This window comes from Vicugna pacos, chromosome 29, assembly GCF_048564905.1.
Source record: "Vicugna pacos chromosome 29, VicPac4, whole genome shotgun sequence".
Lineage (NCBI taxonomy): Eukaryota > Metazoa > Chordata > Mammalia > Artiodactyla > Camelidae > Vicugna > Vicugna pacos.
This window is the reverse complement of record NC_133015.1, coordinates 17,376,062-17,627,625: the sequence shown is the minus strand read 5'-3', so window position 1 is coordinate 17,627,625 and position 251,564 is coordinate 17,376,062. Positions and strand designations below refer to the sequence as shown.

Sequence of the window (251,564 nt, the reverse complement as noted above, 5' to 3'; positions counted from 1 at the left end):
AATTCATTAGATTGAGATACAGAATGCTAATGAATATTTACCTTTGAACTTAGATAATTTTTATGCAGAAAACACAAATCCTAATGACAAAATCTCAACTGTGTTTTTCTGATAGCTATCTTGAAGGCAATTATTAAAATAAGCATCTGAGAACTAACAATATGGAAACAAATTGGGTAACCTAGAAGAAATGGACAACTTTCTGGAAACATATAGTCCACCAAGACTGAATCAAGAAGAAACTGACCAATTGAACAAACTGATCACTAGAAATGAAATAGAATTAGCAATAAAAAACCTCCCTGCAAACAGAAGTCCAGGACTGGATGGCTGCACTGAGGAATTCTACCAAACATACAAAGAAGAACTCATACTGGTCCTTCTCAAACTCTTCAAGAAGATTGAAAAGGAAGGAGTACTCCCAAACTCACTCTATGAAGCCACCATCACCCTGATATCAAAACCAGACAAAGACACTACCAAAAAAGAAAATTACAAGCCAATATCTCTGATGAACATAGGTGTAAAAATCCTCAACAAAATATCAGCAAACAATCCAACAGCACATAAAAAAGATCATATGCCATGATCAAGTTGGGTTCATCCCAGGAACACAAGGATGGTTCAACATACGCAAATCAATCAGTGTGATATACCACATCCACAAAAGAAAGGACAAAAACCACATGATCATCTCAACAGATGCAGAAAAAGAATTTGATAAAATTCAACACTCATTTATGATAAAAACCCTTACCAAAATGGGTACAGAGGGAACATATCTCAACATAATAAAAGCTATTATGACAAAACTACAACCAGCATAGGACTCAATGGTGAAAAACTGAAAATCTTCCCACTAAAATCTGGGACAAGACAAAGTTGTCCATTCTCATCACTTCTAGTCAACATAGTCTTGGAAGTCCTAGCCACAGCAATCAGGCAAGAAAAAGAAACAAAAGGATCCAAATTGGAAAAGGAGAGGTAAAACTGTCACTGTATGCCGATGACATGATACTGTATACAGAAAACTCTAAAAGCTCCACACAAAAACTACTAGAGCTATAAAAGAATTCAGCAAGGTAGCAGGATACAAGATTAATGTATAAAAATCAGTTGCATTTCTTTAACTTTCCCTGTTGATTCTTTATATTATATGAAGCAACAGGAAAAGAAAGTAAAGAAACGATCCCTTTTAAAATAGCACCCAAAGTAATAAAATACCTAGGAATAAATCTGACTGAGAAGGTGAAAGACTTATACGTAGAAAACTACAAAACATTGATTAAGGAAATTAAAGAAGACTTAAAGAAATGGAAAGGTATCCCACATTCCTGGATTGGAAGAATCAATATCGTTAAAATGGCCATACTGCCCAAGGCAATCTACAGATTTAATGCAACCTCTATCAAATTACCCAGGACATTTTTTCAACGAACTAGAACAAATCATATTAAAATTTACATGGAACCACAAAAGACCCAGAATTGCCAAAGCATTACTGAAGAAAAAGAATGAAGCTGGAGGAATAACCCTCCTAGACTTCAAACAATACTACAGAGACACTGTAATCAAAATAACACGGTATTGGTACAAAAACAGACATATGGATCAATGGAACAGAACAGAGTGTCCAAAAATGAACCCACAAACTTTTGGTCAATTAATCTTTGACAAAGGAGGCAACAACATACAATGGAATAAAGATAGTCTCTTCAGCAAATGGGTGTTGGGAAAACTAGACAGCTGCATGTAAATCAATGAAGTTAGAATACTCCCTCACACCATACACACAAAAATAAACTCAAAATGGCTTAAAGACTTAAATGTAAGACAAGACACAGTAAATCTCCTAAAAGAAAACATAGGCAAAACATTATCTCACATACATCTCAGCAATGTTCTCCTAGAGCAGTCTACCCAAGACATAGAAATAAAAGCAAAAACAAACAAATGGTACCTAATTAAACTAACAAGCTTTTACACAGCAAAGGAAACCATTTGCAAAACAAAATGACAACCTATGGAATGGGAGAAAATATTTGCAAAAGATGAGACTGACAAGGGCTTGATTTCCAGAATATACAAACAGCTCATAAAACTCAGTAAGAAAAAAATAAACAGCCCAATCCAAAAATGGACAGAAGACCTAAACAAGCAATTCTCCAATGAAGACATACAAATGGCCAATAGACACATGAAAAAAAATGCTCAATATCACTAATTATTAGAGAAATGCAAATCAAAACGATAATGAGGTATCTATCACCTCACACCAGTCAAAACCTACACTGTTGGTGGGACTGCAGTTTGGTGCAGCTGTTGTGGAAAACAGTATGGAGATTAATCAAAAAACTAAAAATAGATTTACCATATAGCAATCCCACTCCTAGTCATATATCCAGAGAAAACTTTAATTCAAAAAGACACCTGCACCCCAATGTTCATAGCAGCACTACAATAGCCCAGACATGGAAACAACCTAAATGTCCATTGACAGATGACTGGATAAAGAAGTTGCAGTATATTTATATAATGGAATACCACTCAGCCATAAAAATAATAAAATAATGCCATTTGCAGCAACATGGATGGCCCTGGAGAATGTCATTCTAAGTGAAGTAAGCCAGGAAGAAAAAGAAAAATACCATATGATATCACTCATATGTGGAATCTTAAAAAAAAAAAAAGACAAATGAACTTATTTATAAAACAGAAACAGACTCACAGACATAGAAAACAAACTTATGGTTACCAGGGAGCAAGGGGGTCGGAAGGGATAAATTGGGAGTTCGAGATTTGCAGATACTGACTAGTATCATAAAATAGATAAACAAGTTTACATTGCATAGCACAGGGAACTAACTATATTTGATAACTTGTAGTAGCTTATGATGAAAAAGAATATGAAAACAAATACATGTATAGTCATGCATGACTGAAACATTGTGCTGTACACCAGAAATGGACACATTGTGAACTGACTATATTTCAATAAAAAAAAAGACATCTGAGACAATAATTAACTTCTTTATTTATAATACAAGGTTAAAAATCACTTTTTCATTTTTTGAGCCATAAATTTATACCTGTTAAGATGCATATAAAAAGAATTAAACCTCTTACTGCAAAATTATTTGAGTCTGCCAACAATGGCTTAATTAATAATAGTATTGACATTATTTTGCTCTGATTCAAACTTTATATAATTTCATGCTAAGCAATATTTGATACAACAAAATACCAACATAAAATAATTCAGACTTATCTATGAAGCTTTTTTTTTTGACATTCCAAGAGATTCAATTGAAGTATAGTCAGTTTATAATTTGTGTCAATTTCTGGTATACAGAATAATGTTTCAGTCATATATATACATACATATATTCATTTTCATATTCTTTTTCATTATAGGTTACTATAAGATATTGAATATATTTCTCTGTGCTATACAGCATATACTTATTATCTATTTTATATATATAATAGTTAGTATATGCAAATTTCAAACTCCCAATTTATCCCCTCCTATCCCCTTTACATCTAGTAACCATAAGTCTGTAAGTCTGTTTTTGTTTTGTAAATAAGTTCATCTGTGTCTTTTTTTTTAGAGTCCACATATAAGCAATATTATATGTTACTTTTCTTTCTACTCCTGGCTTCACTTAGAATGATGACCTCCAGTCCCATCCATGTTGCTGCAAATGGTGTTATTTTATTCTTTTTTATGGCTGAGTAGTATTCCATTGTGTATACACACCACATCTTCTTTATCCATTCATCTGTCGATGGACATTTAGGTTGTTTTCATGTCTTGGCTATTGTAAATAGTGCTTCTATGAACACTGGGGTGCATGTGTCTTTTCAAGTTATAGCTTCCTCTGGATATATGCCCAAGAGTGGGATTGCTAGATCATATGGCAAGTCTACTTTTAGTTTTTTAATGAACCTCCATACTGTCCTCTGTAGTGGCTGCACCAATTTACATTCCCACCAACAGTGTAGGAGGGTTCCTTTTTCTCATAGAGTTTGTTTTAAAGAGAACTGACCTGTGCTCAATGACTACAAACCACTTTAACAGGTTTTACTTGTTTATTTAAGAGACAGTTTAAAAAAAGATACTTATTTTTCATTTTTCCTGGCATTAACTAGGGACAATCTTGCCACAATTTTACTTTACAAAACTACAAGGAAGAAACACTCAATTTGATGTTCATATGAAACATAATTACCCACTTTTCTTCCTTTACAACATGTACTCCATAGACAGGATGACAAGCCAAGAGCTACATAATACACTGCCTGCCATTAATAACAAGTATGCTTTTTTGAAATTATTTTACAATAACACTTATTCAAAATATCCTTTACTTGAATTTTGGACTATTATGAATATGATAGCACTTTAACAAGTATTACCTGTTTCAAATCAAAGATATAAAAAGGAATTAATTGAAAAAATGAATTGACCAGGTGCAATCATAAACAAGTATTGTAAATTTTAACATGAACAAAGTTTCACCTCTTCCCGTGACTCTTAAGGTGGTTACACTGGCAGGCTCAGGGTACCCACGCCAGCATTGTAGAGAGATGCAGCTCCTCCATCTTGCCTTAAAGAAACGTCACACATTCTTCAAGGCTCATCACAAAGGCCACCTACTGAATGAGACTTTCTGGAGTCTCCCAAGCATACGTGGTCTCTATTCCTTTAAGTTCAGACAGTATCTGATTTATCTCTCCACAATAATGGTAAAGATAATAATAGCCAAAAATCCCACTGGCTTATCATTGAAAACTTCCAATATGCTTCATCCATGTTAAACTCTACATTCACAATCCATCTCATTTCTTCTTTACAGCACTCCTGCAAAGCCGGTATCATTATTTCCACTTTACAGATAAGGAAACTGAAGATTTGAACTCAGGATTTAACTCCAAATATGGTAATTTTAACAACTCTGCCGGAATACTTGGTTTGCATTTGAACTGTGTATGACATCTGTCTCCCTACTCAGTAGAGGAGTTCTTTGGGCAGGTACCATATGTGACCATCTCTGTATCATGTTATATTCCTTCATGGTGTCCTGCATAGTGAGTAGTAAAAAATACTGTATCTCTCATATTCCAAAAAGCAGCTACTTTTTCCACATTTAAATGTCTCTTAAACTGGAGCATATGCTCAATTGGTGTTGATTTACATGGTAGTCTTTTCCTTCCTTTCTTTCCTAAAAAGCTATCATTAGCACTTAGGTGTTTCCTCCCAATGTAATCTAAGGATCAAGCAGTAGTTAAAATTGGGTAGAAATTTAACCACATAGAGAGAAGATTGGGTCACTGTGGAGATAAATTCCTTTAGATTTCTGAATGACTGAGTATTAAGCAGAGGAGGAATTCATCGGGGAATCCATTTGAAAGTGAAAAGGAAATAATCAGAGGTAGCTGAGTAGAAACAAAAAGTTGTGAGTTCAGTGGGTTTCAAGGGAACATGCAGAGTTTATGCTTACACCTTTGTGATTCCCAAACTCAGGTAAGACAGAAATAGAGATGGTCGGTAACGAGGAGGCTAGGTCCATCTGACTCTGCACATACTCCATTCCCAGATGTACTGGCAATGACATTAGAATGAGAAAAATCGCATGACAATACTGTAAACAGTCTTTTAGGCAGGGACACGAGTAGTCTCTCTACTAACTGTAGCTTGAAGAAGTCCTGGGAGAGCTTGGGAGTGACGTCACAAAGGGAGTCATTAGGTATAAAATGATATCAAGCCTGAGTTCTTCTGTATCCTCCTTGTCTTGCCTTGGACACTGGCATTGTGGCTTGAAAGAAAACATAGTAGATTATTCTTTCCATCAGCTTGGCCTGGAAGAGGAGGAAAGAGAACTGAAAGTAGCTGTCTTGAGAAGACGTGTCTAGGTTTAAGGAAAGGTTTGTGTTTTTATAAATAGGAGACTTGAGAACATTTTTATGCTGAGAAGAGAGTCAACAGAGAGAGAGAGAGAGAGACCGCATAGAAATTAGCTGAAGGGGATAATAAAAGGAGCAAGTTCCTTAAAATAGCAGTATTGAATGGGGCTCAACGCACAGAGGGACGTCATTAGCATTGATCTAAAGGAGGGATGCTTTTTTGACTGAGCTGAAGGAAGGAGTTAAGGTGGGGGTGCAGACATGGATGCATTCAGAGTGGTGTAGGGTTGGAGTTGGAAGAGAGAACATTTAATGACTTCTGAGTTCTTCGCAGAGAAGAGACACACTGCTAAGAATGAGAGGAAAATAGGAAAGACAAAGGGCTTCAGAATATTGGAGAAGGTTGACAATGACTGTGTGGTAGACAATGGAAGAGCTGCCTTGTGTTGAAGGCATAACTGAAATTGCAGACTGTTTGTAGTGCGGGCAGTCTGCACAGTGTTATGAGTTTCTTCAACTGTGATATCTATTTGAGATAAAGAAAGGGGAGAAGATGCAGAATTACCAAGGGCTCAGTTGTAGCTGAAAGAATTCAACAGGACACTGGAGCAAAGCATATAAAGTGTGCACGAGAGACTGGCTGATGGGAGGGTGGCATTCTAAGCTAAACAGGGTAAATTGGGAAATTGGTATGGTCAATGGATGTAGGCTCCTGTGAGTTTCAAAGAGCAGTTTAATAGGAAATAGTGGGTTTGGAACAACAGAAAGAGATGATCAGAGAGCGACTAGAATTTAAAAATTTAGAACTCAGTGATAACAAGATCTGGGGGGTGCCATGGATGTGAGTGGAGCCAGCAAAGTTGAGTTGAAGAACTCTGAAGTTGAGGAGGCTAAAGTGTTGGATTAGATCATCCATAAGATAATGGAAGCCACCTGTGACAATGTCAGGCATTAAAGTGTTGAGGATGACTTTCCTTACTTAAAAAAATTTAACTGAATTATAATATAATCTACCTTTAAAAAAATACTTTTTTTTATCAGTGTTAGGCTTATAGAAAAATCAAGCAGAAAGTATAGACATTCCCATATAATCTTTACTTTTAACCATCCTGTTATATGTATGTTTTGATCATATGTTCTTTCAAAGCCTTTGGTGTGAATTACAAATAAATGCATATCTTGATTGCACTTTGCAGCACTAAGACATTGACTTGATTAGAATTTATTAATAACAGATAAACTCTAACCCAGCTGTGCCCAGAAATTCCTTCCTACCTCTCACTCTCACTTTACTTGTCAAAAAATTACCCATTTCACTCATTTCATATACCTTCTACTTCATGAAGCTTTTTCTTGATTGCCAGACCCAGATGTCAGTTCTCTCTCCTTTAATATCTCATGGAACTTTGATGATAATTCTCTTATGAGACTTACACACTGCCTTCTGGTAGAGTCATTTTTGCTATTTAACTTATGCACCATTAGACTCTAAGTTCCCTGAGGAAAATTCTTTAATTCATGCCCTGTAGCACCTGGCACAGTGCCTTGTGCACCACAGGTTTGAAATCAACATTTGTGGAAGTAGATGAATTATGAAGTGGAAATACCAACTTCATAACTAAAGCTAGGATGTAAATAATCTTTCTTTCAACAAAGGGGCCGACTAAATAATTAAATAATTAGCTCCCTTCAGGCATTTAATAGATGATTTAAAAAATTTCAACTGAACTAGGAAGCATTCAGTTCCAAAATTTTAACTAAACTAGGAGCAGTTCCTTTGCACAAAATATGTAACCACTGACTTCAGGTTATTTGAAGCAAATCTTGCTCTCATGTTTTTGTTAACAGAAAGAGTTGATACCAAAGGCTTTTGTTCAGACCTTTCACTGTCTCTTATTTATTTGTGCTCCTTTTGGAAACTCTAGCCTAGCTTTTAATTCCAAACATATTACCTTTGCTGATGCAGGGGAAGGTGTCAGTAACATAACTCATTTCAGTATGATTCAGTCCGGGAGAGAGAGCATACTACCACTGGACTCAAATGTTCCTCAGGTTCAGTCTCGCCTCTGCTCACTACTATGGAGCTCAAGGAAAACTCTACTTCTCTGAACTATGTCTTTATAGATAAAATGGCAATAATGATATGCCTACCTCACAGGAGAGTGGTGATGACAAAATATAATGTATGCCAAGTGCCTGATAACAAACTCAATAAATGATATACTCCCTTATCCCTGAGATATGATTGTATCCACCTCTGTCACACGTGTAAGAAGTAGAAAAACTTTCTGAAAAGGTGGCTTGGTGGGAAAGTTAGACCAATACCAGCTCCAGTCTCTGGGAATGTAGATCTTCACAGTGTGTCTTATGTTTGGTTTAAGCATTTCCAAAAGAGTAAGCTGTCCTGTCCAGATGGAATTACACAAATGTATTATAAAGCCAAATATAAATATTTTTTTTATTTCCTAAGATATTTGTGTTCTTGGTCCTATATATGACTTTCTATTCTTCAGAGAGGAGCCACATAGTAAAGGCAGTCTTACAGGGATCACCTTACAGGATCTAAACCAAGAAGTCCCTGAGTCTTTAATTACCCTACAGCATAAAATGTCTCTGCTAATGACTTGAGCATTATATTTCTTGGATCTGTGATCACTTGTTATTTTAACCTTTCAGAGCCAATAATTTTAAAGCATTCAGCTCAAACTCCAGTACTTTTATTGAGTTGGAAATGTTTTATTGCAGTTTGGCTGACATTTTCTTTTACTAATGTCATTAGCACTACTTACAAATGAATTATGTTGGGGTGCACAGTACCACCTTTGTTTTGAGAAAATATTATGATATATGAGTACATGAGGTGGGTCTCATTGGAACAAACGTTAGCAACATGTATCTTTCTGATTCTCCAAGCATGCTTACATTTATATTAAGCTTATGCAATTTGGCTTGGAAAAAGGCCTGGATTTAGACTCATTTTTTTGGGATATGTTGAATTCTCATAACATCCTTTAAAGGAGAGTCTAGCTTCAGAGTCAGTAAGGTTTAATAATCTCTAGCACATAGTCTGTTCATATTTCTTAGCTATTTTTCAGCTTTAGCTCCCGGTAACTGTTGTATTGCTAACACTGGTGTTCAGTGGGTCACTGGAATCAAATTAGTGCAGGCATCTCAAAAGTCAGATATCAATTGTGTTCATCTACAACATTTTCATATATAGAAGGTACAAAATCAGGGGGTGGGAAGGGATAGACTGGGGTTTCAAAATGTAGAATAGAGAAACAAGATTATACTGTATAGCACAGGGAAATATATATAAGATCTTATGGCAGCTCACAGAGAAAAACTGTGACAATGAATATATATACATGTTCATGTATAACTGAAAAATTGTGCTGTACACTGGAATTTGACACAATATTGTAAAATGATTATAACTCAATAAAAAATGTTAAAAAAAAATAAAGGAAAAGTCATTTTAACTTTGGAGAATCCTGAATGGATGGACATAGACTGTAAGCATTTTAGTGGAAGAATAAACATTATTTGTGGAAAAAAATCCTAATTAAAGAAAAGTAAAAACAAAGTAAGAGCAAAATTACTTCATTCTCAAATTCTTCTCTGAGTCTTTTAATAGGGAAAGACTCAGGGTCCCAAACTGTATTTCCTAGGTCTTTGAAAATGCCTTTTGAATCTCTCTAGTTTCTGGGCTAAGTACAGGGATTCTCAAAATGTAGTCTTGACCATCAGCCCATCATCTGGGAACTTGTTAAAAATATAGAGTCTCAGGCCTCCCTCAGGCCTCAGAACCAGAAACCTGAAGGCGGGGCCAGCGATCTCTGGTTTTACAGGTCCTCCAGACCTTCTGATGTTCTGCTCTAAAGTTTGAGAACTACAGCAACTGTCCTCAAACGTTTCTGTCCAGCAGAAGCCCCTGAAGGGTCTGCTTAAACATGGGTCCCTAACTCAGCCCCTGAGATTCAGTGGCAGTAAATCCTGGGAGTTGTGTGGGAATCTGCAATTTTTTAAGGCTCTGGTGTAGGTGATCTACAGAGGACAATTTGAGAAATTCTGGCTTGAAGTGTATTTAAGTATTGACAAAATATTTTTCCCCCACAAAATTCCCCTCTACAACTGAGCAAAAACCTTTGAACTCTGACTTCTAAGTATCTAAAACATCCGTTTAGCCTGAAGAACACCTACTTATGGAGGTATTCCCTCATTGTAGGTGTCCCTCAGCCCACTGCCAGAGGAACGGAAACCCGTGGGCTCCACCTGTGAGGCTTGACCCACCCCTTCCACAGGTGTGACGGGTTTCATCCCAGAAGCCTATGCTCTGGGAGAAGGGATGTAACCCATACATCTGCAGAACATAAGTACATGCTCAGCCAATAAAAAATGCAAGCAAGGATCTAATTTCGTTTTCCTGAGATGGTACTAAAAAAGATCACCTAGGGAAAAGGGAGCCCTGTCTTTGCAAATCCTGCCAGGAAAACACTCTGTTCTGCAAAATTACCTTAAAAGGAAGTTTGGGGAATTAGTTATTTAATTCATGGACACTACTAAAAATATTAATGAAAGTAAGGAAATTGTTGGTTAGTTTCATGCTTCTTACAGTGGATCTCTGTTTACTCTACAGGTCTTTCCACTTTGTATAGTAGAAGGAATATGATAATGAGTATTTTGGATAACAAAAAAATAAAATAAAAAGAAAGCTGCATGCTGTATACTGGCCTCACACTATGCTGTTTAGCTAGTTGTGATATAAAAATCTATTATAACATTTCTGGTTCAACTGAGAAAGAACTGATACTCATAATATTTACAAGGTATTCTTTTCAATATTTTTGTGTTTTACTTTCTACTGCATTTGATTTTTTAATAGTAAAAATAATAATGCTTGCTAAAGAAGTCAAACACTACAGAGCTGTATATATGAATATAAATGTCCCATTTCTCCCTCCAATTTTACCTCCTAAGAACATGTATTTCAAATAGCCTTTTCTCCTTAATTTAAGAACAATACATGTCCATTCTAAAACATTTAGAAAAGGCAGACAAGCAAAAGAAGTAAATCACACATGGTCTGCCATTCTGATATAACCACTGTTAATATTCTGGTGTAGATCTTTCAATTTCCCAACATGTGTATTACTAAAAATGGTAACTACTTTGCAGCTGATCTTTTTCGCTCATTACTATTTTGTGGGCATTCTTCCATATCATTAAAATGGAGAATCTTGTACTTCCTGAAACATGATATGCAATATGTGCCACAACTGATGCATGAGGTGATTTTTTGGTTCTACGTGACCACATTTTAAACATTTTAATGGTTACATATTTTGTTTGGAGTAACTGAAAATATAGGTAGTACATTGAGCCTGTAGTTTTGCAGATACCGTTGCTTGTAACAATGCTAACAGAGGTAGCACTGGGTTAACTGACTTTACGAAGAATGTGTGGATTACAGTGTGATCTTAGTCATGCCCAAGAACGTTTCAGATAACTTCTTGGAATTGATGAGTGTGAGAGTGATGAGATCACCCCATCAATCCCAGTGTGCCCTTTCAATGACAAAGTTTTAACTTGCCTTGCCCAATCCCAAAATGATAGTCACAGATAGCCTACCTATCTACATAATCTAATAAAGATCAATATAGCACCCTACCCTAGACAAAAAGGAGAAATAAAAGAGAATAATTCATGTAAAAGAGTACCCATTTTAATGAATTTGGTGGTTCGTCTGGACTACCATGGTGGACATGATGGGAGATTCACTGAGACTGTGAAGCTGCAGGTGAGTTTCATGGTGATTCAAACACTATGAGCAGCATGACCATTGGTGATGTTGATTTTCCAAAACTGGGAACGACTTTTGGCAAAGTTCTGAACAAAATAAAATATGGTCTTCCCTGATGTACAAAGTAGCTGCATTTCTGGAAAAATCAGCATATATTAAAGCTCGGTAAAAAATTTACATTTACATGTTAAATGGATTTAGGTTTGTGTTAGGTAATTACAAATAATATTTAGGTTTGGCTCAAGTAGGTGTTTCACCAACTTGGCTTTTGTACAAGACATGTGAAGTCTCTTGGAATTACTGGTCAATTCCTGGTCACGTGAGACCACACCTGGCATTGCAGGCTGTCTAACATCTCTGGCCCCAGACCAACAAAGGCAGCAGTACCTTCAACCCTCAACTATGAAAACAACAAAACAACAAAACATCCAGATTTCTAAAATGCTTCCTAAGCAGTAGCACAGTTTCTGAGAACTATTTGTGAAAACTGTACAGAGAGTTAGTGCAATTACTAGCACCAGCCCCCTGACTACTCTAACAGCTGACTGCTCATGTGACAGCTGTGCTCTTTTCTGAGGTACATCAAACGGTCACTTTCGGAAGCTAACAATCATATAGTACGCAAGGTATGTATAAATATACATAACTGTGATTTAGAATCAGACATGTACTTCATTCTTCTTAGTGAGCCTGCTATATATGTATCAGTGCAAAAACAGATTTTTTTTTGAATAATCTTTCTAAATGGAGGTACTGGGGATTGAACCCAGGACCTCCTACATGCTAACCATGTGCTCTACCACTGAGCTATACATACCCTCCCCCACAAAAAGAGATTTTTAATGAAGAAAGGTGAAGCATATGACAGAGATAAAATGTACTGATTGTGATTTGATTAAAATCAGACTTTTTTGCTAGGTAGCAGGACCAAGTGAATGCATTAATAGCATTACTTTGTAATTTTTACATTTCTTGTATGGCTATCTGACACTTAAGGTAAATATACACTACTTCCACTTATGTGACGACAAAAAGTTACCTGTAAATATTATTATCTCAGTAAAATATGTGAGTTAATTTAAAGGAAGATGTTAAGCAGATATTAGTGCAGATGGCAATATTCCAAAGATGTCACATGAATGATGAAAGATTGCGAAAACCTCACCTACAACATTATTTTCATGAGTTAAAGCATAATCCATTTTACCACTTTTCTAATGTTGAGCTTTTAATTTGTTTTCTACTACAAACAATGCTTCAAAGAACTTCTTGTAGCTAAATACTGTTCATATCCATGATGATTCCCTTAGGAGAATTCACAGATGTGGAATTGTCCAGTGGAAAGGCAATGATTATATTATTTTAAAGTTTGAAATTAGTATTCATTAACCATTTCTCTAAGTTTTTATGAAGACATTTAGGAGGTTAATAAAGTGGTATTTATGACCCATGGGAATAATTTCTTCTTCATTACTCAGAGGATTGACTTCAAGTGTGCTCTGGAACCAAACAATTCCTCTCACCCAGGGGAAGTCCTGTGATGGGGAAAATGCTTGGTTGGAAAATCTGGTTTGTAGGTAATTTTACCCTTTCCACTTAATTAGCTTTGTGATCTTGTGCAAGTCACAACCTCTCTAAGCTATAATTTTCTCACCCATAAAATTGTGCTAAAAATAATACATTATTTACCTCACTGAGCTGTGAAGATTAAATTAAATGATATATGTGAAAGTGGCTTGTAAATGCTAAAGCACCATATAAAATGTTAGTTGGTATTATAAAGTGCAATATATATTCCCCTCTTGAGAAATTCTGAAAGCACAATTCTCTGGCTTCACAGATACAAGCTGTCTCATGCAATGCAGATAATTTTTAAATACCATATGGGGATGGTATCTAGAAAAAGTGAAGGGTATGAAAGAGGAAAGAACTAAATTCTGGTGAAAATCTACTTCTTACTGATTGTTCCTTCCCATTTCCTCCTCCACAAACACTAGAACCTGATATGGCATTGCAGGAACACAAATCTTGGGCTTTTGAGCTTTGTTCCTTATCGTTAAATCTCACTGAAAACATCGGTTACTTGTTAATCTAGGATTGGTCTGATAGCTCAGGATTTCTGAGTTCAGGCTAGGACCAGAATTAGCTATTTCTGGCATCTACAGATGGTTGGAAAAACTAATGATCTTCGCTGAGACTCTGTTCTCTTCCCTTAACACAAATTGTTGTGAATGGTCTCTTATTGTGGGTGGATTCAGGCAAAAATCATCCTGTAACTGCCTATCAGAAAACAGCGATGCTGACAAAGTCCAGAGAGTAGAGCCCAGAGTGAGTACTGTGTGTTCAGAAGGGCGGGAAACACTGAAGGCACATGGGTTTGAGATTTAGCTCTGCCATTTAACCTCCCAGGGCCTCAATTTCCTTATTTTTAATACAAGGGAATTAGACCAGAATTAAGTCACTAAATCTTCAATGTTTCTGCCCACAGTAAGATTCTATAATTCTGTGGGTCAGTTTAGAAATTAGGGGGTTGACCGTCCCAACCTCCTGCCACGGGCAGCGGCAGAAGTGCTACAGCAGGAGGGTCTCAGCTGAGCCTTCGGGAGGAGCAAGGATTCTACTCTGTGACATCACAATGTCCAGCCCAGGCTCAACCTTGGCAACTGAGGAGAAGGTAACAGGAGGTTCAGCTACTGATATATTAGAGGTGGGAGGCTACCTGATGGAGCTAGAAGGAACCAGCCAGCCATGACTCCAGTTCAGGTACGTGACATTTGCTAAGCTCAGAACAGAAACTGCCACACCTAAAGGAACAAGAGGAGAGGACCACAAGATGGGCATGTCTCCAGGCTTAGGAATAACAATATAAGCACAGAGACTATGCACCAGATACTTTAGGGTAGTACAAAGGATCCAAAAGAGCAGACCAGAAACAGGCAGTCCCACCAGAAAGAGAGCTTGGGTCGCATCCTCCTAACAGCCAGACTTACTGCCATGCTGCCAGACCACAAGGACATTCCCAAGACTCTTAGCCCCTCAGCGCCCTCTCCCCAGCCACTGGGGAAGTGCAAAGGAGGCACAGGTACCTCAGGAGGTCAGGGTAACATTACTTTCTAAAATAGTCCACATTTGTTGCCTGGTGATGTTTATTCTTTTATCTAGGTGTTTTTCTTTTAATAGCTTCTCCCTAGAACGACAAGGGAGAATAAACAAAAAATGAGTTACCTGAAAGAAGTATTTTAACAGAAGACAGTACGAAAAATGCAAACAAAAGTAATAAGAGGAAGAGAAAAAATGATTACGGTTAGCAATTGATACTGATTCTAGAGTCTGGGTTTGAAATTTCAAGGTTTAAAAGGCACAGAGCCACCCCCTATAAACAGTGAAAGAGAAGGGCCTTCTGGTTGAGAAGTTAAACAGTTCAGCTGAAACCATTTACTGCTCCTCCTCCCTAAAGAACTCACACCAGTGAAATCATCGCTGGGGATGCGGACAGCCCTGTTTTCTTTACCTGGCCTTGGGGTTTTGGCTTCTAAAGTATTTGTTTCTTCCTGGAGTCTTGAGGCCCTGAGAGGCTCTGAGTGACAGCAAACAGCTGTTCTGTTTACCAGTAGGGCGGAGCATGGGGTGGGTGCCAGGTCCTGACTCATCTGCATTGGCCTCCCTCAGCACTGCGACCCCAGGGCTGAGTACAGGGCTGCTCAGGGAGGCAGGCTGAGATTTGCCTGCAAGATCGGAGCTGATTGTCATGTTCCCCCAGTGGAAGCAGCAGTTTAGTGGTTCTGACAGGTAGATTAGTTGCCCACAGGGGACCCCAGCAGCAATAGATAAGGAAAGGGGAGAGTTGATTTCTATTCACAGAACACAATTTTAACACTCTTTGGCCTCCAACACATCAGGAATAAATATAGCTCAGCCTCAAGGCCAATACTCACTCTTTAAAACTAGTAATAACCAAAAGCATATAAATAAATACATAGGTTCAGATAAAAACAAAGTGTACTTTTGCACTGACTCTAGCACATATTTACCTTCCATCTAGAGATGCCACTATGATTTTCATAATTAGATTAAAATTTAGCCCCTGAAGTTCTTGAAAATTAAAAGCTCATTGGTCCAGTTTTTAGATTTTATTAATTTTATAATCATTGAAAACTAAGTTTAGGTTTAACCTAAAATAATATCCACAAAACACAGAATGTCCTAACTTGTCTACATTTATATTTATTGACTGTAATGTTCTCTGACCACTGTGTTAGTCACATTCCACAGAATTTCAGAGTTGGAGGGGAACTAAGAGATCATCCATTCCAATGTCCTCATTTCCAGAAGAGGAAACCAGCACAGAGATATTAAGTGTCTCAAGCCACGGACCTAGTTAGTGCTAGCTTGGGGACTAAGGCTTAAGTCTTCTCACTCTCAGCCTGGTGACCTCTTCAGTACTCCTTGCCGCTAATTCATCCTGAAGGAATTTATTGGTTCATATCTGAACTACTTTAATTTCCAAGTAAGAATATTCAAAGATGAGGAAATCTCATTTTATCACCTTGGCGTGGTTATTGGTAAATTCAGGTACTCTAGGTAGGTGACACTATTCAGCAAAGCTCTTTTATTCTTCATAGCACCAAACAAAACAAGCTTTTTGTTGATAAGGCACCCAAGATCCCATCCAAAAGGCAGAGACTACAATGAAAATAAATATAGGGAAACTGACAGGCTACTCTGCCTTCAGGCCTGACTAGTAGTCTACTGAAAAAAAAAAAAGACATTTTTACAATTAATGAGTTTTTGCTTTATAATAAATATACAGACTTCCTGCGGCATCTTCTAGTTTAGGTAGGTCACTTTGTTTATGTGTACATGCGTGCTCTCTGTGATATGCACATGTGTACTCTGTAAATGCGTGTGTGAGTAAACACTTCATCCGGCAGGGGAGCAGCTTTACATCATCTGTGGCAACTGACAGATCTTTACCACCTAATATGTCTCCTCTATGAGCCTTTCTCGACTTAAACCATGAATTAACATCTTATCTGGAATTATCCTGATAATTTAGGAGCAGCCTTAGATTTGCCCAGGGTTTGTTTAATGTAGAGCTATGTATGCCTTACATGTATTATCTGTACGTTTGAGCCCAGGCACTCCTTAGATACAGAGACACAGGGCTTTTCCCCACTGAATTCATTACAGATGTATTAATATCAGCCTAAAGTCCCAAAATCTGAAAGAAAATGAAATGAAGAATTGTTGAATACAAGCACAGACATCATTTGCACGGTCATCAGCTCCAAAGGACTGATGAATATTTTCTAGGTCATTAGATTGTTTTTTAATCCACAGACATGTGTATATCTTGTAAGGGTCTCCCATATGTTTTTGGTTTTCCAAACAGATTGTATTTAATAAGAGAATTATGAAATGATTACCGACAGGAAAGAACATTCCATCATGGCATAGGATTTAAACGGGGTTGTGGTAATATCTTTCAATTTCCATGTTTTCAAAAGTTGTGTAATGTATTGAGCAATGTTGCACATACTACCACATAAAACTGCAGGAGAAAGCTGACTGTGAAAAATGGAGGGACAGAAGGAGCTTTAGTTTCAGATTCTTCACCATGGGTTTTGAATTCTCAGATCTCTCCAGTAAACTGAAACACAGGTATGCCAAGTGAACTTTTGAAATGCTTTCCACCCGACAAGATGCATCCTGACAAGCCTACTGACAGCTGGGAGGGAAAAAAGTAAACGTTGCCTCACCAGAGAAACTGAGACATTTGATCCTCTCTCTGGCTGCCACCACCTGGGGTGCCTTGGCCAAGAGCCACATCTGGATCTCTGACACATGCGGAACATGCCCCTTCATCTCAGCCCAGCCCCCATGCCCACTCTCCTAAGAATTGTGCAAGGAGGCCTCTGTAACCCGAGGCCTGTGAAGTCTGGAAAGGAATGTGACCCAGAGCCAACAGGCGTTGCTGCCACCAGGGCCAAGAAGGAGCTCTCCTGCTGTTTACCTCGTGCTCGGGGGAGTCTCAGAAGAGGAAAGGTATGCCCTAAAAGGAGCCCTTGGCAGGAGTGTGAAGCAACCACTCCAGAGCTTTCCCCCTTGTCTTTGCCAACCTCCAGAGGCGTGCCTCGCCGCTCCCAAGAGAAGACTCAGATCCTCTTTTGAGCCACTTCCTTTCCCCCTTACAACTGTGCCCTGTATTGAAAGCTATGAGTCTTAGGTCCCACTCTTCCAGTGCCCCTGTGAAGGGTGTTCCTAATGGGGGTTTCCATTAAATAGTGATGTTGACGATGGAGGGCCAGGCGCTGGTGGCAGGACAGCTAGAGAGGTCACTGTGATCTGAGGCCTACTGGTACTCATCAAATGGTAACACAAAATCAGCGTTCTACCTCTCCTCTCCGCCTCCCCCACAGACATCTTCCTCCTTCATGACAGCGCACAATCTGGCCACTGGCAACACTGCAGATTATCTCACCTTTTCTGCCCAAGGAATTATGTCATGAGCTGAATCATGAATACCCTTCTTTTAATTTGTCAAACATCATGATGGCCCACACATATGGATCTCTAACTAAAAGGAAGAACTAAAAGGAAGTGAAAGACTTAATCCTCAGTCTCACCATTGGAGCACTGTTTAGAGCAACTTAGTATAATTAACTATAAATGACAAGTTCTGTATTTCAGTTTATCAATACTGCTTATAAACGAAAGGTGGTCCCAGAAAAACAAGACTTTTTAGCCAGTTGAGAAGACAACTTACTCGATAATTAGAATGCCAGTATTCTGCTCCTTTCAAGCATATTTAGAATGCAAAGTCAGCATTATTAGGAGAGGGCAAAAATACTTCTTTTATGTTAGAATACGTTCTTTGTACGTTAGGAACTGACACCATCTCACTCCTGTCACCAACATACTACCTCTTCTACTCTGTCCTTTCAAGATGGTTTTTATCCTTTTTCCTTTGTACCCCAAATGAACTCAGTCTCAGTTTCAATCCAATTTGTAGTTTTTTAAAACTTCAGATGTACCAGGCACTGTGGCAATAACAAAACGAAATGTTTGCCATAAATTGGGCTCTTTAAGAATTAAGCATTCATGTGTGCAGACAAGATATCCACCTGTGAAGAGTTTAAAAGCAAAGAAGGAAGTGCGTAACTATGTGCAACATGTTCTGTGGACTTTAAAGTGCCCCTAGGGCTCAGTGCAGGGCAGAGGCAAAGCTGTCTCTAGTTTCTAGGTTGCTCATCACAGCTGAATTAGGACTTCAGAGGAATCTTGAAGGAAGAGAAAAGGAACAGTGACTGACCAAGCTTGGGAAAAACAGTTTCTTGTGCAATTTTGGCCTCCATACAATGGGTCTTCCCCCACTCACAGACCTTCTCTCCACTCTCCCTGCGCTGTTACAGGTCCTTCTTTGCATGCAAGGTGAACAATTCACATGGCTTCCTTGGGGTGGGGAAAACAGGAGTCTTGGAAACGTGCCACACCAGGAAGGCCCTACGTGCTGTAACCTGGGTTGTGTCTGATTTCGATTATGAACATTGGCTCCTGACCTTACTATCTAAGTCAACATGTTCTAAATCTAATTCATTGTCTTCCTCCAAACCTGATCTCCTTTTGTGATTCCCATCTCAGCCAATGACCTCACCACTTTCCCAATTATCCTGGCTAGAACTGCGAGTCCTCTATGATTCCCAGATCTCTCTCCCCACATTTGGTCGTCAGGCCCAGGAGGTTGTATCTCCACAACCCTTTCAAATCCATTGCTTCCTGCCAGTTCTTCCTGCTGCTGCCCTGGGCCAGGCTCTCATCACATTTCCCTAAGATCACTCATCTCCCCAACTTCATTTCTCTGTGCTCTGTCGTTTACAACTTTCTAAAATAAATACTAGAGATTGTCATTTGTCAGTATGAAAACAGTTTGTTTCCCCTTGTTTAAAAAAGTGAGGACTAAACTCCTTACCTTGGCTTTCAAGGTCCTTCACCTTCTCTAGCCTCATTTGGTGGCTCCTCTCTCCTCTGCCTCCCATTCACCCAGTACTCCCCATCCTGCACCAGATGGATCCCTCAACTTCCCATTCTCCAGCCTGCCCGGTACTTTCTTGCCTCTAAGGTCTATCTCATGAAGGTCTCTTCTGACAGTTGAATTTCTGGAGGATTCCTCTTCAAAGGGGTGATCACTTTCTTTCTCCATTATTTGTGATCTTTTTATGACATTCTTATTTACAATCCTTTGTGCTAAAGGCATGAGCTGGCTGGGTTGGAAGACCAGGGAGAAGGGAGTATAAAAATGTTTTAAGACAGAGACTATCATGTCAAAGACTCAGAAGAAAGAGAAAACAGTGTTCAAGGAACTGACCAGTGCACAGTAGTCAGTGGAAATCAAGTTCAAGACAAGAGGTGGCACTGGAGAAAGATGCAGAGGCTGGCCTTGCTAAGGGATTGGGATTTTAGCTTAAGATCAGTGGGCCACTTTAAAGGGTTATAAACAGGGGACTGATAGGATACTATCTGCATTTTGAAAGTATGCAGTGTCTGGAGAACAGATGGAAATAGAGAAAGACTGGAGAAAGTGCTATCAATTAGGAGGCTGAGAGGGTAAACCAACAAGGTGATGAGCTTGGTCTGAGGTAGTGACAGTGGGAAGAGTGGAAGGCAGTGAACTTCAGGGAGCTTTAGAAAGGAGAATTGATTAGGCCTGGCTGATTGACTGGGCATGGATCAAACAGAGAAGGAAAAGTGGAGGAACACAGCCAGAAAAGGCCCAGAAATGATATTGCACTAGCTGTGGTATCATTTCCTGATAATGCCTCACTAAGGCGACCCTATTTTATCCTGTAGGAAACAAGAGGCAACAAGAATTTTTTGGCTTATTTAAGCCTACATTTTTGAAAGAGAAAACAGGAAGTAGTGTGGAGGATGGCCAGAAAGGGGAAGACTGGTTGCAGACAAACTAGAAAGCAACGCCATCGAGGTGGGGTGTTAAATGCTGACAGCACACAGCTGCTCAAAGCAGCGGGCCGCTCTTAGCACTGGTGAGCCTGTGCCAAACATCGTTTGTGAAAAAAGTGTTTTAATTAAAAAATTATATGTGCACATTGTAAAAACATTTTAAACAGTGTAAAATGTTATGCTATGAAAAACAGTTCTGCCTCCTACCCCAGTCCCCAGCCCTCTTCCTCCATGGAACTTTTGCAAGTTTTACATACTCTCCAGAAATGATCTACACATACACAAATGTGTCATGCACACACTCTCTGTCTGTATACACACACATAGATCCACTTTTAAAATGAGATTACTATACATATACTATACTTCTATGCCTTGCTTCCTTTAAACTGTGAAACTGTATTTTGTTATTCCATTTTTATGTCAGCTGGTGTAAATCTCCTTCATTCTTTGTGATATCTCCAGTGGATAAACTCCTACAGTTATCTCACAAGCCCCTATTGATTAATATTGAAGTAAACATGGTTTTAAAGTGCTCTTGCCTTCTTATCCTTGCCCCATCCCCAGCCCCAATGTGCTTGCTGCTTTAAAACGTTCATGGTCCCACCCTGGAGCACTTTCTTCATCCACCTTTTCACACAAGTCTCTTTTCAAATCAGAAGTAAGAGAACTCCCTCTGCAGCCGTATGAATTTAGCGCACCCTATGTTTTCTTCCACCATGGGATCATCTGTGATGGTAGTGTCAATTTGGCTTATCAGATTCATATTCCTTGAGCAAAAGATCAACCAATCTTTCCTCTACACTTATGAAACGTACTTTGAAAATCCTGTGGTTATCTGGCTACACCAAGGGTTATAAAAATCTAAAATGTCACAGCCCCATAGCCAACCAGTGACTAGTTCTTTACAAGTCAGAGTTAAGCTCAGAGTAAAAAGGGTTTTTCTTCCTTCTCAGAGATGACACTTTCAACTAGGCTGGTCAAGAGCTTCTCAGACACTTTGCTTTTAAAGGGCACTGCAATTGATACAGAACCTGGATCTCATTCATTTGTTAAAGTCACCAGGGCATCCAAGTATTCAATTAATCTTGGTGAATAGATAATCTGTGCCTGTAAGTATTATTCCTGATAGTCTTCCTACTATTGTTTTCAAAGAATTGGTGGGCATTTTACTCTCTATTGCTGTTCATAGTGTAAACTGTAATCAGACCTTGATTGTTTGTTTTATATGTCTGTGAGTCTGTTTCCGTTTTGTAGATAAGTTCATTTGTGTCCTTTTTTTAAAAAAAATTCCATATACAAGCAATATCATATGGCACATTTCTTTCTCTTTCTGACTTAACTTCTCTTAGAATGACAATCTTCAGGTCCATCAGTGTTGCTGCAAATGGCTTACTTTATTCTTTTTTACGGCTGAGTAGTATTCCTGTGTGTGTGTGTGTGTGTGTGTGTGTGTGTGTGTGTGTGTGTGTGTGTACACACCATGCTTTCTTTATCCAGTTATCTGTTGATGGATATTTGGGTTGTTTCCATGTCTTGGCTATAATAAATAGTGCTGCTGTGAACATTGGGGTGCATGTGTCTTTTCAAATTATATTTTCTTTCAGATATATGCCCAAGAGTGGGGATTGCTGGATCATATGTTAAGTCAATTTTTCGTTTTTTGAGGAATCTCCATACCGTCCTCCATAGTCCACCAATTTACATTCCCACCAGCTGTGTAGGAGGGTTCATTTTCTCCACACCCTCTCCAGCATTTACCATTTGTGGACTTTTGAATGGTGGCCATTCTGACTGGTGTGAGGTGATATCTCATCGTAAGTTTTGCTTTGCATTTCTCTAACAATAGTGATGTTGAGCATCTTTTCATGTGCTTCTTGGCCATGTGGATGTCTTCTTCAGAGAGAGGTTGTCCGTTTAGGTATTCTGCCCATTTTTTTTTTATTGGGTTGCTTGTTTTTTGATATTAAGCTGTATGAGCTGTTTGTATATTTTGGAAATTAATCCCTTGTGGTTGCATCACTTGCAAATATTTTCTCCCATTCTGTGGGCTGTCTTCATTCTGCTGATGGTATCCTTAGCTGTGTAAAAGCTTTTAAGTTTCATTAGATCTCATTAGTTTACTTTGCTTTTATTTCCATTACTCTAAGAGCTGGTGCAAAAAAAAAATATTGCTGTGACTTATGTCCAAGAGTATCTGCCTAAGTTTTCCTCTAGGAATTTATAGTATCTGATCTTACATTTAGGTCTTTAATCCATTTTGAGTTTATTTTTGCTGTGCTGTTAGAGAATGTTCTGATTTCAGTCTCTTACAGGTAGCTGTCCAGTTTTCCCAGCACCACTTGTTGAAGAGACTGTCTTTTCTCCATTGTGTATTCTTGCCTCCTTTGTCATAGATTAATTGACCGTAAGTGTGTGAGTTTATTTCTGGACTTTCTATCCTGTTCCATTGATCTATGTGTCTGTTTTTGTGCCAGTACCATACTGTTTTGATTATCGCAGCTTTGTAGTATAGTCTGAAGTCAGGGAGTGTGACTCTCCCAGCTCCATTCTCCCTTTTCAAGACTGTTTTGGCTATTTGGGGTCTTTTGATTTGCATACAAATTTTAACATTTTTTGTTCCAGCTCTGTGAAAAATGTCATTGGTAATTTGATAGAGATTGCATTCAATCTGTAATTTGCCTTGGGTACTATGGCCATTTTAACAATATTGATTTTTCCAATTCAAAGACAGTATATCTTTCCATCTGTTTATGTCGTCTTCAATTTCTTTTGTAAGTGTCTCATAGTTGTCAGAGTACAGGTCCTTTGCCTCCCTGGGTAGGCTTATTCCTAGGTAGTGTATTCTTTCTGGTGTGTTCCTCCTTGGGTTGATCCTGTGTGAAACTCTGTGCTTCTTGGACTTGAGTGACTGTTTCCTTCCCCAAATTTGAGAAATTTTCGGCCCACTATCTCCTCAAATATTTTCTCAGGTCCTTTCTCTCTCTCTTCTTTTTCTGGGACTACTATAGTGTGAATATTAGTGTGACTCATGTTGTCCCAGAGTTCTCAAACTATCTTCATTTCTTTATATTCTTTTTTTTTTTTCTGTTCTGTGGTAGAGATTTCCACTAATCTGTCTTCTAGCTCACTGATCCATTCTTCTGCCTCATTTAGTCTACTATTGGTTCCTTCCAGTCTGTTATTCATTTCAGTAATTGTATTCTTCAACTCTTGAGTATTCTTCATATTTTCTAACTCTTTGCTAAACAGTTCCCTCTCTGTATCTATACTCCTCCTGAGTTCTCTGAACATCTTCACCATCATTACTCTAAACTCTTTCTCAGATAGATTGCCTATCTCCTCATCACTTATTTCTTCTCCTGGGATTTTATCTTGTGCCTTGGCCTGGAAGATATTCCTCTGCCACTTCATATTGTCTAACTTTTCATTTGTGTTTTTAAGTAGGTTAGTTACATTTTTTGACCTTGGAGAACTGGCCCTCTGTGGGAGACGTCCTATGTGTCCCAGCAGTACACTTCTCTCTTGTCACCCAAAGGTCCAGCCAGTCTCAGGATAGAGTTTGCCCTGCATTTGCAGATTCTTTCCACAAGCTTTGGGATTGTTGTTTTCTTATTTCTGGTATCTGCCCCATGGTGGATGAAGCTGGACTAGAGGCTTATGCAGGTTTCTTGGCAGGAGGAGTCAGTGCCAGCCCACTGCTGGGTGGAACTTGGTTCTGATCCACTGGTGGGTAAGGCCATGCCTAGGGGCATGCCTAGAGGTGGCTGTGGGTTCAGAAAGACTGCTGATGGGTGAGGCTGTATTCCCACCCGTATGCTGTTTGGCCTGAGGCTTCCTAGTACTTAAGCCTACAGGCTGTTGGGTGGGGCTAGGTCTTGGTGCTAATGATACAAGCAAGATGTCAGCCTCTAGGAAAGCTTGTGTAGATGAACACTCCTCAAATGTCAGCCACCAGCTTTTATGTCCCCAGGGTGAGCCACAGACACCCTCTACTTCCCCAGCAGACCTTCTAAAACCAGCAGGCAGATCTGGCCCAGGTTCCTATGAAGTCACTGCCTCTGCCCTTGGACCTGGCACATGTGAAATTCTGTGTGCACTTCTCAAGAGAGTGAAGCCTCTGTTTCCCCCCAGTCCCATGGGGCTCCTGGAGATAAGCTCTGCTGGTCTTCAAAATCAGATGTTCTGGAGTTTCCTCCTCCCAGTGGCAGAATCCTGGGATGGGGAGCCTGACATGAAGCTCAGAACTCTCACTTCTGTGGAAGGGCCTCTGCAACTTAATTATTCTTCAGCTTGTGGGTCGCCTGCCCAGGGGATAGGGGGCCCAATTATATCACAAACATGCTCCTCCTACTGTCCCATTGAGGTTCCCTCTTTATGTTTCCAGTTGAAGAGGACTTTTTTGCTAGGTCCCAGTCTTTTTTTTCCCCAATGGTTGTTTAATAGTCAGTTGTAGTTTTGTTGCAGTTGAGAGGAGAGGTGAGCTTGAGGTGCTACTACTCTGCCAACTTGACCAGAAATTGTTAAGTGCTTGTTTTAGATGATCAAATACATCTCCTGAATAGCACATGAATAACAAGTGCCATTTAGGCCATTCCTGGCATTTCCCCATCTCTTTAACAACATAAATTCAAACAGCTTTATGTATAGATAATATTTTTTGCCAAGTTCTGAAATAACAGAAATAGCAATCATAAAAACAATCTCTTGGGATTTTTTTTTTTTGACACCTGTTCTATTAGGGTTCTCCAGAGAAACTGAACCAATAGGAAACCTATCTATCTATATATCTGTGTGTAATCTATTATAAGGAATTGGCTCATGCAATCATAGAGGCTGACAAGTCCCAAGATCTGCAGTCAGCATGCTGGAGACGCAGGGGAGCTAATAGGGTAGTTCCAGTCCAAATGCCAGCAGGCTAGATATCCAGGAAATGCCAATGCTTTAGTTAAAGTTTGAAGGCAGAAAACAAAACAAAACAAAACAAAACTGATGTCCCAGTCCAAAGCAATCTGGCAGGGGAAATTTCCTCTTCCTTGCAGGAGGGTCAGCCTTTTTATTTTATCCAGTTCTTCAACTGATTGGGTTGGGCCCACCCACTTAGGGAGGGCAATCTGTTTTACTCAGTCTACTGATTCAAATGTTAATCTCATCAAAAAACACCCTCACAGATACATCCAGAATAGTGTTTGACCAATCATCTAGGGACCTCATGGCCCAGTCAAGTTGACAAATAAAATTAACTGTCATATCTACTATGTCACAAATAGGCTCAGTAATTGTCTTTTTAATTGCCACAAGAACACATATGAAAAGTAGTCTTATTCCCATTTGTTCAATAGATGCTTATTCAGTAAATGTCTGTACATTATTATAGATGAGGAAACTGAGGTTCAGAGAGTTGAGGTAACTTGTCTAAGGCAGCACAGCTAGGAAATAACAGAACCAGGATTCTGACCCAGGTCTCAATGACTTCATCTGAACTCTTAACCTGTGTGATCACTGCCTCCAAACCTTGGTGGTGTTTTATTCCCCATGGTCCTGAGGTTCCCCTCTTGGGGCGGAATAGGCCTGAAGGCATTAGCTATTGGTCAGCGCTCAGGGCAGCAGTGGGAAGAGGGCCCACTTTAATCTTCATAGGTCTGAACATGTCTTGAACATGATTTGAGGGCAACTTGGAGCTGCTAGGAGGGCTCCACTGCCCTTTGCCTGTGAGGTCCTCCACAGAACACTAACAGCCGCTGCACTTTATTGGAAGTTTCATGCTTGTGCTTTGCCTAGATAACATCATTTAATGCTCACAATGACCTTGTGTTCTTCCCGCCACCCTACTCTGCTGTGGGAGGGGAAGGATGACAGGGTCAACATGGGCTGCCAAGGACAGGGACTGTGAGACACTCTTGTTAAACCACTGTCCTGAGAGCCACCAAGAGTGCCATCCATTGCCTTAAATGTCCCTGTGGGCCAATCCAATCCTGTCCTACCTCTCCCCCAAATCCGCCCATAAAGCCAGCTTCAAACACACATGAATCAATAATTCTGCAGGTGTGTGCCATCTGCTGATTCACCCACAGAGCAGGCCTGGGCTTCTCCTTTGTTGGTTTGCTCCTCAGTCTGACACGTTACTACTCCTGACTTTCCACTTCCGCTAGGACTTTCAGGAAATGCTCTCCAGCGGCAAACTCACTGTGAGCCCCTAAATCAATCTTGTTTAAAGGACACTCCTCTCTCCCCTCTCCCTGGAGCACTCTCTAGGTTGCTTCTGGGAGTCCCCTCTGTCATGATGACATAAGCAGTCCTTACAGTGTTGCCAGTTAGCTAGGCCACAGCAAACCTCTTGCCCTAGAGGAGGAATCTCAGGCTCAGGGGAGCATGTGTCTTACCCAAGTTCATAGTTAGGATCCAAGTCATCTGTCTCTCAGCCCAGTGCTTCTGGTCTTCCCCACAGATACCAGTTCTGATGGGGCAGGGGCAGGGCAGTCTCCCAGTCACAACCAGTGGAGGCAGGCCAAAGAGCAGCGTACCTCCAAGGCACCGTCTGAAGGGCAGACGCCACGCAGGTTGCACTATCACAAGAGAGGTCAGCACCTCTTTTGCATGTCTGCCTCCACATGCAATGATGCACAATGATGTAGGTGCAGCACACACAAAGCAAGGGATTCTTAGAGAAACTGGGATAGGCTGGACCTTTTTTTTTCATTAACAGAGCAGATTCCCTTTGGTCTGCATGCTTCAGCGGAAGGCCCTGGAAAGAGCGAAAGTTCTTATCTGTCTGGAATTGCAGAGAGTGACTCACTATGGCCCCGATTACCAATGGAAGTGGCTTTGGCTTATATCACATATTTGCATAAAATCAGCTCCACTAAGTTTGCCTGTATGCACCCAAAGGACTCTCCATGGCACCTTTGTAGGCCGACAGGCACACATTTGGGCTCCGTGGGATGATGTCTCTAGAGCAGATTCCTGGTCTGGTTCCCTCCATCTCTTTGCTGGTGTTGTTGCCAGAGCCTGTGAACCTGATGACAGGAGCTGAGGGCAAATGGGCTTGTTTCAGCCAAGGCTCTGAGAACATGATCAGATAAATTCTTACACAGTGAAGCAATCATTAGTGGGGACAATTCTCAAAAAGAGGAAAATAAAACTGCTTATTGTTTTCAAGATCATTCTACTTTTTAATTTCTTAAACATATAGGGTAGAAGAACTTTGGGTGTTTCTGAGAGCAATAGAGCCATCAAGAAGGCAGCACACTCCAGAGGTGGACAAAGAATCTGGAAGGCACCTAGAGACATGGGTGCTCTCCTGGCTGCCAAGGACGCGTAGATACCCTTGGACAAATACCCACTTCACTGCTTGACTTGGGATTCCTGAAATTGAGAAAACTGTGCTCCTACCTAAGCTCCTTTAATAACTATCTGATATTAACATGAAACTCCTCTGAGCCTCAGTTTCTTGGTTTATAAAATGGGAATAAGAACATTTTCTCTGCCTACCTGTCTCAGTTGTTGTGTAGCTCAAATGAACCTATGTGAAAATATTTTGTTAACAATAAGAGCACTCTATATTTTCCCCTGTGATGTAATACATAATGAATTTGCTGAAAGTGAGGCAGGAGTTTAGGAGGGGAATGGTGAAGAATGGTGAAAGGACTAGGGTTCCCCTGGGACACACAGAGGATACGGAGCTGGGTTGGGGACCATAGGTGTGTGGTGGCGACATATGCCTCACTGGTGCATGTACAATCGAACGTTGGCTGGGGTGGTGAAAAGAAGTAGTATGGACAAGGGAATACGGTACTTATAGTGGTGATGTCAGAGTCTAAACTGAACAGGGAAAGGGCTGAAGAAAGGGAAAAGGCTGATAGATTTGGGGAGCCAGGAAGTGTTAGTGAGATCTAAGTCCCATGAACACAGGGGAGTTAGCTGGCTAGTTAGGCAACGGTGAGTGAGGCTGGAGTTCAAGATTTGAGAGCTGGTGGACATCCAGGTATCTCAATAGGGAAGGAAGCCATGAGGGAGTGGATGCTGGCTGGGAGGACGGCATGGAAGCTGAAGGGTCCCAGGTCAGTGAGAGAACTTGGGGCAGACAGAGAGAGAGCTGAGTGCCAGGGTCTGAGAGAACATGGGTGAGTTGTCAGTCCTGGGGATGGCCATGGGGAGAACAGGACCTGTGCATGGCAGGGACATCGAAGGTTGAGGGGGCAAAGTGTCTGTAAGGGCTGGGAGGACAATGCTGATGTTGCGTCCAGGGAAAGGGAGGTCCAGAAAACAGAATGGCCCAAAGGCATGCTCATATTTAAATTCAAATATGAATCATACACAAATTGGTAATATTACACATAGATAATCAGAAGTTGTGTGGGCACCCTGGCCTCAATATGCAAGCATGTAAAACAAATTATATTGGAGAACTTCCTTTGGCTATTGACATTTAAAAATGCAACTGGCTCAACGGGCGTGCTGGAGCCAGGCAGCACCGTGGAGGAGGGCCGTGCGCTGTCAAGTCTGCTGGACTCTGCAAGCTAGGCCTTGTGTAGGGAGCTTGAAATAGGCTGGGAGCTAACAGTTAGTTACACCATGAAAATCTGCAAACGCTACATACCAGGGCTTTTTGTCCCCTGGAAATCTAGTAGTTAAACATTCCCCAGCATAGGTCTAAATATAACTTCCAACTCTGCCACACTTTACCGTCTTGTTGTGAGTTTGTGTCACTCAGAGAGGTATGTCCTAATCCCCAGTACCTGTTAATGTGACTTCACTGAAAGTAGAGTTTTTGTACATGTAATTAAGATGTAAATTAAGATGAGGTCATCCTGGAGTAGGGTGGACCCTTAAACCAATATGACTGTAGTCTTTATAAGAAGGGCGCAGAGACAGCCTGTACAGAGGAGAACAGGTGGGGAGGGGGCGCTGTGGCAATGGGGGCAGAGACTGAGGTGTGCCAAGGATCACCAGCAACACCAGGAGCTAAGAAGAAGTCACAAAATAGATGCTCCATCAGATACCAGAAGAAACCAACCTGGCCAAGGCCTTGATTTCAAACTTCTAGTCTCCAGAACTGTAAGATGATACACTCCCGTTGTTTTAAGTCACCCAGTTTGTGCTACTTTGTTCAGCATTGCCCGAAAACTGATACACCTGTCATGCTGTCAAGTTTGGGGACAAGGCAAGTGGAAGTTCCCCAATGTGAACTATGAAGGGAAGGTCCCTAATCCCTGGGCTCTGGCTCTCAGGGAACCTTCCCTCCTACCTCCTCCAGCACATACGTTCTGTGCCATCATCTAGTCCTTCTAGTTAGCTGCCTTGTGCACTGGATTACGCTTTTAAGTGTAGACGGGTTGCCTCCTCTTCTAGGTGGTAACCAGAGGTGGTAAACTCACATGCCTCACGGATCAAGGTTGCTGAGTGTGACGCCAGGGGAACCGTTTCAGACTGGAATGTGTGTCCGCCTTTAAATAAAACACTTACCCCACCCTGCTGGCCAAGGAAAACCTGACTAAGACTTGCCATTTGGGGAACTCTACAATGTGCCAAAGAGAGCAGGAACGTCTCTTGGCCTTTGCCTCCCCCAGTAGCAGCCAGCAGGCTTTGATTCACTGTTTGTGAACTTGCAGCCTGATCCCTCAGGTCTCTGTCCTGGCCCAGCCAATGAGATTATGGGTCTGAGACCTCAGAATTTCAACAATGGCTCCAGAGTCTCCCCCTTCAGACAGAAGCTTCAAAGCAGATTTTTATAAGGTTATAATTTAAGTCCCCCAACTGACTAGCTATTTGACACTATTGCAAAACTTCAGCTTCAGAAGAATGCAACAGAAGGGCGGCGTCCCCTCTAGACATGGCTTGCCCCACCCGGATGTTTCCATGAGTGTTTTTCTTGGCGATTCTCAGAATCTCAGGTGGCTGAGGGAGAGGCGTCAGGGATACCGAAAATCAAGGGTGATTTGGGGGTGAGGAATATTTCTAGTTAAAACCCCTATTTACAGTTCACTTCTTTGTGAACACCAGGGGGCGATACAGTCATATGGAATAGCTGCTCTGCCTTGTTTTTTTAATGAGAACAAATGTTGAATATTTGTTCATTTGACCATGTTGCTCAGGCCTCTAAGAAAGTTACAGAGAAGGCTTTTGAGACGACTTTCTGGAGCCTGGGACTGAGAGACCCCAGAAGGATGCTGGGCAGGCTTACAGCTTCCCTGTGGGGAAGCATTGTCACTCACCCGCCCACCCCATCCTGAGACTGTCTAGTTCTGGTCAGCTCTTTGAGGAGGACTGGACTGTGTCCCAGGTAAGAGCTAACTTGTGTAGGGGACCAGCTTGCTACTTCCAGGGCCAGTCATTTAAAACTGGTTCCATGAGTTCCATTAGTATCTGGAGGTGAGGCCTGACCCTGAGAGAATGGAGAAGACAGAGACAGAGACCCCGTGAGGAGGGTCCAGGGACACCAGAAGGTTATCACCCCGATAGCAGTGGGACTCTGGTGACAGTGGCCAGCTAACCGGTCTGTGTGTCTGTGGTCAAGAACCAGCCCCCACTGCTGGCCTCTGTGGGACAGCCCAGCGGAGTGTTCGTGGTTCTGGGGCATTATGGAACACTGTGTAGTGCAGGACTCATGGAGGAGTCTGGGAGAAGCAGCAGTAGAGCAGTTGCGGGCGCCGATGAGAAGCCTGACAGTCGTGAGGGCCCTAGGAAGGGGCAACTGGGCTCGACTTTGGAGCTCTGAGGCCTGCGAGGAGAGCCCGGGTTGGATAAGTGCCTGTCTAGGTGGGCAGCAGGGAAGAGACCAGCATCAGAGCCCATCTAATCCTGCAGGCCTAGAAACCATGCATGTGTGTGTGCAGCTGCAGAAGAATCTGCACCTGACTACATAACTCATTCAGAAAGGGGCCTGTCTAACTTCACCCACTGACAAGCAGTTCAGCTTTAGATACTCTGTTCTGGGAACCTTCCAAAGGCATTCAGCAGAAAGCAAGACTGTTCTTAGCAATGACATGTGGTCAATAGTAAAGCACTTACTACGCAAGATAGAAGAAGGCTTTGTAGACTAAAAAAGCTGTGATAATGGGTTGATTACAATTTAGTAGGCCCCAGTTGTTCATCTGAAAGAGAAAACTCTGACAAATTTAGGGGAAAATGTGTATCTACAAAAGAGGGCACAGTCACTGCCATTATCCCAATGAGTAAGTTGAAATGTACCACTAGAAAACCCACTGTGGACACTAGAAATTGGTGCAAAGCCATGACCTGTTTGGCAGGGTGGGCCCTGGAGGCAGACAAGGGACTGCCCTGCTTCCCAGGCCTGTGACTGTTGCAGGGGCTGTTTGGCCATGCACACTAATGAGAGGATTCTCTTTGTTGTTTGTAATTCTATTGCTCAATTCAGCCTTTTAAATTAAGGATATAAAAGAAGAGAATTTAGAAGCAGAACACTTAAGATTGGACCCCAGTTCCAGCTTTTTGCCCTGCATTATTGATGTTCATGCTTGGGAGAAGTCACATGACCACGTGTAGTCAGTTATCTCTTTCTTAAAATGGGCACTGAGTATCAGATAATGTATTTGACATGTGAAAAAAAAATTAGGAATTACCAATTGTGATGTAAGTGCAGCTATTAACCTCTACGAAGAATCCTTTAGTACTTCCCTCTCTTGCAAATACATGTCTGTTACCCGGGCTGGATAAGGCTTCACCTGGAAGTGGGCTTTATTAGAATTAAAGATACATTTTTAGGCCAGTCCTATGAACTACCATTTAAATGCCAAACAAATGGGAATGACATCTATTTTGGTTTCTGTGTACTATGTTGGTTTTATAAGTCAGTTTAGCCACGTTTAGATGACAATTTGCAGCCCAATCACCATTTGTCCTGGAAACCCTACTGAAAAGAACTTTTGCCTTGAGCAAAAGTTTGTGTCTTTTTCTCCTATCTTTTTCAGCTAATTAACATCAGAGACATCTTGGGCTAACACGAACAGGGAACAACTACTGGCAAAATCAAGGATCAAGGTTTGCTTATAGACACTTTGTCAAATAAAACTTCTGTTGAATTTGAAGCCTCCTTGGTTTATCACAGCAATTGCTTACTGTAAGTAAGTGTTTAAATTTCTCATCTGTGAAGTACATATTATGTTTCCTAGCAGGGGACCAGACAGAGTCAATATTTTTTCAGTACTACAGGTCTCAGAATCAGAGCTTTACTTAATCAGATACTGTCCTTGACACTGAACTACATGTTGGACCTCATTAATGAAACTGCTTATTGGTAGTTCTTTGTTTAAAGCCATTACTCCACTTTTTTTCTTGAGCTTTAACATATGCACCATCTGGCTCACTCACAGATTGATAAGCAAGGGGATATAGCAGGCAGCAATCCGCTGGAATTACACTGTAAACTCCTGAAGCAAAGCTCTCTAGTGTGTTAGAATCTGGGCTGTGAGATCAGCCAGCCTGGTCTATGGCTTACTAGCTGGTGACCTTGGGCAATTCATTCAGCCTCTCCAATTTTATATTTCTCTTCTGTAAAATAAGGGTATGAAAGAACCCACCTTATACTTTTGTAGGATTCCAATGAGAGAATCTAGTTAACATGTTAGTTACTATCATCACCACCTCTGAAACCCTCACAACCCCCAGTATAATGCCTTGCACTGTATGATAAAGGGGAACAATTACCATTCATTGTATAACTCAGTCTACCTACTGATGAATTATAGATTTGGGATGAAATCTACCAGGATTGCATATTCAAATTACTAAAGCACTTCCAGCATACTCTGTTCTGATGTTAGTGGGGGGAGAGAGAGTGCAAAGTCTTTATAATTGCTCAAACCCCAACCCTAGAAAATAAAAGTTAAGTCTGTGTTTATAAAAGTTCCTAGTATCATTCTTGGCACATCTATCCTAGACATTTGATAAAAGTTCTGAAAGATAAAACGGTTTCACATTTTATTACTGTTTTACAGAGTGGACTCAGGCTTAAGGTGACTTGCCCAGAGTCTACAAAAATGTTTTTGTGTACTCCTTGATTTAAAATATGTGAAACCAAATTTTTATTTTGTTTTAACTACAGATGTCATTACCTTCAGTAAGCATTTTCTTAGGAAATTTAGGCAATAGAAAACTCCAGAGAGCTGCTTGGTTGACAGGTGCTTCCCAAATTACTTAACTAAAGCTGTCAGGTCCAGTGAAAAAGGGAACTGGTCTGCACTGGCCCTCAATGCGGGCAGCTCTATAGAGCCACTTGGAGCCCTAAAAGTGCCTGAGCCTGGTCCACGCTGCAAGATTTTGCTTTGGGATAAATCTGAGGGATGTCACTTTGGGACAATCTGGGTGAGCCTAGACATCAGAATTCTTAAAATCTTTCCAAGTGATTCTAGAAAAAATTTCTATCTAGTTCTTCCCCCTTAGTCTTCTATGATTCTTTTCTAAATTGACATATGGTTGATTAATAATATTAAATTACTTAAGGTATACAGTATAGTGATCCAGTATTTTTATAGATTATACACCATTTAAAGATATTATAAAATAATGGCTGTATTTCTCTGTGCTGGACAATATACCTTTGTTGTTTATTTTATACAAAGTAGTTTTTCTCTTTTAATCCCCTATTTTGTCCCTGCCTCTGTGCACAGGTAACCACTAGTTTGTTCTCTATACTGTGTCTGTTTCTGTTTTGTTATATTCATTCATTTTATTTTTTAGATTCCACATACAAGTGTAAGAGTATTTGTCTTTCCTTGTCTGATTTACTTCACTAAGCATAGTATCCTCTAGAAACATCCACGTTGTTGCAAATGGCAAAATTTCATTCTTTTTTATGACTAAGTAATATTTCATTGTATATCTACACTATATCTTCTTTATCCATTCATCTATTGATGGACACAGGTTGCTTCCAAGTATTAGCTATTATAAATAATGCTGCTATGAACATTGAGATGTATGTATCTTTTTGATACATACATTTTCATCTTTTCTGGATAAGTACCTAACAGTGGAATTGCTGGATCACATGATAGTTCTAGTTTTAGTTTTTTGAGGAATGTCTGTACTGCTTCCATAGTGGCTGCGACAATCTACCTTCCCACCAACTCTGTACTAGGGTTCCCTTTTCTCCACATCCTTGCCAAAATTTGTTATTTGTAGAATTTTTGATGATAGCCATTTGAACAGGTGTGAGGTGATATCTCATCATGGTTTTGATTTGCATTTCTTTGCTAATCAGTGATGCTGAGCAGTTTTTTCAAGTGTCTGTTGGCCATTTGTATATCTTCTTTGGAAAAATGTTTGTTCATTTCTTCTGTTCATTTTTAAATTAGATTGTTTTTTGATATTGAGTTGTATGAGCTGTTTATATATTCTGGAATATTAACCTCTCTATCAGTCACATCATTTGCAAATATTTTCTCACATTCTGTAGATTGTTGTTCATTTTGTTGGTGATTTCCTTTGCTGTGCAAAAGCTTTTAAGTTTAATTAGGTCCTACTTGTTTATTTTTGTTTTTGTTTCTTTTGCCTTAGGAGAAAGATCCAAAAAATATTGCTTTGATTTATGTCAGGGTGTTCTGCTTATGTTCTATTCTAGGAGTTTCATGGTTTCAGGATTTACATTTAGGTCTTGAATTCATTTTTAGTTTATTTTTGTCTATGGTGTAAGAAAATGCTCTAACTTCATTCTTTTACATGTAGTGTTAAGTTTTCCCAGCACCACTTATTGAAGGGTCTCTTTTCTCCATTGTGTCTTCTTGCCTCCTTTGTTGTAAATTAATTGACCATAAGTGTGTGGATTTATTTATGGACTCTCCATTCTGTTCCATTGACCTATGTGTTTTTGTGTCAGTACCATGGTGTTTTGCTTACTGTAGCTTTGTAGTATAGTCTGAAGTCAGGGAGTGTGATTAACTCCAGCTTTGTCCTTTTTTCTTGAGATTGCTTTGGCAATCTGGGGTCATTTGTGGTTCCATTTAAATCTTAGGACTATCTGTTCTACTTCTTGTGAAAAATGTCATGGATATTTTGATAGAGATTGTATTATATCTGTAGATTGCTTTAGGTGGTATAGCCAGTTTAACAATATGAATTCTTCCAATCCAAGAACACGAGATATCTTCCCATTTCTTAAGGATTTACAAATGATGCATATAATGTACCCAGGACATAGTAACTTCAAAGAACTATTTTTATTAAAGGAGACGCATTTCTTTTTATCATCTTTAATTTCCTTCATCAATGTTTTATAGTTATCAAGTCTTTTATCTCCTTAGGTAAGTTTATGCCTACATATTCTATTCTTTTTGATGTGATTTTAAATGGGATTGTTTTCTTGCTTTCTCTTTCTGATAGTTCATTTTCTTAATATACAGAAAAGCAACAGATTCTGTATATCAACCTGGTATCTTGCCATTTTACTAATTCATTTATTAGTTCTAATAGTTTTTTTGTGGAGACTTCAGGGTTTTCTAGATATAATATCATGTCATCTGCAAATAGTGACAGTTTTACTTCTTCCCTTCCAATTTGGATGCCTACTATTATTGTGTTATTGTCAGTTTCTCCCTTTATGTCTGTTAATATTTGCTTTATATATTTAGGTGCTTCTGCTTTCAGTGCATATATGTTAACAAGTGTTACATTCTCTTCTTGTATTGATCCTTTTATCAGTATAGAATGCTCTTCTCTCTTTTGTTATAGACTTTGTTTTAAAGTTTGTTTTTTCTGATGTGAGTATTGCTAGCTCTGCTCTCTTGTCATTTCCATTTGCATGAAATATCTCTTTCCATTCACTCACTTTCAGTCTGTGTGTCTTTAAAATGAGTCTCTTATAAGATAGGTCCTGTTTTTTTTCTTTTCTGATGAGCCACCCTGTGTTTTTTGATGGGAGCATTTAATCCTTTGACATTTAAAGTGACTAGTGATAGGTATGTAGTTATTGCCATTTTGCTACTTGTTTTCTGGTTGTTTTTGCAGTTCTTCTCTGTTCTTTTCTTCTTTTAGTTTCTTCCCTTGTGGTCTGATAATTTTCTTTAGTGGTATACTTGTGTTCCTTTCTCTCTAGATTTTGTGTATCTATTATAGGTTTTTGATTTGTGGTTACTATCCCTCAGCTTTCTATGATTCTATGCTTTCTTCATATTTATAGATTTAGGCACACTAAAATTTCATACCCTTTGTAACATCTTTTTAAAAGGGACTTTTTTTAACTTTGGAAAATTATGAAACATAATAGAAAGTAACCAATTTGCTTTTCTGAAACACACTTAATTTTTACGGGAGAATTGTCAGACTTTTTCTGTAATTTTGTCTGAGATGCCACTGGAGTGCTGGCCAACAGCCTCTTCATTTTATACAATCAAAGCAATCACTTTTCTTCTTCCTTCCTAAATTTACTCAACAGAATGTAGCTTACTCAGATGAATCCTATCTTTGAAATTTACAAAGTGGTGGCCTGAATTACATATATAACAACAACAACAACAATAATGTAAACAATATAAAGGGTAGTAAAAATAGTAACAATGACAGCAAAAATAATGCCTTTGTTCACTGCATTGGGTTGTTTAGATTAGGACTGATTTGTTGGGATTATGTGCCCTTACACATCACGGGTTCAAAATGGGTGGTGTTTGCATCTGCTGAGATAGGAAGTTTACATTAAGTAGTACGTATACTAATGTTATGATTGTCTGATTATTTTGATTGACATTCAAATTCATCTAGTATCTGTTGCAAATTCTGTTCCAATGTATTAGTCATTTATTATAATATCCAAACCCTATGTAGTAATTGAGAGAGGTACATAAAAGGTCTTTAGGAGCACCTAGGGGAATAGTGAAGACCCCATAAATAGAACACACAGGGAAAATTAGCATGTAACCCCCACCCCCAACACACACGAGCACACACACACACACTTCTCCGATTTTCTAACTCACAAAAAGACCACTTTGGTTCAATCTTGGAACATTTTCTAAGTTCTCCTCTTCAAATTTCAACAATTCCATTCACAGTGCTTTTACAGTACATGTAGTGCATTTTGCATCAAGGAGTAATTTATGTGTTTACTATGAGTTATTTCCTTTTACAAACATCATTTGAAGCTCACCACTTCTAGAAAGCCTCACCTATTTAAGTGGAATATGATTCCATTAATCTCTGGCTATATCTTTAGATTATATATTAGAAGCCATGTATGTATAGGCATGTGCTGACATCCTGTGTATTAGAGTACACATAAGAATGAATCTTTTATTTCTTCCATTTAAGTGCCCAGGGCCATTGGGCATGCCCTTCTACCTACCTAGAATATATTTGCTTCTATAAACAACCCCTTAATCTAGTTCTTTTCAGATCTTTGCTTGATTATTTTTGTTCAGGGAAGCTTTCTTTGATCTTCCCCTGCTCCACTGATTTACATGGTCTTGTATCATCTGTCCAGTTTCACTTTTATACTTATGTTGAATGATCATCTGATTAATATCTGTCTCTGTTGGTAAGCTGTAACACTGTAAACCACAAACCCAGAGTCTGTATTTGGTTTTGTTTACCAGGATACTCCTAGCATTTAGCTCAATGCCTGGATCTAGTAGGTAACTAACCGTTGAATGACTAGATGAATAAAAAACTCTGTTTTCTCTTTGAAACACAGCTATAGTTCTACTTCACCTAAGAGTTTTGCAATACTTAAAAAATTATAAACTCATGGTTTATTCCATATAAAGTTAAAAAGTAGTGATTTAAGAAGTGAGTCAATTGTGCAAAAATAATAAATTTTACAAAAATATTTATTAAACTGAATCTGAAACATAAACTGCAATTTTAAAAAATGTCACTCATAATCTCACCATATTAATATAGCAATTATTTTCATTTCATCAAAGGACATTGTCCTTAAACTGAAGTGATGCTGGAACTTGTGTATTTAGTTCTAAATGTCTTTAGTTCCTCCCACCACTATTCCATTTCTTTGCATGATGATGAGCTGCTTCCTAAACTCTGGCTGAAAGTCAGGATCTATGAGAAATAGTCTTTGTATCAACAAAACAATGCCACCTAGAGGTGAGAGTGCTCTGAAGTGCTCACACAAAGTAGTGCTAGGCTTTGCTACCTGTCATGCTAAACAGAAACTTAAACTCTACCTTCAACTTCAGGAGCCAGATCTCATTTCGCAAAATTCAGGAGTAACACCTGTCTCATTTGATTTAAGATTTTTTCTATAGGGTTCTACTCTACATCTTACACCACACTCAAAAATCAATTCAAAATGGATTAAAAACTTGAATTTAAGATCTGATACCATAAAACTCCTAGAAGAAAACATAGGCAGTAAGATCCTTGGCATTGGTGATATTTTGGATTTGACATCAAAAGCAAAAGAAACTAAAGCAAAAATAAACAAGTGAGAATACATCAAACTAAAAACTCGTTCACAGCAAAGAATACCGTTAATAAAATGAAAAGGCAAATTACCAAATGGAAGAAAATATTTGCAAATCATATATCTGACAATGGGTTAAATATCTAAAATATATAAAGAATTCATACAACTCAATAGCGAAAAAGCAAACAATCCAATTTAAAAATGGGTAGAGGATCTGAATAGGTATTTCTCCAAAGAAGACACACAGAAGTCCAACAAGTACATGAAAAGGCACTCAACATCACGATTGATCAGGGAAATGCAAGTTGCAACCACAATGAGATAGATAGTACCTCACATCTGTCCAAATGGCTATCATCAAAAAGTCTACAAAAACAAATTTTGGCAAGGATGTGGAGATGTGCACTGTTGATAAGAATGTAAATTGGTGTAGCCACTATGCAAAGCAGTACAGAGATTCCTCAAAAAACTAACAATAGTTCCAGCAATTTCACTTCTGGGTATTTATCTGAAGAAAACAAAAATATTTATCTGAAAAGATACCTGCACCCCCATGTTCATTGCAGCAATTTTTTTTTACAATAGCCAAGTTATGGAAACAATCTAAGTGTATATCAATGGATGAATGAATAAAGAAAACATGGTATATATATAATGGAATATCATTTAGCCATGGAAAAGAAGGAGATTTTGCCATGGATTGACCTTAAGGGTATCACGCTAAGTGAAATAAGTCAAAGACAAATACTGTATAATCTCACTCACATGTGGAATTTTAAAAAATCCTGAGCACACAGATACAGAGAACAGATTGGTGGCTGCCACAGTGGGAAAGGGAGTGGGGCAGGGGGCCAGCGGTGGTACTGGTGAAGGGTGGGTAAAATGGGTGAAGGTGGTCAAAAGGTACAAGCTTCTAACTATAAAATAAAAGTCATGAAGATGTAATGTACAGCTTGATGACTATAGTTAATAATACTGTATTGCATATTTCAAAATTGCTAAGAGAATAGACCTTAAAAGTTTTCATAACAAGAAAAAATTATAACTGTATGATGATGGACTAGACTATAACTAGACACTGTGGTGATCTTTCAACAATATATGCAAATACTGAATCATCACATTGTACACCTGAGACTAACGTAATACATCAGTTATATCTCAATAAAAAATAAATAAAAGAACACACTTTGCATGTCAGGAGATAGCACATTTTCTTAACTGAAAGCTGTGGTGGAAACCTGGAGGCAGTTCCATAGCAGTGTTTGGTTGCGCCAAGCACCAGTTGACTAATGATCTAATTAGATGTAGCATGTATTTTGGTATCACTGGATGCCTTGTAATGGCAACCTTTATGGTCATGCATGTTTTATTCTCTCTTTGTTATGTTTTCCAGAGGGATAACCAATTAGCTGATAGAATAACAAACGAAAAGTAACTTGACACCATTGACCCACTTAACCTCCCACGAGAAGGATGGAAAAGTGTAGCCATTTGCTTTGAAACAGTGGAACAGGTATGGAACAGCTCCTTTTGTTGTTGCCTGTCTCTATATTTTGCACATTTGTTTCCAGGCCAACTGAAAACAGCAAGTTGCTTCTGATTGAGAACACAGAATCGGAGTTATAGGAACAGGTACTGTGGGTTATTTTAACATTTCCAAGTTGCCTTGTCTTCAGGTTTCTATTTATATAAGTATCAGTGCAATCAGGAGATAATTATTTTTCAGTAGCAAATTGTAATCATACTAGAGAGAATTATCATTTTAAAATATAGGGTTTGTCTATGGCCATACCACCCTGAACGCGCCCGATCTTGTCTGATCTCGGAAGCTACGCAGGGTCGGGCCTGGTTAGTATTTAGATGGGAAAACATAGGGTTAGCATTTTGGATGTGTGTTAAGCTTTAAGATACAATGCTCTTTGAATAAGGAAATTTTGCTCCAATAAACAGATTTCTATAGAAGAATTACAGAAGTAATAATAAAATGGTAACACATGTTGGTTTCCTCAATCACAGCTGTCAAAAGTGTTTGCTGTTGAGTGATCTAATCTTCCCCACTCACATTCATATTCTCAGTCATGAAGGGACCAGGCCAAAAAAGGCATAGTTTGATTATTTCCATTTTTCAGAATTCACATAACAGAGATGAAGCTTCTTTTGCTTTGAAGGAAACATTTCACGTCAACATGAACAATTTAAAACAGCATTTGTAGGACTCCTGGAATTAGAACCTTTGAAATATGTGTTTATTTTGAATTGGATGTTCATCATCATAGGAGTGTTAAACCTTCTGTCAATTATATCTTTATCAGGAGACAGCTGAGCTGTATGTGACTTGGTAGTGACTAGTGGTTAAGGTTTTAAGAAAGTATATTAATGGATTGTAAAGCAGCTAAAAAGTAATTTAATTTCAGAAGATTAAGTATCACATACTGAATGATCAAAATTAAATTATTTAATAACTTTGCATGACAACATTTTCCCCCATTGGACAGTACAGATGAGGAGCTATGAATAAATAATAAAGACTTGAATTTTGCATAGGAATATTAGCATTCAAAAGGCAACAGAGAAAGAATTCGTAAAAATTTTATTTTAAATAAGGAATTAAATAAGGGTATGACTCCATTATTTAAGTTTAAGGAACGTTTTAGGGGATTTTTGACTATTGCTCTGCAGTTAGTATGTTCTCAGGGCATAATTTTATTTTCACACATTAAAACAACTAATGGTTTCAATGTATTACTCTATTGAATTTGAAGCTAAATGGCATCTGCATTAATAATACATGAAGAGTCTGATTTCTAGCTCACCAAGGACACAGAAAAATAGGTTGTTGCTTTATGCTCAGAAAGCAACCTTGTGGTCTCTGGGTTCCTTTATGTTTCAGTTTGTAGAGTCACCAACTACTAACTACATTGACCAACTATCTTTTTCTTGTGTTCTAATATTGATGTAAATGGGTTTTTTTTTTGTATCTTAATTAAGAGACATTGATGTTGTTGTCTAAAAGGAAATATTTTGATCTTTTGGCAATAGGGCAAATAAGGTGAAACGGAAAATAAACAAATTCCAAACTCTCTGTAACAACCCATTCTGAATATTACTCAACCCACAACATAAAGCAAGTCAGCTACTAGATTTTACTTAGAAGAACAGATTACAGTGTGATTAGATTTCTAAATAGAGAGATGATTTGAAAAACTACATAAACTGAAAGAATAGCCAGTTACCATGTCTTCTTGGGTGTGAGTTTTTATGTATGAAACTCTTTTAAGAGATGACATCTGTCTTCTTCTTTCCACTGAGGAGTATGTAAAGGGATGGCTGTGAAGCAGGGAAGGAAGAATTCCAGGCTGTTTCCAGGTGTATTCTCTGGAAGGCTCTGGGGGTAGCCTCCAAGTAACCCCCCCCATCTTGTTCCACACCTGGAATAACTTTAGGAGGCAATCTTGGGGGAAAAAAATGTACCAGTCAAAACTGGGAGACTGTACACTTGTTGAAATTGATTTTAGGACAATCTGTTGATTTATGGGCACCATAACATCTCTCTTATTTTATGAGATAGATGATGAAGAGTGAATATATTTCATTCCCTCAAATTGTAACTGTTTCTTTTGAATGCTGAATATAGAGAAAAATAGATAAAGCAAAGATAGCTATTTGCCATACTTTTATTCCTTCTTGTTCTCTTGAATAGCTCTCCACAAACTTTCTTTATGAAACATCTTGACCCAGATTTATCACTGCTTTTTTTTATCCATACTAGTAATGTCTACACCACACATCTGAATCTGTTTGGTTTGAGTATCTTAGTATATACATATCGTTATTATTTCCCTGAATTATTTATTCCCAAGTACCTAGAAACCAGTTTCAATTTAAAGGAAGAGTAGGTGCAGTGATATAAGAAAAATCCACAATGGATTATCCTGGCTTGGAGGTCCCCAGGGAACCACTATTGGTGTTTAATTGAGGTACATGACACTAAAGCGTGTTGGAAAACAGTGACCAAAATCTAGCTAAAACATGCTCAAAAGGAAACAATGTGTGTGAATTTGTGTACAGGGAGGAATTTTATTGGCTTACTCCAAGGAAGGGCTGACTGACAAACTGTAGGAGGGGACAAGTTGCAAGTGCACTCAAAAACAAATGGAACCAGGGGGCTGAACCCCACTGAGGCTCTCTCTCCATCTCCTCCCTCTGCCCGATTTCTGCAGGTCTGTTTCAATCTCTCTTGTTTTAGGCCGGCCAACTATCCAAATTTTACATTTTACAGTTTTCACTACCTGAGAGATTGTTCTACACTAAAAAAAAAAAAAAAAAATCCTAGGGAAGGACTCTGGTTGACTTGGCTTGGGTAAGGTACCACTCCAGGTCTACTCAACTGAGATCAGGTAAGACTGAGGCAGGTCTCAGGAAAAGTAATATGTTGCAACACAGAAGACGGGGAAAAGAGAGTTAGTAGGCTAACAGTGAAGTTGTTTACTGCAACGATCCCTGGCCAGGATGTCCCTAGAGGCATTTGTTAAATTGACTTAGATTATCTCTAACTCCATATTCAAGGGTCCTAGGATTTGAACCATTATGTTGATATATTCTTAGTGACTTTGGAATCTTGCTTCCCAGCAAGATCTAAAAATCTGAGACAAGCATGATGATAGTGGACTTATTCCTTGTCCACCAAGCCACACAGAAATCCCTACTTTCTAAATCCCATTCATTCATGGCATTTAGCATTACTTGTGAGAAGCCTGCCTGCCAGTTGCCTCCCTTACTGGGAACAATCAGGTGCAAGTGCAGGGGAGAGTATCAATATCCTGAGCATATGTGTGTGTGGTGGCAGTGGGAGAGAGGGGACAGGAAAGGAAATAGAGAGGGTGTCAGTTACTCAGGCAATTTTCCCTTTAACTCTGAATAGTCAGCCAGGTTGTGGTTCCAAGATAGGGCTGAGCTGCAGGACTGGGACACAGGGATGAATGACCCAGCCCCAGCTGTTGAATTGTTTACTTGCCAGAGAAATTGTGATGGGAGGATGAAAAAGGTAAGGTAGAACAGTAACGAAAACAAGTGCTACGATTTACTGAGTGGCTGCCAGTATGTATGGACATCTGCTAGATTTTGCTTCATGGCAGGCAAAATTAGGATTCCTCCTCCTCTGGTCCTTGTGTGAATGAGGAATTTGGGACTAGGGCCCCTCTGGTCTCCAGAAGCTCCACTTTCACTGAAGAGGGTACAAGCAGCATGTCACAAGACGAGGCTTTGTCCTTGTGCTGTCGTCCTCCGTTGAGTCAGTTTTGTCCTCACTGCCTTCAGGGCTATAGGATTTTTGCCTGGGGTCTGACTTTCTTCAGTACTGGCTCCTTTTTCTCCCCTCAAGAAGCTAAAGGCTTACAAAAACATTTTGAAGTTCTTCACATTGTTCTTGATTGAATTACTTAGGACCACAAGCATTCACTGTACCACACTGTGGTCTTGGGGTCTCAGGGTCTCTAAGACTGCCCTAACCCACCAGGTGACATCCAGCAGGCTCTGCTCTTGCCTGTGTTGGTTAAGCCATCAGTCTGGTGGGAGCAGATCTGGGAGGTTGGCTCCAACCAAGGCCATCCGCCACTGGGATGTGCCCATTTGGTTCTGCTGCTGCCACTGTTGTCACCAGGATTCCTTGTGTTGAACATGAGTATTTCCACAGCCCTGATGCCATCTCCTGAGCTTTGGTATATTCATTCATTCACATTCATTCCCTTTTATAGCACTGGCTGCACAAAAGCCAAGAGATGGAAAATAATTTTCAGGAAACTTCTTGTAATGTAAATAGTTTTGAGTTTTTTCCTTTGTTTTGTTTTTGAGATTAAATATAACAAAGTTTGCTATTTTAACTATTTTTAAGTGTACAGTTGAATGACATGAAGTACAATCACAATGATAATTAACCACCACCACTATTTATTTCCAGAACATTTTCATCATCCCAAATAAACTCTGTACGCAGTAACTCCCATTCCTCACTCTTCCCAGCCTCTGGTAACCTCTATTCTACTTTCTGTCTCTACGAGTATGTCTATTGAAGGTACTCATATAAGAAGAACCATATATAATATTTGTCCTTTTGTGACCAGCTTATTTCACCTAGGTAATATTTTCAAGGTTCATCATATTATAGCATGTGTCAGAATTCCACTTCTTTTTATGGCCGAGTAATATTCCATTGTATGTACATACAACATTTTGTTTTTTCTGGCTTTTATGAATAATGAATAATGCTGCTATGAACGTTGGTGTTTTTGTTTTTTAATGTATTAACTTATTTAATTCTTACAACAGCTTCATGAGTTTAGGCACATTTTTGTTTCCAATTTATAGATAGGGAAGGTCATGCAGCCATGGTATGGCCAATATTCCAACTTAGAGGGTCTGACTATACTATCCTCTCTGAATTACACACTGTGCCTACTTTAATAAAAATAGATCTTTGAAGTTACTGTGTCCTGGGTATATTATATGCATTATTTCTAAATCTGTAAGATACCCTTATGATGCGGGCTTATTAAGGCTGGAGAGGGTAGGTGGTGGATGCAGGAATGCCCCCAGGTGTGCTTGTTTCTTTGTGCTTCCCCACTAGAGCCAGAGCACAGCAGGAAGATGGCTCCCTGGGACATGGGATAGTACAGTCCTTTCTGTCTAGACCACAGGGAAAGGAGCTATCTCAGGTGGAGAACTCCTGAGCACTGTGGGGGGACTCTGATATCCCACAACTACAGAGAAGTTCTAACCAGGCTGCCAGATGAAACCAGGATTTTTTTTCTTGATACTTACAAAAAGTTGGGGGGGCGGCATTGTTTTATTTTGTTTTTAAACTCTAACAATGGCTAGATCAACAGAGCCAAAGTAAAATAGATGATTATCTCCATTGCTGGCTAAATTTGGAAAACATCCACAAAAGGAGTTATGCAAATTATGGGAAAGAAAATCTACATTTGCCTGACCTGTGAGGACTGATTTTTAACAATTCTGAGTTACGTGGATATTTAGATAACATTTTGCTTCCATTTAGCCATGTGGACAAAGCCATATTCCATTTGTATGGCTGCCTGTAGCCTTTAACACCCTGATTCGAAGCTCTAGTTTTGGTTCTCCTAACCCTTTTTCTCCCTTCCTTTTGCAGCTGGCACAAAGATGTACTTCAGGCTGTTATTTTACAAATGGTCAGAAATAAACTATCTTCCCCTTTAGAAAGTGGGATCCAGTATGCATAAACTTTACACTACTTCCCCCTTTGTTTTTGCAGCTTAGAGAAAATGGCATGTAACATACCTAACCAAAGACAGCGGACTATGTCAACATCTGGAGAAGCTCTATATGAAATCCTTGGTCTGCACAAAGGAGCATCAAATGAAGAAATTAAGAAAACCTACAGGTACAGAGGGAGTTCAGTGATGACATTTCCTGTACTACCAGTGATAGTTATTTTGTGATTGGCAAGTGCCTCTAATTGAAGACATAAGCTTCCTGCTAAGAGCCAATAATCAGAGTTTTGGAACTCATGTTCCATTCCCTACACTACAACATAGGCAGTTGGGAATGGACAGGCATGACACTGAATTTATGAAAGAACTCTCTTGTGATGTTGGGTCTTAGGAAAGGGCTGTCTATGTTCCTGGCCTGCACTGTTAGAGAGACAGAAAGACTTTGAATGACCAGGAGTTGTGATTTAACCCACATGAGATAGCTTCACCAAATCTGGCAGAGAGATTAAAAAGGGGGGGGGGGATTTTTTGCAATTGCTGTTTTGTGCACTATGCTTTTCGAGTCTTCAGTTTTGATCTTCCATATCTGATCTAATTCTAAGTTAGCTGTTTGGGGGAAAAATTGAAATACTTTTTTCTTTAAAGCTCCAAGGAATTTTTTAAAAGTGTAAGTAAAAAAAAATTTACTTATTGTTGAAAATTTGGAAATTACTAAAAATGAAGACAAAAACATTTATCTATAATTCTACCTTTAGTGACATTTATCATTAACATTTTTCTTCTAATCTTTTATTTTTGCCTAGATAAGAGATTTTAAACTCAAATTGGATTTACCTGTTTTTTCTAACTAGCTTTCTTTTTAACAAGAATCCTAGCATGAAAATATTTTGGTGCTATTTAAAATTGTGATTTTTAATGCCTGCAGCCTATGGCTATTCTGTAACTGAATTACTTTATGAGCTATTTTTTAGCATGTATATTCTTTTAACTTTCTCTATACTTAATATCTTTGTACATAAATAATGATGCATATTTCCAATTATTTCCTTATTTATTGAGGAATAAAGCTGTGCCTCTAGAAGAAAAATGAATTAAAACACAATTGACAGTTTCAGATTTTAATCAGTTACCTCTTGATGTGGCCTTGAATTAGGTTTTAAAACTTACTTCTGTTTGGGATTTTTTTTGTTTTTGCTCTATGGAAGTTTAGCATTTTTAAGTAAGCAAATTTGGTAGTCGTTTCCTTTATGGCTTTTGTTTTACCTGTTGTGGTTAAAAAGCCTCTCCTGATTACAATATTATAAAAATATTAACCCTTATCTTCTAGTACATCTATGATTTTGCTTTTATATTAAATCTTTGATCCATTTGGAGTTTATTTTGACAGGAGGAATGAAGGTAGGACTCCAGATTAATTTTTTCCCAAATCACTACTAGTCCATCAATATTTATTGAATTCTCCACTTTTACCTACTAATGGAAAATTCTTTGGCTTTGGATTGGAACCTTCACTGTGTGGTAAACTGTGAAACCTGAAATGCCTTCAAGAAGCATGCATTGAAGAATAAATGGACAGTGGTAAAAACTGCTATTTGGATCCAAATAGTTCTGTGAGAATGACAGATTTTGATCAAAGTCAGTATCAGTCTTCCAGTTTATATTTCACTTAAGGTGCTAAAGAAGAAAAAGTCTTTGCTGTTTCATTGTTCCCTAGAGCTAATCAGGAGTGTGCCTGGGAACTGTTCAACCCCCTGTGGGTAGACATTCTTGGGTCACTAAACTTGACTTTTAAGGTTCTAAGCTGAGACACTGTGCTGGGGGTGGGACTGGGAATCAAAGTATCTGCATTGTAAGTTTAATACCCACAAAGATACTCCCCTAAATGAGAAAAAAAGTGATATCTAACTACGTTATAAGTTCTAAAGACCACTTTACTTTACAAATGTGACTTCTAATTGCCATTATTTATTTTGTAAGCTAAAATTTCAGGTCATATCCTAATTAAGGCACTAATCATGCTGAGTTGTTTGCAGGTTTAATAATTACAACCTTAAGTCTTTTCATGTAATCAGTGTCTTCCTATTAATTTTGTTTTAATGTCATACAAATATTGTTTTTTCAGCTGATTAGGGTACTAGTATGCTGCCAAAAGCATCTACTTCTTACTAAATTACACATTGGTATTCAGAAAGTTATTCAAAATGTATGAGCAGGCTGAAAATCCACTGAGGATATTATTCTTACATTCAGGGATCTGGATCAAAGCAGTGACAATATAGTGAAATTAAAAGTCAGTGAAGTTTAATAAAATTACCAACTGTTGAATCCATATGCTGCTTAACCTCTGTTGTAATCCTTGGTTGTGCTCTTGAAAACAAGGCTAAGCTAGAAGACTTCTTTCTTTTTTTATATTTTATTTTAGAACAGATAATATATTCACCTGACTAAATGAAAATACATAATTTCTTTTTTTATATTTTATTTTATTTTGGAATTGATAATATATTCACCTGATTAAAATGAGAATGCATAAACAGGTAGAGAAAAAAGTCTCCTCCTATCTCACATCCCCCAGGTTTCCTCCACAGGGAGAGCAATTCCTTGTGTACCCTTCTAGAGAGATCTTATGCCTATGTAAGAATATATAGAGACCTTTTGGTCTGGGCAAGATGGTATAGGCTTCTGTCTCCCAGGTTCTCCCTGCTAAGCATGACTAAAAGCCTTGGAAATAACATAAGAGACAAAAAAAAAGAGAACCTGAAAGGCAGAAGAGGTAAACTGGTAGGGATCACAGGGCCAAAGGAACAGTGCAGTGACAAGGCACCTTTTGACTCCCTACCCAAGAAAAGGTAAACCAGGCCTGGCCTTTCCTGACACCCACTCTAGCAAAAGAAGGCAGCCAGATAGTCTTATTCTTCCTCCAAACTGAACAGGAGTCCTACCAACAAATCTAGGCAATCCCAGCAGAAACATCAAAGAGCACCAACTGAATGTCCCCGTAACAATAACCAGCCAGAAGGCTTTCCCACCAGCCTCAGACTCCCCTCTTGCACCCAGAGACCCCACTTTACAGAGGAAATTAACAAGGGGGATTTTGCCACAACAAACATCCAGCCCAGGAAGTGTTTTTATTCCTGAAGCCTGGAGATCCCCTTCCCTCACCTAAAGGCACCAGGCCGTCCAGCCTGGGGAGGCTTCTTTTCACTTCCTCAGCTAGTTCCATCAAGCACCTGTGGGGCCCAAGAGGCAAGAGACAAACCAAGCAGACCAAAATAGCACCACAGAGGCTCTGACAATTAGATTGTCATTGGAACCACAGCCCACAAAAGTAGGCTAGGACCTGCATGCTCAATCCAGAGTGACTGACTGTTACAGTAAAAAAATTAAATAGGACCCAGAGTCTCCTAAATAACAGCCAAAATGTCCAAATTAAAACCACTCATTGTATACAAAGAATGAAGGAAATCACAACTTGCATAAGAAAACATAATCATCTGACTCCCATATTGAGATGAAACAGATATTAGAATTACCTAAGGATTTTAAAGTAACGATCATAAAAAAGATTCAACAAGCAATTACAAATTCTCCTGAACCAAGTGGAAAAAATAGAAATGTCAGCCAAGAAATAGAAGTTATTGAAAAAGAACCAAATGGAAATTACAAAACTGAAAAAATAACAGAAACAACACAACTAACTGGATGAGCTCAGTGGTAGAGCAGAGATGACAGAGGACAGAATCAGTGAAGCTGAGGACAGATCAACAGAATTTACCCAAACTGAATAACAGAGAGAAAGTAAACTGAAAACAAACAGTTACAGGAAACTGTGAGGCCCTAACAAGAGAGCTAACATTATAAATGTTAGACTGGTGTCCTAGAAGGGGAGGAGAAAGAGTGGGACTGAATGAGTATTCGAAGAAATAGTGACTGAAAATTCCCCAAATTTGGCAAAACATATAAACCTACAGATCAAGAAGCTGAGTGAATCCCAAATAGTATAAATCTCAATAAATCTATGCCAAGACACATCATAATGAAACCTCTGAACACTAAAGAAGAAGAAATTATTTTTAAAATTACCAGGAAAAGGGGGTGGGAAGGGATAAATTTGGGAGTTTGAAATCTACAAATGTTAGCCACTATATATAAAAATAGATTTTAAAAAGTTTCTTCTGTATAGCACAGGGAACTATGTTCAATATCTTGTAATAATCTTTAATTAAAAAAATGAAAATGAATATATGTATGTATATGCATGACTGGGACACTGTGCTATACACCAGAAATTGACTGCACTTCAGTAATTTTTTTTTAAAAGCAGAGAAACAACACAATACCTATATGCAGACAGTAACTCAAATGACAGCAGATTTCTCACCTGAAATAATAGTGGCCAGAAACAAGTGATACAACATTCCTCAAGTGCTAAAAGAAAAGAACTGTGAATGCTATATCTGGTGAAACTATACTTTAGGAATTAAGGGGAAAGAGAGACATTCTCAGATGAAGGAAAACCAAAAGAATTAATCACCAACAGATCTACTCAAAGAATAGTTCAACAATGTTCTTCAAAAGAAGGGAAATCATGAAGGAATCTTGGGTCATCAGACAGGAAGAAAGAACAACAAAGAAAGAAGAAATATGGGTAAGCACAATTGACTATCAATCTCCTCATGAGTCTTCTAAATTATACAGGATGATTGCTCTAAAAATTGTAACACTATCTGATACTCAAGACAATGATATTTAAAAGTGAAGAGGATAATGGGAACTAAATGGGAGAAAAGTTTCTGCTCTTCACTCAAATTGGTAAAACACTGATATTGGTAGACTGTGATAAATTTTATATATATGTATGTATCCATACACACACATATATACCCAACATTAAAAAGACTACAGCAAGTAATACACTCCAAAAAACCACAAGTAAATCAAGATGGAATCCTTTAAAGTGTTCAAATAACCCCCAGAAAGACAAGAAAAGGGAAATGGAGAAACAAGAAAGAAAGGAAACAAACAGAAAACAAATAATAAAATGATAGACTTATGCCCTAACATATCAAATATAAACGGTACAAGTATGTGTTATAGTTTTCCTTAATTATTATGTAAGTGGTGGTATACTATCACTCCTGTCTTGTGCTTTGCATTCGTCTCTTAACGTATCTTGGAGATCATTCTAAGAAATTATCAGTTCATAAAAATTTCATTCTTTTCACACTGTTGTATAGTTTTCCATGGCATAGCCATGCCATGATGTAATCATTTATCTGTTGATACATACTTAGGTTGTTTTCCATTAAGTCTTCCTTTTTAAACCAACTTAGAGCTTCTCAGAGAGGGAAACAGAAAGTTTTCCATAGTCCCAGAAAGGTAGACAGAGGTGGAAGGAAGGAAATTATCTTGGTTCCTGTCCTCTTTCCAGTTTTTGCTATGTCCCAATTCCAAATTCCTGGAGCAAGTATCTAATGGACCAAGCTGGGTCAGATGCTCACCCACATCCAGCTGACTCTGACTAGAAATCTGGAATCACAAACCCCCACTACCACTCAGCAGGGACTGGGGATCCAATTCTATGAGAAGGGGCAATGTTCTCTAAGAGGTGCAGAGTTGGCAAGGAAATTATCAGCATCTTTAGTTCTTTATTGTTTTAAGAGAATACCATAAACAGCAGCCTCACAGACCTATCTCAGTCCCTTCCTATGTCTGTTTATAAATATCATAGAACCTTTCTGTGAATAAACCATCTTTTTTCCTACATCATTGTACACTACAAGTACAACTATACTTCATTAGTCAGCTGACAAAATGGAGCCCCCAGATATTTCAAAGGACAGCAGTGAGGAATAACAAGAGGAAGGTTTTTACTGTGTCAATCCATAATGTTCTAAAGCACTTGCCTCACTGAGATTTTGGAAAGAGAAATGAGATCACTTTTTCAAAGTGTGTGGAGCCCTTTGAGGAAAAGCACAATGAAAATAACAGGTGCTATTATGAATGGACAGATTCCCTCGTCATATTTAAAAGTCTAAAATTATCCTGCCATTTGGTGTCACTGTTCAGAAACCATTTATCTAGCATAAGGTAAGTTTCTGCTCCATGTCAAAAGTGCCACATCACAGAGTGAGACTCCTGGCATGAGTCTCATCTAGGGCCTTCATCATGGAATAAATCTGCCTTTGGCATTGCAACCCCAAGGAGCTTGAAGTCTAAAGCTTATTTAATCCAGTTTTCTCATTGCTGGGTCATGTCCCTTAATCCTACCAGTGCTTTATGAAATAAGCAAATATTTTTCCCTATTGTCCCACTGCCTAAAAGCCTTTACTCTCCCTTAACATGCTGTCTGAAGGAGACTTATTTGAGTTAATCTTTGAAAAGTTCAGATACACCTAGAATGGCTACCCATTTTTCACATATTTACCATAGCTTTAAACAGGCATGGTTTCCCCTCTCACCTAATTTAAGCAGCTCTCTAAGCCACAAGAAATTTTGAGTCAGGAAGCTGGTGGAGGAGGAGAGATGGAGAGACACATTAGTGAATGGTGGGACAACTAGGGAAAAGGTAAGTAAGAGACTTTGGCCCTTTTCAGTCTTTGGCCCTTTTCAAGTGACTTAAGACCCAGGTTCACTGTACAGTCTCCACCACCCAAGTCCTTTTAGGAGGCTCCCCTGAAATGTCTCCCAGGACCCAGTTCATTCCTACATAGCAGCACTGCTTCACCAAACCAAGTTTCCACCCTGCTGATGATACCGGTTTTGCCATTCACTCAGCGGGCATGTCCACGGTCATTGCTAGGCACAACTCTGGGCATGCCAGCTCCGCTGGTTCTTAGCTGGATATAGCTGCTCTGCTGCTATTCTGTGCCACTCTACCAGGCCTGGCAGGCATAACAGGTGCTCCTTGCTAACTACTCAGTGCCCAAGTCTTCTGATTACTCCTCCAGGCCAAGAAACTGCCTCTGCTATTTATCTTGAGACTTGAGGAAGTCATCAGTGCCTGCTGGGCTGTGCCACGTGGAGATGGGAAGCTGGCTGCAGGGGCTGGTTCCCTCCTTTGTGTGATACTCTCTCTTAGAGCTCCCAGTGAGTGTCAGAGTTTGGAAGAAAAACTCCTATCTTTTCTTGTAGCTCTTTTTCTATAGAACCCAGATATGTGCTCAGGAATGAGACAGAGACTAGCAGTTATAAGGCTATACTCAGAATCTCCATCCCCTCTGGCAAAGTTTTGTTCTGGAGTCAAGCTCATCTTGCCTGGCTCTTTCTTCCCTAAGATGGCATCCTTTTCCAGATGACTCTGCAGTTCCCATCCCACCCCTAGTAAGGCTTCTGTCAGGCGGCCCTGTCAGCTGCGGCTGTCCCAGCAGGCTATATGACTTAGGTTCCTTTCTGGGAGGCTCTCCAGCCCTGGGGGATTTCTGGGAGGCTGCCATTGCCAGGCTTCCAAGCATGCCAGGATGTGTCCAAACTCCCAGCCGTGAACAGTAGGCTGTGACGGCTCAAAGATGTATCCCTACCATTGCCCTACAACAAGGCTCCCTGATTCTGTGTTCTCCTTAGGAGTCTGGATTAGGTAAATGCAGTTTGTCATTAAACTGCTGTTCAAGTAAGCACTTTAGGTTTGTGATTAGATCTTTTTCTTGATGTTGACTGGCACATAAAAATCCTTCACTCCAAAATCGGTAGATTGTTCATTTATATCTCACACTGCTACCTAATTATAGCAGAAGCCAGGAAGGCTGATCAGATCACTTAGCACCACTGGGATGTCGAGAGTCTCTTACAATCTTAGTGCCTTTACAGCAGCAAGCCTTGTTTATTATTCAACAAGTATTTATTGAGCACCCACTATGTGTTGGGCATGGTTTTAGGCACTAAGAAAATAGCAATGAACAGAAGAGACAAAATCCCAGCATTCATGAAACCTATATTCTGGGATGGGGGGGTGGGGCTTAATAAAAAACAGATAAACCAGCCTACCAGATGCTGGTAAATACTGTGGAGAAAAGTAAAGCAGTGCTAGGAGTGCTTAAAGTTACACATTCTCTCTGAGGTGTTCCACATAGATTTTAACACTTAAATCCCGTGACTGCAGTGAACTCTAAGTATAAAGTAACAGTTAAGAGAGCAGGATATGGAGCCAGAAAGCCCTGGATTCCAACCCCTTCTCTTAGCCTCATTTTTTCATAAATAAAATGCAGATAATGGTACTGACCTCAAAGAGTTGTTGAGGAGTAAGTGAGATGATATATGTAAAGTATTTAGACAAAGTCTAGCACATGGGTACTGGGTACCACAAAGGATACATTAGGAGTGAGAGAAACAGCCTTAAAGAATGGCATTCTACAACAGGAAAATAAATATATGTATATTCATGTATGACTGAGCATTGTGCTGTACACCAGAAATTGACACAACATTGTAAACTGACTATACTTCAATTAAAAAACAGGAAAAAAAAAGAATGGCATTCTTTAAACTTGGCTGGGACAGGGGCACAAGGAGATTCTCCGAGGAATGTTAATGTGTATGCGTGCACATATGCGTGAGAGGGAGTGCATGTGCATGTGTGTATGTGTGTGTGTAAGAGTCTGTGTATGGGGGGTATTTAGATTCTGTTATATATTTAAATTCCACTGAATATATTTAAAAGAGTGTTGCAACTATTTTATTTTAACATGCTAATGTTCGTAATATGCTGAAAATCACACCTTTTGCATCTATTAACTTTTATCATAAAAAATTTTAGACACCAAGTTAAGATTGTGAAGGGAAAAATTTCTCAAAATTATTTTAAGGGGCATAAGCAGAGAGTTAGAATTAGAGAGAGAGAGAAGGAAGAGAAGCCGGGAGAGGGGAGGGGGTGAAGCGAAGAGAAGAAAGAAGAAATCCAAACATCATACCCCAAATGGTTACAAGGAATCATTTAGGTGGGTTTAAGAAGGGAGTCCCTTTATATGCTCCATGACCCACTGTGCTGAAATCCTCACAGGGTGTAATCTCTCTCTTTTCTTTCCTGCCTTTCCCACTCCATCAGTTCCTTAAGGGCAGGCACCGTGCTTTACCTTCCATTGGACTTCTGAGCACCATGCTAATATACACCAAATGCAAGAATGACTTGAACAGCAGATCGATTTTTGCCTGTGGACTTTCTCCTTGGTTACATTCTCAGCTTCTTTGGGACTATTTCTCAAATGTTTGGTTACCTAGCTGAAGAAAGAGTCATTTACTGACCCAGTAAATAGAGAGGGGCGGATCAGCGAGGAAAGAGCACAGTTTCAGTATGAACACACATGTTTTATACAGCTCTGGGGCCTTCGAGTGAGTAGTAACTAAGAGACAGGAAAGGGAAAATCTGTAGAAAAGAGCACTGGTTATGCAATTTAGAGAATGTTAAGTCTTGAGTATTCAAATCTCATGTGTAACTTAAATGTTACTTTTTACTCACACTGGCATGTACATTTTTGAAGTGAGACAGAAACAAATTTAAGAGTCTTGAAAGGAAGGTTGACTGATTTCTCTGGTTCTTGGTGCAAGAGCCCAACATGAAGCTGGCTACCCGGATGAGAAATCAGATAAAGGTCTAGCTCTTTCTTAGCTGCTCAGAGAACCACAAAATCAAAGAGAACTGTTTAGTGCATTAGCACCAGGATCTCTGTGCCCCAGGGATGAGCTTAACTTCTTGTGACAAGATACCAAATAACTTGGTTCACAGGGTAGCAGGGACTCACTGATTCTCCTACTTCATTCAATTTCACATGAAACTTTCTGGACTTCATCTTCCACCTCTGAAGAGATGAGTTGCTTCAGAGTAGACTCAAGTGAGGCAAATGCTGTTTTCACAAGGAGCAGGAAAGAGTATCATTTCCATAGTGATCTGTGGCAACCCCAATCTGTGGTGCTTTTACCCATCTTTATTAGCAATTACAGGTCATAACAGAGGCTGCTTATGAATAAAGTTTAAATGTCAGGGGAATGCATAGCTAATAGAAGAATTGTAAATATTTACAAGGCAAAGTGATGATTCAAGCTCACAAGATAAATTGAAATTAATCTCTATCAAGCACTAATTTGTTTCCTGAATTCTAAAACCTTCCACTAAAAAGAAGAGTATATGAGGCTGTCAGATTTATCTTCCAGGTCAGTGCATAACCTCCCTTCTCCTATGGCACATCTTCCACTTGATCCTCTTAGTTCTTCATGCAGCTTCAACTTCAGTTACTCCTAGGCACTAGAATCATTATGATCAATAACTTTTCTTCACTCATTCATTCACTCAGTAGCTATTTACTGTTGGATATGTATTACATCACACAGTGAGGGATGGATATACATAGCGATCTATGTACCTATGTCTGTTTATACCCACCTATAAACACATTCTTTGTACTATTTAAACAGCTTACCTTAAAAAGATTCAGTAAGGTTAAAAAGATTCAGTAAGGTTAAAAAGATACAAACTGAAAGATAAATGAAACAAGGGAAGTTGTGATGAAGGAAACAGATTAACTTGGGCACAGAATTCATATTAATCATTTAAATGAAAGTGAATGCTTGATGCCACTGTTCATTCCTATCCCAGACATTATGCTAGATTCTGGGGATACAGTTCTAAGCAAACCACAGTCACTAATCTCATGTAACCTGAGGTCTAATGGAGGAGACAAAATTAATCAAATGATGACAAAAATAAGTATATAATTACTGATGAGATAAAGTGCTCTAAAGAAAAAAGTACGGTTCCATGAGACTGTATAACAAAGTGATATAGACTAGGGGGTAGAAAAGCTTTCCCCAAGAAAATTAATGCAGCCTTAATTTTAAGACAATTTACACCAATTTATATAGTTCAAATTATACTAATCAAAGAAAGGCCAGGAGGACAAGGCCAAGAGCCACAATGAGTCATTAATAACAAGAATAATAAAAATACACAACACATAAGGAATGCTTATTATGTGCCAGGTACTATGCTCAATGATTTATATTCATTATTCTATTTGAATCTCACATCTCTGTATTGTAGGTGCTACTGTTCTGTTCATTTCCCACTTAGGAAAGCTGAGGCTTAGAAAGGCAGGATAAGAAGCTGCCCCAAATCACGCAGCAGTAAGTAGAAGAGCTAACACTCTGGGAGACTGGGAAATGAATTTTAAGAAACGTGATCGAACTATATGCTGTCTACAAAAAAAATTTTAAAACCTCACCTTAGATTCAAAGACAAGTAATGGTGAAAGTAGAAGGATGGAAAAAGATACTATATAGAAGGAATATCCAAATAAAGCTGGAGTGGCTATAGTAATAACAGACAAAATAGACTTTAAGGAAAAGTTACCAGAGTCAAAGAGGGATATTTTATGATTTAAAAAAGGTAAAGCCTTCAATAAGATATAGGAATTAGAAAAAGATATATACCTAACAACAGAGCCCCCAAATATATGCAGCAAAAATTGATGGGATTGAAAGGAGAAATAGATGATTCAACAACAGTAATTGGAGACTTCAATTCCTCACTTTCAATAGTGACTAGAACAACTAGACAGATGATCAGCAAGGAAACAGAAGACTGTAACACCATAAATCAACTGGAACTAATAGACAGCCTTAGAACACTCTACCAGTAACACAAGTACCTGTGGAATCTTCTCCATGTTAGACTGCATGTTAGGTCACAAAAACAAGTATAATAAATTCAGAAACACTTATTTATTTATTTATTTATTTTAAGACCTCTAATGACCTAAACTTCCACTTTAAGAAACTCGAAAAAGAAGAGCAAACTGGACCAAAAGCAAGAAGAGAAGGAATAGTAAAGATTAGCATGGAGACAAACACAATAGAGAATATAAAGTAATAGAGAAAAATCCACAAAACCAAAAGTTGTTTCTTTGAAAATATCAACAAGATTGACAAACTTTTAGCTAAATTGCCAAGAGAAAACTCAATTACCAAAATTAAGAATAAAAACAGGGCCATTACAATTGACCTTATAGAAAAACAGAATTATAAGGAATACTATGAACAAATGCTTGCCAAAAATAATTAGACAACCCAGATAATGAATAAATTCTTAGAAACACACAAGTACCAGAATTTACTCAAAAAGAAACATAAAATCTAAGTAGTCCTATAAAATGTGAAGATTAAGTCCATAATAAAAAAAAATTACAACAAGGAAAAGTCCACATCCAGGAGGTTTAATTGGTGAATTCTACCAAAAGGGAGGAGGAGGGAAGTGGAGAAGAAGAGTTAGTAATCCTTCTCAAACTATTCCAAGAAAGTAGAGGGGACACTCCTTAACTCTTTCTACGAAGCTAGGTTTACCCTGATACAAAGTCAGACAAGGACATCATAAGAAAAGTAAACTACAGAGCAATAGAATATAGACGCAAAAATTCTCAACAAAATACTAGCAAATTGAATTCAATAACATTAAAAATTTAAAAGGTTAAACTTACCCTGACAAGTAAGACTTTTCCAAGAATGCAAGGTTAGTTCAAATTGTGAAAATCAATGTAACACACCATATTACTAGAATAAAGGGAAAAACCCTCATATTCATCTTGATAAATGCAGAAAAGGTGTTTGACAAAATCCAACATCCTTTCATGTCAAAAATACTCCAACAAACAAGCAACAGAACTCCTCAATTTAATAAAGGGCACCTATGAAAAATCCATAGCTATCAATACTTAAGAGTTAAAGACTGAAAACTTTCCCCCAAAGATCTGGAATAAGATGAAGATGTCTGCTCTTACTGTCTCTTTCAACACTGCATTGGAAGTTCTACAAGGGCAACTGGGCAAGAGTAAGAAATAAAAGGCATTCAGATTGGAAAGAAATACAACTGTCTCTATTCACAGATGATAAAATCTTATACATAGAAAAAAGTAATAAATATACACACACAATTAGAGCTAATAAATGAGTTAAGCAAAGTTCCAGGACTTAATTTCAATATACAAAAATCTTAATTTCAATATACAATATACTAGAACAATAAGAGAATAAAACTAAGAAAACAATTCCATTCACAATGGCATCAAAAAGAATAAAATAGTTAGGAATAAATTTTACCAAATTTAATGAAAGATTTGTTCACTGAAAACTTGTACAAAACACTGTTGAAAGAAATTAAAGACCTAAATAAATGTAAGGACATCCCATGTTCACAGATTAAGACTAAATATTAGTATTAAAATGAATCTTCAGATTTGATGCAGTCCTATCAAAATTCCAACTACCATTTTGCAGAATTGGATAAACTGATCCTAAAATTCATATGGAAATAAAATGCAAAGGACTCTGAATAGAAAAAAAAAATTTTGACAAGATGAACACAGTTGCACAACTCAACAGTCCCTGATTCCAAAACTCATTACAAAGTTATAGTAATCAAAACAGTGTGGTATTGGCATAAAGACAGACATATATATCAATGGAATGGAATTAAGAGTCTAGAAATTAATACATAAACGTGTGGTGAGGTGAATCTTAACAAAGGTGCCAAGACCATTCAATAAAAGAAAGAAAAGTCTTTTCAGCAAATGGTGCTGGGACAACTGGATATACAAATGCAAAAGAATGAATTTGAACCTCTACCTCACATCATATACAAAATTAACTCAAAATGGAACAAATACCTAAATGTAGAATGTAAATTTAACTAAGGAGGTATATACCTGTACTGAAACTGTACCTGTACACTGAAAACTATAAGACACCAATGAGAGAAACTGAAGAAGACACAAATAAATGGAAAGATATCCCATACTCATAGATTAGAAGAATTAATATTGCTGAAATATCCATATTGCCCAAAGAAATCTACAGATTCAATGCAATCCCTATCAAAATTCCAAAAGCATTTTTCACATAAATAGAACAAAGAATCCCAAAAGTTGTATGGAACCACAAAAGACCCCAAATAGCTAAAGCAATCTTGAGAAAGAAGAACAAAGCTAGAGGCACCACACTTTCAGATTTCAAACCCTATTACAAAGCGATAGCAAACAACAGTATGGTATTGGCAATAAAAACTGACACACAGGTCAATGGAACAGAATAGAAAGCCCAGAAATAAACTCATGCTTGTATACAACAAAGGAGCCAAGAGCACTGGGGAAAGAACAGTCTCTTCAATAAATGATGTTGGGAAAACTGGACAACCACTTGCCAAAGAATGAAACTGGAACACTATCTTATATCATACATAAAAATTAACTCAAAATGGACCAAATATTTAAATGTAAGACTTGAAACCATAAGACTCGTAGAAGAAAACATAGGCAGTAAGCTCCTTGACATTGATGTTGATGATGAGTTTTAGATTTGATGCCAGAAGCAAAGACAAGTAAACACGTGGGACTACATCAAACTAGAATTCTACACGGGAAAGGACACAGTCAACACCATCAACAAAATGAAAAGGCAACCTATCGAATGTGAGAAAATATCTACAAATCATATATCTGATAAGGGATTAATATCCAAAATAGCACTCATAAAACCTAACAGCAAAAAAAAAAAACAATCCAATTAAAAATGGGCAGAATATCTGAACAGGTATTTTTCCAAGGGAGCCATACAGATGGCCAACAGGTACATCAAAGGTACTCAATATCACGATCAGGGAAATGCAAATCACAACCACAATGAGATATCACCTCACACCTGCTAGAAAGGTTATTATCAAAAAGATAAGAAATCACAGCTGTTGGAGAAAATGTGATGAAAAGGGAGCTCTTGTGCACTGCTGGTGGCAATATAAATTGGCGCAGCCTCTATGGAAAACAGTATGGAGGTTCTTCAAATAATTAAAAATAGTACTACCATGTGATCCAGCAATTCTACTTCTGGGTAGTTATCTGAAGAAACAAGAACACTAAATTGAAGAGATAACTGCGCTCCATGTTAACTGCAGCATTATTTACAATAATCAAGTCATGGGAACAACCTGAATGTCCATCAATAGATAAGTGGATAAAGAAAATGCAGTATATATTCAGTGGAACACTATTCAGCCATAAAATGGAAGAAATTCTGCCATTTTCGACAACATCAATAGACTTTGAGGGCATTATGCAGACACAGAAAGACAAATCATATTTGACCTCACTTATATGTGGAATCAAAAAAACCCCAAACTCACAGGTACAGAGAACAAATTGGTGGTTGCCAGAGGTGGAGGTGGGGGCTGGGTGAAATAGGTGAATGTGGTCAAAAGGTACAAAATTCCAGTTATAAAATAAATAAGTCTTAGGGGAAAATATAGAATAAAAAAGGCAAAAGAAATATGCTATAAACGTTTTAATACAGATCAAATTGCCACAGTTGATGTGTGTGTATAATGCTTTGCCATTAATACTGCACAATGTGTTTGTTTACCATAGGATAAAAAAGCCTCAAGTAATGAATAGTATAAAAGCATTCCAAAAAAGTTGCTAAGAAAGTGTTAAATAGCTTTGAAGCTAGCAATTCATGTATACATTAAACAAAACAACAAATTTCTATCCAAATTAGTCAAGCTCAAAGAAACAACATAGAACTGTGGTTTCCAGGGACAGAGGGGGAAGAGGAAATGGGAACTTGTTTAGTAGATACAGAGTTTCAGTTTTGCAAGGTAAAAAAATTCTAAATAAAGAAAAATAAAGAGCATGACATAAGAGTTTTTAAAAAGAACATCCCCTCACGGATTATTCTTAACACCAGGTGTTGAAAACCACTGACTGAACTGGTGTGCAGAGGAGAAATGATAAGCGTAGATGACTGCAGCGGCACAGTCTGGTTATCTACCCTGTTCTTGGTCCTTTTATAAGGATGCAAGCTTTTTGCATAAACTACATTTTAAAGAAGTGTATGGGGGAGGGAAAGAGGAGATAATTAACAGTCCAGTAGTTTGAAGGGGAGGCAAGGACCGAAACAAAAAATTGTTTCCTTTTAAATAATGATGAGCATGTTTTCTTGCTGAGAAGGAGCAAATGGGGACATTATTTGAAGATACTGGAGTTGGGAGGAGGAATTGATGATGGATGGAACAGGATTTAGGAAAGTGCATATATAGATTCTAGAACACACTGGCATGGTTAATCTTAAAAAGGAGAAGGAAGATGGATGCAATTATGCAGAAGTATAGAAGTAAAAAGGTGTAAAGGAGTTTCTTTCCAATGACCTTTTATCCCCTTTTGAAGTAGGAAATGAGGTTTCTTGTTGAGAGGGGTGAGGGAATGGGGAAGAGAAATCAAGAAGTGGTAAAAGCTTGAATATTTACCACAGAAGATTTGAGAGGGAACTTACTGAGGTCAAGCAAAAGGACTGGCAGGCAGCATGAAAGTCCAGCTGAGTTTGGAAGTTGTGTGCGCTTATTGACCCCAGTTTGTATGGTTTTGCAATCTTCTCCATCAATGTTGGTCTCCCAGAAATGGGAGTGGAAGTAGTAGATGGCTAGAGTCATCTCCTTGGAGGTATGACCAGAAATCAGAAATTTTAAAGAATTGATATGAGTAGCACTTAAGTGCATGACCACAAGGTTGAGGCCACATAGTTAAGGAAACTGAGTCAATGAAATTGACAGTCTGGAAAAACAGATCCTGGTAGTTTAAAAATATTGGTTTAGGGGGAAAATGGGTTTAGGGAGGACAAGAAAGTGAGCACCAGGAGCCCTACAAGAGCTAAGGCCAGGCCTGCCACTGGAAATTACCAGGACCTGCTTGTAGCTTTGACACGATTCACTATCACTGAGCTTGAGCTGGAAGCCAGTGCCTGTTGAGGGCTCTGAGGAGAACAGTGGTGGGAGCTGCTACTGGAAGAAGGAGACACGGTTTGTACAGCCATTTCTTCTACATCCTGGTCTTATGATCCCTTGATGTTCAGAGTTCAACAGAGATTGCTGTCTTTGAAAAAAACAAGAATGCAAACATTTCCCCCAGGAAATGCAATAAGGTGAGAAGCCCAGAAACTTTTGTTGGGAACCTGAGCCAGATACAGAGATCTTGAATTGTATGTGGCTCTCAGATTTGGGGTGAGCTGCGGGCTGTAGGGGGAAGGATGAAATACAGCACACAAAGATCTCAGGGGCCTGCCGAAGGCTGTCAGTGGCCTACTGGTGTCATAACCTCAAGTCTTATTCCATGAAGTAGTACCTTTATGACTGACACGGACAAAACTTCTAATATTGGCCACGTTTTATCTATTGTGTTTACACAGATATTCTAGACTATTCTGTTTTATTAAGGAAGGTGAAGAGCTGGTCTTAAAATTAACCAAAGAAAAACTATCTGCCAATTAGAAACAGAATAGAAAACTATAGAAACTATATGCCAGTTGGGCATTTGAACTTTTCAAAAGTTCAGATTTAAACTTTGTACTTTTTAGTCTAATACTAAAAAAAGACCAGCATAATGCTTCATAAAGTCAAGTGATTCTACTTGCATTCTAGGGAGTATTTGACAAGGGATCATGAAGTACGGTGGTATCACTGTCTCAGCTGCCACCAGAGGTCAGCACTGGACTCTCGATGTGGTTCTCTGTGAGGGAAAAGACTGAGTCTCTGAAACAGCATCATCTATGGTTCCCATTGTTATCTCATTCAATCTGTCTTGAATTATGAATGTGATCGCGGATCCCAGACAACTAGAGAAAACACCAGCAATTGCTGAGGTGAGCTGCTCAGAGATTCCATCTGTAAATGTGAGGAAATCAGGGGACTGTATAATGTGGCCTTCAGAGTGCCTTGGATTGAGGTCTTGGTAGTCAAAGTACCTGAATCATAGACTATGGCAGCTGGTGTTTCAGAAATAATTACACAGTAGAGGTAGTGTTGGCATCATTATTTGCAGTTTGAAGCCCAATGGCCCTGACCTTGCTATTCCGTTTCTTGACTCTATACTAATCCTGGCCCAGTGCCTCCCGCTTCCTTGAGCCCCACTCATACTCTTGTTGTAGCTTTCCGTCAGCAGCATACTGTATTAAAGTGTCTTATGGGGAGGGAAACTGTCCTGGTACAAAGGTGTGAAATTGTTGTGGGGAGTTGAGAGATCTGGGGGCTGATCAAGGGAAAAGGTAAGTCCCTGAGAGCCAGTAGCACACAACAAGCCATACTGGGTGGTGCTTGAACAGGGTTGCACAGTATGAGACCATCCAGAGGCTTATGTCATGGGAGATACTCTCAGAAAGGGAGGAGGTCAAGGGAGCATCCAGGGGAGAAGGAGGTTGGAAAGGGGGCCTACATATCTAGGTGATGTCACTCAGGAGCACAGTGAGGAGAGTCTGAGTCAGAGTTCCAAAGGGCTACGGCAGCTTGGAGCCTTATAACCACAAGGGTCTGTCTTACCAATGGCCAGTAGATGTGGGGTGAGGTCTTGCAGATATGTAAAGCAGGAAGGCTCTAAATAGCTAACAATCTGCTTATTTGGGTTGTTTTACAAATAACAATGTGTGAAAATTTGAGTTTGACACTGGCAGGCTTTTGAGCTAATGGGTCTCACCCTGCAGTAAAGAAACAAACAATGTAGGGATCAATACAGAGGCATTCTTTGGCTCGTTTATATAACAATGGTTAAAAAGCTCTTTGTGGAATTAACATATAGTTGAAAGAGAATATAAACATGAAAGATAACCAGGCTATCACTGGCTAGGTAACTTACTCTAGTTCTCCCTTCTGCTAAGAACTAGCAAAACTGAAAGGAAAATTATATTTATATATGTACATCTTAAAAGTATTTGAGAGTAAAGATCACTGCTGACTAAATCATGTTATGGAGGAAGAAAAACTGAGAGGCTGAACAGGAGAAAGAAAGGAGCCTGGACCCTGGCCCAGTAAGAACGGAAATCCTGCAATTCTATTTAGACTCCAAAGTGCTGCCTCCCAGGAGAAAGGCCAAAATGGAAGTAAACCATCTGAGGTTGACAGTTACTTTGGTAGTCCTCCATAAGTCATATCCCCTGGTATTTATACCCTTGTGCAGTCTTCTTGAATCTGGGCTGGCTTTCTGACCTAACTTAACTAAAAGAATGTGGCAGAAGTGATGATTTACCTAAATCTTAAAAAGACCTAGCAGCTTTTACTTTGGCAATCTAGTTTCGACAACACTTAAGAAATAAGTGCTTAAGTGCTTATTGTTTTAAGCTACTAAATTTTACTGTAGTCTGCTACACAGAAATAGATAATGGAAATACCAATCTTATGTGGACTGTAACTGAACTTTGAGTCATCTGGATGACTGAGAAAAATCTCAGTTTCTAATACTGGATTAAGATGATCCCAGTTTTATAAGTGCCTCCAGATACCTGAAAGTAGGAAATACAAATTCTCTCTGGTGTAACATCGTCTCAGTCCTCCAGTTATTCTTTAGAAGTTTTAAATATCTAGCACACAAATATAATCAAGCACACAAGTCAAGGCAATATGAACAAGAATCAGCAGGAGTGGGACAACAGCAACAAAACTGTGCAAAACTCAAGTATCAGAATTATCAGATACAGACATTAAAATATCTATGATCAAGAAGATAAAATACAAGATTTCATCTTGGGCAGCAGGTGACTTTCTTCTGGGACATGGGAGGAGTAATAAACTTTGTGGCTGAGGGAGTGTAGCAGAAAGTCACAGAGCAGTTGACAACTGTTATTGGATTTTGAAGTGGAAACTGGAGAATCAGAGGTCTTGAAGCTAATTCTAGTATTAGTTATAGCCATGCCAGATAACAGTGAGTAAAAGTATAGAGAGATTTAGAGTTAAAGGTTCATATTCTGACTGAATATCACTTTAAAGTATAAAATGAGAAATTATAAGAAAGATGATTAAAATGAATAGGCAATGTCATGTTTAAATGAACTCCACGCATCTCCTTTCATCCTAAATTTCATATGAGTTTTCTTGCTGTATAGACAATATCCAAGGGGGTAGGTCATCAATCAACTACCTCCTTGAGCAAGTGTATAACTTTGGCAGCTGCCTCTGCTAGCCATATTTCCTGAGGATTCCTCAGAGCCAAGACTATCTGCCAAGAGGAATCAAAATGCTGCTGATGACCAGGAATTGGATGTGTTACAAATGGAGGTGCTCCAGCTCTCTGAATTGGCCAACTCCATTGTTAGAGGAATATAATAAATGGTTGAGTGCATCTCCTTGTGAGCTGACAAAGATCCAAGCAACTTAAAATATGACAGGTTCTTCTGGCTAAGTCTTGTGCAGTGTGTACCAGCCTACAACTGAACCCTAGACATAAAGACACATATGTAAAGAGGTATTTTCCAGGGTTTTTCTTTCTTTCAGGGCAGAAGTAACAGCCTTGTATTTGGTTTGGCTTGGACATGATCTCTGGAACTGGTAGGGGGAAATGCTGCAATTATATTCCAAGGTGCAAAGGAATTCCAGGAATATTGAGTCACTAAAATTAATGTGCTTAAAGAGTCCACTTGAGGCTTTTTGATAATGATTGTTGTATTATTAAAGCTAGAAAACTTCTTTCCTCCCCCCTCTAATTTGGTAGTGGGTCCCTGAAGGGAACAAACTCTAAACTTTCAGCTATTAAAGAGCCCAAGTTTTGTGACTGGAGCTTAAAAACGCTTAGGGAAGGAAACTACACAAGTTTATATCTATATATGTAAATATACAGATATTTCTAAAAATAAGATAAAACAAAGAATTACCTATAATGCCAATGTGTAGCTATAATCATAGTTGTGGTTATAACTTTCCATTTTCTTCCTTATCTCTACTTATTTTTCCCAATATAAAGACATATGTACAATTGTCTAGGTGTGTATGTGCATGTACACATGTATATGTTATATGTGTATGTGTCTGTGTGTGCATGTGTCAAGGTCACCAAAGATTTCTATATCATTAAACCCAATGATTACATCTTAGTCCTCATAGTACATGACCTGTCAACAGCATTCAACACAGGTGACCACACTTGGATTTTGTTCACTTGGATCCCAAGACCCCATAATTCTCCAAATTTTCCCTTCTTCGTCATTGCTCTTTCTTTCTTCATCTCCTACGTCAACTCCTACATCTTCTTCACCAACTACAAAATTCTTCCTTCCCAAAGCTCAGTCCTTGGACTTATCTGGGACCCACTCTCCTGGGAATCTTTTCCAGTTCTATGGCTCTGAATACCATCTATCTGCTGAGAACTCCCAATTGTACATCTCCCAGAGTAATTCTCGTTTGAACTCCAGACTCATATACCTCTCTACCTCCATCAAACTTGGAAGTCTAAAAGGAACCTCAAAGGCATCCAAAATAGAACTCTGAATCCTAGCAAACCATTCCCTACTATCAAAAAAAAAAAAAAAAAAACTCTTGCCAATTCATTAAATTGTAACTCCAAACTTTCAGTTGCTCAGGCCAAAACATTGCTGCCATCCCTGATTCCTCTTTTTCTTTCACATCACACATTTAATCCATCAGTTAGCCCTCAAAGTATATCCAGAATCGATCCACTTCTCACTAATCATCCATCACCACATTGAGCCAAACAACCATGAACTTCCCCTAAAAGAGTCTCCTGCTTCTGTCTTTGTCCTCTCCAAGACTGAGTGATCCTTCCAAAACTAAAATCAGATCATACCACTTTCTTCTCAAAACACCCCAGTGGCTTTCTGCATCACCCCGACCAAAAGCCAAAGTCTTTACAGTGTCATATTAATAGTCTGTGTGCCTTACATTTTTAAATTAAAAATATATACGAGGCAGCATAGTGCTCAGGATCAGACTGCTTATGTTCAAAGCCTGGCTCTAATTATTAGCTATGTGATGCTGGGCAAGTTACTTAACTTCTTGGTGGCTAAATTTCCTCATCTGTAAAATGGGATAATTGTAATACCAATTTCACAGAATTGGGGTGAAGATTAATGCATTAATATTTATAACATGCTTACAATAGTGCTGGCACGTAGTAGACATTATAAATTTAAAAAATAACAAAATAGGCATTTTGTGCTACTAGCACAGGATTTCATCATAAATTCTGCATGTAAAAAGCATGTCTCCAATAAGAATTTATAGATACTCTGAACATCTCTCAAAAGGATGAAAAATGTTTTGGTTAAACAAATTTCAAATGAACTGTCATTGTTTTATTCTTTTTGTTCTGAATTCAGAGTTGGAATGGATTATATACCATGATGTATACTTTTAAATAGTTTCGTACTTTTTAAGCATCCTGATACTAAGCTGCTAAATTATTCACGTACTTCCTAACCAGCAATACTGTAATTCCTAAAATAGGTGTGATTTTTTCAGTTTTTTGTATAGATTGGTTTATAAGATATACATTTTCTGCTCTACTTACAGACTTTTATTATTGTGTTAAAATGGAACGATTTGATTTAACCCTAAACTGATGAAATAAACAAACTTTGAGGTATATTCCTACATATACCTATAATGGGCATGTAAGGAGAATAAGTCATGTGGAATTTCCAGCAAAGAGTCATAAAACTAATTGACTTTGTAGAGATAAAAATACTACAGACTCAATTTTAAACATGGCTTTAATCAATTTAAATCTGTCTGTAGAGGGAAGTGAGGGCAAATCTCTAGCCAGAGTCTGACTTCATAGCTCAGTTCTTAGATCCACTTCATAGTTTTTTGAATACCTGATTATAAATGAAGAATAAAGAATACTCAAAAATCACCACTCCCTGCCATACACACACACTACAACACAACACAACACACACTCATATCCTTCTGGAATTGCTTTATGATCCACAGAGGAGAGAGGACCTTACACTCACAAGTAAATTTCTACAGATTATTTGGAGTATGAAGACTTATTTGCAAAGAGGTCAAATGCATATTTGAATACAAGGTAAGTCACAATATTTGTTCATAAAAACAAAAGGGAGTTAGGATTTGTGAAGGATTTGTGAAAGGTTCATAATGTTGATTCAAGGGTGTATAAATCAGAGATCCTTTTTTTTTTGACAGTTGAGTTTAATTATTAGAATATGTGTGTGAAGTTTTGTTAACTGTGGAAAATTCTTCCACTTCTAAATGGAATTTTGCTGTAAACTGGTCCTGTTGCTAGAACTCTTAAAGGCCTCTGGATGTTGAGGTGGGCTACTGATGAGCTTCCAGGTGAAAATAAACTTCCCATATTTGCTGAAAGCAAATGCAGCTATTGAGAATTCCTCTGAGGATGCGAGGGGAGAAGCAATACTATTATGTCTACACATTAGAAACAAGAGACAGCATTTAATGAAAAGTTGCTTAGTTAAATCAACATTATCGTGAAACTAGTTTAATGGATGTTCAAATGAATGTATAAAGGATGTACAAATGAATAATGCCCTTCTAAAATGTCATTGTAATTCTTATCAAATAACACTTTTCCTTACTTTTTTAATTTTAAAAGAAAATTGGCCTTGAAACACCATCCAGACAAGAATCCAAATGATCCAGGGGCCGCTGAAAAGTTTAAAGAAATCAACAACGCCCACACAATACTTACAGACATGTCAAAGAGAAACATATACGACAAATACGGATCACTAGGACTCTACGTGGCTGAGCAATTTGGAGATGAAAATGTTAATACCTACTTCATGCTGTCAAGCTGGTGGGCAAAGGTGAACTGAAGTTATTTTTCTCCCTTGAAAACAATTTCCTGGAAGATCATGGTATTATTCACTCTTTTAGATTCTATCTCAAAGAAAGGCTAACCTTACTATATTACTAAACTCTTGTAAATAAAAAGAGATATCGCTTTGACCAAAGGCGACTTAAGGATCATTTTTGCTTTAGCTCATCAAATAATTATAAAACACAGCATGACTTAAAATACTTCTAGACATTAATTAAATTTGAATTTGAAGCTTCAGGTTAATTCTGACTGCCCTCCCTACACCCATAATGACTAATTAAGAACTGACTCATTGCTGAAAACCAAAAATAACTTATTAGTGTGACAAATGTTTAAAATTATTATAGGACAATTTTAGCCATGTACTTTCTCCTATCTATAGCATAGGCTACATCAGCAAACACAATTCTCAGGAGAATGTGTGGTAATTATGTCATAGGTTCACATGGAGCCAGCTGTGAAGTAGTGGAGAAGGAAATGAGAGGGGAAAGGTGAGAATTAAGTAAGTAGTGGAGGAAACTGAGTTGGAGAGAAAGAGGAAGATGGAGAACAAAGATATCTGGTCAAAAAAGGGCAACATTTTTAAGGACTTAGTGCAATCAGAATTGACTTTTGACAGTAAATTTTGTGTAGTTCCCTAGGAATCCCTAGTATATGTATGTTTGGTGATAGTTTATATTTATTTGTGAGTTTTACTATCCTTATCTTCTGATAAAAGTATATTTACATATGAATCATACATACAGCCTATCAGCATATTTTTTGGACAGTTCGCACATTTTGTGAAATCATATGAATTCACATTCACAGGTGTTGTAATTAATACTTTCAAAAACTGCAGATACCTAAAGAGACAGGTGTCATGTCCAGTAGTACCCTGACTGCTACTTTCTTCCATTAAAATAAATCTTGCTAAATTGATGAGTTTTATGTATGCAGGAGAAGAGAGAATATGTTTTGTACATAAACATGGAGAGTCTGCCACCAAAAGCCTTGTTTGCCTTCTGCAGTCCTCAGAATTCCTTTTCTTGGGGATAACTGGGATTCCCACTAAAACTCCCTTTCTTTACTGTTGAAGACTTGGGAGAGAGACAAGTTCTGCCAAGAGGATTTGGAACTTGGAATGAAAGTGTACATACTGCCAATGTCATTTATGATGATGGATTAAATGTTCATACTCATATAACAATATGAGTTTTTGTGGGCTTGCTTGGGAACCTAACCTCCAGGTATGAAACTGTTTCTATGGGAAAGTACATCTGGAGTTCTAGGTAATTTACACACTAGCACCTGATTGCATGTTGGGATATACCTGCATAAAAATGAGAATAGGTTTCCTTGCCCAGGAAGTTGACAAAATTGATCAAGATTAATATAGACAAGCAGAAGCTATTCAGTGGTGTAAGAGATATATAAAATAATTCTTGATGTGGGTCTTTAAAAATAAGGCTACAAAAAAGTCTACCTTCCCTTTCTGCTTATGCCAAAGCCTAATTGCACAGTGCCCATCAGAGTGGCCTGGCACACAGTGATCATGTATTAAGCATGCATTGCATATACGAATTAGTGTACCAATTCAAAAATATATGGTTTAAAAATAATAGATACCTACTTGTGCCTTGTACTGCGCTAAGCACTACAAGGGTAAGGAAAGGTTATTCCTGTAATAGACAGTCTATAGGTGGAATAATTGAAAACAAAATAGTATATGAATTAAAGGAAATTTTTAGAGAAGAGAAAAAATATGGGAATGGAGTAGCAAAAACAAAAGTAGGTAAAGAAAGGAGGAGCTTGTTGGGGCAATGGCTCAGGAATGCAGCACAGGAGGGTCTTGGAGGCAGTCGGTGAGGAGGAAGGCTTTTTGCAGTTTTCAGAATAATTAAAAAAACTTATGTATCTATGAAAATATACAGAATCCCTAGCAAAAATAGTCTAGGTGTGAGGGTGTGACTAAACCTGCCTCACTCCACGCCACCCACAGACTCCACCCTAGAACTGAAGCTACAGTCAGATAGATGGAATCCTGGGCTAGGAAGTGGGGATGGGGCAAGTAAGTTTCATCAGTGATGAAGATTTCTACCTCAAGTTTGAAGATTTCTACCTTAAGAATGAAGAACTGCATTCACACACACTAATCTTTATCCTCTTTGCTCCCTCTATTAGATAAAATCTGCATTATGATTCAAAGATGCATAAATCACTTCCTTTCTATTTCAAATAACAGATTTTTAATGAAATCATAAACTTATTTTTCTCAATTAACAAAAATGAGCTTGTTTTCACTTCAAATTGGGTTGGGAAAGTTTCTTTTAATTTTTAGCTATGGCAAACTTCATGAGCAGACGTTATACATGCCTGTGGGGAAATCCTAGTGCTGTTCACTAAGAGGAACAAATCATTTGTTTATTACTAATCACTTTATACATTAATTAATTCAGTAGGTACTTACTAAATGTCTACCATGTGCCAGGTACTATATTCATAAGTAAAGGAGGGACAGAAGGATGACTAACATATAATTCTAGTGTCAAGAGGCTCAGAGTCTAATAGAGACAGGATTATAAACTGATCAATGTCTTAAAGTGTCAACAAAAGAAGACGATGGTGGACATTTGTATGGAGTGTAGCTGGGGAACAAAGGAGAGAGTAATTGTCCTGGGAAGGCAGGGATCAGGAAAGACATCAGAGAGAGGATCTTTGGGATAATTTCAAACATGGAGTGGAAGGCAGGGAAAAAGGACGCTACTGAAGTGTCCAGAGCAGGGATGAGGGGATCTGCTTTAAAGCCCAATCAGGATAGAGACGAGGCGGACAGAGCAAGGGATCTTGAGGAGAGAGACTGCAGCACTTGGTGACCAAGAGGAATGTGGGGTGGTAGGAGGAGCTCTCAATAGCCTCTCCGGTGAGAATGATTCAGTGCTCTTGGTTAGCTCATTTGACCTGTACAGGTTATGTTTGTCAGTTTGTTGTTTTTGTTTGCTCTACTCTTAGTAATGATCGCCATGGCTTAAGGATAAAGAAGAAAATGTCGTACTTCGTTACTCTGACTGCAAGTCACTTGCTCCTGGCTTAACTTTTTAGGCAAAACTTTATGAGGAATTTGTCTCCAGGGAAACTAAAAAGAGTCCTTCCTGGAATAAGGATGAGGGTGAAACATGTGATCTGTGAGGTGAACTGTGGTGTCTTCAGGTCTCTGGAGGTCCATGGGTACATACTTGATTTCTGGGATCTCCTGCACCCCGCTACACCTCACCTCTGTTTCGCTTTGCCTCTGTTTCCCCTAGACTCTGTTTGTCATCATTGGCCTCTTGACCGGCTGCTATTTTTGCTGCTGTCTGTGCTGCTGTTGCAACTGCTGCTGTGGACGATGCCGGCCTAAATCATCAATGCCAGAAGAGGACTTCTATGTGTCTCCAGAGGATCTTGAGGAGCAGATCAAAACCGACATGGAAAAAGGTGGAGTAAGATGAGAGTAGAGTAGTGGGTGTCCCTTCATAGGCCTGGACAAGCACCAGGTCCCATGGTGATGGCTATCACTAAAGTGAGAGACATACAACAACCACAGACTTTCACCTTTGGTATCTCTCTTGGAGGAGATGAAAGGACAGTTACCTTTACTAGCTACAGAGGAAAGCAGAACCTCACACTAGATAGAAAGAAGTCATGAAATATGCTGATAGCAAAGCCAAGCCAGTACAATTCAAAGTCTTAATACAAGAGAGTAAGCTCCGGGTTCAGAGAGGTTTGGGTGGGAGTGCCCAGGAGTAGGGGAACCAAGGTAGAAAACTTCTCCCAGGCAAAGCATTTCACCCTGTTACTTTAGGATCTCTATTCACATAGAAGGAAATGGAAATTAAGAAAAATCAACAACCCTTGACTTTTCTTCTTTTTGATTACTTGATAATGAATTTTGGGTAAAACTGGGAGAGGTTAGTCTTTTTTCAACCTGGAAATGCAGCTTCCTTCCAAATCCACACATTCAGAGCTAGCCTCAAACCAGCATCAAGAATATTGTCCTATATAAATGGGACTCTTTGCTTTGCTAAACCACATCCACATGTTTGTCTATGCCTGGTCATGTATATTACTTAATTCTTCAAGCTCATTCTACCCAAAAATGATAAAGAAAAAAATGTAAAGATAAAATCTCACAGAATTCACATCACCAGGAATACTTCAAATTCTCTGGGAAATGCCTTTGATTAAATAAACGAGTGAAACCTGCTATCATCCTCTCTGTCTTGCAGCCATAATCCTCCTGTCATTTTCTCCTGCAGAATGCATCATTATTCCAGATAACAGACTTTATCACTAAGTCACAAAGAAGCCTGGACAGCCAAATCAGAGAATTACTTGATAATTCAGTGACCCACAGTTGTCAGAACTGCTGAAATTCGGCATGGCGCACTTCTATGGACTATACTCTGAATCCTTTGATCACAATGAAACAGAAATTACATGACATCAGACAGAGTAAAGACTTTTTAAGGCTCCCACATAGTTTTTATTCCCTATCAAATGTGATGCTAAGTAACATCCAGTTATTACCCACCCTGACTCCAGCTTAAAGGAAGGAGTCTTCAACCATGTAAATCACATTTAGTCTCAGACCCTTCTAGAATTGGAAGATCAGAGAGGACAGAAGGGATTTTCCTGCAACCTGTGACCCCTTCCTTTGGGGACCCACTGGCTGGCCAATCTGGCAAACAGGGGGTTTGCCTCTATCATTTTTTATTATTGCCCCTGGAGCCAAATTGTGGGCCTATGGTGAAATACAATTGCAACTTTCTTTTGCTTTATTTGGGATATAAAAGGACAAACCTTTTAACGAGGGCATACAAATCAAAAAGAGTAATAAGCAAGCTACATTACTTGTTAATGGGTTAAACAAAGATACATATGTGTAAACTCCTCTTCAGGAAAGAGCCAGTGACCCTGGCATAACTTGTGTAAGAATGATGAGCCCAGTGCATCTGTTCTGTGAGGGAGACAAACTCTCATTAGATTGTGTCAGCTGGCCCCATTGTTCACAGGATCTCCCAGAACAACCATCAATCCAGTTCAGTCACTGACAGAAGATACAAAGCACAATGAGATGAGAGTCATGGTCATCCACTGTGTCAACCTTATCTTAACTTTCCTTTGTAGTGTGGAAACCAAAACTAGGTGAATTGAACCTAGATATCCCAAACCCAGTGTTTCACACTTCTCTGAAAAGCCTCAAAATCTTTCTTTTTTTAAATTAGATAAAAGCTCCCCAGGTCATTTCAGCAGACCTTCTTTGCAGAAAATTTCTTATCTGGAACAAATTCATACTCATTGCCAAATTCTACCCAGGTTTCCTTCCTGTAGAGTGGCTGGTGATAAATCTATGTGCCTCTCACTGTTCTCAGTTCTGACACCCCAGAGATACCAATTTCATTATAGAGGTCAAATTCCAGACTAAGTAAATTATGATCCCATTTGACTGTGCTACTATTAGTCTTAACCAAAAGGAAAAGCTTTGTTCTATTTCTAAATATTTAAAAGCATCTATGTAGAGTTAATCCAGGTTTTGTAGGGCCTGAAATTTATACAATTTGGGCAGTCCTTTTTAAGAAAAAGAATATAAAATTACAAATACAGAATTAGATCTGAAAGTGAATATTCAGAACGAAAAAAGAAATCACAAAATATTGCAAAGCTTAAAAACTGACAAATATCTTAAATATCACAAAATCTAGAAAAACAGCATTAATTTAATTAACTGCCTGGCATACATCTATAATAGTTTCCCCCTATATTTTCTGGATGCATATTCTTTGATTGACTTTCCATTTAATAATAATTTCATAAAGTCATTTTCCCTAGGAATAATAGAAATACAGTTGTCTTTTCTCTAGAATGGTTGATCAAAATTTGTTTTTTATTATTGGCAGATTAGAAAAGTTTCAGTTTTACAACTCATTATTGACAATGTTGCCTAAATTTTTAGGGATTATTGTCAAATTTACAAAAACTCCTATCTAGTTTATTTCATATATAAGATGCAAAATTTGGAAGAATTTTTCCACAGACCACTTTTTGACTGCACATTTCAAATCATGTTGCCTCTCCATCACCCAATACTTCCAGGATCAGAGCCCACTGGACACATTCATAATGTGTGACACCATGTCTGGCATGGATCTTCATGTTCCCTAAGCAATTAAATTGGGATAGTGAGCTATAGGAGTTATCTCTAAAGCTATTCCTATGCCAGTATGGCTAGCAGTAATTATACACAGAGTTGCTGCAAACCACAAAAACATACTCCACTAAACGCGAACGAAACCTATCCCCAATTCTGTTTTCCTTTACAGAATCCTCAAAATGTCCCTAGCTTCTCTGTAAACACTCATCAAGAAGAAAAGCATGATGGAGGAAAAGTCAAAGTGGACAGATATAGTGTTTGGTTGTGGTTAAAATATCTTTTGCAACTCTACAAAGCTGTAAACACAACAGGTCCTTAGAAAGAACTATGCGGGTAAAGACATCTGAAGCTTAAATTTAATCATCTGTGCAGTAATTCCACCGCTGCACTTCAGTCTAACATTTCGTTCTGAGAATTTATGCCTTACTTGTAGTTAGGTGCATTAGTTAGTTTCAAATTTTTACTATACTAATTCAGAGACAATGTAGTCTACAGGTAAAATTAATGCAAGTCAAGGCTTGGTAAAGGTGAAAAAGCAGATTCCAGGTGAATACTGCTTCCTGAACTGTGATCCAATTAATGAACTGTGGTCTCTTCTGTTCTACAAAAGGGTACTCAAAGTTGTTTAAGAAAACACATTTGAAAGGGGCTACTAGTCACTCAAACATCACAGTACTCATGACAAATGATAAACAGCAAACATTAAGATTTGAGCCCACTAGAAGGCACTGATAAGACACTGGGGCTTTGAGTATTTTATTTCAGTGATTATGAAAGTGAATAAAATATGGCAAAGATTTTCTCATTTAGGGGATTTTTAATTATCTTATGTTGGGTCTAATCATAAAATCCTTAGGATTTTAAAGTAGGAAGGAATCCAAGGAGTCAACTCTCACCTCCCTACATCTTTTCCAGCAGACTGCTGACCAATTTCATTTGAAAGCTGCCAATGGTAGGAGGTTTGGGAATTTGTATGAAAATAAGAGATACTCATAAAAATTCAACCACCAAAGGAGGGTATAGAGTCAAAAGTAAGATATATCAATCTACTGGCACCATCTCTGAAAAAACAACAGCATTTTTAAAATTTTTGTATAAATATGTATGGGGTTTTATTTTACAAAAATGTTATCATATCTACGTATTATTTTTTGTTGCTTCTTTGCAGAGTAAAATTTTTGATGCAAAATTTATCAATTTTTTTAATGGATCATGCCTTTGATATCAAATTAAAGAACTCTTAGCCTAATCCTGTATCAGGAAGATTTTCTCCAATGTTTTCTAAAAGTTTTATAGTTTTATATTTAACACTTAGATCTATACTCATTTTTGTATAAGATGTAGTAAGATTTTGGTTGAGACTTTCTTTTTTTCTTTTTTTTCATATAGAGTTTAATTGTTCCAACATCATTTGTTGCAAAGATTAATCCTTTTTCCATTGAAATATCTTAGCACCTTTGTCAAAAAATTAACTGGCCATATTTCTACTGGTCTATTTATGGACTCTATTTTATTTTATTGATCTATGTGCCTATCCCTTCACCAATAACACAATGTCTTGCTTACCATAGCTTTTAAGTAAGACTTGGTCAGCTAATGTGATTTCTTCAAATTTACTCTTTTTCAAAATTATTTTGGCTATTCTAGTTTCTTTGCCTTTCTATATAAATTTTAGTATAAGGTTGTCTGAATCTATAGAAAAATACTGCTGATTTTTTAACATTGGAATGGCATTAAGTCTGTAGATAAGTTTGGGAAGAATTGATATCATTACTATTTTGAATCTTCCAATTCACTAACATGGTATATATATCTCCACTTATTTAGGTCTCATTTGATTTCCTTTATGAGAATTTTGTACTTTCTAGTATACAGAGATGGTACATGTTTTGTCAGAAAGATACCTAAGTATATCATTTTGAGGGGAGCTACTGTAAATGGCATTGGGTTTTAATTTTGGTTTCCAGTTATTCATTGAAAGTATTTACGATTATTTTTGTATGTTGACTTTGTATCCTGTGTTCTCGTTAAGCTCACATATTAGTTTGTATGTGAGAGACAATCATGTCATCTGCATATAAAGACAGTCTTATTTCTTCCATTCCAATCTGTATGCATTTTATTTCTTGATCTTGCCTTATTGCACTGGGTAGGATTCCCAAGACTCAGTTTCTTGCTCTGCTGTTGCCATCCTGAAATTCTTGGCTTATTAATAAGTTATACCACATTTTCATGTTGCACTGGATTTTGCAAATTATGTAGTCAGTACAGTTACAGTATTTCTTTGTATGAGCTATAAATCTGGATTTTAAACTTGATATTTACTGCTAAGGAATAGGACAAAATGCTTCTACAGAATAATACTCTGCTTTTAGGGATGAGGGAAGCTAACTGAAATGACAGAGTGGGGTGGGAAGGAGTGGGTGAAGCAAGGGTTCTATATTAATTACCCACCTAAATGCTATGCTACAAATTATACTGTGCTTAGAGATTTGGCCTGTATATAAAGATTACAGTTGGAAATTTAGCTTTAAATATATGAGTATTGATTTTTAAAGAATTGTGGTTAGCATTTCTTTTTTATATTATTCTCTCTGACTTTCCATAAATTCCAAGATACATAGTATAACAAAACTAATATGAGATGATCCTCTCTGTGGAATGAAAGTTACAGCTACTCAATACTTTATTTTCTCCTTATGCTGAAAATGTAGACTAAAAAAGAAGAGAAAGAACAAGAGCTAATTAGAGAAAGATTTCTGATTTGAACTCAGTGACGAAACACCTCAAATTTCACTTTTAAGGACATGTTGTGGGACACTGTAGATATTTCTTAATACATGAAAATCCAAATTTGAAATATCAAACCATTTTCTTTGACATAAAGAACAATAGAAATGTTTTTCACCTGACTTTAGATAATTTAATAATCCTAGTTTTCTATCTAAAGCTTATGACTCTTCCTGGATATTTTTTATTAAGTGCATATTTCAAACTTGCCTACTCCTTGACACTAGCTAAAGCCTAAGATTCCTTTTGATGCAGTAACAGGGTCCCAGTCTCTGTTTACAAGTAGTGGTACAGGGTGGGATTTGCTAGTAGAGAGGAGAGATTTGCTTGGATTACTGTGTCTCTTTCAACTATGTGAAAGTGTATGATCAAGCTTCTATCCTTAATAAATAAAGGGGGGAAGTTCAAAACACTTGTATCTTCAATATTCACTGGTAACTTTAGAACTTATAAACTGATTCCCATCTCATTCTCAAAATAAAAATATAATTCCAGAAGGATTCCAGGAACACAGGGGAATTCTGTTACTCTTATGAATCAATCAGGAGCAAACAGAAGAGAAGCAGTGTCTTGGGAGGAGAGCCCATCCCATTTTTTTGTCTTGGAAAATTTGAAAGTTGAAAGTAAAGACAATGGATACACTTCCTTTCAAATGTTCACAAATTAGAAGTTCCACTTTGTGAAATCTTGAGTGTTACATTTAAAACAAGCTCATTTAGACCCTATACTCCTCTGTTGGATGAAGGCCACGATGAAGTCAGATCTACCAGCCAAAAAGGGCTTTAGAGACCATCTTGAGATAGAACCCCATTCTCTGGGGGGGGGGTGTAAGGGAGACAGAGAAATAAGTTTCAAAAGCAAGAGCATAAATAGGAGCCTGTTACCTCTGAACACTCTGGTAAAGCAAGCCAAAAATACAACAAATAAATTCAATTTCTTCAAAGCTGAAAGCAGTGAACTGAAAACTCCCAGTTAAACCCTCAAAATTTCTTATGGAGTCATGATTTCTTCATTTTTTTTGAAGGAGAGGGAATAAAGTATCTAAGAGAGAAGATTTTACAGCATTGACCTTGGATCCAAAAATGTGAAATTCAATGCATAGAAAAATCTGTTGATTGCTTAACTCTTCTTGCTACTCACCTGGATGAAACCCAAATAAACTCACAGCCACTGAGCTGAAGAGGCCATATGGCTTGTAATTAGACTCGCTCTCAACCAAGATATTGAAACATTTATTACATTTGCTGTTCAGCATTCATAACACTTTACTGCCCAGAAAAAAAGGCACCAAGGAAGAGATTAAATTCATCCTTCCTCTTTTCACCAACCCCCACTCAATCTTCTTCCTACCCAAACCCCTCAAATAAAAAGGAACTGATTTCTAAAAATAATTAATGGAAAACAATTCTTGAAATCAATCCAGAGCCCTTTGCTGCTGCTTTATATGAAAATATCGAGTAAGCATCATCAAGACCCTGGGCCAGGAGAGCAGGACCAGTGAATCAGCTCAGAATGCTACCCCAAAAGTAGCTCAAAACGGACCCAAAGTTTCTTTGATTTTTGCCTGCCAAGGTTCAGTGAACAAGGTTTATCAAGATAGTCTTTTAACAGCAAACATTTACTGATCACTTAATATTTTCCTGAGACTATGCTAGGGGCTAGAGAAAAGAAAGACATGGTCCCTGCTGTCTCGGACCTTATAGTCTGGCAGAGAAGATGGGAAGACAAGTATCAAACAAATAACCATACAATGAGCTAGTTAATTTTCAGGTATAAGTCTGCCAAAGGAGAAGCATAAGGGCGGTGCTAGGAACACTAGGGAGGCCTGACCTGGATGTAGGTGAGGACAGCCTCCCAGAGGAAGAAAAATTTTAGAGCTGAAAACTCAAAGAATGAGGAGGAGTTAAGGGGTAGGAGACTATGGAAATTCCTCCAGAAGGGAGGAACCTTGATAGCACAGCATTTGGCACAGTATTTCCCAATATCCTGAGGATAACATGGAAAATGGTGTTCTAGATGCCAGGCAAGGCAGGTATAGACACATTAGGCTGTTCTACTGAATAGTGTTATTAAGAAATTGAACGAGGCAGAAGTTGTACAGAGATCATATCTGCAAATAACCCCAAACTGGGATATACTCACACAAGGACTCATACCATCAAAGCGAAATATGGTAGATGGAACGCAGCTGGAACCCTGGATGGTTTGCTAGACAAGAGCAAGAGCAGTAGGATTTAACTAGGCAGGGGGGCAAGGGAGTTGAGGAAAACCCAGGAGTTTCTCTCAACAGAGCAAAAGTGCAAAAAGGAAGAGGAGAGGTGAAATATTATTCAGCTATAAAAGGAATGAAGTCCTGACACCTACAGTGTGGAGGAGCCTGGAAACATTATGCTAAGTGAAAGAAGCCAGACACAAAAGGACAAATACTGTATGATTTCATTTCCATGAAATATCCAGAACAGGTAGATTCATAGAGGCAGAAAGCATATCGTTCGTTGGTTGTCAGGCCTTGAGGGGAAGGAAGAACAGGGAGAAACTGCCCAGTGGGTACTGGATCTCCTTTTGGGGAAATGTTTTGCAACCAGATTGAGGTAGTGAGTTGTACATTTAGTACATTGTTTATAAATTGTTCACTTTAAAAAGGTTAATTTTATGTTACATGAATCTCACCTCAATTAAAAATACATATAGTAGAGGAGAGGGGTACACCAAGATTTGACTACAAAAAGAAACTACGTGCCCTTTCTTCAGAAAAGGAGGAGGTTTTTTGTTCCCTACAAATTCACCATGGCAGGGAGTGGAGGGAACCACAGGACTAATCAAAGCATCGGTATTCACAGAGTGTGGGGAAATGGGAAAGTTGATTAAAAGCCTTTTATGCCAGCCACCTCAGTAGCAGTACACTGCTAGTGGCTAAGACAGAGAAGGGCTTTGGAGTCAGCCCCAATTGTTTTGGTTACTGGTTGAGGTTTGGGGGTAATTCACTTAATTACTTTATCTGTTATTGTTTTTCTTTATTAAATAAAGACAAACACTATGACTTGACTACTACCATTACCTTTAAGTTCTTTGCTTGCTGTTCCCAATTTTGAGGTAATTTCTATCTTAAATCATTTGTAATCATTTTCCTTCTTTTCTTTCAGTTTTACTGAGATATTTAATTGACATACAGCACTGTGTAAGTTTAAAGTGTACGGCAAAATGACTTGACTTACATATACTGTGAAATGATCACCACAATAAGTTTAGTTAACATCTATCATCTCATACAAGCATAAAAAAAAGGAAAAAATGTTTTTTCCCCTGTGATGAGAACTTTCAGGATTTACTCTTTTAGTAACTTTTAAATACACCATACAGCAGTGTTATCTATAATCATCATATTGTATATTATGTCCCCAGTACTTATTTATCCTATGACTGGAAGTTTGTACCTTTTAACCACATTCATCCAATTCCTTGTCCCCCCACTCTCTGCCTCTGGTAACCAAAAATCTGAACTCTTTTGCTATGAATGTGAGTTGTTTTTGCCTTTGTTTTTTCAGATTCACATATAAGTGAGCTAATACAGTATTTGTCTTTGTCTGACTTACTTCACTTAGCCTAATGCACTCAAAGTCCAGCCACGTTGTCACAAATGGCAGGATTTCCTTCTTTTTATGGCTGAACAATATTTCATTGTACACATACACTACATTTTCTGCATCTATTCACCTGTTGATGAACACTTTGGTTGTTTCCACCCACATCTTGACTACTGTAGTGTATAATCATTTTCTCACTATTCTTTTTAGTACTATAACTATATATATTTATATTCCTAGTAATGCTTGCTTTTGCATTTTTGAGCTTTAAATGAACAGACTTATACTCAACAATTATCCTTCAACTTCCTTTTTTAAACTCAGCATCACATTTCTGGAATTCATTTGTATTGTGATTGTCTTTCATTTATTTTCACTGTTGTATAATACTCTTGTGTGAGAACATCCCATAATTTATTTACCCATTCTACTGCTAATGGCTATTTGGGTAGTTTCCACTTTTTGCCATTACAAACAGCACTGTTATGAATGTTCTTACTATGAATGTCTCCTGGTGAATGAGTGCTAGTTTTCTGGGTATATACATAAGAGTGGAATATCTTAGTCAAAAGGTATGCATCTACAAGTGATGAGATACCACCAAGTTGTTTCCCAAATTGTTGCACTAAGTTCCGTTAGCTAATGAGAGTTCCTCTTGCTTCACATCCTTGCCAATGCTTGACATCACCAGACTGTAAATGTGTGGCAAGCTGGTGGATGGGATATGGTAAACCATGGTGGTTCTAATTTTTATCTTCTTGATTACTAGTAAAGTTGAATATCTTTTCATAATCTTACTGGTCATTTGGGTTTTTATTATATCACCTGCTTTTCTCTTTCTGTTTGTTTTTTAATATTTGGGTATTGATTATGTTTGTTTAAAATATATTTTCCCAGTTTGTGACTTAGCATTTGACACTTTATGGTGTCTCTTGATAAGATTCTTAATTTTCATAAAAATGTCTCATAAAAATTCTTAACTTTAATGTAGTCAAAATGTCAATCTTTGCCTTTATGGTTAGTGATTTTTTTGTTTTGACTAAGAAATCTTTCCCTATCTCAAGGATATAAAGGTGTTCTCCCATATAGTCTTCTCAAAGTTTGATTTTGCTTTTCACATTTACATGTTTAATAACCTGGGACTGATTTTTGCAAGTGATATGATGTAGGGTTCCAATTTCATTTTTTTTCCATATAGAAAACAAATTGTCTCAGTACACTGATTTCTAGTCTTGGTTTTGACATACATTAAATTTTAATATATATATGGAACAGTTTCTAGGCTTTCTGTTCTGATCCACTGGTTATCCTGTCTATCTGTATGCAACACTAGGTCCATTTATAACAATTCATAATGCTGTCTAAGCAAGTCATCCTAATTTGTTCTTTAGGAGAGCCTCACATATTATTTTGCTTTTGCTTTCCCATAATTTTGTGGAAATTATTTTGCTTTTCCATAATTTTTCCAAATTTTAGAATAAGCTTTGTCAAGTTCTTCACAAAATTTGTTTAAACAAAATATTTGGGATCTAGATTAGAATTGCAGTGCCTCTGCAGATAAATTAGGAAGAATTGACATCTTTAAGAATGTGAGTCCTCTAACATGTGACACTGTATACATCTCCATTTATTTAGGTTTCCTTCATTGGTTTTCAGTAAAGATATATTTTATATATCTTTGGTTACGTTTATTCCAAATACATTATCCATTTTCATATAATTATAAATAAATTATTATGTATTAGTTTTCTACTTGGTTTTTTGGTATACATAAATGAACTTTTAAAAAATGACTTCAAATCCAAGAAATTAGCTAAACTCTCTATTTCTATTTATCTATAAATTCTTTAGGGTTTCTATATATCAGTTTTATATCATTTGTGAATAGTGATAGTTTTGATTTTTCTTTCCCTTCCCTTATCATTTTTTATCCTATTCCCTGCCTCTCTTTGTTTGTTGACACTGCCAGTAAAATGTTGAAGAGAAGATGCTTTCAAGATTGCATCATGATTATGAAGTTCACTGTAGCTTTTTGATCAGGTTAAGAAAGTTGTCTTCTATTACTAATTTGGTAGAACAAATACTTTTTCTTCATCAATTGAGATGGTCATGATTTTTCTCCTTTAAATTGTTCATGTGAAGAACTGTATGAATTGGTTAATGTTAAAACAATCTTACAATCCTGAAATAAGCCCAATGTTGTCACAATGTATCAAATAATTTACTTTTTGATGAAATGGGTTTGCTAATATTTTGTTTTAGATGTTTCTATTTTAATGAGTCATATTGGCCTATAATTTTCCTTTCTCAAATATTCCTTATGGGTTCTATATCAAGAGTATGCCTAATGAAATAAATTAGGAAGTGTTCCTTTTTAAACTCTTCTTGAAGAGTTTGTATATTACTGGATTTATTTCTTTCTACATAATTTTGTAAAACTTTCTGGGCTAATGTCTTTTAGTATAAATTTTAAATTATTGATTCAATATATTTAATGTTTATAGGTCATTTAGGTTTCCTTTCTTCTTTAGTAATAAAATTAGTTCTTCAAAATTTCCTCTTACTACCTTCCATGCACTACAGTATCTGCATTATTGTCCCATTTTCCATCCCTTATATTGGTTATTTCTGCTTTTTTAGCCATTGTCACCGGTATTTGAAATTTTTATTCTTCTCAAAGTTTGGTTTTACTGATTCTCTTGTATATTCTTCCTACTTAATTAATTTCTGTTCTTTATTATTTGTCTTAATTTACTCTGCTGTTAATTTTCTAACTTAATTTATATACTGCTCAATTTTCAGCCCTTTTTCTTTTCTGATACCAAGTTATTAAGGCTATAAATTTTCCAATAAGTACCAGTTTGGCTTCATATACACACATATACATATATATGTTCTAATAATCTGAGTTCTAAATGTTTCTAATTGCCATTATGACTTTTTTCTTTAATCTGTAAGTTAGGCCTATATGTGTCTTAATTTGTAAACCTGTGGGGGTTTTCAGGTTCTTTATTTTTATTCATATCTAACTGAACTGCACTGTGATTAGAGAATGCGGACAGCATAAAATAACACTTTGAAATGTCTTCAGGCTTGCTTTATAGACTAAAACTTAATCAATTTTACAAATGTTCCACATTGCTTCAAAACAGTACATTTTACATTTGTTAGGTTCACTGTTCCATGTCTGATCACTAAGTAAAGTTAATTTGTTGTCTGTTATTAGTATTTCAGGGCTGCTGTAACAAAGCACTACAAACTGGGTGACTTGAAAACCAGAAATTTACTCTCTTAGAATTCTGGAGGTTAGAAGTCAAAGATCAAGGTGTCACAGGATTGGTTTCCTTAAGGCTTCTCTTCTTGGCATGCAGAGTTTTGACTTCTCTTCCAACCAGGGCTATATATGCAATTGTCCTGCACAGCTCTGGGAGGTATTTTTCATATAGATATACACAATAGTCTTTATGACATGTGGTGGCCCAGTCTTCATCCCCACAAGATGGTGAAAACTAAGGCTCAAGTTTACCAGGTTCAGCAACTGCCTCAAGGTGAAAGATGGGTTTAGAGATTTGGTTTTATAATTCTATAACTGACAGAATTTAAATGAAGAGTAAAGACAGTGTATCCTCCCTTTTGAAGTCCTTTAAAGGGTAGGATCTCAATATCTTAGGAATTAAATTGATTTGCCAATCATCATTTCAACACAAATATCTACCACTCGCCTCACTGAGGAAATGTAACATTAGAGGGTGTTTATTGGTTTGCTTTGTTTATTTTTAGATATGGACTTTCCAGTTGTTCTCCAGCCTACAAATGCAAATGAGAAAACACAGCTAATCAGAGAAGGACCTCGAAGTTATTGTACAGACTCTTAATATTGAGCCCACTGAGGGTCCACAATATCTCCTCTTGGTTCAGCCATGTCTCCAGGTGGTCTTGATGGGGGAGGGTAGGGGACATGAAATACTGTGAACTTTTCCACGTTTGTATTTTATTTTTAGGTTAAGGAAAGATGATTGCTACATAATTTTCTCAGTATGCAGATTCACTCTTTCAGTAGAATTCCTAACAGAAACACATTCCATTTTGATGAATAAAGGCCTGAAGAGTTGTTTTATGCTCATTGCATGAGGTAAGACAGTGGTATTGGACAGGCTTTTGAACCTGCCCTTTATCTGAGCCAGACCTCATTCCTTATAGACTAAAGTAGTATTCCAAAACAGAAGCCATTTTTCATCTATTATTTAACTAAATGCAGTGTTCATATCTGCCATTACAAATCATCAGTAAAACACAGATGAGAATTTAAGAGAAATTTTTGTGTGTGTGGAGATTTTTCCTGCTCATATTCAACATGGCTACAGAAAGAGTTCAAGAAGCAGGAAGAAATTATTAGGTAAAAAAGATAAGTCACATTATTTTAAAGTATATTTTTCAAAGGTTAAACACAGTCATTCACTGAAAACTGACAAAGAAAACCAGGAAGAAAGAAGTTTTTTGTATACTTTAGATTGGCATAGGAACAAAAACAAAAACAAAACTTATATATATATATATATATATATTATAAATTATAAATGATCATTATAAATGATCCAGAAAATCACCCAAACCAGCCCCAAACAATGTGTTAAACATTCTTAAGTAAAAATAATTTTTTTAAAAAAGGCTTAGTCAGACTAAGAAAAAGAAACACATGAGGTAAAGGATAGAATTCTCGATTCTATAGCCTAAAATCAAATTTAAAGGCATATCACTCACCCCATTTTCAGTGAGATTAATAACACTGACCAGAAAATGCTAAGCTCTGCGAATGTTAAACATTTATGCTTGGAGGTCATCTCTGCATTTACTTGTTTGATTCTTATATTCATTACGTGGTAGAAACTGCTGCTTACTATTTGCATTTGTTTTTTTTCAGGTCTTCCTTAGTTCTTTATGTAATATCGCATTTTTCAAGATCTTATGTTTTTATATAATATTGCATGAAATGCCATTTCCTTTTCTCTTTGTTTCTTATTCTTCCCCACCACCAAGTTAATTAAGGCTAAATATACATTGTAAGTGAGAATTGGTGTTACAGCTCTGACAGTGTGACAGCATTAAAACTCTGCCCTAACTCTTGAGTTTCTGGAATCTTTCTTTAATCAACATAATCAAATAGAAAGAGCCCTGGTTTGAGAATTAAGAACCTGGTTCTAATTTAAGCTCTCACAAACTAGCCCTGGGACCAAGCGAGACAAGAATAAAATGGCTAATCTCCCTCTGACTCCGTTTTCATACCTGCTCTGTCCACCTTCCAAATTGCTGCAAGGCCAGGTGAAATAGTTAAGGTGAAAGAACTGTGAAGAGTCAAGTGTTTAAGAAGTGTAAGATGGTTTTACACGAGTCTGTATATGTTGATAACATAGACAAAGAAAGGTAATGTGACTTCTTACATACATAAACTGTCTTACCCAACAAGAACCATTAAGATACCAATAGTAACAGCCCAGTGACCAGCAAGTGCTCAGAACTCTGTACTTAACAAATGAGTACCACTTTCCATTTGAAGGGAACAATGAGATAAAAAGCCCCACATCTGGATAATCTGAGCTACTACATGTCCTTCCTGAGGACTCTAAGCAAAACATGAATCCTGTTTTTGAATAGCAACCTGCAAATCACAAAGCTCTTCTTTTCTTTCTCTCTCAGACCTCATTAGATCTCATTTTTCTTTCTCACATAGAACTTTTTACTTCTACTCCCAGCTTTCCCAGAGAGCTGGTAAAAGAGTGGTTACAGTGAGAACAGGACATGAATTAGAATCAGAATCAGATGGTGGAATTAAATTCCTGGAGGGGTTCTAGCCAATGTTTCCCACATAGGGCTAGTTTCCAGTCACAATGATATGTGGCAAATCCAAGCACATGGATGTCTATGAGTGAGGGAATGAACTCTACAGAATGCCTCTTAGCTACACAGAAACAAGGATCAACTCTCCATCTGAGGAGGGGACAGGTAAGAATCATATGGGAGTCAGCAGGAGTTGCCATCTGGAATCACCTGCTGTTCTGAATCCACAAGCATTTTAGCAGAGAAGCAACAAGGAAAGAAGAGATATGCTGACCATGATCCTCAGCAATGGTTGCATGGCCCTGGTTAACGCAGGGTTAAACAAACTTCCCACTTCAGTGGCTCAGGACCTAATCCTGGCCTCCAGGCGATTAGAGCAGGGGATTTCATACAAGGTTTCATAGGTCATCCATTTATTTTTTTGTTGTCTTACATTAGAATATAATAAAAAAATATATGAATTTTTATTTACCAGAATACACATATGTTATTTCTTTGAGCATAAATGACATTCTATTCTGCATTTCCAATGGTATACAGACAGAAACACATTTGACATGGCCTAGCTTGGAAATACACTTACCTGGTAATGCACTGCCTCATCCTCTGACCCATAGAAAAGGTGCCACTTACGGCTGAATGAGCCCTGTGATAACAGGCACAGTAACGGCCCCCCAAGATGTGCCTGCCCTAACTCCCAGAAGCCATGAATACATCACCTTTCATGCAAAAAGGACTGCAGATGTCATTAATAACGACCTTGAGATAGGAAGGTTATCCTGGATTATCCAAATGGGCCCAATCTAATCACTCTGGTCCTTATAAATGGAGAGCCTTTCCTGACTATGGAGAGAGAGGTGTGACTACAGAAGAATGATCAGAGAGATGCAACTGAAGATCAGAGGATGATCAAAGATATGCTTTAAAGACAGAAGAGGGAAAGGGCCATGAACCAAGGTATGCAGGCAGCCTCTAAAAGCTAGGAAACTCAAGGAAATGAGTTCTCCTCTAGAGCCTTCAGAAAGAAACACAGCTCTACCAACACCTTGCTTCAGCCCAATGACACCCAGGTCTAACTTCTGACCTCCAAAACTGTTAATACTGAATCAGCGCTCCTCACTTGCTTCTTCATTGTCCTTCTTACTCCTTATTTTATATTTCACTCCCTCATCCTGTATCTCTTATTTTCTCCTTTGTCCTTTCTCTTCCCTGTTTCTCAGTATCCATCTTCTTCCCTGTCCTCCTCCCTTCTCCCACTTCTACCTTTCTTACATTTGACCTTCATTTCTCTGTTTTAGTCTCCTAATCTCGCTGATCACCATTGTCAACTCTCTACCTTCACATTTACTAGGACTTTTAGATAAATTGAACTACTGGCAATCTACCCCTACTGGTGGTGGTGGAGAGAGAGAGAAATAGTCTGGGCAACAGCATATTATTTATTAAAGGAATGTCTTCTCCTCTCCAGCCTCAAGTGCAAATAATCATAATGCTAATAGGCACAGGAGGAACAAAAGTATTTTTCATTCACTTCTCTGAGTATTGACAGATAGAAATAATTTATAGTGACTACATTCATTTGAATGTATGGTAAGATAATGTATTAGACATTAATTTCATTCTTAGTGCTTTCGGAAACTTAAAGGAACGAATACTCTTCTGCTTTATCTTAAAAAGGTCACACCCTTGTTGAAGAGAAGTACCCCCATCATGAGGGGCCTCTAGACTAAAGCTGGGTTTGAGAGTTTTGGGGGAAGTTCCAAGAGTATCCCAGACTTGTGTCCCCACCGGGGAGAGCCTCTGATGAGCTAGCAATTGGATGCTCAGGTGACAAAATTAAGTAATGGCTTTGTAGACATAAGGAAAGATTCCTGTGCCCACATCTGGCCCATCAAAGGAACCACACAGGGCTGGATACTGAAACCTCAGGACCCAGGCTGGAGTAATACGAAGGGCTCAAAACTCACTTGGGGAACAAAGATATAATCCCTACAGACACTTTGCAGCCCTAAGAAAGGGAGGGACTCTCAAAACCTAGGAGGTGAAATTTCTCGCTACCTTGTTAAACTATAGCTCTGAGTCAAAATTAGATTAATTTAGAACATATAATCAGGAGACTTGCCCCAGATCTTTTCTCAAATGTCACTTCTCTGTAGGCTTTCCCTGACCACCCTGCCTAGGACTATAACATCCCCTACCTCACGCTTCCTATTCTCTACTTTTTATCCTTAGTACCTTTCATGAACATACTTTTTATCTTTCTCCCACCTCACAAACACAAAGGTTTTTGTCTGTCTTGTGTCCTCAATCCCCGGGCTTAAAACAGTGCCTGACACATGATAGATGGCTGGGAAATATTTGTTATATGAGAAAAATTTTAACCTGTGTCATAGAATAAAGAAATCCCTACCTGCTAGAAATGCAAAAGCTGCTAGAATCCTTAGTTTTTAGGAAGCCTTAGCATATTAATAGCGAAAATTAATATGTTACCTTGGCACTTAATCAAACCTCTGACCCAATTAGTTATCTTTTAAAAGAATTTCAGCAGCCTGTCACCCCTTACTCCTTACTGATATGAAGGCAAATGTCCATTTCCAGGATAACAGTCCTCCCAACAGAGAAAGACCTTTATTCAAGAAACACAAGTCCTCCTCTCCAAAACTGCACTTCTTCCAGCCCTCCTAAACACTTTAGTAACATTCATTTTCATATTATTCCTGAGCAGTTCTAGACCACAAAGGGCCAGAAATTTAGATTACCTCATGTTTAACTAGTTTCCATAAAATTAGCAGTTGGCTCAAATTAGCAGTGATTTCTGGAACTACATCCTAAGAGTCAGACTTTACATCTGTATTTCGCACAGTGCTAAAAACAAAGTAGGAAACCAATACATCGCTGTTGATTGATTCTCACAACATATATCCTCATTTCTGAGAAAAGTCCTTCTCCAAAAGAAGACCTTCACATGCTCAGTGCCAAGTGAAGGGGTAAGTGCGATACAGCTTTCTGGAATTTTCATGCTGTTCCAGGGCTGTCCCCGAGAAGCGAAACAAAATCCCTAGAATCAAATCAGTAGTCACAGGACAGCTGTTAACACATTCTGCTCACTGCTGGGCTACCAACTGAGCTTTCTAACAGCAGAAAATCTGATTATCAGCTTCTCCAATGCCTGAAAGTCCACCAGGCACATCCTTATTCCCAACGCCAGGGAGAGAGATCATACCTGGGGAGGGTTTCTTTTCTTCTTACTTCTAAGCAATCTGCTCTGGTACCCAAATATCTCCCCACTCCTGTGATGTTGTCCAGATTTATCTCCACTCAAGTTTCATCCACAATACACTTTCTTTTCTGGGGGAGAAAAATTGGGGGACATTTTTTAGTACAGATATTCACTTCGGCAATGAAATTCCAACATTTTCTTAAATTTTTTATTTTAGAACAATCTATTTGGTCATGTATATACATTAACTACTTACTAAACCGGCATTTTCAGAATTATTTATTATAATTGCAAAAAGCAGTATTTTAAAGCTAATCTAGCTTAGCTTTATAAAAGTCATACATGAAAGTCCTCAGGCAATTAAAAGTATTGTCTATATATTGATTCACTTACTAGCAAAACAGCTTTCTATAAAATTACTTAATTTCAAAAGTTTATTTAGCATGGAATTTATTTTTTAAATTCAATATATAGCATACTAGGAAATTTAACTTTTCACCTTAGCAATCACACTTTTAGTTTTCCAGAAAACAATTTTTCTGTTGTCGTTCCTTTTAATATCACCTTGTTCTGCTTTTTTTATTTTCATTTTGTTTTATGTTTATTTTTATTTTATTGGTTAGGTATCCTCTTGGATGCCCCTAAAGATATCAGCATTCTAAAAAGTAGTTCTGTACTATTCCTTGCATTATCTCTGTTTCCTCCCGGGTCAGTTATTTTGTTGTTTTCACCTAGGAGTTTCTTTTTTTAAGCTGCTTTTGTTTCCTCTCCAATGTCTGGTAGACATATGTTCATATTCATGAATCAAGGACAATACTGACTTGTATTTGTAAAGTGGCTAAGTAGGCTTTTCCATTTACATGGTGCGAGCCCAAGATGCCCCAAACTGCCAACTTAACGAAGGACTCACAGACCCTGAGAGTGGTGAAGAGGTAGCCTTTCTTTCTTACCATGTCTCTTATTATTAGGTTTTACTCTGCCTCTCTCCGCAGCCCTATATTCCCCAGGCAAACCTACTTTGCTTAAGCAGTTCTCCAGGTAGCTCCAGCTGTGGGCAAATACAGAAGCATCTGCATAATGTCGTGAGCCTCTGACCTGTGAGCTGCTGCCTCCGTGCCTAGAGCCTCTTGGGGTCTCCCTGGGGAATATGGTTTTGTTTCTGAAAGCTTCTAGGATACATACTCCGAGCTGCAATTTTTCTCGATTCTGACCTATGTGTCTGTCGGCAGCCTTAAGTGGGGCTCAGGCCAAAGTTCACAATAGCTTGCACCTGGTCAGAGGTAAATGTACGCGTGCGCTAGTAGCATGAGTAAGCATTAGGAACACTACGCATGCGCCAGTAGAGTGAGTCGGCATTATGAACACTGCGCATGCACCACTAGCATTATAAAAGGACAAGTGCATACACCTGGGCACCCGCGCTTCCCACTTGTACTGCAATAAAGTGCTGTTTTGCTCCATGTCGGCCCCTGGTGCATTTTTCCAGTTGGGCAGCTCACCTCGTCAAATACCTCTTCAGCCCCCCCTTGGCTGACAATGTCCATACAATTTAATTTGCTTTCCCCATCTCAGAAATTATTTAAAAGTTCAGGTTTGCTGACTGTACCTACTTTGTTTTCCAGGGGGCAAAAGAACTTTTCTTTTTGTGTATTTTTATTATCTTTCACTGAGATCTCAAGGAGGGACGCAATCACATGTGCCCAACTGACTGTATTCTCACAAGACTGGAAGAGAGGCGGGATCTCTCTGAGGCCTCTTTCACAAGGGCACTATTCCCATTCATAAAGGCTCTGCCCTCATGACCGTATCACCTCCCCATAGGCTCCACCTCCTAATATATTAGGTTTTAAATATCTGAATGGGGGGGTGATGTTCAATCCTCAACAATAGACAACAGTAACTTTTAGGGTAGGGGGCTGGCTAGCAGCATGCTAGAGAAGCATAGAGAGGAGCTGGGAAGCACTGAGGAAAATCATAAGGAGGCCTAGTTACATTTCCTCCATGGTTTCTTTGGGACACCCCTGTAACATCATAACAAATATCTCTTGCTTACATTAGCTCTGTGTGAATTTCTATCACAAGTAAGAGAGACAGAAATCATGAAACATCCTGACCCTTTTGGAACGCATCACTCTGGTCATGCTGGCTGTTGTGGGAGAAGAAGGGGTTACACCAAAGGGGCCAGGGTTCCTGCCGAAGTGCACATGACAGTGACCTCTGCAGATCATAAACACCTTACTTGCCACCCTCATAAAATGCGAAGGTACAAACAAGATGGAGGCCCTTTCCTCTAACTTACAAGGTTCTTTCCATAAACTTGGGAGGAGGGGTGCGACATATCTCCCCAACTTCTCACAGAGATTATTTTTTTTAACTCTCAGAAACACGATATAACTTTAAAGAGCTATCAGTTTGTTGCGTTTAAAAAAAATGACAAAACGCTCCCTAGGAAACAAAAATAAAACCCATCATCATTTTATTCAAATAGCCTGTGCTTGACCCCACCCCCTAACTGTTTAACTCCTTTAATCATGTTTGTGAAGCCTTAAGGAAGCCGCCTTCCCACTTAACTGGCTCTTTTCCCTAACCTCACTCTTTCTCTTCCTTAATGCATCTTCACATTTCATTAAAACTTCTACTTGGGGAATAGCTACCCTACTTGAGGAGGCTTATTCTAAACTCCTTTCAACAAATAAGACTAATAACTGCAAAATAAAAACTCAGCTCAAACCAGTATTACAGCCTCTTGGTTAAAAGGCCCTTGAGGGCAGAAACCAAAGCCTTAGATGGTTTTTCCGAGCTGCTGACAGCCGAGAAGGGGCTCAATACCTTTGTTAAATGAAATGTACAACAGGAACGGGCTCAAAAAGACCTTGTAACATTTTTCCCCCCTCTCCGTTGTCAGCAAGAGTGGAGGTAGTTTAGTACCTGAGGAACTGCAGGCGCTTACAGGCCCCGACGAGCAGAGCCGCGGGAGAAGCAGCCCCGGGATGTTAACCAGCTCCCTCTTGGACAGAGGGCTTGGCTTTGGGGCTCCCTCCCCGGCTGCCGACCTGGAGCCGCTGAGAACCGCCCCTCGTTTCCTCGCCTCGCCCCGAGCCGTCCTCCAGGCCCGGCCTACGGCGACCTGTCAGCGCTCCGGAACTTCCCAACATCTGCGAAGTTCGACAGCGCGGCCCTGGAAACCAGGGGCCACAGCCCTCCGCTCTCCAAGTGCGGTAAATCTCTCTGGGCATTTGTGCTTTGGAGAAACCAGAGGAAGTAGAAACCTCTAATTTTGGAAACAGGTGACAAAAACTTTGAAACAAGGGAATTGGACCTACAATCCTCTGGTTCGTGGTCTGACGCATTACCCGTGGCACCACCGGCCCACACAAGGAGAGATCTGAGGGGAAATAAAGATTACACAGTAGTGACTTCACACTCGACAGTAATTCCTCTAACACAGGTTAGTAAAGAAAAAGCGCGACAGGTACGCGGTCGTTCGTCGGAGTCTCTCAGTCTTTCCCGCCCTACTTTAGTTAGTCAGGTTCCCCCGAGCCACAGCCGGGTTGTCTTTCTACGCATGCGTAAAACACCACCCCGGCACAGCCTCCCTTCGCGCCCGCTCCCTCCACTACGCATGCTCAATTTGATCTCTGGCTAATTGTCGAGCGCGCTCTGGTTCTTATGTACTGAATCTCGGGGGCGCGCGTGCTCTACCCGTCCCTTCGATAGCTCAGCTGGTAGAGCGGAGGACTGTAGTTGACACTGACTGGAAGTCATCCTTAGGTCGCTGGTTCGATTCCGGCTCGAAGGAGACAACTTTTTTTTTTTTTGTTTTCAACTTCATATGATTTATGGTCCTTTCCATGGGTATCTTTTCCACAAATATCCTTCTCTATAAAACCTCACGTTCCAAAGAACAGCTGGAAGCTCTTGCACTTTCGCTCCAGTTTTGGCCTCTGTCAGCTTCCCCGCTGTGAAACCTTTTGCAAGTCCCGGGAGCGGGGATGAGAGGTCCAAGTCTGCGCTCGACGGGGCGGCTGCCGGGTCGCTGCCTTTTACTGAATTCTAAAGCGCCTTTGGCCTTTTCCGAGCCCCAGAGTCAGACAGAGAAAGCCACGGCGACCACGCGGCGTCTCGAGCCAACGGCTGCTCCCCAGGGCCAGGCCTCGGACCTTCTCCTCAGAGCCCGGGCAGGGTCGGCGGCGTGAGTCCTCGCTGCGGCTGCCGTGGGAGGTGGGAGGTCCGCGAGGAGGATCTTGCGCTCAGAGAACCCGGGAATTACAAAGGGAACTCGGTAGAAAACGCACGAAACCTAGAAATGACCAAATGTTATGAAGCTAAGTTGGCGGGCCGTCTTCCCGCTCCCTTCGATAGCTCAGCTGGTAGAGCGGAGGACTGTAGACGCTAGTCCGCGGCCATCCTTAGGTCGCTGGTTCGATTCCGGCTCGAAGGAAAGCTTTCATTTTGTTACTTTGATCTTAGGTACTAGACAAGATCAAGAATGCGGTCAAGAATATTTATCGTCACTGCCAAATGCCATGACCTCTCTCTAGAGGAAGCGATAACCAGCCGTGCCCAGCGGTGGGGGATTAGCTCAAATGGTAGAGCGCTCGCTTAGCATGCGAGAGGTAGCGGGATCGATGCCCGCATCCTCCAGTTTTTCTCTTGGTCTCGCGTGGTACTTTTTCTTTCGAGTCTCAGCTCGAACTAGAGCTGCAAGTTGGCTACTGGGGCAAGTGAGACGTTAAGCGAGCTTAAGGTTACCGCTCTTGAAACTACCCAGACAAGGGATAACGGGTGCTAGCAGGATTAATTTTTCTAACTTTAAAATTTTAGACCCATTTACTTTGGGAAGTTCGCAAAATTGGTTCTTTTTCTTTCCAAAAATAGCGACGGATTGCAGTCACATCTGTCGACACTGACTCCTTTGTGATTTGTAACTAATGGTTGCACTTACAGGGACATATCTGAGTTTAAACTGCCCATAGTTAGGAGAAACTTGACAGAAAAGCAAAATGAAAAACAGAACTTGGAAAAGGAAGTTGACTACTTTAAACTTATGTTGAGCCAAGGCGGCGAGGACTATTCTGGTCCATTTAAACTGCATACAGTGGTGTGCCCGGCTCTTGGCAGATCCCAGATAGGTATGATAAAGGTAGGGGTACCTGAGGAGTGGTCAGGAAGTGGGAAAGGCCCAGAGGCTTATTGCTGAATGAGGATCCTAATGCCATTTTTCTCCTGGATAGTAACTGTGGAGAGTTAACTAGAGACCACAATTGGAGAAAAGTTCTACCTAGCGCTGCCTTTGAGGGTAGTCTGTTTTGTTAAACAAAGACCTGACAAAAACAAACACAAATATACTCACTGAAAGATTTTGGAAATTTAGCAGAATATACACAAAGGCTTGTCTGGTAATAAATCCTCTCTATTCTAATTTACTAGAATACAGCCATGAAAAACCACACTGCAGTTCTCAACACAAGATATAAATCTTTCAAAGGCAGAGATAATACTTTTTGGGGGGATTACAATTAACAAATGAAAATACTTTAATCCTATGTCCATTTTAGAAACTTACATGTTTTTGTGACCCATGTATACAACCTGCTTTTTTTTAACTGGTGTTTCTTTCATTTTCTAGGGCAGCCTCCATTTTAAATTCTTTTCAATAAAATCTTTGAATTGAATGTATAATGATTCACTTAAAATATATCATTATTTTTGTGAAAACAAATATACAAAGTAAAAAAAAGAAGAATCCTTTTATCAGATGAAATGTCCCAATTTCTGGTTGGGATGATGGGTGTTTTAGCTGGCTGACTGGAGGAGCTGGCAGTGAAACTATGTATAAACTACAAGAGCAAGAAATGGATAGTAAGTAAAGAAATAGGAAGGAATGTACCCCAAATCCAGGTGGAGAACACATGTTTGGAGCAGGTGAGCTGGGCAAGAGCTCAAACAACGTCAGAATCAACAACTCAGGTGGAATGGAATTCATATTAAAAAATCTAAAGGCAAAGGTGAGAGGCACTACTGCACAGTGGTTAGTCATGTGGGCTCTGAAGCCTGATAGACTTTCTTGTCTTCGCTATTTCTTAGCTGGGTGACTTTGGGCAAGTTGCTTGACATCTTGGTGCTTCAGCTTCCTCATTTGTAAAAATAGGGATGATAATAATGGTACCTACTTTTAATTAAGGTATAACACATAAAGGCCTTATTACAGTGCCTGGCACATAGTAAACACACTGAACGTTAGCTGTTATCTATCTATGTTATCAGCACGCCATAGAGGGAAGGTCTGGAGGGAATATTCTGAGGGTTTGTATGTGCATTTATATAAACATATACTGAAGTACGTGAAAGAGGTATTTGAGTCTCCTGTGCAGGAAAGTAGAACAAGTCTAAAAGTACAAAATGATGGTTAAATAAATTACGGCATGATTGTATAATGGTATAGCCATTGAAATTATATTTATTAAGAACTTCTATTGACATGGAAAATGTTAATAACTGAATGTTAACTGAATAGAGTAGGTATAAAGCAATATAAACAACAGCAATATAAACATCCATAAATTATCTGTAGGAAATAGTGAAGAACGCATTAAAATGTTAACAGTAGTGATCTTTGGATAGTAGGAGTACTATGATTTTTTTCTTCCTTAAAATTTAAAAATATTTTGCAAGTTCTGCAATAAACATTTATTATTTTTAATTGAAAATATAGATGAATTTTTAAAAATTAACACCTAACATTTCTTCAACACCTCCTGCAAGATAAGCACAATTCTAGTTACTTTACGTGCATTAATTCATTTATTTCTCTCATCAAGAAAACAGCAGGCCCAAATGCCTTCAGTGCCAAACATTTCAGGAAAAAATAACACCAATTGTGCACAGACTTCCATAAAATTGAAGAAGAGAGAGCATTGTCTAACTCATTCTATGAAGCCAGCATTCCCCTGATCCCCAAACCAAAGACATTACAAGAAAACTACAGACCAATGTCCTTCATGAACATATATGCAAAAAAATTTAAATAAAATTTAGACAGTTAAATCCAACAATATATCAAAAGGAAAATGCATCATGACCAAGTGGTTTTTTTTCCCACGAATACAAGACTAATTCAGCATTCAAAAATCAATGTAATTCACCATAGTACTAAAGAAGAAAAACTACATGATTATTTCATTAGATGCAGAAAAAGCATTTGACAAAATTCAACATCCAGCCCTGATTTTTAAAACTGTCAGCAAACTTGCAAGGGAAAGGAAGGGAACTTCTCCAACCTGATAAAGGGTATCAGTGAAAAACACAAAGCTAACATTATACTTAATAGCATGAATGCTTTCCTCTTAACATCAGGAAAAAAGCAAGCTGGTCCATTCTGGGATCTCTAGCCAGTGAAATAAGGCAAGAAAAAGGAAGTAAAGGACCTCCAGATTGGAAAGACAGAAGTAAAGCTATTTCTATTCACAGATATCTCATTATTCAAAATATTGATTATTTGTTGAAATGATAATAATTTTATGTTTGGGGGGTTAAATAAACTATATTAACAAAATTAATTTCACTGGTTTCTCTCTTTTAATGTGGCTACTAGAAATTTAAAATCTTATATATTGTTCATATTTGACGTTCACATTTTATTTCTATTGGACAGTTAAGTCAGAGAGGTAGGTAGGGGCCAAATCATGTCAGGCCTTAGGGATCACAGTGAGGATTAATGTTTTTATCCTAGAGGTAATATGACCATTAATGGGATTTAAATAGAGAGTGACACATGAGAAACAGATTGCACAAGGCAAGAGTGAATTCAGAGAAATCATTTAGCAGTCTAGAGTGGAAGGGAGGTAAGGCTAGATTGCATGTGCTGAGGGTGGAGCCAAGCCTCCTTGACCTTGGAGCCAAGGTAAGGAGTTCAGTCATGGCCATTGCGGATGAGGAGAGGAAGGTGGTTCTTATCCATCAACTTGGGTCTTCTTCCTGTGGATTCTTGCTAGTTTCCTGTGTAGCTTCCGGGGGCAGTTCTGAGACAAAAGGAAAGGCAGAGAGCAAGAAGGAGCAGAGAGAATAAAAGAGAGGAGAGAACAGGGCTCAACTCTACATCAAATAACTCAATTTTGGATTCTCAGTGTCAAAATTTATGCTATTTCAAAATGGTTTTTCTACAAATACTGCTAAGTTAGGTAATGAACCCCACTCACAGATAAAAGAACTGAAATCCAGCTGGGCGAGGTCACTTGCCTAAGATTAGCAAGCGAGGTGGACACAGGTGCTGGACAGGCCTGTGTCCTGACTCACTGTGCTTCACCGTGGTTGCTCAGACTCAGGTCATCTGAGTCACCTCTGTGGACGCTATTTTCGTAGCCACCCGGAGTCCATTTCCTCCTCTCCCTCCCCACTGCCATCACCCAGTGCCAGGGTGTCGTGACCTTTCACCTAGGCTCTTGGCAGCAATCTCCCATCTGGTCTCTAGCCAGGTCACCTTCACTCCAATCTATCCCAGCCACCTGTGGGAGATGAATCTAACCAATGCGCAGCTCTCAGGGAAATGTCCCTGTGAGAAACCTTCAACGACTTCCTGTTGCCTAATTTATTAAGTGTTAAAAACTCTTCAGGCTGGTATTCATGGCCTGCCAATGTGCCAGCAGTGTGCTCCACGCTCCAGCCCACAGCACCGCGCGCTCTGAGCATTCCCTGCACTCCTGCACCTCACTGTCTGCTTCTGTGCCTTGTCTCAGAGGGCCTCACCTGCGCCCCACCTAACTACACACCCAAGCTCCTCAGCAGGCCACTTCAAGTGCCACCGCAGCCAAGAGACCCCCTGCGTCCTCCAACTCTGAACTCCGCAGTTCTCTACCGAGTTTTTTTTCCTAATGTGCTGCTGCATATGCATATTTTAGCTCTACTATTGATCAGACTGAGCTCCTTAAGGACAATGACCTATGTCTTGTCTTGTTCATTTTTCAATCCCCAGAGCCGAGCACAGTGGAGACATATGATAAACACTCAACAAATATTTTTCGAAAGAATGAATCCCTCTAAAAAGGACATGACAGGCTACAATGTATATTATTAAAGTGCTTTTCCCTAGGTTGCAAGGTCTTTTACAGTAGGGACTTAAACATTTTTCTTATAAAATAGCTCTCATATTGTGCTAAGACCTCCATAGCCCACGTAATAATAAACACAATTAACTGCCTAGAGTAGGTGAACTGAGTTAACAGTAAAAAAAATGTTGCCAATTCCCTTCCTCACTGTAGTTGCTAAATAGATATTGAAAGGAGTAACAAAATCCTCCAAAGATGTCTGAAATGTTTGTGAATACATACAACTTATTATTAGCTAATAGAGCTTATTAGATTCTCGATAAGCTCTCAGCGCACACAGCCCTAAGGGCACCCACAACCAGTCACAAGGACCTACTCTTCACTGGTAATAAAGATATGTTAACAAAATGTGTTCATTGTATGGGGTTTTTAAAAACAAGGAGAACTAAAGCTGGCAAATTCATCACATAAAAAATAGACACGTATTTCTTTTTCATTTTTGATCTGATTTTAAATATTTGAATAAGACATACAGACGAAACATTTGTATCACAAAATCCTGGCGAATGCTAGAATTGAAATTTTTGATTCAAGAGCAGACCAAGAATATCAGAAATGACCAGGGAAACTATCATTTAAAAAACCAACTTGGTAAGTGAGGCAAAGGCAAAGGGGTGTAGGTATTCTAGACCAGAACAAAACCCAGGCATGGAAGCAGGATTCCATTTTCCGTTCCCTTGGCAACGGCACTGATATCTATCCCCCACTACACAGCAAAATGAAATGAGTCTGCTACCCCACGGGCCAGTTTCTACCTCATTACTGATTGTTGGTGCAAACTAAATTTAAATTTTTAAAGATCGTCGAATTTTCTTCATGTTTTAGGTGTGGGGTGGACCTGGTGGTGGGATACAAGATGGAAGAGAATTAAGAAAAAGGAAGAGAAATGTGGAAAAGAACCCACTAGCGTTTGATTATACAAATTTTTTTTTTCTAATTGGATCATCAACTGGTGTTTGGATTTTTTTTTTAATTTTGTGGACATTTTTATGGTAAAAAGATTTGAAATCAGTTTTTAAGTGGGAACTTTCCCCATTTCACAACCCTCACAAAGGTGAAATCTTTATCACTAAGCAAGTCTTTTTGATGATGACCCTTGTGAAACCTGCATAAAGATATTTAAGACATGTTTTGTTTGTTTTCACCTAAGACAGTGTGATCGTGCTACTTTTGGTGACTTGCTTCCTAAGTTTTCAAGACAGAAATGGCATTCGTTATACAGTGAGGCTCTTGGACTACATTCTCCCGGGTGCTGGAGAAGCCAGGTCCTTACTGAGTGGCTCGCAGAGGGCACAGCTCAGTGACTCGGCACGAACATTTCCATTTGTTGTTGACAACTGTCAGCTTCACCTCCCTCTCTTTACAACCCCATCTAAATGGGGTTCGTAATCCTCATTCCCACCCACTCTCTTCGCTCCCGGGGGGCAGGAATGTTGGCCCCTGTTCTCTGTCACCTGTCAGAGTCCATCCTTCTGTCACTGGCTTATATGGACAAGTCAGCCTGCTGCCACGTGACCCTCAGCTGCTAAAAACAGCTCCAGCACCACTCTGAACCTGGGCCTGAAACAATGTCCTCCACCGAAAGAAACGTAAAGGACACTTGATCACACAATCCTTGGAATTATTTCCAGGAATCACTTGCAGAAACCACTCGGAGCACCCTTTCCCTGGCAGTGCACACGGCAGGGGACGGCCAGGAGATGAGTGCATCTTTGAATTACAAGTCTTTTTCCAAAGAGCAGCAGACCATGGATAACTTGGAGAAGCAACTCATCTGTCCCATCTGCTTAGAGATGTTCACAAAACCCGTGGTCATTCTCCCCTGCCAGCATAACCTCTGTAGGAAATGCGCCAGTGACATTTTCCAGGTAGGTCTGTTTGGAATATAGGGTGGGAAAAGATCCCCTCCTCTCTGAATCAAGTGCTTAACTTTGAGGTGAATTCCTTTAGAAAGCTTTATAAGGTTGCCTTTGTTTAAACAAAATTTTTTTAAGTGATTTACTTTGTGATTTGCTGTCAGCCTCCTCCTTACCCTCAAATCGAATTTTATTTCAAAACTAAGAATCATATTTGTTTTTTAAAAAATTGAATCTGTTTCAAAACTGTAAATGAATTACTGTTGAAGACATTAATGGTGGGAGCTTCTGGCTGGAACTTTTGGTAAGGAAAACACTGGGTGGAAAAGCACTGATACTGAACATGGCACGTTGCAACTGACCGTGGGTAAGTGCTGGCCCTGTGTTTTAGGACCAGTTGCTGATAAGGCCCTAAGGGATTATCTCACGACAAGCTGAAAGGAGGAGTTCGTGTCCTTTGTAGTAACAGAGAACGAAAGGAAGTCTCAAAAAGGCTAGCTGTGCATGACTCAACTCCTCTTTCCTTGCTTGGCAAGAACAGGCCTCTAACCCGTACTTGCCCACGAGAGGAGGCACCACGGTGGCCTCAGGGGGCCGATTCCGCTGCCCATCCTGTAGACATGAAGTGGTTTTGGACAGACACGGGATATACGGCCTTCAGAGGAACCTGCTGGTGGAAAACATCATTGACATCTACAAGCAGGAGTCCAGCAGGTATGGTCCTGCCGTGTGTCACACACATTTGAAGCTTGTTTTCACTTGTTTGTTTGTTCTAGTGGGTCGCTATACTGAATGCTGGTTTACTAATCACGGGCTAATTGTTTTATAGGAGAATGTTTTTCCAAGTCAGTCCTTCCCAATGGGAGTGAGAGTTGCTCTTGGGAGGAGAGAAAGAAGCTGGTGTCCATGCTTTTGTATTAATTTAAGAATGAAGTAACTCATTAACACTAATCCAGTCCAGATGGCGATACTGAAAGAGGGGTAATGCTCCCCCCACCCAGCCTTGTGTTACATCCGTTGTAGACGTTTCTGCACTTCAGAGGTCCTTTGTAGATCCAGACTGCACGCAGCAGGAAAACTACAGTGCAGAACTTTACAGAAAATTAACAGAAATGGCATCTCCCGAAATAGCCCAATTCTTAGTGCAGAGAGTCTCACTCTAAATTTTCTAGATGATAATAATAAAAACAAAATCCTCTAACATAGTCAAGGTATTGACCCCGGAAAATAGCATAGCCCAGGCCATTAGCCACTTAAAGTTTAGACACATGGGAGGAAAAAAGAAAAAGATGGCGCTGAGGTTATGTTTCCCTGTTCTCTAGCTTGTGTTTACTGTGTACTCTTGGTATTCACCTGCTGGTTGACATGCAGTATACACAGCAGTCATTAAAAAAAGAAGAAGGCTTCTTACTCATTGAATCACATTGGTATAGAATTCCTTTCCTAGAGACAGCACTGCAGGAGTTCATTCCTAGAAGGCGTGGTATGAAGGGCGCTTTTTCAACTGTACACAAGTCAGTCCAGTCCACAACGCTTGACACCAATATTGAGACCATCTAGAACTGACCTCACTGTGCTTCCTATTAGGAGCACACGGATTGATGGAACATCTGCAGGGCTCAGAGAGCCTTGTGCTCTTAGAAGGAAAGCTGTTCTAAAAACCTAGCATACAATTATTATAATCGCTATGGCTATTCATTTCTGCTTAAGATTCAAAACCAAATTAGATAATGCCAGAATATAGACGGCACTGGGGTGGTGGAACTGCTGAGGATGTATTGCAGAGATATGGAATCGGCTCTTTCCCTTGCTTCCAACGTCTCTTGAGAGGAAGGAAATTACCATTGTTGTGATTTAGGTCTGATCTCGTCGTGTTTCATTACTTTAAGATGCAAACAGATACACTGTCTCTTAACAAAATTAGCCAGTCAAATAATAACCAAACCATTATTACAGTTGTTTGCACAATAGCTGACTCAGCGCCTAGCGCAATGCCTTGCACAGAGCAGTTGCTCCCTCAGTGCCGGGTGATTAAGCGACACCATAAATCTTCTCACACCTTCTATTTATTGCAATAATTTTCTGTTTTGCTACTTGCCACCATGAGAGCTTGACTGGTGTGAAATAATCACGATAATTGTTGTACAATCCAGAGAAGAGGAGATGTTAAAATCTGCAGCATTGGTAAAGCAATGAGACATCCTGGCTTGAACTCTGAAGTCTGTGCAGTGCATCTGCCAAAAATAGTGCCCCCACGAGCAAATGGTAGCAACAAACCAAATGTCCAACAATGAAGCCCACAGCTGAGCAGACTACTGGTGTGTCTGTGACTATCAAAGGCTTCCTAGGCTGCTGTTTCTTGAACTTGAGACTTGCCTTTGGGACATTTTTACTTGGGAGCAGAACCACAGATTGCACAAAGGGCTCAGGCACACATTTGGACATAAAGCCAGCTGTTCCCTGGGGACCAGTAGCTTTACTAGCCCAGAACCTAAGCCCCAGGGTACATTAGGTGACTCTGGAATAACCTTGGAGATAGAGCGTGAGATGAACCCGCCTCTGGCCCACAGTCACGGGGAGGCGGGGGAGGGGGGGCGGACAGGGAGGGGCTGGTCAACTTCGGCCTCCCACAGAATGGCTAGGGATTGTAGTCTCAACAAAACCCACCATGCTGACCTGGCCACAGTTTGGGGGTGGCGGTGGGGCGACAAGAGACGGAACTAACATCCCTAACATTAATCATGAACGTAATAATAATTAACCCTAAAATACAGTAAGTAAAACTAAGACGTGTTGAATATGCATCAGCCACTGTTCAGAGTGTAATTCTTTGATTGTTAAACAATCCCACCAGGTTGTGATGATGATTATTGTCACCTTACTAAAATTTTTAAATATTTTACTCAAAGTAACTCATATACATATGCATAATTTTAAACATTCCAATAGCACCCCAAGGCCTCTAGTGAGAGCTGCATTCCTGCCCAAGTCTCTCTTTGCCCCCAAGTCTTGCTCCCCAGAGTCAGCCACATTTAATTCTATCCGCTGTTCTTCTGCTGTTTCTCACCCAGTGACACGTGTGTGCTGCTAGGACACTTCCCTTCCCAGACTTCTCAGTCTCAGACATCATCTAGTGACTTCACCATGGCTGATTGGGACTGAGCCTTCACCGTCTACTTTACGTTTACTCTGCCCTGGGTTAAATCCCGCATTCCCTGAATCCTACAGTGCCCTCTTTGTTGGTTTACACTACTGTTTTTGTGGAGTATATCCTCAAGTAACCCCGTAAAATGTGCAAAAAGCCTTCCTCTTCTCAGCCTCCCCACCTACCACTCTCTGGGTGCCTGGCCTCTGCAGCCCCAGAGTCTTTACAGGGGAACCTGTAACACCCAAGCGGCTCACTTCCTGGCCACGTCTCCCCTGCGGGCTCTTAGCAGAACTAAGGTGCAGCTCAAGCAGGTCTCTCCCTTCATCCTGATGTTCCCAATGTCCAGCGTCTAGTTGGCATCTCTCCTCTGCTGTCATCGCACTGATTTTTTTGTCCTTACTGATTTATACCTTTTTAGTCCCTTACTCTGCTTTTAGTGGGATTTCTGCAGGAGACAATTAAATAAATGTGTGTGTGCATTCTGTCATATTTCATTAAAGACCCCCCAGTCTAATTTACAGATATGAGTAAAATCTGGGCCTGAAAGTTAACGAAACTTGCGTAAGGCCACAAAGCCAGCACATAGAGAAGCTGAGCTGGAATTAAGCTTTGAGATCAGTTTGACTATAAATGTCCTGCCTGAAATGCTTCATCAACACCAGATGCCCACCCTCTCGGACACTCAAGGATGGCCCCAGCAACCTCAGAGAGCTACAGACTCCCTGAGTCAAGCCTGCACCAAACAGCTGGGGGCCATCGCCACATTTGGCACTGAGTCCTGAACCATAATGAGAGCTTGGCCACCCTCCCCTCATCAAGTCACCTTTACACCTTTATTCTACATGCCATGTTCGTCCCAAGTCTGTCATATGTTTTGTGGTGTCTGAAGGTTTTCATTATAAACCCATCTGTAAGTGGGGGATGCCTCTGGGCCTGTGTGGCCACCTGAACAAGAAACAACTAAGAAGGGACATTGGAGGTCGTCCTCAGTCTGTACTGCCTTATGCAAAACTAATCACAATCACAGACTAAATGAAGAGCCTCAGGCTGTTTCCACATTTTCAGTGTTGCATACACTGCATACACCCGAGCCTACGACACCACCTCTGGTCAGAGCTGCCGACCTCAGAGCAGCACGTGGAACGCAGGCCACCATCAGGAAAAGCCTGGGGGAGGGGAGCCGCAGTAGCATCAGCTGTGCTATTCCCCAGGCACTGTGCTCCAGCCACAAGCGTGACTTTTGTTACAAGGCGGAGGTACACGGGAGGGAAGGTTTTAGAGGTGGAGAAGCCTTTGACCAAAGGAAAACTGAGTCGCCACTCCTAGTCTCTAGAGAACCCCCCCCCCGCCGGGGGCTCTGTCATTTATAAACGGAGTCTTCAGGATGTTACCTGGTCTCTTCCTTTGCCACTCAGGAGAGCCAGGTCACCAAGCTTTCCCCAGAGTTCACAGGCCGTCTCCAGATGAGCAATTTTATGTTAGAGTGCAGCAAATACTGTCCACTAATCTGGCAAATTCCTTCTCATGTCTCACGCATTTATTCAACAAATATTTACCGAGCACCCGCTCTATGGAAGGCATTGTTCTGGGCACTGGGGATCTAGCACAATATAGACAGACCACAGCCTGGCCCCTAACCTCATGGAGTTCACATTACGGAGGTGGAAACAGGCAGACCCGGGACAGGGGATAACTTTCTCAGGGGAGTTTACTTTCCTCGTTGACTTCCAAGCAAATGGCAGAAGTCAGTCAGGAGGTCACAGGCTTCACGGAAAACATACCGCTACAAGACCAGGTGAAAAAAACCCTTCTACCAAAATCGGATTCTGAAATCTTGAAGCTCAAAGTCCATGTAATTTCCCTACCAGACCCAGGGCTTCTCCTAATGGTTAGCCCAGCCTCAAGCACCTGACGTCTACCTGGTGACTTACACACGTAACTCAGCACATTCTCTGTCCTTCTCTGAGTTCTGGGGCTGCGACTACATAATACTACACATCTCATCAATATTAATGCTGTTCAAGCATTTTTATTCACGGAACAGGAAATGTGTTCTACATTGTGATCCAGTGGCCATTACATACGTGGATGGCTATAGCTCCATAGACAAAATGAACTATATATGTTCATTTCAGGTGTACACAGATATTTGTAAACACACATACGCACATACATACATATATGTACACCTGAAACAAAAGTTTCGCATATCAGTACTTATTCTTACCACACAGAGTTCACAGTATTTGCTATTCTATCTTTAACAGTGCTGATCATGACCCCCTAAATCGATCTCATGGCCCATAATAATTGTTCTGTGCTCCATAAAAACCTGCAGTTTTTAAGAAGTGGATCTTGATAACGACTAAAAAAATTCGGTTCCTAATCTGAGATGCTTCTAAATAACCATGTGTTTGGGAACATGAGGAAAGCTTTTGGATTTGTTTTTAAACTTTTCAAACTCTTCTGGAAACTATTAACAGCCTCAGTCTCTGTAGACAGGACGTATCAAAATTCCAGATTTCATCCAAGTAGGCTACACCCACACCTCCGACCATGGTCTCCAGCGGGAGCCCAAAGCACCACAAGGCGGCATAATTTTAATCTTGATCGTATCCCCTGAGCTGCGTTGATGATGAGGGGAATATACTCAGCCCCACCACGTGATGTGAACCCAGGCTGCTCCAGGTGACCTCACAGTTAACAGGTTATCCTTAAGCAGCAGGGACTTGGCACTGCCTCTCTCATGCTTTCACGTCTCCATTGCTTGGTCGTGGTCTCACTAGGACGTACAAACCCAGTGTTCCATTATTACCTGGGCATCTCTGAAAAGTTTTGGTTGGTGCTGACCCATTGGCAAAATTGAAACTTGGGGATTATTGAGACTTGAACTTCCAAGGTACCACCATGTCCCAGACAGCATTTTACATTTTTCTTACTGCCGAAGTATTCAGTATAATTGTTCCCCTTCACTGAGAACACACAGCCCACTCTTAACCACTGCTGAGTCCTCAGGAAGTTATTTGCATTTGTTTTCTGTGCTAGCGGCAGGCGGAGACCCAAACAAATTAATAAAGCACTTGCTGACATTTTCCCTCTTACACACAACTACTTGCAATGAGCGCGGAGATTCATAATCCAAGATATGGTCTCCCCAGCCCACCTCCACTCTCACTCCTTTTGCTGGGGCCAGAGGTTGCAGGGGTGGGGCACGGGGCCTCCCCAAAGCCGGTGCAAACTTGAGATTTCGTTTATCAGCAACCTCCTCTTCTTTACCCATGATTGTAAAGTATCTGTTGAGAGACCTGTGAGCATGTGGAGACGGTGCTGAAGCATGCTCCTGACAAAGGAATCCAGTGTTCAACTTTCAGGAGACACACTAGCCACTTTTCAAGCCTTGAAATTGGCCATGTTGGCAATACTCACACCACAAAGACTGGCAAATGCCTCAGGTCAGCATCTCCGAGTCCCTATCCCCAGGCTGGCTGTTATTTGTCAGGACACTGCTGCTGAGCCCATAGAGAATTTGGAGGGCTCTGAGCACTTGAAAGGGACCCCGGAAGTCTCACGGCGCAGGGTTGCTGGGGGAGCACAAGGGGTGGGGGGGGTCTGCAATGCTGACCACCCGCTCAGCCACCCGACTCAGCTCTGCCACAGCAGGAGGTGACACTTACCTGCCTACCTCCTCCCAGACCAGAAAAGAAGTCGGACCAGCCCATGTGTGAGGAGCATGAGGACGAGCGCATCAACATCTACTGTCTGAACTGCGAAGTGCCCACCTGCTCCCTGTGCAAGGTCTTCGGGGCACACAAGGATTGCCAGGTGGCTCCCCTCACTCACGTATTCCAGAGGCAGAAGGTAACAGAGGCCCTGATCCAAACCCCTTCCAAGCGCCTGTGTGACTGCCTCGCTGCCCTGAAGGAGGGGCGCCCACTGCGTAGGCCCTCGGGCCCTGAGGCTGGGTGGGGCACAGAGGTGGAGCAGCAAAGGAGGCTGGGTGCCCGGCAGCCTAGCCTGCAGGGCTCTCTAGGGGCAGGTGGGGCAGGCCAGGGAGGGGAGGGGGCGGAGGGTCAGGAAGAGGTGTGGAGGGGAGGGGTCGCTGTTTGGGGGCCCTTTGGAAGTTAGTGAAGATGAGCATTGTTAGGGGACCAGGTCCAAGCTCAGGCTGCTCAGACATTACTTGAGGTTCAGACGATAGGTAATAAAAAAATAACTTTTTACTCCAGTCTCAGAATAGTTTTCTTCATTCACCAACCAAAGATTTCTTTTGCCCGCCTCGAGGCCTTTTCTCCTCCACTCCTAAGTGGCGAGAGTTAACAATGAATGGCATTTCATTAAAGAACAATTTTAAAACATTGCCTTGGGCCGGCCCTCACACCTGGGTTAAACCGGCCTCCTGGCCGTTCAACCCAGGCCAGGGCTGAAAGTCCTCCTGTGAGGCTGGCACGTGCCCCCACCATCCACCCTCAGACCCAGCCCCCTCATTCTGTTCAAATACAGGGTGTCCCAGCTCATCACTGAACTGCCAACCTGGTCTCACCCAGGGGTGAGGAGGAACTTATCCATTTGATGCAAATAAACGTGAGATTGTGTGCTCACATAGATGCCACCGGTCCTGTGCTCCACGTCTCAGCTTCATTCTGTTAGAGTCATAGGTTCTCTGCATTTGGTTTTACTGATCAAATTCAGAGCTGGCATCAAATTTAGAAGCCAAACTTTTGTGCAACACCAGTTACAACCAGTGAGCACTAAAGAAGCAGGATTTAGCAAGACATCAATAACATTTATTTCCCAATCCTCGTGTGATTTATTCCCTCTTTCCTTCCTCCTGCCCTGCAAGTCACAGCCTGTTAGAACTGAATAGTAAGTATCTGTCTTACACCGTTCTCCTCAGAGCCCTGAGACTCACGTGGGGCAGACAGAGGACAGACTGGCAGGTGGACATCCACCTTGCTCCTGTTTGGCCAAAGCAGCTCCAGTTTCACCTACTGGAATTATGTATCAGCTCCCTTTTGAAGAAAGGGTTCTGCAGCTTTAAAATGTTTTCCAACCACTGTTCTGATCCAGTCTTCTCACTTTATATATGAGAAAATTAGGGTCCAAATTGATTACATGCTTTGCCCAACATCATAGAGCAGTTGAAGGCAGAGCTCAAGCACGTAGGTCTCCTGAGTTCCATTCGCTCAGCGTCCCCGGCGCTCCACAGGCCAGCCTTGGGAGGGCGATCGGTACAAACAGTGGAATCTCTCCAGGTCAGAGGAGTCTGAGAGGAATTTCAAGTTGAAATCTTTTCCCCAGATTGAGTTGAATGTTATAGTTTCAAGTTTGCAATGACTTAGTCTAGTACGTGAGTATTTGTTTGGACCTACCACTTAGAACGGTACATAATAGGTATTTGTTGCATAAAGTACATAAGTGAGTATTTACTATGTGTGTTTCCCTGGTAAAACTGATCCTGAGCTGCACGAGGCAAATAATTCATTTTGGGTCCTTGATGTCACATATGGACTCTATTCAATTTATAAACAATACTGAGAATTCTTGACCTTGAATGTGCTATTCTCTGTCTATGGCCTATAATTCGGTGTTATTAATGTTTTTAGCAGGGTAGCAGTCTCTGTTAAGAATTTGATGAAAACTATGAAACCTCTTCTCAGACAAGTGCATTTACATACACATCCATCCAGAATTTTATTTACAAGGTCAGGAGGTTCTCAGGCCTCCCAAGCCTTGCTGTTCCTCCTTAAGAGGTTCCGTGGAGCTTTGATAAAGAGCCCGTGAGGACAATACTGAGATTAGCCCACAGTCAGTGCTGACCAGGAAACCCCTAAGATAGGGCGGCCCTCTTTTCTCTCCATCAGTCTGAACTCAGTGATGGCATTGCCGTCCTCGTGGGAAGCAACGATCGGGTCCAGGGGGTGATCAGCCAGCTGGAGGACACCTGTAAAACCATTGAGGTAAGTCAAGTGGCTTCCAGGGAGTGTAAACCAAGCCTGAACTCCCGGGGCTTTGTGGCTCCCTCAACACCACCCTAGAAATCCCTGTTCCGACTTCTCAGTCTTCCCTTATGTGATGACCTCCTTCCTGCTACGTTTCTGAAATATTCACCTCCTGGCCCAGGATGAAAAGTTGTCGCCTGAGGCAACAAGACAGATTTTCCCACATTTATCAGGGTGGTTGTTCCGTGTGCTGTTCTTTCTTGGGCAGCCTGTGCTGAAAGATTAGCGACAAGAAAAATCCATCCCCAGGAAACACAACGAGGGCTGTTCGCCATCACAGCGCAGTTTCTTTGTGGAAATCCAAACGGTCTCAAGGATTGCTGTTTGGTGCTTTAGATAGTCAAGTGCAGGTTTGAGCAGCATATCTGAGCTCTAACAGCCAGGCTGCAAGGGGCTGGCAGGAGGAGAAGGCTGGGCCCACTGCGGTGGGAAAGGGCTTCAGCCGCTGGGAGCTCTCTGACACCAGAGTCCTGGCCCATGCATCTCCGTTGGCCCCCGGCTTGGCCTGGTGCCTGGCACATAATAAACACTCAATAAAAACAATGAACAAATGCATGTGAGAAATATTGGGAATCCCCTTTTGCTCAAAATCAATGATAAACTATATAAATGCTGAAGCCTGAAGAGGTTTTGCTACGTGGCACATCTCTTTCCGAGAATTGAAGATCCACAGGCCAGTTAAGCCCTGCTGCCTGGGGGCAGGTGCGAGACACCTGGTTTTGAGTCCAGGTCCTGGCTCTGTGACCTGGAGCAGTTTATGACTACTCCCTGCTTTCAGCTTTGGGGGTACTGTTTTCAGGTGGACCTCAGATGTGGAAGCCTGTGCTGCTCAGTTAATGGCACGCTTTCCTTTTTGCCATGGGCACTGCCCCTGTTGTTACCTGTTTATTTCCGTTTATCCCCATTTCCCACTCCTGTTCTCTTCTCTGTAAATAACCACTCTAACATGGTCGATGTTCCATTGACCTGTATTCTTACAAAATTTGTACTGTTTTATATATGCACATCTTTTAATTTTATAAATTATGTTGTTCTTTTCATTCTGCTTACTTTTTTAAAACTAAGTGTTATGTTTTAAGATCCATTCACATGTACATTCATTTCCTCAGTTTTCTCCTGTGAAAGTGGGGCTAAGTACCCACTTTATAGAGTTAACGATGCAGAATTAAATAAGCATAAGCATCATGCTTAGCACAGTGCCTGGCATATGGTGAGCACCTAGTAAATGCCTTAATCTTTTTATTTCATCATTTGAAAGGTGAATTCTATCAAAAGACAAAGACAAACTCCTAGATGATGACTTTAAGACATTGGCCATAATCATATCAATTTAGATTTACACATCATTAAAATCACTCTCGTCTCTTCTCCATCCTCATATTCCTGAAATGATGCATGATGGATCTGGAATCCATTTGTCAAAGGAAATTTTCTCTTGATGAAGTGTTCAAAGAGATTTTGAAATGGACACTATAAACTTTTTTTTTCTTTTTACTTACTCACAGTAAAGGCCAAGTACAACTCAATCATCAGGTCATGAATCAGCACTCCAGGGTGGTACCACACTGAGTCTTGGGTGTATAAATAGGAGTGTGTTACTTGTGGGCAAGTGAGGTCATCTCTATCCTGGTCTCTGCTCAGGCCTTCATCGGAGACCTCTGTCGGGGGAACAGGCTGCAGAACACAAACAGGAGGAAAGTCCTGTGGGTCATGTTGGGCTCTGAACAAATGCAGAGGACTTGGCTCCATTCAGGCAGTGTCAGAGGACACTGAGAGGCCGAGGAGACTCAACAACTGGTTTTGTTCCTGGAGGCCAGTCAGCGGCACAGTAGGAAGCAGCTGTTTATTCTTTCATTTGAGAACAAGGCAAGAAGGAACAGGTTTGAAGTTAAGTCCGCAGAAGGGATCATGTGTAGATATCAGGAAAAGCTTCCCGACAGTGACGTCCGGGATTATGATCCCTGTTATTACCGATAAAACTTTCGTCGAGAATGACACGCTTTTACAAGTGTCTTCACAGTTACCCAGAGGAAGGTGTGTGATAGTCCCCCTCAGGGCTGTGAGATGAGTCTGCAAACTGGCAGGAGGCTTCAAAGTGTCCATCCCTTTTACCTGTGTCATTCACTTCGGGGATTTTAACTCAAGGAAATAGGATAAAAAAGTGGCATACAAACAGGATAGAATGTATGTATTCATAAACAACCCCATATACGTTCACAAAGGGGAAAACTCCAGAACCCAAAAGGTTAAGAACAGTGACTAGTGGGACTGCCGGGGATTTTTACAGCCTTCTTTATATATTCCTGTATTTCACATTTTTCTAAAATGAGCCTGATGTCTATGAATAACCATAAAATAAAGAAAGAAAGAGTAAATGAATGACTATGGCTCAGATAAGCACAGTTCTTTCGGGTCAGTTTAAATAGCTCGTCTGGAAATGTGGGGATTGGCTCAGAGCCCCATAAAGTTCTCTGATTTTATGATTCCTACTTGATGCAAATATCCTCCAGTTGAAGAGGCCCTGGGGACAGAGACACTGCTACAAATGGCCACACCTTGCACCTGGAATCACCAAGGTGACCTCCTGTAGAGCCAGGGCCATGGTCAGCAGGCCAGACAGCAGAGGCGCACTTGGTGCCAGGCTGCAGGGCAGCAGGCCGTGAAGCACACTGGGGCCCACCTTGCCAAGCCGGTGAATTCTGTACCGGGGTCAGGGCCACAGGGCTCCTGTGTCTCCTGTCCTGCCTAGGGTGGTTTTTTCCTTCCTGGCTCTGCTCACCACCTACCTGAAACATTTTCTGAGAAGCCATTGGTGGCTCCCAGCCAGGGGGTGGGAAGCTGTTGTTAAAGAATTCTCGTTTCTGACTGGTGAAGAGCCCCGTAGTGATGGGAAATTGAGTATCCCCGAGGGTGGGCACTAACCTTCCCGAATTACATCACCTCACCCCCCCTGGGGGCCCTGACACCTGCCCATTGATAGTAGTGCCTGTAGCTTGCACATGTCTAATTTTGTCCCTAACCATGTAATGCCCTGCAGGGTTGGCCTGGGCAGGCACCTGGCCCAGACCAGCCCTGGAGAGCTGCCGAGCTTGGGGTGAATCACACTGGGTACTCCTTGTTATCCTTTAAAAATAATGTATGCAGTTGATGTGAGTTTGCAGTGGTGATGGGAATGATTTCGACAAGGACCACAGTCACGAAAGGGCAGTCTGAACTGTGTCACGGGGGAGGGGCATTTCCCCTCTTTGCTGGGGGCTGATGGGGGGGGCCTGCAATCTTTTTAGCCATCCTGGCTGAGATGGCTTAGCCTGAGACATTCTCAGAGCTCGAGATTGCAGGATGTTGGAGGATTTTCTGGGCTGTTCTAGATAAGCCCAGCATGATCCACAGCTATGCTTGCCTCTCCAGGCCTGGAGACATCCTGGGATGGGCTGGGACCGAGTAGGGAGGCTGCTGGTAGGGGTGGAGAATCGCACCGCCTCAGGAGCTCTCTGCGTCCAGAAAATGGCTTGACTTTTGTTCCTCATCCCCAGAAAACGTAACCTCCCTCTCGTAGTCTTTACAAGTGGCACTTACCCTACGTTATTGGAAACCCAACCAGCCCTCCCGAGTCAGGCAGGCAGGCAGGCCCAGGAATAATCTTGTTCTGTGTGCATGCCCGTCTAGGGGAAGCAGCTACAAGCTGAATAATACATGTTTGATCTTGAGCATTTCCAGTATCTGAAAAATGACACCTTTAATAAAATCCTCCAATGGCTTTGCAATGAGAACAAATCCATTATGTTTCCAAAACAGTAATTTTACCCAGCTTTGAGACATCGTCCATGTGGTTACAAATATGAAGTATGAATATAATAAGAATCATTTAAATAAGCATGCCAGAATGTTTAAAGCTATGTAACATCTGCTTAAAGAACAGATTTTAGAGTTTGAATTTTAGCTCTGCCACTTAAAGCTATGACCTTGGGCAAATTACTTCAGCTCCCTGTCCCTTAGCTTCCTCAGTGGAAGTTAATAAACCTTCCTCACAGCGTTGCTGTGATGACTAAGTTGGGGTAAGAGGCACAGACTGGGAGATCTGCAAGTGTGTTGTCCTCACACTCAGCTTGGAAAGAGCACATGCCATCTAATGATGCTAATAATCATTTGAACCACTAGAGAGTCCGGAACATCTTTTAAATGGTTTTGGAATAAGACTAGCCAGGTCTTGATCAATTATGATGGCAGGGTGAAGCCACTCCCTGCAGTGGGAAAGATGGAAAATGAATGGAAGTAGATATTAGCTCTATTCTTTGAGGCTTTGTGGTAATTCGAAATATTGGCAGCAAAGGGAGGCTGAGCCCCTTCCAGGAAACGTGCTGACTGTCCACCGCAGACGGGAATGAGTTAAACAGCTACTCAGCTTGCCGTGGTCTCAAGTCAGGGCAGGCTCACCTGACCCTCGGCCATCAGAGGGTTTCTCAAGGATCTCCTAAATGATCTGGACTAGCCCAGAAAACCCCTAATGCCAAGGACCCTAGGAATAAGCATTAGGGATCCCATAAATTATAACATAATTCTTCTTCTAACATGAAGTGGGTAGCAGCACAATGTGGTGGAAAAGAGCCTGGGTCTGGGAGTCCCGAGACCCCTGGCCATTGAACAGATTCACTCCGCCAAGCACTGCACAGAGGGGCTGAGCCAGAGGGAGAGAGGCTGAACTCCAGCCTGTGTGCCTGGAGGGGGGGCGATGTTTTTCTAATTTGTCTGCCCCCTTTCTAGGGCAGCCTGTCAGAGACCTGGGCTCTCACACCAGGCTGCACTCGTGGGACTTCTCTCGTGTGCTTGTGACTGGGGCTTTACCACTGAAGGGTTGGACTTAACTTCCTCCGGAGAATCTTCCTACCTTAATATAGTTCTTTCTTTAGCATTATTAATATACTGTCTGATTTCTTTTTCTTTTTTCTTTTTTTTTTTGGTGGTGGGGTTATGGGGAGAGGAAAGGAAACCCTGTTTGGCTTAATGAAGGGGATTTTGAAGTACTGTATATCAAATGAAGTGGAGTGTGTCCTTCCAGACCCAGAGCTGCAGCTTTGAACAAGTGTGTCTCAAAAGATGGAGGGATGTGGGGTGGGGGGAGGGGTACAAATGGGCCAGGTGGAGTCACAGTTGCTCAGTGACAAATGCTGGGGCTCAGAGCTTATCTTCAGCTCTATTTTGGTCACAGAGCCACACTCCTTATATGGTAAGAGCAGTGGTCACAATTGTCTTTAGGTTTTTCTGTCGTGGCCTTGGGACACCCCCAAGCTGGGACTGATCTTGCCTGGGCTGGAACATGTTATTCATGTCTCAGTGCTATATATGGCCACTCTGAAACTTGCCACGAATGGAAGGAGGCACTGTATATATAGAGGCGTGTTACAGTCTGAAGACCCCAAATATCCCCAGATTTACGTGAAGTTGTAGAGCACTGGAACTGTAGAGTCATAAGGGATCTTAGCAATCATCCAACTTCACCCCCCTTATTGTACAGATTAAAGAACTGTCGTGAGGTTAAATGTCTTCCCTAAGGTTGCCTGGCCATTTTCTGCTGTTTTCTTTTGAGTGTTGAATGAAGAGGTTTGGAGTACCCCCTTAATTACCCGTGTCTTTGGAACAGGACAAAGTAGAAACTTGTGAAACTTGTGAGTGAGGGCTGAATATTCCTAAATACAAGTCATATTTCATTTATTCATTCAATCATTCAAACTGGATTTCCCATGTGCACATTATATGCCATAATCTGCACACATAATGCTTTGAAATAGTGATGAACCAAACAGAAGAGTCCCTGCTCTCAAGCAGGTTTTATTCTAGTAGAGGAGTTAGACCATAAAATAAACAAATAACAGGATTGTTTCCGAGAGTAGCAAGTACCCAAGGAAAGGGTGAGCCACTGAAAAATGTAATAATAAAATCTAATGATGGTACTTTGCTTGGCAGGATCTGCTCTTCATATAAGATCATCTATTGTTGATTTTTTTCATGAAAAGCTTCTCTTTGCAATCACTTTTTCTTATTGCCACTAAAATATAAGGATGGCTAAAAATTAGAGTATGTCAATTTTAACATTTCTATAAAGGCAACAGCTAAACAATGTGTTTTAGATAAATATTGAAGGTTATCTACTCACTACTAAGGAAACAAATCAAGCTACTTGATTTTTTTTCTATTCATCCAGATATTATGACACTAGTTAGAAACAAATATTCATAATTTTACCATTTCAATATGGGCAGAATAGTTTCCCATTATAAAATCATCTCTTTTAGTGTGTTACATCTACACTGGGTTCTCCCTAGAGGTGGGGTGGATTTTATTTTCATTAGATTATTACAGACAACTTTGATTTGTTCTTCTATATAAATAAATATAAATATAACTGCCCTGGCAGACCCAGGAGGAAGGTCATGTTGCAGTTGGAGGTTTTGCATCAGAATCTGCTTGGAGACCAACACCAGGGCATTTAGGATGGAAGTTACTTCAATTGCTAAACACACTCACACAGGCACATGTGTGTGTGTGCACCCCCCCCACACACACATGCTACATATACAGGGGACACAGGAACCATAGGTATCAAAAGGAATAAAATGGACAATGTTTGAAAATGTAACCTTGGAAGTTCAAAAAGTATCTCTTGATTCAATTAGTATCCGGAAAAGTGGGGGGAGGTAAACAACCTGGAATTGGGCTTAAAGATACATGACTTTTTACTCAAATAAATGAAAAAGAATATGATAAAAGTGAGGAGAAATCTTTGAGGTGAGGACGTTTCTGTGGAGAAGAGATGAACTGGGCTGCTATCATACTTTTGCAGGTACCGATAATCATCCTTTAAAGTGTGCTTTAAAGGATGCAGATAATGCAGAAGTCCACATCTCTCCATTCTGTTTTTAGGGTGCTGGAAAGACACTGTTGAAAGCATTTCAGGTCCACATTTACAAAGGTACAGCCGGTACTGACAGTCAGCATAATCACTCTCCGTAGAGAGATGGCCTCTGAGAGTGTTACTTTTTTCTTTTTCTTTTTCTTTTTTTTTAAGCATATACACCTATTCCCTAATTAGCTCAGAGGACAAGCTGATAAACTGAGGTGTTTGTTGTTCACTGACTCACAGCACTTTGAACATCTTGTAGCCAGTGAGACTGACGGGTGCGCACCCTTCCACCTCGTGTGTTGCTTTACCTCAGAGAGCATATGGAAAACATGGGTTGGCCTGTACATACACCAAGCTTCCTAGAACTTGGAAAACCAAAAGGCCAATGAGTAGGTCAATCGGAAAGTTAACTATGCTTTAAACGTGGACTCAGAGTAAAGGGAGCCGCTTCAGCCACACAGTACAAATGCTCAAGCTTGGCTTCCCATGCAGTCTTTCTCTCTAGGAAGGAAAGGCCAGGTCCAGTGTTTCCCTCTCCTGGGCAGTATGGGATAAATGGAGGACCTGGTGGTTATAGGTATATGCCATAAAGAGTAAACATTACAGGATCTCAGAGGACTAATAGATGCCATTCAGTCATAGAGATTCTTTATGGAAGAAGTGGCATTTCAGCAGTGTCTTTTAAGATTACTTAAAGTCTGCAACTGTGAATTTGGGAAATACATTTTAAATAAAGGAGAGCACATGAGCAAAGAAAGTAAGCAGTTCATTTTTGCTGGACACAGGGTACGTGATGGAGAATAGTAGAAACTATGAAGAAAAGCTGGAACCAGGTCATGGACAGGCTGGAAAGCTAGTTATAAAGTTGAAATGTTATTCTTTGGGCAATGGGAGTCATAACAGAGGAAAAACACAGTACTCCAGGAAGACGAATTTGGCTGCAGTTTGTGAGTTGACTTGAAGGGAGGGATCCCAGATGCAGAAGCCATTGGAAACCTTCAGAATCTATATGGGAGGACTGAAACTGGGGCAAGAGCAACACAGATGGAGCAGAGAGAGACTGAAGGGGACCAACCAGGAAGCACCGTTTTTTTCCGTATATACACATACACTCATTCTAAAGCAAAATATAAAACTGAAAGCTATGTAACCAATATAAAATTTAAAACCAAATCTGTCCTAATTTCTATGAAATTTTCCATATATAGAAAGAGCAGAAGATTGAAAAATCACCCATCCATTTAGCTAATTTGATTGACTGGGGATGGTCTAAGTATCAAAAATGATAGAAACAGGATTTTCAAAGTGTCCACACAGTGGGTACCTATACCTCAGGGACAGCTTAAGGGAAAATAAAACAATTTCCTCCGTAAGTAAATTTTCTTTTCTTCCAACATGTCCAGGTGTTTTCTCCAGACAGACACTCTTTCAGACACTTTCTAACATTCGCTAACCCAACTAACAGGAATGCTGCCGAAAACAGAAGCAGGAGCTTTGTGAGAAGTTTGATTACCTGTACGGCATCTTGGAGGAGAGGAAGAATGAAATGGCCCAAGTCATCACCCGAACCCAAGAGGAGAAGCTAGAGCATGTCCGTGCTCTCATCAAAAAGTATTCTGATCATTTGGAGAACGTATCGAAGTTGGTTGAGTCAGGAATACAGTTTATGGATGAGCCGGAAATGGCAGTGTTTCTGCAGGTAAGTATCCTTCTGGCCCCAGAAGAAACAAACCAAGAAGGTGGGTGCTGGAGAAGTAGCGGTCATCACGCTTTCATTATTTTCTGTTCATCTCATTTTGATCTATCTTACTAACTAAATGCATGTGCTTATATTCTCCATCTGTTTGAACTATTCCATAAGCATAGACTTAAGGGGCCACAGCATCGCTTACAAATAAGAGGGTTCTCGTATAAAACAGGAGTTATTTATGGCATTTGGCAACTAAGCTATGAGATTTCCAGAGTCAGCAAAGGAAAGAATTAAATCTCAACACCATCTTTGTGAAAAGAATTTAACTAGGCTTGTCTTTCGTTTGCTTTCACAGAATGCCAAAACCCTGTTACAAAAGTAAGTAATTTTCATGTTATGAACAAAGTATACTTTTCATTTTTACCCAAGGCTATCAAACTTTACACAGTGACGGAAAGTGGCAACTTGTCTTTTTTGCAGAATATCTGAAGCGTCGAAGGCATTTCAGATGGAGAAAATAGAACGTGGTTATGAGAACATGAACCACTTCACAGTCAACCTCAATAGAGAAGAAAAAGTAATACGCGAAATTGATTTTTACAGAGGTTTGTTATTCTTGTGACCATTTGGCCAAAACTGCAGGTGTGTGAAAGCAGCAGAAGGGTTCAGTGGGAGGAAAGGGGGATTCAGGCTCACTTCCAGAATGGATGTAGACAACTTTACAAGGATCATAATCCAGTGTGAAGCTCTATTTCATGACAGAATCATATACTTTGTTGACAGTGTTTATTTAGCTTTGCATATCACAGTGCTTATTATAATTCTATTACTGGATATTTAACTCTGGGTAGTCAAATACTTAATAGTCCGTGGTGGTGATGATATCTCAACTTCAACCAGACACAAGATGTTAGCCACAATGATACAAAGTGTCATCGGGTGCAAGGTTAAGGATGAGATAAAAATAAAACATAGAAGACATTTGGATTAGATATTGTAGCATTCTCACTTAAACTTTAGAGGGCAAGAGTAGTAATGAATCATAGAGTAAGTCACAACCTGGAAATAAAACTGAGGCTATGTGATCAGATACACTCCATGAGATAAAAACGCATCTCTACCATTTGGCCCAGAAATCCCACTCTTGGAAATGTATGCTGATGAAATAGTTGAAAAGAGAAGACCACTATAATGCTATGAACTTGTATCAATGTCCACAGATGGAACTTCAGAAGCAAATCTTCAAGATGGATCCTTTTTTAAAAATTACTTAATGTAGCCCAAGGAAATATTAAGAACAATGGGTTAGGAAAAGGGTCATGGCATTAAGTGTAGCAAAAGTCAGCATTCACCGGACAAAGGAGATGAGAATTTAGACATGACAAGGGTTTTGTGTGTTTTCCGGAAGAGAGCTGCATTTCCATTTTATCTGACAGAGATGAATGAGTGACAATCCCATCCCTCTGGGAACTTGCAGATGTGACAGATTATGCTAAAACTGGGAACAGGCTCAGGGTCAGGTGAATGGGGCTCTGGGGTAGTGAGGATGGCATTTTGTATGGGGGAGGGGGTGAGGAGGATGGTGACGGTTGGGACCATGTTCACAGTTGTCCTGTCCACATTCAACTAGAAGCGCAAGTCCCCACATGGCGTACTTGGGGGGGCATACTGTCAAGTGTCTGATGGAGAGGATTTCTCTAGCCCTGACCTGAATCTGAGCTATAAATACTGGCCATTAATGCTTTTCATGGCTGCAGCGGTAATTATAACAATATGAAAAATGCATTCCCCTGCCAGAAGATGAAGATGATGAAGACGAAGAAGGAGAAGAAGGAGAGGGAGAAGGAGAAGAGGTAACAGAAGTGGAAGAGGTGGAAAATGTTCGAACAGAGTCATCGGGAGAAGACGAAAGTCCGGAGAAAGGCTCGGAGCCCTCTCCACGGGCCTCCGAGCTCCAGACTGCCCCAGAGGCACCTCCGGCTTCCTCTCCAGAGTCACCTCCAGCCCAGCCACCAGCTGCGGATGCTCCGGTGACACAGGTAACCGGTCCTGAGTTTCTTCTTATAGGACACACAGGCGTGCCTCCTTGCTGAAAAGCCTGAGCAATTTATTCTGTCTCAGGGAAAGGAAAACTCTGTGCCAGATATTTGTTTGTGGAAGACAGAGGTTTCAGGGCAATCACAATGTCAGGGAGAAAAGTCCTCCAGGTGATTCAGCAGGTTCTTTGCTGTTACAACTGGTTGATATGACTTAGTTTAACACAATTTTCCCACCAGTGACACCCTCACAGTCTGAGGCAACCTTTGGAAATTATGTATGTGTGTGCGTGTGTGTTTAATATGTTAGTTCATAGACAGCTGGTATCATGAGGATTGGCTACGCTCTGAATACAGATAGAGGCCACAGGTTGAGAAATAAAAATAATTATACTTTCAGAACTTAGAATTTTCTGTAGATAATAAAGAAACTAAATAGAGAAACCATGCTAGGTTATGTCCCTGTTGCTTACCCTGAAATATAACTGTCTTTTTTCTAGTGGGCAAACAAATGAAACCTGGTTTTCTATGTGTCTGTCGTTTGATGAGATGATGTGTTGACAGAATTCTTTTAAAAAAATTTCTTAGGAAATTTACTCATCCTAGATACTGTGCCTGATTGGCTGATTTTACATTTCTAAGATGTCACTGTCCAGTTTTCAAGCCTCTGTACTGACTGCATGACACCTTCAGGAGACAGGTCCCACCCAACCTGTTGAGTTTGTAGGCAATGAAGACTCATTACAAAAAAAGGACCCCTTGTTTCAAAGTGGATTGGAATTATTTATACAAACAAAACCTCAGAGGGGGATCTTAGAGATAGAATTATATCTTATGCTCTGTCTCCATAGGAAACCAGGCTAAAATACTATTTATAGTTCCTAGAATCTTGCAATTCTGAGTATACCAATTGCACTGAAATTGAAAGAGGTCTGGTAACTAAATGAGAGTTGGGTTTGATCAGATCAATTTGGAGTTTTAGAAGAGAGGTTTTGTGGGCCCATATGTAATGTCCAAAAATTAATGCTGGTCAATAGTTTGCCCTTTCTCCCACATCTGATATTTTATAAGCAACCTTGATTTTCAGCTTCTGCTGCCTGCCTACCCAGGCTACCATTTACAGCAAGACAAGCCCAGCAAAGAGGAGGGGGCGTGTGCAGATGCCAAGACAGCGGGGCGCTGTCTGCGTTCCTGCCCTTAGTGCTTGTGGAGGGTGGGGTGAACTGAGACACAAGCTAAATCAGGCACTGCACAGGGAGCTATCAGTTTTCAAACCCAAAGGGAACTAAAATCAACTGCTTTTTTTTTCCCTTCTTCTTCCTCTTCTTTTTTTTTTTTAACTTTTGGATTTATCTGTCCTGTTAAGGGGGAGGTTGTGCCCACTGGCTCTCAGCAGACCACAGAGTCTGAAACTCCAGTCCCTGCAGCAACGGACACTGCGGATCCCTTGCTTTACCCTAGTTGGTATAAAGGCCAAACCCGGAAAGCCACCAGCAACCCATCTTCCACCCCAGGGAGCGAAGGTCTGGGGCACGTAGGGCCTGCAGGTTCTGAGGACTCGAATGTGCAGAAGGCAGAAGTGGCAGAAGCCGCAGCCAGTGAGAGGGCAGCAGTGAGTGGTAAGGAAACTAGTTCACCTGCAGCTACTTCTCAGGTTAGTGTTGATGCTCTGGTGTCGGAATGCTTCCCTGTGCTGCCCAGGGTCCCGCTGGAATGACCCCGAGAAGGAAGGGCTTCCCAAGGGGCAGACAGAACCTGGGGCCTTGGGATAAATAGAAATAACTCATCCCCCAATGTTGGCTTGTTTCTTAAGCCGCGCATAAAACAAAAGAAACACAAATTTGACTTCACTCTGCCCTGTGTGGCGTGGTGACCTCACACCTGGCTTCCCAGGGAAGGGCTGCAAGCTGGCCCTTCGCATGCAGTTGAAGCTTTGTCTGCAGTGACTGGCTGGTGTCCCTGGTTCCCCTCTGCAAAGGCCACTTGCCCTTGCTTAGTCTTTTCTGTGTCCCCCTTGGGCTTCCAAAGACTAATCACCTGCTTTTGCCAACATCCCCTAAGGAACACATTTGAATCGAGTTCTATGTCCGCTCAGGACAATAACCTCTGATTTATGGATTCTGGGAGTGTGCCTGCGACGGCTGGACAAAGTATTGACGTAATTAAACCAGTGCTTCCTAAGCATGTGCTCCTGGGAGCAGAAAAGCGCAGGTTTTCCTCCACTGCATTTTTTTAAAGGGTCATTTAATATCTGTGCTTTTCTTTTTTCTTTTTATAATGCAAGTTTGGAGTCCATGTCTTCTTCATAACACTGGGTTAGATGTTTGCATGGCTCAAAGACTCCATAGAAGAAATCTTCTATAATTTCTTCACAAGGAAGAATGTTCATGGCTGTCCATACCCATGAGTATTCTTAAATGACGTGTGGGTGTTTGTGTTGCCCAGACGTGGGGCTGTCAAAGAAATAGTCTTGAGTTCTGTGCTCCTGGGTCATCAGGTGATTATGAGCCACGAACAGCATTATTTCAAAAATCATAAAATCACTTACTATCTTGACTGTATTTGCTCAAGTGAACCTCAATTTCCATGAGGTAATACATGGAAATGATTTTTGGAAAATTAAAAGATGAACATGTTTTGGGCCATATATTTATTTTCACAGATGAAAAAGAACAAAAAAAGTGTTTGGTGTGAGGAAAACTTTAGAGGTTGTTTTTAGGTTAAAAAAACAGAGTAGAAAGTTTTCTAGGAAATTGAGGGGCACTATTTCTAGAAAGTTCATGGGATTCCTTATATATTTAGTGGAAGGTGAGTCAGGGGAGCTGTTTTCTGAAACAGTAGTGCAGTACCTCATAAGAGGAGCTTCAAACGAAAATGAAAAATCCACCCAAATGATGTTGAAAAATATGATTTGTGATAATATCAGTGAAGCTTTCTTCTTGTTTTCTCGCAGGAGTTAGCAATCTGCCTAGCACTCGTGGCTTTTCTTATCCTTCACTACATCTGGCGTCAGATTCAGTGCTTGGTTTTTGCTCTAATGGGTAGGACATATTTTCTTTACCCTTGACTAACATCTCATGCAGCTCTTCCATCATGTTCCTCTTCTGTAGGCCCAGAGGTGAATTTCTCCCCAACTCTGAGGCTCAGCCACCTTAAAAGCACCAAGTTCCTAGACAATACTTATGGCCTCAAGGCGCCTTCCCAAGGGGAAATGCTCCATCATCTGATCCTGCATGGAGGGGAACCCTGACTCAGAGCAGGGACTCAGTGGGCAATTATTCAGTAATCCAGTGGGAGTGGACCCTCCCTTCTAGCCACTAAGGGAGGCCAGTTTCAAAAGGCGTCCCTAATGCGGTGAGGAGTCACTGCTCTTAAAGCAGAGGCAGGACCAGCAAAGGACTCTTTCAGCAATAGGCAGGGTTCCCATCGATTCAGTAGCAGCACTGCATCTGCTTCAGCAGAGAGGGGCCCAGGAGGGAGCCAGGTGACCCCCGTGGAGGACACGTAGGCAGTTCCTGCACTGGCGGGCAGCTGGGCTGGGTGACTTCTAGTTTCCTTTGAATCCTCAGACCCTACAGTGTCTCTCCTGGGAGAGGGGAGCCCAGAGAGAAAGGTGCCCTGTGTGCAGCAACCTCAGGGGTGCTTCAGCGAGGTGAGACCTGAATGAGGAGAGAGCCGGAAAACCAACGCTCATCTCCTGGCTGTAAAGACTCAGACCCAAAGTCAAGTCGCAAAGCCAGCAAGCCTTTTCTTGATGACTGTTAGGAGATTTGCTTAGGGACTGACATCTTACTCCTTTAATAGCCTTTTGAGTATTATCAGTTTAATGAATCATACTTAAAGATTCAAACCCCGTGGACTTTGGAATAAGTGTCCCTGCTGGACCTGAGACCCAGCTCCCTGTGCCTGGAGCTCGGAATCACCCAGGGTGATGGGCGCTGAAAGGGCTTGGCTATTTCTGGCTCACTGACTTTTCCCTGGGTTGACATTGGCTCTTCTGGAAGCTCCCATCAGAACTCCTTTCTGCCTCATTAGCTGTCAGCTTAGCAATGGCAGGAGGCTCTCCATGGGCTGCTGTCATGTCTGTAACTGTGTGTGAGTAGGACCTGCCCCAGTGTCTAATAGGCAGCCGGAAACCTGTGTACCCTAGAATGTTCTGAGTGTCCTTAGAGTCCACTCATGTCCATGACCCCTCCTCTTGTCATTATCTGTGGTGAAAAGCAGTGGAGGAATTACTGGCCATGGACTCAGTGGGGCAAATGGGGAGAGAGAAAACTCCATGCTTTATCAGAATATCCTGAATAACTGTGGATCTGAATAATTGTCTGAAGAGTTCAGTTTATCTCCTGAGAGTTCAGGTTTGGGGCTTTATTGCCATATATCCTTGTAATGCTCCGCTGAGGCTGCAGTGGGGAGAGTCGTGCTTCTCGTCTGCCGTCCACTGAGCCCACGTTTTGGATGTGAATGTTCACATACCTGTCTGGGGATGGGGAGGCAGGTGGGGCGGGGTGGCGAGGGCGAACTGACATTCAGTATTGCAAAGAACCTTGCTCGTGTAGTTCTTGGGGTTTGAGAAAAGGCCTTTCATATAGAGAAGGAAACCTGGTCTCAAGATGGAGACCACTCTGATGCCTGCCTGGAAGGGCAGATAGACAGATCCATGGAGACCTCACCCAGTATCAGATGCCCTGCCTCCAGGAGTGTTTTGTGGGCCTGATTCACCTTTACTACCTCAGAAGCCAACTCACTAGATTAATATTTGTCCAAAGCACAGTTAGCTTGTTAGAACGTCACACTTTATGATTAGTCTTGCCCTGAACATTTAGGGTGTGATACAAAAGTTCTCCCTGATTCACTGGTGGTCTCACCTCTCTCTACCATATGGTTCCATGTCAGGACATGAGGTTCCCTTAGAATTTCAGAAGCATCTCGGGCTCACCTGGGAATCCATAAACTCACATCAGCCCTGTCAGCGGAACTGCAAGCCTTTCAAGAGAGCAAATATTTCGGGGAGCTTTCCTCATGGCCATTCACACAGTGAAACCTGCCTGTGACTTCTGATGCCATATAATCTCTCCTTTATCACGTACCTTCTCTCTTCACCTAATTACACAGGCAGAGTTAGAAACTGGTCGTGGCAAAAAACCAGATGTCAGCTCTCTGCTCTAGTGGGGAACTGGGATTCTGCTTTTTGTTAGATCAGAGGCACATTGTTGCCTTCCCCACCTTCGTTCTCAAAGGGAAACTAATTTCTCAACAAGGTTTAAATTTTGCCCTACATTGCCCTGTGCAACCCCCCTGCACCCGAACTGGTCTTTAGCTGCAAAACCCCACTAAGTTCCCCCTCCTCTAGACTAGGCCTGCTGTACGCTCAACAAAGGAGAGTTTGGTGGAAATAACATTTGATTTATTTCATGTGTTAATTTTAAAATTTATTTTTTTTAAAATTACACCACTCTCTTGTCAACCTCAGAAAACAGGGTGATAATAAGATAGGGAGGACACTCTGAGACAGATTGGCTGCCCTTGGAAAGCCATCTCTGCGAGCCTCCTCTCCTGGGTGATCTGGTCCAATCTGCTTCTGTCTGCTCCCTTCTCTGCCTACACTGCTTACCTGCAAATTACACTCGCGTGTTAACACAGGGACCACCCCCACCCGCCATCCCCATGGACAACTGGGTATTTTATTGGGAGTATGTGTGGCAATTAGATTTTTTTTCCAGAAGTGAGATCGGCAACAATGAAAGCCCCTCCCTCTTCCTCTTCCTTCCTTTCTAGTCAAGCTTAGTGGACTTGGGTGGAAGAATTTATCCAAACCATTTGATGAGAGCTGTTCAAGGAACAGAGATTTCCAGAGGAATGTCTCCCTGTTGGGTAGATTAACTTGGCAGCTGGCCAACACCTAAGCTAGACCATGGCAGCTGCTTCAAGGTCAGAGGACCCCAGCCCTACCTGTACCTGCCCCCCATACACACACGCACATGCACACGCACATACACACACACACCCTGCAGAGAGCCAATTGCTTTGGAGACAAGGTTGTCAACATTACAGTCTCTGCCATTTCTGCCTCCATAGAGAACCACAGTTCATAGATTTCACCAGAGCACTAAGTAGTCATTGTAAGGGACCCTGAAAGCTCTTACCATACCATAGCTCTTTGTAGCTGCAAGAACAGAGTATTCACTTTTCACATTCCATTCTTCAAGCCTAAAAATGGACAAACATGTTGGGGAGAAACTCTTCTAAGGCCTGGGGCACAGAAAAGAGCACTGACCTTAGGAGAAAGGACTCAGGTTCCTGTCCTCGGGCTGCTTCTACATCTGACCCTGGGCATTTAATTCTTTGAGCCTCAGGTCATCTATCCAGGTTCATCTATTTATACAACATTAGAGAGTGAAAAATCGAGCACGAAGATTTTTATCAATTGTTCCAGGATGTTTTCATTGGGAGGGTTATGGACACAAATCTGGGCGACAATAATAGCAATAGATTCTCGGTGAAATAGACAATCCATTGATTTCTCAAGATGTGTTTCTTCCTTGAAGCTCTTACATGAATTCTTATTTCCCAAACTGCTTCCAAGTCTCCTCCCGCAGACCCATTCAGCTGAGTATTTACACAGCTGTGATTGCCCCTTTAGATGCCAGAAACCACGGGAAATCCCCGTCTGAAGTCCACCTAACGGTGCTCAGAGACTTCACTGCCAGCAGAGCAGAGACTTAGCATGAACGCAGTACAGGGAGTCACAGAACATTGGATGAACGAAGAGATGAAAGTTTCAAATTTCACCTATTTTAAGTGTAAGGTTCAATAAGTTTTGACAAATATGTAGCACTGTATAGCCACTACCCCAGTTAAACTCGAGTGTTTCCATCACTCACGGAGCTTCCTCATGTGCCTTTGCAGCGAAGCTGCTTCCTGCATCCCAGCTGCTGTTTCCTGTCATTATCGTCTTTCCAGTTCTAGAAAGTCTTAAAATGAAACCATGCAGCATGGACTTCTGTGACTGGCTTTTTTCTCTTCACGTAACGCTCTTAGGAGTCATCTATTTGGTCGCATGTCTCAGGAATGCAATTCTTTTTATTCCCGGGTAGTATTCCATTGTGTGGAGATTTTTCAGATCTCTTTCTGTTTGACTCCTGGCTTGATTCTGTTGTAGAGAGAGAATATTCTTTACATGATCCCAGTCCTTTTTCATGTATTAACATTTGTTAATACGGCCCCAGATACGAGCTACCTTGGTGACTGTTCCATGTGCAACTGGAAAGCTTGTATTTTCTGTTGATGGGTGGCGTGCTCTAGAATGCCCACCAGGTCAGAGGGTGCAGTTCAAGTGCACGCCATCCTCACTGATTTCCTGTTTCCTTGTTCTACCAATTGCTGAGAGAGGAGTTTTGAGATCTCCGATGGTAATTGTGGATTTGTCTGTGTGTCCTTGTAGCTCTATCAGTTTTGTCTCTTGTATTTTGAAACTCTTAGGTGTATTCATATTTAGCACTGTTGCACTTTCTTGAAGAATTTATCCCAAGATAAGCATTAAAGATAACTTTTTTGTGTGTATCCCCCTGCTTAAATGGATATGGGAGGGTCCTCATTCACATACACTATTTTTTAAGGTAGGGTAGAAAAGTTAGAGGGCAGACGGGAAGAGCCTGGAGGAGGAAGATGCTGACAGTCCTTATGGCCTTCCAGGTGGCTGGCCACCACCGAGAAGACCTCACGGCCTAAATCCAGCAAACCTGTCTCCCCTTCCTCCCACAGCCCGCTCAGGGCCAAGCGCAGCAGAGGCTGGGATGGCTGCCCTGCCTGATGCTTTTAAGTAACGGCTGAACTTTACAATCTGATGGTTAGTTTTCACCTGTCTGTGGGGCCGTATTTTTAGTTTAGATGTAAATTGCCTTATGAGCTGATATCTCTGTACATTTTAATGACATGCCTAGGTCCTGTTCACTCCTTGTCCTGTCTACACCAGTTTCCACAGAACTGCAGAGGCCACCCAGTCATGGGCCAGGGACTTCCAGCACCGGGTTTATCCTCTTGGCTGAGAAGGTCCAAGGTTTCCAACTCAAGTATTGACAAGAAGGTGCAGATGGTCCCTCCTCCTGTCCTGAGTGTTCCCAGATCCTTCCTACTGAATATACCATGAGCTCAGAGACACAATGTCAGGTACAAGGTGGGTTACCCACACCTTTGAGCTCTTTACTCTAAAATAGCAGAAGTGAGTAGAAGTCAAGTCCAGTATGATAAGTGTCTCCAAGCAAAATCAGCCTGTGGCCATCTTAGTCCCCAACCCAGGCTCTATAAATGTTGTCCTGTGAGGTTATAAAGGTGCTCCCAGGGGAAAATAAACATTTCTTAGAAGAAAGAAGGAAGGAAAGAAGGTAAAGAAGGTACCTAGGAAGGAAAGGAGGAGGGAGAGAAAGAAGGACGGAAGGAAGGGAGGGAGGAAACAAAGGTACATAGCACTAGCCAAGACTCTTTTCTTTTCTTGAAGCCCAGGGTTTATTTCCTAGACTCTCAGAAGTTAATACATGTGTCCCCAGACCCGAGACCTTGTCAAATTTCTCAGCCCTGGGTCCCCACAAAGTGTCACACTCAAAAAGGTAAAATAATTTTCATGCAAATGACCTTTGAGACCAAATCATTCACTCTGATTTCCAGGGCAAAGAGCAACTCCAGCTGCCACCAGGGACCGAGAGGTGAGAGGTGCCTGAGACTATAGGCCTGGAAAACTTCTTTTCTGAGCGAGATTAATTTCACAAGGTATCACAGAACGTTTAAAAAAAAAAAAAGCAGGAAACCAAGAATATGATCTCCCATGAGTGTGACTATAGGTCCTGTGTTTTTTGAAACGATCTATTTAATTTTCCAAAACAAACTGAAATGAATGAAAATTTAACTATGTTCTCTAAATTTAATTGAGGGATTCTGGGTGTCAAATTATTTTCAAACAGAAATCCCTACTGAGAGCAACTGCTTGTGTTTTACAAATTAGGAGATTCAAGCTTATGAATCGAATCGCTGATAAGCCAGGCTCCCTGACTGTGACGGAATTTCACCTGGTAAAAACAGAAAACTGATCAGCACTCAGGACTGGCCTGCATTTACTGCATAACGTTGTCCAGGACTTAATAGTCCTAGAAGTTACAAGAGGTTCTGATAATGAAATGCAGGCATTTTTACATGGAAAAAAATTTGGAAGAGAGTAAATTTTTTTAAAAAGAAGTAAGTTTTAATAAGACTATCCTATTGTTAATGCTTTTTCATTTGTATCCAACAAATGCAATTTTCTCTTGCTGGGCTTTTTTTCCTGCTACGAAAGTGACAACCTAATAGCTGTCAATTTGGGGGCTTTTCTAGAAAGGCCAGAAAAAAAAATCTATACTAAAACTGTAGGCTGTATTTCTCAGGATCAAATGGCTTCCTCAGTTTAAGTCACTTTAATAGGAAGCTACAATGGATGTATCCATTTTAAACAAGGAGATGTAGTGTGAATTGTGTGTGAGCAGTGTAATGACCCCATTTCTCCTGGCGACCTGTGCCTACAGCTCTACGATTCCATGAAAACAGTAACGCAGGCCCGGGGAGATCTCTCTGGGGGAGCTGTTATGACACAGCTAGTTGAGTTTTGCTTCCTGTATTTTTAAATTGTTTATTATTCTGATTTAACCTAAGACGCTTATTAGTGTTGTACATCCTGTGGTTTTATTTCCTGCCTTTATTTATGTATCTCAGTGATTTCCACAAAATGCCTTTCCCCCTCTACAACCCACAAAGCAAAGAACTAATTCACCATTGTGTTAATACATCTGAACACCCAGTGCCACGTGGCCATGGCTGTGACTAATGTGTGTACGTCGCTGTATCTTGTACAGAATCTTTCATAAAGATTCTCGTTTAAACCTCACAACAACCCTGTGCAGTAGGCCTTGTCAAACTTCCCCATTTTTTTAGTGGCAGATCATAGAGGATGAGTGACTTGCTCAAGATCTCAGAGCAGCTGGGAGAGTGGTGCCCAGTGACCCCTTGTCCTCCACCAAGGAGCATGTGCCTGCAGGATAGTGGAGGCCACGCCTGCATCTAGGAAAAGTGAGTGAATCCCCACACTCCTTGGGTTGGCGTGACTGAAGCAAAAATAGCATGACCAAGGGCTCCCCTGCTTGGACTCGCCACTCATGAAGCACTGGCACAGAGAGGTTGTTTCTAGGCCTCCACTGCTTGCAGTGATGTGAATGTCCATTGCAAATGAGAGCACTCCTATCCTTCTGCTGCACCCCATGCTGCTGACCAACCTGCCTCCCTCTCTCTGACTCCCGGTGGTGGAGTTGGCCCATCCCCTGAGTCTCATATGCTCAGCAGCACTGGCTGCCTTTTTCTCTTTGGGTTTGTGGTCACTATTAACAACCCTCAGTACTTTATCCTCAGAGTTACTTTGAGCCAGTTCCTCAACTGTCCCAGGTTTTCTCATCCATAAATTGGGTGTAACTATGCCATCGGCATCCCGTGGCTCTTGAGAAAAACCTGTTGGCCTGTTCACCTAACACAAAGTAAAGAAGTCCTGTCTGTGAGGAATTAATGACTAATTAGCAGTACTTTGTAATTTAATTCTCCTCAGAAAGGCTGAGAACACACACACTCTGTACTGGACCCACAGCATTGGGTCCACACCTGAGAAGGTTAGCTCTAAGTTTTTGCCAAAACTATGATACATTTTCATTTCTCCTTCCTGCTCCCCACCCGACCCCATCAAGTCCCAGACCAAACTGTTGTTTGAAACAGACCAAAGAGAATACACCATACATTCCTCCAAGTTAAGAAAATGCAAGTGAGTTTAATTTCTTATTTCATAAGCCTGGTCTCTGATCTTCCCTTAGCAAGAGGGAAGCAGCTAACAGCAACAAAGCCCCTGAGTCAACTCCCTTCATCCGTCCCTCCATCCCTCTGTGTATGCAGCTGTATGCTCCCCCAAGGGGGAAAAATGCTCTTTAGTGAATGTTCACCCTCCAGGGTTCGTTGGGAGGGGGGACCTCTTCTATTCCCCCTCAAACATTCGCAGAAAGCCTGCTGGGTTTTCACAGCTCTGCTGCAGCCCTAACAGACGGGGGTGCTCTGCTCTGAGCAGAAATGACTGCATTCCTGTGAAAGAAATGCTTGTGATAAGCCTGCCCAGCGGACTTCCAGGGCTTAGACCCTTGGCTGTGAGTCCCAGACCACAGCTCAGTTACTTCTCAGGCATTGATGACTGGCCTAGGTTCTTGGCTGCACACTTTCTTCCAGTCTGGAGTCCATAATGCTTAAGCTCTCCAAGGGCCTGGACTTCCGGAATGCTATGTCGGGGGCAGGCCAATGCTTGGGTTTAGTCTTTCCGAATAAACATTCTGAACATGGCCTCAGCATTCCAGCTCACACCTGTTTCCAGCATCTGGCTTTGACTCTCTAACGCAGCCTAGCAGGTGCAGGATAGATGCTGGCGGTTACCCACTCAGCAGCCTCGTGTCCAGCCTCACCCCTCCTGTCCGCATTCCTTTAAGGCAAATGGATTTCACTGTAGATGGGCAGGGGTTCTTTGGCATTGACCTAGAAAGACTGGCATTTAACATGCAAGGGTAACCAGATCCTTCTGTCAGGTTGAATTTGGGACTGGCGTTTGTGGCAGCAGAGAGGAACGAGGGGCCCAAGTGTTGGGGCCTGGACCCAAATTTCCACACTGCCCCCAGCGGCCCCTTCCGTGCCTGGCATACATAGTAGCTGATGTGTCCACAGTAGTCATCCCTCAGGATGAGGCATGGCCACATCTAGGTCAAGTGCTACCTGGCAGTGGTGTACATTAAGCCATCATCATCCATTCAGGTCTTAGTGACAACTCAGCTTCTCAGATCAATGTCTGTCACTTGGAGAAGCCTGAGGGACTGGAACGTAGGACAGGTACATTTTAATGATGGGCATCATGGGTGGTGTAGAGAATCATCACTTGGGGAAGGGCTGAGGCTGGCACCTTAAGGAGGCCCTGGGAGGAGGCAGCCCGAGGGCTCTGGTTACTGGCAGAGCTCACGCTTGTATTTCAGGCCAGCAAAAAATAATTCCCCTCATAAATGTGGCTACCCGACATATGCCGGAGTGAGTATCAGGGAAGCGTCTGCTGAGTTTTGTTCAGTCAGTGAATTAAGTGGGCTGAGCTGCATTGAGGTAAAGGGGCTACTGGTATCACTCCCAACACCAAAACAAGAGAATTTCCTCCCAAATTGCACCCAGGTAGAGCCCCGATGCTAAGCACCCAGGGGCGCATCTGGCCTCAGTTAAACACTGAAGGCAGTTTCATGCTTTGTCAAGAATCTCACCACAAGAAGCACATTGGCTTTTTTTTTTTAATTCATCGCATTAAGCACAAAAATCAAGCCAGACTCTGTTGAGAATTTTACTCTCTTTTCTTTGACACTTTCCTACTAAAAATGAACCTTTTATTAAGAGCAACAACCTTGTGCGCCTTTACAGACCAAGAAGGTGACATTAAGGAAAAAGCAGGCCAGGTGAGGGGAAATGTTGATGGAAACATAAGTACATGATATTCTTTGTTTTCCTCTTTCCTCTGAGCATAGCAACTGTCCAAGCACAGTGATAAGTGGTCATGGAAACCAGCCTTGAAGCGGGGGAGGCCAAGGGGAGGGGCGTGCACTGTGGAAAGCAGCGGAGGGTGGGGGGCACATCCCAGCCCAGAGGGACAGCGCTGCTCGGCAGGTTCTGGGTTACTAAGTTTCTGCTTTGGCAAGAGGATGTGCAAATCCAGATTTTAATGTGAAATCTCCCAATTTAAAAAAATTTTTTAATTGTGGTAAAAAATACCTAACATAAAAATGACCATCTTAACTACTTGTAAATTCAGAAGCATTAAGTAAATTCCCGCTGTTATGCAATCCATCTCTGGAACTTTTTCATCTTGCAGAACGGAAACTCTATACCCATCACCCACCAAACAACATCTTCCCATTGCCCCTCCCCCCAGCCCTTGGCAACGACCATTCTACTTTCTGTTTCTATGAATTTGACAGCTCTAGACACCTCATGTAAGTGGAATCATACTGTATTTGTATTTTTGTGACTGGCTTATTTCACTCAGCCTAGTGTCTTTAAGGTTCATCCATATTGTAGCCTGTGTCAAAATTTCCTTCCTGTTTAAGAGTGAGTAATATTCCATTACATGTGTACACTGCATTATAGTCATCCACTGATGGGCACATGCATTGCTTTCACCTCCTAGGCTTGTCAACAGTGCTGTTGTAAACATGGGTGTGCAAATATCTGTGTGAGTTCCTGCCTGCGATTTTTGTGGGTATACACTCCTAAAATAGAATTGCTGGATCATATGATAATTCTATGTTTAATTTTTTTAGGAACCACAATACTATTTTACAACATTTTACATTCCCACCAACAGTGCACAAGAGTTTCTGTTTCTCCACATCCTTGCTCCTGATTTTTTAATGTTTGCAACTAATTCAAGTCTTTTTCAAAATACCATGCAGCCACGCAGTTCAGGCCAAGCAAACACTGGCTGTAACCTGGAGCTCTCCTGCACACAGAGACAGATGTCCACAAGCCATGGGAAGAATGCATGTTCCTTAATCCCCAGCACCAAGAAATGGTTCTAGATGATGCAGCTTGCCAAAGATAATGCCTGCACATCACTCAGCTCTGGGTAGAAGCACCTCTTATCACTCTGCTCTTCTGTGCAGGGAAAAGATACCCTAGGACCAAAATCTGACATTAAGATTTCCCTTTCAAAGGACATTTGATAGTAACAGGAAAGAAATCAAAGGAAAATAAAAGATTGTGTGTTTCTGAGTGAGTTTGGTTCATGAATACCCAGCATTCCTGGTCAAGTTCATCTTTTCTTTAAGTAAAGGTCTATTTCTCCCTTCTGCTGGTCTTCTCTGGATCTTAACTGAACTGGATCTCACCACTGATATGGAAAATTCTGCCTCCATGTTCCATTTCCTGGTTCTATTTTATGTCTAAAACTCATATTTCTCAAATTATCTGAAGCCCCATGCTGCTAGAGCAGTGTTAAATGATGGTTGTAAGTTAGTTCATTTGTTTTGTCACTTGAGGAAAATCTGTAAAATTTAGAAATAATCTGGGACTAACAGTCCTCTCTTCACCTTTTCCTACACCTCAGACTAAACTGGAATGCAGGACAAGCTCAAAAGCAGGTAGAGGAGATCAGTGCTTCTCATTCTCTGCCCTGTATTCAGCTTCATGGGACATTATTATTCCCAAGGAACAGGACTTTGTGTGATGAGGGCGAGCCAGCATTTGGAAAACTATTCAAAGGAGAACAGTTCCACTTGAGGGAGGCTGTAGGGAAAACGTCCGCTTATGATTTAACGGGCTGTGCTTATAGAAAGGTTTCTAAAGCTTTACCTCATTCTTCCTTTTGAGAGAGCCATATATAAAGTTGGGTTACTTGGAGACACACTGGAATGGGTAATGGATAACCATGGTTATAACATGCCAGAGGAACTAAGACATATAAATGGTGTCCGGTTCTGGAAAGATGAGCATCACAAATACAATCATCTTTCTTTACTGGGGGTTGTGGCTCTTGTATACAGTTCCTCCTTGTATAAATAGGCCCCAGTGATTCTGCCTGGCAGAGGCACCTCTTCACTGATGTGAGATGGAAGGAAGGAAGGAAGGAAGGAAGGAAGGAAGGAAGGAAGGAAGGAAATGGACATTTATGAAGCACTTAATATAAGTGAGACATGTGCAAAGTGCTTTAGGTGTATTACTTTATTCACTCAGTCCTTACAACGACCTTGTGAGATAGGGTTTCATCTCTGTTTCACAAAAGAGAAAACTACGGCTCAGAGAAGTTAAGTGACTTTTCCGAGTCATACAGCTAATAAATTGTTGGTCTGGGATTCAAAACCAGGCTAAGCCTCTTTGCACAAAACTTCCTTGCTGAGATGATTGAGGGGTCTCATTTACATACACAATACCAACGAGACAGTGTTATCACCTATAGACACTCAGAATATTCTCTGCTCTTGGTCCCACTCTGGCACCAGCCTTTCTTCCCTGAAAGGTAGTGTTGGTTCATATTGTTTAGTGGAAAATCTAATAACTGACAGAAAACATGGGGGTATAAAAGCGGCAAATCCAAACTATTTCATACCAAGTTTTGAAGGCTTACAGGTATTAACAGCTAAAACATTTTAAATGGAAGATAGACTTCAATCTCGAGTACAGAAAAACAAAGAAATATATACAGATTCCAAAAGCAGTTCCAATGATTTGTAAGCCACCAGCAGTGTCACAAAGACCCTATTCCTCTGTAGAAAATACCTTACCCAACTAGTTTTACCCTTTAGATATTTGGAACAACTGTCAGGGAAATGTCCTCCAGATTAGAAATTGCCTTCAAGGAAAAGAAACTGCAAAATGAACCCTGACGGTCCGTAGGCAGAATCCACTATTCACTCATATAGAACAGTTAGAAAAAAGGTACTTTAGATGTCAATGATATGCCCAGATCACTTGCTTTTTATTTATTTATTTATTTATTTACTTATTTTTAGGATTCTTGAGATTAAGGTGACTATGATGGAGGAAAGGAGAGTTCGATGTGCATAAATAGGCACAGGGCTCTGTCAGGATGTTTACGCCACCTCAACTTCAAGGACAAAGAGGTAGCTCACCCACTACCAACAGAATTAATAACAGCCTTTAAAAAAAATCCCAATCACACTTATGTCTTAACCATTCCTTAATAGAAAGTGATGTGCTTTTTTACTCTACTGTGGCTAATATGAGTCCATGACCCTTCTTAATTTGCCATCAGGGAGAAACATGGCAGAAGGAAGGATAATCCCAAAGTCATAAGAACTTGGGATAATTTTACTAAACTTGAAACATTACCCCAAAATACAAATTAGGGTAAAATCTGGTAAAGTGCAGGACAAGCCCTCATTTTTCACTTGAAACTGTTTTGAGTGGCAACAGAACAACGTACTCACCAAACTTCTGCTTTGCCTGTGGCAGGTGTTGTCCATTAGAATAGCAGCTTCATAAATTCAGCCTGGGCTTTCTGGGTTGAATGCACGTGCATACCTCATTGCTTTGACATCAGTGGCATCCTAATCCGGTGGGGGGAGCTTTGCCAGTGAAGTCAGCAGAATATGTTAGTCTGTGTGTTTGGCAGTTCTCCTAGGAAGAACTGTGTTTGTCTGGTACCTTTAATGTAAGGAGTTTGAGTTTATACAGCAAATTGAATTTCAGCAAGACTTGTCTATGATTGTCTCTCATTCCACGAAGTTATTGTTATTTAGACTCAAAGCATAAATACATTTCACTTATGAGCTTAGATTTTGATCAGTTACTTCAAAAATCATAACTTGTATCTGTCTGGTATCTATAAAAGATATCCCTTTAGAGATGTTGATGTTATTAGATTTTATTGCCTAGAGGGAAAAAAAAAGTCCTTTTATTCATGATTTGCTCAAACTATGCCTGCATTTGTGCAAAAATTACATATATATATATATATTTTTTTTCACATCCTAGTAGAAATTCTGATTTTAGCAGTGGAGTGATTATAATACATCATGTGGTGTAGCAAAGTCATTTAAATTAGGATTTTATTTTGTAGACTTTTCTAAACCCAGATTTGATTAGCTTTAATGTGACTTTCACCTCAGTAAATCATATCCAGGTGGACTTTAAAAGAACAGTAGAATAGCCTGGACTCTTTCCCAAGAACGTTCCTCTACTGCATGCGTTACTGCTGCCCCTTTTGGGGTCATGAGTGTGAATTCCTTTCATGGCTCTTGGCCATGGCCAAGATAACACGAGCTTGCTTTCCATCCCTAATAATAATTATGTTCTATATAATTATTATTATCCTTTCTCCTCAGTAGAAAAGTGGCTGGGCCAATTCAAAAAGGACTAGCCTCTTCTTCCTCTGACACAGATTTTCTTCTGTTGCAGACTGGTTTTGAGGACCCTCCTCTCCAGGGACAGCCTGCGGCTTCAGGGAGAGGGAGTGGAGCTGATTCTGAGCCAGCTCGCCATGTCTTCTCCTTTTCCTGGTTGAACTCCCTGAATGAATGATGTTCATTCCAGCTGCTGCCCCTCTGTCTGCCTGGCTGAGATGTATGCAGGCAGTAGGGAACCTAGATGAAACTAAAATCATGCAGATGATGAAAGGGACCTCTGAACAGGATTTCTACAAAAAATACCCTTAAATTCCAGATGACTTATCTAACACATTGAGGGAAAACAATGCTTTGAGAAAACAGTTGCAGAAAGGATTGGAAAAAAAAGAAACCTGATCTTATGCAAATCATTGATTGTGTGGGAAACATTTTGAAGGGTGTGTAGGTGTGGTACGTGTGTGCATGCGTCACTAACAAGTGGCAAGTGTTGAAAAAAGGGGGCACTACACTCTCGTCTCTAATAGGCACCAGCTTTTGTTATGACATCGAAGTAGTTTGTATTCTCTTTCCTCTTTAACAATGCAGGTGGGCAGTGAAAGTCAGTGTTAATTCAGAAGTGACCGATTTATCAATATATGGACAAGAGATAAATCATTGACCAAAGGTATGAAATGTTTCACAGAGGTTTCATCTTTTCCATAATAGATGTCGCTGGATGGATGTCCAGAAATGTTCTTTGACTCTGGTGACACTTGGACAATGTCCAGAAGGCTAAAGGCCTAGGACATTTTTTGACATTTTTCTAATCTTGGTTTTAGGTACACAGATATCAGGCACTTTAATGGAAAAAGACTTTTCAATAGAAACTGTCTGCTTTCTCATGTATCCACTAAGGCACCAATCTGCTGAACTGTAGAACTGCATGTATTTGAATATATATATATATATTCACACACAGTACACATTATACATGTACATATATATTTAAACCATGTTTTATTTGTCCCACCATAATGCCTTCTTCAAAACATAAGTATAACTTTACTCTGTATGAACTCTTAAATAAATACTGTTTTTAACAACTTAGTCTTACAATGATTTATTGTTTCCTATCATCTTATTAATCTGTTAGTCAAGCGAATTCAAAGGGTCCCAAGGGAAGAAGCATCTTCATACATCCAGATTAACTTTGAAGTATTAAGCATTCGATTGAATTTTTAAGTTATAACTAAACTAATTGGTACAACTAAATATGTGTGCTGTTAGATTTTAGAAGTGCATAGCGATAGTATATATTTCTAAGAATTAAAGTAATTAGGGCTGGCATAGACATAAAGGAGGTGTTTGTGAAGTTATTAAAGTCAAAATAAGCTGTATAAGAAAAATATTCCTGAGGGCCATTTTATAGCAACTACTTTTAGTTCTTTTAAGTGGAGAGGCTATCAAGTTTCCCCTATTAGAAGTCAGCAGTGGAAAATAGCTTTGAAAAAATTTAATGGTACCAAAGTAATGGTTTGATAAAGCCTTTCTTATAGGGGGAAAAAAAAAAGAAGCAAAACACCAATGCAGCATTCTGGCCCTATAATTGGAGGAAAGCTTTGCCTCAACCCTTCTCTTTTCCTTACCTCCTTTCCCACCCACCCCAATTATTTCATGTCTTATAGTTAATCAGGGTTAAATGTTACTTCCATTATGAATGAATCTTCCATTTATAGAATTACTGAGCCTTAGAGCTAGACACAACTTTTCAAATTTTTAAACTCATCCTCAGAGGAGCAATCTGAGTACAGAGGTGAGTTCAAGGTGGTTGTAAGATCTGTGTGAGGCACTGACATATGTTTGTGTTTTTAGTAGAAAATAAAATGCAAGGAGTTCTGTTTTTTTCTTGTGCTGAAGTCAATTTGGAGGAAGTGAGGAGCTCAGACTATTCCCCTGTGAGCAATGAAGAGGAAAAATAAAGTCATGATTACCTTTGCAGCTTTTATTAGAAATATAAATATTCAACATTCTCTTACACAATCACATTGACCAAGAGGAAAGATGTTTTATTACGGAAACATTTACAAGGAAAAGTTGATTCAAAGAGCCGACAGATCTTTTTCTCACGTACCCAAGAGAATGACAATCTCTTTGGCTCAAACCACAACCAAATCAACGGGTGACTTGTCTCCTTCTTCAAAATGTTTCCCCCTGGGTCTATACTCTCTTTGAAACACCGTTAAAGACACCTGGAAATAGAAACTAAAAGTAGACAATACAAATTACATTTTCTTGCTGTTACTGCAGGTGAATACACTTTGTGCATGCTATTTAAGGAGTGTGGGCATCTCAAGCTATATAAAAATAAACAAATGGTATCAGAGCAACGCTATGGTACAGAATACCGTATTCTTTTTTATTTTTTTATTTTTATTTTTTGTGCTAAATGCAGAATCTTTTTGGCCAAACGCACCGCTTTACTTCCCAATAATCTCCATCAGTTTCCTGTTGCTGTGAGCTTGCTGTGCTAACTGTTCAGCCCTGGCCATTTCCAAGACTTCTCGGAGGAGGTGGAAGGTGAGATCCAGCGAGATGGGAGGTTCCTCGGATCGCCTCTCCCTCTCCGGTGCCTCCTGGCGGCCGCCGAGGGCATTCTCGGCACCGCGCTCCGCCGGCTGCGCAGGGCTGTCGAGCGGGCGCCGGGACAGCGGCAGCTGCTGCAGCAACGCGCGGAAAAAGTTGGCCGCCACCTCGTCCGGAGAAAGGCGGCTGCCGGCGAGAGGCGAGGAGGCGGGCGACAAGGGGGCAGCGGGGCTCTTATTGAGGTTACCCAGGCGGAGGAAGTATTCCTCCCCCAGGCGGAGCAGGACGGGCCGAGCCTGCGGCTGCTGGGGCTGTTGGGGCTGCGGCGGCGGCTGAAAGAAATCGAGGGGCTGGGGGTGCTGCGAAGCCTGCCGGGCCCCCAGGACGGGCCCCCGGCTGAGGAGGGCCCTGCATGGAGGGCAGGGCAGGAGAGCCACCAGCAGGACGCCCGCGGACAGGAGCAGCGGCAGCCGCATGTCAGAGGCGCTAGTTGCGGCACAGAGGTGGGCAGAGGGCATTGTGAGAAAGAAAGAGAAAGAAAGACTTGGTCAGAGTTGAGCTCAACTGGGAGGTGCACTTGCTGGGGTCTTTCTACAGGACACCCCCAGACACAGCACGGGGGCTCGGGCGGGTGCTGTCCGCGGTGCTGAAGCGCCCGAATGGGACTTCCACAGTTGGAGTGAGACCTGGAGCAGGGAAGGGGACACCTGCTCGGCTCGGCGCCAAAGCTCAGCCCCTCGCCGAGACTCTTACGAGACTCACGAGGGGGCGGTCCCTGAGTCCCCATTCTAACAATCCCCCAAAACAATTCCCCGAGCTCTAGAAAAGACCTACAAATTTAAGATCTCCCCTGCTCAAAACTTCCCTCAACCCCCACCCCTTTCCGGATGATTTCAGCGTTGTCCTCCGGATTGAGAACTGCTGCCACCTCCTCCGCGTTCTCCACCCCTGCCCTTGTATCCTCTCGGCGATCGGGGTGGACTGGGGGCTCGTCTACACAGCCTGCGAGGAATAACTGCAAGTTCGGGTACGATGAGCAGCCGTCTAAGTTTGCTTTTGCCACAGCCCAGTTACTATCGGAACCTTGAGGCACAGTCCGCACACACACACATACACACAAGCACACACACGCCTGGGGACAGCCGGCTGCGCGGCATCGTGGCAGCTCAAACAGGGCAAAGTTGGAGGCGCCTTTCCGTCTAGGCGCTCCCTACCTTCTGAGGCGCTTCTGCAGGTGAGCCAGGCGCTGCGATTCTCTGCAGAGGAACGTCTCCGGGGCTTTTTCAGGGGATTTTCTTCCCTTCTCTTTGTTCCCACTCTCTTTTTCTCTCCCTCTTCTCTTTCTGTTCAGTCTCTCAAAGGACTTGGGCTCTGAGTTTCTCCACACCAGAGCCTGGAGTGGGATTTTATAGCGTCGACCCTCTTCAGAAACCACGCAGCATTTGCCTAATAAGCTGACGCTCTCTTGACAGCTCGATTGCGTGCTGCCTCTGCTCCTGCATAAATCATAGGGCCCTGCCAGGGAACGAGGGGCAGAATTTTTGCTATCTCAACACTGAATCTCACATCCAATTATATCAACAGATATTTATCGCCTCCTTGGTGACGTCAACGAGCCCTAAAATGGAAGGGCTTCTTATGACTTGTCCATTGACAAAAATTCTTGAATGAGATTTCCCAAGAGATTTGACCTCTTACTACGAAAGGCCAAACCAAAGGTCAGAAAAGAGACAGTGAATGGGAAGGGAGAGGATGGGGAAAGTGCGACGGAATTCTGTCTATCAACACACAGTCCTGTGGGGAAAGCAGCAATCAGTTATAGAGGTGACTCTGGATCCTCCCCTTTCCTCTCCCTTCTCACTTCTCTGACCAGTTGTCTCAGGCAGCAACTCAGTATCTGAAAATATCCCTTTGCTAGAGGCAAAGTGTCCCGTCACCTTTCTGGCTGAATAAGAATAAAGAACAAGGAGATGGGAGTGCAGGGACATCCAGCTTTTAAGCCTCTATCTGCTTTTTCCTCTCAAGAACAAACAAAGGAATTATGAGACTGAAAAGGCAAGACCGATAAATCTTTTGAAACACTGCTCAAGTTTTTAAAATGATGCAAGAGCTATTTTCACGATGAAGGGGCACAAACCAGAGTCAGTCAGGGGTAGAGCAAAGATTTTAAGTTCTCCCAGAACCTCACTGTTCCTCCTTTGTCTCTGATCTCAGAATCTGAAATTAATTGTGGATTTTTCTGTTCCCAGATTAGAGAAAGAAAGGACCAGTGAGAGGTGCATGAGTTAAACAATCGTCATCTGTCTACTCAGTGCAAACCCATGACAGGAGCATGCATTCTAATCTCCCAGTCTATATTGGTAAAGGCTTAAACTGCTTGATTATAGGACTGAATTCATCAGTTGTATGTTTTCACTGATGAATACTGAGCCCGTAAAAAGATAACCTCATTCATATTACTTCCAAATATTATTAACATTCATGATAGTGTCCATTTCAGGAGCACCCGGGTTGTTATTGTTGTTTTAATCATTTCCTTTTCCAAATTCAAATGTGCTGCAGGGGATCCTGATAAATAAATGCTCTCCAGCACTACTACAGAATGGAATGCCTACAAAACCACACTCAAATTTTGAAATAAGTTGACACTATTGTATAGGTGGGAGGCACTTACCTCTAATTCTGTAATTCAAAATGCAATTCCAAACTCTGGTGTCTATGATTCAATTCAGCTTCTAGATAACCATCAGAGTTGTTTATCAGAAATTTCCTGTTCCTCATTTCTGGTTACCTTTGCTGTTTCCTTTGTAGCTAACATGACAAGTGATGCAAGGCATATTTCAACTTCTATTTTGGGTCTATACCAATCCACAACTGCTCTTAGAAACAAAGAAAGATAGAAAGAGAAATTCTGGCAGTTTTTAGATTAATCAGCCCCTAACTGGAACATTGCTCCATGGAATGTACTTTTGACATAAGAGAACAGAGAAAGAAATGTGTCTTCTGGGGAAGCTCAGAGTTGTTAATGGATCATTATTATGGTAACTGGTTCAGCTTTTAGAAGAAAATTGTTTTATGTTGGTAAGAGATGAACCCTCCTCTATTCCCACTGGCATATTTCAGCTTAGATATCAACAAGGAGGTGACAGTAGATTTGGAAGGGGAAATTCAGGTAAATGGATATACAGGAAGAACTAGGAAAGGGATAAGACCATGGGTGTAGCTGGGGAGGACTGAGAGCATTCTCCAGAGAAGACACAACATATTCTAGGCTTTGACTAACCCCAAATCTCTTCACATCTCTCTCTTCTTGGGACATATGGAGGACGTTGTTCCAGGCTGGCTCTCTCATCACTGTTTTATTCTTACTGTGAGATTTTTCTACAGTAGGTAGTTGGTTAGGCAAAGTGGCTCTGACTAGGGCTGAGGAACAAAATGCCTAGATCCTGGAGGGGGAGGGGGAGGAGGAGCTGCTAACTCCCCACAATTTTGCCAGAAGTTAGATCTCATCAAATCACTGAGAAACGACTTGGAAGAGGTCATTTGGTTTTAATGAGAACCAGAGAGGTTAAGTGACTTCTCTAGCTATTTTGGATAGGTGATTCGGTAATTCTTTGTATTTATCTTGGTTCCTCTATTTTATGTTGGAGACTTCCCCTAAATCTCTTGAGATAACCCTATGTATGAAGAGTTGTATTCTCATATTTAAGAATTAGGCAATGCAAAACTGAATGGAAACTCTCTGTGAAGGACAAGGACCCTGTCTCCAAGCAGCCCTCCTTTTTGTGTGATCAGATAGTGAAGCAGTCATTAGGAGATACCCATAAAATTTCACATTACAGAGAACTTTTCTCTGGAACTGTTCAGTTTCCATTAAGGAAAATACAGGTATTAATGTGTTAGGGCTACGAGACCAAAGTGCACAGACTCGGTGGTTTAAACAACAAAAATTTTCTTTCTCACACTACTGGAGGCTAGAAGTCCAACATCAAGGTTGATTTCTTCTGAGGCCTCTCTCCTTGGCTTGCAGAGGACCGTCCTCTTCCTGTGCCTTCACATGACCTTTCCTCTGTGCATGTCTGTGTCTTAATCTTCTCTTCTTAAAAGGACACCAGTATTGGATTAATCACCTATACAACCTCATTTTACCTTAATTATCTCTTTAAGGGCCCTGTCTCTAAATACAGTCATTTTCTGAGGTACTGGGGACCAAAACTCTGACATACAAATGTTGGGCAAGACCCAATTCAGCTAATAACAATATATTTTGCAAGTATTTGCTTTTTGCCTACCAAGTAGACATCTGAATGTTCAACATCTCCCTGTGGGATGACAAAGTCGGTAGAGGGGTTGACCCTTCCTTATGCAGATTTTCAAGGATCCTCCCTGTTTTTGACCCCCTTTTCATTCCTGCCTTTGGTAATACTTGGAGTTGCCAAGTTCTGAGCCTCTCTTGGGTTCTGCAGGTGGCTCCTTCTGCAGCTGCCTACCCCTTTGTCTGCAATGGTTTCCATATCTTTCTCCTCAGTAATGACACCATGTCCTCTGCTCTCCTTCCTCAGCTGACCCTTTGCAGACCCTTTACAGCTGCTTCCCCAGACACTGCTTCATTTTTTCTGCTCTCCTTATTTCAGTTTATTAAATCCTCTCACCTGCTTATGGTCCTTACCCTGTACTCTTCATCACTTTGGGTTTACACTACCATTTCAATAGGGTCTCAGAGGAAGGGGGGTAAACATGAATGTATTTCGGAAGGACCTCTCTGAATGCAGTGGGGAGAGTAGATTGAAGGGGCAAGAAGATGAACAAATGAGTTATGGGTTTTTTGTGTCATTACCACCAGACCTCTATAGAATGAGCATCACATGCCAGTGATGGCGGGAGCTGAACAAGACAGCTCCAGGAGCCCAGGACACTAACTGGGCAGCCACACTACTGTTCAGGGGTTGGTAGGGGCAGGGCTTCCCCTTCCCCATCAGTCAGTAGTTCTCTCAGCATCCAGAAATCATCATTGGGTGCCCTCTCTCCTTTCCTCAGAAAATGGCAAGGACTTTGTTACCTGTTCCTTTATTTTTCCAGAAGTTAGGAAGTTACTGACCCCAGGGAGATGACTCAGAGCATTGGAAAAGGGGCACATTTCTGCTTCTCTAACAAGCCCTGGTCTTGATAGACATGACTGACCTTTCTATTTACATCATAATACATCAAATTTTCTGTTGTAGGCTCTAGACAATGGGTGGAGGGCAGTGAGAGAATATGTGTGAACTTTCTTTCATGAAGGGCAATTTGCAGGAACTAATCACCTTACAATAGTTGGTCATAAGAAAGAAATCCATCAACCAAGCATCCTAATTAGGTATTTATATTCATGAACGTTTCCTGACTCTAAAGAAAGGTTTCCCAAAGAGCCCTCCTAGGAATGTTACCTATGCTACAAAGGGAGAAAAATGAGGGGATGTTTAAAGAAAAGTTAAAAACATTTTTTACTGCAGAATTTTCTAGTGTTCTGAAGTTTTTATTCTGCGTGTAAATCCTCAAGTCTTCAGCATTTCCCACACTTACTTGACCACGGAGTGTGTTAGCTGTGGCACTAGTTGGGAGATACAATAAGCCAAAGCATTTAAGAGGAGTCAGCTATTCTTTCTTTGCCATCCACATTTAGGTCCATGATTAAAGCTACTGAGTACTCTTTTACCTCTCCTGGGAGAAAGTTTTTAAGTGACACATTTCACCCTTGAAGAGGGGGTTTCACGGAATGGGAAGATGTCTAATTCCAGTGTTTCTGAGGATCGCCTGCCTGGGGAAGGGTCACCTTACAGCAAGGAGCTGCTGAAATGGTCTGTTTGCACACTTCCTGGTCAGAGCAAGGAGCTCCTCTCTGCAGTAGTTGAGCCCAGTAGTCGAGCCCAGTTGAGTCCTCCCAAAGGAGGACCATTTTTGAGTGTGAAAAGGCAGAAGTTTCACAGACAAAGCTGATTGTAATTGGTGATGCTGGGTTTTTCAAAAGGGAAATTTGATTACTCAAGAGGGAGTAGGCAGTGAGAGCAGCAGGGGTGGACAGAGACAGAGACAGGCAGCCAATATTCAGGAGCTGTGGATTTCAAAGATGTTGCTGGCTGTGGGTTCAGACCTTTTGTGAACCTTGCTGCGAGCTCTTTTCATCTCCTGAGGCATCTGTCATCCGTTTGTGGAAGATGTGATGTTAGCTTCCATTGTGAGACCTACAGTTAATTTTTCATGTGTGTGTGTGCTTGTCTCCCAGCTTGTGAGCTGGCTTCCACTTCTCTGAAGTCTGTAACTCCTAGGACACTTGCTTACACCTGGTGTTTGCTGGTTGTTGGAGACTGGCTTAAGAGAAAGGCGATACCAGTTCAAGGTGGTCCATAACTAAGTCAATGAACTCTTGAAAAGACGGTTATATGAAACCCATGTGTGGGAAAGAAAGGGTCTGTCTGATTTGCCGCATTCACTATTCTCTTTCGCATAAAATTTAGAAGTGATCTGAACAACAGTGTTGTCAGGATAATGGAAAAGATATAATGGCCTCAAGCTGCAGTGAAGTTTAATGTTCTTATTCACACTAAGTTAAATATAGATACGTATTTGAGCTTCACTTCATTTTCCAACTTCTTTTCTTTGTACTTTAATTCTTAATAGCTATAAAGTTCTGTCTTGTATTAATGTACTTTTATCTTCCCACCAACAACAATAATTGCAATGAAGGGATTTTTCTAACCTGCAAGGAGAAAGCAAATTATATAATCTGATAGATGTCTATAGTTAAATAGTTATTCAGCTTTTTGAGACAGAATACCACATCTGATTCTTGTTTATAATGAAATTTGTTCTAATATCTTTACACCAAGAATTCACTAAAAACAAACCTACCAAAGCAGCCTTGCAGATAGAATAAAGCATGTTACCTGGGCCCCTCTTCCTGTGGGGACACGTGAAATTTCTGGGTATGACAGCTGTCAAATTACCTCAGTACAGTTTTGATTCTATTACTTCCTAGCTGGGTGACCTTGGACAAGTTATTTAAATTCCCCAAATTTATTTATTTGCCAAATCATTCTAAAATGCAAGTTTCTTTATTTGTTCCTTTTACAGTTGTGGGATAAAATGAGACGGTGAATGCAGGGCCTAGAACATAAACAGCATTCAATAAACACCAGTCATCATTGCTGTTGGGCTAATGGTGTGGCGGCTGTTTTAGGTGAAGACAGTGACCTTCTATCCAATCTCAGCTCCTCAGAGCCTAGGATTGTGTCCCGTATTCATCAGGCTTAATACATGTTTATTAATGAAATAAATAAGTTTTTCCTCTCTAATACTGAAGGCTTTTTTCAGTCATCCAGCCGATTTAAAAATTTTTTTTGATGAGTTTTGAATATTTATTTTGAGCTTAACTGTTCATTTATATAACGTGATTTTTAATAATAGCTTTAACAATCAGCTTGCAGAAGTCCTGAAAATTCAACAACTTGCTCTCCCAGGCCTGTATGAGTTCACTCTGGCACGCTACTAGACTCACTACATGAGTATGTATTTCTTTAAAATTTTTTTAATTAATAGACTTTATTTCCTAAGAGTAGTTTTAGGTTTATAGAAAAATTGAGCAGAAAGTACAAGGAATTCCTATTTCCTTGCCCCACTTCTCCTCCCCTTAGCTTTCCTCTGTTATTATCATTACTACTAACATCTCGCACTGGTGTGGTCCGCTTGTTACAACTGATGAACCAACATCGACCCCCTGTTATTAACTAAGAGCCACAGTTTACATTAGGGTTCACGCTGGGCCGTACATCCTGCACGTTCTGACAAATGCACAACGCCGTGTATCCTCCGTGACTGTGCTGCACAGAAGCATTTCACTGGCCTAAACGTCCCTGCGCTCCAGCTACTCATCTTTTCCCTGCTCCCTCCTCCCAACCCCTGGCAACCACTGATCTTTTTACTGTCCCTATAGTTTTGCCTTTTCCAAAATGATGTAAAGATGGAATCATACAATATGTCACCTTTTCGACTGGTTTCTTTCACTTTAGCAATATGCATTTCAGGGTCTTCCCTGTCTTTTCCAACAAAGATATATTTTTACTTAGGAACAGCATCATTTGACTCGAGAAACATCTGTTTGGCTGAGGTCTCTCTACTTAATAAATGTCTGCTCACTTAAGGATTATTTAAGGATATTCGAGCATTAAAATTACTATTCTCAACCTAATCATTTATTGATTTAGCTGAAAGTAGGTGCACTCAAAGGGGAATTTTGCACCTTAAGGAGGAGTGAAACACAATTAAACACTGCTCATTAAGTATGTATTCTTGTATCCTTATCTTATCTTTTCCCTTCTGAGATCAGTAAGTCCCTCACTTCCTGGTTGGAGCCTTCTTACCCAACAGGTTTCTAGGGACTTGTTAGAGTCTCCAAATGGGACCTGGATAACAAACCACACCAGGCTGACTGAGGATTCATTTTTCTTTCCACAACCTAATGGCTCCTGAGGGACCTTACTACTGTTTAGTCCTTAGTCTTGGCTCTAAGGTCAGGCAACAGAAAATAATTAGTCATAATACATTTTTAAAATCCCCTTTTATTCATCTTCTCTCTCTCCCTGGATCAGTCCCTGGAGGATTCCCCCTTTTCCCATCCAGACGGAAGGGGTGGGATCAGCATAGGTACAGCTGCCTTCACGCCTTCCCAGAGGCCAGCCCTAGACTAGCAGGCAGGCCTCCTCCGGACCTCATCTCCTTGGTAAGTCCATGTTCATTCTGTTCCACCCAATACTCTGAGATACAGTTTCTTCTGAAGCCCTGCAGCTTCCTCTCATCTTTTCTTAATGTTTACACCTTTCAAGCACAAACAGTGTCTCTTCACTGGTCTAAATTTAGAAAATGGATAAATATATTCATTTGGCTCCTTCAGTGCTTTCTTATAAGCCCTCTCTGGGCACTTGAACTTCTCATAGGGCTTTTTAGTGGAGGAGATGCAGAAAGAGCAGGCTCTTCACCAAACCCCTGGGAGCCGGGTCGTTTGTGTTTCTCTAGAAGAGCTGTTGCTTTCCTCCCGTCCTATTTCTGGGCGGCTCCTGATCACGCAGCACATGGTGCCAGTGGGAACATCATCCCGCACTCACGGGTGGACTCCTGGAGCAGCGCAAGGGTGGTGAGACTGCTCGGGATGGGGCTGGGAGCACTGAGAAGAGGACGGCTCAAAGCAGAGCCCTGTGTCTGGCCGTCTCAATCACAACCCAAAGTAACGCTGGGGCCCCTGAAACCACATCAATTCTCTCCAGCCCTGAGCATCTTCTTTGGGCCAATTACTGGACTAAGTAAGAATCAAGAATAAGATTAAGTGGCTAAAAATTGGGGCTTTGGGGTTTTGACGACATACAAAAATGCCAACCCATGTTTGTATCTGCTGGGATTTTATCACACATCATCTGGGGAGCACCTGAAAGGGGCTGAGCAGGTTCTCAGGAACGAGCCACAGAGACTTCTCCTCTGGCAACTCTGGGACACTTCAGCTCTGTCCCTTTTGGTCAAGAAAAGTATAATACTGGCTTCCCTTGTTTACGCTTCTTCCAGAAGCATTACTTTCTTTATCTCTAATCCTCATTGGAACCCTAATGGGAGGTAGATATTATTATCCACATTCCAGAGATGAGGAAGTGGAGGCTCAGAATGGGCAGGTAACTTGGCTGATGTCTCCCAGCTGATATGTGGAGGGGTCCTGGGTCCTTTCTCTCCCATTCCTCTTTCTCGCTCAGGCCTCCCAGAAGCTCTTGGGAGGGGCAGGGTGACGTCATGTGGTTCTGAAGGAACAGGCACCTTGCTCCTGGGCTGTCTCTTTCCTCAGCTTTAACCACAAGGTGTGATTGTGAGAAACACTATACCATTAATGCCCATATCCCTCAAGAGAACATGAACTAAGATGCCTGGGCTTAGCCAGAACAACCCAGGAAACTTACCCAGACAATATCCACAGTCATCCTGCTGTTTGCTCTTGGTTTTTCCTCCTTAATTTTAATCCCCATACCTTTTCTGTATAAACCACACAGAACATCCCATACCATCCACCCTCCGCTGCTATTCCCAGAGCAATTCAGATAATCTACTAACAAATGTGCTTACCCAGATCCTCAAAATAGATTCCAGCCTCCCCAAGTTTCTAGGCTTTGAAAACATCAGTGCATTTTCTCATTCTATAAATGATATTATAAGTTGATGTTTATGCTTCACACACACTTTCTAAATTAATATTTGCTATATGGAGTCCTGCTAATTAATATGTACCTTTCCTGAAATTTCAAATCAGCTATTTGAAATGGGAGGAAGGCAGAAAGCAACTTGCAAATTCTGTGCATAACGAAGTGAGGAACAAGCTCACATAATGAAGACAAACAATTATACAGCATTTGCATGATTCTTTTTTCCCTACAACATGAGACAAGACTCAGGGAGCTGATGAGCCTGCTGCCTTTGCTGTGAGTCTTGCTTCTTATTTCCCCACCACTTGGTAGGATTCTCAAAGCCAAGAGCAGGTCACACTGTTTTGTCAAAGTTTCTTATGTTATTTTAGGGACTATCAGGCAGTCAAGACCACCCTGCCACATGAGAGATGCTCAGCGTCGCTAGTTACAAGAGAAATGCAGATCAAAACTACAAGGTATCGTCTCACTCTGGTCAGAAAGGCCATCACTAAAAAGTCCACAAATAATAAGTGTTGGAGAGGGGGTGGAGAAAAGGGAACCCTCCTACACTGTCAGTGGGAAAGGAATTTGGTGCAGCCACTCTGGAGAACAGTATGGAGATTCCTTAAAAAACTAAAAATAGACTTACTATATGATTCAGCAATCCCACTCCTGGGCATATATCTGGAAAAGATGAAAGTTCTAATTCAAAAAGATATATGCACCCCAATGTTCATAGCAGAACTATTTACAATAGCCAAGACAGGGAAGCAACCGAAGTGTCCATCAACAGATGACTGGATAAAGAAGATGTGGTATATATTATACACAATGGAACACTACTCAGCCATAAAAAAGAATGAAATAAAGCCATTTGCAGCAACATGGATGGACCTAGAGATGATCATACTAAGTGATGTAAGTCAGACAGAGAAAGACAAACATCATATGATATCACTTATATGTGGAATCTGAAAAAATGCCCAGCCAGGAAGACATGTTAACAACAATGACATGTATGGTGAGCGCTCTGTGGGTAGAGAAGGGAGTCTACTCTGACGGGGGAGGTGAGGGAGAGAGGGTTCTGGAAGAGCTCCCCAGTGTGGGCAATACCTGAGACAAGACTGGAAGGAAGAACAGGAATGGTCAACAAACAGAGGAAAGGTGGTCACTCCAGACAGGGCCACCTTGGATGAAAAGAAGCAAAGCTGGGAAGGTGCTCCTGGTACCCCAGGAATGATGTGAGAGAGGAAAGTACCCGAAGGCAGAAGTTAGAGAGGTCAGTAAAGGCCAGCTCCTGAAGGACTCTGAGCCTGAAATGTGATCCTGGGCTGACAGTGAGTCAGTGAGGCTTTAAGCAGGGAGATGATAAGGGAAGATTTGTATTTTAGAAAACACACTCAGGCTAGTTGGACTAGATGGGTAACATGTGAAATGATGGTGATAATAAACACTTTGTGTGCCTACGGTGTGCCAGGCACAATGCTAGAGAAGACACCAATCAAAAACCTTCAAACCAGTTCTAGCAAGCTGGGATCAGTCAAACAGCATGGTTAAGAGCCTGTCTTCTTGAATTCAAATCCCAGCTCTGTGACTTACTGGTTATGTCCCTGGGTAGATCATATAACCTTTTGCACCTCATTTTATTCATCTGTGAAATGGGGATAATAGTAGGACTTACCTCATAGAGGTATTGTTGTCAGGATGAAGTAAGTTGCATGCAAAGTCCTTGTATGCTCGGGAACACAATAAGCGCTCTGGGTGCTAGCTCTCATTCCTCACCCATGGCAGGGGCTGGAGATGGAAGCTGTGGCCTCAGGAAGTATTAAATGTGAGAAGAGGCAGGACATAGGGCAGAGAGAGAAGTCCAAACGAATCTCATCATTTCATCCTGGGCAATGGGGCAGATGGTAACCGTGGTAGGAGAGTCTGGGGTGAGAAGACAACAAGATTGATTTGGGAAATTCTGAGATGGAAGAGCCTGGGAGAAATTCAGGGAGAAATACCTATGAGCCATTGTACACAGGAGCATGAGCTTCAGAGAGAAGGCTGGGCAAGGCCGGAGGACCGGGATCCTCAGTGAGAGGCTGAAACCCTGACCGGGAAGCACCAGGTGGGGCAGGATGAGGAGAGCAGAGAGGGAGCTGAGGAAGCTGAGATTTAAGGGGCAGCTGGAGATCAAGAGGGAGACTGAGAAGGACCAGTTCAAGAGCAAGAAGGAAACTCATGAAAAATGGTATCATGAGGCCCAGGGGAAGGAGAGCTCTTAAAGGAGAGGTAGTCAGAAAAGTAAAATGCTACCCGGAAGCACCATGATATAAAGATTGAGAGAAATCCAGTGGATTCGATAACCTGGAGACTTTGGTGACTGTGTCAGTTGGGGTCTAGTTAGCAAAAGAGAAACCACACTAGTTATTTCAATAGGGAAAATTTAATATAAAAAATTGGGTAAACAGGGGTTAGAGAGCTGAGAGAGCACAGAGATTCTAGTTGCAGGAAGCAACCACCTCCCCTCGAGCCAGGGAAACCAAGGGCAGAGGTGGAAGTCACTGGAATCCGGGCCCTTGGAGGAGAGGCCCCAGGGAGCTGGGTGCTGCCCGGCTGGTGCTGACACCTCCGGAGCTCAGAGAAGGGCTTCAGGGAGCCAGGACTAGGGGAGTGGGAAGGGGGTCCTGCTCAGCTGGAGCTGGTGCCTTAGAAGCTTGGAGGATGGACCCAGCAGAGCAGGAGCTGGGACCTCTGTGGGGAAGGTCATGCGGTAGCTCTGGGGGTGCTGGTGGAAGCAGGAAACTGGAACCAACTACCACATCTGGAGTGTGCAGCTGTTGCTCGGGAATTGCTGACCAAGACAGCAAGCAGACGGGAAAGAGCAAGCCCTTCTTGTCCCCTCCTGCCTGCCAGTCTCCCTCTAGTGTTCTCTCTCAGCAAGACACATAAACGTTAGTTAACTTTTAATAGTTCTTCTGTCACAAAACATTGGATAATGAATAGCCATCATAGAGAATGCAGTTAGATACAATAGACCAAACAGTGTAGGTATAAGATCCTTTGATGAGATCTCGGAATGGTTTAAGGTGGTGCTCAATAAAACTTAAGACAAAAGTATTTTTAAGAATCTGAAGAGCCTTATAAACATCATGAAGTTAGGCGTTTCTCTTGTTTACCAAGTCTTGCAATTTTGGATTTCTAAACATTTTTCAGGACATTACATTCAAAATTTAAAATGAATATTGATAGGTTTAAATTAAAGTTGACAATTTTGCTATTAAAAAAAAAAAGACCTAGTGGAAACCAGATGGCAAAGAAGTAGAGTTTGCAGACTCCTGGCCCCGGAATCCCAAAGCAGAATCTAGAAAGGTGGTTTGAGGCTGAGCCACCAGCTTTATAACCTGCACAGTAACCCTCCCAAGTATGATTTTAATGTCTTCGAGGAAAGCCGTCCAGCAATGGGTGGAGAAGCAGAAGTCGAGACAGTAAATCAGGACCATTTTCCCAAAAAGATTTGTCATAAAAGAGAAAGAGAATAAAGTGGTGGTAGGAGGAGCCAGACGCAACGTTCAGACAGGGCATTTAATTGTTTGTTAAGAAGAAAGACCCTAAAACAAGTTTCAACCTGAGCTTGCAGGAAGGTGAGAGCGCCCCACTGCTGAGTGACAGCATCTTGCGGAGGTGGGACCATGGGTCCCGGGACTGGCTGAGACACAAGCCAGTCTTGAAATCCCCCCTCCTACTTAACAGCTCACATTCCATCCATCTTTGTTAATTATCGGAGTTACTGTTGTCCCTCTAGGGATTTTTGTCTCTTTCGTTCTCTGTTGTAACCCAGAATTAAAACAATGCTTGGCACACTTCATAAATGTGTTGAATACACAAATGAATGAAATAACTACTCAAGCACCACTGAAACAGAGAACAGAATACTCATACCAACCAACCAGTATTCAGCCACTATCTGCTGGGCCCTATGGGGGATGCTGAAAAAGACTACAGAAAAGTCCTTTCCATCAGAGAATTTATAATGTTTGAGAAAATGAAGCAAATTAGCACACGTGGTAACAGAAGAATGATTTAACTCTGCCCACTTCTTCCCCTGCAGGACTTTCCCCTGCAGGACTTTCCCCTGCAGACTGGTCTCCAATCATCTGCCCTATTCTCAGACCCCTGGAGACTCACAGTCCACAGCATCCTTTCTGGTCCCCAGTCCAGCATTCAGTGCATTCAGCTGGTCAAGGTCATGGTTCCAGAGGGCTGAGTTCTTGGCCCCTCCTGGGAGTGGGATGAGAGGGTCTGGGCCCATCAGTGCTGCTCTCGCGCACCTGACACACGTGTGTGTTTTGAAAGCCTCATCAGAACTGACTTTGATGGGCAGCGGGAGCCCTCCAGGCAGCGGGCTGCCAGGACTGTCAGCCCCAACGGGGTGAAGGGGGTTGGGGTCAGATCACCATCTGTCAAGGTGTTAGAAGAGAACTCAGAGTGCTTCATGGATGCAAAGGATGAAAATCAGCAATACTGAATATATGTGTGCTGTTCTTGGACGAAGCATTGGCTGTACTCTGGACTAGTCCCCTAAACTTCTGTTTCTTCCTTTTTGAGCAAACTCAAATTAAGCGCACCCAGTGCATGTATACACATGCCACCTGGAAATGCACAGACACCACACACACACCCACAACACAGACACAGAGAAGGCTCTTGAGTATGTGTGCACACATACACATACCCTGTTGCAAGGCTTGTCCTCAGCCAGAAAGTTCTGGGAAAAAACTAAAAGAAAGAATAAATGACCGAATGGTGACATTTGTGTTTTATCTGTAATCATTTACTAGAGGACGGAGCATTGTAGCCATCTACTCTCAACCCTCCCACTTTTAAACAGGGTTATTTACTGATACTGGAATTTAATTTCTTTTTAAGAGAAATTCAAGTTTGGGATAAAGAGTTCCTCTTAAAAGCTTTTTCTGTTACTAGAACTTATCCAAAAAAATCCAATAATGTGTTGAGGTCTTTTTCCTTTAAAGATAGATCTCTCTGAAGAGAATGGCAGTGTGTTTACTAATAAACTATGCTGAAATAGCAGAATTGAGTTAGTGGAAATTGCACTGGACTGGGAGAGAATTGAACCGGATTCCAGGCCGGTCTTTTTACTATTATTAGATGCAGCTGTGTGCAAATTACTTCCTCTCTCAGAGTCTTAGTTTTCTCATTTATAATCTGGGAGGTAAGGTGTAGAGTCTATATTTAAATACAGCACACTGACCATCCGTACTAATCTATATTCTGTCCTAAGAACTCCTAAAATATTAAAGAAGAAAAAAGATTAAACTCTTAAACCATGAAAACCCATTGTGCATTCAAGACATCAACAAGCTTGCGGGAGATGGAAAATAGCAGCCACAGGCTACAGCTACAAAGAAGGAAATACAGTCATCCACCTGTTAAACTTCGGAGAGACTCGGGATTCTGCAACATCGGTTGTAATTAAGGACTGGAGAAACCCACAGACTGATTCTCAAGAAGGGAGGAGTTTTTCCCTACCCCCTTTTTGATTGTCATGACTGGTATCAGCGTAGATGCCGATAAACACAAAGAATCATGCAGCCCCAAATGTCAAAAGTGCCAGAGTTCAGAAACCCTGCTCTAGACCCAAGAGTTAATCTCACACTTTCAAATCGTCTCCTTGTTGGCAGACTGACAGATACCCATCCATGGATTGGACTGTGTCCTCCCCAAATTTATATGCTGAAGTCCTCATCGCCAGTACGTCAGAATGAGATTCTGTTTGGAGATAGGACCCTAAAAGAGGTGATTAGCTTGAGATGAGGTCATCAGGGTGGGCCCTAATCCAACTAGAGAGAATAAGAAGAAAAAGGGACACCAGGGATCACACGCACGAAGGGAAGGCCGTGAGAGGACCCTGTGAGAAGGTGCCCACCTGCAGGCCAAAGAGAGAAGTGCAGGGGAACCAAACGTGCCAACACCTTGATCTTGGACTTCCAGCCTCCAGGGCTATAAGAAAATAAATTTCTGTTGTTGAAGCCACACAGTCTGTGGTATTTTGTTGCAGGAGCCCTAGCAAATAATACATCCAGCATGCAAGTAGGGAGAGGATTCTTTTCCAAAGAAATGAAATGCTTACAGAAAAAATACCTCCAATCTGAGAATTGTGGGTCCCCAGGATTATTGCCCACTTCTTTATATCACATTAAATAGAACTATTAGCCCGTAAGCATTGTCTGCTCCCCCTTCACCTGCAACATACATACACACACAAACAAACACACACACACACACACACAACTCAAGATCAGCTTACTGTATGATTCTTATATACATGATGGAACAGCCCAAGAGCACTGGACTTCTGAGGAAAATATACAACACAAAAGACAGAGACCAAGATAAACAAGTAGAATATGCAACTCTGAAAGGAGCGGACATAATTTAGAAACACAATTTAATCTTTCAAAATTCTCTAATATTCCTAGAAAGGGTAAAGAAGTTATTGCATCAACAAAATACAAATAGCTAACAAAAAGGAACTATCATAAAATTAAAATATGACTCTGAAATTTAAATAGATTGTACACAAAGTCTAATAAACTACCAGGGACTAGAACAAAGAGACGTAAAAAGAAATAAGAGAAAAGAAAAGCTATGTAGAGGATTAATCCAAGAGACCCCCACATCTAATTTAAGAGTGACACAAGGAGAAAACAAAGAGGAGGAAATCAAAGAAATATCACAGAGGATTTTCCAAGAGCCAAAGGATATAGGTATAGAAATTAACATGCCATTCAAGTGCCCAAGGCAAAAAATTACCTAAGTCACATACAAGACGTGCACACATAAACATCTAGACCCAGCACTATAAAAGTTCAATATATCAGTAATAAAGAGAAGATACTAAGATGCTTCAGCAGGAAGGAGAGTAATTTAAAAGATACCTATGAAAAACAAGAACTCTGACCAGCATCAGACCTCTCATCATTCACTGCAATGGATCTAAGAAGACAGTGAAGCAAAGGCCTTCAAAGTTCTGAGCTAAAACGACTGTCAACCTTGAAATCTATACTCAATCCAACACTTAAGGATGAGGATGATAAAAACCATTTCCAGAAATGCGTAAACTGAAAAATATTGCATTTCACACTTGCAAGCAGCATCACCCTAAGACTCCTGGCCCTGGGGAGTGCCTTCCTTGAAGTTCTCAGTCCCTTCCTGGGCCTGGGCCTTACCAGCGCTGGGTAGGGCAAACCAAGCTCAGACCTGGCTCTGCAGTGGATCTGGTCCCCAGAGCATCTCTTTTGAAATTTCCCATGGCCTCCTCCAGTGCTGTGGCCCAGCCAGGGCCAGCAGAATCTCCTGGAGGTTCCCGAGGTTAGACCAGGATCCACGTGGGCCTCAGTTCCTCTTGATCCCCTTCCCTGTGCTTTCACACTATCTATTCTGCACATGAGTTTGCCCAGATGCCCCAAGAAGTTCTGGGATTCATGCCATGGGGTTTCTTGAAGTTCTGGGCTGACCCTCGTTCCAGGAGGGCATCCTGGCAAGTGGATCGATCCTGCGCCTGGTATCATATTTCTTTCACAGAACCACGTGAAACTGAGCTGCCAGAAAGGCCCTGACATGATGATTCTGAATGACTCTTAAATATCAAACACAGGACAAGTTGAAGGTTTTATACCACAGGCCCATGGCTTGAGCTGCATTTGCAGACCCATGTCTCAGCTCTTGCTGGCTTTGTTTTATGGTGCTGCCTCTGAATTTAGCACCTAAGGCCAACCTAGGGTGACATCAGGCATCCTTTATTCTGTGTGACCTCGACTAAGTTCCACTGATATGAGGACATCATGCTTTCCCAGGTCAACTGAAGCCATCCTAATGAGGGACAGACATTCCTTGTACCAATGAGGCCACTCTTATCCCTCCTACAATCCTCTCTGCTAGTGGTAGAGGATGGAAGGCAGGTGCAGTTAACACTAAAATAATCACTTTCTAGGAGTGGAGTGATTACTGCATAAAGAATTCAAGAGAAGACAGAGCTGGAAGACCCTATATTACTTCTATATTTATGTTATAAAATTCCAAGTGGTAAATTCAACATAACCAGAAAGCAAATTATTGTTCACATTTTCCTGCATACTCTGGATATGACTTGCACTTGCGGTCATCGTCAATAAAATACAGCAACAACCTTTGAGGGAGTCACTAGAAGCCAATATTCATGAGTGATGATGGATGATACAGCATCGTAAGTAACAACACAACCAGCATCAATAAATGGTAACACAGAATTGCATGAATACAGATCTATATTGTTTCAGGGCAAACAGGTCCCCAAGAGCTTGGCACTGTGAATAATGACAGTCCTGCTGCTTCTTTCTCATGATGAGAGACAGCCAGGAATGGTGCATTTCCTACATGATAGTAGAGAATATGGAGGGGGAAAAAAAGAATCTTCACATGCACTGGTTGAATACTAAATATGTAAGTATCTCATCTCTACCCAATATTCTAAATTAGGTCCGAAACCCACTATACTCCACATGGTTTTTGTGATAGTTTTAAAATATAGTTATTTAGGTAGAAAGATGAATGGTCTGAGGCCTCACATACCTAGGAGCAGTCCAGGTTTTAGGAAATTATTTGGGAATTGGCTCTAACCAATCAAGTAAGTTAAAACAAACAGAAACAGAAGTCTTGAGATCCAGGAAACAGGAGAGTCAACCAGGAGAAGCAAAGACAAGTCTCAGGTCCAATAACAAATATGAGCACAAATCTAGAAATCACCCCGTGTAGATCAAAGACGGAGAACGGAGGGTGCCTGAGGGGGTGGGAAGAGGACTTGAAGACTGGCCAATATAATTCTATGCAAATGACAGGAACAAAACTGTAATGCAGAAAAAAAAGTTCAATTAGAAACTCCTGGAAAAACAAAATGCCAGACAAGAGAGGCCATGATTTCATTATCCTCCATTTGGCTCTACTGTCCATCACAGGTACTGAACACTTAGGTGAACAGTTAATTGATTTTAAGCTTTTACAAACAACCTATAAACAAGTCATGAGATACTTAGTTATGATCATAAAACAGAATGTAAATGTCATCTACTTTAGCAACGTAGTCATAAAAATTCTGACAGAAACTGGGAAGTGGGCAGAAGTGAAGAGGAGTAAAGGGAGGGGTAGGTGCCAATGGCTTCATCTTTCAAAGAGTAAAGGCAAGGATTACAGCCTCATGATAAACTGAGAAACAAAGTTGTATATTATTGGAAGTTACAAAGTTATCCTATAAACAAACTAAGAAATTAATGAGACTATATTGGGAGGATGCAGAGGGAGATGGTAGGTGTAATGAACCAAATACTCATACATCAGGGCAGTAGATGCAAAATCATGGCTAGAATTGAACTCATCAAGATATTATCATCTAGAGAGAGGGAACTGAAGTGTGTGGAGGTAGGAAACTTGCTTTTCATTATAAACATTTTATTTTAAAACTATCGGCAGGCATTACTTTGATACAAGATAAATTTTAAATACAAAATAAAGTATGATGACTGAACAAGATGATTTCTAAGCTTCCTTTCATATCTAAATTTCAGGAGGCACCCTGGAATTTTTCCCTCAGAAAGGCTATCTGATCAGGAGCCAGTCCATGCCACTGGGAATCTCACAAACATTATTTTAATAAATGTAAAAATTTCACTCCTGACCTTATTCTACCTTCTCAACAGCTCGATGAAGCAATTATGATAATCATCTGCATTGCAGACATGAGAGTCAATGAGACTAAATTAATTGTACTGGGTGACATGAGCTTTAAGTCAGTAGAATTCTACTGGACACATGCTCATCACTCCAAGCTCCCTTCTTTCCCACCACATCATGCCTCTTGTTGCGCAGAAAGAAAAGAGTAAGAAGAATTCATTCAAAGGCTCAAATTCAGGATAAGGATGAGGAAAAGAGCAACTTACATTATGCCTTAAAGAACAGTTTTCCATACGAGACTCGTATATTCCAAATGAAACAGAACAACATGTTTTAAATAAACACATAGGCTCTTTCTTTCAGTGGCTAGGATATGTAAACTTAACCTAAATTTCTTGAATGGATATGCAATGAACTATTTATACCATTTTCTCTGCCCTACTTAACTTATGACTAATCCGAAACAATTAGAGAGTCATATGGCTGAGTATTTAAAGAAGCCAGCATGCCAAATAAACAGAGGGTCGTTTCTACTGAAACCTGGAGCCCCAAGCCCCTGTAGGTACCTGGTTATAGGGCAACTCAGGAATAGTTACAAATGCAAACTGCAAAAGGAATCCTACAGAACCCTGCAGTCTCAAAATAAGGAAAAACGAAGACGCCTTAAGATGTGGATGTCTTGGTCTTCTGCGGGGACACAGGAGGACTCTCCAGGCAAAATCAACTTTCAATTCTCTACGTATCTCATGCAGTTCTACCATGTGGACCCTCCTCTTAAAAATGTGGAAAATAAAAACTTGCATCCACTGCTGGGTTGTTGTTGTTGTTGTTTTATGATACCAGCATCACTAAAATCTCTCACTCTCTGCTTCAAGATAAATCTTTTATAAAGCAAGGCTGGGTCTGCCCCAAAGCCTATCATTTCACTAACACTTAAAAATATTTTCTCAACATTCTCAAGCAGTGCTCAAAATCGGCCTGATATATATAGAGCCTCCTTTGTGGAATAACAAGATTATTTTTACCATTTTCTGATTCCCCAAAATCTGACCTGTCACCGGAGAACTTCTAAAAATATCAGGATGATAATGAAATTCTTCTTCACTTCCCTCCCGGCTCATGGCTGCATTACGAGAGTTGGGTGTTTATGTATTTTCTGAGGGTCCTCTCTGATCACAGCACTCATCATCTCATTGCTTCAAGATGTGGGACAGAACAGCTATCTTGGGAAAGTGGCTGATTTTTTTTCCCCCACCTTTAAGGACGAGGTGTTTTTGCAAAACATTCAGCTCAATTCACTTTCTGCCTACCTCCTAGATCACATTTTTGAGTTGGAAGTATATTGGAAAGGATCCTAGAAAACAAATGCTGACTGAGAAGCATTTTGTTCTCTTACCACAGTCAATTCAAGCCAGCAACAGCGCTGCCTACTGTGTGCCAGGAATATAAAGATGAATAAAATACTCTTTGCCCTCAAACAGCTCCCAGCTCACCAGGATAGGCAGTCCCACTAACAAATAACAATAGTAAGCTGTGACAGAGCTATAAATCCTACTGTTTGTATAAACATACAAAAATGAGAACACCAATAAGGGAGCTGCAAATACTGCGTAGGGAAATCAGAAAGGAAATGTACTGAGAAACCAAATGATATTTTAGAGATAGAGGCCAACAGTCTCTTGTTGCTTGGAAATGTGTCTCAACCTTGATATACCTGGAGCTGAAAACCAAAAAACTGGTTCTAGACAGCTGTTAGCATCTGCTTTGTGGGTAGAATTTAGAATATGTTCTTGGGGAGTAGGCCCTCTTCCATTTGTTCTTGGCAGTTCATTTTGGTGAGTTTTCAGTCATACTCAGAGATAAGTACTTACTCATTGGTCTTGCAGAAGCCCTGGACAGGAGTGTTCCAACCACAGATGCTTCACACAGAGAGTGTTATTATTCTAACAATGACAAACTCTGTCTTCAGATTGGGCAAAGATGCATCAATTACATTGCCAACTATGATATTGTCTACTACATTGTCAACAGGTTTTCCTTTACTTTGACTGTAGGTCTAGGGAGGACAAGATAAAGGAGATTGCCAAGCATGGAGAAGAGCAGGCCTTGTTCCAGGGGCAGGTGACCAGAGGAGAGACAGAACCAGTAGGGGACTGTCTACCATGTTCTAAAGGATGCTAACAACGGAATCTAGGAATAGTGATACACGGTATCTTGCTTTAGGGTTTTCTTTTCTCTGCAGTACTGTTTGTTGAGCAGCATTAGCTCATGTTGTGTTAGTAAGCACTGGAGAATGAACAGATGGTTCTGAATTCACACTTTGGGGTAAAGTGAACTTTAAAAGTCTGTGGCAACATCAGAAAAATTTTAGGAGATGGCAGAAGAGGTGATCGTGGAAATGCCGGGAGAGAGGTCAGACTTGGGTAGCCTCCTGGCTGAGAGGCAAGGAAGAGACTGGGGTCCTAGTTCTCCTGCAAACTCTCAACCTTGCTCAACACCCCTGCCTTTGGCAATTATAGGTGTTTCTTGTTCTAAGCCTTTCTTTCATTCCTTCTTGTTGGCATCTCCCCTCTGCAGACATGAAGCTTTCAACCGTCCCTAGTCCACTAAGCATGTTACTGTCCTTCCATTTGCCTTTCAGTTGCCAAATTTTATTTTCTCTCATCACTTCTCCACTTCTCTTGTCCTTATAGTTTCGTGCATTTTAAATTCCTTTACTGTGAGGTTTTGCACAGGAGCAGAGATGGATGCAAGTGTTCAATCTGTAGTTTTCTTTCTCAGTTATATTTTACTCATCTATCCATTAATATTCCACCTAATTGAAAATAACATGACACTGGCTCTTGTTTAGCATTAACACTCAACCACTGAAAGGGCTTATAAAATCAAGACCCTGGGGGTTGCAGTGAACTATAAAGGTCAGCCTATCTAAGCTCTAGTCAGATGTTTCATCCAGGAAACTCCTTAGCTTGCCTGATAGAAATTTAAGTGAGTGAAAACGCATAAAGCTATGTTATTTTGCTTACCATCAGACATCATATTTAATAACGATAGCTGCCACTTGCAGTACACTGTGTGTGTGCACCCCACTCTGTGCTAAGGGGCACTGACCCCTCTCCACCATCCTAGAAGGCAGTATCATTATTCTCTGCTGCACCTGCCAGTACACACCCCTTTGCAGAGAAGGAAACTGAGGTTTAGTTCAGGTCTCACTCATTTCCCAGTTGCCTGTAGCTTGTACATGGCAGGCAGAGCCAAATTTTGCACCAGCTTTCTCAGATTCCAAAGCTTATCCTCTTGGCTGTGATGGTCCCTAGATTTAGGGCTGTATGACTCTTAAGGAACAGAATTGGTCTTGCAGGGTGGCTGGTGTGTGCTTTTTCCCACTGGCAGTTTTTGTCATTGATGTTGTTCTGCTTGTTGACTCTTGCCTACATTTGGGTCCTTAGGGTTATGACCCACAATGGTCCCAGGCTGACTTCCAACTGCTAGATGATTTTTCTTTTAAACTGATATGAGCCCAGGAAACAAAAGATAATTTTACAATTAGTCTGGACCGAACAATGAAGGTAAATCTGTTGTCAAAAAGATGTGTGATGCATTTCTAGGTAGACTATCAATGGCACTGCGTTTTTCATCCATTATACAGAACCACTATTATTTACATGTTGAATATAGTTATATTAGAATGCTGACCAAGCCGAAGATTTTGACTTTGATGAGTCATTTTTTGGTAAAATAACCACGCATTGCTCCTGTCAACAATTTCAGTGGTTGAGGGCACACTATTAGAACAGGCAGATGGAGTAGAAACTACCCAGAGCCCAAATCAGAAGACTCAGGGTTGAATTGCAGCCCTGTGTCTTTGTGTATTTTGAACAGTTCACCTAACTTCCCTGAACTACAATTTCAGGATCTGTGAGACAGGGAACCTAACACATAATAGTATTTTGAGTGCAATGAGATAATGCATGTGTAAGTGCTTGGCACAGAGTAGGGGCTTAATAAAAGCTCATTTATCAGCTTATTTCAAGAATCTCCAGCAAGTGTGGAAGAACTATTTGTTGACTAAATTAGGGACTGGGAGCTAGACACTGGGAATATGTTCAAGCAGACAGAGGAGCTTGGATGTCTGAAATCTCACATCTATCTAAAGCATTCATGGGACACCCAGGGATGGCCCCTCTGGTTCTGACAGCTGCACTAGTCATGGAGACAGGCTCAGAAACTTGGAACTTTCAGCTCATTTAACTGCCATGATCTGCAATGTTGAGCGTGGCACAGCGTTGCCCGTGACTTCCTTCACCTTCACCACTATTACTGTACACCTGCAGAAACTGTGAGCATCTACAGTGCAGAAGATAGAATCTTCTCTGGGACTTACTACGAATGTCTTCTGTGGATAAACACTGCCATGGGAAAGGCGATTTATCTCAGTTAACACCACAGTCTCTTAATGTTCAAAGTATGCTAGACATAAATTTAAACCTTGCAGAAAGTCTCTGAAAGGTTCACCTGTGTCCTAGGTCTTCCAACATCAGAAAGACTTTAGGGAGACATTTTCACTCTCTCGGGTATTTGGGAATCATGGTGCAGATTTGGGGTGGCACTGGGGGAGGGGGTGGTTCCCACAAAGAACAGAATTCCTGGGCTTAAATCAGAATAGCTCCTATCTACAGATCTCCCTAACACCCCCTAGGGACCCTTAAACCAAGACTGGCTCAGTGCCCAACCCCTGAGCCATTACAGATTGGAGTAGGTTCCTTAGAGGTCCTTGGTGTTCAGTCTTTTAGTCCCACAGTGGAGGCTGGACATGGCTTGACATTCACAGATTTGCGGAGAAAGGAAGGCATGGGGCAAAAGATATTTGATTCATCTTCTTTCTTTCCTAAGTGTCTCCCAGATGGTTCTTATCCTAGAGACATGTACCTCTCAGGCAAGAAGCCATTCTGACTTTGAAAGATCTCTGCAGGACGTGGTTCTTCAGAATGGTAAGGTGAACAGGGTCATGAGTGGGCTGGGAGCTGCGGGATTGAATTCCAGTCCCAGCTCTGTCACTGACACACACTCTAGACAAGTTGCTTAATTCCTCTGGGCCTAGGTTTATTTGTTGCTTTTTAATTAAATTTTTTTTGTTTTAATTTTTTTAAATGAGAACTGGGTTCTCTCTCTGGACTGTTCTAATTCTAAATATCTCTGATATATTCATGAATCTGACAGGAATGAGCAACAGAATCATATGACTAATAAGGAACATTCCATAGCTAATATTACAGTCAAATACTTCTTGTTCCTCTGAGTGTTTGATGGAACTATGAGTTACAGGCTAGGGTTTCTGGAGCCTGTCTGGTCTTCCCATACCAGGAAAAAAAAAAAGAAGAAGAGAGCTGTGGCCTTTAAGCTGTTGAAAAGACTTATTTCTCATAATCTAAGTAACTTTGACACTATGCACCACAGCCTGACAATTAAATTTCTCTCTTTCTCTCTAAATTTCAACCAGTGGATATGCTACATTGAGAGTTAAATTGTTCTGATGTGAAGACATCTCTTTTCTCTCATCAGAGCCTAAAAAGCTGTCAGTGCCAGTTTCCTTATTAGCAACCAATCTGCTTGCTCAGACAGTGCCTCACAGTTTATACCAAGTGAAAATGCTGCTCTCCGAGCACAGAGGAGCAAACACAGCTGAGGAATGGAGTAGAGCTGAGGTGGTTTGCAGCAGTCTCCAGGAGCTGAAATTAAAATTGCTGCTCACCTCACTGAGACAGGGAAGCAGAGTACCTCTCAAATCAAAGGGAAATTTTACTGATTGGAGATACACACATGGTGCCCTGGAGAACATTTTCCAAGGCTGCATCATGGAATTGCCCAGCTCAAGCCTTGGTCCAAGACTGCTTTTCCCCTTGATCAGGCACTCTCTTTTCAATCAGCACAAGTGACAGAATCTTCTCCAGGCGAGCAGCCGCCAACTTGACAAACCATCAGAAGAACCACAAGCATCCTAATCTATGACTAGTTTATTGCAGGGCAAGGGAGTCTGGAAGCCTGGTCTGCATCCTCAAAAGACTCTGAAGTCCTTTAGCAAATAAGCCTCAAGGAAACCTGCTGAGGGTGGCTTGCCACAAAAGACCAAGAACCTCAAGACAGGTGGCCATTAGTCCCAGGAGAGGAAGTAAAGCAAGAAGGATACCAGAGGAGAAAGTTTTCACAGAATTCCATGTGAATATCCTGGAGACAGAGGACGTGGGTAATGGAAATGAAGGATGGAAGGTGGAATGAAAACGGGAATCCTGGAAGATCGTGGTCAAAGAGAGCCCCGGATCTGAAGGGCAAGGAAGTGGATGGGGAAAGCCCATATTTCACCTGTGTGTTTTTGTCATGCTTCTTATCCCTCTCCTCCCCAGGTGATGGAGCCAATGGTTCTCCTGTTCTGCAGTCTTGGGTCCCTTCAAAGGGATAAGTAAGCAATTTTCTGCCTCCAAAGATCCCTATATTCCTTAATTTTACACAAGGACTAGAGTTAAATAACCTTTTTGGAGATTTAGGCGACAGTACCCATTTTATTGCAATAAAAATGAAAATATCTTGCTGAATTAAAATATATCACCAGAGAGGCCAAGAAAGTCAGCCATCTGGATGTGAGCACTGTTAAGTCTCAGTGTGAGTTCTTACGTGTTCTCTAGCAATACTCTAATAATACTCACTCTTCTCTAATAATACTCACATCATATGCAAATGTAAACTCAAAATGGACTGAAGACCTAAAAGACCTGGAACCATAAAACTTCTAGAAGAGAACTTAGGCAGAATACTCTTTGACATAAATCGTAACAATATTTTTTTTGGATCTATCTCCCAAGGAAACAGAAATAAAAGCAAAAATAAATAAATGGGATCTAATTAATCTTAAAAGCTTCTGCAGAGCAAAGGAAACCATTGATAAAATTAAACGACAACCTACAGAATAGAAGAAAAAATTTGCAAAAAGAGGTTAATATCCAAAATATTTAAACAGTTCATACAACTCATTATCAAAAAAACCAACCTAATCAAAAAATGGGCAAAAGACCTGAACACATTTTTCCAAAGATGACATACAGATAGTTAACAGGCACATGAAAAGATGCTCAACATCACTAATTATTAGGGAAATGTAAATCAAAATAACAGTGAAATGTCACCTCACACTGTCAGAATGGCTGTCATCAAAAAGTCTACAAATAAAAAATGTTGGCAAGGATGTGGAGAAAAGGGAACCCTTTTATGCTGCTGGTTGGAATGTAAATTGGTGCAGCCACTATAGAAAACAGTATGGAGGTTCCTTAAAAAACAAAAAATAGAACTAACATATGATCTAGCAGTTCCACCCCTGGGTAGATATTAAGAAAAATACAAAACCACTAATTCGAAAAGATACATTCAACCCCTATGCATTATTTACACAGTCAAGATAGGGAAGCAACCCAAGTGTCCATCAACAGATAAATGGATAAAGAAGATGTAGTATGCATCTACAATGGAATATGACTCAGCCATAAAAAAGACTAAAATTCTGCCATTTGCAGCAACATGAACAGACCTAGAGAATTGTATGCTGAGTGAAATGAGAAAGACGAATACTGTATGATATCATTTACATGTGGAATGTAAAAAATAAAACAAATGAATGTATATAGCAAAACTGAAACAGACTCACAGATACAAAAAACAAACTAGTGGTTACCAGTGGGGAGAGAGAAAGGGACAGAGTAAAGATAGGGATAGAGGATTAAGAGATGCAAACTACCATGTATAAAATAGATAAGCAACAAGGAAATACTGTACAGCACAGGGAAATATAGCCATTATCTTGTAATAACTTTTAATGAAATGTAACCTGTAAAAATACTGAATCACTCAGCCATACACCTGAAACTAACTTAGTATTGTAAATCAACTACACTTAAATAAAAAGTATTATGTTGTACACTTAAAAATTTATTGAGGGCAGATCTCATGTTACATGTTCTTACCATAATAAAAATTAAAAATTAAAAACTTATACTCTTCTGTCATAGCCTGTTGATTATTTAAATGTAAGCACTTTATTTTTAATTTTTTACTGCAGCAAAATATATACCCAGAAAAAGTGCAAAAAAGTGCACGTATCAGAAGCATAGAGCTTCAGAAACTGAACACACCACGCAACCAGCCCCCAGATCAAGAGACAGAAACCACTGCCAGAAGTCCTTCCCCTCATTCTTCTAATCATTTTCCCCCCAAGGGTAACTATTATCTGGCTTTACAACAGCATGGCCAGTTTTGCTGAGTTTGTATACAACTGAAGTCATACAGTATGTTCCTTCTTTATGTCTGTATTAGCTCCCTCACCATTGTTTGGGACATTCACCCAGGTTGGGTGTAACTGTAGATTATTGTCATCACTATATAGTGCAGAACCCACTGTCACTGCACCACACTGGATCCATTCTGCTGCTCATGGGCATTTGGGTGGCTTCCAGCTGGGGGCTATTTCAAATAGCGATTCTGTGAATACCTTGGTATGTGTCTATGGTAAACATTCGTAGCAAGTCATATTTTTTTTCATAATATCTGACAGGTTGTCATATATTTTATGTTTTTCCAGGCTCCATTCTAGAAAGCGCAATAAGAAAGTATGTGCTGAGTGTATTTAGGAATCTATTAGAAGAAAATAGGAGGATTTGACATTCACATCATCTCTCCACAATATCTTGGCAGTTTGCTCTCTGAAATCAAGCAGCAAACTCAGCTCACGCCATGGCCTTGATTCTTACTGCTGTGGGATCTTGGTGTTCTCACCTGACAGTCTCTTCCAGCCTCCTGACAACAGCTCGTAATCACCTCAGTCATGTCATTTATTTTTGGTTCTTATAAAAATTTTTTTTCAAAAATTCTTTTTCCTGGTCTAATTTTTTTCTTCTTTAAAATTCTTTGGTGATTGTTAAATTAAAATATATGGATACACCAGTTCAACCTAGTATCCAGTCTTCCAAACAACCCTGAAAATATTCTGTCAGAATGTGGGGGTGAACAGCCTTTCTATTCCTCAGAGGAGACCCTGTGTTCTGTATTTTAATGTGGAAATCAAAATGAGCAAATTCCGAAAACCTTCTCCCAGGATCTGGGGAGGAGGGACAGCAGCAAAACACGGCCCCAAAATTCTTGACGTTCCTCTCAAGAGGTGGAATCTGGGTGGGTTGTGACTGGTCTGACCATTGAGGATGACAGAAATGACACTGTGTGACTTCAGGGCTGGGTCATTAATGGCCATGCAGGTCCCACTGGCTCTCCTGGAATGCCTACTTTCAGGATGCTCCCTCTCAGAATCTAGGCACCACGCTGTGAGACACCCAAGCCAAGTGGAGAAGCCACGTTGTAGGTGTTTTAGTCAATAGTGCCAGCTGAGCCCAGACTTTGAATCATCCCAGTTATTATGGGGTTGAATTATGTCTCCCAAAAAGATACATTGAAGTCTAACCCCCAGTACCTCAGAATGTGACCTTGTTCGGAAACAGAGGCATTGCAGATGTAATTATTTAAGATAAGGCCATATTGGAGTGGGCTGGGCCTTTAACACATCCTTTATGAGAGGTGTGAACATCATGCAAGGACACAGATACACAGGGAAGACAGAGGCAGGGAATGAAATGCAGCCACAAGTCAGGTAACACCTGGGGGCTACCAGAAGCTGTAAGATATGAGGAAGGATCCTCCCCTAGAAGCTTTGGATGGAGGATGGCCCTGCTGACACCTTAATTTTAGTCTTCTAGATTCCAGAACTGTGAAAGAATACATTTCTATTGTTTTAGGCCATCCAATTTTAGTACTTTATTAGAGCAGCCCTAGGAAACTAACACATCAGCCCAGGTACCAAATATGTGAATGACAAAGCCCTTGGGGTTGCCAGCCACCAGCTGATCGAGACTTCCCAGCTCAGGACCCAGGCTTGCAGACAAGCCATCCCACTGCACTCTGAATTCCTGCCCCATCAAATACGTGACCATAATTAAATGATTGCTATTTTATGCTTCTAAGTTTGGAGTATGCTGTCACACACAATAGTAAGTGGAGGAGGAGCCATCAGAGTTTCAGACACGGCAGCCCGAGGCCAGATGTCTACACTACACAAAGGACAGACCAGTCATTTCTGCTCTGAAAGTATGCTGAGCATCCGTGTCTGCCAACAGAAAACAGGAACTCAATCAATGGTCCTGTGGGAAGCACAGGCCTTGAGACAGACGTAACAGGTACTGTGAGCCAGGCAATGCTGTGAAAATTTCTCATGGATTGTCTCATTTAGTCCTGCCAACAGTCCAGTGAGGTAGGTCCCATTATTAGGCCCCTTTTAATAAATGAGCACAGAGGCACTAATTGGTTGAGAAACCTGCCCTGAGTCACACAGCTAGTTCACGGTAAAGCACAGGCTTCACACTTAGGGAGACAGCAGCAAGAATCTAGAGGTTCACTGCAGTCCTGGAAAGAATGGAGGTGATGCAGCTCATCTCCACTGCAGGACTGTGGCCCCAGTGTTTGTTTGCTTACTCAGTGGACATTTCTTGAGTTCTGCAATGTGTCACTGTGTCGTTAAGGAAAGCAAGGTCTAATGGAAGATGCAGACATGTAAATAGATTTTTTTTTTAGTTCAGTCACAAGTTGAATTATTTAAAAAGAAACTGTTGTAATTAGGAAACTAAGAGGAAGAAGGCAAACAAGAAAAAGGAAACAATGGGCTTTTCTTGCTGATAGAAGCAGAGAGAACATTGAGGTCAAGGTAGTTGAAGCTTCTAACTAGAAAACAGAAGTTTGGGGTAATTCAAGCAGCGGAATGTGAAATTCAGCTGTGACCCAGTTCTATAAATCTAAGCAATGCACCATACACTCTCAGTGGCCCAGGGCATGTGATTAGATCAGATCTAGCACAGCTGGGACAGAAACACTCCTGCTCCCATCCAGACGAGTTCACTTTTGGACTGTATTTCCCCCTCAATCACCATATACTCTTTGAGGTTCCAAAGGAAAGAGAAAAGAAGGAAAAGGCAGGGACAAAAAGTTCAGTGGGAAAAGGTCTTCTCTCCCGCTGCTCAGGGCAGCCTGGCCACCAAGCCCCCTCGCAGTGGTCACCTGGGCAGATGGGCAGAGAAACAAACTCCAAAATCAGGGAGGATGCCCATCATGATGGCCCTGACTGACATCCAACCACCCTAAGGGTGAGGATGTTGCACTGCTTTGCAAACCTGGCAGAAATAGGTCAACGAAGCCCCTGGAACCTGACCTCATCCTCCTGGATTTTTATTCCCTCAGCCCAGTCATGACTGCTTTAACCTTTTCTTAAGTGGAATGTTCCTTCAACAACTTAAAATAGTTGCAAAAAATGTTTCTCAGAAGAGCAAAGGTCAAAGTAACACGGAGATGGCTCACCTACTTTGTGACTTAAGATGAGAACTTTGGTTTTTATTTCTGATATATTTTATTACTGCATTCAAGAGAGAGACTAAAAGGCATTTGGAGAGTTGTGGTCATGGAAGGAGTAGCCTGGAACCAGCCCAGGATTTCCACAGACCCTCCATCACATCCCCCTATCCTCACATCCTCCCACTAGTCGTCTATGAGGAATGGGGAGACTGGAACCCCTAAAAGCCAAAGCTTTTCTTGCTTTTACTCAACAGATGCAACTCGGTACCTACTGGTTGCAAAGTAAGGGAGTCATATTTCTAATACAAGGCTTAATGTCTGCTTCTGAGGACCTTTTATTACCTTGATTATCTTGATTGTGTCCAACGGAAATGAAGCCAGGATCACAACCACAGCATACTTGGAAATGGTTTTAAAATTTTCTCAGTTCCCGCTGAGATACACTCTAAAGCTCTTACTGAAATTTTCCCCCTTTCCATATGAATTAAATGAGATGGAGAAGGAAAGTAAAAAAAAAAAAGCCACTGGGAAGAAGACTTCTTTTGAGTCTCTTGTCACATGCAACATATGACAGATGAGGGATATTTCCCTCACTGAGTTAACTTTGGTGTGAGGGGCAGTATAGTTAGAGTCTTCTGAGCCAGACCTTGTGAGTTTGAATCTGGGATCTGCAGTTTACCAGCTGTGCAATTTAGAACAATCACTTAATCTCTCTGGGCTCCTTTTCCTCATCTGTAAAATGGCAATAATTGCATCTACCTCCTAGGGTGGTTGTAACCAATAATGAGTTAGCATAGGAAAAGCCTTTTAATAACCGTGCCATAAAGGGTTTGCTATTACTGTATTGATGTAGAAAAGGGAGCAAAAGAGTGGAATAAAGTGGGGTAATTGAGACCGTGAAAGACAGAAATCTAGTCCCAGATTCTAGGTCCTCCTTTGGAAACAACTTAACCACAAGCACCCGTAGTGGTTCTCCCATCCATGTGGAAAGTACCTTCAGCAGCAAGAACGAGTCCTTAATACTTATTCCCAAATCACTGTAAACTGTGGGAAGTCACAGAAAGCGAAGGGAAGAACTTTCATTCCTCTATAGGTACAGTGTATCTTGTTGGCAAGATGCGCTATGAGGTATACTTTGTAGAGCCGATTACTCAACCTTTTAGGAATTTAAAAAATCAAAGGACTGGTGAGGTTGAGTGGGCTTGCCTAGTTGTAAGCTTGCTTGATGCAGAAAAGTAGAGTGAGTGGGAAAAGGTGAACCTTAAGGATTACGTCTTTCCACTTCTGTCCCAGATGGGTCCTTCATCTACAATTAGTGTTCGTCCAGCATTGATGTCCTAGACCTTCTCCTTCAGGAGTCTGTATGCCTCAAAGCCTATAACTCTTCTCCCAGCACAATGCCTGACACACAGCACTCCTTGCTTTCAGAGAAGAATGACTGCATAGACATGTGGATGATATACTAGACAGATGAGATAGATAGCTGTGAACTTCTTCAGATACCTAATCTATTTGAAAGATAAGTATCTAGTTTTTCACAAATCCCCAAGATCTTAATTATGGAAATTTCTAGATTTCGCCCAAATCAGTTTTCCTTACAGACATAGGCTTCTTGTGCATATCATTATACCACAAATTGTCTCTTCAATTTCCACTAAAATTTATCTCTCACTTGATGAGCAATTTTTGTACTAGCTAAGACACCAGCTGAAACTGTTTCACAAAGTACTTTTTCTTTCTTTTTGTGGAAAATATATGGTGAATTGCTTATATTCATAGAACCGGGTCACTGCTGAATTTCACATTTCACTGCTTGATTTACCCCAAACTTCTGTTTTCTAGTTAAGAACTATAACTGTCTTCAGCCTCAACTTTCTCTTTACTTCAATCAGCAACACTGGGTTATCTTAATTTTCAATTTAAAAAAAACACAGAAAAATCTAATTCTTTTATTTCACGAACTCACCATGAGATGTGGTAGTCTGGGCAGGGGGCTGGTGAACTCACTACCTAAGGGTCTTGAACTCACATACCTTCTGAAATGGAAACGCTGGACATAGAATTTGCTCCCATCTTGAGTCCCCACGATGTTGTATCTCACCCGCAGGCCACCTCCACTCATATTTGTATGACTTTTTTCATCATAAATAAGACACCTCAGTAACAATAGATTTCATATGTACAACCATCTGAAGAGAATGACAGCAATATTATCAATATTTCAAAGCACTTTCTATAGCGTTAAGACAGTGAACAGATACAGGGTTCTTTGTTCTCCAACATTTATTCAATGGTTTGGGGGAAGCCCCCACTATTTTAAGGTAATATATAATAAAGTGTCTCTTGGAGATAACACCATTTATTTTAAGGTTTAGAAATGAAGGAATATTTTTGGTAAGGAGTGATGTCAAGTACTGTATGCTATGAGGCAGGGTGTACAACTCACATACATCCTTGCTTTGCTGGCTGACCTTTCAGTTCCTATTCCAAGGAGGTGCAAAAACCAATCTCTTGGATTTCTGGACTTGATTTTTGAGGCTTGAGCAGGTAGAGGACTACTTGCTTTTCTAGAACTACTTTGCTTGGGTTACGCCCTGTAAAATATTCCAAGGGTTATGGTCTATTCGTTTTGAATCTATCTAAATATTAAGATATAATGGGTATCACTAAATATTCTTCTTGTGCTGCCTGGAAATAGATGGAGCTTAAATTTCAAGCCTGTTATTAAAATGGCAAATCCTTCCACTAGGAAGTCATCCTTCAAAATCGTCTTTACACAAAGGAAGATGCTCCTGGGCTGAATGTTCCTTTCTCTTCCCTGTTGGCCTTTGCTCTGCTTTCATCCTGGTCTCAGCCCCGCCCATGCCTCATTAAAACCATTTCATTGTGGACTGATGAATAAAAAAGAAACCAATGACATGTAAAAGGACCTCTTTTCTAACAACTCCAGCTTCATAAAAGCTAAAATCTCTTTACTGATAACAATGGCTGAGGCTGGAGCAGTGCTTTACCTTTTCAAAGCCCTTGGTTCCACAGCCATCTCTCCTTGGAGCTCTCAGAGGTTGGCAATTATCACAGTGAAGTGCTTGTAATGATCTGCTCAGGCCCCCTGACCATTGTGAGACAACCCCTGGGACCTCCATTCAGGGCATTAGATGTAACTAGGCTTCTAATGATCACATTATGCAGCTTTGAAATAAACTGAAAATTTGGATTTTATTCTATTAAGAAAATACATCTGGAGCCCACTTAGAGACACAGGACCCACTAACATAGCTGACAGCTCTGATCCCATGGTAGCTAAATGCTACTTTTCCACGCACACTCACGTCTTCATGGTGGTCACTTTGCCCAAATCAGTTGGCAGCAATACGAGTCAATTATTAAGAGGCTAGTATAAGTCCTTTCTTTTTCTGAAAGAGATACCCTGACATAATAGTTGAGGGTTTATAGCATCCTTTGAGATTACAGCAATTTCCCCAACTGGTGTGAATATCAGAATGCCCTGAGGACATGTTAAAATTCGCTACTTCAAATTTACCAAATTAGATTTTCCAAGGCATGCATATGCCCAGGAAAGTATGACAAGCACCAGTTTCATAACAATCTTTATTTGAAAAACAATTGTAAAAACACAATTCAATTTTATTTCAAATATTTATGAAGTGAATATTGTGTCCTTCCTGCTAGATTCTCTGATAGATACAGAGAGAAATAAGATAATAAATATACAATAAAATCATTTCTTTCCTGTGTACCAGGTGCTTTGCACAATCATCTCTAAAATCTTCATGACAAATGAATGAGGTAAACTGTAGATTCTCATTTCACAGATAAGGAAAATGGAGCTTAGAAAAGCTAAGTCGGTTGCTCATACAGCTCGTAAAGAATGGAATCCCAGTCATCCTGGCTGCTCATTCCATGCCCCTTCCACCATCTCCACTGCTTTACTTTTCTCCTCAAATGAGACAAGCCCAGATGGTACTCATAGGGGGTCCAAGCGTAAGTGGAGGCCCAGCCACATTGCAAATATCATAGAAAATTTTACTTCATGTTTCTAAGCAAATTTTGATGCATGTGGGGGCTTGTGAAAACCTTACTTGAAAGGGGCTAAATTGTTTATGATAATTAAGCATTCAGGACTCTTCAGAAAGTTCATGGCCATCAGTCATTCCATGAACTTGCTCACATCAGAGCATGAATGTGTGGTCCCTTTATGTGAGGCTCTGAAAAGCCCAAAGAAAACCCATGTGCCCCCAGAGGTGGACAGGCATAGTGAGTGCTGCTCAGACAGGCAGGAACACTTCTCTTCCTCATGGTTGCCTTTAATGTTCCTTTACATAGAATGGGGACTGACCTTAAAATAAAGTGATCAAGTTTGGTCTTAATTCTGTGCCCCCTTCCTCTCTTCCTTGTTTCTCAGCATCTTCATGCTCCCAGGTACCCACAGCTGTCTGTGGAGCCTACCAGAGAGCCAGGCTCATCACGTGGAGTTGCTGGTGTTTCTTCCCCTCTCACTTCCTTGCAATCCCTTATCGAAACATTTACTTCCCCAAGTTCTGGGGGCTGGAAATCCAAGATCAGGGTGCCAGTATGGCTGGGTTCTTGATGAGGGTCCTCTTCCAGGTTACGTCCTCACACGGTCTTCCTCTGTGTGCACGCACAGAGAGAGATCTTGTGTCTCCTCTCCTTTTTATAAGGGCACTAACTGCATCATAGTGTTCCCACCTTCATGATCTCATCTACCCTTAATTACTTCCCAAAGGCCTCACCACCAAATACCATCATATTGTGGATTAGAGTTTCAACACATGAATTTGGAGGGGTGGGGACACAAACACTCAGTCTGTGGCACCTGGGATCCTTGCTACAGTGTTAAACCTCGCATCCCAAGAAAATGTCCCCAATAAGATGAATTCTTGCTAATCTAGTCATACATTCCAGTATTCTTGATCAAGAACCCTCAAAATCTAGTTCTGGGGGTACTTCCCTGATGGCAGGTACATTCTAGCTAATTCTTGAAGCTCCTTCAGTGTATGATCTTTGTCCTCCTTTATGAGGCCCAGTGTCCCAGCCAGGTTATGCTGGGATGTAACCCGTCATCCACTTGGCAGCCGAGTGAGGAAGGGGGAGCAGCTCCTGCTGCCTCGTGGAGATGAGAACTCAGCACAGCATCTCCCAGCACAGAGGAAGTGCTGGCTCGTACTAGGGGCACTTTGAGCGCTCAGGGAAGTCTTCAGAGACATCCATCCAGATGTCTCCCTGCCATGTTGCAGGGTCCCAGGTTTTCTCAACCAGGGCCCTGACATGGCATGACAGACCTGCCTCCACTGAGCACTGGAAATCTCTGAGCTCTGAGATGCTCTCTAAAGATACTGCTCAGCTGGGTCTCTTTGTAAGCTCTCACAGAAAGCCTCTGGCTCTCACAGTTAGCCTTTCACTGCCTGTCAAAGGCCCTCTGTTTCTCACAGAAAGGTCCCCATCTCATTCTCAGCGGGGCACTGGTGCAGCTGAACAGTCACCGGCTGATACCGCTGCCTTTGTAGACAACTCCCTCTCGCCCTGTAATTTTCAAAGCCTGAATAACTGCTCTCGCCAGGGGGATGCCCTCACTGGGGGTTCTCCCAAGTCATCCCCAGTGAAGTTCAGCGCTTGGGCCTCCGCCCATGCCAGGCCTTACTCCTGCCCTAAACAGCGCTCAGGATGCTGCCCTCTTTGCCTTCCAGGCTGTGAGGAAGCCTGCTTCACAGCCCCATCTTACCACCGGCTTCCTCAGACCACTCCTGGCACCACTTGTGTCCTTTTGGGTCCTCCAAGGGTTGGCTAATGTGAGAGATTTGCCTACGAAGGATAAATGCGAGGGAGCAGGAGAAGGCAGTAAGGGTCTTCAGACCACAGTGCAGGTCTGCTAGCTGTGAGTGGGAGGGGAATGGAGGGGACTGGGTAGGAAGAGCCTGGGACAGCGGCACAGTGCCTAGAAAAGTTCAACCTAATCAGGGCTGATGAGGGAGTCCTAGAGTCAAAGTCACCTGTTGGAGGAGATCTGCTATCTCTCAGGAACAGACCCGCATTACCACCCTTACTGTGGTCAGCCATTGGCTGGGAGTGGCCCAAGTTTCGTCCTGATGCGAACGTGGTGGAGGTCCCAGTGGGCTAGCAGCTGAGGCTGCCAGTCAACAAGGCTCCCTCCAGCAGAACTGAACAGTGCATTTTCATGACAGTGACACACTAATGACCCAACTAGGTCTGGCCAGGATGTTAATGATGGATAATGGCTTGAACATTAGTCACTCCAGATAACATTCCCACTTTGATAGCTCTATACAAAGGAATGACAATAATAGAGTAATTTTAAGATATGCAGCAGGATCAATGGAAAAATAATTTGGTGAAATTGAGTCTTCCTTTGCCCTCCTCACATCATACTACATAGGAAGGTTTTCTGTACAGCACACATGCCCTTGATGGCCTCATAAAAAGAAATCATGCCATTTTAGAACTCAAAGGAAGATGACTCAGTTTGGGAGTAGGGAATGAAATGTTCAAAATAAAGCCCATTTCTGCCTCCCTATCTTGAGTTGAGAGGTGAACAGTATTACAATTGAATGAAGCAATTTTTCCACCTGCATTTTTAATAACCAGGGAAAGAGAGTGGTGATGCCAGCCTGCACAGACTCTTAAAATTGGAAGGGACCTTATAAATCATGTTCATTGTACATCATCTTCCTGTCTGGCAGCAAACCTCTGTGCAAGGTTCTTATCCCAAATTCCCAAGCAGTTAATTGTTCTTGGTTTGCATGCCTCCAGTGACAGTGAACTCACTGCTTCCTGAGATAATTCATTTTGTGGCTAGACTGCTCTAGTTCTATGATGTTGTTTTTAAAAAAGTGATTGAGTCTGCTATATGTGGCCACGTTTTTCCACATATTATCTCATTGATTCCTTATTATCACCAGGGAGGAAGATTTTCCCCCCATTTTAAAAATGGGGAGCCTGAGACAGAGTGACTAAGTGATTTGTCTGATGTCACACAGCTGGAACTCAACTTCAAGCCCAGTTCCCTTCCTCAGTCTCCCCTTGATGCTTTAGATTGTGTTGGGATCTGTCTCTAGTTTCAGTTTTGATTCTAGTTCACACAGCACAAACCTAATGCTATACATGATGCTCATGACGCTCCTTCAAATACTTGAGTCAGGCCTTACATTATTCTGGGGGGCATTTTCACCTCCAGGGTAAACACCCGCTTTCTTCAATTATTCCTCAAATGCATCATCCTCAGATGTCCCCAGACACGCTCACCCAGAGGTGCTCAGGTTCCTAATATCTCTTTTAATGTGACGCCCACTAAACCGAGCACATCTTCTAGGCACTTTATGACTTGTACAATGTGGAAGGAAACCATCGCCTCCCTTTCCCCACACACTGTACTTCTGCTGACAGAAGCACATCATGCTATTGACTCAATAAACTTATAAGCAACTAAAGCCTATTAAACTCAGGCAGCTATTAAATTATATCTCCCCTTCATTCTGCATTGGTTCAAATTTTTTTGGATTATATTCATTTTACTCAACTTTAAGCATATGAAAAAATCAGTCTATTGTTCTGGCCTGTTAAAATTCTTAACTCTCTCATTTGCAATCATGCCATCATCTGTAAATCAGGGCTGTGAAAGAACATCTGAGTCCTAAGAAACACTGTGGGGACCAGCCTGTCCCATTACCACCTATCATCACAGGACCTAGTAAGACCTTGTTCCCTCCTTCTACTTCCACTATCCTGTCATAATGCTCCCCTCTCCCTCCTACTCACAGCACAGCCCCTGGACCAGAAGCATCAGCTCACCTGGGAGTTTATTAGAAAATGTAGGCTCCCAAGCCCACCCCAGTCTTATAGGATCAGAACCCACATGTCAACAAGATTCCAAGTTAATTCATGTGCACATCAAATTTTAGCTGCTCCAGCCTAATGTACCTTGAGCAGGTGACTTAACTCAGTTTCCTCATCTATCAAATGAGAGAGAAGGATGAGCAGCTAAGAGCCTCACAGCTCCTCAGTCCTCTAATCCTCCGCTTTCTCTTACTTCCTCAGGTGCCTTGAACTGTCCCCAGAACTGTCCTGCAGTTCCACTGTGAAGACAAGGGGAAATTGATGGCTGGTATAAAGATATATTTCATCCCTTGAAATATTAATAGCAATAAGTGAGAATCTTTAGCTCAGGAGGGGCAAGGCACTGGTTCTGCAGCCTAGAGTCAGTCCATCTCTGTCCTAATTGAATGCCAGACGTTTAGCTGAGTTCCAGAAATAAGGCAGTAGCACAGAGACCCACGCCATGAAAGGGCTCTGAGAATGTCTTGTTCATCTGCAGGGAGGGTGGATTGAAAAGCGTACCTCTCCCTGGGAGAAAAAAGAACAGGCTCCTTTTGAATCAGTTATTCTGAGTTCAACTTCTAGCCAGTGTGCCCATGTGTAAATCAGGGGTAGTAAAAGCACCCATGTCCTGGGTCACCCTGAGGTTTACATGAGATTACTTCTGTGACATGCTTAGCTCAGAAGAACTCAATAAATACTTAATATTGCTTTAATTGTTAGTCTTCCATCTCTAAAACAGGGATATTTTTAATTATCCCACAGGTTTGGTGTAACTAAGAGAGTATATAAAAATAAAAAGACAATACACACATATATATACATATTTTATACATACATAATATATACGTATACTAGCAAAATGCTCTAGGTCTTCAGACCCAACTGATTTTTTAAAAAAATATTAAAAAGCTGCTGTCTCAAAGAATATGCAATGTAGGTAGGGGTGAAAAGATAAAAATCATAAATTATTGTAATGACAAGGTGGAGTGGCAAGACAGAGATGGGGTTATTAAACAATATGACACTATTGTGATTTATTTAAATCTAAAGAATTGGTATGATTTAGTAGAAATCTCTTCTAGGGAAAACAGAAAAGTTTGTGCATTTATTAAGAAATGCCTCATCAAACAGAGTATTTAATAGCATCTGGCTAACAGATCCTGTCACAACTTCTGCCAACTCTTTACTAAATATTTACAATATGCATACATACTTAAGAAAGCAAAAAATATATACATAGCAGAATTATGATCATAAGGAGAATTCAACCTATGTCTCTCAGAAGTTGACGAATTATGCAGACAAAAATAAGACTGGAATGCATTTGAGTAACATAATTAATAAGCTAAATCGAACAGATAAAAGATCACTTTATGGGTTAGAAAAGAAAGTCATAGTCTTTTAGAAATCATATAGGTGAATTAAAATAAATCACCTAAGCATCAAATTCACAAACTAGAAACAGAACAATAAAATAATAGTCAATAGAAGTAGAAAGGAAGAATAAAGAAGTATAATGTAGAAAAAATTAACAGAATACATAGAATAGACATGATCAAGAAAATTATAGTTCTTTGCAAAGACAAATGAAATAAATACACCTCTGTGTCTGATGACAGAAAAGAAATAATATAAATAAAAATATTAAAAATTAGAAAGAGAAAGTAATTCCAACTAGAGATAAACAGAAAGATACTATGTAAAATTTTGAAGAAATAAATTTGAAAACCTAAATGAAGTGGATAATTTTTAAGGAAAATAAAATTATCAAAATTGACTTAAGAAGCAGTAGAAACCTGCACAGAAGTAATTGTGAAGAAAAATGAAAAAGTAGTCACAGAGCTAACCCTAATGAAAAGGCACCAAAGTCACAAGATTTGGGGTGAGTTCTACAAAATGCTAGAGAAACATACCAGTTTTATATAATTCACACTATTTAAGAGCAGAAATGAGAAACTTCTCAACTCACTCTGCTAGTCTATCCTAACCCTGACACCATAATTGGCTAAAAACAGCAAACACGCACACGCACACGCACACACACACACACACACAACTCTAGGTCATTTTCTCTAGTGAGCATGAGATAAACAATTCTGCGTGAAAAACTAGAAAACGGAATCGGCAAGACAGTTGGTGAATATGCATCCTAGTCCAGCAGGTTGTATCTCAGGATTGCAACGATTTGTTACTAAGCCAGTTGATGTAATTCATAACAGATTACATACAAAAAATTTTGATCATTTCAAATTACTGTAAAAAATGTCTGATAATGTTTAAAATTCTTATCTGACTTTGAAAAAAATATACTAGGAATGGGGTGGGGGTGAACTTCCTTAAGGTAAAATACATCTACTATAAACATGACAGCAAATATTATACTTAGAGTTGATGTTAAATAAATCTTACTAAAAGCGGAAGACAAGGATGCAGGCAGCTAGGCAATATTGTATTGGAGCGCTGACCCATTCCATCAAGATGACAAAAAGAAATGAGAGAAAACTGTCATTACTTGTATAAAATACAGATAATCCAACAGAATCAACTGAAAACTATTGTTAGAATTAATGAGACCAATAAAGTTGCAGGATATAAACAAACCAAAAAATTTATATATTAGCTATAATCAATTTTAAAAGGTCATTAAAAAGGGGTTCTGTTCAAGCTAGTAACCAATAAACAAACTGACCATCCTAGCAAAAAAATCTAGCAAGAAATACAGAGGATCTATAAAAAAAAAATCAACTGAACATAACAGAAGATTGGGATAACAAGGGCAAAAATCATTATTTTAATGTTTTCAATTTTCCTCCGAAATTAGTCAATAAGTGCAATGTAATCCCAATACAAATCCCAACAGAATACTTTAAGGAAATTTAACAAGTTGGTTTCAAAAAAATGTTCACAAAGAGAAAAAAATATAAAAATGACCAACATGTCTTTGAAACAGAAGAACAACTTTCTGTTGTAAGGTTTCAAAATACACGATATGGCTATTAGCACTAATGTAATACAATACAGGCTCAGAAATAAACAAACTAATCACTGAAGGATATAAAGAATCCAGAAAAGTAGCCCCTGTCCCTCGCCCTGTCCCCCTTCCCGCCTCTCTTCTCCCTTTCCACACATATATACACACATACAAGTGTCTACATGTGTGCACATACACCCTTGAATTCGGTTAATATTAGGTGTGAAATTTCATATCAGGGGCAGGGGAGTAAAGTAGAATATTCAGTAAGTAGTTGGGGTGTTATTAGCTTTCCATCTCAGGTACAGGGGAGGGAAAGTCTGTTCCCCTATCAACCTTAGGTTCTCTGTCTGGGGGCTTATAAATTGGACTAACAGATTAACGAGAGACAAGCATACACATTTATTTAATACAAACTTTACATGACACAGGTGCTTTCATAAGGAAAGAAAGTCCTGAAGAACTGGTTAAGTGTGAGCATTTTTATATTAGGTTTGATGAAGAGTAGAAAGTTGTAGGAAAATGACAAAAGAGTATGAGCTATGGGTATTAAACGAAGGGAACAGTAAGGTCTGTTCACTCAGATTTTTCTCAGCATCCCTCCATCTTCAGATAAGGAGGGAACTTCTCATACAAGAGGAGAAAGGGGACCTCAAACAGCCCTTCCTGCACTTGCCATTTCTCAAATTCTTTCTGCTTAAAACAGACATCAAGCCAAGATGCCATGTTTTAGGGTAGCATGCCCTGAACACCATCATATGTAGAGGGATATTTATTTCAACATTGGAAGAACTTGAAAAAGAGAGTACTAAAACTAAGTATCTAACAACAAAAAGATAGCTAAATAAATTATAGTAATACAGTTATTGAGAAGATTAAGGTGGACCAGTTGTACTGGAATAAAAGCTCTCTAAGACATATATCAAGTGGAAAAGAGCAGGTCACAGACGCTTCTTTGCAAAACAAGACAAAATGACCACTATATTGATATATGCAATTAAAGGAGAGGCAAAATGACTAGAAAAGTACGTTATTAACTGTTAACAGGGGAGAGTGTATGTGTGTGCACGTGAGCAGGTGATGCCAGGACTTAACAGGGGGACTTCTATATTTTACTCTACACTCTTATGTATGGCTTGAATTTTCCACAAGAATGTAGTTCTGTACTGCTTGTATAATAATGTACAATTTCATAAACAACAATTGCAAACAACCATAATTTTATCTCCTTTTGCAGGTAACATACTAGCATAAAAAGCCCTAGAACATATCAGATCTGCCTTTTAAATTCTCTGGATTATCATTTCCTTCTTTATAAAATTTATTTGAACTAGATTATCTAATTCCTAATAAACTAAATTTCTCTGAGCCTATAAGATACAGTTTGAATAATTTTTCACTTTATTATTTTTGTATTTTATTTTTAATCTGTGTTTAACTATTAGCACATCAATCTTACAGGCACATTACCAATGTAATCAATAATTAAATTTTGCCTTAGTAGCCAAATTTGTCTGCCATGAGTATGGTTACCTCCTTCTACACTTTAAATTATGTAGGGTTTAGTTTTGCTCTTTACCTTACCAGAATTGCTAAATGGTCAGGGAATGCTGTAAGGAAACACAGGATGCAAATCCCACAATTGTTTCAGTAGGAAAAAAATACAGCTGATTTGACTTTCATAAGCTCTTTCTCTTAGCTCTATCTTTAAATCTGAGAAAAGAAATGACTTAATGTAAAATTTCCATGAGAAAATACCAGACCCTTCCCCAGAAGAAGTAAAGAGAGAGTTTAAGCTAGAAAAGGAAGTCACTGCTTCTGAAATCTGTAAGAAAATATGTTCTCAATTCCTCAAAGTATAGACACAAAAGTAAAAAGACATCACCTTGAGAAGATAAGGTATTCACATGCAAAACTGCCTGAATAATTCCCCCAGAACTTTCCCTAGATCGTTACTGTCTTAGTGGATACTAGAGGAAATAACAGAAAATGTAGGTTCATCAGTGAAGATGCCTACCTTTATACCTACCCAATCACTCAGAATCCAAATAGAATGTATCTCTGAATGCTGGAGTACATTCTTCAGTGCAGTTCATTCTAAAGTAAAAGTAAGTACCACATGACATCCCATAACAATGAAAAATGAAGCAAATTGAGTTATGGACAAATGCCTCTTGTTTTATTTCAGTTTGACAGTACGTTTGGGTCCTTTACCTTGTCCCCACCTAAAGAAATCTACACTCTTTTCTACACAGAACCCTTACTGCCATGAAGTTCAGGAACTTGCAATGCAGGTACCAATGTAAACAGGGGAAGATAGGAAAGGAAATCTCCTGGGGGCAGAGGTGGGCACGCACACACGGTGTCATCAGAACGGGAAGGAATAAATCTCCGATGCAAATTGAAAGGTGAAAATATTTCCACCTATTAAACTTTGACTTCCATTTCTTCACATATTCATCAATGGGCATGTGGGGGCACTGAGCACAGTTCTGGGAATGCAAAGATGCATAAGGCACAGTCCCTCAAGAACACGGTCTAGTGGGAGAGACAGAGAGATAAATAGTTACAATGCAGTATTTTTTACTGCTATAAAGCAGGGATATGTGAAGAACTATGAGGGGACATAGAGAAAGGGAGGCTATGTTTTGGGAAATCAGGGAAGGCTCCACAGACATCTGAGCTCAGTTTGTAACATTAGTAGAAATTCCAGAATTATGCAGTAGAATTCGTACTGTCTGAAGTAGGAATATAGTCATCAAACCAACACCTGAAAGTACCAAGCCATCAGTTGGAATAGAAAGAAAGAAAAGTCTTGGGTACACATAGCTGGGGAAATGGAGTTAACAAGCTCAGGAATACAGTAAGAACGTCCGTTCTCCCCACTACTGTTCAACACTGCAGAGCAAAATGTCCAATAGGATGTCCTTCATTTAACGACAAAAGCACAGGCAACAAAAACTCAAATCAACAAGTGGGACTATATCAAACTAAAAAGCTTCTAAACAGCAAAGGAAACCATCAACACGAAAAGGCAACCTACCAAATGAGAGAAAATATTTGCAAATCAGATTATCTGATAAGGGATTAACATCCAAAATACACAAAGAACTCACACAGCTCAACAGCAATAAAACAGCAATTTAAAAATGGGCAAAGGATCTGAATAGATATTTTTCCAAAGAAGTCATATAAATGGCCAACAGGTACATGAAAAGAGGCTCAACATCATTAATCATCAGGGAAATGGACATCAAAACAATGAGCTACCATCTCACGCTTGTTAGAATGACTAATCAAAAATACAACAAGTAACAAGTGTTGGTGAGGATGTGGAGAAAAGGGAAGCCTTATACACTGCTCGTAGGAATGTAAATTGGTTCCTCAAAAAAATGTCAAAAATAGAGCTCCCATATGATCCAGCAATCTCACTTTTGGGTGTATACCTGAAAGAAATGAAATATCCATCTCAGATAGATAAGTGCACCCCCCTGCCATGTTCGTTGCAGCATTATTTACAACAGTCAAGACAGGGAAATGACCTAAGCGTCTACCAATATGATGGATAGATCAAGAAAAAGTGATTTTCTCTCTCTTCTTCTCTCTTCTTCTCTCTCTCTTTCTCTCTCTCTCTGTATCAGACAAGGACTATGATCTTACTTCTATGTGGAATATGAATAAAAAGCCAAATTCTAGAAACAGAGAGTAGAATGGTGGTGGTTAGGGTCTGGGGAGAGGAGGAATTGAGGAGATACTGGCCAGAGAATACAAACTTTCAGCTTTAAGACGACTATGTTTCAGGGACCTAATATTCAGCACAGTGACTACAGGTTAACAATACTATATTATATTCTTGAAATTTGCTATGAGGAGATCTTAAGTGTTCTCACCTCACACAAAAATATTGCAATTATGTGAGGTGATGGATATGTTACTCCCTGCATCCGGCACAGAGAAAGAGCAATTAAAGGCACAATTCTGAAGGGATAGGATATTTACTGGTTTCCCAGGATATTAGTGTTATATGACCACACAAAAATGGAGATTCATGCTGATGTTGCTGCTCAGGGAATATTCTGGAAGACAGCCTGTCTTGTTTGTCCGAAAGGAGCACCAGTGTTTTGGCTACAAACATCAGTTGGTCATCCCAGTTCAAGCAGCATCCCTTAACAATGCTTTTCTTTCTGTTTTTGTTTTTAACCTCCAATCTTCATAGAGATAGCCAAATACTAGTTGGAAAGAACGGAGCCAACACTGAATTATTCCAAGGATTCCTAAATAGTTAGACCTAAGTGTCAAACACAAAAGAAAGCACAAATATCAGACACCAAGGCCTCCTCTCAGAGAGACATATCCAGAAGTGCCAGCAGGAGTGGGGCTTGAATCCGTGTGCCTAGAGGTATGAAGTGAGAAGAAGGTAACTCGGGTACCATTTGATAGTTCACCCCTGCTATTAGTAACGTCATTGAGTCTAGTTTGAGCCAAATCCCTGTCTAACTGGCCTGGCCTGTTATTGTGGGTTCAGTATCAAGTCGCTAAGTGAGCTTAATGATTCCATAAGAAACAGGGATTCATCTGTTTCATGTCCAGTTGAACTGCTTATTTAAGGAAACATTTGGTATTTACTTAACATGATGCTTGTCAAATCAGGATCAATGTAAATTAATTAACTTGAAAGTGTTACCTAATTTCCTCATCGGTATTAATGCTGGTTTCCAGTAGCAAATGCTTTGGAGTGAAAAACACTAATCTGCGTATTTTTCCTAAATTTCCCCCCATTGTATTCAGCTTTAATTCGCGTGACAAGTTTCACCTCACAAAGTGCTTCCTCCTATTTGATTCTTTCCAAACACACATGGAGGTCTGTTTATATATTAATTTCTACTAGAATCACAGACGTCTCCTCCTGCATGTCTCCTCCCCAAAGGACCAAAAAGGCCTCTTGAGTGGCGATAAATGTCTCATTATAAACACTTAGTTAAAAACTGTGTCACAATTAGAGTCAATCTGGTCTGCACTCTCATGCCAAAAAGCAAAGTCTTTCAAGCTGTGCATTTTTACTATTAACTTTCCAGGGTAGCTTTAGAATCTCAATCAATTCTTTAAAAAATGCAAATGTCCTTTTCCCTTTGGTTTAGCAGTAGCCACTGGGAAATACATATGTATAATTCCTTCCTGGCTATGCATGTGCTGTAACAATTATCAAAGAAGAGACTCCAGAGCCTGCTCGACTCCCTCCAACCTGCTATCAGAGGCCATTTAACGTTCAGCCTTCCCTTCACCTTTGCAAATATGCCTGTTCGTAGGATTTATCTTGCTTTGTCTGAACGACACTATTTCCACTTCTGCTGTGGGCTCCTTGGCTACAGCAGCGCCTCCCTCCAACCTCCTCTCCACTGTCTTGCTAGGATGCCCTGGGGCCCTCCCTGGCCTGCCCGACAGCTCTCTAGGCCCATTATGTGCATTCCCCTCAACACCCAACCACAGTAACCTGCCTGCTCGCATCAGGGTGGCACTAGAAGTTCCTAAACACGCTGCAGGCCACATGCCCCTGTGCCCTTGTGCACCTTCCTCCTGCCTGCACTGTCCTATACCCCGGTGATCTCGCCATGCACCCGTCCAAAATCAGTTCAAAAACCATCTCCCCTGTGAAGTCATCTCTCCCTGCTCCCCCTACCCTGGCCAGAGTGGAGAGTTCTCTCCACTATTCCCAAGAGCCTTGTGGGCCCTTCTCTTCCTAGTATTTATCCATAGTGCTTAATTAGGAGTTTCCTGACTATCTCCCCACCAGGCTGTGAGCTCTTTAGAAGTCGGGATTCTTTTCATTCTTGCATTCCCAACGGCGAGAACCGTGCCCAGCATCTGGCAAGTAATCAAGAAGCCTTTGTGGAATGAACAGAAGGTGATAAACACAAACGTGAGAAGTATGGGTCTTCCGGCTCCCCCACGTCCCTGGGAGCATGTGAGCCCCACACTCCTGGAGACAGAGGACCTCTGCTCAGAGTGGGCTGAAATCTCTGACCATGAAAAGAACCTGGAAAATGACAACACCATTTGTAGATGCACTCTCATTAGTTTTCATCTCTGTGCCTAATGGGACGCGCACATAGATCATGAGAGCATGTATGCCATGAAAGGGTCCAGAATATGCCATTGTGGCGTAACAACTATTTTGAGCTGAAGACATCTGAGTTCCTGAAATCTTAATCTACCTAAAAGCAGTCCCTCCCAAATGAACTCAAAATCACTCAACAGTCATAAATCTCCTCCCCAGAAGAAACCCAGGAAGACTGACTCTTATCACCACATCCAAACAGATATTATCAAAAAAAAAATCATATCTCCTATCTGTTCTCCTAAGCGTCCATTTATCTTTCCAAAAAATCATTTGTTTTCCTTAAGTGCCCCTTGTTCCCCTGCTGTTTCCTGTTAAGAAGTCATTTGTTTCCCTAGTTGCCCTTTTCCCTCTTACCTTCCCTGAATAAGACGGTAAATAAGCCCCAAATTCTAACCAGCCCTTTGAGTCACATTTTTCTGTGAATTCCTAAATATATACAGGAATAACTATCTCTCTTTCTTTTGTTGAACTGTCTTTTGTCAGTTTAATTCCCAGGCCTCCAAACAGTGAGCCTAAGAGGACAGCGGAAAAGCTTTTCCTCTTACACACGCACACACACACGTCTGTATTTGTGCGTACATGTGTTTATGTGACTGTATACACATAATCACATGGACAGTTGCTTATGGCTACAGACCAAGAGGAGGGAAAAAATTCTTTCTCCTATTAGCTTTGTGATTTCCAAGTGACTAGACTTTGGGGCGAGGGGATTTAAGACTAAAAACACTAAAAATACATAGGGAAAAATAACAGAATAACAACAAATGTTTGAATGGGGAAAAATGCCCTCGACTTTGCACCAGTCCCTGGCTCTCTGTGCTCCTGGCATTGGCAGAGCTCAGATAAGCTGAATCAATGGAAAATCCCCATGTCTTATTTCCATTTCCAGCCTCCTCCCCAATAAGCCTTTTTCTAGCTGTTAACTAACAACATTGACCTTCCCTGTCAACCTTCATGTAAAGAGGCTAGCGAGCAATAATAATGCAAAAGAAGGTGAATCCAAAGGGAGAAAGAGAATCAATAGAACAAAATTTCCCCACAACTGAACCATTTCCCTGAATGAAAATGACTGGATGTCTGTCCTCTCCTCCTAAGCCTCAAATACGATGATCTAAACCAGTAGTTTCAAAGTGAGTTCCCCTCAGTCTCGGTAAGTGCCCCCACGACCGGGGCACTGGAGATGAGAGGGGATACCCAACCCCCACCTTCAGCCAGAACATGCCAGCTTTGTTCTATTTCAAAGCTGGGCTTGTACGGAAGATTCTGTTTGAAGGAGGAGTTCTAAAGCTAAAACAAACAAATAAAAACAAATAACAACTCCAGTCCAGAAAATGAGGCCATGTGGTTGATGAAATTCTATCTGGCTTTTACAAAAATAAGAATAGCCTAGGACAGACCTAGCATGCTGGGAGGTAATCTGTAGCGTCCCCTTGGTGTAGCACAGAGAAGAAACCCAGAACTAGAGGCAAGAGACGATCCAAGGAGCATCCTGCTGGATGTGACTGTCTAGTCTTCCCTGCAAGGTTCCCAAGTTCCATGAGGGCAGCGACCCTGTCTGTCCTGTACACTGTGGAATCCTCAGGGCCTCACACGCAGTGCCTGGAGAAAGAGGGGAAGGGAAGCCTCCCCCATCCAAACTCCTGCCACAGCCCCACTCACGTATTGTTTAGGGGGACACCATTCAACTCCTTAAGGCCACAAATTGATTGTCACCTCCTGGCTGAGCTGGGCTGGGTGCCCTTTCCCCTGAGCTTCTCTGGTGTCCTGCCTAGTCCTTGTCATACTGTATCATCAAGTCCACTTGTCTGTGTCCCCCACCCGACCACACCTCTGAAAGAAGGAATCAAAACTTTCACCTCCATAGCCCCAGATCCTACTCAGCCCAGTGCTGGTGCATCGTGGGCATCAAACATCTGTTGATGAATGAACGCAGATGGTGATGGATTTTGCAAGCTGTGCCACTGGACCCATTACCTGCCTTCCCCACAGGAGTACAAGGGAACACCTGGTCAGCAGGCTTGAGTAACCTCTGTCCAGACTCTAGCCTCAAGGACAACTAGGTGAGCTGGTAAATTTAGCCCATTCGTCTCCTACCAGCCTGGTCCTGACAGCTAGAAACTTCAACAAAGACAGGGACCCATGGGGTGAAACTTCAGGGCACCAAACGTTTGCCCTAAATGTCATCTTTCAAGTCCTCCTCATGAATGGCTGCCAAAGTAAAAAAGGATTTTTTTTTCCAGTTCTTTTCCTCCCTGACCTTTCTCTGAGCCCTGTGAACCCACTCTTCTAGGTGAAGATCCTTGAGGTAGAACAGCAACAGCAGACTCAGAGCTATGAGTTGCAGCTCACTTCTCCTCCAGCATGTGGGGAAGTGGCGAGGCTGTCCATGTCACTGCTTCCTCGTATCTGCACCTCCTGCCTATCAAAGGTCACTTGGCGCTGCCCCCTCCCCCTGCTGTGGCTGGAGCAGCCAGGAGCATGGCTTGGTGCCAGCCCTTTGCTTCTGTCTGTAGCACTTGGCCTTCTCAGAGCAGATTTTGAAATTAAAAGCAATACTTTCCACCTCAGCTATGGTAATAATGCTGAAGATTCATTTGGAAGTGTCAGCCACAACAGTCCTTCAGTAACTGGCACGCCTGAGATTGCATGTGTGGACCTTTTCATCCTCAACTTAAAGAACTGTGAAACGGGGCTGTCATCTCCGTGAAGCTGCTCACCCAGGGGAACCCAGTCAATGAATGTTGTGGGGGATTCACACTTTTGTTCCCAGTGTGCTCTGGTTGCCTTGTGGCAGCATAACTCCAGTTTGTCTTATACACATCCTTTCGATGAGCTAAGATCCTTTATGGTGAAAGCAAACTACACAATCAGGTTGAGAGGAACAATGCAGCACAGGTGGAAAGGTGCCCATTCAGGAAGAACTCCACCACTTCCATTCTGCACAGATTCTTTCATGTTAATGAGGACATGAGTTCCCCATCCTCACAGCCTTTGCTTTCCACCACTGGTCATTTCAGTAATAATGGCTAGCTTTTCATTATGTATCATTTTATTAAAAATAATTATGACCATTCATTGAGCACTTGCTAAGTACCATGAAGCCTTCAGAGCAGTCCTAGCTAGAGTAATTACGCAAGGAAAAGAAAGAAAAGGCATTCACATAGGAAAAGAACTAAAATTATTTCTTTGAAGATGACACAATTTTATATACAAAAAATTTTAAATATAGAAAAGACTTCACCAAAAAAGTTAGAACTAATAAACAATATTTTCAGTATTTCAGCAACACTGCAGGACACAAAATTAACACATAAAATCAGTTGCATCTCTATATATTAACACTGAAATATATGAAAGAGAAATAAAGAAACAATCTCACTTACAATAGCAAGAAAAAAAATAAATACTTAGGAAAAAATTTAACCAAGAAAATTAAAAATCTATACACTGAAAGCTATAAGACATTGGTAAAAGAAACTGAAGACATAAATAAATGGAAAGATGTCCTCTGTTTGTGGAGCAGAATTAGTATTATTAAAATGTCCATAGTACCCAAAGTCATCTAGAGATGCAATGTAATCCCTATGAAAATTCCAATTGCATCATTCACAGAAATAGAAAAAATAATCCTAAAATTCACATGGAAACACAAAAGACCCAGAATAGCCAAAGCAATCTTGAGAAAGAACAAAGCTGGAGGCATGACACTTTCTTTCAAACTATATTACAAAGCTATAGTAATCAAAACAGTATGTTATTGGCATAAAAACAGATACATAGACTAATTCAACAGAATTAAGAGTCTAGAAATAAAACCACACATATATGGTCAACTAATATTTGGCAAGGGAACTAAGAATATTCAATGGGGAAAAGACAGTCTTTCCAATAAATGGTGCTGGGAAAATTAGACATTCACATCAAACAATGAAATCAGATACCTATCTTTCACCACTCACAAAAATTCACTTGAAATGGATTAAAGACTTAAATGTAAGACCTAAACCTGTAAAACTCCTAGAAGAAAGTACAGAGGAAAAGCTCCTTTACATTGGTCTTGGCAACAATTTTTTGGATATGATACCAAAAGCATAAGCAACAAAGGCCAAAATAAACAAATGGGACTACATCAAACTAAAAGGCTTCTGAACAGCACAGGAAACCATCAACATCATGAAAAAGGCAACCTATCAAATGAGAGAAAATACCTGAAAACCAGACATCACATAAAGGTTAATATTCAAAATATGTAAGGAACTCATACAACCCAATAGCAAAAACAAACAAACAAACAAACAAAAAATTTGATTAAGAAATGGGCAAAGGACCTGAATAGACATTTTTCCAAAGAAGACTTACAAATGGACAACAGGTACATGAAAAGATACTCAGCATCATTAATCATCAGGGAAACACAAATCAAAACCACAATGAGATATCATCTCACATGTATTAGGCTGGCTATTATCAAAAAGATAAGAGATAACAAGTGCTGGTGAGGATGTGGAGGAAAGGGAACCCTTGTGCACTGTTGGTGGGAATGTAAACTGGTGCAACCACTATGGAAAACAGTATGGAGGTTCCTCAAAAATCTGAAAATAGAGCTACTATAAGACCCAGCAATCCCACTTCTGGATATACACCTCAAGGAAATAAAATCACTATCTTGAAGGGGTATCTGTTCCCCAACCCCCATGTTTATTGCAGCATTGTTGACAATAGTCAAGACATAGGAACAACTTGTGTTCATCAACAGATAAACATCCTGTGTCCATACAGTAGATAGGCAGATAGACACACAGACACATGCATACATATAAAAACATATACACATATACAATGGAATATTATTCAGCCATAAAAAGAAGCAAATCCTGCCATTTGTGAAAACATAGATGGACTTTGAGGGCATCATGCTAAGTGAAATAAGTCAGACAGAGAAAAACAAATATTGTATGATATCATTTATATATGGGATCTGAAAAAATAAAAAAGCCAAACTTGTAGAAACAGATTAGAATGGTCATTGCTTGGGGCTAGGGGGAGGGGGGAATTGAGTATTTGTTGGTCAAAGGGTATAAACTTCTAGTTATAAGATGAATAACCTCTAGGGATCTGATATATAGCATAGTTAATAACACTGTGTTACATACATGGAAGTTGCTAAGAGGAGCTCTTAAGTGTTCTTACCTCACACAAAAATATTGTAATTACGTGAGGTGACAGATATGTTAGTTAATCTTATGGTAATCATTTTGCAATATACATCTGTATCAAATCATCACATTACACATCTTAAATGTACACAATGATATACATCAGTTACATCTCAATAAAGCCAGAGAAAAGAAGCCTTCATAGCAATCTTCTGAAGAGTCACCTTTGTCCACACTATTGGAGAAGAAACTGAGGGTTTATTTGCCAAATGCTCAGATGGTCAGTGCGTGGCGGACCCAGCATTCCAGGCCAGGCTGGCTCAACTCTGGGGCCCATATTCTTGACTCAATCACCCACAACACCTTCAGGTCTTCAGAAATAAAACTTCGAGTTGAACAGAACTTAACTTTGTCCGCTTGCACTTCCAGCATGGAGCACATACACTGATCTTACTGACATAACTGGCATCGTTCTCAATCATCTCCCCCACTCTTGCTGCCCCTCAGTTGATGCAAACAGTGAGATGAGGCAAGGAGGCCACCTGAGTAGAAGCCCGGAATGAAGCAGCACCAAGGAGATGAGAGTAACCTCCCCATACCCAGGTAAACCTCCAGCAGACTGGGCCCTGTGGGGACGCTCGCACAGCCACACTATCAGCTGTGCCTTGGGTTCCTGTCCATGCACTCTCCTCAGGCTGTGCAGAGATGACACAGGCTCCCACATGCCTCACAGAGATGAAAATATGCCGCAGGCTCCTACAAAAGTCACTCACTGTGCCAAGGCGACAGGCTATGCTGGACAGGAGTCCAGGGCTTGAGTCACAAGGGTTTGCAGGAGCAGAGAGGAAACTGAGAAAGGACCTTGGCTGATCCCTGAGACAGGACCAAACACATGAATCTGCTTTGTTTTTGTTCACTGCTAATTCATCCATGTGGATAAAATGAGCACATTTACAAAAGTGAATTTGGCATATTTAATCAGAGCATCGTTGATCCTGCAGGAGCTGGAGGTGCTCAGGGAGAAGAGACTTCATCCCCCTCTGCTACTTAACACTTTCCAGTGGCTCCCACTCCCTTAGGGAGGAAGTCTGGGCATGTTGGCCAGCACAGCACGGTTCCTGCTCCAGCCCCAGGCCACCCCTACTCCTGTGCTCCCGGTTTCCACAGATGCTCTCAGACACTTGCACTCCCATCTTTAGAGTAGCTGTGCCCTGTACCTAGAACATCATTTCCCCGCGCACCTTACTGCTGACACCTACTTATCCCTCACATGTCTTACTCACCACCTCCTCCTGGAGCTGTCTCTGTTCCCTAGAGGTCGGGTCAGTACCTTTCCTAAGTTCTCTCCGAAAGCCCCTACTCCCCACTGAAGCACTCACGCTGATGGAAACGGCTTGCTGTTAGTTGGAAAGCCCCCTGACAGCAGGGTTCAGAGCACTGGCTCATACTGTGCATCAGGAGGACGATATCATGTTGAAAACCTGAACTTAAAAAGGAATGGAGTCAATGAATACACGGTATTAAGCCTGATTCATTCCCACTGCCTCTGAGAGGACTCTTCCAACTTCTCTAGAAATAGACCCCTCCTGTCTTGTTCACAGGCCTGTCCAAGCAGGGAGTGTCAAGCCAAGTATGCAAGGGGTCTTTGAATTTTGACTGTATCCCATTAAAAATATAATCCGTAACCTGGGCCCAAGCTCCATCCATCAGGCACCAAAGGCCATGCCTGCCATCATCAGTAACAGCACTGACCTTGCATCAGCACCAGGAAACGAGGAAAGTGATGCAGGCCCAGCACCTTGGGGACTCCAGCAGCTGCACCAGCCCTGCTGGATGGCCTCTGGAGGACCAAAGAGCGCTTCTAAGAAGCAAAGAGGACACCTGTGCAGCAAGACAAGAAGCATGCAGCTCTGAAGTTTAGCTGATTGAGAGAAATTAATAAAATGTTACTTCATCATTTTAGATATATGTTCATTTTTCATCTGGATTAAAGATACACTGCATTGTCTTTATGAATAAAAACATACTGCCAATTAATGTCGACGTGCTGAGGAGAAGGAAAACCAAAGTAGATTCCTTTTAATACTAGAGCAGGCATAAAGCTGTGTCTTTATTATTGAGGTTAATCGGATTAGGCTGAGGATTTTCTGGCATTTTTCTGCCGTTGGAGTTGTCTGAAGGAGACTTCAGGGGAACAGCAGCAACACGCCAGTGAGCCTGACTGCACCACTTGCCCCCATGCAAACTCCACCCGGCAGGACTCACACCCAATGTCTGCCCCACCCCTTAGACTCCTGAGAAGTGGCCTGGGGAAGACACCTTCCAGGCTGTCCGCCCAGTTCTCAACAGGCCTGCTTCTCTGGAAAAAGGCCCCTGACAAGCTAGGCATTCCGGGCAGATCTGTACTCTGTGAATCACCCTCTGGCTATGGGTGACCTTAGTTGGGCCAGAGTTGGAAATTTGGAATCAGGCTAAGAGCGTTCAGTTTCAGTCTGGGCTGGCACCTTGAGCAGAGGCAATGTAAGAAGCCAGGAGCGTTGAGGACAACCATTTTCTGCCAAGTGGACCAAGCAGTAGCGAAAGCTGGTGAAGAGAAAAGCAGCAGGAACCAGCTGCCAAAGAACCAGAGACAAGAGGGGCTTCCTGGATCCCCTCACCTAGGCCCCTTCTGCTCCCTCCCTTCAACACTCCCCCTCTGGCCCTGGACCCCTGTCCTTTGAACACGAATGACTGGACACCCTCAGACTCCATGGAGCTCTGCCTCCACCTGACAGTCTGACTTTCCCTGACTTGCTTGAAAGCTGGCTTGGAAGGGCACTGATCTCGGTACCACATCACATTTCTCTCCCCAGATCATGACTGCACAGACACCTTGCTTTCCCAGCACCCGGATGTGCATGACACGTATGTGCCGAAGGAGCAGGTATCACCCTCTTTGAAGGTCTCTCCGCAGAGGTTGCTCATTCACTTGCTTCACACACGCCATGAAAACACAGGGACATTTCCCTGCTTCCTACTGCTGCTACATCACTCCTCCTCCCTTGTAAACACAAAAAGCACAGACACAAAACCAACAACAACTACTCCTCTCTGGGATATGTGACATCACAGTCATCCCTAACATGGACCTTTAACAGCCCGTGGTCTGATTCCATCCATCAGAGGTTCTCCTCAGGGTTTCACAGAATCCATTTCAGGGTAAATATGGGAATGGCCTGGTGAGAACCAATACATCTAGCCCATGTAACTACACGGTTGAGACTGGATGTGCTAAAGAAAGAGGAGAGTTGAGTCAGTTCTGGTCAGTCTGGCTCATGTAAACAGCTCAAGCACAAGTCAGCTTTGCGGAAAGGCTCTTGGCCCTTCGACCTGGTGGAGTGCCTGAGTTCTCCACTAAAAGCGAACTGAGTGAACACGACAGCTTGGGGGCACTTGTCTGAGACAAGCACTTGCTTGACGCCATAAATAATACTCCAGATTCTTTATATTCCATCAGCACCAGGACAGAACATCATCTCCATTTATCACATTGTACAGAGCCAGGATAGGAAGGTGGCTCAGGAATGGTAATGGGTGTTGGCGGGGGTGATCTGGTCTCCCCTCCCAAGGCTCTCATGACCTCTACATGGACTACTTATCTCTGAGCAATTAAATCCTTATGGGGAGAAGTACTGCAAAGAAAATTGTAATTATACACATGTGCAGCTGCCTATGCCTCTCTTCAAACCCCTTTTATTTCTTGGTCCCTATGTAACATGACAGCTGCACATATGGAAAGCAATTAGGACCGGGAGACCTTCTTTCCACAGAATCAGAGAGCAGGTGAGCAGTGCGATCCCTGGCCTGCAGCAGAGGCTACGGGGCACAAGGCACGTGCCCAGCCAACAGGTAGGGTGTAACTTGTTCTAAGAATCTGCCAAGAGGGTCTACCACTGGGTGTGAGTCCTAGGGCAGGACACACCATCATACACATAGACACACATGCACACACTGTTCCTGCCCACCCCCCCCAACCCCCGCCCCGGAGCAGCTCTGGCATGGGCTCTGCGGCACAAAGAAGCCCTGGACACTTGCAGGTGGGTGGGATGGCAGTGATGTTTCCTCTTGTTCCTTGGTCTTGGTTGTTGTCTAAACTCTCAAGCTCAAAACTTATGCATCATAATCAAATGGCAAAATTATCTAAAGCAATCATGTGCATCTTACTTTCCATTTCAATATATCATATGAATTAGGTGCCATTACATAACTCAAAAGCAAGTAATTAGCTCATGAAATCCTTAACGTCCCAATAGTCCATCGTAGGAAATATCAACCAAAATAGAAATTATATGCTGCATGAGACTCCCTTTCTAGTTCACCTCCTCACCTAGACACTCAAGCACACGAGCATGTGTAAATCCATCGTCTGTGGCCCTGCTGCAGGCTGACCTCAGATGAGCCATTACCAGGCCTTCCCTCACTGATCTTCCTCCAGACTCTGTACCCCAGCTTCCAAACCACATCTCCAGGAGCTCCCATGCCCACTCTCCTGCCGGTCGCCCCTCTCCACTCGTCTGCCAAGGAGAGGGCCTGGCCCCTTCTCCTGAAACAATGTACCAGTTATAAGCACATTACAATGTCCGTGACATCAACCAACTAGATCATTTGGACCTAAATTGTTTTTAGAAAGCTCGAGGTAAATTCATCAGACAGTTGCCAAGTCTGCACTTTACCTAGCGGCAGCAACACACGGGCTGACTGAACCATTTCCAAACAGACGGTCTAGTCATTCAAACACCTGACTGATGAGGGCTCCGTGCCGACCAGGCCTGGTGGGGGAATTGACATGGTTGATGGGAGAAAGGGGAAACCAGCAGGAGCAGCAAGACTCCCCTCCTCAGAGAGGCGTTTAGAGTTCTGTTTAAAGCCCTATGTCATATTCAAGAGGTTTTGATGGGTTAATTTTTATATAAACTGCTATCTTCCCAGTTTTAGAACAGAATAATCTGCACAGCAATATTCATCTTAGCATTGCTTATAATCATAAAAAACTGGAAGCCTATATAGGAGACATAGTTAAATGGAATAAGATGCCTCCACTCAGTGGAATATTATGACATAATTAAAACAAGGATTCTGAAGGAATGTTAAACAATGGAAAATGCTTAGGATATAATGCTCAGTCAAAAGGCAAAGGGAACAAAGTGTGCATAATACATGTTATGATTTCACATTTTGAAATAACACTTATGCAAAGAAAAATAGAGCCTGGCAGACAGTTCACCAAAACATAAATGGGGGATACGTTTAGGTGATGGGATTATCGGCTTTTTTTCTTTTTCTTTCTACATACCTATGTTTTCCAAATTTAATGAACATGTACACTTTTTAATGAACCTTTCTATTACAAATGCTTATTGGAAAATATAAGTAAACTGTCTCAGAGGCCACACTATAAAAAATCACAGGGAATCAGAAGACATAGGTAAGAGAATTACTATATGGGACTAACCTGTGCATCTGAAGGAAGATGAGGAAAAGCTGAAGAGACTTAGAGGCTCCTGGGGCAACTGCCCTCTGGAAAAAAAAAATCATAGGACTTATGCTGTGGATATGACCCCACATTTCTCTTCTCCCTTCTGCTTTACCACAGAGAAACAAAGGCTCAAATGACACTTTTCTTCTGAGAACGAGAAGCAGTACATTGAAAGCCTGCCTTCACCTGGTGCATTTTTAATTTTGACACCTCCTGCTCTGAAACTCTCAGGAACTAAAGCCAGACCTCAGGCACCTTATACGTCCCAAAAGAACTGCAATTCCAGATGTTTTTAATCCATTAGAAGACTTTATTCCTGCAGACTATCACCTCTCTGTGGAAAGGAACCAACTTTGTCTTATTTATCACTGCAAATCCAATGCCTAGCACAGTACTCGGTCACAAAGGATGCCTCAGAGCATATCTGTTGAATGAATGTTTTCAAAATATTTTCTTAAAATCAAGGTTAGCCTAAGCAGAAGCTGAAATGAGTTCAAGGTGACAGAAAATTATATTTTATCATATTGAGGTATTTGGTTTTTAATTTGCTATGACTATATGTTATTTAGACAAACAACTTTGCTATTTTAATTAGTTTAAGAATTGGCCAAATTAACACATGGAGTTGTTATCTTTAACGCAACTGTTCACCCGTAAGAGAAGGAAGTTAAAGCCAAACAGCACCATCTACCCGGTGTAACTTACGTGGATAAGACAGAAGGCAAAGGGAAAAATAACCACTCCCAGAAAGCCTACCTGTGGGGCAGCCATTTGCTTCCAGGGCTGGAAGGAAAACAGGAGCAGCTGTGTTGAAACCTCCCAGCCAACGGCTGGACCAGGAGACATGGCGCCCACGAGTTTCCCATGATGCTGTGCTCTGAGGCTCTGCTGACAAGCGCCACCTGGAAGCCCAATTCAATCAAAGTTGCTTTCGTGCGGCATTTCCTATCATTAGTGCACAAAGATTTCACTGGCTCTTTCCTATCCTGTCTGCCATCTCCTCAGTAAAGGGCTCTGTGTATTCTTCATAATGAATATGAAATAATAATAATAGTCAAAATGCTTTAAACAGGCAAAGCACTGGCAGGTGTCAAGTGCTCTCCCATTTAGTATCTGACTCTCTAACTTTCGGGAGTCAGAATTGGGAAATAAAACTTAGAAAAACTTTTAAGGAAATGGGATTACTGAGTTTAGCAAAAAGAGCCATGTAACAAGTGTGGGAACGGCTTTCATACAGGGACGAGCTACTTCTCATTTTCTCTAAACGAAAAATGAGAAGAGCCCTCTCTCAGTCGAAACTTGAGGTGTCTAACTTAGATGTGTTACCTTTGGCTCTCTAACAGTCCTTCCCTAGATTTTTTTTTAAAGTAGGGTAGAGTCTCATCTTTCTGAGATGCTTTTAAACAATTTAATCTGAATGCAGAAAATGGAGTCGATGATCTTTTAAGATGCTGCACATTCAAGAGCTTCAAGAGGAATTTGTACCTTGTCATTTGATGGCCAATTCAATTCTAACAAACATTTCTAAAACACCAGACATGTATTCCCACACAGATGACGACCTAAGAGCTTTCTCATCCATTTAAACCTACTGGTTGATCTTCTCTCCCAGTTAATGGGTACTGTCCACCCTTCTTCCTCCAATGGTTCTGACCTGTTTCCTCTTTCATCCTCTCCAAGTACCTATGAACTCACACTATATCTTGCAATGAAGAGGGGGCTTTTCCCCTTAAATCTTATAGTCCTTTTTAAAGAGGATTATTAACCACTGTATCGTCGTCAAATTCCAACGTGGGAAATTACATTTTGCCTCCCTATAATTTCTGCTGTCATTTTAATTAGAAATACTATTTAATACCCCACTCGAAATAAAACTTGTTGCAGAGAGGGCTGCCTCAGAGGGGCCTGCCTTTCCTAGCACAGAGGAGACGATGTTTCAGAGATGTGTGACTAATACTCCTGGGGCAGGAGCTGAGTACATTGGGATCCTTTGGGAGTAGAGGCACCTCCAAAAGCTCAAATTGATTTTTATTTTATGCCTGAGGTAGACAATCCCGTAAGGCAGATTTTTCCCTCCAGCATTTTGCAGCATTTTCCGAGATTCAGATTCAAAGCAAGACCTGCTTGGTGTTATTGTGTGGATGACGCATTACAAGGAGCTGACTCTGTGACATCATGTCGTCTTGTTCCCAGTTAGAGCAACCCGATGTGCCTGCCCTGCACAGCCCAGCTCTGTGAGTCACTGTGTGATAGATTGTCCAGGAAATGCAAAACGATGCTTTTCTAAAAACACAAGATTAAAAATTGAGGCTTCCGGCCAGGGAAGGTACAGAGGAAAAAGTAAACTCTCAGGAGGGGCAGGTTCTCATTTCTGTTTTTCTTTTCCTAATTGTTTATAAAATCCTACAAGAGAGTATAGTTTATAAATAAGCATTGCAAATGGTTATTGTCTTTGATATTTTATTGCCTCAAAAATGAAGCTTCCTTGTTATGATAAATCACAGAGAAAAAAAAAGAAAGTTGTTTAGAATATTGTGATTCAAAACATATATATCTATAGTGTTAGAATTTTTTTAGTGCACAGAAAAATCTGGAATTATGTATACCAATGCATTAACCATGATTGCTCTGGGAAATTGGATTATAAATTGGAATGATATGTATTTCAAATATGTTTCATTTTTGCTTATTTGTGTCTTTTTTTTTACTCTCTGTAATAAACATGCCTTATTTTAAATAAAAGCTAATAGACTTCAAATTAAAAAAAAATGAAGCTTCTTTTTCACCAACTAGAACTTTCTGTTATAAACAGTTATGCCACTCCACATCTTAAGATTTTATCATTAAAATGGGCAGAATATCTATGTGTGCACTGTGAATGCTGAACACCAATTGGCTACATAGGCTCCACTTGTGCCTGAAAAATTCTGTAATACAAAACAATCGTGATACATACGAACTTGTAGTGGGTCTGAGTAATGATAGAGTAAAATAAAATATCAAGGATAACCTCCTAAAGAGAAAATTAAAATTTAGTCTTATCCAAATACTTGTAATCTGAAGGGTGAAAAAATCATGTGCTGGACCTCAAACAGTGGAAATTCATCATTTAAAATCCTTTCTTCTCTTGTCTCCACCTGCCAAATTTCAGTCAATAAAATAGTTACTGAACTAAAGATCCAGTGAACAAAAATTGCAGAGACAGAAACAGTAGAGATTAATTAAACCAAGATGTTAACAAGGATCGAATCTCTTTCTGGCAAGGATGACCTTTCCAACCCAAAACATAGTTCGTCTTATGCCTGGATCTTAAGGCACAAGGACAGCCAGACAAATTAGCAAATGTCCAGCCCCCAGGGATGAAATGCAATCAGGCAGAGAGCACACACTAACTACCTTCCCTTTCCTCAAAACCACTCTCCTTCCCCTGCTAAAAATGCACTGTTAATGGGCAGAGCAGAATCATTTTGGGCTCTGGAAGCTACAGGCTTGATTTGGACCAACATCTGGTTAAATCCCAAAGAATTTTGCCCCATGAAGGTGACACTGTGGGTTCCATAAAGGAGAGATCACTCCGTAGTCACTTAAATAGGTAAAAAACAAAAACAAAAACAAACCCTGGAACCACTGCTGGATTTGGAGGTCAGCCAACCAGGCAGAACCTGAAGGATGCTCTGGACCCAGACACTCTAGTGCACCCCTAGGGGAATTTTGTTCTCTCTGTGGCACTGTCCACTTGTCTAAGCAAATGGAGTAATGAAGGTCACTCAAGCTCTCTTCCTTGGATCTGGGACTGAGAACTCAGTGGGGTTTTTCCAGAAATACTTCATGTTATAGGTGTATTTGTGTCCCAAAAATACATTCCCCTTGGCTTCACAGTTGAAGCATGGATGCAGAGGTGGGAAACTGAGAATCAGCTTTGCCTTTTTCTCAATAATACTCAGGGAATGTCATGGGAAACCTCAATAGTGGTCCCAAATGGGTTCAAAGTCAATGTCCCAGAGAAAATAGTAACAATTACAGCTATTTTTTAAAGTTGACAAAATTTTGAAGGCACAGTGATGTTCATCCAAGAACTCAGAAATAATGGCAATAGCATGGTTTGAAATGTGCAACAGTAAAATTACCCAAAGGTATCTGAGACAAGATGGCTCTGAGGCTTGTGGATTTGATCATAGCTTCATTGAAGGTACCTGCCCTTTTTACAAAGACCAAGTCAGTCAGAAGAAGGATCAGTCAATTGTGGAAGCTCTTACAGGTACTAGCTATTGATGTTATAAAAAATAATTTAATAGTTGCATGAATGGAAAGTGCCAAACTGTTTCCCAGAGAGGCTGTGCCATTTTACATTCTTACCAGAAATGTGTCAGTGATCCAGTTTCTTTGCATCTTCATCAGCATTTGGTATAATCAAATATATTTTTTCAACCATTCTGACAGGTGTGTAGTGATACCTCATCCTACTTTGAATGTGCATTTCCCTGATGGGTAATGATGTTGAACATCTTTTCATGCGTTCATGCTGTATGCATATGGTGAAATGTCTCTTCATGCCTTTTGACTACTCAATAACTGAATTATTCCTTTACCATTGAGTTTTGAGAGTTCTTTGTATATTCTAGATACTAGTCCTTTGTCAGATATGTGATTTGCAAGTATGTTCTCCTAGTCTGTAGCTTTTCTTTTATCCTCTTAACAGGGTTTTCCACAAAGCAAAAGTTTTAAATTTTTATCAAGTCTGATCATTTCCTTATATGAATTGTGCTTTTGCTGTCCCCCTTAAGAACCCTTTGCCAAGCCCTAGACCCCAAATTGAGTTTTCTCCTATGTTTTTCCTAAAAGTTTTATAACTTTGCATTTTATATTTAAGTCCATGATCCATTTTGAGTTAAATTTTGTGTAAGGTATGAAGTTTAGGCAAGATTCATTTTGTTGCCTCTGGATGTGCAGTTGCTCCAGGACTATTTTTTATAAAGGCTATCTTTCCTGTATTGAACTGCTTTTGTACTTTGGTCAAAATCAGTTGCACGTATTTGTTTAGATCTGTTACTGAGTTCTCTATTTTATTTCATCCATCTGGGTGTCTAACTCTTCATGAATACCAAACAATCTTGATTATAATTGCTTTATAATTAGTCTTGACATTGGATAGGATTCCTCTCACTTTATTCCTCTCTTTCAAAATAGTTCCTTCACCTTTCCATATAAATTTTAGAATAATCTTATCTATAGCCATAAACATTTTGCTAGGATTTTAATAGGACTGGCACTGAACATTTCATTTAGAGAGAACTGACATTTTTACTATGCTGAGTCTTGCAAACCATGAACATGATATATCTATTTACTCAGATCTTTGATTTTTCAATCAATGTTTAATAGCCTGTGGAATATGTCTTGTTTATGTTTTGTTAGAATTACACTCATTTCTTTTTTATTTGAGCAACTGTGAATTGTACTGTACTTTTAATTTGTGTCTACATGTTCATTACTTGTATATAGAAAAATAATACATTTTTTGTGCTAGTTTCACTTAATTGTTCTAGGAGTTGAGATTTGTTCATTTGTTTGTCTTTTGGAGGCGTTCTTTTTAGTTGATTCCTTGGGATTTTCTAAAGAGACAATTATGTCATCTGCATATTGGGACGGATATGTTTCTTCACGTACAATTTGTATGCCTTTTACTTCCTTTTATTTTATTGCATTCACTAGAATTTACAACACTACACTAAATAAGAGTGGTGAGAGTTAACATCCTCGCCTTGTTCCCACCTTTAGGGAGAAAGCATAGTCTTTCACCGTTCAGTTTGATGTTCGCATTAGGATTTTTGTAGATTCACTTTATCAAGTTGAGGAAATCCCTCATCTCTGAGAGTTCGTTGTTTTTCTTTTTTTGAATCAAAAATGTTAATTTTTTTCAAAAAAAATTTTGCATCTATTGATATGATTACATGTTTTTTTTTCTTCTTTAGCCTATTAATATGGTGGATTACATTTGTATGATTTTCAAATGTTGAACAGCCTTGCATCTCTGGAAAAACCCATTTGGTCATGGTGTGTGATTCTTTTCATAGCAAATTCCATTTTCCAATATTTTGTAAAAACTGTATCTATAGATTCATGGTGGATATTGGCCTATAGTGTTTTCTTTTTTGTAATATATTTGCCTGGCTTTAGTATCAAGATAATATTGGCTTCATAAAATTAATTGGAAATGCTTCATTTTCTTCTGTTTTGAAGAGATTGTGTAGAATTGGTGTTGGCTTCTCTTTGTTAGTATTCTCCAGTGAAAACTCCTGGGCCTGGAGATTTATTTTAGGGTGGTTTAAATTATGAATTCAAATTCCTGAATGGTTATAGGAATATTCAATTGTCTATTTCATATTGGGCGAGTTGTGGTAGTTTGTGTTTTTCAAGGTATTGGTCCATTTTATCTAAATTGTCAGATACATGTATGTAGAGTCGTTCATAGTGTTCCCTTAGTATCCTTTTGATACCTGCAATGTCGTTAGTGATAGTCCCTGGTTTCATTCCTGCTACTGGTAATTTGCATCTTCTGTTTTTCCCTTGTTAATCCTGCTGGACATTTGTCAATTTTACTAGTCTTTTCAAAGAACCAACTTTTTGTTCCATTGATTTTCTCTACTTTTGTTTTTAATTTCATTAATCTCTGCTCTTATCTTTATTATTTCCTTCCTTATGCTTGCTTTGGACTCACTTTGCTCTTCTTTTCTTAAGTTCTTGAGGTGAGAACTTAGATTACTGACTTGAGACTTTTCCTCTTTTCTAATGAAAGCATTTTAATATAATAAAATTTCCTTTCAGTACTGCTTTAGCTGTGCCCCACAAATATTGTTATGTTGTATATTCCTTTTCATTCAATTCAATGTCTTTTTACTTAAATATAATCAAAACCTATGGATTACCTAGAAGTTGTATTCAAGTCTCAGACACCAACTGCACATGTGAAGGAGGCGGGTTTCCTAGCTTTTTATGCCCTTTCATGCAGAGTGGGAGAGCTTCTCTAAAATATTTTGATCAATTCATATATCTTAAAGACCAATAATTTCAGCAAAAATATTTCTAAAAGCCATTGTACAAAATAGCAAACTATTAATTTCACCAAGAAGAATCCATTTGTAACATTAATAAAGTGTCTAATCCCATTTTGATCCAAGATAAAGATGGCTGGAAGGGTTGATGGGCTGTCTGTAAAGTGTGTAATTTGGTTAAGTATCAACTAACCATCCCTAGAAACATGCAGGCAGCCTATGTTAACTGACTGCTCAAATGTGAATGGACTCCAAGCAATTCATACACATTCACTTACAAGTCTATACAGAATTATTTAAAACATAAAATTGTTGACCACATAATGCACACATTGTTTTAAATAATTTACCCTCCCTATTCTCAACAACCCACTTAGAAGGCACAGCATATTCAAACATCAGTGTAGGATGAACCTTCCAAATAAAAAATTGTGAAATACATTACTATTATATTTTTACTTGCAAAAACTAAGTAGCTATTTCTACCTCTTTTCTCATTTTTCATGAAAACATCTACCAGCATTACCCTGAACATCATGGGGAGTGCCAATTCAATCGCTGAGAAGTAAAGGACAGGAGGAAGGACAGAAGGAAGGCAGAAGTAGTGAACAAAGCATCTTACAGTTTTTCTAGAAGTGGAGCAGCTGGTAACCACGCTGTATTGCAGAGTCACCTGTAGTAAACTTTGAAAGTCACTGCTTTTCTGAAAATTATATTAAAGTGGAATAAACACAGCATTCTTTAGAAAAGCTGTTTCCAGACTCTTTTTTTAAAAACTTCATTTCTGGTAGAACAGAGGGAAAGCTACAATTACCCAGCCCCCTCCCAGGAGAGTGGTTCTCAAAACGTAGACTCCATCCCAGACTGAGTCAGAATCTTCAGAATGAAGGTCCAGAATATTTAACCACCTCCCAGGTAACTTGGGAGATTGCCTTTGTGCCTTGTGGAACTTAGTTTGAAAAACACCATTACAATTAGTTTAACAGTCAACATAAAAGAGAGAAGAAATTAGATCTCTATGGGGGAACACTGAGTGGAAATAGAAAGACCAAAAGCTCCAATCACGGTGAACAATTAAAGGGCAGCCAGCACAGGTGGTCTATGGGTCCAGAGCACGAAGGTCCCTGCACCCCGAAGACCAAGCCCAGGCCAGGCTGACTTCCAGTTGCTTTTGCTTTGTTGAGCTATGATGTGAATGGTCATATAGGAAAAGGCGGGGGCTTTTTCTTTTCATATTCCTTTCTTTATATGAAATACACTTTTAAAACTATAACTTATTGAAACACTTTGGCTCTTATTGAAATATCTTACCATGGAAACTTGACATTTAAAGAGAAATCTATTAGCCAAAGAATGTCATTAATAAAAGGTGTTCTTTCTGAAGCTGACATCAATTATTTAATTGATTAGTCCCATCAGCTAACATCAGTCACTAAAAAGACATGGGTAGCATTCCAATCAGAAGACAGAAAGGGTTTGGAGGAGTATGTAGTATAAAGTAAAATATATATAGAATAAGCAAATACCTATGCTTTCAAGTAACAAAACAAAACAAAATGAGCCTTCATAAACCAAACCACTGCAAGCAGGCAATGTTCATTTAAAACTGCTTTTACATGAACTGTTTATGTTTTCAACATTTTCCAACTTCTTGTATTGCTTTTCCTCTATGCAGGGATTTCACAATTTTGCATGTAAAAACAAAGAAATATCTGACTATATTTTAATATCCTTTAAAAAACCAAAATGTCCAAGAAAGCAATAAATAGATTTATAAATATATACTTCCAAAGAATATATAGTAGCATAGGAGAAAGTTCTTTATCAATTTAATTTTTTTTAAAAAAAGCCGAGATATGGAACTATATTTCAGTATAACGAGCTTGATCCCAATTTTGTAAACATGTGAGCACCTATGTTTATTTGAGATGTATTGAAAAAAAAAAAACTAGAGTGAAATATACCTAAAATGTCAACAGTTAACTTAATTTTGGGTATTAGGAGTATATTATTTTCTGCTTTACACATTTTTTTTTGTTTTAAAACTGTCTACAACAAATGTATATATCATTTTATAATTGTATTTCTTAGGTGAGCAAGTTTGCATTCTCTCAAAGTAATTCTAGGATCTTTTTCTACTTATGCATGCATGGCGGGGGGGTTCTACCCCCAACCCATTTCAAAATATCCTTCATACACAAAGACATTGACCTCAAATTTCAGCAAAGATCACTGAAGCTTTAAAATTCTATGATCCTAGGCATCTCTCAATGCCATATATTGGCATATTTATTTTATACATAAACAAGTTATAGGATAATAAGAAATCTTACCGGAACCTGATGTGTCTGCCATTTTGCAATTCACATTCTGTTATACTAACTTTAGGCTTTGTAGAGGTTATTTCAAATAGTAACAACCGAGACTTCACCTGTTGTCGAGTTATAGCTCGAGGATATAAATCATACATACATCCTGTTCCTAATTAAGGAAGAAGATTGTCATATATCATTGGAGACAACATGACAGCTGTTTCTACCATGCCAGCTCTTGCATCCATCAAAATGTTGCTTAGAAATACTTGTGAGGATAAGACAAGGTTATATATACCACCACCCCTGAGGCTGAGGATGGTTGCCAAACACACATGGACAAGACAAAAAAAAAATTTTGTTACGTAAAATCTTTACTCTCAAGTTATTCCAGCAGCATATATAGCAAAGAGAGGGTCTGGGATTCAAGAAGAAAATGGAAAGGGAATTCAAGTTCCAGAGTTGCTACATAGGAGAGATTTGGGGGTAAGAATCTCACTGTTACAGAAGAAAGGCACCTGTCTGGAAGCTGTAGTCAGTCAGGTACCAATGATCCCACTTTTTACCTTTGTGACCACTGATGAATCACACAGCTTCTTAGATCCTCATTTGTTTCACTGGTGAAAGGAGAATTAAAATATCAAATGGATTGGATGATTATGAGAATGACATGAAGAAATATATGCAAATTATTTAGGTCAAAAGTCTTTTGGAATCCCCAGTGAATGCCCATTTATTTCTGGTCCATCTGTGAGGAAGAAATTACGCCATTTGGTTGCTGTCAGGAATTGGGTTCCATTAGCTGAATTTTCACATGAAATGTATTTATTACTGTGGATCAAGGTCAAAATTCTTTGAAAACGATCTCTTTAGAGAAAAGAAGGCTCTTCAGGCTGTCACAATGATTCAGAGTTTGAAAGATGTGAGATAGGAACTAGTTAGGAAGAGTGTGAGCGCAGGAACCCCAGGGGTTGCTGAAACAAGCCTGAAGTGTCCACACTTTCTGTACTTAATCAATAGTACGTCGTGAGCCAGCCATGACACAGGCAGAGCAGATCCCAGGTACTTGAGAGATGTGGTTCCCAGGATGCTGGGGGTTAGCAGCTTCCTTCATACTCCCCAAGGGAACCGCTAGTCCCCTCTGCTGGATTTTGTTCGCCTCCTGCTCTGTGGTACTCCTCACCTAGAGCCAGTTTTCTCACCTCCCTTCTGCCGTGCACACCGCCTGGGACTGAAACCTGTTGTCGTTCCTCCCCACGTCCCCTCACTCAGAGCTCTGTGGACTGATTGCATTCCCTGGCCAGTCCCCACACGCTCTCCCCCTCACCTCCCATCCTCTGGCCCAAAATAGAACTGACTTTCCACAGTTCAACTCATAAAATCAGAACAGATGAAGCCCCTCTCCAACATGAAAACCTTTGAAAATTTGCCATCACCATAAGTTTGAATAACTTACCTTGCACGTCTTCACATGCCTGGGCTCCCAAGAGGGCTTCTCCTTGTGGGCTCCCTTGCTAAGCGGCTTGTGGGGCCGCCTTGGCATTCCGGGCTTCTGGGTGTAAGCACCCCTGTGCCACTTACACCATTCTACCCCTGCTCCTGCTGTCTTGGGATATGCCTTTGCTGCTGCCAGGACAGTCACTTGCTATTGCCAGTAATTTACCAGCAATCAGCAGCAATTAGCAGCAGCCTGACTTAACACACATTAGAAACCACTCAGCAAACTCAGAGGGAAAAACCTCTGAGAATTTCAGAGAATGGCTGACCTCTTCCCATCCTCCAGCTGCAGAGAGAAGCCGTACACCTGTTTCCCCAGACCTCTAAAGAGGCTGCCAATGTACACTTAATCTTGTAAACCCAGAAGAGGCTATGCCTTATTTGGGGTCTGCAGCGTATCTTTTCGGAGCTGCCTCCTTGAAACGTTTCGGCATGCTCAGGTGTAGCCAGATGGCAAGCAACTAGCTTCATGCTGTCCTCAGTGATGAAGGCTCAGAAGTCACTCACCTTGATGAAGTGCCCTCCATCAGCAAAGTAGCACCACAGGATGAAACTGTACACCCTCATTATTCCATCCAAGCCACCAACTGGCTGTGCCCACCAGCCAATGCCCAGAAGCCAAAGTCTTAAAAGACATCAGTGTGGAATTGCTGGTCATTCCTTAGAGAAAACCAATCAGCAACCTACCTGCACGTCATTAAACACACACTTATTGGACCTCTCTGACATTCCAGGCACAGTGCAGGTACTGGTCTTCAGAGCCGAGGAGCTTAACAGCCTGGAGAAAGAGAGAGAGAGAGAGAGAGAGATCTAAGACGACAATTATAATAGTGTGATAAACACCGGGCGCCAGGGAAGCCTATGAGGACACCGAGAAAGGCTTCCTGAGAAGGTGATGCTCAAACAGAGCCTTTTTCAGCCATAAAAAAGAATAAAATAATGCCACTTGCAGCAACATGGATGAATCTACAGATTATCATACTAAAGTCAAGTCAGACAAAGAAAAATATCATATAATATCACTTATATGTGGAATCTAAAAAAAATGATACAAATGAACCCATTTACAAAACAGAAACAGACTCACAGACATAGAAAATAAACTTATGGTTACAAAAGGGGAAAAGGGGAGGGGGGATAAATTAGGAGTTTGGGATTAACAGATACACTCTACTATATACAAAATAAACAACACGGATCTACTATATAGCACAGAGAACTATATTCAATATCTTGTAATAACCTATAATGGAAAAGAATCTGAAAAAGAATAGATATATAAATATATGTGTAACTGAATCACTATGCTGTACACCTAAAACTAACACAACATTGTATATCAACTATACTTCAAGAAAAAAATAAATAAAAGAACAAATAGGAGTTAGCAGGGCAAAGACAGCCAAGGGCACATCATGCATGTTTTCAGGGTGACTCCAACTCATAACTCTGATGCTCTTGAGATGAGAGAACGTGGGGCATTTGGGGAGATGCACTAGGGGGTTAGGGGATGGTCAAGGTGGCAAGAGATGAGACTGAAGGAGGAGAGTCAGTGGAGGCAAAATTTAAAGAGTTTCCTGATGAATTCTAAGGCTCTTTCAACCACTATCTGTATTTTTCTTAAAAACAGAACCATGAACGAATAGAATTTTAAAGGCAGAAGAGAACTTGGACATCAACTAATGCCATCTATTTTATACACAAGTAAGCTAAGTCCCCGGGAGGTCAAATTAGGATTGGAGGCAGCCCATGGAGTTGATGGGATGATGACAGCTCACGTGTGTAGAAGATTCTACAGTCCACTGAGCTCTTTCACTACCACAGATCAGTAATGGAGGGGAGTGCAAACAAGTGGAAAGACCTCATCTCTCAGCAGCCCACAACCACTGCCCGGCCGAGCGATCTTCAGGAAGCCCTTCCAAGGCTCCATACCCTACCTTCACGACTACAGGAGGAAGAGGCCGGATCACTGGTGCTCTTCCCGGTTCTGGCACTCCATGTTGCTAGCATCTGACACCACGGAGCCTTGACTGCCAAGTTGGAAAGAAGGCAACTTCCTATGAGGACCTACAGTTAATAATTTTCTGAAGGTTTTCAGGGTGGCTCTAACCCATAACTCTAATCATAATCCATTTCCCGCTTAAATGAACTGGTCATAAATAATCTAACATCACCCTTATTGAAACTATCTGCAATTAAACCCCCAAACGAGGTGCCTCCATAATCTTCAGAAAGCCCTCTGATCCCAGAGATATCCTTATCTCTCACTTCAGCTGAAACTGTTTTATGATATGAAACCAAAGACCCAAAAGGAGAGCTTGCTTTCTTTTTTAGTTTAATTTTGGGCACTGAAAACCTACAGGGACATTTCATAACAAAGAATAGGATAAATCGCACCTTCTGCCTTTCTCATCATTTATTATTCAAGACATTTGCGGGACAGCAGGCTCACATTACTTCGAACCCATCCAGGCCTGCTGGTAATTCTCATTATGAGTGAGGAGCACAGGCCGAGAGGCCCTTCATTTATCGCCAGTGGAACAGTGTGGCTGTCACTGCAAGGGCTGAAGAATCACGCGGGAACTCCTCAGCAGGAGCAAAAGGATTCCTCAGCAGCAGTGACCATGGTTCATCCAGGCAACCTGAGAAACAAGAGAAAAGAAAAGAAAATGTAAATTTGCTAAGTTTTTCAACAATGGCATTTTTAAAAAAACAAAGTTATGTGCTTCAAAGCACTGTGCTCCAGTGTAGAATCCAAACGTGAAAAAACTCAGCTCCTCCCTCAAGGAGCTTACAATCAAACAGGGAAGATGGAAAATGAATTAGCAGGTGCAAGAAACAGGTATGTGGTACCAGCTGAGTTCAGAGAGGAGAGCAATCCCAGCAGACTGGGTGGTCAGTGAGGCCTCCCGCAAGCAGGGCAGGGGCAGGACTGGGGCAGGAATTGGGGGTGGGGGTGGGAAGTGGGGGGGCAGCACCTGCCCCCCAGTTCTGGGGGGCAGGAGGTCACCTCCCCCTCACCCCACACTCCCCTTCACTTAATTACTTCCCTCACAGCACTCACACCCCCTGGATTTCCAGCCTCCTTCCCTTTCTTCCACCCTTCGTTCTCTTGTTCACGTGTGTCTCCCCCACTAGAGGGCGAGCTCCACGTGAGCCTTGTTCTCTTCAGTGCCTAGAACGGTGCCTGGCTTGGAACTGGTGCTCATGAATGTGTAAAGGCAGGAAGGCAAGGCAGACATGTAGGAAACAAGGGAGGAAGGGAGGCAGGGAGGGAAGGGACCATCCGCAGAAATGGATTCAAGTCCCTACTCACCTTTGCTGTACATCAAATTGAGATTTCAAAGACTGATGTGGATAACTTCCACCAAGACATCTGCCCTGATGCCTTCAGCTCACCTCATTCTTAACCTGGCCCTAAATTCTTTTACAGTTGTGTGTCTGGCCGCTCCCCACCACACCCCCACCAAGCTGCACGATCCCTTGCATTTGTTGTGCCTTTGTTCCTGCTGTTCCCTGTGCCAGGAATGTCACCCCTTTGTTGGGCCTTTCTCTGCCAGATGAACTCCCACTCTTTCTTCAAAACACAAGGTAGCAATTTAGCAATATGTATCAAAATGCTAAATATGCACTCCTTTTGAGCCATCAATTCACTTCTGTGAGTATATCCTTGGGGTACTCTCACATCGGGCAAGTGTCACCTCTTCTGGGAAGCTCTCTACACTCTGAAGCCGGCCCCTGGCTCCCCTGTGTTCCAGCAGCACGCAGAGCATCCCTTTCATACATCACGTACCCCACAGTGTGTAACTATCGTTTACAAGTTGTTCTCCTCATATTAAACCTTAGCTCCTCAAGAAACTTACAATCTTGAGGGTGGACAAACAAAGATGTAAGTTGGAGAGCAAATGAATACACAAACACATACTTTCAGATAAGAGCTGAAAACAAAAAGGATGATGCAATCTCCAAAGAAAGAATGAGAATCTCCCTTTTCTAACTTACTGTGCACTTACTGTGTGTGTATTATGATTAACATGTTTTAAAATGTGAATTTTCTTCTAGGTGTCTGTACTGTGCATTCTCTTTGATATTCATTCTATAGTATGTTGCAGGTATCTGGGTACTGTCTGCCCAAGTATGCCATAAGATTATAGCAGCAGAATCCATATCCTATACATCTTTTGCCTGCCCCATGTCACCTAGCACAGCAGGATTTCAGTAACTCCCTGGTTGGTCATAAAAATAATTTTAAGCACAGGTGCTACTAATGAGACTGAAACATCATCTTTGAATAAAATGATCAAACACACGGAGAGAGATCAATCCAAAAATGGAGAGTGTTCAGGATTAACTTTAACAGAGATCTGTGCCTCTCCCCTGACCAGTTCAGATTTTTTAATAAAAAAGCAAGCAAGCAAGCAAGCAAGCAAGCTCTGAGGCTATAGACAAATATAACCCAAAAGGTAATATGAATTTATTTAAAGTGAATTTGTGACTTATAAGAATCTTTACTTTGAAGGAGTGTAGAAACCCACAGGAAGTGAAACATGCACAGCCTCTAATTTCTATACCCTCTATTTTCTGTTTTATAGCAGCGTCCTAAGAGAATAATTGCTATCATTAGAAGAAGTGTATTTATAAAAGAAAACAATGATGCTTATTTAGAAATTCCTTCAGAATGCCAGGGAGTATAGTAGGAAACTGATATTACTAGGGTCCTGGCCTTCAATGTTGGGTCTGGGTGAAGAACTAATGATTTTCAAATGCAATCTCTGTCCTCGCTGTCAGTGCAACTAGCAAGTACAGAAAACCTGGTTTTTTTAAAGGGCCTGTGTGGAGATTGCTGTTAAATCTTCTTTGCCGTTTTAATAAACTGTTAAAATTGAGGATCAAATGATCTTATGAACGCTTCAGACTTGTTGAAATCACATCTCTTCAAACTTGAAATTTTTCATCACACTAAGCCCTTCTCCCTCCCAGACATTAACTATCCTCAAAGAGTTCTGACGGGGCTCTCAATTTTACTAAGAGGAATAAAAGATATTCTAGATGAAACTTCCTCATCTTCCGCTGTAAGAATGCTGTTAGCTAACATCTGCGGAGTGCTTACAATGCCGGGCTCTGTTAAATGTTTTACGTGCTTTATCTCTCTTAAAATTTATAACAAGTCTAAGTGGTTAATCCTGTTGTGAGCTATGTTGCAGATGAGCACACTGAAGCGCAGAGAAGTGATCTGCCCAGGATTCCAGAAGAAGGAAATGTCGACTCTGGGACTTGAACCCTGGCATCCAGACACTGTGGCCACACTGCAAATCTTTTCAGAACACCTCTGGATGTGGAATCACATTCTTCCTTCCAGTACTGTATATGGTACACACCATTTGGGTTGTCTTTCAGCATGCAGTAACCTTTTCTTTCTGAGAACTGCCTTCCCCACCAAACACAAGGGGAAAATCCTGCAGACAGTTCCTACTATGTGACTCTGCCCTTTTGGTCATAACTGGATCATGAGTGGACACCCGATCCAAGCTTGGCCAATCAGAATCTATCAGGTATTTAAACTGAGAGCCACAGTGCGGAAGCATTGGTAGCTGTAACATTAACGGCAAGTTTTCAAGTGAAGGTAGACTAGTAAATATTCCCAGAACCACCCTGCTTAGCCCCTTCCTGCCGATTGGTTATTCAGGTTTTCCTAGAATACCATGAGATTTCTTCTCATCAATCTATGTTCCACATGTTGTAAGTAAGACATAGTCACTTATTAATTCAACAAATTTTTCAAGCATCTACTACATGCCAGCATGTAGTGGGTGGATCCAGATGTCAAAACCACTAACTAGACAAATAAATATATAGTCACCAGTTGTGAGAAGGGCCACAGCAGGAAAGCATGGGTGCTCTTAGAGGGGGAATTACTTTTGTCACAAATGACATGATGTACGTAAAGTACTTAGCACGGGGCTTGGCTCCTAACAGGCCCTCAGTGTATGTATATTCTTTGGCCAAATTCTCTCTAAATAGTAGTTTTGGCACAATGTCTTCCTGGATGAGGCCCATATCCTGCCAAACTGTTCTAACTGGCTGCTAATTTACTCCTTGCTTTTACTTTCTGCTGCTAAATTATTAGTCCCAAAATAGCACTTTTATTATACTGCCTAATTGTATCCCATGCAAAGGAGTTTGGACTCTTTCCTGTAAGCCAGCTGTGAGGTCTCAGATGGGAGAAATGTAGGTAAGCAGGATTCTTGGTCACCTGTCCCCCTTATTCTAAAGGAAAATAAAGGTGCTGTTACCACGGGGGAGAAAAGGAGGGACGGATGACAGGCAGGTCACTGCGACATTCAGTATTTCTGTTGAGTTAATTAATTCACCCAGTTTGCCAAATAAAGTTTGTTTTTTTTTAATAGACTTTATTTAAATAAGTTTTGACCAATAAGGGAGGTGAGGAGGGAAGGAGAGAGTAGCTCTGAGGCACGTCCTTCCTTCTTCAGCAATGGAGAGAGCCCTTTGATTGCTCAGAGCAAACTGCGGTGGGGATGGTCAGTTCAATAGAAAAGTTCAGCCATCTGCTCTGCCTTCACCCCCTCCCCCTTCTCCGAGGTCCAGCGGATATCTGGGGGTTGGAGACATTCTCTTTGGGGAGCCTGACCGGGTGCTACTCTGTCATCTCCTCTCCTCCTCCTTCTTTTCTTTCATCTCCTTCCCATTCTGAAGCACTTTGTGACATTTACTGTGGCTACACAAGATAGCAATCAATTGTAGGAGGACCTAGCTTGTTTACAATGGGACTTATAACTATAGTAAATAGGGTTTATTCCTGGAAAGGATAATTAAGGCATAAGAGCTCTATTTTATGAATCATACCATCCTGTGTGGAAGCAAAGTGCACCTTATGAAAAAATCATTACTGTTCATAAAACCGAATCTGAGCCTGCCCCTAAAGGAGTAGTGAATTTGATGAAATGCACTCCTCTCTCCAGGGAAACGCTATGATATCCATTAAACGGCAATTCTGAAATGACCTAGGACTTAGGAAAATTGCTTATAAACTAGCACTTAAACATAAAATTCCTTGACTGTCAGCTTTTTCTCCCTTCAATTTTAAAATATAAGTTAAAAGAGATCCTCAGAGAAAATTCAACAGATAGAAAATGTTGCTTTCATTCTGCTCTAACTCCATGGTAGCCTGTCAACCCAATCAACTCAGTATGAATTGAGCACCTCTCACCCTGAGCCCAGGAGTCTCTACTTTTCTCCTTATTACCAGTCTGAATTCTGGCAGGGACAGAGGGCATTTGTCCACGGGATTAAGTGGTTTGGATCTCAGCTACATGGCCTGCCTCCCTCCCATCACTGACCCTTACATTCTAACATCGCTTTCTTAGGAAGCCAAATGGAAAACAGCTGATTTAGAGATTCTCAAAGATGTTTTCTACTGATGATAGTTTCAAAAGCCAATGTGTAAAAGCTCTAGGGGCCTGACAGAATAAAGTAGAATCACTTTATAAAGGATGAACATCATTCAGAACAGACTTTGGAATAAGCCCACATCCTAAAAACTGAGGGCAAGAACCATTCACTTAACAAACATTTACTGACTTGGAACTAAGTATTCAAACTAGTATAAAGACAACCACTTTAATTACTTTCAGGAACAGTATAGGTTTATACAATACTGAAAACTACATTTGCTGTTTTGATGCCCAGTATCCATTCCCCCTTCTGATATCAGTACCCAATTTTGCCTCCCCCATTGGGTTCAGTCTGGGTGGAATAGCTCAGTCTTGGTATTCTGTCCAATACCCAAACTAAGTCAACTGGACACCAATCAGGGAGAATTATGTAAAGGTGCTATGGAGATACAGCATGGGATTCATAACTCTGCCAGGAAAGATCAGGGAAGACTTCCTGAAGTAAGTGATGGTAGCTTTGAGTCATGAAAGCCAATTAAGAGTTAGAGAAACAGGGTGAAAAATAAAGACATTCTAGGAGCATCATGTGCAAAAGAAAAGAGACATAGCAGAGAAGGAGGAGGAGGGAACAACCGCCACAACCACAACAGCAGCAGCAGCATATCTGGAGACCAGACAGGGCCCAGGTACGACTGGAGTCAACGGTGAACACACATGTCAATTTTGTTCCAATAAAGAATTTGAAAACAATATTGATGTTCAGGCCTCACTCCACATCTACTGACTCAGAATCTTTGGGACTGAGGCCAGGCATCAGCCTTATGTAAAAGTTTCCCAGATAATTCTAATTATAGCCAGAAAACCAGCACTCCAGGCAATAAAAGGCAAACACCTTGCCTGCAAAGCAGACCCTTCACGGTCTGGTCTCAGACTTCACTTTCCATCTCTCATCCCTTTTACTTTTTTGTGCCAACAATACTAAACTTCTTGTAGATCTTCAAACATATCGTGCCTCCTTGACCATTTTACAGGGGCTCCTCCTTCCAGCCAGGTTACCCTCCTCCTGGCTGGACATCTGAAATGTTGTCATTCTTCACGGCCCAGCTCAAAGTCTAGTTTCTCCAGAGAGTATCCTCTGACTCCACTACAGGTGAGGAGTTTCTTCCCCCACCTTTACCCAGAACCTTATCCCTCTCTCCACTGGAATGACAGTTTTTATATCTCCTTCCACTCTTATCTCTGAGCAAGGACCCTGTCTTGTCTTATTTTTGTATCTCTAGCCTAGTACACATGATTGCTACCCAACAAACATTTGAAAATACTGCAGGGAAAAAGGAATCCATCCACCTCCTTCTTCTGATGGACCCCGTATGGTCATCATTTCTTCCACTCAGGTAAAAAGCCCTAAGGCCTTTAGAATTCCTTTTCAGAGTAGTCATATAGGAGGAACCCTTGCTTAAATTTAGAAAGAATAAGATGTTCCTGTTCATCTTGATCTATTTCGATAAATCCAGAACTGAGGAGGTGGGACAGACTGCCCTGGGCCAGGTAATCTTTTCAGTGTTCCATACAGCAACCTCTTGGCCTTGTCTAGTGTTGGAGAATACATACAAATACACAGAACGACAGTTCTGTCTCCTCAACTAGACCACAGGCCGCTCAGGAACAAGAGCTGTATTTCACACGCTGCAGATTCATAGGCTGTAACACAGTGTCTGGGTCAGAAGATTTGATAAATATATAGAAAATAAAATAGTTAATAAATCTTAGCCCTATTGCCTAAATAGACAGTACATCTTAAGAATTCAGTCTGCTCTCATCTCTTCCTTACAGCTGTCACCATCTTTTCTATCCTTTGGGATTTCTTCTTTCCTTCAGCAAATATTTATTAAGACCCTACTTTGTCTATGTGCTGTGATACAGGAATAAATTGAAAAACAAAAACAAAAAAATCCCAATAATCTCTGCCCTCACAAAGTTATATTCTGGTGTGAGAGACAGGTAACAAAAAAGCAAAACAATAGATAAATATAATTTCAGATAATAAATGCTATGAAGGAAATAATCAGCATGTTATGATAGAAAATATCTGGATTGAGCAAGCCCAGTAGAATCAGCAGGAAGAATCTATCTGGAGCCCTGCTGACATTAAGTGGCCAGGGGAAGGGCTTTCCTTCCCACACTGGTGCTAACACTCCCCTCTCTGAAAGGTACCAAATAGTTAGGAAACATGGGATTCTGACACAAGTGCTCAACCCAGGAAGTACTTTCTTCCCCACCAGGCCTCTCTGCAGGCCCAGGGGAGCTCCTTCTACCCCTCAGGCAACACCAGCAAGGATCTGTGAAAGCCACAAGGCAAGCTGATCAAAACAGTACCACAAAGGCTGTGAAATTAAAATGTCATTGAAACCACAGTCTCAAAAGTAGTCAAGGACTTACATGCAAAACCTAAACAGAGTGACTATCTTCAAACATAAAGTATTAAATAAGATCCAGAGTCTTCTGACATTCATGATATTTGGGATATAACCCAAATCACCTATTATATCAAGAAATGAGAAAATCACAGCTTGAATGAGAAAAGACAATAGACACCAATACCTAGATGAATCAGATGTTGGAATTATCTGGCAAGGATTTTAAAGCAGCCATCATAAAAATGCTCCAACAAGCAATTAAAAATGAAACAAATGAAAAAATATAAAATCTCAGCAAAGAAACAGAAGTTATAGGAACCAAATGTCAATTAGATAACTGACAAATACAATAAACAAAATGAAAAAAAAAAACTGGATGGATTCGAAAGTAGAGTGGAGATAACAGGACTGAATCAATTAGCATGAGGATAGATCAGTAGAATTTACCTAGTATTAACAACAAAGAGAAAATAGGCTGAAAAGAAAAGTGAACAGAGCCTCAGGGACTTGTAGGGTAAACAACAAAAGATCCAACACTAGTATCATTGGTGTCCTAAGAGGAGAAATAGAGTAGTTGAAAGAGTATTCCAAGAAATAATGGCTAAAACCTTCCCAAATTTGGTAATACATACATATATACATACATACATAACGTAACAACATAACATACATACACACACACATAAAAATTTAAAAATAAACCCTCAGATTCAAGAAACTGAGTGAATTTTAAATAGAATAAAACCAAAGAAATCTATATCAAGACACATCATAAGTAAACTTCTCAAAACTAAAAACAAAGAAAAAAAATCTTGACAGCAGCCAGAGAGAAAAAACATTACCTATAGTACAAACACCATTTTGAATGGCAGTAGATTTCTCACCTGAAACTACAGTGACAAGAAGGAAGTAGAACATTTTTCAAGGCTGGAACAAAAACCCACTGCCAACCATGAATTTATATCTGACAAAACTATCCTTTAAGAATGAAGGGGAAATAAAGACATTCCCAGATGAAAGGAAACTAAAACAACTTGTTGCGGGCAGATCTACCCTGAAAGAATGGCTAAAGGATGTTTTTCGAACAGAAAGAAAATGATAGAAGATGAGAACTTGTAGCATCGGGAAGAAAGAACAATAGGAAGAGCAGAAATATGGGCAAACACAATAGACCATCCTTCTCCTTGTGAATTTTCTGAATTATATTTGATGCTTGAACCAAAAATAACACTAGCTAACACCCAAGGCAATGATATTTAAAAGTAGAAAAAGTAAAGGGACCCAAATGAAAGTAAGGTTTCCCCACTTGATTCAAAGTGGTAAAATGCTGATACTATTAGACTGGTACCCATAGCAACTACTGTGAAAATTATATAAAACAAAACACACAAAACAGTGTAACTTGACACGTTTATCATTTTTACAAGTCACTGAGTCTGGTTCTAAAAAACACAATGCTTTGTGCCTAATACCTGACAATTTATGAAAATGTGTATGTTTGACTCAACTGGAAATTGTATTATAGTCTATTAACAGTATATAAATTATTAGATGGCCTACCTGATATTTTCCTTGTAAGATGTGTTTAAGAGGATTTTCTTTATCTCACACTGGACTTTATGATACTCACTTTTTTGGTAACATAGGTGAAATTACCACATACTCAACAGACAAGATAATGCTAGCAGGAAACTATGTAAGATAAAATTCCCAAAGAAAGTTTGTCCCTTTATTGGAACAAAATTAACCAGTGAGGTTTAAAAAAATTAATTTCTGACTCAGAGAGGATGACTTGAGAGAGAGAGAGGTCAGGAAAGCTCTCTTAAAGACACTGTTTGAGAGATCCTAGGATCATGCATTCCAGGTACAATGGGTACCTTCTTTATGCCAAGATTCTGTGGCAGAAAAGAGCTTGGTTTTGTTCAAGTCTTCTACCAAATCATTTATGTGTGTATTTTTCCTTGTAGTTTCTATTCCCTAAAACACACATTCTTTTTTCCAAAAGAGTTTTATAACACTTGCTACATGGAGAAATAACCAAATAATAACAAAATCAGCAAAAATGGGTAAGTTGCTAAGATCCCAATAAAGTCGCAGAAGTCTCAGAGTCAATGGGGCTCGAAGTCATCAGATCACATTCTGAAGTACTGAGGGTTAGGACTCTCACCTATTTTGGGCGGAAACAATTCAACCCATAACACAAGGCTAGTCCAATCTCTTTGGGCGAATGGTTGTAGTTCTCTGGCCTAAAATTCTTTCTCCAAGGCTATTAATGAGCAGCAAGAGGGACATATTTGATTTGATGCCTCCTTATGTATGAGCTACTTGGTATAGAAACTGTCAAGACCCAAAGCAGGAAGGATAACAGAGGAGAAGCCACATGTTGGATAACCAGTGGCTAATTATGGACATTTGAGCTTCCCAAGGTAAATGAACTGAGCTATCACAGGTATGCCAGCATTTACTTTCAGACTTAGTGTGACAAGAGTTCAGGCAAAGGGCAGTTGTTCTTCTCACTCTCAGAAACAATCCCAAAGTCTGTCAGACACCAGACACAAAGCTCGCATCTGCGGAGATCCCCCCTGTGGTGGCCCCTTCAAACCTACCTACTACCCCCAACACCTGCTGCCATTTATTCATGTTAAATGGCACTGCAAATTGCAGCAATTATGTGGATCTTGAACAAAAAGTCGTCAGTGCTCATGCACCCTCTTCCTAGACACTGTCCTCCACTAGAGCACAGGCTGCATTCCATTATGAAATTTGGGTCTCTTGGAAACTATTCAGTGGCTGGTGTAGACAGCTAATAAATGAGCCACTGACGTTGGCTTGCTTTGGAGTTTGATTGGGAACCATGATCCAAGGAGAAGTCATTTATATCAACTGTCATTGACAATCACATGGTGCAAAAAGTCTGTACACTCTTACTCCTCCTCTCTGTATTTTCTATTTTATTAAAAACATTTACAATGTCCTTACCATGTGCCAGGGACACAACAACGCTATAAGGTAGATACAACTTCTATTCCCATTTTATAGATGGGGAAACCAGAAGGCACTGAACAATTAATAATTTGCCTAAAGTCACGAAACCAGTGAGTGGAAAAACTCACATATATATCAGGAAACCTAGCTTCAGAATCCAAGTTTTAATCATTGGGCTCTGCTATCTCTATATTGCCTTTGAGAGCCAAGGTGAGAGGTTTCCAAAGAATTTGTTTAGACATGATTATTAAGGCAACCTCTGAGTGTTCCATCCTAAGTTCTAAATATATGGGTACTGCTCAGAGCAAGCCCATGAGATAGGTACTACTTCAATTCCCATTTTACAGTCTGGTAAACAGAAAGACACAAAGAGTTTAAATAATTTGCCCAAGGTCACTTACAATATATCCCCAAAATAGTGCTAGGTGCTGGAGATAGAATTGTGAACAAGGTAACCGTGGTTCCTGTCCTACAGCACACACAGAGACACGGACAAGCAAAGGCAATTGAAACACTGTGGTAAGGGCCAAGGGAAAGTTCCACATGCCATGTGAGCACATGGAGGCAGTATTTGGCCCTTCCTTGGGATGTTAAAAAGACTTCTTGAGGACTGATACTATGGCTTAAACCTCAAAATTGCATTAGACAGGTACAGAGGTAGAGAAAAGGAGGACATTGTTCCAAGGGAGGAAACTGTACTTGTAAAATCAGGAAGCAAGACAACGAGCATGGTTCATACTAGGAGACAAAAGAAATGTAGTATGGTTTAGTGTGCAGAATGCAAGGAAAGAGTGGCAAGAGATGAAATGGGAAAATAACTCTAAGAGCAATGAGGACTGGCTGAGCTTTAGCAGGTAAGGGAGTGTGATCAGGTCTACATTTCAGAAAGACAATGATGGATTGGTGGGAGGAAGACTAGTGACAGAGAGGTACCTCCCTCCATCCTGGGAGTCACTGCAGTAAGTCCAGCTTAATATTCTAGCGGGCAGAATTAAACTTGGTGATTGACTGTCTATAAGGGATATGTGGTATAATAAGAAATATGTTTGGTCTTTGCCCTCCAGTTCCTGGCACAGAGCTCGTAAAACCCTCGGAATTTCCAGAGCAAAAGGAGTGTCTTTTGCTATTCATAGGGAGCCCCTTTAGAGCACAAGTGAGTTATCTTGTGTGACTTAGGGTCACAGAAAGACCAAGTGATTAGAGGGTTGGGACATTCAGCCCCACCCAGTGACCTCTGGGAAAAGGGAGAGAGTAGCTGGCAATCAAGCTCTATAAAAATCTCTTGAACAAGATATGATGAGCTTCTGGGTTAGTAAACAGACACTGGAAGGGTGGCACAGCCAGAGAGGGCATGGAACCTACACCTTGACTCCCCCATACCTTGCCCATTGAATCTCTTCCATTTGCCTATTCCTAAGTTGTATCCTTTTATAATAAACTGATAAGGAATTTTTTTCCTTCACTCTGTGAGTCATTCTAGCAAATTATCAAACCTGAGAAGGAGCTTGTGGGAACCCTGATTTATAGATTAGAAGTGTAAGTGAGAACCTGGACTTGAGACTGGTGTCAGAAGTGGGAGCAGTCTTGCAGGAGTGAGCCCTTACTCTGACTCTATATTCAATAGATAGTGTCAGAATTGAGTTAAATTTGTAGGACACTCAGTCATAATCCACTGAGAGTTGGAGAATAGCTTCCCACAAAAAAAAATCCCACATATCTAGAGTCAGAAATACTGAGAGTAGAGGAGAAAAATAGAGTTTTCTTTACAAGGGTGAAAGCGAGAGTTCTGCTCAACTTCGAAGTCTCTGATTTGTACAATTAGATAAGTAGCAGTGCCATTAGCTGGGTGGAGAATGCAGAGGAGAAATAATTCTGGGGACAGCAGTAAAAATGAGTTCCATTTTGGACATGTTTGATTTCAAAAGCCTGTAGGACCTCCAAAAGGCAAATAGATCAATGGATCTGAAGTTAGAGGGAAATCTGGCCCTGAGAGCTTTTAGAGTCATCAGCGAATAAGTGGATATACAAGCCAAGAGAGTGGATGCATTGACTCGGGAGAGTGAATTAAGGAAAAGAGAAGGGAGTCTCATGTGACATCATCATCTAAGGGTTAGCCAAGAAGAGCCTACAGAACAGACTGAGAAGGATCCTTCAGAGAGGTAGGAAGGAGTTCAGGCAAGTGGGTATCGTGGAACCCAAGGAAAGCTAAAGGAAGACATTTCACACAATTTTGTGTCCTAGACAGGTCAATCAAGACAGTGACTGGGGAGTGTCCATCTGATTATGCCATATTAGAAAAGCAAAATGCTTGTTTCTGAGGGTTATTTAGGAAGACAACAGAAAGCCATATAAGAAGAAATGAAAACTCAACAAGCAATGATTTTTTTGTCCTTCACTACTCTGGTGCTGGCTGGAAATTAGATGGATAAATCACTCATGATCTTTGGGTGTGACATACAGCGAAAGGATAGCATCTTCAAGTCTGTTTGGGGGCATTCACATAGTAGTGTCTAATGTTGAACTAACTTTCTATCTTTGGGTTCTTTTTCTGTCAGAGATTTCTAAAGAAACCCCATGACAGTCAGAGATGGAGGTGGATAAAACTGTGAAGGAGAGAAAATTTGACTTAAGGGTTCTTATCTTCTACCCTCTGCCAGCGATCTAGTGTCCTACATTTTCCCATTCCATCTCCCCAGACCATGATCCCTGAAGGCAGTACTTTCCACAGCTGTGTGGGCTGCAGACATGGTTAAAACTTCTCCCTGTATTCTTTCCTCTCTCCACCCCCAAATCAGACATACCTTTCCTGCTTCCTCCTTCTTTAGAGCCCCATGGACATGAGATAAACTGCCCAGAGCCATTGTAATGTAAGGGAAAAATCTACTGAATCTAGAATCAGAAAACCTGGGCTGGATTCCCAGTTTTACCACTTATCCTAACTCTGTGTCATTTGGCAAGTCATTTTTTCCATTAATCTCTCTGAGCCTCAGAATTCCTACTTCTTAAAGGTACATAAATAAGATTTAAACAAGTGTATGGAAAAAACTCTTTTTTAATGTGGTAGAGTCATATGTAGTTTTCCCAACTATATCTTATAGAATTCTTGAAACCACAGTTTGTCTAGTACGGAGTGAGATTTCTTCTGTATCTGGTGAAATGATGGACTTTTTTCATGTAAGTTTCTGTGAGAATGTTAGTTCTGAAACTCTACATGAAGGAACAAATGCCTGATTTCCGGGTGGGCTGAGTTCTGGTGTGTTTAAAGTCAAAGAGGTGCAATGAGCCTCAAAGGAGGAATTTCCTGTTACTTCCTATTTCAGCATCCCTATATAGAAACAATGAACACCTAGCATTCTAAAGCATTTTCGCACATTCGATCTGAAATTACCCCAGGGCAGCCATTCCAAAGTGTGATATCACAACAGATTGAAGGCAGAAACAGATATGAAAAATTCAACTGTCTTCTATGAAGCCAAACATAAAAGCAAATATGTAAAACAAAGTGACTCTTCTCAAAAATATTTTTTTTTGTTTTGGAAAGTATAGTTAGTTTTCATCAAAATGTGTTAATTACATTAAAATGTCATGGTTTTTTTAAAATGAATTATATATAATTGTTTTCATTTCTAATACAGAAAATATCAATAGATACAACCCATGCCAACCAAAGCTGGGAGACAATAATTTTTAAAAGTGTAACGGGGTCCTGAGACAAAAACGTTTGGAGATTGTTGCCCTAGTGTGATGCTCAGCAAAGTGAAATTTTAAATATTTTTTACTAAAAGAATTCTCATTTGGAAATTGCTAATTGTTGTTTAGTTTCTGATGGTAAGTAGCAACATGCAGTTGCCTTGAAGTCTTCACTTTTCCTGACAAGTCACCAAAATGCCCTTGAATCTCTCAACAGACACTATGCTGGCAACAAGGCCCAACTCCCTCACCCCCACCCATACCCCACTGACACACAAGCTTAAAGATAGTCCAGTAGGGATGGTCCATTTGCATAAGAAGCCCAGGGGCTTTGGGTGGGCGCCAAGAGGAAGGAACTGAGAACCCAGCTTCCTTTTCTTCCTGCTTCAAAGTTACCTTAATTGGCACCTAACCTGTGTTGGGAGGCAGGTAAGGTCAAGAGTACTCCTCAGGGTCCCCCTGAGGTCAGGGGTCAGGCAGTCAAAAGGGATCTCACCAGGCCTTGGAGGCAGCTAACCCCAGAGAATGCCTGCTGTTCCAAGAACAGACTGGAAAGGCCATTTCATTAAAGGAGCTATCATTGAGAACCTGGGGCTGCTTGGGCATGGGCCTCCCCTGGGTGAGGGAAGCATTCCCCCTCCCCATTCCAGCCCAAGTCAGTTCTGCCAGAGCGGCAGTGGCAGTGGCAATGAGCTTTGTCTGTGACAATCATTGTACCTCCGTGCTTTCTGTGGCACAGCCCTTGAATCAGCCTAATGGATGCCCAGGTTGGGCACACCGAGGACGGGAGCACCTGGTGGTGGGCACAGCAGCCGCAGGCTGGAACAGGGCACTTATAGCACTGACCACTTTCCTCCCTGAAAGGCAGTATTAACCAAGGCTGACCTCCTAGGTTGTCCCTGGGGTTCATGGACTCATCACAAGAGGGTCCCTTCCCACCCTCACCTCAGACATAGAACCTCTTGTTAAAAAGGCAGGTGGGGACCCAGGTGTAGGATTCTGGAAAAACACCATGGGGTGACATGGTTTGCATTCTAAACTGATGGGACCAGGCACTCCAGCTTCAGTTTCACCCCTGTAGTTGGCAGAATAATGTCCTCTGGAAGATGTCCTCATCCTAATCCCTGGCATCTGGGAATGTGGTACCCTACATGGCAAAAGGGCTCTGCAGATACGGTTCAAGTAAAGAGCTCTTGAAAGTCTCCTGGATCATCCAGGCAGGCCCAATCTCCTCACAAGACTCCTTAAAGCAGAAAACCTTTCTCGCTAAGGTCAGAGACGGATGCAACGACAGAAGAAGGTGCAGAGAGAGGCCGTATGAGGAAGGGCCTACAGGCCATTGCTGGCTCTGAAGACAGAGGACGGGGCCATGGGCCTAGGACGCTGGAAAAGGTAAGGAAACAGACTCCCTCCTAGAACCTTCAGAACTGAACTCCACCCTACTGACACCTTGATTTTCGCCCAGGGGGGGACCCATGTTGGAAGTTCTAACCTCCAGAATTATAAGATGATAAATGTGTGTTGTTTAAGTTTGTGCTAACTTGTCACAGCAACACTAGACTAACACTAGACTAACAACAACACAACAACTAACACCATTACTGGTCGGTGCCTTGCTCAGAGGGGATTTATAAACTTTCTCAAAGACACTAGCTTGAGAATCAAGTGTGGAAATAGCTGGAAGGGGCCAGCTGAGCAGAGTGAATGAACACCTCTGGAGAAGCTGAATCAAGGGATCCCAAGTGGCAGGAGATGTTGCAGGAGACTTGGGAGTCCTGTGGCAGCCCCCTCCAGGCCAAGGAGCAGGTGACCTTGATGACTCCTTGAGAAACCGGGATTATTAAAATCTTTTGCAGACCACCTCAGGTCTTCACGAATTATTGAAATTACCTTAGGAGTCTTCTAGTCCTTGCATCTGCCCATATATGATTCTCCTCCATCACCTGGCAAAAGTTCTTTCTGTGACATCACAGCATTTTGTTTGCAAGTGGGGACCTTGCTGTTGGCTTTCCAGAGGGCCCAGGGGAAGGTATTCTCTAGTATTTCTGGGCAAGGGCTTGTGTCAGAAGAGATCAAGGCAGTACAGCCTCATGGTTAAGAGCAGAGGCCCCGGGGTCAGACAGCCTGAGTTGGAAAACTCATTTACCACTTACCAGCTGCCTGACCTTTGACACTTTCTCCATTAACCTCTCTGTGTCTCAGTTACCTCCGTCGTAGATTGGGGAATAATCACAGCACTTCTTCATGAAAGATTTAATGAAATGGTGCATTAAAAAGTACCTGAGATATAATAAGTGTTTTTATTAAGATGTAGCCTGGTGGGTCCTTCAAGGGACCCAAGGGTTACATTTACTTTATTACAAATCAAACAAATGGTCCTTAAGGAAAGATTCATCCACATGTTCAGCCTCTCCCATCAGTGCAACTAATAGAAACAAGTCACAGCTGCCAGTCAAATTAAAGTTGGATCATATCTGTCCGCAAGAGTAGAAAGATTATTCTAAACAAATAATAATATTTAACATTTATTGGGGATTGACCACATGCCAGGTACTGCTCTAAGCCCTCATTTAATCTTTATTTAATTTCCTATATCACAGTACTAAAACCACCTCCACCTTATAGATGAGAAAAGCAAGAAACAGAAAGGTTAAGTAATTTTCCCAAGATCACACAGCTGAGAAATAGTGGAGCCAGACCTGTATCCAGTCTGTTCTGAGGTCCATGCCCTTAATCACTAAAACATACTGTCTTTAAAAATCAAGCCATAATATGAAACATAAACCATCATAAATCCCCCATTGTAAGTACTAGCCAAGTATTGATTGGTTATTAATGATTTAAAGGAGTCAATCTTCTCAAAGGGTTAAAAGTTTCTTGGTCAATCTTCAATGTCATGGTGTGGAACAGGCTTAACTGATCTTACTTAACTACTTCGGTTGAGTGTTGTGAGGTATTTGAAATTTTTCAACAAAACTAATATAGCTTTTAACATTATTTTAGGAGGAACATGAGAAGTATTTTTCAAATGAGTTATTCTGCCTGGTCCTATTGAACCAGGACATTGTGCAAAGAAGGAAATGGTTTGGGGCACTATGGATAGGAAATATGAATCCAGGCATAGACCTAAGACATGACAATGTCCATTTATCCCTTTGTCCTTTGAATTTTTTCCCAGGCATTCTTCTAACACTTTTTCCTTGCTGGATTATGTTGCTTTTCAATGGCTGCCCAGTGACCCCAGCTAAGTTGTTGGTTGATCTCATCACTAAACCATTACGTTGTACTTTGCACTTTCCCTGGGTAGATCTCAAGAGGCTATTTAAACACTACCTCTCCCCTGAAGGAGGCCCCCTCTGAGATCAGAGAAGAGCCATTTGGGGTGTAAATGAACAAAATGTCATAGGAATGGAAAAATTTGAGCCCCCTCCTCCCTGTCTGCAGCTGTCCTTGCTGCTCCTGTGACCGTCTTGTGTGGTCCTGCCTGGATTTCCCTTCTTGTCCATCGTGTGTTGCCTCCTGCCCGTCTGCTTTTAGTATATGAGTTGAGGCTATAAAATTAAAGTTCTTTATACCTAGTTTTCTTCCTTCTTCCCCACACCCCATTCCATCCACCATCTTGGCCAAAGCAATTCCCCAAAACACTCTAAAAAAGACCTTAATTAAAATGTTCTTACATGGCAAATCTTGCTGCTAACATACCTACCCCAGATGAGGCAGCCTATTTGTCTCTTTAGAAAGTTACAGAATTATCTCAAAGAATATTAAAAATTAGTTTCTAAATCAAAGTCACATTCACTGCCCATTATCACCTTCTCCCCTCCTTGGTGCTTTCCCATTTGATTAGATTCCATCACAGGCACTGAGTCGGGACACCATCCCTATCATCTTAGCTCCTACTGAACACGTGCCATTGATTCACTGCTCAGGAAAAGCCATGGTTCTCTGTAACTTAAAGGAGGCATTTTGAGTCCCTGAGCCCTTGCATCAACTAATTACTGTCAAAGGATGTGAGGAAGGAAACCCTGTTTGTTGGCTCATGAACTCGCATACCCTAGACCTGTGTGGCAGAGGGGGCAGCCTCCACCAAAGCCTGGGGCTCTAGGAAGGCTTCCCTGTCAGTCATGGGCTGGAACAGCAGTCACAGTGCTGTCGGAGATGGCTCCGTGCGCCCAGGCAGAGCTGCTCTCCTTAACGAGGGAGAGGCTTCTGAAGCCTCCCACGGTGCAGGAAGGAAGCAGAGCCTACAACGCTACATCCCCGCTTCCTTTCTGTCCTTAAAACTCGGTTCAGCGTTTCTTTTGTGAGATACATCACTTCTCCCACCAGCTGTGAGGGCAGGAGGAAAAGCAATTAAGGGCATTATTAATTACCAAGTTCCCACTGAGAAGGGTCAAACTGCAGCAAGATTTAACAAAGCAACAACAATTCCATCACCAGTGGAGTTATAAAAGTAGATAGCTCAACATCTTAGAGCTAAATTTGGGCTTATTCTTTCTTAGCCCTAAAAATCCTTATTGAAGGTGAACATCCCAGAGGTGATTAAAAACTTGCCTTCCTTGGAGTTTTGGAACTGTTTGAGTTCTAACAATATTTGAGTTTGGCAAGCTTCTAGTGTCCTTTGGGAAGTTGCAGCAAAAATGAATCGGCAATTATCTGTGTTTTTACAGAAGAGAAATGGTCTTACCGACTTTTTTTTTTCGTAGTATCTACACTAGAATTTCTTTTTTACTGAAATCCATGGAAAATTAGGAAAACATTTTCGAGAACTAGTTATGTAAATGCTTTAAAAATATCTATTGAAATCCTATTCATTTTATAGGATCAGTACTATTCAAAAGTTTTGAGGTAGGCAGTTTCTTTTGGTGACTACAACCCTTTACCCCAACCAGCGTTCACGTAGGGGTCCACTGGCTACCCTTTACCCCAACCAACGCTCACATAGGGGTCCACTGGCTACCCTTTACCCCAACCAGCGCTCATGTAGGGGTTCACTGGCTACTGCCCCCGAGGGATCTGACTGCTCTTCATGCTGTACTTTTCTCTGTATGGTTCCTATATGTTAATTTACTCACTTAATCAGTTCAGAATTATTTACGGAGCATCTATTATGTGCTAGGGATATAACAGAAAATAAAGCAGACATTCTCTTCCATTGTGAAGCTTATCATCTATCAGGGAAGACAAATACTGATTAACTAGAGTTATTAAACATAATTTATAGATATCACATTGTAAAACCAAACTAAAATGGATCACTTATGTCAGGGGCAAAATGGAGATGGTCAACACAAGTACACAAAGAAAACTTAACCTAACCTTACAGGAACTTACAGCTCTTCTCAGAAAGCAGCATAGGACACCAGCCAATCCCCAAATGCCAATTCTGCTCACGCCATCTCTGGATTTTCTTGTTCGCCTGACTCAGCTACTCTAACCCAAATAAGAAAGTAGACCCCTGGGCAACCAATCAATGGAAAAGGCCAAATAACTTCCATATTTACTCCCCTAAAGAGCTCTCTGCCGGTGAGCAACTCGGAACTCACTGCTCCCAGTCTTTAGTTTCCTGGCTTGCAGGTCAAAAGCCTTGTGATAAACTCATCCTTCTGCTTTGTTTCATTCAGTGAACAGACTGTAGTTTTAGACAACACCATTTTATCCTTAAATCCATGAGTATGTATATCTTTAAAAAGTCTCCTCACATTTTCTTACCTGTACTGCTAATTATATTAAGGGAGTAGTTCCTCTCCAGCCCTCAGGGTCTCCATTGAGTTTAGCTCAAAATAACCTGTATGCCAAAGTGGCACATCTTGGAGGGGAGGGCCTGCTCTGTTGGGAGGGTAGACAGCCTCAAGCAGCACATTGCCTTGAACTTTAAAAAGGCAAGGATCTAAAACCTCAAGGAACTCCAGCCAAGAGAACATCTGCAAGATACACAAAGGCTTACTGATTATAAAATGTATTGAACGGGATCAAAATATGCCACCCAAAATACGTCACTTTGGCATAAGGATTATTTTGAGCTGAAGGCAATTGAGAAATAGCAGACACATGAGAAGTTCTCTGCCCTCTTCTGTCTGACAAAAAGCAGGGCATACATTTCCCTTTGGTAAAGAAAATTTCCATTTGTAAATGTAACCACCCGCCTCCCCCATACCAGGACCCTTATGACTCTTGACTCTCATGACACCAAGATGAGTCTGCATAAACAATGCGTATTTACTGTTAATTCCCCCACCCCCGTGCATTTCCTAGTCACCTTCCCACAACGTAACATCTACAAACTCTTTTCCTTTGTCTAGTCACTTCTCCGCAATTTATCACCCTTTGTTAAAATGATATATAAGCCCCCAGGTCAAACCACCTCTTTGGGTTTTTCACTTCTTTTCTGTGAAACCCCTGTGCACATAAAAATATTGATATCAGCAAAGTGTGTAAACCTTTTCTCCTGTTAATCTGTCTTTTATCAGTTTAATTCATTGGCCCCCAGTCACTGAAACTAAAAAGGCAGAGGAAAAGTTTTTCCACCTCTACAGTTTCAATGATGAAATAAAAATTGCTGGTCCTTTTTGGCTCTTACATTGTCTTCAATGTAGATTTTACTTAAGACTTTGTAGGAGAAACTGACAAAAGACATTACATTACACACCTTATGGGATTCAACTTGAAAATACTCCACTTGATATTTTGGGTCTCCCAAAGTCCCTCTTTAAAGCCAACTAACTCTGGGGCATCTTCCCTCCTCTGGTCCTAGGGCCTTCCTCCACAATTACAAAAAACAATTCAGCAGAACTACAGCTTCTAACACCAAATCTGCTTACCCCAATCCATCTTAGGTTCTGCTGAACAAAGAGTATTCTGGTTAATAGAACCTCCCTCCTTCGAAAGTAATTGTTCACCATTCTTATTACTTGCACAGTCCTGGTTAAAATAAGAGAAGTCATCTGGATGCAGCCAAGTTTCTGCTGAGTGTGGCTGATACGGAGAGGAGAGAAGCCAGTGTGAAGATGGGAAGGAGGCAAAGTCCTTCCCAAAAGATGGGCCCAATAATCTAAATCCCATACTTATTTCTGAGTTGTCTCAGGATTTTAAGTTTTAAACTTTCCAAAACCCTTCTCTTTGGGAAAATTGAGGAAACAAAATATACTACTTCTATGACAAAAGAGAAATGTCTAAATCTATTGACTTCACTGAGAATATCCTTCTGTATGGTCCATAATCTAATTTTACTAATTGAATAGGAATCTAAATGTAAAAAAATGAAAGTAACCTGTTTCAAGATGTTGCATTTGCATGGGCTACTGGTTACCAAGGGAATAGAAAAGAGCTATGGACAAGAAAAAGCTGTGAAAGTTCACTTTGGGGGAAAAAAAATACAATGATGAGTCAAAGTAGACACAAAAATCACAAACCCCACTGATTAAAGCAATATTCCTTGAGAATGACTGAAATTAAACTTTTCTATTTCATTTATCTCTAGAAAATATTTTCTGAATCCTATAGGGTGACTCTTGACCACAATTAATTTTTTTTTAAACAAACAAGTCTTCAGTGATTTTTCTTTCTTTGTGTCTATGTGACTTTTAAATTTTTCTTAAATATCTAGAACCAAAAATGAAACCTAAAAATAGGTTTGTGTTATTCTGGTTGTTGTTTATGAAGAATTAAGATGACAGTTTTAAATAAATTTTGAATTGAAATTCACCCAGCAGCCTTGTTATAACCTCCTACTGGTATCGTGATATAGCTACCACATTGCCTTGGGAAAGTTACAGTGTCCTGTTCAATTTATTTTAAGATTATCCTTCATTCAGGTAACTGCAAGAAAAATTCAGTAAGCTTAAGGCAAAGTACTGTAATAAGGCTGTGAATTCCAGATCCCCTTTTAATTTAGGCTGTTTTGTCTTTATTTTTGCATTCTGATATTTGTTCCTTTCTATTCCCTCTTTCTTAAATTCTGCATTTATCTTTTTAAAATTCATCCTCATACATTTCACTCAGAGTTGCCAATGCAGTAAGAAAAATAGTATAATGCTTTTCATCAAAGTCATTCCCAACCCTGTTTTTGGTCACTGGTAAATCTAACAAATACTTTGGTGGAAATTGTTCATGTTAGTCTTGGGCAAAAGAATAAAACATTATCTTCTAGCACAAAGAAATCTCCTAACTGATATCTCATTTAAAAAATTTTTTTAAATTTTACTTGCTAGTATTAAAAAATGAATAGCATAGATTTCCTGCATTTTTATAAAAGTAGTGACAAGTTGTTAAAATAAAAGGTCTGCATAGAGAATGTAACTCATTCCAAAACTCCCAGAGTTGAAGATTCTCTTAATATAACAGAACAGAGAAGACTTACAGATACAGAAAACAAACTAGTGGTTACCAGTGGGAGAGAGAAGAGGGGAAGGGACACGATAGGGGTATGAGATTAAGAGACAGAAACTACTATATATAAAATAAAAAGCTACAAGGATATATTGTACAGCATAGGGAATATAGCCAATATTTTATAATAAATTTAAATGGACAATAATCTATAGAAATATTGAATCACTCTGTTGTTCACCTGCAACCAATATAATATTATAAACTATACTTCAATTAAAAATTAATTAATTAATCAGGTCTCTTACTGAATCTTTTCTGCTCCTTACTCACTGAGTACATACAAAGAACTATATTTAGCAGTGATCTTTAGTAAAAAAAAATTTCTAAACTCAGTATATTCTAAGTTTAATATAGATGAGGTGCTCTATAAATAAACCCTGAAGGAATGTATTACTGAAATACTGTATGGTATTGTTTTACGTGCTAAAGCCATCCTACTCATTTTATTAAGTATATCACAGAAGAGCAAATACAGCAGGTCGTAAGAAGTGAGAGGGTTAACAGTATAGCGCCAGTGGTACAACAAATGGAAGCCTGAGCTCTTTGCGCCTCTCTGTATACAGTCAATTCCCATTATTCATGGATTCTGTACTGGCAAATGAGCCTTTTCACTAAAACTACTTGTAACCCCAAAATAAACAGTCACAGCACTTCATGGTCATTCGTGGGCATGTGCAGAACAAGGAAAGATTTGAGTCACTGACGCACACATTCCCAGCTGAAGCAGAACAAGGTAGCAGATCAAGGTGACACTCTTCCTTCTCGTCCTAGCTCTCACACTGTAAATAAATATCCTTTTTACAGTCTATTTAATACCACACTTTTTGCGTTTTTATGCTTTTTTGTTGGTAAGTCCATTGCTTAAAATGACCCCCAAATTAAGTGGTGCTACAAAGTGTTCCTAAGTACATGAAGGCTACGATGTGCCTTTGGGGGAAAATGTGTGTGTTGGATAAGCTTCATTCAGGCATGACTTATAGAGCTGTGGCCATGAGTTCGGGGTAAATGAATCAACAATGTATATTAAATAAGGTGTCTTTAAATAGAAACACACACAAAACAAGATTGTGTACTGATTGCTTAATGAAAATATTGTGACCAGAGACTTAAAGGTACCTAACTATATTTCCCCTAGAAGCAATGGTTCAGTATTTGCTAATTCAGTTTCTCAGCAGCTCTACAGAACATAAGTACCAAAAATAACAAGCTGATCGTTTTATCCAGGCCCATGGATTTTAACACCATATATATTCTGAAAACTCCCAAATTTATATCTTGACCCTAACAAATCCCCTGAAGAGCAGGTTCACTTATGCAACTGCCTTTTGATACCTTTAATAGGTGTGTAATAAGTGTCTCAAATTAACCAGGTTTAAAACAGAATATTGACTTTTTCCTCCCACAAACTTGTTTCCTCCCAGTCTTTCCCAAATGTTTATATGTCAACCCCTTCCACCAAGTTGCTCAAACCAAAACACTAAGAACTATCCTCCGTTATTCTCTCTCTCTTGCCTCTCATATCCATTCCCACAATTCCTGATAGCTTTATTTCTCTCCCAAATCCATGCCTCCCTTATCTCTGCCTCCACTGCCACCATCTCAGTTCAGGCCCCTGTCACCCCTCTGCCAGACTCCTGCAATAACTACCTACCTGTTTGACTCCTTCCATTCTGGCTCCCTACAATTCATTCTTCACGAAGGAGCAAAAGTGATGCCATTAAAATGTAGATCAGATTATGTCACTCCCCTACTTAAACTTCTCCAGTGTCTCCTCATTCCACTTAAAACATAAATCCAAACTCTCTATTTTAGCTGATAAGACTCTAAACAATCCAGCTCTTACCATCGCCAAACTTATCACCCACGGCCCTTCCCTCCCATACAGTTTTTCAGCAACACTGGCCTTCTTTCTGCTACTTGAACACCCCAGGTTAGGGCTGACAGATTTAGCAAATAAAAATATAGGGTGCCCTGTTAGATTTGAATTTCAAATAAAAGTGAGTAATTTTTTGTATGAAATTCAAATCCAACAGGGCGTCCTCTAGTTCGTCTGGCAAAGCTCATCCCTGTCCTAGTGCCCTAGCACCTGCGATGGTTTCCTTCCCAGAGCCCCTGCTCCCGGTATTGTCATACGACTAACTTTGCTTTGTCATTCAAATCACAGAGCAAATATCACTTCCTCAGAAGATCACTGAGTGGTCACCCAATCTGTGTGGCTCCTAACACACACATCTTTCTCTATCCCAGTCACTTCTATCTTATTACTCTGTTTTCTCCTTCTTGTCACGTAAGTGCTGTGAGGCAGGCATCTCGTCCATCTTACCTACACTTTTACCTCATCACCTACAGTGTCTGGTATATGGCAGATGTTCAGTAAAATACTTGCTGAGTGAATGAGTGAATGTTCTGCCCAATGCACTAGCCTGGATAACACCTGTACATTTGAAAAGACCATGGGTCGTAGGAAATGAGTCAGCCTTCCACTTCAGAAGACGGGGAGAAGCAATATTAGAAGCAGCCATACAAACTGAGCGTGTGCTACTTGAATGACAGCCCTAATCCAAACTAACTTATCAACCTTCTCATCAGAAATATACTAAGAAAGAAAGGAAACAGCAATTCTAATTTTTGGAAATGACCTGAATCATTCAAATTATCCCTTCTTTCAAAGAAAAGAAAAGTAAGTTTAGAATTTCTAGAAAACCGAGAAAAATGATCACTAATTAGATGTTGAATATTATTTATTCTAAGTAGCATATTAAGTGTAGGTCAAATGTTTAACATGATAGAGCTCTGTTTTGTGTAGGACAACCTTCTTGAATTAATACACCCTTACTTCCATGTTTAATAACAAAGGCTAGAACTTATGTAATACTTTATATCTTATAAAGTATGTTAAAATATGTAACCCCACTTGTTTACTCAAAGTGCTGTAACCTAGACCACAATTTTTCCATATTCAATTATTGCAGAGAATTCAAATTTAGTATTACCATTATTTTTAGGATATTGTTATAAAACCCTCAGGTACAATATCGTTCCTACTGAAAAACATTATCCAATTTACAACAATCCATCTACAATGCCATTTCAAGAGTGCTTCGCTGCAAAAAACAAGTGCTTTCAAATGGTTAGCTTTTTAAACTCTAAAGTCCTGTTGATTTTAATTTACCTGGTCAAAATAGTGTCAGTGTACTTTAGTCTGAATTTCCTGATTTCTGCTTTTTGCATTCATTGCAATAAGGGAACTAATTATTAGTTCTTTAGGAAATTGTCAGTGAAAGAGAATGCCAGAACAACATACATATGGATTCCTCAAAAGCATGGTCACCACTATTCTCTTACTTTAAACCCACATTACTTGGTTCCAAGCCTTAAAGTTGAATAGTCTTTAATTCCTCTTTGAGGCTCACAGTAGGGGTTAAGGCTGAGTTGCTCTCCTGGCCTCCACCCCTTAATAGCTGAGAGAGAGATTGATACCTCTTTGGCACAGGGATGCTTTCATCCAGGGATGTGGCAGCAGTTCCATTTGTTTCCTCCTCCTTAATCTCTAGTTCTTTCTCACTGCTCTGTTCAATTAATTGCTGTTGTTCCAAGCACACTGGGAAATCTAGCAGCAGGAAGAATTACATGACTGCAAAATAGATAATTCAGACATCAGACCATTATGGTGTGTGTCCAAAAATGAAAATGACTGGGAGAAGCCACAATCTCAATTTATTCTTGGACCTCCCTGTAACACACTTGACAATACATTTTTGTTCTCTATGTGCCAAATAACATACGTACATAGCCCAGAGTGCTAATTATTTCAATTCACATAAGGGATTGGAGGTTTCTTCCTAAGACCTTCAGACAATGGTACAGATGGCATCTCAGTTCCAAGCCTATCCATTCACTACTTCTATCTCTTCTTAACTTCTATCTGTAAAAAAAGTAAAACAAAACTTGCGCTCTTCTTTTCATCTGGCTGTCCCTCTTCACAACATCCAGGTGACATCTGTCCTGCCATAAATTAGAGAGGCAAGGGGCTCCTGGCAGTTGTTCAACTGGTTCAGATCAGAGGACCTGAAGACTCATTCACTCACTTAATCATTCGCTTATTTATTCAATATGTATTTGTTAAATGTCTACAAAGCATTGTGCTAAGTACTGTGAGAAAATAAAAATGATTCAGATCTAGGGCTTATCCTGAAGGAGTTTACTGTCTGCCAGCAGAAATAAAACATGATGTAAGTAAATAACTTTTATAATGCCAGGAGAGAGTGTGATGCAGCCCATAGAGAAAGAGAGCCTCCAAAAAGCTACTGAGTCACGGCTAATAAAGTCTGAGAAAGTTTCATAAAGAAGGTGGCATGTGAGTATAAGTAGGGCTTGAACCTTGGAAAGGGAAAGAAGGACATTTAGGCTCAGCTGCCAGCCTGAGCAAAGGCATAGTGGACGGAACGCCAGAGCACACGGCATCTCCCAACAGTTCAGTACAGTGCAAAGAACCCTAGACTTGAATCAAAATCATGAGGCAAGCCAAAATAACTAAAATACTTTCTAGAAATTATTTTATATCTTTTTGTATCAATTATTTCTAAATATCCTCTTTCAAAATTTAGATCATATGTAAACTTTTTTCAATATACTGTGAATATCTTTTCATGTCAATAAAAATACTTCTATATAGTATCTTTAATAGCCAAATAGAATTCCATAATTTGAACATATTATTTAAACAACCCTTTCTTGCAGGACATTTAGATGGGTTTACATTTTTTAATGCTGTGATGACTATTCATGAGTGTGGTGGGGGGTATGTATCTTTGCATGTATCACTGATCATTTCTGGAGCATAAATTTCTCCTCAAAAACTTCTAGGTTACTTTAAGTCTTCTAGAAAGGGCATCTGCAACAGCTGCCCATGAGAACTAGCACTTCAGTTCCGAAAAGCTGCTGGTTCCTGGTTGGCCATGAGAGGAAGCCATTTTTACCTTTCTTTTTTGTTACCTCTATGCCCAAAACAGTGTTAAAAACATAATTAAGAAAATAAATACTTTTTGGATTTGGGAACTGAATTCATTTTAAAATAGCTATAATTAAAAAAAAAAAGAAAGAAAGGAATAGTTTATCAAGAGATAAGCAACTTAAAATTTTTATAAAAATGTGCAGGTTTTTACCAATGATTGTATGTTAGCTTTCCTATTGAAAATAAAATAGCATCAGAAAAATAAATAAATAAATAAATAAATAAATAAAAATAAAATAGCTATCATTTCCTACACCCACTGCTTGTTCAAGCTTCTCCCTGTACTTCTCGTCCAAAGATGAAGTCAAATTTTTAAAAATCAATGAGCTCAAACTCAGAGTTGGAGAGAACAGAACTATTATAAGTGCTTTCTTCACAAAATTCTTTCACTGAAAGTGACTGACAATCACTCATACAGAGTCCAGTTGCCATCTTTTGAGGGCCCACTGTGTGCTGGGCCAGGTACACCACTTATATGATCTCTTATCCTAGTCTATGAGGTAGATGTTTTATTATCCCTGATTTATAGACAGTAGCTAATGATTTTTTTGAAGGGACTCACATTTACAGGGTGCATACTATGTTCTGGGCACTGTTCTATGCTTTCCATATTCATTCATTCAACAAAATATTTGTTTAGTATCTGCTATGTGCTAGGTGCTGTATTAAGCAAGAGAGCAGTGAACAAAACAGACAAAATCTCTGGCTTCACGAAGCTTATGTTGGGGAAGGTGGAAACTTATGAAGCTAAACAAGGAAACTAAAGCAGGTGAGACCGTGAAAGGTACCTAAATGGGAAAATGGTGATATGAGGTTCTCGTTCATTCTCACCGCAACTAAATGCAGTAGAGACTGCTATTACCTTCTTTTTACAAGTAAAATAATTTGAGACACAGGTCAAGTAACTTGCCCGGATTTTATGGAGCTTAAGTAGGTGAACAGTGGATGCACCACGGGGGCTGTAGGGGGTGCAGAGCCCTCACCCATATAATCTCTGTCAGCACCCCACCCACCCCAGGCTTTGAAGTGAGTAGCTGGTGTTTTCTCCCTGGAAAGCAGACTCAGAGCACCATTACCTGCCCAACCTGCACAACACAGCAATATGATCACCCCCAGCCACAGCTCTGCGGAAATTCTGTAGCTGCTGCAATAGATGAAGGACAGAGCTGTGCAGGATCTGCCAGGCACAAACAGAAAGAGAGAAATTATCACTCATCCTGAAAACAATCCTGAGAGACAGACATTACTAACCCTTTGATAAATCCCAAAGCTTTACAGATGGGCAAAACCGAGGGAAGTCAATTCTCCAGCCCAATGTCATATGGGTAACAATGGCTGAGGCAGGATTCCAACCCATATCACTCCAGTCCCTAAAGCTAAGGGAGATGATGGCCCCAGTTGGACTATGGCTCTGGACTTCAAGATGCCTTCTCAGGGTCACAGCTTCCAAGGGCAGGTGCATCAGACGGCCCAGGGCACAGCTGCTTGACTCCAGCAAGGTCTCTGAGAGAAAGCAGTGGGTGTATGGTGAAAGAAAGTACTTATGAAATCATTTCTGAGGAAAGAAACAAAAAGACTCTTCACAAGAACCTGGCCTCAGAGCAGCAGCACGCTGTGAAGAGGCTGGCTGGAAGGAGAGGTGGTCTTGAGTCTTAAGTACTTTTCCACTCCCTGAACGATTTATTGGGCTCCCCACCCCACCGCCCTATGATTAATAGAACTTCAAGAGCTGTTCATTCTCCAGGCCATTTTGCTTTAGGAAGCTTTGATTTGAAAAATGAGACAAGTAGTTTCAGTGCTGTCATCAATAGGAAATTAGGGGATAAAAAGAAATCTATTTAAATGGCTTTTAAATATTCACGAGGAGAGCCGTAGGGTCTCAGCCATGTTCCTCTTCTCTGTCCCTCATGCCCAGACAACCTGTCACATCAGAAAAATGAACACAAACTGTGCCACTGTCAGCAGATGCTGAAGACAGACAGTAAAGACAGTGCGGCCAATGTGGCCTGAGCACTTGTCCCACAAGGGTCTTTTACACAGTTTCTCTCAAGCAGGATACATGACAAGACGGCTGGAGAGTTACAGGGAGATAAAAATCTGATTCAAAAGAAGCCTTTAAGATTAATTCTATATAATTATTTCTCTGTCTTTCTAGCATCCAAGAAGATCAGAACCAAATTTGAGGATCGAGCACAATGCTTGAGACCCCTTTGGTCAACAAATTTGTGGACCACTGTTCCTTGGAGAGGCAGGACACGACAGTGCTTAGGGGCACGAGTTCCAGTATCAACCTGGTCTCAATACTGGCTCTACTGCTTACTACCTACGTGACTTAGGTATCATATTTAATCTGAGTCTCAGTTCTCCATCCCCCAAAGTGGAGATAATAACAACACCTGCCTCGAAGGACTCTTTTAAGGATTAAATGAGATAATGTACACAAATTCCTTTGTACACAGGAAGAACTCAATAAAAATCAGCTGTAATTACTGGGAAAGAAGAAGCCTTTAAGGGGGTATAAACTGGTACAATCTTTTTGGGTGCAATTTGTCAAATGCATCAAAATTTAAAATGCAGATTCCCTTTGACTCAGTGAGTCCACTTCCAGCACACTTATCAGAACAAGTGTATAGATCCATGGAAGGATGTTTGCTGGCACACTCTGTAATTCTAAAAAACAGCAAAGTAAACATGCATGGAGGAATGATTAAATGAATTATGATTATAGGTGTATAGCATGCAGTAAGGTCCACAAAATATTATTCTGTGCACAGAAGTAGGATGCAAGGCAGTATATTCAGTATGAACTCATTTATATAAAATATACAGGTACATATTTATATTTGCATTTAAAAGACAGAACAATTCACACTAAATGCTAGCAGTCAGGTGCTCTGGGGAGCAGGTGGGCTGGGGTCTGGGGAGAGGAGCCTTTCTTTAACTCTTCACCATATGTGGTTCTCCATTAGTTGAATTTTGACAAGCAAGAGATACTTTATATGCTTTTAAAGGTATTTTAGAAAGATATTTTAAAAGATGTGTTTTTTAAAGATTTCATAATTTTGAGCTTAGTCACTTACAGAAAGAAAAAAATTAAGCAAATCAGGTACAGACACACTAACAAATGAAGCTTTAAGCATATAATTATGTGGTTCATTTCAGCCATTCCAAATGAATAAAATTTAACATAAAAATAATACAGTTACAAATTTCACTTGGGATATACAGTGTAAATTAGATTTTTAAACTGTTTAATTGAATACATACTTTTTTTCTGTCTTTGTCAATGCAACCTTAGTTTTATTTTTTCTGACCCATGAATTCCCTTATAGGCCTATAAATCTGCCTGATAGGTATTTCCTCCAGATGTTTCAATGTACTTAAAACAAACATTTCTGAAAAGAAATCTATCCTCTTCCCCAAATATCCTATTTTTTCTAAGAATAGTCCCATTCTCCGCACCACTGGGCTGGAAACTCTAACTCTAGTTGACTAGTCCTCTGCCTTATTCCCTCAGCAGACTGATGGTCAAGTACTTCTTGTTCTTCATCTAGTAGACCATAAACTCCCCAAAAGATGGATTCGTGTTCTATTCATCCTAGCACCCAGCTTCCTGCCTAGGGCCCAGTGGGTGCCAGATTAATGCTTTTTTTCAGTGAACAAATAGATGGAAGGAAGTAATTGGTCTTTATTTCCAGCAGATTCTTTCTTTCCCAACTCCTCATCCCTCACCCATTTTATTCAATAGTTCTCCCTGGTTGATAATTCAATAGCACCATCATCATTGGTAATTTGCCACTTCTCAGATGAGAGCCCAACCCTTTCAAATTCAGTCATGAGTGGGATTTAAAGGGCTTTACTTGGTATATTCAGTGGTTTTCAAAGAAAACTTGAAAAATTCAAAGCTCTCGAAACTGAAAAACTCCCATAGGCCTTAAACTTCCATTGAGACTCTTACAAAACAGAAGAAAAGAACATTTCTGAATCATTAGAGGGCTAAAGACCAAGTTACTTAATAATTATAAGGCCAATCCTTAAATATTATTTTATGAGGGGGATGCACACTCCTAAGAACAGAATCATGTAATTTATAAATCACTTCTAAATAGCTCTCTGACTGCGACGTTCAGCTTATTAGGAGTTGTTAATATTCTATTACTCAGGGGTCATTAGCACATTCTGCTGGCAGTATAGATCACATAATACCAAGTGACAAGGGGAGAACATGAAGCAGCCCAATTAGGATTTCTTTTAAGGTCTGTCATGACCTTCTCCCCAGAGTGTGAACTATATCTTGCAAAAGTTTGAAAATGCTACAACTTTTTTCCATTGAATGGGCTACTGCGGGGGGAGGGGTGGAGAGGAGATGACCTAAAGAGAAAAATAGCTAACATTTATATGCTTTCTATACGCCATGCACAGTTCTAAATTCTCACAAAAACTTTGTGAGGTAAGTACTGTTATTATCCTCCTTTACAGATAAGGAGACGGAGTGCCCACTTAAGGTTAAGTCCAAGGTTACATAGCTTCGCCTTCCTCCCTCCTCTCCTGCCCATGGGGCTCCATCTCTATAACTACCCTGAATATCAAACTCCATCTAAAGACCCCAGCCCACGACACCAGGATTGGAACCAAGTAGTCTGACTCCAGAGTCCTCACTCTTTTAACTCTCTGCTGCCTTCCCAGCTAGAATTACAGACAGAAAGAAACGTGCAAATCATTCTATAGCCTCATCTTTGCTGTTGACTTCTGCCCTCGCTTACACCAAACATTTGTTAGAATTGTTAAGTGTAAGCAACATTTGTCATACTTTGGCCCAAATTCTGGAAAGAGGGAAAAAAAAACTGAGATCTTGGCTAATAACTACACCATTATCAGGCCCCAAAATACAGTATTCTGTACTTTGAATACCCTAATATATATGTATTCATTATTCTTAATTCCATAATCAGTTCATCAATCCATATGATTGTCTCTCCTTCTGTTCATCATATACTATTCACTGTTTAAAATGTGAACCAAGTGTAGGCACACTGACAAATTTTAAGGTTTCCATTAACTCTAAATGGTTGATTGCATACTCACTCAGTGTCCTTACTCAAGTAACTTTAAACTTTCAACTTTTCTGTGGGGAAATGCTAACACGCAAAGGAAAGAACAAAGAATTTCTCTCTCTCTCCTCCCCTCCCTCTCTCTCTCTTCTTTCTTGCAATATATCAGTGGGACAACTTAGAAACAAAAGCCAAAAGGACAAGTGCAGACCCAGAAGTTCCCAGAAAGTTTCCCCAATATCACAAGCTCCCAGGTGGAACGCCAGGGCCTCCCAAATTCTAATGGACTGCCAGCTGGGCACCGATTCATGTCTAAGGTGCAGCATATTGGTGAGAGCTTCAAAAACACTTATCCTTTAATACACATGAGTTTTTTGGATTCCACGTTTCTAAAATTTACACGAATAATTCAAACAGGGAAATAACTGCTTGTAGTATCTATTCTTGATGGTTCACCAGGAGAGTTTAAACAAGGCACTTATGATTCCTGTCTCGTCACTGACATGGGGCCCAGAGCTGGCTTGGCTCACGAACAGGGAAGAATGAGTCCATGTCCACAGAAATGCTTCAATGAAAGATGAACCAATGTTTCATGTTTTGACCTCAAGAGTCACGAATAAAATACTAGCACTACAGAAAATGCACCAAGACACATGCAAGGATAACACACGGGTTTTGACTTTGCTAGAGTTTTATCTTGGTTTTAGGAGATGTTCTGGAAAAGGAAAGAGGAATTAGAACTGCAACCTAAAGAGTGTACAGAATCATTCCTTTGTTGAGATGGTCAGACTCATGCCAAAACCATGAGGTAAGAAAAACCAGCAAAAAAAAAAAAAGTGAAAATAACAATTTCTTTAAGTAGTAAGTGACATGGAGACATTCTCTTCTTCTTCTAAACTCATTGTGCATCTTGGGCTTTCTCCCACTTGATTTGGCCCTTTTTGTGTTTCCTTACCACAGAGGTGTTAAAGGACAAAGTTTAACTGATTTTAAAGATCTTATTTTAAAGATCTTACTGGCTTGATTCAGTGATTCATGAATCAGGCAGCATCCAATCTAGCAGATAGAAAGGAGCTCTGAAGAACTGCACAAGGCAAGAGATTTTACAGGAGGAAGGGAGCAGGAACAAGGTAGTTACACTGGGAGTTTGCTGACTGGTTATTGCAAGGTTACTTTCCTCACATGGAACAAAGGGAAGTTAGAGCCAGGTCAGGTAACTTGCGCTGAGCCGGCAAGCACTGAATGGTTGACCTAGGCCTGCCCTTTCTCGGAGGGCTGTGCACAGAAACTTAAGTTTTGGTTTGCTGACATGGGGCTTAGCATGAGTGATTCCGTCTTGGGCCCAATCGGGTTCTTTAACAAGGAGCTGAATGAAGCCACAGCTATGGGAGCAAATGTAAACAGAACAAGAAGTGAAAAGCATCCCACTCACCCTGGCTTTTTCCCAACAGGACTCTCACTTCCTAATCCTGCCTGTCTTGCTCTGCCCCTCCAGGCGCTTCCATTCCCCAGCAGGCAGGGCTTTTGAGTATTTAATTGAACCCCAGGGATTCCCTCCCGAGGAGAAACATCTTTGACCAACACTGGGTAAACCCTCCCAGGCAGATGCTCAGGATCTCCTCCAACCTCAGCCAGACCCCTGGAGTTCAAGGACTCAAAGCCACAGCTGACTCCAGAGCCTGTGCCCTCCATCCACTGCAATGTGCACCTCCCAGAGTATCTCCTTCTCCCTCTGAAAAGTGAGGGAGTGGTAGACTTCCAAGCACGGAGGACTGCCATTTATCCCTGCTCCCTCCCAAACCTGAAAGTAAATTAAAAAAAATAATAAAATAAAATGGTATCCAACCAGAAGGAAAGAGAGAATGGGAGAGAAGACAAGAACAGGTATCTTTAAAAGATGGAAACCAGGTGGAAAGTAACTGTCTTAAAAGAGTGGATGGTATTTCAACCTTAGAGCCTAGAGAAGGAGACTATGGCCAGAGAAGAGCCATGCAGCTTCACAGCCCCTGAGAAGTATAGAGCTCGAAAGCAAGAGCAGAGAGTGAGGTTAAAAACAGGCAGGTACTTTCAAAACCTATACCAATGGGTTGATCTCCAGCCTCCCTTATCGCACAGTCAATGAACAGCCAGGTCACAGATTATCCTTTCCCTACAGGAAACTGGAGGATTATTCTCTAGAGAAAGTGAGCCAGAGAGCCTCTAATTTTAGGGTCACCAGACATACAGAAGAAAACAGGATGAAAGGGAAAGCGGACAATGAAAGTATTCCCTCATCCCACTCCCGTAATACCTACAGACAGGTACACACACACGCACCCTCCAGAGAGGAAGAGGTCATGGTATTCTAACATACCAGCATTTGGAGATTTGGACAAGCCTTCCACAAGTACCCGGAGCTTCTGACCAACATTTCATTGCCTCCCTTTATAGTAAAAAGGAACAGCCAGAAATTAAAACACTTAAGAAAAGTGAAGGAAAATGTGAAACATGCAAAAGGGAAAAGGAGACTGGAGAAAAAATGGAATTATAGGAAAATGAATCAGATGAGTATGATTATTTTAAAATCATAATCATCTTCAAAAGAATAAGAGAATCCATCACATTCATAACGCAAAACTGGGATGCTATGAAAAAGGAAGCATCAGAGAATAAGAAAGGCCTGGAAGTTAAAATTATAACCAAATGAAAAATTTAACTGAAGTGTTGAAAGAAAAAAATCTCCAAGAAAATTAAAAATGGGACCAAAAGAGAATGAGTTGGAAATGAAGAGCAAAAAATAAGAATTACAGGCTCAGTCCAGAAAGTCTATGATTTAAACATTTTTAAGTTCAGTGAAGGACCCAGGATAATAAATTTTCTTTGAATTCATTTCAGATAAAAACTATTAATAAAACTGGGAAGATTTAGCTGGGAGAAGAATCATCTTGAAAAGAACTTGGGGCTGTTAGGGGCAAATTAGTGAAGGTTGTCACACAGATGAAAGAACTAGGACCAATGAGCCCAAGTTACAGGGAAACAAATGGTGTTTAACCCAACACAAGAAGAGCTATTCAATGAGCAGTTCAAAAGTTAAGCTGCTCACAGGAAGTGGTGAGTTTCACAGTAGTGGGAAGTTCCATAACTATCCTGAGAGTCCATGAATCTGTGAAATTCCTCTCTCTAATGCTCCTAAACTCTGTGGAGTCTCTCTTCAAATACCTCAGCAACTTAGATTCACTTCAAGGTTGCAAAAGTCTAAAGACCAAAATCCTGTATCTCCAAGTCCCAGAATCATCTCAGCTTTGAACCTCTGCCCTATGTTCCCTGGGCCAACTGCCCTTTCTCTCCTCTCACAAAACTGAAATATGCGTATCATTTTGGGAAAGACTGAGAGGAAGGCATAAGTAAAAACAAGGTTATCACCTCCTTTGATGTCTAGCCCAAGCAAGGTCCAATTTCCCTCCAGGTGAGTCTCACCCCATTCTGCACAAGCCTTTAACCTCTAGCCTAGTGGCACTTAAATAATCCATTGGAGAATCCATTGCTGGCATACTGTACTTTCATTTATCCAGAGAGAAAAGCAAAGATCAGTGGATGGATGTTTTCAGGTATCAAGTTTTAGTTTAATAAAAGAAAGAATTTTTTAACCATTATTGCTGTCCAGTCAATGAAAGCATTAGAACTGAGGCTAGGTGGATTACTATTAAAGTACCTTCCAACCAGAAGACTGTATACTTCTAAGCATACAATGGTGTGGTAATTCCAAATAGAATCAAGGAAGAAAAATCACCTGGGTCTATAATTAAATGAATTTGGGTTGAAATACTTTTGGGGGGGTGGTAATTAGGTTTATTTGTTTGTTTATATTATTTTTTACTGGGGGTACTGGGGATTGAACCCAAGACCTCTCTACCACTGAGCTATACCCTCCCCCCATGGGTTGAAATACCACACACCTGCACTTGCTATAAACACTTTAATTTTAAAAATAAAACAAAAACTTCCATTTCAAATAGCTTTGTTGCTATTTTCTTCACCAAAGGTTAGTGTGTTTTGGTGATAAATGCTTGCAGTACATTTCAAAGAAACAAGGAGTTTTCTAAGAAGACATACATAGATGACAAACAAAAAACCTAGTCTATAAAACTTGAAGAGAAATCCCAGAGTGGCAATTATATAACATCCTCTGAAAATGTGTAACAAGGCTTGACCTTGGTTCCTGCTGGCACTTTCAAATCATGAAGAAAAAAAAAAGAATCACCCAGGAGGGTATTAAATTCAGCACATAGGTGAACATAAAACACAAATGGTGAACATAAGTGAACACAAAACTGTATGTGGAAAAGCAGCCACCACCAGATCATCCCAATGCTGCTTCCATAGTTAAAACTCTGCCTGTCTGACTCTCCTGCAGGGAGCAATGGTGTCCCACTGAACAACTTCATCCTTTCAATGACATCAGGCACTTATGTGAAGATTAATGTAGAGGCTTTTGCCAGCCTTCCTGCATATTGCTAAGAGTACACATCTCCTCCAGAAATTTTTCATTCTCTTCTTTAACAAAGAGCATGATGGTCTCAACCCCTGCCATTTCCTCCTTGATAAACAGAGAACTTGCACACAGGCTGAAAAATGTCATTAGACACGCTTTCTTTAGTCATGCGATAATCTAGTTGCCATGGTAATCCTTGGTAAACTTGAAAAGTACTTTGGAGGGGTCATTTCTAATGCTTGTTTTTAAAATTCTAGAACTTTTAAAAGTCATAGTGGATAAAGAGGCTGAAAATGCTTTTATCTTCAATACCTAACCATGGCCTCGCTGAATGGAGCACAGCTATTCACAATATGACATCAATTACACCTCTGACAATGATCACTTCATCATTTCCCACCTCAAGATCATTGTTACAGACTGCCCATATCTTCCCAACTGCATGAAAGCATTAACTTGGGGCTCTGTGGTAGTGAAGGGTATTAATTCATGACATAAGCACTTTCCCTAATAGCCCCCAAAGCTCACAATTGAGCACTGTCACTTTAGCCTTCCATTAATTAAAGGCTGACAAAGTGCACTCT

The 251,564-nt window shown here is 40.7% G+C and overlaps 3 protein-coding genes, 2 long non-coding RNA genes and 2 other non-coding genes across 12 annotated transcripts; 6 read left to right on the top strand and 1 right to left on the bottom strand.

The window, feature by feature from the left end:
• Positions 1–14,365: 14,365 nt before the first annotated feature.
• On the top strand, positions 14,366–86,551 carry DNAJC5B (DnaJ heat shock protein family (Hsp40) member C5 beta). Of its 6 annotated transcripts, none has more exons than XM_072951892.1 (8): positions 14,386–14,473; positions 30,763–30,950; positions 32,599–32,747; positions 40,438–40,557; positions 46,333–46,461; positions 69,667–69,880; positions 73,179–73,350; positions 86,221–86,551. In XM_072951892.1, exons 5-8 carry the CDS (start codon positions 46,343–46,345, stop codon positions 86,313–86,315), a joined length of 600 nt encoding a protein of 199 aa, XP_072807993.1. In that variant the 5' UTR covers positions 14,386–14,473; positions 30,763–30,950; positions 32,599–32,747; positions 40,438–40,557; positions 46,333–46,342; the 3' UTR covers positions 86,316–86,551. The 6 variants fall into 6 exon arrangements, with proteins under 6 accessions (XP_006204753.1, XP_072807991.1, XP_072807994.1 ...); XM_072951891.1 differs by lacking the exon at positions 30,763–30,950 and adding an exon at positions 17,347–17,755 and having other exon boundaries at positions 14,389–14,473; XM_072951890.1 differs by lacking the exon at positions 30,763–30,950 and having other exon boundaries at positions 14,367–14,473.
• On the top strand, positions 53,286–55,550 carry LOC140690254 (uncharacterized). Its single transcript, XR_012065461.1, has 2 exons — positions 53,286–53,380; positions 55,332–55,550. It is a non-coding gene; the product is annotated as an uncharacterized lncRNA (long non-coding RNA).
• Positions 86,552–95,202: 8,651 nt separating the features above from the next.
• On the top strand, positions 95,203–95,294 carry TRNAY-GUA (transfer RNA tyrosine (anticodon GUA)). Its single transcript is given in 2 exon segments — positions 95,203–95,239; positions 95,259–95,294. It is a non-coding gene; the product is annotated as a tRNA-Tyr (tRNA).
• Positions 95,295–95,847: 553 nt separating this feature from the next.
• On the top strand, positions 95,848–95,936 carry TRNAY-GUA (transfer RNA tyrosine (anticodon GUA)). Its single transcript is given in 2 exon segments — positions 95,848–95,884; positions 95,901–95,936. It is a non-coding gene; the product is annotated as a tRNA-Tyr (tRNA).
• Positions 95,937–102,077: 6,141 nt separating this feature from the next.
• On the top strand, positions 102,078–139,335 carry TRIM55 (tripartite motif containing 55). The gene is made up of 10 exons (XM_006204692.2): positions 102,078–102,467; positions 102,997–103,169; positions 109,296–109,461; positions 111,465–111,560; positions 119,966–120,199; positions 120,546–120,568; positions 120,671–120,795; positions 121,988–122,229; positions 123,593–123,880; positions 139,213–139,335. The coding sequence occupies exons 1-10, from the start codon at positions 102,300–102,302 to the stop codon at positions 139,333–139,335; spliced, it is 1,638 nt and encodes a 545-aa protein (XP_006204754.1). The 5' UTR covers positions 102,078–102,299.
• Positions 139,336–141,548: 2,213 nt separating this feature from the next.
• On the bottom strand, positions 141,549–143,267 carry CRH (corticotropin releasing hormone). The gene is made up of 2 exons (XM_006204696.4): positions 142,937–143,267; positions 141,549–142,208 (listed from the first exon to the last, which is right to left on the bottom strand). The coding sequence occupies exon 2, from the start codon at positions 142,196–142,198 to the stop codon at positions 141,617–141,619; it is 582 nt and encodes a 193-aa protein (XP_006204758.1). The 5' UTR covers positions 142,199–142,208; positions 142,937–143,267; the 3' UTR covers positions 141,549–141,616.
• LOC140690177 (uncharacterized) lies at positions 142,220–149,053 on the top strand. Its single transcript, XR_012065354.1, has 2 exons — positions 142,220–142,956; positions 148,833–149,053. It is a non-coding gene; the product is annotated as an uncharacterized lncRNA (long non-coding RNA).
• Positions 149,054–251,564: the final 102,511 nt, after the last annotated feature.

What these genes read in the sequence shown, in the direction of transcription:
- DNAJC5B (XM_006204691.3), top strand. Translation starts at nt 46,343, where the DNA reads ATGGCATGTAACATACCTAACCAAAGACAGCGGACTATGTCAACATCT. An exon ending in GAAATTAAGAAAACCTACAG is followed by an intron (nt 46,462 to 69,666) that starts GTACAGAGGGAG and finishes TAATTTTAAAAG; the next exon opens with AAAATTGGCCTTGAAACACC. An exon ending in CAAAACCGACATGGAAAAAG is followed by an intron (nt 73,351 to 86,220) that starts GTGGAGTAAGAT and finishes GTTTATTTTTAG; the next exon opens with ATATGGACTTTCCAGTTGTT.
- TRIM55 (XM_006204692.2), top strand. Translation starts at nt 102,300, where the DNA reads ATGAGTGCATCTTTGAATTACAAGTCTTTTTCCAAAGAGCAGCAGACC. An exon ending in ACACCTGTAAAACCATTGAG is followed by an intron (nt 111,561 to 119,965) that starts GTAAGTCAAGTG and finishes CCCAACTAACAG; the next exon opens with GAATGCTGCCGAAAACAGAA. An exon ending in CGAAATTGATTTTTACAGAG is followed by an intron (nt 120,796 to 121,987) that starts GTTTGTTATTCT and finishes TTCCCCTGCCAG; the next exon opens with AAGATGAAGATGATGAAGAC.
- CRH (XM_006204696.4), bottom strand. Translation starts at nt 142,198, where the DNA reads ATGCGGCTGCCGCTGCTCCTGTCCGCGGGCGTCCTGCTGGTGGCTCTC.